We start from the raw sequence: 288,358 nt of genomic DNA, 5'->3' as shown, positions 1-288,358 counted from the left end.
TGGTTGCTATGGACAACATCAAAGGTAATGTTGGTCTCCACTGTTACAATAAATACACTCCTTAGTGTGCCCTTACCTTAATGCTAATATGAAACAGTCTTTAACTGGGTTAACCATCCCCCAATTTTTTGGGATGTCATTCATATTAATGTGCCCTTCTTTCTCTCTTCCTTCTTTGCCATAATATTTTAATGGGATAAGGAAGGTTGTGACAAAATTATTATAGATTCTGTCCTTACTTCCTGCCATAGGATAGTGTATCCTGCATCCATCACTGCTCCCTAACTTCCAAGTCTGAATGACAAGCAGGGTAGTGCTGTGGGGGTGGCTGCAGTTCTTTGTGCTACAGAGTGTAGAACAAAGACCCGTGGCAGTTAAAACAGAAATGATAGCATTGTGCAAAGTGCAAAAATGGTGGTTTGCATCAATTTTTTGCAGTTTGTGCACTGCCTTTTCAGTCATAAATAACTCCTATTATACAGTACTCTATTTTTTCACTTTTTCCATCTGAATATTACTACTACTACATATTTAGTCCTGCTTGATTCATTTCATTATTATTGTACTAGTGTATGTAGTGTTTAGCTTGCCAAGTTTGGAAATATGTGAATGCTTTCCGCTTTATATTCTTGATTTAACTGATTGTGCCCAGATTTTTACTGATCTAAATACAGTATTTAATTTGTCTGTATGGAATACCCTATGGTTTCCAGCTTTCATTAACAAAAGCAATAAAGTTTTTACATTTGTGATTGCAATGTATTTTTTTATCTAACTAAACAATTTTTCCGGTTCAGTAATATAATGTGAACATATTATGTAAATTCCATTCCATAATTTATTGTACCAGAAAGGTGAGCTGTATGTAACATTATCTAGTGGAATGCAGCCTCATGGTAGATTTTATAAGGAGGGAACTTAGTAGTCAGTGATATTGTGGCACACAGAGCATTGAAGTGTGCCAGTATGTAATATCAACACTGTGCATCACAATATTTTAAAATGTTAAGATGATATGGTAATTGTAAAAGTTAGACTGATCCAAATCAGGACATAAAGATCATTTTCAAAAGTAACAACAACCAATATAAAACACAGATAGGATTGCACAACAATTTGCTCAGGAAGATAAAAAAAAAAGTTAGCTGAGAGATCATTGCCTGTATCAAATAAAGTAATGCCTGAAGCTAGTGCCAATTAATTCATTTTGAATCTCACGCTGTCTTGTCTTTGTTTCGCACTGTGAAATAAACTTATTTCAACTTTTTACACATATACTAATTGCAGAAACAGAAGACAAAATACCCTTATAAGATACTTATAATAACAAACAGTTTAGGGGAAGTTTGCTTTCAATTTCCCTTTTTAAGACAAGGTAGATAATTTTTTAAGGCAAGCTGGACTTCGAACTAGCATTTCAATTTTTGTAAGTTTGGCACCAGATTTTTAGGATCATTGACCATAGCAGACACCTAGCAGAGTGGCCTGTTTTAGTGACACATTTTCTGGGTACTTTCTGTTCTCACATGCCAGAAGTGTCCCTGGACATGAATTCTCATTATTTTAAGATGATTCTGAATCTTTCAGTAACTCAACCAACCTGTGCAGAGCCCTCTGCACATTGATCACTTCCTTTGCACGTACAAAAAGGCAATTAGTTTGCTGTCTTTCTGCAAGTGCTTAAGCAGAAAAGAAATTACACATTAGAAGTGGAGTGCAGGAAAAGACAAGGGTATGAGATAATAAAAATAATAGGGTAAGCACTGACAGGGAAAGGCTAGATAAAAGGAGACTAGAAAAGAATAGAGGGGTTATTTGCTTCTGCCCCAAGTGCAGAGTGCAAGGCCTTTTCAATGGCGCTCTTCTTGGGATCTCTTTATCGCTGAGCCTATCTGCTTAAGTTCATATGTTGGCAGATGATGCCTAGGGTACTATCCCTCATGTTCTCTTTGGAGGAACTTCTAGTTGCTCTGCTAACTACTCTTAGCCTTACTCTATCTTTATGTTATAGCAGGATTTAAACTTTAACAAGCTAGCCCTACCTATTGGATCCTATTCTCCTACTAAGGCCTCATGCCTTAGGGTAATGTCTTAGTTAGTTCCACCCCCTCCAACAGGTAGGTGCAGTGCTAGGGTTATCCTTTAAGGGGATTTTCTAAGACTAAAACTTTACCCTCCTATATTTATAATGAAGTTATGCAGTTGTGACTTTGAAAGTGGGGGTTTTTATGTAGAGTGGATAAAAGGTCATGGTCAGTTAAAATGTTTAAAAACATGGGTGAACTTGGGGTAAAGTTGTACTTCCCCTAAAGCCATTCAGATGATTCCTAAATAACAAAAATGTATTTGCAATGAAGCTTATTGCACAGACACGTAACATTAATGTTAATAGCAAAAGCTATGTCTAAATATTTTATTAACTATTATAAAAAACTTTGTTTACTTTTTGTATTTACTGCTCTAAATGAAATAACTAGTCATTAAAATAAATGATGATGTTATGCATAAAACAATATGGAGTTGGAAAGGAAAAATGTAATGATAGTGAACATCACTAGCATGCAACATTTGTAGAAAATATAAAGAAGATACAGATTTCCTTAGTACAATGCAAGGCACATACACATTTTTCTTTCAAAGCTAAAGTCACAGATCTTCCATGTGATGTACAGATTTGGAGAATAAAACCGCTACAAGCAACCTATCATTTTTCCTTCCTTTCTCTGTTTCAGTTCTTGTAAGACCCACAGGAGCCAAATCCACTGTTGTTTCCCCAGCTGCTTCTCAGGGCTTTCTGGTATGCAAGGAAAAAATGGTGTTCTTAAAAATAACATACTGTGTTCTACTTTTGTATCGTATTTAGCAAGGTGGAAGCCGACTTGGCTGTCTGCCAAGACTTTGTCAAGGTCTGACTGACATTACTATGTAAGCAGTAGCTACTATGAAGTATAACTATCCACTGTCATGTGTCACATATCAATATAATAATTATCCAGAATTAAAAAAATAATTAAGAGTTTAAAAAGTGTAAATAAATAAATATATATAGTCTGGAAACTAAACTTTAAAAAACCTTTGTTCGATGCTTATATATCACCTTAAATGTACATTATTTCTTACAAATTTTCTTATCCTATGAAACAAGGGACATTCATAAGCCACAAGTTGTAAATGAGGTTTCTTAAAGTGCCTGACAGCATTGTCCCATAGACCTAGCTTTCCTGTTTTTGTACATAGACAAGTGTCCCCAGTGACACAGTGGGGGGCCCCTAAGGAACAATATCAAAAGTGAAAATTGTTGATGTAGAAGTGCCTGCATATAGCAATTCAGTACACTGTACTGTACAGTCCTATTGGCACCAATATTCATAATGCAGTCAATTGCTATGAGATTTTTCAACTAGTTTTTACAGGGTTTTACAGTGCCAGCCCTTCTCCCACTTTTAAGCACCATTGTTTTCATAATATCACAATTTGATAATTACTTTCAGTGTTTTCTTTTCTTGTTCAGGTATATAGAAAGTACTGAGAAGATTGTTTTAAAACTAATACCTTGTATGAAAGTGAAGCCACATATTTTCCCATCTTTACTCCTGAGAAGACGAAACCTGCCTTCTGCTCAAATCCAATAGCAGGTGTGAGCACCAGTACTATATGATACCATTAATTCATTTTATTTTAGAAGTAATTAGGTTTATGATGTGTTTCTATTTCCAGTGATGGGTCTATATTACAAAGTGCTAACAAACATTATAGTTATTGTGTTTAAAGCATTCATCTCAATACATGGCAATACACAGTAGTTGCCATGAAATAATGTTAAACCTTATTTTGAGAAAAAAAAACATATTCTGCTGCTGAAGTCATAACTACAATATAATACAGGATTACAATGGTTAGGTATGCACAACTGGTGGGTGCACAATATACACACACATAGTTATATTGTTAAATTGGGTTGAAAAAGACCAAAGTCCATCAAGTGTAACCCCTCCAAGTGAACCCTAGCGCACATCTATACACAAACTTATGTAGGCCTATCTATATACTCACATACATAAACCATATATACCAACATCAGTACTAACTGTAGATTTCAGTATCACAATAGCCTTGGTTATTAAAATGACACTACCTGGAATTAGACAACTTGTTATCTACAACAATCCCAAGATCCTTCTCAATTACGGGTCCCCCCAAACACACTAACATCTAGTTGCAGATTTATCAAAATGTGAGTTTAGAGCTTTATACATAAAAACTCACCCATGTTCTATTCATTCCTATGGGATTTTTAGAAGCGTATTTATCAATGGGTGAAAGTTAGAGTTCACCATTTGATAAATACAACTCTTTAAATCCCATAGGAATGAACAGAACATGGGTGAGTTTTTATGTATTAAGCTCTAAACTCACATTTTGATAAATCTGCCCCATAGTAAGTCACATTGATATTAGCTCTACCAAAGTGCATAACCTAGCACTTATTAACATGTAACCTCATTTTCTAGGTTGCTGCCCTGTAGCTGAAGTTTTTAGTGGTCCCATTTTTGCACATTGTTTTAATCATAATTTGTATTAGAAGCAGCATTTCTTCCTTCTAATGCCCAGCCTTGGGTGGGTCTTTAGTAATGTTTTATTTGTATAACTGTGCTGTTTGGGCACCCACATTGACTTTACATGCATACAAATGTGCAGTCTATAGTTAATAAATTTTGGGCTGTGACATGGTTTTACAAAGTATTTGTAAGATTTGCAGTACTGTTCTTCACTGTCTGATTGTGCATGAACTAGCCATGAACTAAAAGTAAGCCAGCTTCAACTGTATTGAAGAATAATGATTTTAGGGAGGCTGCAGACCATGTGTTAGCTCTGTAGGCATCTACAGGGGTCTGACCCTGCGACAGCTGCTCTAGACAATATAAAGGTTGAACAATAAGTAAAGAAACAGGTCATTAATCTAAATGTTTAATGTGGGGTGAACAATTTTTTCCAGTGCCTAAAACTATTAAATGCTGCACAATGTAGAATTAGATACATGACACACGGAAAAATGTTTTGTGTTTAACAGCCTACTCTTTCTCTGTTCATATCATTCATATCAATAATCTGCCACCTTTTTATATGAATAAACTTAGTAATATATCAAAGTTATTTTCCAGTTTTGCAGGGATATGCTTCCATAACATATCCTAGCCTATATTACATTTAGACAAAAAAGGATCCAATATCTACTGATTACATTTCTCAACAGTTTTATAATATTTTTAGCTACCTCTTGTGTTAATTGGATGTAATCTATTTGTTCTTTTTTCATTTTATAAATGTGTGATGTTATTGTCGTAGATTGGTAAAGGTGTATTAGACAGTTGGGCTATATTATGAGCATTATAAGTATCAGGGTTATTTGTCTGTATTCTTTTGGCAACTGTTAAGAACTGTTAAGAGGCTAAGCTTAGGGTTTGTAAAAAATCATCAAACAGAAAATTATTTTTATCTGTCATAGAAGCTGGTGCATTTCTATCCTACTTCTTTAGTATTTAGTTCTCCTTTCAATACTGATTCTTCTTTTCTAAAAGCAAAGTATCTATAAATTGGTAACCTTTAAAAAATTAACAGTTGAGCTACTCTGTAGTGTGTGTGTGAAGGGGGCTCTGGTAAGAATTCTCTGCCAGCTCTACCAAAGGCCAGTCCAAAGTTTCAACACTGTAAAACTATTTTACGAGGCTATAAACATTTGTGGTGTTCTTCCTCTGCTTTAATGCCATGATTAAACCCAATATGTTTGTATTTCTTACAGTCATGTAGAAAATCAGCAGTGGGCTGTTGCCAATAGGAGCCCCAGACAGCAGTCAGTTAGTAGGCAAGGGTAATCATATGGTAAACTAGTTGTCTTATCCTAATGCTGCCTGTGCTACGTGGGCCAATCATAAAAGTTGTCAATGCAGTATGTGAAGAACTGTAGATTCTGGATGGGCTGGAAGTTTGTCTGTCTGCCTGATGCTTGCTTTGATGGTCTTGAAATTCAACAACACTGTCCTTACTCATTGCCTCTTAGAACTAAGGCATATGAATCATGATACATGTATTTTATGTATTTCTATTAGTCAGCTCAAGGGAAATATATTATCAAGTAAAAATGAATGACTTAATGGTCAAATCACTAGGTATCATAACAAAATGCTTGAGACTATAGTCATCAGTATTGCATGGGACAGCCAAAAATCCATGGGGTTTACTCCTCTTTTAGGAGGTCAAGCTTAGAGTCCTCCTCCTTCCATTTATATATTTGTGCCTGCCCTACCCCCCAGCCCCATAATGTTAGAAAGGGGCAGAGCAAGGGGCATAAAAGTAATGACAGCTAGCTGAGTTGGTTTGAGGTTGGAAGAGATTGGGTTAAACTCAGGAGTGGGCCAACTTTTTGTTGACCTGTGCATAATGGGCATATAATCTAATTTACTTATGCCTCAGTCTACAAGGTTGTAAATTTTAAGAGACAACAGGGATGATTTACAACCCACAACCACATTAATATGTCTGCAGTCACTGTGCAAATGGATGCCATTCTTCAAAGGCAAAGCCAAAACCACAATTGCATGTGATAAAATGAAATGTCCATGTAAAGTTGTGATTGCTTTAATGTATCCTACACAAAGCAGACTCCCCCTTGTAGATACAATGACACTTGAGTTTACAGGAAAAATGCAGCAATCTGTATATATTCAATACAATATAACAATGTACAAAAATATGGCAGTCCTGGATCTCACGCTTAGAAAATAACCTGTAACAATTCAAAATAATCCCATGGCATACAAATATAATAACATAGTGTAAGAACCCATTTTTTTCTCAACCAATCAACATAAACCTGTTCAATACAAAACTGTGCGTTATAATAGCTCCCAAAATATATGTGGTTTATGAAATTTTGTACTTGTAAACTTGCCAATAAAGTTTCTGAATTAAAAGAAAAGTTAAAACCACAAACAACCAGCTGTAGAGAGCTGCAACATGCACTTTAGAAAGGCTACAAGTTTGAAAACCATACTGTTATAATAATGTTATATTATGAAGACTTTATATTGTGACACAGCTTTTAGGATTGTCTTCATATTGGCAGTTAGTAAAAGAAACAAATTGATGGGGACAACTCTAAACTGCTCATTTGTGGTAAACTGATCTTCTACTTGATCTTTACATTGTTACATTTGATTACTCTTTTTATGCTTTGTTTTGCAGATGTTAGACTATCGCCAAGCCTGAACAATTGTCACATTTATACAAATGAAATAGATCAGTTCCGCTGGAGAAAAGAAATACACATGGGTAAACATACTGATAATCGATAATAAGCAAGGTCTGAGCAATGTTAAACAGCACACAGACTTCTACTAACTAAAAATATCGCCCTATCAGTGTTTTGGTGTATTTTCTCCTGTATTGCAGAGTGCAGCAATTTTCCATCTGCTACTCATATGAATGGAACTAATTGTAACTGCTTTAACACAGCAAATCTGATTCTTTATCCATTTTGGCGTCTATGCTGCTGAAAAACAGTCATTTTACTTTACAAACAATTTTACAGCATCACAGTTGTGAAAGAAGTGGCTGCAACTGGATAAATTTCAAACTTTTTAAAATGGCAAATCATGTTTATAGCATCTTCTGCTACGCAGATACAGATCTGGCTCAGCGAAGGATTTCTGCCCATGCTCCAAAGGGGTGGATTAAAGTATTACCTGGTTGGAAATGATAATCAATAACCATGTACAAATAGTACAGACCAAGTACAGACCATTGCAAACTGTATTAGTTACTTTAACTAAAGATATCTGAAAGGGCTCTATAGAACCCTTGGTATAATTAATATATTTAGATTTTTAAAATCTGATCATGGGGTGGGGTGGGGTGGTTTTCAGGCAAGCATAGATATAGATATATATAGATATATATATATATATATATATAGAGTCCAGATATCGGCACTCACCAAAATAATAGCCACTGTCCGGGTGCTAACCCTATATTCATGCACCTTCTCCAAGAAAGCACTCACGGACCAATATAAAAATAAAATAATTTATTAAACAAAAAAGTCTACGCGTTTCAATCCATATATCCTGATGACGATCCTATATGGATTGAAACGCGTAGACTTTTTTGTTTAATAAATTATTTTATTTTTATATTGGTCCGTGAGTGCTTTCTTGGAGAAGGTATATATATATATAAAATGCTGAATAAACACTGTCATCTACAGGTAAATTCAGTATTTCAAGATCTTAATGATGTTAGAGGACTTAGAAGCATATTTATAAGGGTCTGCATAACAAGGCCTAAAAGATGGTGTAAAATAAATTATGCATTTTTAAAGCTCCATTGTTGCCTTCATGTATGCATCAATGCCATGCATTGCGATTACAAAAAATAATCCATTACAAAAATCTAATTGCATTTATAAAAATGTATAAAATATGTTTTGTTTTTTTAATACCAGTCTAACATCCAGAATGACATCATTACTTCACACTACTGTATATCTGTAAAGCATTAAAGTCAATAGTTCTTGCCTGATAAAATAATTTTACAGATTTGAATAAAATAACTGTATGGTTGTATAAATGCATGGGATTTTGCATATTGTTCTGTGGCATTAAAGGGGAATGTAAATTGTACTCTAATGCTATTTTTACCCAGTTTTAGATGCAGGAAAAGGTTGTGTACGGCGCTAGCCAGTCAAAATGTTACAGGGTAACCCTTGTGAAATAAAAAATAACAACAGTGGTATGAAGGTGATACCTTTATTGGCTAACTAAGATAACCATAGCAAGCTTTTAGAACATTTTCCTTTTTCAAGCTGATTATAAACACACTCCTTGAAAGCTAATTGTTTAGTAAATGATAGGTGTTTACTGATAAGTGCAGCCCAGTCACAGCTGACCGTGAAAATTCCCCCTGGAACAAGTCTCTTATGATGACAACCATACAAGCAGCCCAGCTCAACCGCAGAGTAAATATATGCCAGACTAAAAAAAGTTATAAAAACACTTTAATAGCTTAATTAATTACTCTGAGGATGGATGGAGAAATAAAACTATAACTATTTTCAGTTTTTATAAGTTCGCACTGAATCAATCAGCTTGCTTCTAACATCTATCAGATTCTCATCATGAGGTTACATTAATTCAATGAATAATCATTCTCCATATGGATTAGATTGTGCATGTGTCTATGATATTCATGTCAATGGAACCCCTGAGTTCCGAATGATGTAAGTGTTAACTTGTATGCGCATAAGGCAATATGTTGTTTATAGGGCCTTGGTACACTAAGAATATTACCAGTCAGGAAGTATCAACAGGGGTTTCATAAAAATCAAATGTTTAGATCCGAGGAAGAAAAGCTGCTACTATAGAGGCAATGATAACAACAAAACAGCAAGACAGTTTTAGTACCCGGTCTGATAATATGCAGCGCTTGTAAAAATGTACCACACAACAGCAGTGGGCAATGGAAACAATTTGGAATACCAAGACACTGGGGTAAAGAAATACACTCTGGGCAACATAAAATGCAGTAGGTATTAGGCATGTAAGTAATAAGACAGTATGCAGTTAACTTTCAATGCAGGTATGAATGTAGGTCTTGGCTTTATGTTTTTTGATGAATCTTTAAAAAAAAAAAAAAAAAAAAAAAAAAAAAATATATATATATATATATATATATACAAATGCTCACTCTATCAAGGTCATTTTATTTTCTATACATTTAACAAAACTGAATCTCTTCTGCAGCTAAGACACCCATATCACCAGGAAGGAAAGTTACTGAGTTATTTTATTGCCAATAGATAAGTCACAAAAGTGCAAGCTATATTTATTATATAGAATGCTTTACCATACCTAAATAAACAGCCCTAGAAGCATATTATCGGTATGTTTAACATATCAGCTGCCATTTTAGCTTAGTCTGACATCACTTTCCTGCCTGCATCTCTCCTGCCTTTATTTGAACCAGGATCCCACTGCTTGCTGTGCAGTTTCCTTGCCGTTCACCTATCTGAGCAGACTGCTGGGTGTATTTGGTTCTGACTCTTGCCTGTATCCTGACTTCGAGTGAACTCCATCTGCACTGACCCCTTTGCCTGTTTGACTTCTCTTATGGATCCTGATTCTGTACTACGCTACTGTTCTGGTTTTGACCCAACCTGCCTGACTTTGATTCTAGTAAGCTGCCCCAGTCTTCCTCCAATGATCTGGTTCCCTTGCTCACTCAGAACCTTTGCCCTGGTTCTCTCACTTTAAGACCTGGCAGTAGCGGAGTAATGGAGGGCTCCACCTAAATCCAAAGGTGACTGTTATAGGCAGAAGTGTGAGCTGTGACCGGGACCATGGCAATTGTTCTGGGTTTGGGGTAACTGATCGCGAAACCTGTTAGCTCATCTTTCACTGCTAAGGTGAGGGGGGAGGAGAGAGAAGGGAGGGGAAAGGGAAATAGGAGCAGGAAGAAGGGAGGGGGAGAAGAGAGGAGGGAGAAGGGGCTGTGCCCTGAAAGGTTTGAGATAAGAGAAGGAAGCCTGATGCAGAAGCTCATGGGTACAGAACAGAAGAAAGTGAATGCAGTGCTTCTTTTCATAGAGGACTTAGATCAGCAGAACTGTGAGTGTTTATAGGTGTATTTACATAGACCTTTCTCAAAAAGCTTACTTAGTATTATCCTTTCCTTCTACTTTAAATCCTGCAATGGTCTGCAAAATTGTGTATTTTGATCTAGACACACAAAAGACAGAAAATTAACATTTTTTCAGCACTGTCAGAGGTTTCATTATTATATTTAATGAGGTATGGCATGAGAACTGCACAGCAGCTCAGATGAATTATCTTTTTTACTACATCTGGTTTTCTATTTAAAGGGATATCAGTACAATTAACAAAATATATTTTAATCATGAAAAAATGAACTCCAAAAATAATTACCAAATGTAAAATCTGATCTTGGGACTCCACATTAGGGACAACGTGGAGGAATGATTAGTGTACTACTTCCTTCTATATGATACAGATAGCTATGCAACCTGTTTGCAGAGCCACAAAGTGGAATGAAGTTGCCCATGTGCTTATTGTCTACAGTACATATCAAAGCAATTCTTTGAATGCCCTCATATACCATATGAGAACAATTTTAACAGCTATTTGGTAAAAGCTATTTGGTGGCGCAGTACTTTTAATAGTTTATGGGAATGATTTGCCTCTTGCAAGTAACTCCAAGCTTAACTGCAAGCTATCAGTACCATCCTGTAACTGCAATCATTTTGAAATGAAGGTAAGCCCTTGTTTTAATCGGCTGGAAAAAGAGGCAATATTCCTCCTTAAATGGTGCTGTTTTATGTGAATGCAGAAAAGGAGACATAAATACTCAAAGGATGAGATGACTCGGTCATGTTGGAGTAAAAAGGCATCATACTGGGATCTCATTACATTCTACAGTACAAAGGCACACAACATATTTTATTTAGTATAATGAAGCATAATGCTTCTGAGTTCTGTACTCAAGGGGTCAATGGTTATATGATTTGACATTCTACTACTTTTCTTTATCACTGTTTTCTGAAATTTGCCATCATATCTATTGCTTCCATATCTCTTTATCTCCTTCTCAGCATTACTGTAGTAACTGACATCTTTTTATCCAGCTGTCTATGATGAGCGCATTATATATACATACTGGATGACAAGGTCTTTTCAGTCTGTGTCACAAATCTGCTTCTTTTTGCCACAGAGATAATATAAATTTTTAAATTGCTTATGTGTGCATGATTGTTGATATGATCAACAACATCAAAACTAGAGTTCCTTAAACAAAATTATCTTCTGAATTTTTGTGACAAATGAGTTATGTGAGACCATTTTGCTATTTGGTTATATACACAGTAAAAGCTTTTCATGATTCTAGAACGTGGTTTTTAGTAAGCAATGTGCATTTATTATGCCAGCGCACACAAGAAAGCTATTTTATTTATGGGTTGGGCAGAAAGCAGAGTGCAAGTCATCATATTTGGTAAAAGGGTGCAGTGGGTGTGGGTGCAGTCTAGTATGGAGCACAAAGCGCTGACCTTTTACCCATAAATACAACTCTGGCTGTATTCATGAGGTACATAGGTTTTCCCTATTCAACCCCACTGCTTTATTCTGCTGGATAAAGGAGCACAAAGGTCATGTAACTACTATCTTTGGTTTTATCATTTTTTTGGGGGGGGGGGTTTCTTCTAGAAAGAAAGAATGCACTTTAAGGGCATTTTTTTTTACTTTGGTTCCATTAATGGGTCTTAATTTTATTCTGCTCTTTATATTTTAAGAACAAAATCACATAAGTCCCAACAAAGGCATTACAGAGCGAGATGCATAATAAGTCCTGCACTGGTGAATTAATAAAAACTGTTTTGTTCAGTTTAAAGATACAACAATACACACTTAGGCATTTGCTATGATTCTGCTAGCACCAATTCTCTTTAAAATCGTGCCGTATATTTTTATGCTTTGTTTATTCAGTCGTTTGCATACAAATGAATGTAGTTCACTGCTTTATTCTTGCAATTATCTTTTACATTTTAAGTTACAGACTTTATTTTCCAAATCCTCTGCAATAAATCTCTCTCATGTCTGTATTAACTCTTTGTTTTTGAAATGGACTTCTGTATGTTACTAGTTACTAATTTAGACAAGTACAATGCCATTATTTATATATCTGGCAAATATAAAAAACAAGAATTAGCTAGACAAACTGCTCACAGTACTGGTGTAAGTGTTATAACAAATAGAGATCGTACAATAATTTAATGAACAAGGTTTTACAGAGTAGGAAAAAGATCAGAGGGCCCTAGCCACAAGAGTTTACAATCTAAAGGGTTAGGGGTCAATTTGAAACAAAGGGAATATAGAACCAAACTGATCCATATAATCACCCAGTACAATTGACCTGCATCAGGAAATAAAAGAAAATACTTTTCTCTACTTTGTATCTGCGAGAGTCTAAAGAGAGGTGCCTGAGAAAGGTAAGTAAGATTGCAGCACTGTGTTATTTTTTTCCCAGGCCAGTGCTTTTTTTCCTAAAAGAAGCACCAGATGAGAAAACATGGACATTTGTTTCACTGTGACAGTGCCCACCAAAAGTACCACCCCCTCCAGAGAACTGGTGTTCCCTTTCCTTTTAAGCTCACGTTGTACACTGTGATGAATACTATCAGGTCCTGGCCTTTTCTTAACTTTCATGTGTTCTAGTGTCTTTTGAATTTCTTTAACCAATCACCTTGGCATAAATGCAATGAACTGGATCTAATAAAAAGTAAGCCTTCATTAAATGGTTTCTAGACAATTTTTAAACTTTGCTTTTACACCATTTCTATCAAGAAATGTCCCTGCCTCTAATATTGCTTCATTATTTGGTATAAGTTTTAACTGCTTCAATAATTTTTTTTCTGATCCATTCGCGTTTTTGTACCAGCTCTAATGTTTTAAATGCATTTGTTTTTGTTAACGATCTGAAGGTTCACCTTTCTGTTAAACTAAAGAAGAATATTCTTGTTTGTAAGGGAAAGATAATAGGATGTATATTAAGTATCAATTCATATGTTCTCTGTTTAATCCTGAGAAAATCTGCCAAAGGCAATATATTACAGCATTCCATCTTTGTGTTTGGTATGGCTGGTGTTGTAGGTTCTGTCCTTTGGATGAGAATGATGAGACAGATTCCCTATTTCAGAAGTGAAGGGAAGGAAAGGTGAAATAATAAAGGGTTGTATTGTAAGGAAAATGTGGCAGAAGGCAGAAGACTAACTGTAGTAACTTTTTCCCAAAATGTATTTGGGATCTGAAGTTTATAAAAATGACTCAGTTGTTGAAAGAAAAGTTATATGAAGAGAATACATTGAATTATTTAAAGCTGCTTTTTCTGCTTAGAATACATTTACCATTGGTTCACAACTCCTATTAACCTTGAAGTTATTTCTGAGTGGCAGACTGTAGCAGAATATATTTAAATGAGATAAAAAATGTGTTGTAACTTTTTTCTGTACAAGCTTTTTTCACAATCATTCTACCTATATCTGCCTTAATGTTGGGTTAAGGGAATAACCTGTGAATACTGTGAATCTCTCTCTAAGCACAGCTCTGTTGTCTTGGGGCTAAGGGTCATTTAGATCAACTCTGCATAGGCAAATGTATTGAAAAAGCAATCACATTCTGCCATAAATGCATAATAATACTATTCATGACTTTTCTTGCAGTTTTAATGTATAGTTTTTGTTTTCAGTAAAATGATTCACTATAGTCTAAATCGTATGCCCCTTCAGGCCAGGATATAGCCTACAGGGTAAGTTTATGTTTACTTCCTCAGCTATAGCTAATTTGCTTCATATGAAACAGAACCTTATGTGTGTTTGACTGTGATAGGGAAATAACTCTGTAGAATAAAAGGTGATATGCTTTATTTTGCAAGTAAAGCGCTACATAATACTGTATTTTAGTTCTGCATAAATACATATTATTATAATATGTAATATTATTACATATTATTATATTATACATATATATATACATTTAGAGGAACTTCATACACACACACACACACATACTGTACATACATACACACACACACACACACACACACACACACACAGCAACAAGTAAATACAAGAAGTATATATATATATATATATATATATATATATATTACATATTCACTTATATTCTGTATATGGAATAGTAATAGATTTAAACTGGCAAGGATATCAGCATTACTAGGAGTAGAGGATGTAAATTGAATTAGCAATCCATGTGATTAGCCTATAATTGCTATATAAATTATTTTTGCACTTTTTTAGAATCTCATTAGAATGCCCATTAAAACCTTTTAGCATCTTATTTAAATATATATCTTCATTTACTTAGCTGTCTGTTTTACTGCAGAGTATTCATGGGGAGTTTAATGTGTTATTTATGTCGCACAAACATTACACAATGCTATTCTGATACCAACAGGAACAATGGAATTATGCTCTGCAAACAACAATATAGAATTCAATACATACTTTTTAAATCGTATATAATAATATATGTTAAAATTATAAACTTACACAAACATAGGCCACACAAGTGCAGTTAGCAATAGTAACCAATGAAATCATAAATTAATTTTGCAACTGTTGATTGGTTGCAACTGCGCTATGTTTATAAATCAGTCCCATAGTGCATAAGCTAATAAAGCCAATGTATTTTTTTTAAATCTAGCTCTATGTATGGGGTTTTCTGAACTTGAATTAGTCATTGTTTACTCTTTATTTTTCCCTTCATTACTGTTTGTTGTTTAAATAACATTGCATAAATAATATGTGAATATTGTAACCATAATAACCATAATAATTCTGCTGAGACCTGTGGAATGTGAATGTGGTAGGCCCCAAATAAAAAGTTTTTTTTTTACATTATGTTTTTATACAAAGGAAGGTATCATTACTGGTTAAAAAAAAACCTTTACTCTATCTTAAAAAAAAAAATCTATTAATGTATCTAAAATATCTACCAATATATCTAAATATATCTATCTATCTATCTATCTATCTATCATAAATCACCTCCTATCTTTACAACAGAAACGCAAACTTCTCACTAATTTTAATCACCTAAGCATGTATGCAGGTATAAAGTTATAATTGGTTGAATCACTCTTGAAGCTCTGGCTAAAGGTGAAACTTATAAGAGTTCCATAAATTACAGAAAGTGTTACTTTTTAATTGCTTCTCTCTTTGAAGAAGGACTATTTTTACAGGAGTAAAAAAAAGGTCAGTTCTTATTTTCCTAGTTTGCAGTAGGCATTACCTTGTTGCCTTGTGAAAAACATAAAATAAAAACAGAAATATCATATGATACGGTGTATATGTCAGTTATCAGTCAATCTTAAACTCCACATTTGGCCCTAGGGCCAAATGATTGAATTACATACATACATACATACAATTAGCCCTTGGGTGGATATATGGGGAGAAGACCCGCACATTATATATAAATGACAAACTTTTTCAGACAAAATATGTGTTTTTAAAGTGTAAACAAATTTAATATTATAATATTAGATTTTAATATTATAATTATCAACATGCATTTTTTTGGCAAACAGATTGATCAACAGGTATTGTGACCATAGGTTCTGCAAAAACCGGCCGTTCCTTCAACGTCTTTACATGAGTCTGGGCTTCAAGTAATCTGGTGCTGGATTTCTGATGATTACGACAGGCTAGGGCTACCTTTTCTGAAGAATTTTCTTCTTGAAGGATAAGAGTCCTTTAAAAAATGAATATATAAATAAATCCTATGTCACCATATTAACTGTATGTGTTTGTATAGTAAGAAAGTGATTAAAACTGGATTTCTTTTTTTTACTGTTGCAATTTTATATTGAAGCTTTACATATAATAGATATATAGGTAAATGTAAAGCGCCCCCATTAAGTAGAATTGCTAAGTTTGTTCCCAAGCCAGTGTTACTATAAGAGGAAAAGCTGCCTGGGAAGTTTGAATTGCAGTGCCACAGCCAGTGGTGTAACTTTGTGGGCTTGGGCTACTTACCACAAAACCCACTAATTTTTTTCAGGCCCTTCAAAGATGATAAAAGAATATAAAGGAACAGTTTGGTGTAAAAATGAAACTGGGTAAAATAGATAGACTGTGCAAAATAAAAAATGTTTTCAATATAGTTAGTTAGCCAAAAATATAATCTATGAAGGCTAGAGTGAATGGATGTCTAACATAATATCCAGAACTCTACTTCCTCCTTTAAAGCTCTTTAAGCTGTTAGCAGTCAGTAACCAATCAGTGACTTGAGGGGGGGCAATATGGGACATAACTGTTCAGTAAGTTTGCTTCTGAATCTGACCTGTGTGTTCAAAAACTAACTGAGCGGTTATGTTGCATGTCCCCCCCCCCCCCCCACTAAAGTAAGAAGCTAGAGAGCTGAAGCAGGAAGTACAGTTCTGGCTATTATTTTAGACATCTGCCCACTCCAGCCATTATAGATAACTAACTATATTAGAAATATTTTTAGTTTGCACAGTCTATTTTACCCTGTTTCATTTAATCACTGAACTGTTCCTTTTAATAGTTATATCACTGGCCACACATCCATCTTACCTTACTTACCTTAGACTCAGAAGTAGATTGACGAGTTAACATTTGGGCACCTCTGCTGTGAAAAGGGTTTCATTTGCCCTTTTAGTCAAATGCCCTACTAAAATCATTCTTTGAAAAACACTACATAAAGCTGGCATCAATTCATAAAATTTTTTGTTTCTGACTTACCAAGCATTGGGATCAGGATAATCGATGCCATAAAACACTAAATTATCCGGAGCCTGATGCTCAGTAAGTAAGCCCCCAAGTGATTCAATAAAATTATAACAAGTACCTGTTTAATCCCATTGGCTCCCTGACTCTAGAAAGGTTCCAAATTACAGTATGAAATAAACTATGGCAATTGTACTTTTTTTATTTGATGTTATCTGCTGCTAAGTATTCCTTTGATAATATAAATTTTACCTTTGCTCTTTGAGTGTTTTGTTTAACATCTTCTGCGTGTCCCTTTTTTCTTTAACATCCTGCAGAACTCGGATCTTCTCTTGTATTTCTTTGTCACATTTCAGCACTCTGTCATGTCTTTGCAGAGTTTTGGTTACAGATGTGTGTCTTGTGTTAAATTCTTGTACAAATGAATGCTCAGATGCTTTCTGCTCCTTTTCTTGAATGAATTCATTGTAATTCTGCCTTACTTTTCCAATAAAGTTGAATTTAGTCAGCTGATTCTGTTGTTTACGTTGCTGTATTTGAGTGCTGTCTTTTTCATTTTGTTCCATAGAGTGCCTTTGTTTCTCTTGTAGAAAATCCTCAATATTAGCAGTTGCCTGCTTTTTACAAACACACATCTGCCTAACCAAATTCCTTTTTTGAACATGATTGTCACATTTTAACCTGTTTTCAAAAGCCTTGTCTACAGCCCATAATGGTATCAGGTTCAAAGAGCACCTTGTTTCCTGAAAAGCTTTACTTTCCAACGGATTCTGTATGTGACACACTGGATCTGGATTAGTTGGAAGAATTGAATGAAGTCGTTGAATCGATTGACGCATATCTTTTGCTGATTCTTCATGAGATATGAGCTTTTCTTTAAAAAGGTCTGTCTTATGGACAATGGCTTTCATTCCAAATAGTCTGAATTGATTATGGCCCTCTGTTGCTAGGCTTTCCTCTGTCTGACCTAAATAGCATACAAATAATGAGCAACATAATAAAACAGAACATACTGTATGTAATTAAATATTGGGTTATGATTTGTTTTATATAAATCAGTTATTATTAGGGTTTTTTTCCTTTGGACTACTTAGTTGGCACATGTGACATGACTCACTGAAACATGTGTATTATAAGAAATGATGTACCCCCTGTTGTAAAATATGAGGATATCAGAAGAGTCCCATGACCTGTATAAAAGCATATCTATATTGAGAACAGGGTTTACCATAAAACAGGGAACATTTTTTAAATTCCATACAGTAAACACTAGGGGGCTGATTTACTAAGACACGAATTCGAATCCGAATTGGAAAAATTCCGATTGGAAAACGAACATTTTGCGACTTTTTCGTATTTTTTGCGATTTTTTTCGGCGCCTTTACGACTTTTCGGAAATTGTCGCGACTTTTTCGTTACCAATACGATTTTCGCGAAAAAACGCGACTTTTTCGTAGCCATTACGATTCGCTCGTATCTTGTCACGACTTTTTCGTATTAAGCGCTCGTAAGCGGCGCCCGAAACTTTCAGACTTAGCATGATTTTGGAAGCCTCCCATAGGACTCAATGGCACCCTGCAGCTCCAACCTGGCCCAAGGAAAGTCACCATACTGAAGCTTGAATGAATCCGAATTTTGCGCAACTTTCGGAATGGCTACGAAAAAGGCGCGACTTTTTGCGCAAGTTTAAACGCTACGAAAAAATCGGCAGATTTTGCTCAACATTCGGATGGCAACGAAAAAGTCGCGATAATTTTCCGAAAAAATCGCCAAATACCGATCATTACGAAAAAAACGCAATCGGACGCTTTCGGCCGGTTCGTGAGTAAGTAAATGGGCCCCAAAATGTATTATTTTGAAAGCAGAACAGACTGGTCCACTGGCTGTCTGTCTAAATATTTTTAAAAAAAACCTGCTTTTTGCACAGTGCTTCAGCCACTAATAGTAAAATTAAAATCCAATACATTGCATATTTCACTCATTCTTTTTGGTGTTTTCTTCTCAATACATGGTGAACCACCTTTGCTCACTCCCAGCCCCATCCATTTTCACAGATGATAACTTATTAATTTCAACTCCTGCTCTGATTTAAAACATTCTGGGAACAACATACTATTCCTCTAGGATTTTTCTAATTATAGTGCTGTACACAAATATGCATAACTAGCTGTAGATTTTGGGATTACTCTAGCCCTCCATATAATGCTTTTGCAAGAAATTATCCAAGCCCCTCTTAAAGGCATTAAATGAATCTGCTATCACGAGCTTACTGTGAAGAACAATTTGTATTGCTTCAAGTGAAAGTTCAGTTTGTTAAATGGATTAGACTTGAAAAATGCAACTTTTACAGGAAAAAGGATTACTTGGCATCCTCTTGTGTTCAGTAGAAGTCATATAGAGATAAAGTTTTTTTTCACATATAAGAACTTCCTTGCAGCATATAAATCATAGTACAGGGCATAACTGAATAGTGGTTTTATTAAAATATAGGCAAAATCAAATAAAATCTTTCTAGTTTTTATGAATTCCTTGTATGGCTTTATATTGTTAACACCATTAGGATGAACACACCCTTTTTGAAATTACTAAACTTGACTGTCAAATCTGTGGTTAAACTGACAACACAATTGACAGATCTGTTCTTGCACTGTTTACCGAATGGCCAGATTACTGAAAAGGATCCAGTGAGGAAAAGAATGGATTAAGGTCAGGTATCCCAAGAGGATCTTGTCCAGGCATTATGGCCACATATTTAGGTAGGAAATGGCCATATCAACCAATTTTATCATAACAGATGCCTTTTTTTGCACTTTGCACACTTTAATCTACTTGACTTTTATTAACAGAAATAATCATTTCATCCCCACACTGATTCCCTCATTCTTTATTGTGCAGTTGACTACTCTTTTTCTACTGCTGTATTAACTTGCTTGGCATTAATGCTTTGTCCTTTTTGACATTTTTCCTAGATCTCCACAAACACACCTTCTCAGATGTCACCTTTGCTGATAACTCAGCGTGGATATTTCAAAAGTATGCACATTTAAATTCATCTGGGGTTAGATAATATATAAATTCTGACCATCTGACAACAATTTACAGCTTCCTTGTGAGGCTAAATGCCACGAAAAGAAAGAATTTTCTGTATATAGTTCACAAAATATTGTTATAATGATTCTTCTTAAAGTAGAAAGACATATTAATTTGTAATTGAATGTAATTAAAAAATGTTAGCAATTGCTTTTGCTTGGCTTTTGAATTACTATTTAATTGCCCCCTTTTCAATCTTTATAGACATTTATAGCAGCAGGGATTGGAGGCATGATCCAGGCTCATTTGCACACATGAGCTATTTGTCAGTTTTACAAATGAGGGGGGGAGAGGATTGGTGCACCGTTTAGCATTAGGAAAGATTAGTTTAACCCCTATTTATGGTAGATTAGCTCATAGTAAAGGTTCACAACCAACCCTCACTTGGTTGGGGTGTTGGATTGGTTATTTGAATTTTTTGTTTACTAGTTGTCACTTATGTGATCTTGAGGACTACAAGAGATATTAATTAGTTACATAGAGGAGTCAAATAAAAGGGCTTGGAGATTCAATTAAAGGAGAAGGAAAGTTATTTTGGCATTTTGCTGCCAATAGATTTGCCACATTAGTGCCACCTAGAACTCTATATTTATTCAGCAGAAAGCTCTACTGTACCTGAGAGCCCCACAAGCTCTCTCTGATAGTAGCTGCCATTTTAGCTTGGTCTTGGTAGTTTCCTGTTGCAGTTATAGCGGTTTGAAGCTCACACATTCCTAAAAATGGGGGAAGTGAGTTCTTATGCATTCTTATGGGAGGGGGGAGCAGGAGAAGGGAGGGGGAGAGGGAAAGAGTAGAGAACTGAGCAGACTCAAGCCCCAAACCTGAAGAAGCCCTAAAAGAGAGGAAGTCTGATACCGAAAAATATGTTCCCAAAAAAGGAGACAAGAAATCCTGTGTTTCTTTTGATAGAGGACTCAGTGCAGCATTTCTGTGAGTGCTTATGGCTGTATTCACATAGACCTTTCTGATAAAGCTTACTTAGTTTTTACCTTTCCTTCTTGTAAGGTGGCCTCTGTTTGCCAGGGTGATTTCTGCTAGTATGGAAGGGAATCTTAGTGTTAGGAAAGAACCCTTAAAATGTGTAACCATTTTTGTAAATTGAGTCCTGGAAAAACTATTTGTTAAATTGTTGGTGGGCCCTGATAAATAATTTCTTGTTAGCAGACAGCTAGAAGAGTTATGATTGTGGGAGTGTATCCTTGGAGCTAGGAACAGTACAGTTAATAGGATATTGCTGCAGCTTTGAGCATGTGTGCCTCAAGTCTGGGACATGCATTCTAAAGTCACTGGCAGAAGCAACCAGATAGATGTTTAATTGGATCACAAAAATATACATCATTTTACATTTATATGTGATTTACTGAGTACATGTAAATATGTATAGGTTGTGTGCTGGGTTTACTCGGATGGGTTGAACTTGATGGACAATGGTCTTTTTTCAACCCTACATAACTATGTAACTATGTAACTATGTAGTGTTTTAAGTGAACATCCTGATAGTATCCTAATAGTTTTACATGACCATTGACTCATATGTGGTATAAGTATACTGAGAAAAAAAGGGGGGAAGGTCACTGGGAACTCAGCGTTCCAGTTGCATAGTGGGATTTGTGCATTTATATTGCAAATCATTCCAGGGCAGAAAATAATTGTCCAAATATTTTCTCCCTGCATACAATTTTAATGGAATAGAAGGATTCAGTCAGGTGCTCGTTGCTGTTCCATAAGCAGAATGACATTTGACTGCCCAATCAATCAAACACATTCTGAAGAATTGTCACAGATATCAAGTTTGACAAGTTTCCTAATCCTAAGAATCAGGAACATTTCATAAATGGGGAAAAATTGACTGCTTAAGAATTCCAAAGTTCCATATTTGATAAATCGGCCCCTATATTTATAGCTAATCTTCTGGTTCACATAAGCCTGTCTGCTTTTTCCTAGTGATTCTAATGCAGTCCCATTTTTTTAAAAAAAAGTCAGTACATATAATTATTTTGCCTTTTGTTCTCTTGCAGAAATAAGAAAACAAACATAAGCATATAATATCCTTTTTATTTTGTTTCTTATTTCCTCTGACTGCTAGACCATTATTAGCATAATTAACATAAGGACTACTGATCATACCTATACAGAGTAAAGATACTATTGGGGTTATGTAACAAAAGGCAGAGAGGGAAGATAGAGAAGGGAGGGGGAAAGAGGAGAGAGGAGCAAGCTGCACAGACTCGTGCCGTGCCCTGAAGGATTTTTCTGAGAGAAGGAAGTCTGATAACGAAGAACATGTGTACACAGAAGAAGAAATTAAATCCTGTGTTTTTTTAGATAGATAACTTTTCTGTGAGTGTTTATGGCTGTATTTGCATAGACCTTTCTGATATAGCTTACTTTTTTTTCTCTACTTCTACTTTAAATGTGCAAGCAGTTCCAGTTTCTTAGGCCTTTTGATTCTAATTCCGGTTACAATAAGTGATGAGCAAATTTTTTCGTCAGGGAATTTTGCTGCAAATTTTCACATTTCAGCAAATTCAGCAAAAATTCACTGCGGAAAAATGTGTAGCGCAACAAATGCGTTCTGCAAATTTTTCACCATTTCGCAAATTTTCTTGCCGTTTCGTGAATTTTATGGCGAAGCAAAACGGGACAGATTTGCTCATCACTAGTTACAATCTACATTTTGTTTGAGTGCCTATTTTGATTTACTGTGTTGGAATACTCTGCTTAACAAGTGGGCTATGTATTCAGCAACTTTGTCTTTGAAATGGGATCCAAAAACCAAATTAGTATATTATTGGAATATTAGTATATACAGTACTATGTAAATTATAGATCAAAACAAGGTAACAAAATACAAGGATAAAATAAAGCTCCTTTGGCATCTGTCAAAGCCATTTATCAGCTGCAGCCCATGGATGTCCCATGAGAGGTGCTCTGCAGGTCAAAAGCTGTCAGAGAGGGCTCACATTTAAAGCAACCAAGTATTGGCATACCCCAATTGGCCTGCAATGGATGAAACAATAGCTCTACTCTTCATTCTATGGCTCTCAAACTCTTTTCACATTGAAAACATCTCAGAATTGTGACACTTACCTCTTTCATGGCACAGGTTTAAACTGACTTCGTTATGTGTTTTGGTGCCCTTTATTAACTCTGTATCTGTAGAAGGTACATGGTTTTGTTTTTCATTCTCTGCTCCATAAAATGTGTCTATTTCGGGCAGCACCTGTTGCAAAAAATGAAGAATGCATTTAAATTATGTATTATTATCATTAATTTGATTATCCTCTATTTCCGTATAATTAAACTAGGGCTATGTCAATGGTCCGAAGGAATTAAGTACATTTTATTCTAAGATACAACTGCGTTGAAACGGTCACACTTTTATAAAAATAGGGATAAGGCACTATTAGGAAAAAATGGCACATTTTGCTCAAAATCTTTGATAAAGACAAAGGAAAAATTTTAAATAAATGTCAAATGAACATCAATATTGCACCAGCATCACTTGTTCTAATGCTATATCTTTTTCATTGTAAGAGACAATAGCCTAATCTGATGTTGCCGGTTTAGCCTTATGACAAATACAAGATTTCTGCTTCCTTTGTCAGTGTTCCATGGCAAGTGTGCTTGGTTTTCCTGCATATTTTGAGGTTAAATTGATAGTGGGTATAAGTAGCCGAAAAGTCAGTCATTGGCAGTTTAGTGTATGGCTTACCCCAAAGGCATCCTTATGTAATTTTCTTAGATCTACATTTATATGCACCACTTTTCCATTGACAGGTGTGCAGTCACCTGGTTTCATCACCTGAATAAATATTTAGAAAAGGAGAATATTTAAGAAGCAAGACTTAAGTATGAGAATTTTAAAAATAAACTAAAAATATGTTTTTCCCTTCATTAGAAAAGTTTACTTATAATCGGTGTAAACTAACACTGACTATATGAAATAGCAAACACTGGTTGCTTGAAATAGACTCTGAGGGAGGTGGCCCTCCCATAATTTGAAGTTTTTTGTATAACATGTTTCCAGATAAAGGATCCCATACCTGTACCAGAAACTTTGTTGAATTTGAAACACAGTCATTGTTTTATGATCAGATTACTCCAAGTACCACTTGTAGTAGTCCCGTTACCTTTATGTTTGTATAGTTTCTACTGCAGCTCATGATGCATTGTACAGATAATAACAACCTTTTTTGACATCACAGTGCACAAAGGCTGTACTATGGCACACCATGGCATATGTCACACTAATTATTTTAGCAAAGAGAGGTGATAATATTATATTTAAATGGTGGGGCATTAGGGGACACCTTAGCCAAGTGTCTAGATAACATTTAGTCTGTCTACACCTTCTCCCATTATACTTCCTGTCCAATATTTTATTTAAATAATATTTCTTCAGAAGGTATGAAGGCTTCTTTCCCTCTTTGTCACACATTACCCCCATCTATTTATTAATATGTACATAGGGAACCCCCAAATGTAACTGATTTGGCAAGCTAAGTCTGCTAAGTCCTTTTTATATTGCAAGAAGGAAAAGAATAGACAGGGCAAATATACAGAACAAAATCAACCACACATTTATTTCCCATTCAGGAGAAACTTCACTTCTGCATTCTGTTCAGCTTGGTGGAGGTTTTAAGGGCATACATTCACCCATCACACTAAGGGGCATTTTTATGATACTCCAGAAAAACTAATGCTGTGTAAAATAAAGGGCAAATGTATCAAGGTGTGTGTTTTATTTTAGGCTGTCTGAATGCAGAATTTCATGCCATTATTTTACATCACTTCAGACCTTGCATACTCATGCAAAGTCAATGGGAAGCAAGTGGCAAGTAAGTTTTGGTGAAAATAAAAAGTGAAAAATATGATGGAAGGACGTCCTATTTTTCAATAGCATTTTTAAATGGCTGCTTCCATTTACACCGGATTTTTACACAGAGGCACACAATTGCTGAAAATCATTACACACCTCGATAAGTACATCGTGTCCGATTGCGTTTTTTTCGTAATGATCGGTAATTTTGCGATTTTTTTCGGCGTCTTTACGATTTTTGCGTAAAAACGCGAGTTTTTCAGCGTCTTTACGATTTTTGCGTAAAAACGCGAGTTTTTCGGCGTCTTTACGATTTTTGCGTAAAAACGTGAGTTTTTCGTAGCCATTACGAAAGTTGCGCAAAGTCGCGATTTTTTTGTAGCGTTAAAACTTGTGCGAAACGTCGCGCCTTTTAAGTTTTAACGCTATGAAAAAGGCGCGACTTTGCGCGCAAGTGTTAACGCTACGAAAAAATCGCGACTTTGCGCAACATTCGTAAAGACGCCGAAAAACTCGCGTTTTTACGCAAAAATCGTAAAGACGCCGAAAAACTCGCGTTTTTACGCAAAAATCGTAAAGACGCCGAAAAAAATCGCAAAAAATACGAAAAAGTCGCAAAATGTTCGTTTCCAATCGGAATTTTTCCAATTCGGATTCGAAATCGTGTCTTAGTAAATCAGCCCCTTGGTGATGTGTGGTTAATCTTGATGGCTTGCCTTAAACAACAAGATAAATAGGCCCCAAAGTGTACTGCATTGTTCACATTATACTGTGTTGCTCACATTTTATTTAATGCGAATGTATGGTGTACATATTAGGACATCCTACCACACAATAAAAGTTTTACAAATGTATGCAAATGTACCTTTTTTATTTTAGGTAGCTTTTTGTCATCCCTGCAAAAGGAAAGTGTAGGAAAGTTATATGTCAGGATTTTTATATTCTGAGCATTACTAATATCCTCTTTCCTTGGTCCATGAAAGCTATGTATTTCTTCTCGTTGCCTTTTCAGGTGAGAAATAAGGCTACAAAAAAGCATACAATGTATTATTTCCAGCATATTGTGCAAATATTCTAAGCCTTAGGTAATATATGGAAGAAGAAGAGTCACAGTGTGACCCTATACATTAATAATGGATATCTGCACAGCAGCCATACTCAAGATTGGATTTTCTGTATCTTATTTCATTTTGTATAAGGATACTTAATTTTTCTTTTTTATGTTCCCATCACTTTCCTCTCACTCCCAGAGCTCACTTTAGCTTCCAGCTAACTCTCAGCGGCTTTCTCTGTCAGTGCATTCTTTCAAAGACACACACACTCTCAGAGGGGAAAGTGAACATGTACCATATTACTCAGTTCATAGTCAGAACTGACACATGCCAGTTTTCAATCCCAAGCAACCATTAAGGAAATAAAAGGCTGCGTATGCCACCTTAATCTACTGAGTGCCAGAAAACTGCATAATTGTAAGAGGCAACAGGAGGACAGCACCTTTTAATATGTATACTTTCATCTCTCTTTTTCTTTTTTTCACTTTGAATTGAAACAGACTGTATATATAGCTTCTGTCTCCAATTTACATGGAGAGTTGCTTTTTTCAAAAGAAATATATGTGCATCTACAACATCATAAGAGACACTGACTGGCAGACCAAGAACATGGATTTAAAAATAACCTATCCCTTCAAAACTAAAATAATCTACTGTAGGAGTTGACATTTAAGGACACCTATTTTTTTTTTTTTTTTGGGTGATTATTATAGACAAGATATGAGTTTCTTGTGACTAGGTAAGATGAAAGGATGTGCCATTCTTGTCCAACATTGGGAAAAGGGTCAACACTACAGTAGAAATTTACCTGAACACAATTCTTTTCTTTGCCAAGAGCATATGTGTTCTAGGCTTTCAGCTTATTCCCAGAATTTATACAGAATAAAAAAAAACAATGCATGTAAGCTTATTAGCATTGAAACCATAACAAGAACTGGTGCAACGTTTGTGCATTATTTAATATTACTCTAGCAGGGTCTTTAGGAACAACCAAGGAATATCTACCTAAAGAAGTATATACTGAAATTACAGTACAAAATATTGCAATGTGGTGGATAAATGTGGTAGATTATGTGGAGGATACAAACAAAATATTTTAATTAAGATATTTTTGTATTGTTGATTGCTACTAATGTGCATATATCTATATTGGTGACTAAGCAAGTCTATTTGGTTTATTCCATGTTTAAATGTTTTTTTAGTAAACTTAAAGTATGGAGATCCAAATTATGGAAAAAGACCTTATCCAAAAAAAAACAAGTATTCCAGATAACAGATCCCAAACTCTGCATAAAATTAAAATCAAGGCTCCCATAATACTTACATAAAAATGAACAGTAAGTGGCCATCCTTCAATTCTAGGCAGAGGAGCAAAATGGGATGACTAGGAACTACTGTCTGTATAATTCTTGGTTGAATGACAGATATTATGATTCCTAACTAAATAGGATGTGGAAGACCCTCAAATTCAAATGGTAAACATAGAACTGATAATAGTTTTTTTATTAGGAACCCCTCCTATAACTCCTCAATGAGCTGCAGACCAAATTCTATATTTATGTTTCTTACGATTGCTGGAGCGGAAGACTACTGAGCTGCTGAAGGCCAGTGGATTTCAACGAACTGAGGAAGAAAATTTTACGCATCATAATACTCTCTTGAGTCTGTAGAGTAAGAGGTTATTTTGCCCAGCAGAATAGGGTTATGGGACATGCAGCCTCTTAACAGATGCCTATTACAGTTAAAGTGTAGCATGTTCATGATACACAAGGGCACAAATGCTTTGCAGGAGAATAAAACAGCTCTGAATTTTTTCTTTGTTTGGTTGCTTTTTTATTTTTGTCATTTTTTCTAAAACTACAGTGCTAGCAAGCAACAATAAATTTCTACTCACCCAAGTTCCTTTCGTGCTAAATAGCCTCTTATATTTTTCTGAAGAATTAGCACTGGAGAATGGTGAGCTAGAATATGGTTGATCTTTGCAAGAATGCCTGTTACAGATTGTATTTCACTCTGGAAGCAAATCTCCTGTGCAGAGAAAGTACCAACACACAATTAATATGAGGATACTACATATTCGTACGTATAAATATTGTATACAACCAAAAATTTCACAGACAGGTGTTGTTGGTATTCATTATTATTTTTAAATTCATCTCTCATAAATGTTCTAATATAGCTGTAGGTTTACTGACAAAATGATCATTACATACAACAGTCATAAATGTGAGGGCACATATTTAATGTAAAATGTATAACTCTGTTCAGCTTTCTATTGCAGACTGGTTCACAGGCAGAAGAGGAAGAGATGTAAACTCAAAAATAAATGAGGGTAATAAAATATAACTCTTATTAATAATGTTAGGGGATGAAAAGCCTCATTTATGATTGCAAATGCAATGTGCAAATGCTCCAGTGACCATGCTTTCATGCTATTCAAAATGATACCTGCACTAAACACAAAGGGGCCCTTTCAACCTACTTTGATGAATTATATATAATGATACAAGATATTCCTGGAATTACCATCAGTATATCATGCAAATTGTGGTGGGTGCATCTTGTCTGGCTTTTTTTAATGTTTAATATGGAATAAAGGATCTTTAACTTTCATTTGGCATGCAAGCCTTCTACAAGTTTAAGCACTGAGACTTCTTCCCTGACTACAGGTTTAGGGTATCAGCACTTGAACTACCATACAATGCCAGTGAGTGACTGCTGATTCAACGTGTCCTCCCTTGTGTAAACATAGGGCTCGGCATTGGCACCTGGGTTAGAGAATACATGGGGGCGTCTCATCTTTGTTTTTTTGTGTATTAATTGCATTCCATTGTTTAAATGCCAGAGCTGGGGTATGAATTACTGGAGTAAGTTGATGACAAACAAATTCCATGCTGCCAGATTGATGCAAACTGAGTCAGACCTTCAATTGTTATGGTTATGAATTAAACATCTTACGAGCAGATTTAGTAAAACTCTGCTCTGGGAGTAAAACTTGTCGTTTTTTATTTTAAAAAATTCAAATAAACTCATTTCCACTAATGTCTGACATTTATAAAAAAAATCTGAAATGAAAAAGCATGTGCGGGAAAAGTCACAGAAAAGTTGGAAAAACTCAGAATTTGTCAACTTGTTGCATGAAAACTGTGATTTTTTTTGAATTGTCGCACAAAAACCAGAGTGAAAAATCCAAAAACCTCTTAAGTCTTGAAGCAAATAAAGGGGAAAGGAAGGGACACCTGCCATTGACTTCTACATGATCTCGGCAAGTTTTAGGTGGCGAATTGTTGGATTTGGAATTGTCGTAGTATTGTTGCATAGTAAATCTCGCTAAAGTCACATCCTTTTTTCTGCAACTATAAGTGCTAAAAAAAACCAAATCAGGAAAAAAATGACAGTTAGTAAATGCCCCCCTAAGTGTTCTGCCATAATTTTCTGTAAATAGGGGTTGTCATTTGCCTGATGCATTTTGCAGTAGATTGCAGTAATGTCATATTCCAGGTTATATCAACGTGTTTATGTTCCAAAAAGCGAGGTTGGGTTAAGGACATAAAATGTCCATAAAAAGGACATGTAGCTCATTCCTGAAGGTTTATTGAGTTCATGCCCTTTTAAAGATTGAGGTTTTCATTCATCCGTGTCATGTCACCACCTTGTCTATGTTCCTGACCGACAAAAGGCCAATCTGGTTATTCACAAGATTTCTAAGCTCTTCTAAGATGATTGTTTTCCTTGTCCCTCCATCTCAACACAGCAACAATGTTAAGCAGCCACAGGGTATAGACACATTGCAGGTAAATATATACATCCCACACATTTATACATACGTGAATTTAGAGTCATTTTTGCATTATATGCTTTTATACTATAGAAAATATAGTATATGCAATACTATGTATCAAAGGATGCATAGATATATGCTTTGATAGAACTGAAAAACAGCTTAATACACAAGTGGCTCAAACTTGGAAGACTAAAGAAGGTAGTCTGTTTACAACTTACCGTAAGTACAGCATGATACAAATTTTGGACAAAAAAGACAAAAGGTTTGAAGCAAGCTATAAATCAACCCACCCTAAAGAAGGTGTGTAGTGGAGGGTGGTGGACTTGCAACACCACCTTTAAACACATGCAATGCTGTTTGAACACTTCCAGTCATGTAACTTCAACTATTGACACCTGTCTCAAATGCTTTCATTCAGGTCACCTTCCCTCGTAATAGATTCCTCTTCAGTTTTCTCTTTTAATTTTTCAGGTAATTGCGATCTCATCTCTCCTCTCTGATCTCTTCTCCTCCACTTTCACTCTCCTACCTTCCTTTTGACTTCCTTGAGTTTCTTTGATATTCATCAGTCATCATTTTAATTTTTCCCTTGTGTTTGGTGTATTGTGGCCATCCTTCATTCAAGATCCTGTAATGGTGCCCATTTGTAGAAGCACATATTTGGTCATCCTTCAGACTTAAAGAGGTAGTTCCCCTTCAAATTAACTTTAGTATCATGTAGATTTACAGTATTTCCTTTTTTGTTCAGTAGTTCCCAGTTTGGAATTTCAGTCATTATTTGACAATGGTTTGAATTAGAGACTTAAAGATGCAAAGGAGAATATCCCTTTAGAATGTTAGTAATTAAAAAAAAATAGCAATAACAATAATACTGTAGCCTCACAGAGCAATAGCTTTTTGCTGCCGGGGTCAGTGAACCCCATTTAAAAATTGGAAAAAGTAGGAAAAGTGTCAGCACTCTTAGGATTTTTATGAAAGATCAAAAAAGTCATCAAGGCTTTTAAAATGCAAATGGTGAAATTTATTACCAACGTTTCAGTCCTCACTTGTGATATATGTGTTTATATATATATATATATATATATATATATATATAAATATATATATAAATATATTTTTGTCCATAACTAGTAATTCTCAGTGCTGCTGTCTTACTTGCAGAAAAACCCTATATGTAAGCTGTGGCTGTGTGGCTTTTATGCCAGGGGAGAAAAGCAGCAGTCTGTCTCAACATTGAGGACATTTTGAAGGGCCATTTCTATATGCAGCTCCATTAGCTCCCTTTATTAATTTGTCCCTGCATTGAAGTATGGCATTACAAGCTATGAGCAACCTTGTGGTATATTAAGACACAAGCTGTAATAATTCTGTGTGAGAGCAAGAACAGGCTACAAAATGGCTCCAAGCACTTTCTATTTTCAAAACTCTATGGACTGCAAAAAAAAGCTTGCAGTTACAGTACCTTGTCCCATTTCAGGTCACAGTGGAAACATTTTTAAGTGGCATCTGATTTAGAAAATGAATATGCCAAGGTAAATATTGTTACCTAATGATCACTATGCCAGTACCTTACAATGTGCAGAACACTCTAGATGCATTGCAAAGCCACTTTAAGCCTCCTGGCAATCATAACATCTGCAAACAAAGTGCATTCATATCACAGACCAAAGACATTCAAAGACTACATGAGTGTGTAACAAAACTACTACTAGAATCAGCATACACATTTGGTGTGATAAATATATTACAGAACTTTCCAATGTTCATTGGAAGTGGTAGGTCTTGGTTGAGGTGCATACCATAGCATGATTGTGATGTAACTGAACTAAAATGATGAGAGGGCATGAGCTGACCTTTTAGCAAACTATAGCTCTTTATGATGGAAACAATCTGCCCCAGGGCAGATACTCTCCCATAATGGAAGGTAAGCAGATTCTAGCTTATTATTATTATTTAGCTTATTTCCTTTCATATAATAAAACAGATTTACTTAAACTACAATACATTTACCAAAAGTAAATCCTTACCTTTTTAGGGAGAGGCAACATATTCACATAAAAATGAGGGGATAATGCTTTGAACCTGCCTGGAAGGGACCAGTCTTCCACAATTTCCTCATCTGAAATAGCATATTCATCCAGGGCATTAAGTGACCATATACTGTTGACCACAGTATGCCTGTAGTGTTTATGCAGGCTTAAAGGTGTATCATACAAAGTTAGACCTTTTAGGTTAGGGCAGGCAGACAATTTTTCAACAGTCTTTAAACTTCCAATTTGGTTGTCATGTAGATAAAGGAGTTTTAGTCCTTTTATATTACTCCAAAACCCCTGATCTGGGAGATTTTTTATCTGAAAAATAATGTCAAAAATTTCAACATGAAGCAAATATTCTTATTATTCGACACAAATCAGTTACTTACAAATAACAATAAATAACAGATTATCGTGGGAGACACTATAAAATTTAGAAACTAAAATGACTTTCTTTCCTGGATTTTTGTTTTAATAAATACATAATAATTCTTCATATTCCCCAGGTTTAGATGTTGTATGGACACACTGGTCAGATAATGTTTTTTTTATCATAATGAAAGATTACTAAACTTATTAAATCCAGAGATGATTAAACTAAGCTAAAGTAAGGAATATCATCTAAAACTGATGGAGCCAAGTACAAAAATGAAAGGAACCCCAAAAGATGATAAAGTATAATCTACTTTCCTGTAGTTATTTAGATTACAGGTTTAATAAAGCCTGGGTGCAGTCCATTACTATATATATATATATGTACTATATATGCCAGTGTTGCAAAGAACAAATGGACTCACAAGGCTTATGAACTTTTAAATGTTCAATGTGCAAAGTTTAACAAAGGTTTAGGACCAAGCCTAAATGTTAGTCTCCCAAATCAATGCACATTTAAAAAATTTTAAGCCCTGTGCTTGTGGATCTTTCACATGTGTGCAGGCACACAGAGCAGCATTCGGCACAAAACTGCTCGCAACTGGTTGACACAATGGGCCTGATTCACTAAAGTCCGAAATAAGGAGTGCTATTTATAGCATGCGTTAAAAATCTTATCACTTCTAATTTTTCGCTCGATTCACTAAAAGGACACTTGTCATAATTAAGAAGTGATGTTCTTGGCGTTATTTATCTTGCAACGACATATTTTCAAGCAATATATTACGCAGCGCACAACATATTACGCAGCACGCGATATTTTACGCAGAGCGCAAAATTTTCAGAACGGTAGTCTTCAGAAAGTAATGGTTACGTGGGTAATATATTGCGCTCTGTGTAAAATATCACACGCTGCGTAATATGTTGTGCGCTGCGTAATATATTGCTTGAAAATATGTCGTCGCAAGATAAATAACGCCAAGAACATCGCTTCTTAATTATGACAAGTGTCCTTTTAGTGAATCGAGTGAAAAATAAGAAGTGATAAGATTTTTAAGGCATGCTATAAATAGCACTCCTTATTTCGGACTTTAGTGAATCGGGCCCAATATCTCTGGGTGCAGGCACATCAATAAACTTTTTCAAGTGTAGGGGTAGATTTTCACCCAGCGTTAATCTATAGGCCAAAAATCTGCCCTGCGTGGCTCTTAACTAAAACACAAACTGTGCTTTCTCCAAAAGACAATACATTCGTCTTTCATGAAAAAATTACACAAATTACTAAAAAAAGACTGTCACCTTTTTGGCAGTTTTACTATTATGCAGTAATAAATACTTATGAGAACTGATTGAGATACTACAAAATAGGCCCTGAATTACCTAAAAGAAATTTGAGAAGCAGAGGTATAGAGAGTTTATCGATTAACATCATGTTAGCTTTAACCCATAGTATGGCAAGCAGTTTTAGCCATGTAGAAACAAGATTCTGCATCAAGTTATGAGGAACCAGAAACTACAGCACACTGCAGCCAGTGCTGTAGATTTTATTATCTGCAGCACATAAAAGGTTAACCACTTTTTACACCACATACATATTGGGGTCTTATTTTCTAATTACTTAAAGATTTTATTACAACTATGTTGCCCATATCTACCTTTCTTTTTGACAAAAATAAAACAATAGTCTCAAATGAATGGAGCAAGCATATGTTTAAGCTGCACATTATACTGCGTTGATTGATTTTGATTAGTGCAACAATGGTTATCTGAAACTTTTAATTGCATTTATAGTTTTATGAAAAGTCGTGTCAATTGGGAGAAAGTTGAGTGGAAATAAATTATGCTGTTGCAATTAAACTCTACTTATTGTCCTTCCGCAGGAAACTCTCCTGGTTAACTCAAAGAAAATAAATTAGATGCTTCAGACTCTTTTCATCGTTTGCTGTCTGAAACCATTGCTTAAAAGTAAGAAAAGAATTGTTCTGATACTATAACACAATGAGTATCACATTGCTTCTGACCAGACTAAAATTAATTTTAAAATAAAATGCTTTCCTTTTGCATTTTTATCACCATAATAAAATAGATCTTATTGCACATGTAGGCATTTCAGAAAGTTATTAAAACAGTTTTAGAAAGATAATTTCACAAAGCTCAAAGCTAATTCTTTTGTCTCTTGGCAAGGCGGAGGATAAGGCAGGCCATGAACAAAATGGCATGATTGTGCTCATACAGATGTATTGAAAGTTGGGGGCAGATTCATCAAAGTACGAGTTTGAATCCCGAGTGGTAGAATTCAGATTAGATAGGATAATTTCTGATGATCAGAAATGTCACGAAAATGCTTACGAAAAAATCATAATAGTCACAATAATATTGTATTGGCGATCCTAAAGTAAAAAATTTTTCATATCCAACGATCGTAAACGGCGGCAAAGCCTTTCTGACTTTGATCCTTCTGTGCATGTTTTTGGAAGCTCCCATAGGACTCAATGGCACTCTGCAGCTCCAACCTGGCCAAAGCAAAGTCACAATAACCAAGCTTGAATGAATCCGAAACTTTCATACTCATTGCGACAAATACAATTTTGTCTCTTAAAATTTGTGGCAAAGTACAGAAAAGTCGTGCAAATTAACGGAAAAAATTCAGAAAATAGGCACACTATGAAAACTTAGAAAAATATGAATTTTTTGTACTCAGAAGCAATCGTACTTTGATAAATGTGCCCCTTAATGTGGCACCCCCGGGTGTCCTCCAGAGAAGAACAGTATCCCTGTTAGAATGTTTTCATGGGTTACAAAGGTTCTTGGGAAGCATTTGATGAAAATTCATATAAGTATTTAAATGGTAACTTTAACATTTAACACTTTAACATTTCGCCCTTGCTCCAACAATATCTTACTGTTTGCACTTAAATGACTACATTAATAACGTATTCTTTAAAGAGCTATTATCCTGAAAGCCATCAAACAAAACAGTTCCTTACTTTCCACTGATTTGCTTTTACTCTGTACAGGTATGGAATCTGTTATCCAGAATGCTTGGGACCTGGGGTCTTCTAAATAAGGGATCTTTCTGTAGTTTGGATCTCCATGCTTTAAGTTTACTAAAAATTCATTTAAAAATGAAATAAACCCAATGGGATTGTTTTCCCTGCAATAAGGATTCATTCTATCTTAGTTGGGATCAACTACAAGGTATTGTTTGATTATTACAGAGAAAAAGGTATTCATTTTTAACAATTAGGGGCACATTTACTAACCCACGAACGGGCCGAAAGCGTCCGATTGCGTTTTTTTCGTAATGATCGGTATTTTGCGATTTTTTCGGAAATTATCGCGACTTTTTCGTTACCAATACGATTTTTGCGAAAAAACACGAGTTTTTCGTAGCCATTCCGAAATTTGCGCAAAATCTGGCGATTTTTTTCGTAGCATTAAAACTTGTGCGAAAAGTCGCGATTTTTTCGTAGAGTTAAAACTTGCGCGAAACGTCGCACCTTTTAAGTTTTAACGCTACGAAAAAGGCGCGACTTTTCACGCAAGTTTTAACGCTACGAAAAAATCGCCAGATTTTGCGCAACTTTCAGAATGGCTACGAAAAACTTGCGTTTTTTCGCGCAAGTCGTAATGGCTACGAAAAACTCGCGTTTTTTCGCGCAAATCGTATTGGTAACGAAAAAGTCGCGATCATTTCCGAAAAGTCGTAAAGACGCCAAAAAAATCGCAAACAATACGAAAAAGTCGCAAAATGTTCGTTTTCCAATCGGAAATTTTCTAATTCGGATTCGAATTCGTGTCTTAGTAAATCAGCCCCTTAGAATCATTTGTTTACAATTGAGTCTATGGGAGATGGCCTTTCCGTAATTCGGAACTTTCTGGATAATGGGTTTCTGGATAACGGATCCCATACCTGTACTTGGTTTGATTTTCTTCCATTTATGTATTTTCTTATTTCCATTATTTTTCAAACTATTATTTTTTCCAATACGATCTCATGTACTAAACCATATACATGATGTTCAGGCAAAAAAATCCTTTTTATTCTGATTGTAGTTTCCCTGCCATTGCATAAGATATTGTGATTTTTTGCCGCATGTGTAGCAACAAAGTCTAAAAAGGAATGCCAATAGTTTTCTTTCAAAGCTCTATTTTAACATGCATTTTTCATGTTGAAGGTGTCATTTATAACAACATAGAATGACTGAATAAAGAAATGTATGATGCTGAAATACCAAATTCAGCGCTAAACATAATTTAAAGGAATACTGTCATGGGAAAACATGTTTTTTTTCAAAATGCATTAGTTAAAAGAGCATCTCCAGCAGACTCCTGAATTGAAATCTGTTTTTTTAAAAGGGCAAACATATTTTTTTATATTTAATTTTGAAATTTCACATGGGGCTAGAATATTATTTATTTCCCAGGGTGCCTCTGCCATGTAACTTGTGCTTTGATAAACTTCAGTCACACTTTACTGCTGAGATGCAAGTTGGAGTGATATTATCCCCCTCCCTCCCCCCCCCACAGCAGCCGATCAGCAGATCAGTAGCAGCTCTCTGACACCCGTATTGCCAAAAGTGGGAGATATGGGAATATCACTCAACAGTGAAAAAAAAGTCTAGCTTTGAACTCAACAATAGGTTACCTGAAAGCAGTTCTAATGTGTAGCGCTGAGATGGCTGCCTACACACCAATATTACAACTAAAAAAAATACACTTGATGGTTCAAGAATAAATAAATAAATAAATGGTAGAGTGAATTATTTGCTATGTAAACAGTGTGATTTAGAATTAAAAAATACACTATAAAAATCATGACAGAATCCCTTTAATTATAATAAGATATAAAAACCCATCACCCATTGGTTTCTTAATAACCTGTGGTGTCCATAATCTTTACCAGTACATTAATTAGTAATTAACTATGAACTTATTAAGCAAAACCCTCAATCTAGTTTCTCTAATTTACTGCTATTACTGGTCTAGATGTTTTGTACAAGACCAAGCTTAAACCAAGCCTCTCAGATGTAATTCCTAAAGATAAAGATGTTCATTTTCTTGGCCAAGCATTGCTTACTCCTATTGTGCTTCTAAACACAGCAGAAAATATGTTATCCAAAAGAAGCATGACAAACTGTTCATGTTCTATATATCTGCAATAAAACCTTGGCAATGCAGAAGCATTTTACACACGGGCTAGGAGATTCTAAACATGTTTAGAAAATATAATTAAGGCATAAATATTATGTTGTAAAGTTGCAGCATAAGACCTATAAGTATTGGCAATAAAAAAAAAATCACATTTTCTGCAAAGCAGTTGCTGTTTTGTTCCCCATGCAAGGTAGGCTAAGATTTACTGCCTAATCAGATTATACATTATCTTTATACCCATTAGGTTTATATAACAAATAATGGTGGATACATTATATAGCTTTAAGAAGGGGTTGGATGGCTTTTTAGCAATTGAAGGAATACAGGGTTATGGGAGATAGCTCTTAATACAAGTTGATCCAGGGACTGGTCCAATTTCCACCTTGGAGTCGGGAAGGAATTTTTCCCCCCCTAAGGCAAATTAGAGAGGCTTCAGATGGGGTTTTTTGCCTTCCTCTGGACAAGGAAAAGAACAAAGGCCCAAGGCTGATTGCTTGTATACTGTTTTTGAAGCTACATAACTGTTATCCTAATATTTTACAATGGGGGGTACATTCTTTATTCTGTTACACAAGTGTTAGTGAATTATGTGACACTAATTACATCACTAAGCGATAATATCACTAAGCACCATTTATTAGGATGTAATTTGTATTATCTCTGTCCAGATTTTTTCTGAAAACAAACAAGGTGAAGCAATCATGCACAGGCTTATGGGTGGCTTACAAGGGACTCAATAAACAATAGAAGAAATGTTAAAATGATGGAGTATATCCGTTACAATGCCACTGTAATGTTATAAGTACTCTTTATCTTTGAATTCCATGTGCTAATTGACCATTCTTATCAGCAGACGTGGGCTAGACTTGGACACTTTCACTCATGTGAAACTCACGCCTCTTGTTTGGGACTAACAATGACCTTGGTTGTCATTATACCAAGTCATGTTGTGAAGCTGAACCAAAAATACTTCACACTGCAAATCTCCCCTATTATTTGTGTTGCACTTACACTTGTGTATTTAATACCAGCATTATGGCTTCCGTGCACACAAGAGTGGCAAGTACATCACTGAAGCATTGTATTGGGAGGAAGGGGCCTGATCACCAGGGTTGATGTAGCAGTTATGCTTCAAGACCAGCAAGACCATCACAAAACATCTATATACTAAATATATTTTGGGCCTGCCTACTGCCTTAATTTACATGACATTTACTGGCCTGTTTATTTACATATACACACGTCGTTCACCTCCTAAATTATGCCTGGTGTGGGTTTTTTTTGTATTATTTTAAGTAGCTGCTGTAACGTCTATAATTTGTTCCTAAAGCTTTATTATATGCTGATTCTTCCTTTTACCTTTATCTTGTGATTTGATCCAGTTTTGTGCAAAACATTAAGGCATGAATAACATGACTTCAGTTTTATTACTATTAGTGTAATTTTTGAAAGTTTAATCCCTAGAAAGTCAGAGATCAAGCCGTGCACCTTATCCATATTCATGAGGGATCTGTTAAGGCAGAAAAATAGGAATTCATATGATTGCAAATACAAAAAAGGAGGTGTTCCAGGTGGGTAAGGTACCTAACTGAAACATGAATTAGCTGTAGCATAACATTAGTTATTAATTGCAAAGTTTATAATATTGTATATATGCATGTTTATTTATTGTAAATAGAAGTGAAACTTTTATTTGGCATAAATACAATCTCTATATAAAGCTATGTTAACCTGATTCATTAAATCATATAATTTTTCCCACAAAAATGATGCCCAATGAACCTGTCACAAAAGAAATTTGAAAAGCCAGAAAAAGTACTTTGCATAAATCTTTGGGAAAATACAGTATTTCAGTATAAACTGTACTAACATTTACTATGTACACAAACGCTGATTTTTTACCTGATTTCCATGTAAATCCAATTTAATAATATGACAGCATCTTCGGAGGGCATCGATATCTGTAATGTAATTGTTGCTTAGGATACAGATTTTGAGTGATATGCAATATTGTATAATATTTATTTCTTTCAAAAGCTGCTTATTTGCGTGTAGAAGAGCAACTTCATTGAGCTCCATTGCTGGGCAGTTATTAAAAGAAACGCCATGTTTAAGAAAAATTGTTTCTGATGCTGATAAAAGGTAGCTCACTTCCATGATGTCCTGTATATTCTTCCTTCCACCATAGCGCTATCAAGAAAGTAAAATACAATATGTGACTAACATAAAGTCTGTCTTAGTGTATCCATAAACATAAAAATGATTACTACTAACTCTGATATATTTCTCTGCAGTGTGCAGTATTGTGCATGAACTGCTACCAGAGCAGCAAACAGTTTATAAATGAAAAGAGAAATATATTGCCTTCTTAAGTAACTGAGGAATTTAAATAATATATCATTAAAAAGAGTCATTTACACTTTGAGTATATGTTAGAGGAAAACTGGCTAGAGTATTTGATGGATCCACGCTACTTGCCTTTGTTACTTAGCTAAGATATAAAGTGAAGTGGTTGAATAAATCTTATGATAATATAATGAATGAGTACAGGAAGGACACCCCAATCTATCTATCTATCTATCTATCTATCTATCTATCTATCTGTCTATCTATCATCAGTCATATTTATATGACCACTCTAGCTCAAGTCTTAGATGGACATAAATAGATAGGTCAGGTTGTAGATAGAAAGACACAATCTAAAAAGAACAGTTCAGATTCAAGAGAAAATATAAGCAGATGCTGGAAATGTGCTCATTCATTTGGTATATAGGAGGTACTAAGTGTGCACCATAGCCTCCTTTGTTAATGATGCCATATTAACCAGGAAAAAAAATCATAGTAAAGGACACATCAACCCAAAATATAATTTTTTGCCTAATAAAAAACCCATAATTCTAAACAACTTTGCAATATACATCATATTTTTTTTTACTTATTTGTATATATAATTGCTGGTATTAATTTTCTTTTATGTTGAAAGAAGAGCAAACTGCAGCTTAGTAGATATGTCTACACTCTACACCAGCGCTGTCCAACTACTGTGGTACTGAGGACAAAAATTATTGTGGCCAATATGGTGGAGGGCCGATAAAGGAAGCCAGTTTTGACCATTCCCCTTTTTTTAAACCCTCTTCAAACGACACCCATGTTATCACAAGAGCTTTTAAGACCATACCCACATTAATGGTGGTAGCGCAGTAAAAACCCAAATGGTTGGTGTTCACTGTAGGAATATCACCCTTCATTCATATGTGAAATAATTTTATTGTCATATTAAGACACACCCTTAAAGCCATATGCCTCCTCCTTCCCTTGTGGATAGCACAGCCACCCCCAGAATATAATTACACACCTTAGGGACCATAAAACAACTATTTCCAAATGCTAACAATCTCCAACAAACCCCTACCAGGTTCACCTCCCACAGGCAGAAAAGGGCAGGCAGAGTATGGCACACAGAGGCACACACAGGCAGCATAGGGCAGAAAGAGTATGGCACACACAGGCAGCATAGGGCAGGCAGTGTATGTGGAAATTCATTGTGAATCCATGAATCCTGCCTGCCAAATATTTGGCCCATCACTAAATCTCAGTACTGATACCATTTAAAGTTTACACAAAGGTAAGCAGTCACAGCAGCCAGACAGGTGGGGGCCAGCACTGCTCTATTTTCACAAATATGTTAGGGTTTGTACTGTAAATAATAATCTAAAAATGTAGCATATTTTCCTGTGAATGTCCAGTTTTAACATTAGCAAAAAAATGCAAAAAGTAGTGCATTGCTGCAGGCATTCTCCACAGGCACTTCGGGCAATGCATCCTGCAGTATCTGAGAGTCTGATGGGTGCTATCGTAATTTTGGGTTTTGTTTCTGACCCCGGGGACAGAGTAAAATGAATTACCTCTTGCTTTGTTGCATGTTAGAATGCATAAAATGGCACCACAAACACAATTTCTAATGCCAGTGGGTACAGCACCTATGGTAAACTTTTTTTTGTTTTAATCTTTTCATCCCTGTTGTTGTTTATCAGCGGTTTGTGTTGCTGCTGAAGTTAAATTCTCAGCGTCCTGCCATAGCCTGAGGTTGGAATATGCTGAGAAATACACATAAGGTAAAATCAGAATTCACTTTCTCCCCCTTGCTTCTCCTCATAGACTTGCTGTTGCACAAAAGTGTCCAGTCTGTTAAAGGATATTGTGGGTTGAAGCTTAAGAAATATTTTTGTGGTTTATTTTCTACCTACTCCTGTTTATCAATGGTTTACAACTGTGCTCTACACTTGCTAAATTACAAATTTCAGTTGTATGTAAAATATCTAAAAGGGTCTACTAAGGGCATGCATATCAGACACAATTACCTGTGACAGTCTGCTCGGCTCGCAGTAATGCTGTTGCTGCTCACTTTAGTAGAAAGGGAGCGGTTCTATGTGTTACTCTTGGCTGCTATGGAAACCAAATGACTCTGAATTCTTAGTCTTAAAGCGACAGGGCCAGAAAATTCTGCTTAACATGCACATTACTGCACACAGATACCAAAATGCCTACATGCTCAAGTGATATCATGCTTTTATCTCACAATATCCCCATTGTCTACAATGTTTAATTGGATAAAATTCACTTATAAGATTATTCTATAGAGGATAGAATGCAGCCACGGGACACCAGACAATCTTTATGGAGGGTTCCAAACACACTTATTTAATAATGGAAGTGTCTATGAGGAATACAGTATATAGTCTGCATGCAAATTATGCAGCCTCATTATCTGTTTTTCAGTGTAAATGCATTCCATGGTTGCATTTATCCCTCTACTGTAAAGAACTGTAGAATTATATTAGCACCTTTTTTAGCTAAAGATAATGTGAAGATACTTGGTTCGTAAAAGGTTTGTGTCAATTTGTTACACATAGTGGAGCCTTATACTCTCTCTATATATAAATATATATTCACACTTTACAGTTCTACTTACATGTTGCAATTTCCTTAGTTTTTTAACTGCAGGTAGGGGGCACAAATATTATCTTGGAAACTTAAGAACATAGCTACATCGTTAATTTACATTCAGAGTTTATTTGCGTTCAGAGACTCACCTCAGGCAACAGTGCCCTGCAATTTAACAGGGGCAGCAAAAAAGAGAATAGAGATATCTCTTTACAGTAGAGAAAAACAAATAACTGCTGTTATAGCTAGGGTTGCCACCTGGCTTGTATTTCACCAGCACAACATACCAGCCAAAGCCAGGGCCAGTATTATTAAATTTGGTAATGTGTCTGAGTTATGCCCCTGGCCCTCTCCTGTTCTTCTATTCCTCCTGCCAAACTCACCAAAGTGCAGCTCATTTGGGCCCAATATGCCCAGTGCCACCCTTTTGTGTCTTAGCCCCATCCCTTCATGGACTATCCACTTATCAATTGTACAGGTCAGACATTTTTTCACAGAAAAGGTGGCAATCCTGCTTACAGCCAAAAAGGTGGCTCTGCTTCAAGGCCATGGTAGTAGTGACCAAAGCTAGCTTGAGAGCAAAATCCATCCAAGTCAAGGGGGCTTCACTGGGGAATCTGTATACACAAAATGTTGTTCTCTAACAACAGGAAGCAGTTTGCTAAGAAACTTCAGGTGGAAGTGGATGCCTGGAGAAAAGCTGCTGGAGAGACTTGGTGCGGTGTGAACTGGCGTACCCTCCTTCTGGATTGCATTTCTCCAAAAACTATTTTGTTGACAACACTGCAGTTGGAACTGCTACTAGAACTGTATGGTAAGAAATTGTAAAATAATTCCTGGAAAGTTACTGTCATACCCTGGGTGTGGTCCTACATAAAGTCACTAAGTTAGTGTCATTCTAATGTAAAAAAGCTACTTGAGGCAAAGCACTTCTGAATGGACCCTTACCTTCCTGTATGTTTTTTATGTCCTGTGCTCTGAGGCACCACACTCTTTACTTCAATTCCAGCATGTGGTTTCATGGCTTTTTCTCCACACTTTCAAGTAACTGGGACTCCATATTTGGCTGCTTTAGTAGGCTACATTTTTTACATAAGATTGTGCTGTGTTGCTCACAGGTGTAGTCCCATCATTTGTAACTAGCAGTCTTTCCTTTATCCTGCTCCATGATCACTTTTCTGCACATACTGCTGTACCTTTAAGGCATTCTGCCTGGCTGATAGCAAATAAACTTATTTTATTATACCAAAAACAGGAATTTTTCAGTACAATTTTTCTGCCCCCAGATTTTCATGCCAGAGCTTCCACCATCATATTTAACAACTTAAGGTAATGAGATTGTGGACTCATGGGGGTAGGCCATTGCACACACACTTGCAAACACTCCAGACACCTAACAAAGCTTTAAGTATACCAGTTTTCCAAACAATTTTTCAAAACAGGTTGAAGACTGGACAAAACAAATCATAAGAATTAGAAGCCTATCCCTGTCTTGAATAAATAAGAGCTGTCTACTGTGCATGCTTACTGCCACTAGTGATAGGCGAAATGTTTCGCCAGACATGGATTCACTGCACGTCAAAAAAATTGTCACCCACGTCAAAAGAATTGTCACGTGCGTCAAACGAATTGTCACGACAATGTTTTCAAACATTTGCAAATTTTTTCGCCAAAGCGAAACGGGACAGATTCGCTCATCACTAGCTGCCACCTGTCCAATGGAAGTCAGTCAGACAGCTCTTTGACCAGCTTCTCTTTTAAAGTAGAAAGAAGGCTCATCATACTAAAGGGGGTGGAGCTTCTCACTAGATAAGGTGGAGGGGGTGGCGTTTCTCACTAGAACTGGTGTCTGCAGCATGTTTCAGTTTAAAATTTGTCTGTAACCTGTTATTCATACCTCTCAGCTCACCATTTCCATACACTCTCCTGTCCTGAATCATGTAGAACTTAACTTAACTCTGCTCTTGTACAGCCTGTAAAAAGTGAAGTCAAACAGTATATTTTCTTGATCCCCAATTGGCAGGTAGAACTTTGTAATATTTGACACCTTTCCCATTTATGAAGCTTGTCTATCAATTACTGTATCTTTTTTTACCCTTTTTGGTAAGGAATTATATAATCTGACTTCACTTACGGTAAGGAATTTCTTCCTTTACAGAGAAGAATTTTGTTCTCTTGTATTGACTGATGGCCTGTTGTTGAATTTACTGTCTTCGGGGGAAATGGTCATTATACAGTATAAAGCAAGGTGTGTCTCTTTCTTAAGGAAACAATCTGCACAAATATTTTTCCATTTTCCTTGAATCTTTTGTATCATTCATAAATTGTCCCCAAAGTATACCACCATGTCATGCTATACAAAATAATTTAATTAATAATCATAAAAAAAAATGTATTTTTTACAAAAAAATGTATTTATTTTTACAAATAAATTGCAGTGCAACATTTGGGACAAGCAAAGTGCATTTTTTGTTCACTCAGACTATGTTCTTTGCTTTCAATATATTCAGGTAAAGCACTGCTGCTTGGGGTGTTCTGGGATACATTTGCTATTACAGCTGCTGACAAACAACAAGAGTTGGCTTATCAGCAGCAGATAGCTGATAAACTCACCAGAAAAGTGCTTCCTCCTGGAGTTCATTACCATGTTTTTTCTGATCCACTGGGACCAAAAATAGGTGAGCTCTCCAGCTATTTTTATAATTGGAAGTCTTAAGCCTCTGCGTGTCTGTGGCAGAGCAGTGATTCCTTCTCTGGCTTTGTGTCTGTATCAGTGCACGCAGCCAGCCAATTAATGTTTGATCCTCTGCCTATAAATATCCAAGCATTTCTGAGCCTTATTGTTAGAGAAACAAACCAAGATCCACTGGTGTCTTTAAAAATGACAGCATTTATGAAAGAGGTGTTTGTAAGTGGAAAGCAAAACAGCATTACATGTACTGTATAATAAAATCAGAATCCTAACCTTTTATCTATATAAAGACACATCATGTTGAGCATTTTTTAATCTATTATAATACACTTTTCATACTATAATGATCCATTTAGGCAGCGCTACGGATAATGAAATAAAATAACAATAATGTTAAAAAAGTCAGTACTGTTTAAAAAAATACTGTATGTATACCATATAAACCATCCCTGTACTCTAATACTGAGTAATCCTTTTACAGAGGGTAACATATAGAGCAGGAAAGAAATATGCTTGTTACTGTACAGGGAATGAACATTTGTATTTCTGAAGCTATTTGCATACTACAAAATGTTGCTCTTTAGTCTGTTTTGGTGTCACTCTCAACAATAAAAAATAACTGTCTTCTGTATCTGGAAAATAAACTTCCTTTTCTGATATCTCTTTTATGAGAAATAAATGGCCTTAAATAATCATTTAATTGTATCCAAATATACAGTTATTGAACATTTATTATGTCTCTAACAGCAAAAAAAAAGAAACTAAAACTGTCCCTTTCACTACATTTATCATGCACTCCTGTGCCAGTCCCCTGACAAATACCACCAAGAATCTCATGCCAAAAGCCTCTATTTCATGTTAAAGTGGGCAGTGTCCATGCATGAGTGCAAACCAGACAACCCTGAAAACTTGTCAGCCTCAGCCACGTGGTAGCAAAGGAATGATAGTAAGACCTTAAATATCAATGGAGATCTGAAAATATTTTTTTTGTTTGTGATAGAGAACATGTTCATAATGAAAAAGTTAGTCTATATATGGATATAGTCAAAATGTAAAGTTGTGATGTAATATTATTTAATACTATTAGTATGCTACATCTACAATATAAAAACTGTTCTATTGCAGGGGTCCCCAGACTTTTTTACTCATGAGCCATGTTCAAATATAAAAAGGGTTGGGGAGCAATAAGCACCTGCTTTGAGGCCACTAAGGCCAATCAAGGGGTTGGTGAGCAAAATGTTGCTTATGAACAACTGGTTGGGGATCACTGGCCTATTGTACAGCAAATTGTAACTACTCTTTTACATCTTAGCATGTTTAATTTAAAAAAAAATTGTGGATCCACTACACTTTATACCCAAGTGAAAATTATGGTTTTGCAGCTAGGGTCATTCTTATTGGAATATTTGTTTTATATTATTTAAATGCTTTAGTAATTATTGTCTCATAAAACAACTGTATTGAACAGTTTAATTAGACTCAACAGAATTCTTGTTTTTTTTTTTTCATAAATAATCTCCAACAAGCTTGCTTGAGCTAAATAAGCACAATTAATGCTGCTACATTAAGCCGCCTTGCAAAGATTTTCAATTAATCAAATGGCTTACTTTGTTTAAATACAGTGTCTTCAGCTGTATTTAGATGAGTCCATGTGCAATAGGTTCAGTGTGCAAGATGCTGAATTATTATTGTTCCTTGTTTACATGCCATATTATATAGCATAACAATGTGGTGAGGGGCATATATTTCCTTTCAGCTTCATAATCCAGTCTAAATGGTCATTGTTTACTAACAATTAAAATCAGAAATTCAACATAAAATAAGAAAAGATCTAATTTGATAAACATATATAATTATTTTTTTGTATTTATACACAAAGACTAAAAATTATACATCAGCTAATTTAGTGCCCCCCAACCGAGAAAAAAACCCCATAAAACCACCATTAAAAACACAAGTGGGGTGGGGGGTAAAACCACATGGAAGTTTGGCCTTACCTCCTTCTTGCCAAACTAAAATTATGATTGAAGGAGCAAAATTAGAATGGAAGTGCAACTTAATCCAAATATGGACTGATCTTTGAAATCATGTGTTACAGAAGGTCATTTCTCTTTTAATGACACAATGGGGGTCATTTATAAAGTTTGTGCAGAAAAAATGTTTTCGCTAACGCTTACATTTTGCACTGCTGTGCCAGTCTGTCCTTTTTTTTGCGAATGAGATTGCAGTTTTTGTCAGCAGCCCTCTTTGCAGAAATAGAGGGCCAATTGTTTCGCAATTTGTTAAATCAGTTTAGCAAACATTTTTTCTGCCACCAAAGTTATGGCGTAATTCGGACGCATAAAGCATAAACATTCGCAATTGTGGATAAAAAATGTGCAATTATGTTTGCATATTAAATGTACTAGTCTTGTCCAGGGCAAATGTGCTTACTGTGTGAATAATTCTGCGCTGCACAAGTTTTATAAATGCCCCCACTATGTGAAGGGTAATCCTATGGATTTATACATGCACACCTCTGTGTCCTTGGATCTTGCTTTTAGTGCCCCCAAATCGGGTATTTATTTTTGAATTCCTTACTTGGTGGCAAGTTTTGGTTGAAAATAAAAACAAGATTTCCTAGCAAATAAATCCTCCTGTAAGCTGATGAGTGAGCATAGAGGCTACTTAATAGCCAATCTTAGCCCTTATTTGGCATGTCCATGAACTTTTTATGAGGCTTGTGTTGCTCTCAAAGTCTTTTTACATTTGAATGTGGCTCAGGAGTAAGAAAGGTTGGGCAACTTTTTCATACTGTGCATCAAAACTTACTTGACAAAATTGTATTTGTCGCAATGAGTACAAAAATTTCGGATTCATTCGGGCATAAGTATCATGACTTTCCTTGGGCGGCTTCCAAAATCATGCACTGAAGGTTCAATGTCAGAAAGGTTTTCCCACCGTTTACGATCGTTCGGATATGAAAATTTCTTGACATTCGGATCGCCAATACAATATTATCGTGACTAATTCGATTTTTTCTTAAGCATTTTCATGACATTTCCGATCATCAGAAATTATCATCTCTAATCTGAATTTTACCCATTTCGGGATTCAAACTCATACTTTGATGAATCATCCCCTAAGTCTTCAAAGCATCTGTGACTACAATCGTGTATTGCTTTGTACATACATTTTCTAGCTCTGACTCCCAGGTTATTTTTGTGCTTATGGTGTGTGGTGTTAACAGCTTTTGTTTATTCTAGATCATTTTTATTCTGTGCCACAAGTAAAAACTATGCAAGTCTTTCCATTTTTTTCAATAGGAAACCTGTGGGAAGTGTACCCTGCCTGCCAGAAAGACAATGAGAGCTGGGTAAGGCAAAAACTGCACACTGTTTCATATTACTTTAAAAAAAAGCTTAGGGAAAAAAGCAAAATAAATACATACATTCAGTTCTCTCTATTTATAGTACACAGACCTACAAAATGCAGTTAAGTATACACTTTACTTTGCATGGAACATTTTATTGTGCAAATGTGATTTGGATTTTTTCAAAATTCTTTTAGTATGAACTATAAAACCGATGCATGTTGGGAGTTTCTACAAATTTCTACCACTACTTGTAGACAGAAAATTATTTATTTTTTATCAATTATTTAAGCATATACAGTACTTGCAACTATACATGCTCATTATAACTTTTATTTTAGTGCCAATATATTTTTTAACCAGTCCTGCTTATTGAGGAGTGAAATGTTTCACCAGTAATAGATTAGCAGCAAATGTTAACCGCAAATATGCAGATATGTTTTTTTGTGTGAAAAACACTGTGAAAGAAACAACTTTGACTTCCACATATTTTGGGCAGAAAATAAAGGTGCATATATCACCCATTGGCTTCAATGCATTGTTCTGAAAAAAATAAACCGCAAAAAAAAGCCTTTTTGCCGTTTTGTTAATTTCCCCACTGTTTGGCCAATTTTTCAGCAAAACAAAACAAGACAGATTCCCTCATCACTAGTCCTAATGAATGGTGTGCAAATACACAAGGGAAGCTTTCCTAGAGTAGGTGCTGCTTTTAGGGTTACATCTACTAACTGGCATCTAGTACTGTTGTTAACATTGTTTGCATTGGTGCTCCAGAATGAATTCATTTTTATACAAAGTGACGAAAAACTGGCACCCCCCTTCTTGAGTTTGATTTACCAATGCAGGCTTTATTACAGTTCTGAGGAAATACTGCATTGTGGGTAAAAAAATGTGGCTCGCAGTACTATTAAACACATTGCACACAGCACTTTTTTTTTATTAAAAAAGCCCTTATGTCGTTTTATAAAGGGCAGTGTTCCATTTCCCATTTAATACTGTTAAAAAGCTCTGAGTTTTACCAAACAGGACCCATGCAAGATTATTTATATCTTCCTATACCAAGCTCAAGGCAGAACTGGAATTGCATTCAACTTTTTAGTATCTTTACAGATCAAGATAAAAATTTTAATGAAACAGCATGTGTCATTCAAAGTGTATTAGATGCACAGACTGCGCTTTCACCTCAGTCTGTGATTGAATATTCCAAGCTAGGCCCTGATGTTTCTGTGGGGGAATACTGTATTATTAGTAGCTCATGCATAAATATTAGATCACACATACCAGGCAAATCTTTTGTGAGTTCATTAAGTTTGATGATTGATGAACAAGTAATGTATGCAACTATCTTGTTTGGTATACTTACAGACTATACAGACTACTTAAAAAAAGAAGTTTGTTGTCAGAAGTAAATTCTATTCAGTTATTTGGAAGGAGCCTGTTAGAAAGTCTAGATCTCTGAGGATTAGGATTTCAGAGCAATTTATTCTCAAGGGTGCATAAGGCTCATAGTTTGTGGAAAGCCCAAGTATTCCCAGGGTATTTCATTTTACAAGGATCTGTTAAATTATCTTTAGAAATGCTTAATGCGCTGCAAAGAAAGTCATCTGCAAATCTTGGCAGCTTTAAAATAGTGTCAGCTGAAGAAATGTTGTCACACAAAGATGTCAAAGATGTGCTGAACTTCAGGAAACATCTCTATAAAGAAAGTGTGTCTCAAAGACAAATAGAAACGTTAGCTTCCTAATTGTGTCTGGAATCTGCTTATTTATTTAAAGCATTGGCTTTGTCAAGTGCTTTAGGCAAAGATAACATTTCTGCATTACTTCATAAACTGACAGAGGCAACCAAGTGACACTGGAAAGTGCTGTAATGAACTATTCTCTATGTGAGAATGCTTACAAAGAAAGCTGCTTATATAGAACTTGGTGATAATTCCCATTAATTGGCAATAGTTTTTTCAAAGTGCTGTAGAATGACATCTACCACTGATAAAAAGTAATATATAACTAAGGGGAAAGTTGATCAGCAATACATGCAAGGAAATTGACTATTAGAAGGTACAGACTTTCTAACAACCGAACACTATAAGGTATGTATGAGAATAGCTATAGTGATTAATGTACTCCATTGTAAAATGGAGAATATTATGCTTCAGTGAGGATTTTCATGGGCATATAAAGTCACATGCTACAGGCTAGATACTAGGAGTCATTGCAACTCCAATGTGGCTTTTAATATCCTGATTTAAAGTAGAGGGTACATTACATTTTTACAATGCATATTTTCAATGAGTCATTTGAATCAGATAACAACACTTAGCACAGATTTCATTAGTTAATCACACCATTTGTTATATTTTTAGATATTTTTTATATGTTATTCATGGCTTTTCTTTATTACATAATAATATATTTTTTATTACATGCACAATAAAATACATCCTTATCTCACTTGGTCAGTTACAATATTCATGCTATTTAAACACAATACTGTGGGGTTTTTTTCAGAATTAGTAATTAGTAATTACCATCCATGTTGGTAAAGTAAATGCATATTGCATACACATATTGTATTGACATTTTGCTGGCAGCAATGTCAGTACTAATTGCATCATTTTCAATGGAACGATGCTCACAGCATTAGCATGTGTATGTTAGCTGTTAATTTCAGGGATCCCATGCATCTGTTCACCCTGCTCTCCCCACCTTGCACCTTTTTCAGAAAAGAGCAAAATAAAGAGCAGCATGTATAGAAATCAGTACCTCTTGTACTTTGCACTTGTGCTTGCAAATGAGCCTTTTTTAAGTATGTATTATAAGGTATAATGAACCACCTGATCTAAAGTAGTACTAAAGCTACAGCCACACCAAGGCAATTTTTAGCCTGTAAATATACCCAGGCTGAGAATCAGCTATGCTGGTTTCTGTGTCTGCACTGAAAGGCACTCTGTCAGCCTAAAAACGCAGCACAAGCCACACAGCCCCTGACTATGGCGTTTTTCAGCCTAGTACTGGTGACGTAGCAAATCCCATTTCCATGGTGTTAATAGTGCGAAATAGTAAAAAACGCTGCGTATTTCCGCTAGGTCTGGCAGCTGCCTTTGCGTCAGGTGATCCCAATGGAGCCAATAAAAGGGCAACCATATGGGAGTTTTAACCTTATACGCAAGCATGTTGCAGGTAAAACTTAGTCCCTTTGCTCAGTACTAATCTTAAATTACTTTTTTGGGGTGGGGAGGGAAGGCATTTCTTAGTAGCTGAATGCACAGAAATGTCCTAATGTCCTATTTCTACATATTGATAATGGGTGAGTGCAGAGGATTTTTTGCTGTTGTTTATATGTATTTTGTGGTCACAGCCTCATTGCACCCCCGCCTAATGGTTTACAATTTAGTGGTTGAGCACAACTTTCCCTTTTTCTTGTGTTATTGCCTTTGCGTATACATAGGAATAGCTTGCTGTGCAAATACTGGCGTATTTCGGGCAACGCTTGAAAAATTCGTGCTAAGGCGTTTTCTAGCGTATTTCCGTATTGTGTGGTTTGCGTTGCGTCTTTTCAAGTTATTTCTATGGATGATGATATCGGGCGTTTTTCAGCCGCTGAGAGAATTAGAAAATACACAGCGTAAAAACACCACGTGTGGCATCAGCCTAAAATGCTAACTCACACATTTCAAGCAAGCCAGTGCAGGTCAGTTGATTGGCTGTTTATCCACAGATGTCTGATGAAGGGAAGTGCCCCCAAAACATTATATGGTTTGCACTAGCAGGGCTTGTCCTGCTGTTTATCCACAGGCCAAGAATCAGTCCTGTAGGGTAGGCTAAATGTTACTGTAGCTTTTGTAAACAATATAAAACAGTCAGTGACTTCATTCCTTTATGGCTGCTGATACAAGAATTTATAACATTTCAAGTGAAATTATACCTCAGGTTATTAGAACACTGGTATGCAGGCAATGTTATTGTACAATTAATATTACTGTTCTATGTATTTTTTATTGGGGTACTAGGAATGAATATTTGCATACTTTGTTCAATTGAATCTGAGTCTGCATACATACATACATACATACAAATATACATAGTATGTTAAATGCATTTTGTTTTTGCTGTTACAAAAAAATGTTCTTGAGTATTTCCTGGCTTATAATATAGTTACATTTTGAAAAAGGGAATACGTAAAGGGTAACTTATTAATACTCTGAAACAAGTGCAAGAGCAGTAATGGCACAAAATACCGAACCTTAGTGCTCATTAAACAAGCACTTTAGTCTGGGCCATATCTGTGCAAAATCCATCACAATGTGTAGAGCTCAGCAGGCTCAAGGCAGCCCTGCCTTATTGCCCACCTCTGGGCAGAAGGTAATGTTACCTTACAGTTATTTTCTGTGGGGCCCATTAACATTCAAGTACTGTATTATGCGCAGCTGATTTGCCCTAGGTCATCATAATCCACATTCCCAAGGTTATACAGCATAGTCCTACACAGCAAGCCCTACACTTGTGACAAATACTGGCACATAGTAATTAACTGGAGATACCTAACCTACCATTGTAAAGGTATGTCCAAGGAAGCTGGAAATTCCCAATAGGAGAGAGGTGTAAGGTGGCGATAACGGATCCCATACTTGTACTCTCTTGGCATAAAGGTGAGTTCCTACTTTTCTTGCACAGTATGTTGTTTTCCATGTAAAAAACATGGGCTCTCAAAATCTAAAAAATTTGACAAACATTACTGTCAAATTCAAAATCTTGTGCCAAGTGCTGAGTTTTTAAAAAACTGTTATAATTTCAGTGGCATTGTCATGTCATTTTAATATTGCATGATGGATTACCTGTAAACTGCGATCCAGACTTTCATTAAAAGGTGTTTGTGTAGATTAGTGGTCTGGGGAAGTAGAACACTGATATTTCTAATAGACAGTCAGCAGGTAATTAATTTTCTTAATTAAGCTAATAGCTATAAAATAAATGTTATAAAATGGTTCAGACACTTGAAAACCATGTGAAATCATGCCTTCCAAATATTAAAATGCAGCAACATTGTATTTATCTCTTCTTGGATGATAAATCAGCAATAACCTAAATTAATTTAAAATACTTACAGATTAATTATTCAGCTTTGGCGGTGATTAAGCAGATTCATAAAAGATAATATTATATGTACAAATACATTAAAAAAGATCTCTTTTTATTTCACTGCAGTTTTTTCTTTATTGCCATGATTCATTTTTTATAAAACATAATAAGTAAAATGACAATAATGGCTATGGCACACCAGATATTCTCACTGCTGTGCTGCATAGAATGTCCTTTCCCACATGTCGTCACTTCAAAGAAAATCTGTTCAAATTGAGGACTCTGGCAGAATGGGCACCTCTTGATTTATAAGTCTGCATTCCTGAGTGGATGCCGAAACTAGCCTTCTCTGCCTGTCAGCATTATCACCTGGAACAGGCAGAGCATTTCCTATTATTATTTAATAGGAAGCAATGACAGGAAGGGAATTATGGGAAAACACTGCATTATAGTTAAAAACAAATGGTGATTTGTATCCAAAATTACACTTTGCACACTACACTTTGTAGTTTGTAAATGAATGACCCCTATGAATGGCCTGTAATGAATGACCCCAATCAATGGCCTGTAACATCAAATAAGATCAGTTTTGTTCCCTGTGGAGAAAGTGATAGAACACTTAGGGGCACAAGAGCACGCTACTTAGTGAACACTTGCACCCCGTGGAATTGCTGCTCTCTGCACAAAACGCTGAATCAAAACTTTGGCACGCAAATTTGGTATACAAGTTAGGTAATGCATATGGGGTGAGAGAGGATGCCTACGTGCCTTCCGCATTCTCTCATGGAATGAGTACTGTCTAATGCAGGCAGTGTTCTATTCAAGGGGCAGTACAGGTATAGGACCCATTATCCAGAATGCTCGGGACAAAGGGTATTCCGGATAAGGGGTCTTTCCATAATTTGGATCTCCATACCTTAAGTCTACTAAAAAATGAATAAAACATTAATTAAACCCAATAGGATTGTTTTGCATCCAATAAGGATTATTTATATCTTAGTTGGGATCAATTACAAGGTTCTGTTTTATTTCTAAATAAAAAAAGGGAATCAGTTTTAAAATTCTGAATTATTTGCTTATAATGGAGTCTATGGGAGACGGGCTTTCCGTAATTCGGAGCTTTCTGGATAACGGGTTTCCGGATAAGGGGTCCGATACCTGTATATAGGCTCCAAAGAGGCCTGTGGCAAGTTACACAATGCAGTGCACGGTGTGCCAAATGCAAAAAAAAAAAAATGGCAGATTGCAGCCTTCCGCACTTTTCACAATGCGTCCTGCATTGAACATGACCTCTAATATCTTTGAATAGTTAAGTGGCATACTGCAATAGTGATAACAGGCACAGTACATAAATATAAATAAAAACAAATGCAGTTACTGATTAAGTATATACTGTATAATGACAGCATGCATCTTAAACTTTTAGATTGTGAGCTCTTTTGGGCAGGGCTCTCTTTACCTCTTGCATGCGTTATTGTTTGTTCTTTATGCAGATCTGTATGTTCAATGTAAGCACCTCTTTATTGTACAGTGCTGCAGAATGTGTTGGCGCTTTTTAAATATGATAATAATAACTGTTGGTTTCCAAAGGAAGGGTAAAAATAATTATACGATAGTGTAACTGAGCATTATAGCACCCTAACTGTAATAGTACTTACAGAGCAAAGGGACCAAAAATGCACTTTAAGTAATTAGAAGAACAAGATAATGTCGTGGGCCGACAGTTATGGGAAAGACTGCCTAAGGGAAATAGCTTTGCAATAAGCTGTCATTAAACTATGTAGAACTCTTCTGGTGGGTTATTTTAAGTGTTATAGGCAAAGTACTAAAACAGATGATTGTAGAGATCCTGTATCTGTTACACAGCATGAAGACAATGCATTTAAGAGATATGAAATATTTGGAACAGTATTTCATCTGAGATAAATTGTGTAAAGGATTCATTTGGTATTATGGTACAGGTTTTGGATCTATTATTCAGAATGCTCATTTGGATCATTATACCTTAAGTCTACTAAAAATTAATTTATACAGTAAATAAACCAGTAAATAAATCAGGAAGTATACCAGCATAAAAAGCATCTTCTTGCAAAAGGATACCCAGTATTTAGGTAATAAAGGGTTGGTTCACCTTTAAGTTAACGTTTAATATGTTATAGAAAGCCCTATTCCTAGCTACTTTGCAATTGGTCTTCATTATTTATTTTTTTATAGTGTTTGAATTATTTGCCTTTCTTCTGACTCTTTCTAGCATTCAAATGGGGGTCACTGAGCACGGAAGCCAAAAACTATTGCTCTGTGAGACTACAACTTTATTATAGTTGTTACTTTTTATTACTTATCTTTCGATGCAGGCCCCTCACTATTCATATTCCCATCTCTCGTTTAAACCACTGCCTGGTTGCTATGGTAAATAAGACCCTAGCAACCAAATAGCTGTTAAATACCAAATGAAGAACTGCTGAACAAAAATCTAAATAACTGAAAAACCATAAAAAATAAATTGTCTCAGAATATCAATTTCTACATCGTATTAAAAGTTAATTTAAAGGTAAACAACCCATTTAAGTATTTTGGATTATTGAGTTTGGTCAACCCAAGGGAACTGTTAAGATTTGAGCAATACAGGTAGGGGAGGGTTCCAACAATTTTTTGGAATTTATATTTATTGTTGAAAAAGAAATGCATATTTTGTTACATTTTAGAGCAGTTTGCAAAAAGACTTTCATCCCATTAGTCCAACCTATTGCCAAACATCTAGCTGATCTAGAGAAAAGTAAGATAAATCATTCCTTCCTGACTCCAATCAATAATACCAGCCAACTGTGTACTACTTTTGGATTAATGTCAGTAACCTTGTGTTTTCTTGCTTTGCCAAAAAGTAATCTAACCACTTTTTAAAATAAACTTTAGATGGAACCTCATTTCTTCTAGACTCAAAGTATCCCCTGTAAGGGCTGCAAATAAAGCATCAGAGTTTTTTATATTTCCTTTTATTTTCTTATTATATTTATACATAGTGATTACATCCACCAGGAATGACCAGAATGAAACTGTAATTACATTTTTAAATAATAGAATTACTTCAGCTTTCCCAAGGATGTTAACATTAAAAAACAAGAACAGATGAAACTGTGAGATATGTGAAGGGGTAACAAAGTTCATAGTCAAGTTTCAGGCCCAGGTTAGGGCTTACAGCAATCGTTATAGTCAGGAAGTAGCAGTGTGTCAAAGAACTAGAAAATAAAAAAATAATATACATTGAGAACTTAAAGGAGAAGGAAAGGTAAAAACTAAGTAAACTTTATCAGAAAGGTCTATGTAAATACAGCCATAAGCACTCACAGAAACACTGCACTGACTTACATAGTTACATAGTTACATAGTTAGTTACATAGTTACATAGTTACATAGGGTTGAAAAAAGACCAGTATCCATCAAGTTCAACCACCTAACCCACACCTACCAATCTATACACTCACATACATAAACTATAAATACAACCACTAGTACTAACTGTAGATATTAGTATCACAATAGCCTTGGATATTCTGATTGTTCAAGAACTCATCTAGGCCCCTCTTAAAGGCATTAACAGAATCTGCCATTACCACATCACTAGGAAGGGCATTCCCCAACCTCACTGCCCTCACCGTAAAAAAACCACCTAAGCTGCTTCAAATGGAAGCTCCGTTCCTCTAATCTAAAGGGGTGACCTCTGGTACGTTGATTGTTTTTATGGGAAAAAAGAACATCCCCCATCTGCCTATAATCCCCTCTAATGTACTTGTACAGAGTAATCATGTCCCCTCGCAAGCGCCTCTTTTCCAGAGAAAACAACCTCAACCTCGACAGTCGCACCTCATAGTTTAAATCTTCCATCCCCTTAACCAGTTTAGTTGCACGTCTCTGCACTCTCTCCAGCTCATTAATATCCCTCTTAAGGACTGGAGCCCAAAACTGCACCGCATACTCAAGGTGAGGCCTTACCAGGGACCTATAAAGGGGCAAAATTATGTTCTCATCCCTTGAGTCAATGCCCTTTTTTATACAAGACAGCCCTTTATTTGCTTTAGTAGCCACAGAATGACACTGCCTGGAATTGGACAACTTGTTATCTACAAAAACCCCTAGATCCTTCTCCATTAAGGATACCCCCAACACACTACCATTCAGTAGATAGTTCGCGTTTATATTATTTCTACCAAAATGCATAACTTTGCACTTATCAACATTGAACCTCATTTTCCAGTTTGCTGCCCAGTTTTCTAATTTTGTCAAATCGCTCTGCAAAGCGGCAGCATCCTGCATGGAACTTATAGTTTTGCACAATTTAGTGTCATCAGCAAAAATAGAAACATTACTCTCTATGCCCACCTCCAGGTCATTAATAAACAAGTTAAAAAGCGAAGGACCAAGGACTGACCCCTGCGGTACTCCACTAACCACACTGGTCCAATTAGAAAATGTTCCATTTACCACCACTCTTTGTACTCTATCCTTCAGCCAGTTCTCTATCCAATTACAAATATTATGTTCTAGGCCAATATTCCTTAATTTGATCATTAACCTTCTGTGAGGTACTGTATCAAACGCTTTAGCAAAGTCCAAGTAGATGACATCAACTGCCATTCCAGCATCGAGGTTCCTACTCACCTCCTCATAAAAGGCGACTAAATTAGTCTGGCAAGATCTGTTACGCATAAAACCATGCTGGCACAAACTAATAGTATTGTGAACTGCAATGTATTCAAGTACCCTATCCCTTATTACCCCTTCCAAAAGTTTTCCTACTACTGATGTCAGACTAACAGGCCTATAGTTTTCAGGCTGAGAACGGGATCCCTTTTTAAATAATGGCACCACATAAGCAATCCGCCAGTCTCTCGGCACCATGCCAGACCTCAATGAATCCTGAAAAATTAAGTGAAGAGGTTTGGCAATCACAGCACTCAGCTCATTTAATACCCTGGGATGAATCCCATCCGGCCCTGGACCTTTGTTTACCTTTACATGTTCAAGTCTCTTTTGAATTTCCTCCCTAGTGACCCATGCGTCAGTAGCTAAATTACTAGAACTGGGTATATTAAAAGGGAAGCCTTCATTATCTGGCTCCTCAGATGTATAGACAGATGAAAAATAAGAGTTCAAAATTTCAGCTTTTTCCCCTGAGTATGTACACCGGTCTTGGTGCAGGAGTGTGGCATTATGGGAACTTTCTTTACAGAGCTCAGCATTTGTTTCCTTTCCCTATGAGGCTTCTGATTATCTGAACGGGAGAAATATGGGGAGACTATGGAGAGAACTGAAGCTATGCCTGCAGCTTGAGATTAACTCTTTATTAGCCTTTCCTTCTCCTTTAATGGGCAGGATACATTTAAGTATCTCATAGAATGTCCTATTCAAAGCATTTTACTCTGACTTTATCTTTATTGTTTTTTTACTTATTGGCTGTAGGGATGAGCGAATCTGGCCTGGTTTGCTACACCTAGAAGATTGCGAATCTTTGAAAAGATTGTGAAATGCCGCGAAACAGCAAAATGACACGCATCAAAAAAAAAATTTTGACGTTCTTTTTGACGCACGCGCCATTTTTTTTTTTGTCGCGCAGCTAATTTTTCTGCAGTGATTTTTTGCACACATTTTGCAGAAAAAAATCTACCAATGGCGGAAATTTGCTGCAAATTCAGCCCAGTCAAAAAATTTTGCCCATCACTATTTGCCTACATCCTGGCAATGTGGAATAATTTCTCCAAGGCTAGATTAATGCATTTATTGGCTCTATTGGACTGAGGGTTGTATGTAGAAAATAAATAATATAATTTAAAACCTTCTGTTAAACAAAAATGTTAGAGGGAAGCCATAAAAATGAAAGATGTGTTGGATGAAGAGCTGGAGTAATAGTTGAGGAAGGTCCACTGCTGGATTTACCATTCAAATTACTATATTGCCCTGGTAGATGTATGGTGAAGTCCATGGCAAGGTGGGTCCAAGGACAAAAGGGGCCAAGCTAGTTTTGTAGAAGATAAAATGAGAGGCAGTGAGAGGGTTAAGAAAAGCCGCAGATAATAAGGAGGATAGCAACCTTTAGCATGATTGGTCACCAAATTGTACAATTTAGAATATCACAATACTTATTGGGGTTTTGAAGACAGAAAATGACTTGCGTCTTACTTTAGGTCAATACGGGGGCTTTAGGTTTTAGGATATTGGAAAAGGTTTTCACTAAAGACTGCTATGGATCAACAAATTTTGATTTTAGGATAAAGAGATTAATTAATTAACCGAAATCAGATTTAAGGTGGCCATACATGCACCATTATTATCATACAAAACAAAGTTTTACTGTATATAATATTAGGTCCATGTATGGTGCTAGACAAGGGACTGATATCGGCAAAAGCCTTGGTGTTGGTCATTTCATTGATCAGACAGAATGGGAAATTTTTATAATGCTGAATCGTCATGTAGAGGTAGAATTCTTTTGTTTCTACCTGCATATCTGGTGATTCAGCTCTTAATATTAGAGAAAACAAACATTCTTTCCCATGACCAATGGTTGCAGGAAAGATTGGAATTGTAAGTGCATGGCCAGCTTTATTCTGAATCCTTCAAAATTGATATAATTCAGATGAATCCTCAAGCACGGATTCTTTAATTGAACTTTGATTAATTTGTTGGTCATGTATTATGTCCTTCTAAACACAAGGTAACATCATTCAGAGAGGTAGCTGATTACCTCTTGTACATACCTGTACAGGTATGGTATCCCTTATCCGGTAACTGGTTATCCAGAAACTTCCGAATTACTGAAAGACCATCTCCCATAGACTCCATTATAAGCAAATAATTCTAATTTTTTAAAAATGATTTCCTTTTTCTCTGTAATAACAGTAAAACTGTACATTGTACTTGATACCAACTAAGATATCATTAATCCTTATTGGTGGTAAAACTCATTCAATATTTAAATGATTTTTAGCAGACCAAATTATGGAAAGATCCCTTATCTGAAAAACCCCAGGTCCCAAGCATTCTGGATAACAGGTCCCATACCTGTACTAGTACTGAAATATTAGTATACTGGGAACAATGAAATCAATAGACAGTACTTTCATATCCAGCAATGTATAATATACATAACTAAGGTATGCATATAAAAAAAAGAATACAACAATGTGATTTAGTACAATAATTACAATGTATTCATAACCTGATGGATTTTTATCCTTTATGTTTTGTACTTTATAATATCATTATCAAGGCTGAATAATCAATAGACCATTACAACTGGCTGATGAAAAGTCTTGTACGATGGCATCTAAACTGACATCCATGTGATATTTATTTCCTTAAATTAAAATTTCTGCTGGCAATTCTGCAAGAACACTAATACTTTTTTCCTCTGTTTTATAGAAGCAAATAACAAGCAATTGAATCAATTTGAAGTTATGTGCTGCACTGGATTTTACATAAACTGATTAGTTACTGTCATTGTTTTACACTTGATAAAACACAGTAGTTGTTCTCTGTCATTGTTGCATGACATTCCATTTGGTGCTTGGTTTATTTTTAGCGAGGGACTATCAAAGTATATTTTAGCAGTTGGAATGGTGTTCTTGCAGCCTGAGTCATATTACTAAAAGAGCTTGCCTGAGACGAAGAAGAAATACTAAACAAATGGGAAATTACAAATCCAGACCAACGCAAACTTGTACTGGTAATGTACAATATATTGTCCTAAAATATGTACCGTGTCTGTAGATATTTGCACTTGTTTTCTGTCTCTAGAAGTACAAGACTGAAGGGTAAATGTGTTTGTGTAACAAAACAGATTAGCATTATACATAATGTAAAAAAAAAGCACTTGAAATATATGGTTATAGAAAATGCTGATAGCCTATAAAACACGAGGGTAAAAAAGTTTAATGGCATAATATTACTGTTGAGAAAATTAGGTGCTATATATTACAGAAAATAAATTTGTTTTTGTTTTTAGATTTCAGTGTAGTGCACTTATATATTAACAAAATAAGTACATTCTGTTCATTACTTTTCTGTAGATGAGTGGAAGAAAAAAGTAAGTGAATCATATGCAATTATTGTTGAGAGATTGGAGGATGACCTTCAGATTAAAGACGTGGAGCAGAGTGAGCTTAATGTTGTTTTCAGGTAAAAAACACAGACCCGAATGTAATGCTTCAGGTTGAATACAATAGGAACCACAATGCTATTAAGTAGTTTAATCTATATATGGGCCTTATTTATTATTTGTGGGTGGGCCAGAAATAAACTCATGGGTATTTGCATGTGGCAAAATTCTCCTTGCATGTTGTATCTGTATGTGCTGCTTTTCTTTTTTTGGCTGGGCATTGGGCACATTTGGTTGGTATATCACCACATCTCATCCATATGATGCCCAGAAGCACTTGTATTTATAGTGCAACAATATTTGTTTGTGTTTAGTGGCACCTTTAGACTGTAATCTCTTGCAAGTAGGACTTTCTAATCCTATTTTTACTCTGTAACCCTTGTTTGTTAAATTATTGACCCCTCTTTGCTTCAAGTAATGTAACACGCTGTGTAAGTTGGTGATGCTACATAAATAAATGATGAATTGTGTACCAAGGCTGGGGCAGTTACTCTCGAATTCTGTGGAAATTGTATGGATTGTAGAATTTACACATTCCATGTGTAGTTGCCAATAGCAGTAGTAGACTGTATTAAACTATTTGCCGGCTGGTTACTATTGGCAACTGCACTTGTGCAATTTAGCACCTATATTCATTAATGAGTCCATAAGTAAATTAAGCTGGCCATACACATAAAGTTCTGCTTCTTCAGCAAGGTAAACCCCCTTTAGGCTAATACCGCACGAGGCGTAGGGTGGATATTTTCAGCAAGCGGAAAAGCACTTGCCTCCTATGCCCTATGCCTCCTACATGTGCCTGCACCTGAAAGAATAAGATACGCTCGAGTGCAGGCACATGTAGCCGATATACGCATGAAAACGCGAGAGAACGCAAAGTCTACATGTGCCTGCACCTGAATGAATAAGATACGCTCGGGTGCAGGCACATGTAGCCGATATACGCATGAAAATGCAAGATAATGCAAAGTCTACATGTGCCTGCACCCGAATGAATGAGATACGCTCGGGTGTAGGCACATGTAGCCGATATACGCATGAAAATGTGAGACTTTGCATTATCTTGTGTTTTCATGCGCATATCGGCTACATGTGCCTACACCCGAGCGTATCTCATTCATTCGGGTGCAGGCACATGTAGGAGGCGTAGGGCGGAATTTTCAGCAATCGCTTTTCCGCTTGCCGAAAATATCCGCCCTACGCCTTGTGTGGCATTAGCCTTAGCTAGATGATATCATATGATCTGATTGGATAATAGCAGGTGCCTATGCAGGCTGTTGGGAGAGAATCACATCAACACACCGATGCTCCCCACCAGCTGATTTCACTCTATTAAGCTTCTCTTATGCTCATTCTCTCTCTTCCACTCCTTTATGCATAAACTGTCTTTAAATGTCTACTGCCATGCTTCTATCTAAAAGACAATTATTGCACAGAAATTTGACCTACAAAATGGGTGCATATACATGCTGTAGTAAAACTGGAAGAGACAATCATATTTACCTATAGAAAAACGAACTGCAAAGCTGCAAGGCCATATCATTGTTTAGCTCAGAAACAAAATTATATATACCCAATAAAATGTTTGGGCAATTTTATTCTGTCTGGCCATCTTAAATGTGTGAAGTAACACTTTAATAGTTGACATTTCATTTTTGATTCTGGAAGTTAAATATGTCCTGCGAATAGACTCAGAAGTGGCATGTGTTAGCAAATATTTACTAGTATAACCTGCAATTACAAATAGATGTTTATCAGTATAGGCTTCCGTAAGTTATTGAATTTTTTTTTTAATTCTGTAACACTTTTTCCCAAAATTGAAGAAGTGATTTAATGTTTAATTAGATCAAATGTCAGCAAGATTCAGGCTTTCATTATTAATGATGCAGAGTTCAGCCTTGTATTACTGTAGTAAAAATCAAGTAAACATAATTTCCTCAGGTTATATTAATGGAGAGGTCTAAAAGTTAGAAAATGTCATGTTGATTGCCTGTTTAAAGATGTGAGTGCATAAATCTCTTCATTATTTCATAGTACATCTCTTTTTGTAAGTACAATTTAACCCTTTCATTGCAGGCAATTTTCCACAAATGCACATACCAACTGTCATGCAGTTTTTCATTAGTTTGTACTGTTTCACTTTACTTTTCTGGAAGCAATAGTTAGTTTAGTAAAAGCTATACAGTATATTGTTTTTGCATTTACAGGACAACCTGATTTTTCTAAATCAGCCTGAATTTGTATGATTCTGAATAAAATAAATGTAAAACCCACACGGTATTTAGAAATAGATCAAAAACATATTTTTTTCATTGAATAGTTTCATATCTATTTATCATGTCAGTATCAAATTGTACATTTTTACAGAAATTCCTCTTAGAGATCAAAAACCCACAGCAGTGCAAAATCAAATTTTTAAAGCACAGCACCAAAATCAAACAGACTAAAAAAGACCCATAATAGTTACCCAGGAGCAATATGAGATGTGAGTTTCCCAGGGGGATTGTCAGGCATTCAAACACATGCTAATACTTGGGAGACAAAGCATTTAGAATGTCTATGTTAGTGATGTGTGGGTCGCAGCCGACCCTTACCCTCCTGCTCCCAACCAAAATCTACCTGACTCGACTACTCCCCTGTATGTATAGACCCGCGCCCACCCCCACAATGATGTCACAAAGGTGGGTGGTGTGGTGGGGGTGTGCCTATAAATACAGAAACCAGAAGTGGCAGCTGGCAGTGTTAGGTTGTGGGTGGGGAGGGCGAGCAAAAGAGCTCAACCTGATGCAATGCGTAAGTGATGTGTCGAGGTCAGCCCGATCCCACTCGACCCAAGGGTATCGGGCCAGACAGCACGTCACTAGTCTACATACAGTATAACTAAGAGGAAAGGACAATTCCTTTGGCCCGTATTTATAAAGGAAGTGGCATAGAAATTGTATTTCCATTAATTTTTACACCATCTTGTAAAAGCCAACACAGCTGTATTTAGAAAATATGCATGGAGACAGTTGTGGTTTTTAAAGAAACTTAAGAACCTTATACAGTTATATTAACTATACTGAATTCTGCATACATTTTCTACAGGCATGGTTTCCTTACCTTTAACTAGCACCCTGGGGAATGCTACAGCTCAAGGAGCAAACCTCAGTATCAAGCGGCACGGGCCAATCCTCTACCTTACCGCCATAGGGCAAGCAGTAAGAACAGGTTCCAGTGGCTACCTGTGTCTCTTGCCGCTCTCTTACTTTTGAATGATGTGCAAGGTAAGAGGTGGGAGGGAGAATGCCTACATGCCTCCACCCTTCTGCCCTTCACCAATATAGCATTCACTAATAAAGTGTTGTATTCATGGGGGCAGCCACAGGTCCCTGTGTTCCTAAACACTTTAAACACTGCAGCAACAAATGCTTAAGGGCAACTGGAAGGATTTTTGTTACATTTGATGGGCAAATGAATTAACTGTTTTGTAAGTTAGTTGAAAAGTAAAGACTTACTCCATGGATATCAAGTTTTTTTTACTTGGCAACTGTAATGCATTAGGGACAGATGCATGCATAAAATGTTATGTACAAGGAGAAACATCCTTTAAAATCTATCGGGAGCAAAAAAAGGGAAAGGATGTAAAATTGATGTAATGTTAAAAGATTTATCCAGAGGCGGTCAACAGTTAAGCTGTGTGTTAGAGTAAATACAAAAATACAAAGAGAATCCACTAAAATGGCATTTTTACAGATGAATCCAAATATTCAACCAATGGAGTTGACACCTATCCCCTTCTTGTGATGTGCAGCTATTAGGCTATTTATACAGGTTTACCTAAATATACAGTGTTTGAAATATCCACAGGGTATGCAGTTAGTGAGTGCAGCAACATTAGTTATAATTATATGGCTGATCATTTGAAATCACAAATCTGACTGGACTGAACTGAAGGTGACATGAACAGTATGAACTAATCATATTAAATTGCAGCAATAGCTAACAGTATTTATATTAATGCCAAAAATTTACTGTGAATATATGAAGACATATGGTAAACATTTTTTTTTTAAAACCAAATCCTTTAGACATTATATAAGAATGTTTTATCCCACAGGGAAAGTGCTGAAATAAATTTCAAAAGGTGGAAATTGAACAAGTACAGGTATGGGACCTGTTATCCAGAATGTTCGGGACCTTAGGTTTTTCAGATAAGGGATCTTTCTGTAATTTGGATCTCCATACCTTAAGTCTACTAAAAAATCATTTAAACATTAAATAAACCCAATAGGATGATTTTGGATAAGGATTACGTCTATCTTAGTTGGGATCAAGTACAAGATACTGTTTTATTATTATTATTATTATTATTATTATTATTATAGAGAAAAAGCAAATCATTCTTAAAAATCTGAGTTATTTGATTAAAACTGAGTCTATGGGAGATGAACTTCCTGTAATTCAGAACTTTCAGGATAACAGTTTTCCGGATAAGGAATCCCATACCTGTTCTGTAATGAGCTCATTAGAATGAAAGAACCCCCAGGTCAAAAAAAGTACAAATATTTTCTAAAACCTCAAATAGTCGGTATTTATTAAAGGAAAAAACTGCACAAGTTTGCAAGAGAATATTTGGCAAGTAAAAACTGGAGAGGTTGTATTGAAGTCAATAGGAATTTTCTCTAACAACTTTATTCATTTATTTTATTTTTCTAGTTTATTAAAACATTTGAATTTTTTAGCTTCATTGAAATTGAAAGGAACAATGTGATTCTCACTTGTGTCCAAGTTTTATTTATTCTGCAACAAACCACACCCGAGAATATTCTTTCACATCTTTTTCTTAAATAAGGTACTGCTCACATTTTGTCTGGTTTTTTTTTTTCTTTTTTCCTCTACTGCAAACTCGAATATTAATAAATAAGGCCCCAAGTATTTAGTAGCATCGGGGTGGGTAAATCCATTCTTTAAGGATGAGGTTGCATAATCACAATATAGGGAAATATAGGGAAAGAGAAGCCCTTTGTATCATTTGCTGTAAATAGCAGTTGCACACAGTAAAGATGCCTGTGGTGTTTAACCCATTTATTTAGCCACAGAAAGTAAAATCATTAATGTTTCACAGGATAAGCCTCATTTGATCAGAATGGGGCGGGGGCAAGGCAAAACCTGGCTGACTTTTGGCTATCATTACCAGACAAGATTAGAAAACATTTATATATTTCTATAAACTATTAATTAGGAAATAAAGGTTTTTGCACATTTTACAAAAAACCCTGACTTCATTGCATAAGAGTTTGTTTGGATTCACCTGGGAATAAATGCAATGTTCTCTCTCTTGGAATGCATAAAATTTGCATGAAACTATACGCATAACAATCTGCATTCATACTGATACAGGTAATAGCTACAAGGCACATTCTTCGCATTAAATGACTTTTTAAGAAGAATTGGAGGAGATGGAGATGAATATTGAAAAGGTTGCTGGTTTCAACTATCAGTAATTTTGTGTTTTGATAATGTCATGCCCTTGGAGAATATTTGTCCAGTGCTTCACACCTCAACATGGAAGTTTAATGTTGTGTTCATTCCATAAAAAGAAAGGTGGTGTGCAACTGAATGAATAAAATGGGAATAGGGTTATAAATCCTGTGTGTAAATGGAAAAATGTCTAATTTAGTTGATCAAAATCCCAAAGTTTTTCAAGTACCTTAAGGATATCTCCAGTTCATTTCATTCACCACTTGGTAAAGGAAAATATATATCACCTTTTCTTGATGCCTTTAAAATTTGTTAAGAATGTCATACTGTGCTGTGGAATGCTGATAATAAATAAATAAATACACACACATATAGTATGTATATATATATATATGCAAAAAAATAGCTGCATTAAATTATTAGAGTGAATGCCTGGGTGCACACTGCAAACAAGTAATATATAGTATTTAATATTTGAGTCCTTTGAGTGCCCTGCTTTGTATGGTTTTATATATATATTTGTTGCTAACATATACATGTTGCAGCCGAATGCAGCCGAAACGTTAGATGTTGATTTGAATAAACACCTCTACATTTTCTGTAAGACCTGTGAGTGCGGACTCTCTCTACAGCTACTAAATATATATGTATATATATACTGTATATATATATATATATATATACAGTCCAAGATAGACAGGTGCACACCGAGATCATTTACAAAAGATACCTTTATTGTTCCATAAAAAATAGGCCGACGTTTCGGTCTCCTTCTAAGACCTCTTTCAAGGTCTAGAAGGAGAAAGTCCAATATCTTGGACTGTGTATGAATATGCCGTGTGGGTAGCACCCGGGTCAATTGGCTGATTATTCATGGGAGTGCTGAAATCCTTTGGATATATATAACATAGCAGTATAAATGTTGGCAACAAAACAATTTATTCCTGAATAGTGGCATAACTACACAGAAAGCAGACCCAAGGTGACCCCTCAATGGGGGCCTGGGTCTGCTTCCTCTCTATGGGGTGCCTGACAATGACGAGCAACAAAAGCAAAATTACAATATGTATGTGTGTTGCAGGTAACCCATCACCAGGGCCCCCCAAAGTTATGCCTATGTAAATATGTAGATTCTGGCAAATCTCAGTACTTATGCAACACTATATTAGCCTTTTTGGGTATTTTCATGGCAACAGCATACAATGACAACTATGACTTACTGTATGCTCAAATACTTTGAATGGCTGTTTGATACTTTGGTCACTAAAGGTTTTTTCTAAGTTTTATGATATGTGGCAAATATAGGAACATGGACCTAAAAGGATCATCTTTGTAACCCAAAACTAAATGAATTAAGGAACTAAATACTAAGTACTAAACTAAAACTTTCTTAGAGGGAATGAACACTCACATAACAATAACTGCAGCCATTAGTGATAAGAGAATATTCTCAAATTGCCTGGAAGTCAATGGGTGCTTTTCGCTGTGGTTTTTATTTTTGAAAAATGCATTGAAGCCAATGGTTTCTTCCTCCCATGCTTTTGTGGTAAAAATTGAAAATAAAATAAGGCTATGGGCAATTGTGAAAATTTTGCTGCAAATTCATTCCAAAATTTCACTCATCTCTAGCAGCTATGAAGGACAGTGCCAATAATCAAATACTAATACAAAGTACAGTTTTTTTTTTGTGCTCTTAAACACTTTCTTAGTTAATATAGATAATGGACAGCCCAACAACTTATACAATGGACATTGTCACCAAAATATAACCAAAACCTTTGAATCCCCTTTTATTTCAATTTTCTTTACTGTCTTATTTTTGCAGTGGAAACTCAGAAGAATTTTAATAACTGAAACTTTATCTGTGGCAAACAGTAAGACATGTAAATATTTTTCTTTAAAGGTGAGGGAAAGGTAAAAATCACTGTGGGGGGTGCCAAATGTTTTAATCACTTACTGTACCTTTTACCCCAGTCTGGTGCTACTGTTAGGAGAAAACCACACCAGCCAGGGGTAGCTGTGAGGGAATCATTCTCTTCAGGACATCTTTATTTTTCCAAATCATGGGGCTGGTGCATACAGAGTAGGGTGAAAATGCTGACTGTCTTGTTTAAGTTCACCTTTTCACTTTACTGTGCAAGCGGCACAAAGACAGAATAAGGAAGAAGATCGCTCCCTCACAGGTACCCCTGGCTGGTGCACCAGCCCGGGGTAAAAGGTAGGCAATTACAATCACTGGCGGGGGGGTGCCTAACATTTGGCAGTGATTTTTACCTTTCCTTTCCCTTTCATTGAAACAATAGTTTAGGTCAATGCATATAAGTTTAATACAAATAAAGTTTAGTGTTCACAAGTTTAAAAATAAAGTTTTATGGCGAAGAAAGAGAAAATTTCAGACCTTCAGTGGTGATATTCTACTACCATTTTTTTGAATGCAGAATTTGGAGATAAATTAATTTTCTCAATATAGGATGGTCTATTGCTATGACCATCAGTAGAGATGTAGCGAACTGTTCGCCGGCGAACTAATTCGCGCGAACATCGGGTGTTCGCGAACGCGGAAATTTGCGAACTTTTGGCGATGTTCGCCATTTTGAGTTCGCCGCGTTTTTTTTTTGCGCCACGTTTTTTCACCTCGGTTTTTTCCGCCGCGTTTTTTCGCTTCGGTTTTTCGCCTTTGCGTATACATAGGAATAGCTTGCGTTTTTTTGGGCGTTTTTTTTGGCGTTTTTTTTGGCGGTTTTTTTGGGGGGCGGGTTTTTTTTGGCGTTATTTTTTGGCGTTTTTTTTTTTTGCGTTTTTTTTTGCGTTTTTTTTACAAAGTATTTTTCAGAGAAATTTTTGCTTGATCCCCCTCCTGCATGCCACTGTCCAGGTCGTGGCACCCTTTAAACAACTTTAAAATCAGTTTTCTGGCCAGAAATGACTTTTCTAGGTTTTAAAGTTCGCCTTCCCATTGAAGTCTATGGGGTTCGCAAAGTTCGCGAATATTCGCGAGTTTTGCCGAAAGTCCGCGAACGGGTCCGCGAACATTTTTGGAGATGTTCGCTACATCCCTAACCATCAGCAAAAACACTAAATAACTTTTGCAAATTTGTCATTGAACTATACTTACCCATATATATGTTTTTACCAATGGTGTTTAAAGTTGCTTACTAGTAATGTAAAGTCAAATATATGTAAAATAATATACAATATCTATTAAAGCTAATCTCACCAACTGTAAACTCTACTTTTTAGCTCAGATGAAGCTTTTAACAAAGTCAATTTGAACTATCGGACAGAAAATGGCCTATCTTTGCTTCATTTGTGTTGCATCTGTGGTGGTGAGTATGTGACTGTGGAAAAAAACAGGTTTGCAGCTGTTTTAAAAAGTAAATGTATCAGATATACACATTAAATAGTAGATTAACCAAAGCAATATGTATTTAAATTACTTATGAAGGTAATGCTCTTTAGAACTTTTCTGCTGCTCTTCAATTTAAGATGAATTATTTATCAGGTCATCGGTTTTATCATCCCCCAAATATTTATTTAAGGAGTTCAACATTTCACTGAACCTTTGTGATGGAAATTAATTAAAAAATATCTGAACAGAAGCTTAGTTTTGCTATTCTGTATTCACTTTCTACTGCAGAACATCTATTTATTGTTGGAAGTGGATGACTCATATAGTCTTTTATAGCATTTTTAAATCAATCAGATGCTTGGACAATGCAAGGAGAAATGTCAAAGCATGTCAGATACCAAGTTGAACCAAAAACCGTTGCCAGCCATCTATTTTCCGTTTAAGACATTGATAGGTGTACTTGCCTGTATGAGTGGTTGAATTTACCATTTTCTATATTTGACTCTAAGATGGCATTATATAATGCAATTACATTCTACATTCAAATACAAATCTGTCTTTTTTGATGTGCGCAACTTTTTTTGACGCAACTGCATCTTTTTTAAACCATCTAGATTTTCTGACGCAACCGCAACTTATTTAACATGACCATTACTTTATTGACGTGAGTGTGACATTTTCCTCACTTGCCGAATTTTTGGGGCATTTTCACAAAAAAAATTGCCAATCCCAATTGCCAATTTTGCCCTTTAACCAACAGAACCTTTTTTTATTATGTTATTAAAAATATAGAAAAAAATAGAAATTAAATTAGAATGTTAATACTTCCTTTCTTATGTTAGGTAGAGGGACACTTATTGTAGGTACAATGAAACAAAATTTGTTAAGCGTCAAAAAAAATTGCGGTCGTGCCAAATTGGTCGCGCCAAAATGGGCACGGCCGAGACTAAAAAAGTCGTGGGTGGCAGAAAAAACCTACTGGTGACAAAAAAGTTGAATGACAAAAACGTTTTGCCAATTTTTTCACCATTTCACAAATTTTCTTGTTGGTTTGCGAATTTTATGGCGAAGTGGAACGGGACAGATTCACTTATCACTAATTGCTTACATCAAAGTTAAAAATCTGATATTGAGAAAATCCCATAATTCTACATCTCAGTGTGTTTAAGCTAAGGATGCACTGAATCCAGGATTTGGTTCGGCATTCGGCCAAGATTCTGCCTTTTTCGGCAGAATTTGGCTGAATCCAATTGTCTGGCCGAACTGAATCTGAAAAATCATGTGACTTTTTCATATGAAATCCCCGAAAACTTCTAAAACCACGTACTAAATAAAGATTATTATAATTTGCCTAGGGCAACTTCCATTGACTTCTACATGACATGTTTTTGAAATTGTGTTTTTAGCACAAAAACATAAATCATGTCAACAATAATAATAACATTTGTAAATAGGACCCTTACTGTTAAGTCTAATCTTAATTAAAAATCAGTTTTTGGCAGTGATTCAAGTGGTTCTTGTATTGGTAAATTACAACTATTGCAATAGATGTCTATGAAGATTCTCATTCATCCAGGTCATGATATACAGTATCTAGTAGAATTAAGTCTAAAACAACTGGACTTTTTCTGAGTTTTTCTTGAAAACGTTTCACCACTCATCCGAGTGGCTTCTTCAGTTCAAATGACTGGTAGGGAATTCCCCGGTATTTAAACTCTTGATGGTAGTAGAGTCACAGACATCCAATCACAATGGTTCCATTGAACTTGTTCAGTTAGGTGTTAGCTGAAACTGACAGGTGTAAGAAGGTATGATCCAATCACAATGGTACCAAGATTCTCATTGATGAAGGTGTTAATCCTTCAAAGTACATGACTGGAAGTGTGAACTGTTGTGAAACTGCCGGGGTAAGGATGTCAACGCGCCATTGTATGTTGGTGACAAACGGTGTCTCAGGCCCCCTCCTCTGTTCAGGGATGGTTTTTCCAGGTTGGCATAAATGGCCTCTTTCACACCTCTTTCAAACCATCTGTCCTCTCGGTCCAAAATATGCACGTTACTGTCCTCAAAAGAGTGACCTTTTTCTTTGAGGTGTAGATAGACCGCTGAGTCTTGTCCTGAGGAGTTTGCCCGCCTATGTTGGGCCATTCTCTTACAGAGAGGTTGTTTTGTCTCCCCAATGTATAAGTCTGAGCACTCTTCACTACACTGGACAGCATAGACCACATTACTTTTCATGTGCTTCCAGAGGAGGGGGCCTGAGACACCGTTTGTCACCAACATACAATGGCGCGTTGACATCCTTACCCCGGCAGTTTCACAACAGTTCACACTTCCAGTCATGTACTTTGAAGGATTAACACCTTCATCAATGAGAATCTTGGTACCATTGTGATTGGATCATACCTTCTTACACCTGTCAGTTTCAGCTAACACCTAACTGAACAAGTTCAATGGAACCATTGTGATTGGATGTCTGTGACTCTACTACCATCAAGAGTTTAAATACCGGGGAATTCCCTACCAGTCATTTGAACTGAAGAAGCCACTCGGATGAGTGGTGAAACGTTTTCAAGAAAAACTCAGAAAAAGTCCAGTTGTTTTAGACTTAATTCTACTAGATACTGTATATTGCAATAGACCATATATTTATTATAACAGGTAACAAGTCACACATAAGAACTCTCATGCTAAAAGGATTACGACCATCCAGGCTAACAAAAAATGGATTTACTGCTCTCCACATGGCAGCCTATAAGGTAAGAAATCCTGGTTAGAGGTATGTACAGTAAATGCAGCTGTCTTGGGGCAGTCTAGAGCTTAAGCTGGGCTTCAAGTAGACAATTTAGTCTACCTTATACATGTCAAGTACTCAAGTACTGCCAAGTGATTGGCAGTATCCAGTATTTTGTACTGAGCCTCATGAATGTGTTTTTTATGTTTTGGCTTTAAGGTGCAATGATTTTAACATTAGGGGGCAGATTTATCAAACACTGAACAGTTGCAGGAATCATAGACATTAGACTGCTGGAATTAATATATATTTCTACATTTATTTTGCTTGATATAAGAGTTGTCATTTGTAAAGATTTCAGACACAAGTGCTAGTACACTAAGGGATGCAAAATCCTACCCCTTAGAGCTCAGTCAATAAACACTTGTGTCCATGTTCTCGATGCTCTATACACCTTGCACCCAACTTAAAATCCATCCGATAGTAGACGGTAAGAGAGGGTAAATGAAGGTCCTTGTGTGCCATTCTTTAGCACAAGGACCTGCACGTGTGGGTGCAGGTGCAAAACATGTTCCAGCTTGAACTAGTGTTTGCAGTTTGCACCCTGTCTTGCCATTCTTAAATAGCTCCTAAAGGCCTACACAACTTCACTATACTGAAATGCTGTGTCTTTACTACATTATGGAATGAGTTGTTGTTAGTTTGAGTTTACAGTATATTTTATAGTTTAAACTTATTGAGCTTCAAACCTAGAGCTAATCTCTAGAAACAATCCTGATATGGTTACACCAGTAGGAGTTTAAGAGTTCACCAACTGGAAAAGGACATTTTGTTTCTGATACAGATTTGCTGTAACTATTAATCATAAAATAAATAATACCTTTCCACATCCTCAGGATAATGCGGAACTACTGACTGCTCTCTTGCATGGAGGAGCTGATATTCAGCAGGTTGGTTACGGTGCTCTTACTGCCCTTCATATAGCCACCATTGCAGGAAACCATGAGGTACATATTTCTTTTTCAGTTTCAATGAATGTAAATTATTCTTACTCATTAAATAGAGGCATTGCATGCATACTATTACTTATTCCCACTGTACAGAAAAATGAAAAGAAAAATTATATAGAAGAAAATTTTAATATTTAAAGGCATCAGGGCAAACAACTATGTTAGTAGGGACATGCAGGATGAAAAAACTGGATAGGCTTAGCAGAATTCTCTCCAAGCCATATTACATGTATGATTCTAATTAATATTATAAAATGTATTTACATAAAGAAATAAATCACCAGGCAAGGTACAAAAAGAAAATAACACATATCACTTATATATCTTCCATGTTACTTGTGAGAATCCAGGATCTCTATTTCCTGGCACTTTGCTCAGTTTTTACCTACATTATTTATGTTACGCCAATAACCTCTTTATAGACATATACTTGAAACTCAGCTTCTAAGTCTTTCTCCAATTGCTTGCTTAGTAATCATTTCCAGAATTTTCCACATAGTGACAGTTCAGTGACACCTAGGGGCCCATTCATTAAAGCACAATTTTTTTTTTAGAAAAAAATCATATTTTTTCTAATTTTTTTAATTCTAACTTTTTGTAATGACCACGATAACATCATTAAAATTGCACAACTTTTTCGTGGTTTTCGTTAACTTCCACAACAAGTCGTATTTTTTGCAAAGACTTCGACCATTTCGGAATTCATTCAAGCTTTGGTATCATCACTATCTTTTGGCCAGGTTGGATCTGTAAGTGCAGCCAGAAAGGTTTATGATCGTTTGGATCTGAAAATTTTGTGACTTTCGGATCACAACCTCAATATTTTCGTACGACCAAGAAAATAATTTTCGTGACATTATCGCACATCAGAAATTATTGTGGTTACTCCAATTTTTTTCCAATTGTGCTTTTAACAACCAAAAATTTGTGCTGTCATGAATGGGCCCCCATGTATCATATATTCAGGTTTATAGTTGCAATTAAAATCCCTTATACCCTTATAACAAAGAGGGATTCATTGTTTGGCAAAATTGCTACCCATGACCTCCACAGATCAAAAATAATAAAAAAATAGACATAAACACATCTTGAATGTTTTTTACATGCTTTGTTCCCCATTAGAGGTCCAACCTTTCATTAAGGCCCCCCTAAGTCTATCCCAAAGTAAAAGAAATAGGAATACATTAGTGTATTCAGCCTAGGTTTCAAGTAATGCAAGTAAACAGGACAAATTGTAACTGAAACTGAAGCTACTCCATATTTCTCATGAGGTGGACAAATAGATTACCAGTATACAACCCCCTCCATTTGCCCTTTGTTGTGACTGTTTTGTTGAAAAGAATCCATTATGCAAGGGGATTATTTATGAAATGGAAATCTAGTTATCTAGTCCAAACATTAAGTAGTTTGAGTTTTCCTGTTTAGCTCAAGAAAAAAAATAAAACCATACATTTGTTGTGATTATTTGTGTTTAAAACAATAGTCAAAAAGTTTGTTCAGCACAAACCCTATTCATCAAACTCATGTTAAACAAGGGGTATACTTCCCCTTTAGGTTGGACCTTCAGATGAGGTTTATCTAGGAGAGCAATATGCTTTTACCCAAATTTGGTACTGTTCCCCCCAGCTCCACAGTTTGAAAACATTTACCTTAAACAGAAATGTATCTACCAAAAAGCAGTGCCTGCAACAAAAAAGAAAGACATATTACTATAAAATCAGATATAAATACCAGTTGCTAACCTGCTTAGCATAATTTCAAACATTAGACGCCAAAAGTTCATACGAACATTTAAGTTATTTGAATCCCTCCTTTCTCAAGGAAGCCAGTAATAACCCCCTCCATAAAAATCTAAAATGGCATGTAACCTACCAGTAAGGGCACTCTAGTGATAAAGGAACCAACCTCAAACATGTTGTGTAAATAGACAAAATAAAGGTGTTTATCAGATAAAACCTTTTGCGGTGTGAGTCCCATTCTATGATTGTGGCTGTTTGGTGTCTCTCTGATGTCAAAACCACACCTTCTTGTGAACAATGGGCAACCATTATATACAAAAGTAAGTGTATAAAAGTGTATTATTTACCCATATAGCACTTAATATATTAATACTGGCATATAAAAACTTAGGTAAATTAAATTATTGTAAATTGTAAGGATTTTGGGATAAAATAAAAAATTAGGCACATTATTCTGTGTTTCCTACATATGAAGAGGTTTAAAAACTCCTTTATGACATGTATTTCTTTACATGTCTTGTGCATTTCTTCACCACCATTGATATTGCTGGACTACTTATTTTCCCAATGCTTGCTCCCTATAAGTTGTAAAACAACAAAGGTAGCTTAGCTCTGCCTAGAAAATAAGTAAAAATCTATAATAAATTAATAAAATAGTACTTGAAATACTTCTAGCTATTTTCTCCTTAAATGAAAAGTGATATTTGTAGGAAGTAAAGCCAAAGAGTGGAGGTCAGTGGTCACAAAGAAAGAGAATGAGAAGTATCCAATTTGTCAGCGCACAGTGTGTTTTCTGAGATATACTGAATTTCTGGCTGTTGTACTAAATCATGTGGAAGTAAACTAGACCTAGATGGTGACCTGGGCCTGAAATGTTTTGCCACCCATGGAAATTGATATAGACTTCTATTTAAAACCAAACATAGAGGTCATTGCTTTTCCATTCCCTTTTAAAAAGCTTCACTACCTTTCAATATATTTCACCCTCTCAATTGTTTTTTTGTCGTGTGATTGGCACAACAGTTAAGAATAAAGCCCTCAAGAATTCCCCTTCAAAGAATTATTCTGTCATTGCAATTGTCAAGATAAATAGCAAATGAGATTAACAGACCAGGAAGAAAAACATTTAGATAAATCACTAGCTGCTTGGCACATGTCCACACTTTAATTTATCATGTCTTGTACATGATGGTATTTGGTTGTATGATTAGCAATATTTATATGTTATAAGTCTAGTAAACATTAAGGGGGTAATTTATCAACATTGAAATTGATTTTTTTTTTTTGAGCACTAAAACTCTCGAAATTCAAGTTATGGTTCAAAAGTTTTCCATATTAATACATAAACAAACATTTGATTTTTTTTAAAATGCGAGTTTATTTGAAAACACAAACTTGAAAATTGATAAATATGCCACTAAGCAAAATATACCTTGTACAGGTATGGGACCCCTTATACAGTATGCTCAGAACATGGGGTTTTCCAGATAAGGGGTCTTTCTGTAATTTGGATCTCTTACCATAAGTCTACTAAAAAAAATGATTTGGACAGTAATCAAACCCAGTATTATTGTTTACATATTGTTATGTCTTAGTTGGGATTAAGTACAGGGTACTGTTTCATAACCATTACAAGTTTTGTGAATTGTCGCGACTTTTCATAGCCATTATGACTTTCGCGAATTGTCGCGACTTTTTCATAGCCATTATGACTTTCGTGAATTGTCGCGACTTTTTCATAGGCCATTACGACTTTCGCCAATTGTCGCAACTTTTTCGTATTGAGCTCGAAAAATTCGCAACAATTCGCGAAAAAGCCGCAAAATACCGACCATTACGAAAAAAACGCATTCGGACGCTTTTCAGACGTTCGTAGATTAGTAAATGTGCCCCTAGAAGTCATAAGGATATAAAAGAAAATCTTACTTCGTTCATGGTGCACTAGGGTAGAGTAGAATTGTTTGTATGAGTCAGTATCAATTCTGCATGTATTTAAAATTTTATATTTTGTTCCTTTATATTTCCAATTTTTACTTTCAGGCTGTGGATATTTTGTTGCAGCATGGAGCATTTGTCAATGTCCAAGATGCTGTGTTCTTCACTCCACTTCACATTGCAGCTTACTATGGGCATGAACAGGTGTGCAACATTTTCCACTAGTTACAGACTATACAATAAATGAGGTGCATTACATTTTATAATGGGTTTTAATTATCATATACTGGTCAAGCAGTATTTCTGCAACTACAGTTATTCTTATTACAGATGTTGAAACAATAATGTATCCAATAATACAGACACAGTATGTGGGTAAGCTGGAAGTAAATGTTTTAGAAACTATGGACATGTTCTCTTCCCTAATAAAGGAGAAGGATGAAGAATTCTCTTAGAAAAATATAAATATGTGTTGCTATTATGCCATAAATATGTGTTGCCATTATGTCATTATGAACTTACATGCGCTAACAGTGGTCTAAATGAATGCTTAACCACAAGAAGTACTCAGATGTCTGAAAAACTTTTTTCTAGGCTCCTATAATTTGCTTATATAAGATTTTTGTTGCACTGAAAGATATATACTTCTGCCAACATTTCCTTTATGTTGGGACATAACATAAAGCTAAGTGAAAATGCCATAGTGAAATTATGACTGGCAAGGAATTTTTGGAGTGTTTTAAATGGTTGTAATCTAGCTAACATTCTAATATATATTATTTTATATTTATATATATTATGCATTATTGCCTTTCTAAATTGGTAGGACCAGAGACCAAGACAACACAAGGAGAACCACCTGACTGTGAGAATAGTTTTTAATATTATCCTTGTCAGTGTATCATAGTCAGTATATTTATACATTAATGTGTTTTTTTTCAGGCCTTCTCTCATTTATTTTTCATTCTTTTTTTAAACCATCTTTCTGGATGATAGGGTCAGTGTGTGTTCTAATGAGAAAACCGGATAAATGTTTGAATTGAAGGGCCGTAAAGCATAAAAGCTAAATTAATGAAAAAAAAAAGGCAAAATGGCTTAGTATACCACTGTTTGCAACAAGCAGAACATTCATGTTCCGGAAAAATGCCCAAGTGTACCAAAACAAAATGGGGAGGGGGGGTGTTCATTTGTGTTGGCATTGCTTTCTTTTCTGTTCTACAACTTATTAAATTAATACATGTATGTTTGATGGAAGATTTTAAATGGATCATTAGTTTGTAATTGTAAATGACATGGAATTAAAAATTTGCTATCTTTTGTTTTTCTAAAACCTTCTGTAGCAACATTATATTAAATCAATGTTATTTTTCCTGTACTAAGGTGACACATCTTCTACTGAAATTTGGTGCAGATGTTAATATGAGTGGAGAGGTTGGTGACAGGCCCCTGCATCTGGCCTCTGCAAAAGGGTATCTGAATATTACAAAATTATTGTTGGAAGAGGGAACTAAAGCAGATGGTAGGTTCAGTTCCAAATTTTGCAATTATTTAAACTGCCTCTCTTTTTTGTGACAGAACAAAGCAAAATAGTAAAAGCATAGTATCCTTGTTTACTAGTCTACATTTAAATGCTTATGAGGGGGAGTTTTGGAAAATGCTTCTACTTGTTATATTCCCTAAGTACCCTACTGTCGCAGACTGACCAACAGATTGGACAGCTTGTTAGACACTGATATATAAGGTGTACTCTTATGTTATTGTATTGTACTGTTATGCTTTGTAATAACAAATGGGATTTTATTGAGCACTGAGTGCTGCATTTTTACCTGTTGGTACAATTCCTTGTCAGGTGATTTCCATTGAAGTTGATGTAAAGCATTTTTGGGTGTCCCATTTTTGGTCTTTTTAAAAATACCTAGCTCAAAGTTTGCCATTGCCCTTATATGTGGCTGACAGTATCCCATGAAGTTGTACAACATGTTGTACAGGACAAGGACACATTTATGAGCTGAAGTGCACAAGCCAAAGTGATTGGATCTATTCATGCACCTTTGCACTAATGCAAACCTTCAGCCTGCTTAGATAAATCACACACAGTTGCATGCATTGATGCTAGGGAATCTTGGAATTAGGGTAGCATTAGCAGGTTGCATCAATAGCCACCACTGACTTTAACGGATGTTAATGGCACTGTTATTGCTGTGTGTCTAAAATCACGCCATTAAAACAGAAAAAAACATGCATCAAAGTTGGCTGTATTAACAACAAGCCATACAGCATTTCTAGCTAGCCTTTGTTAGTATTTAGCAGTTCCTAAAGGAGTAAAGTTAAAATAAATATTTTAATATGGAGTTTCAGCTCTAACAGTATGAAACGTACTATTCAGTACAGTAAGCAAACTGACTGTAGAAACCTGCAGAAACTCATAGTGCAGGGAAGTAATAAATATGCCTACAAGGTATTAAATGTTTTTTTTTTTAATACAAGCAATGCCAACAGAGCTGTTGCAAAGGTAGTCAGTGAATAAATAGCTTCCAGTGGGTGTACTGTTGTAGGTGGGAAAAGCTGTGCTGTATTTGTGACAACTGATTTTTGTGATCTATTGTCATGTGTGTTTGTGTGATTTTACAACCCCTGGCCTATAAAAAGTGAAATTATAGTCCTCTGATTTTCTACAGATGCAGAAACATAATACACTTTTGACACTTTTTGACACTCTCTGACATGTACATAAGTATAGAACGTTTCCAGAAAGAAGTTTTATTGCACATACTGTACTACATACTGCAAATATATATATAAATGGTTCATATTTAACTTAATTTTTAGTATGTTAGAGTCCAATGTAATGCCCTATTCCTAACAACTTTGCAGGTGGTCTTCATTATTTATATTTTATAGTTTTTGAATTATTTGGCTTCTTCTTTTGCTCTCTCCAGATTAGAAATGGGGGTCACTGACCCTGGCAGCCTAAAAAACAATTGCTCTGAGAGGCTACAGTTTTAATGTTAATTTAACCTTTTTTTACTTAACTTTTTGTTCAAACCTGCTATTAATGCATACTCTTTTTTCCACTAGTAGATGAGTTGCTCAATATGTTACTAATGTGAAAATAAGTGATCATTTACATGAAGAAAAAATGATCAAATATCTGTAGAAAAACACATTTAGTAACACACCCAAATAAATTTCACACTAATACACAAACATGTTTAAACAAAAGGTCCTCCATTGAACTGCAATGGATATTACAAAATCTTTACCCCATACCTTGTTTCATGCCAAGTGCTATTGTTGTTATTTTAATATAAATTAGCCATGTAGCTTAGCCCTAAACTTGTTGATTTACCAATCTGTCACACACAAATAAATCTGTCATTGTTTATGAGATCTAAGTTGTTTGATGGAGCAACAAAATGTTGGGACTAATTTCCAAATTATGGTTATCTCTTTTCAGTAAATGCTCAGGATAATGAAGACCATGTTCCACTTCATTTCTGCTCACGATTTGGACACCATGAAATAGTGAAGTATCTCCTGCAAAGCAATTCTGATGTGCAGCCACATGTTGTAAACATTTATGGGGATACTCCTTTACATCTGTGAGTATTTGAAGCCCATAATGCAAGCTTTACAGCCATTGGCTTATCCCTGATTTGAAACACATTGGTCTGCATTAAAATGAAACACTTCTTTTTCATGTCATTTTTAACATGTTGCTGTATGTTACACTTTACTCCAGCCGCTCAGTAAATGGATATGTGTTACATAAAAGACAATGCAGCTTTTCAGTCCCGACCAACCAAGCCTTTTACTTTTATTTTTAATACAATGGTTGCTTAGCAGCTTTTGAAGCTAAAAACGCATTTCCCCAAAGGAGTGATAAAAACTCCAAGCACATTGGATAGTATAAGAATTGTATTTACACACATTTGCTTTAATGCACTTTTGAAATTCATTTACTGACATTATTGGATTTATTGTCATAGATTACAAGAGCTTTAAAAAAGAAAAGAAAAAAAAAGCTCTTTACAGCTGTAGCTACTGTAAACTGTAATAGTCTCTTTCCAGTACACTGCTAATCACTTACTTTGCCTTTACCAACAGTGCTTGTTACAATGGAAAAGCTGAAGTTGTGAAAGAACTCATCCAATTATCAGGCACTGAAAGTCTAACTAAGGAAAATATTTTCAGCGAAACCGCATTTCACAGGTACAAAGAATACATCTAATGACTTCACCCAAGAGAAGCTGCAAGGCCACTTCTCTTAAGCACATAAAACCATATGGCTTGAATATTTATATCTAAAGTCACTAAGATATATTATAACCAACACACTGTAATTGTAACTTTGGATAACCCAAGGATGTCTCAGATTGAATATGTCAGTCAGTTGGTTATCTTCAATTCATCTGGCTGTTCATATGTTGGATAATGTTCTCATGGAAACAGGATACAATTACTGGGTTTTATCTGCTCTGGGTAGGCTTTGCACATTAGACAAAATGCCAGAGGGGACTGTGTTCCACTCAAAGAAAGTCCCTGACACTCCAGCATCCCTCAGGTTTCACAAATGGTTGCTCTTTGGTTTTAAAAAGAGCTTTGGAAGTACAGAATGATTATTTTACACATTAAAAACTTTTCTTTGTGCTTATCCTAGCCAGCCAATGTGAATTTGTTGCTTCCTTAAACCAAGCAAAAGCATTTTGTAAAGAAGGTTATTAAATAATAGCAAGGGGCTGTTTTAATTTTTATTGTCTTTTGTTGTGGGTTCTACTTTGATACAGTGTTATTGTTTCATCTACAACGTATATATATAATGGTGGGAATATTTTAGAAATTAGCTGCCTCATTATAAATCAATTCATCTATTTTTAAGCAAATAAGAAGGTGGCAATAGTTAGGGACCGATTTATCAAAATGTGACACCACAGTAAAATTCACCCACTAGCTATTTATTCCTATGGGGTTTTTAGAAGCATATTTATCAAATGGTGAACTCTAACTTTCACTAAATGATAAATCCGATTCTAAAAATCCCATAGAAATGAATAGAAAGTGGGTGAATTTTTCTGTGTGGTGAGCTCTAATCTCACATTTTGATAAATCTGCCCCTTAGGAACAGATTTATAAAAGTGTGAAACTAGAACTCACTATAAAAAAACCGTATCCACTCATTGTTATGGGATTTTTAGAAGCAAATTTATCAAATTCCCTCATTTAAATGGTACACTCCATTTTACCCATAAATATGCTTCTTAAAATCCCATAGGAATGAATAGAAAGTGGGAGGGTTTTTCTGTAGTGAGCTCTAATCTCACATTCCTGTGGAAATAAATGCATTTTAGAAAAAAAAAATATATATATATATTTTCAAAGCCTTTTTAACAGTATCATGCAAGGATTTTACTGTGTGTATTTATTTTGCAGTGCATGCACTTATGGAAAAAATATGGAGCTTGTAAAATTTCTTCTTGATCAAAATGTTTTAAACATAAATCACCAAGGACGAGATGGTCATACAGGTAAAATAAAAATGATGTATGGCTTTATATAGGTAATAATGAATTGGGTATATTACTCAACTTGTCAAGTCCTTTTTATTTCCCAAAGTATGAGTTTGACAGTCATAACCCTATCCAGGCTTTTGAATAGCATCAATCTCCTAATGTCTCTAACCTGCTTTGGAAGTTTTTTTTTTGTTTTCCTCATACACTAAGGCGGGGGCATTTACTAACGTTTGCGTATCTTTTCTTCAAGATTTTACATAAATTTTGTGCCATTTATCATGCAATGTAAAAATGTAAAACTATTTACCGATATCTAAAAGCTGTTGAGTCAATGGGAGTTGTTCTAGACCAAATGTAACAATCTTTATTTAATTTGTGGTTTTAGAGGTTTAGGGGTTTTTTCATTTTTAAGTCCACAATTGTTGTTTGTAATTTTTTTCCATTTGGACCTTTTTTCCATTTGGTTTTTTGTAGAAATGAGTTTATTGGCGAGATCAAAAAAACTCTAAAACCTATAAAAGCAGAAAAGCCCTTATCTCTCCAAAAGCTGGATCAGCTACAATATACCATGAAGGCTAACACCACCCTAAAGAACAGGCATTTGGTAACAGTCAAAATGAATACTGGCCTGAAGTAGAATGGTATATTGTTTTCTTCCCTAGCCCGGTACCAAAAAAGAGGGCTCTCAGTTATCCATATAGTTCCTAAGTAGGGAATACACTCTTTTAGAGGCGTAGCTATTCCAACCCAGTTCTACATACCAACCAGTTCTCTTTAACAGATATTTTTAACTTTAAAGACATAATGCTTCGGTTTCTCTGTGCAGCTGTTAAAGTGCTTCTTTTCTCTGCTTCGATACTTGCTTCCTTAGCAAACTATATTGTAAAACCACATTGGTTTCACTTAGCTTAAGGCCTGTAGTCACAGTATTATCCATTTTCAATATATACTCATTTTCATACATTGTGGCATAGATGTCATTGGGGCAAAGAAGAGATTTCATAGCCCTGCCTCATACTTCATCTAATTGTAGGAAGCATTTGTCCCTGCAATTGCCCTCCATTAGTTACATCTATTTGGCTGAAAAAACACAATAAATTCATTTTTGTAATACTTTTTAGATAATATACATTTCTTTGTGAGATGAGAATATCATCATTTGTATTTGTGATAATTTATTAAAAAAATGTTCTGTCTTGCCATTTGACCCCAAGGATTGCACTGTGCCTGCTATCATGGACACATACGCCTAGTTCAGTTTTTATTGGACAATGGAGCTGACATGAACCTAGTTGCCTGTGATCCCAGTAGATCTAGTGGTGAAAAAGATGAACAGACATGCCTGATGTGGGCTTATGAAAAAGGTATGTAGGAATATTTTCCACAAAAGGATCTCAAAGATGACACCATTCCCTATACCCTTTACTGATGACAATATTTGTATTTACCCAATGTTTATATTTATACATGCTTTCAGTGGCACTTACTGTATAGGCTTACTAAACACTGTAGATAATAAAATAGCCAATCATAACCTTACAATTATTCACCAAATAATGTAGAATGGAAATAGGCATTGAAATCAAGCATACATGGTAAAAAAACAGTAATGTACATGGCAATGTGTATTTATAACTATATTTGGTGTATATAAGCATATACGATACCTATATAAACACCAGTAGTACTCAGTGGTTTCCTTGTTGCCAAACAAAATCTGTTTTACCTAAGCAGTTTAGTAATAATATTACCACCCCTACTACAAAAAAGAAATGGTATAAAAAGTTTAGAGACATCTGTCTTACTTTAATCTGATGTTAGACATTCAATATGAGGATTAATTTGATGTCAAGTAGGAACAAGCACTGGTGTGCTAGGTTGCACAAAACTGCACCCTTATTATAATATATTTATTGTATTTATTAACATCACCGGTAATGTTGCCGATAGCAACCAGTCAGATCTTTGCTTTTGATTTCTAACTTGTAGGTGATTGTTCAAACCTATATTGATAATTGGCTGCTATGGGCAACATCACTGGTGATGGTTGTTTCAAATGTTAATAAATACTCCCCCTAGCCTTATGATAGTGCAGTGCATTATGTGCTCTGTGCCTTGCACTGTTTTTAAGCATTTTTTTTAAAAAACTTCTTATAAAATACAGCTGCAAAATTTGGCTTTCAGATGGCGAACTTCTCCATTTATTTTACACAGCTTTTAACACAGTTTTTTTGGTGAATTTCATTTTACACAGCATAATAAATGTGCCCCTTAGTGTCATTGTCAGCACATAGCGTGCAGAATATTTTCACAAAGAACAAATAAGCCCTGCATGTGCTTAAAGATCTGGGCAAGTTTGGTGTATTTAATGTGCATATAATTGTGTATTTGTATTAGCACTGTGATTGCCTTCAAGGGCATTTTAAATCTAGCATATTCACATACTGAAAATAATTATGCACACACAGGCATTTCTCTGTGTTCAGATGATGTCACAATTTTGGTGGTGGAGAAAAATATACACTAAACTGCAAATTTCTATCCGCAGTGATATACTTGTGTATAACGGCCATACACAGTGGCCACGCTTATGCAAATTCCCATCTCATTTGTAAGCCATGCGCAAATATTTGCAACTCATTGTGATTCACAAAAAGGAAAGACTGGCACAGTAATGCAATATTTAATTGTTTAAGGGAAACATGCACAAAACAACCACACATAAATAAATATGTTCTGTTCTATGTTTACAAATTACCCCCACAGGATTTACACCCAACTGGTGCAAGGGTCTTATGGCCAAAAAACTATCATGTTTTAAAAAAATATATTTTTTTATGTTTGTTTTAGTGTATGGCTGGTCTGACCTGTGTACCTTTTACACAATATTATTTATATTATATAATTTATGTTATATGCTATAATATAATTTATATTATGTTACACAATAATATATAAACAAGTGAGCCATGTGTAGCGCCTGTCATTTATTGTCTGTAATTTATATATTTTTTATATAAATGAACCTCTATAAACATCCATGCATCCTCCATATATCTGGAGAGCCATTTCTGAAATCCTTCTATATTAACCATCATCCATTATAATGCTGATTTACAATTATAATCAGTGTATGTAATAAAAATTCACAAAGTATTTAAGATAAAATAGTAAAAATAACACATTGCATAAACTCAAAAACAAGAAGCTATTTCAGGATTAGCTACTGAAAAGTAATAGCCACAGTAAACTGCATGGAAAATAAACCCAAACCAAGATGAATATTAAACTGAAGGGGGTTCAAAAAGACTGTCTCTTTAAGACAATATGCACTGTGTTAATATCTACAGTCATAAAACATGACTCACTGTATCCTGTGGTTTTTGTTGCCATGGTGTTATAGTCAAAAACCATATTAACAGAAATTAATGTTAACACAATCTTTTCTATACAGTTGAGAAAAAGAAATATCTTACAACAGAAATTTGTGTGTGTGTGGATATACTGTAAAATTATATATCAATGTATAGAAATATCAGTTAAGCTGCTTAACACATGTTAATGCAGTTATTAGTAACACCTATTTCACTGCTCCCAAAACTTGAAGAGGTTCTAAAAGATGTAATTACTCTTTAAACACCTGTTAGTATGTTTTAGGCAGTGGTCAGGCTTGGATGTAATTGCTATCTGGTTGCTACAGTTAATTATCCTAGCAGTATCTAGTAGAATTAAGTCTAAAACAACTGGACTTTTCTGAGTTTTTCTTGAAAACGTTTCACCACTCATCTGAGTGGCTTCTTCAGTTCAAATGACTGGTAGGGAATTCCCCGGTATTTAAACTCTTGATGGTAGTAGAGTCACAGACATCCAATCACAATGGTTCCATTGAACTTGTTCAGTTAGGTGTTAGCTGAAACTGACAGGTGTAAGAAGGTATGATCCAATCACAATGGTACCAAGATTCTTTTGAGGATAGTAACGTGCATATTTTGGACCGAGAGGACAGATGGTTTGAAAGAGGTGTGAAAGAGGGCCATTTATGCCAACCTGGAAAAACCATCCCTGAACAGAGGAGGGGGCCTGAGACACCGCTTGTCACCAACATACAATGGCGCGTTGACATCCTTACCCCGGCAGTTTCACAACAGTTCACATTTCCAGTCATGTACTTTGAAGGATTAACACCTTCATCAATAAGAATCTTGGTACCATTGTGATTGGATCATACCTTCTTACACCTGTCAGTTTCAGCTAACACCTAACTGAATAAGTTCAATGGAACCATTGTGATTGGATGTCTGTGACTCTACTACCATCAAGAGTTTAAATACCGGGGAATTCCCTACCAGTCATTTGAACTGAAGAAGCCACTCGGATGAGTGGTGAAACGTTTTCAAGAAAAACTCAGAAAAGTCCAGTTGTTTTAGACTTAATTCTACTAGATACTGTATATCATGACCTGGATGAATGAGAATCTTCATAGACACAATTATCCTAGCAGTTTAGAAGTCAAAATGAAAGATGAATAGGACTATGACTGAACAGAAAGATCAACATTAAAATAAGAATAGCAGTGAAACTTGAGCCTCATGCTCAATTTCTTTTCTGGTTGATTTTTTTCAGTAAATGCATTTCCAGTTCATGCCAGATCTTGACCTGCAGGCTTATTACATAGGATCTATTTTTTCCTCATTTATTCTCAGGAGTCATAATTTCACATAGGTTTATATGAAGTTACTGTGTACCCTGACCATTGCAAATGCCATGTTGCATTTCTTGAGGTGGGATTTACTAAACTGCAACTTTTTTGGGTTGGGCTTTTTGTTTCCTAAAATCCAAATTTGTCTTGGAAAAAAAGTGCAACTTTTCCACGATTTATTATGTGACAAAACTTCGACAATTGAATCTGAAAATATGCCATCTAAAACCTGTTGAGATTATGTAGAAGTTAATGGCAGATATTCCTTTTACATTTGGAAGATCTTTCTTTGCTTTGTGGTTTTAGAGGTTTTTGGATTTTTTTGAAACAGGTTTTTGTACGACAATACAAAAAAGTTGCGGGTTTGCCAGGGTGTCCTTACTGAAACTGAAGGGGTCTTTTATGTTGCTGAAAGCAGTTTGCAAACTGCCAAAAAGAACCACAATTGGTCATTTCCTTGCATGTTGCACACAGCTTTTAACCCTTGCTGAATGGTCAAGTTACATTTAGATATTTGTACAGGTGCCACGAGAACCGCTAAGTATAATAAAACCTACTATTATCCTTTTTCATCATCCCTTTTTGCTTTCTGTCATTTGCCTGTATTAAGAAATCACAATGCTAGTACATTAGCTTAAAATCACTTGATGTGCCTAACAGAAGGTGTGTAATGACATTTTATAATATTCAGGAAAAGTTTTTCTGCTTATTTTCCAGGTCATGATGCAATTGTTACACTGCTGAAACATTATAAGCGGCCCCAGGATGAATCTCCATGCAATGAGTACTCTCAGCCTGGTGGAGGTACTTAGCGACAAAGTTTTCTGTGTTAAATGTTTACCTGTTTCCTGAACATTTGTCTTTTTTCCTAGTACATAAAATGGCCAAAGGCTTTTTAGAAATGTTTAAATGTGCAGAAATTGCTTTAAAAATAAGTACAAAACACTGGCTAGGTAACAGTGTTCTTAAATAAATGGTAAATAACACTTTATTTTCTGGCTTCAGGTTATCTATATGCCCTAGGTATTCACAGAACTAACTTCTCCAACCTGCTGAAAAACGAAATGCATGCTAATCTCATTCTAAAATATTTCTAAATGTTCATATAATGCTGTGGATGCCGACACTAGATACTTTTTGTTTAAGAGCACATAATGCCACTGTGGTTGAGTCTTGCTTCTTTTTGTTGCCCTTTGGTAAATAATCATATCCATAATATATTTTTATGACTAAATGTAACTTGTTTTTAGTTTATAATCATTTTACTTCTCATACACCTAATTCGTCTGCAGCTGCTTTGTTGATTTTATCCATTTCATTGACTTACAGACTTATAATGACAGTTCTGAAAAAAACATTTGGTACCTTGTAGGCAGAAGTACAATATACTGGCTTATCATATGCTAGGTAACACTGTTCTGAGAGGACAGCCTATGAAAAGAACATTATGTGGCTCTGAATATACTATACACAGTACAAAACATACAACAGGGTCTGAAATTTTATAAAAGTAAGCAAAAAGCTGTGAAGTCCCCCTGGGGAACTGTGGTAAACTCTATTTTCACCCTTAGATAAGCATGCCCTACTGTATGATTGCTCTGCAGAATGTATTGCAGATTAGTTATAGCTTTCCTACCCTGTGGGGCTCATAGGTTGGAATTGTGCTGGGGTCAATAGCAAATAATCATCAGTTCATTTTGAACTGTCTACTACTATGTAGGAAATAAAAGCAATGACCTGACCATATAAAATTCCCGCAGCGTGGCTAATCCACTTAGGCAAATGCTGCAAACTACATTTGGTGGTGTTATAAATTGAAATTAAAAGAGTAGCTAACCTTTAACTTACTTTTAGTGCAGTGTAGAATATCATGTAGAATCTTGGACACATTATTCTAGCCTTTGAATTATTTGTCTTTCTCTTATGCATCTTCCTATCTCTTAAAATGCCATCTAGTTGTAGGGGGACATTGCTTAGACAGGCAAAAAAACTATTGATCTTTAAAGCAGCAATTTTAAATTTATAATACATTACTTATCTTTCAATTCAGGCCGTTTCCTATTTATCTTCCAGTCAGTAATTCAAACCACTGCCTCATTGCTAGAGTGAATTGGACCTGTTGAAATTTTAAACCTGGACAAAGTTTCTGAACAAAAAGCAAATTCATTTAAAAACCCAATAAATAAAAAATTAAAGACTAATTGCAGATAATCAATGGCTATCATACTAAAAGTTAATTAAAAGGTGAGCTACCCCTTTAATCGTTAATTAGATACTCCTTCTTAATAAGTTCTGATGACCTGCTTTGGGACATTTGCCTCATGACTGGCCAAAGTGTAACCATTAGCATGCTATGTGTCATTTATTACCCACAATGAAGTGTTTCCCCAAAATTTTAGAAGAATGAGGAGCACATGTTTGTGATTTACCAGTGCAAAGTAGCAGCTGTGTTGGTAAATTGTTTGTGTTTTGCTGGTATCTCTTTGGATATCAATGATGTTGTCTCAAGAGCAGTGATGCTGGCAGAGCTGAAAATGGCAATACCTTGAGATTAGCTAGATGCAATATTTGTAGATATGAAAGTCTGAGATTGATGCTGGATTGATTGGACCTAGAAGTTATTTCCTTTTCCAGATGTCCTCTCCAATCAGAAGCCCCCTTCATAAAGATTCCTTATTATAGCTATGTCAGTTCACAGTGCTGCCCTCTAGGGGGACTGAAACCAAGATCCCCCTCAAGTTAAACCTGTGTTTTGTGTAAAGTTCCCAAGTTCAGCCTGTGTTTTGTGTAAAGTTCCCAAGTTCAGCCTGTGTTTTGTGTAAAGTTCCCAAGTTCAGCCTGTGTTTTGTGTAAAGTTCCCAAGTTCAGCCTGTGTTTTGTGTAAAGTTCCCAAGTTCAGCCTGTGTTTTGTGTAAAGTTCCCAAGTTCAGCCTGTGTTTTGTGTAAAGTTCCCAAGTTCAGCCTGTGTTTTGTGTAAAGTTCCCAAGTTCAGCCTGTGTTTTGTGTAAAGTTCCCAAGTTCAGCCTGTGTTTTGTGTAAAGTTCCCAAGTTCAGCCTGTATTTTGACAGGTGCTTAGGATCCCTCGCTTGCAGTTAGCTAAATACATAAAATCACATGTTCTGCACAACACAATTTCTATAAATGCCATGTATAAAAATAAATATTGTAAGCTTCACAGATTTACTTGAGATCTCTGCCAACAAGATACTAATGTCTTTTTGTAATTATAATTAAGTTACTAAGACAAAGTTAAGGCAGACCAAAAACTCACAAAACTGTTTCATCTGCACGGTACATCTGTGTACTAAAAGTGTTTACTGTATTCCCAAGAGATTGGCTACCCACTAGGCAAGGGGAATTTGTATTTAAACTGGTACAAGGAGTAATAAGCAATAGTTTTATGTTGACACTAACATTTAATAATAATAATAATAACACTAACACTGAGTTGGCCTCATATCTAAAAAAAAAAAAAAGAAGTGAAATACAGGGTACAGAGTGTAAAGAACATGTGTAAACAAGGGTCTTTTACACTTTCCCTCTACGCTGTACTTAGGGCCCTATTAACAGACCCTGCACTTCTCCATGAATACAGTTCTGGCGGTGTTCAGCAGTGCTGTATTTATAAGAGGTGGGCTGGGGTAGGATGTGGATATGACTCCCCCTAGCTTGTGGATCTTTGAAAATTGCACTTTGGACCTTTCTCTAAATTCAGTACAAATGGTAAAGTTCAGGGTTCACAAATCCCATGGGCACAAGTGCTTTGTAGATAGTATCTAATGGGTTTAATTTTGCTCCCTAAAAGTGTTTTTATATGTAATAGGATTTCTATTCTTGGCAACTTCATTTGGTCTTCATTTTTTATAGTTTTTAAATAATTTGCCTTCTTCTTTTGCCTCATTATAACTTTCAGATGATGGTCAATGACTCTGCAAGCCAAAAACTAAGATTACAATATTATTGCTATTGTTACTTTTTACTTATATTTCTGTTCAAGCCCCTTTCCTATTCATCTTTCAGCATTTCATTTAAACCACTGCTTAGGTGCTGGGTAACTTTGACCCTGACAACCAGATAGCTGTTCCAAACTGGAGAGCTGTTGAAGAGAAAGCTAAATCATTTAAAAACAAAATAAATAAAAAATGAAGACCAACTGTAAATTGTCTCAGAAGGTGAATACAGCATTTGAGTCTGTGGGATTAATAAAATAAGGTTTAATGTATCAAAAGCTTAGTAAATGTGGATTTTTCCTTCATATGAAATTTTTAAAACATCCTAAAGAACCTAGAGGGTAATTGTTTAACAAAATGAATTATTTACCAAGTAAAAGTGAAAATAATGCTGGTAGAAATATGGGTTCCAACAGATATCACACGATCAATAGAAATATTTAATCATAATGTGTGTATTGCTAGTCTTGGCCGTAACATCTTACATTTTTATAGTCTCAGTAAGTCAATTTGTTACTTTTGTTATTTTAGATGGCTCATATGTATCAGTTCCATCACCTCTTGGGAAAATAAAAAGCATGACTAAAGGTAACTTATGTTTGCCCAGAAAGACAAGGAAATTTAATGTTTCATGTTTCGTTTTTTTTATTTACTAAAGGATGGTTAATATATCATGACCAAGTATGCCTTGCAATAGTGATACGGCAAATATATAGACACACAAAATGAATCATTTTGAGCATCAGGAAAACAGCATTAGAGTTTATAAATGATCTTGACATAGAACTTATTCACATTCCAGCAACAGAAACTCCAGTGGGTCGTCTCAGATATATTTGGCAACCATTAACAATTAAACAGATTTCCAAATGAAGTGAAGTGGTGTTTTTGAAGTTTATAGTTGTTGAGTGATTTTTTTCACTCAGTGTTCTTTCTTTTTAGGCCACTTAACTTATCAATTCTTATAAATAAATAAATAGCATTTAAATACAGTTGATATTACCAATTTATTGGCAGTATATACTTTGTACAATCAAGGGAGTTAGAAACCAGAAAGCAGTGTGCAAAATACAAAAAGGCCACAATCAGCCATTTTTTGTACTATGTACAGTACATTTCAGAGATGACTATAGAGCTGCATACCTTCTACAGCAATACCTTCATGAGTGGCGCTATGAGGGGAGGGGTCATTTAGGTGTTCCCCCCCCCCCACCCTCTACCCTTTCCTTTAACTTGTGCATCATTCAGACCCACAAGTTAGGGAGCGGAAGAGGATGCAGGCCTTAATTAGACCCATATCATAGCATCTGCCCTATGGAAGGTGTTAAATGTAAAGTTGGTCTTCACCCCCTGAAGCTGATTGTTTTTATCCAATGCAAGGCGCACAGACTGCAGCCAGACCCAGGGAAGAAGTGGTTGCTAAATAAGATCTAAGGGCACTCTTGCACCTCTTCCAGAGCCATTGTACATTGTACCCCTCAAATGTATTATTAAGTGGTTTCTTTATGTGGCCATGTGTGTAGCAAGGTGTATACTTCACACTGAAATCGACATTGGTTGTATCCCTTTCTACACCAAATTATATTGCCAGACGTTAAACGGTCTTTTCTCAGTGACTTGTGATCCTCTAAGTCTAGAGTGGTGTAAAATAATGTTGTGGACTAAAATAAATGATACCTTTATAAGAACATTTATTTCTCTGCAAAAGAGAATCTCTGCAAGACTGCATATCTCTACATTCATTCACAAAAATATAATGTATTATATAATATTTAAAGGGAATATTGTGACCCTTTTTGTAAAATATAAGGATATTCTAAGTTACCAAGGGTTTTATGACCATATAAAGGCACAACACTGAGTGCTTTTATATAGGTTATGGAACTGTACATTATTTTCTGTAATACACAAGTGTCATGTGACACAAATGGCATCAATAAGCATTGATTATAACCAGTAACATCACTAAGCTCTGTTCATGGCTCTTGTGTATTGTATATTTATAATATACACATTTTGCAAAACTGTACTTGGTGACAATTCCCAGACATATCTCAAAACACATGTACAGGTATGGGATCTATTATCCAGAATGCTCAGGACCTGCGGTTTTCCAGATAAGGGATCTTTCTGTAATTTGGGTCTTCATACTCTAAAGGTGGCCATACACACTAAGATCTGCTCGCTTGGCGAGGTCACCAAGCGAGCGGATCTTCTCCCGATACCCCGGCCTATGGGTGGGCGATATCGGGCTAATTCGTCATTTGGCCCAAACAATCAAAAGGTAAAGGTGCCCGTCGGTTCAAGGACCGCATCAACGAGCCAATCAAACCTGCCCGATCGAGATGTCGGTCAGGCAGATGTTGGTCGGGCAGGCCCGTCATTAGTTCCTATACATGGGCCGATAAGCTGCCGAATCGGTCTAAGGGACTGATATTGGCAGCTAGAATCGGCCCGCATATGACCACCTTAAGTCTACAAAAAATCATTTAAACATTACATAAACCTAATTGTTGATTGTTTTGCCTCCAATAAGGATTAATTATATAGTAGTTAGGATCAAGTACAAGGTACTTAGGAAAAAGGAAATATTTTTAAAAATGTTGAATTACTTGATTAAAATTGAGTCTATGGGAGATGACCTTCCCATAATTCAGACCTTTCTGGATAATGGGTTACTGGATATAGGATCCCATACCTGTATATTATTGCCAATCATTATTCTTAAAAAGTTTTTGGTTTTCATTTTTCTAGTGGATTTCTGGAAAGTGGCCCATAACAGTTGCTATGTGGTGCGCATTTTAAAAATACAACAAAAAATTATTCCAGTATCTTCTTGATGAAATAGTTTTCATTAAATTTTGAATCATGGGTCATGGGTTAGTCTAAGGATACATTTCGAGTAAGACTTAAAATACATTATTCCTAAATTTGGCTCAGAATATGACATTATTTACCAATTACTGCTTTCCCTGTTTCAATTAAATTGAACATATCTTGGCATAAATATATTAGTGTAGTGCAAGCAGATTGTGATTAGAATCTCAGTGTAACAGCAACAGATGCATTTAATAATAAATATCAAAGAAAACATGTTGGAACATTTAATTTGGGCATGATTCCAATCTGGAAGGGGCACAATGACCATATTTATTAGGTAAAGCATTCCTTTGTTTAGAGACATTATTATAATAGTGCATTTGTTTTACAACTCTTTTGCAGAAAAGGCAGATGTGCTCCTGTTACGTGCTAGCTTGCCTTCTCACTTTCATCTTCAGATGTCCGAAATTGAATTTCATGAAATAATAGGTTCAGGTGAGGAAAAAATAAAGCATTACTCCTTTATAGGTTTTGTTGCATAATAAGGCAAATAATCCTTTCTTTTTGTGTGTTGTAGGTTCGTTTGGAAAAGTGTATAAAGGAAGATGTAGAAATAAAATAGTTGCAATCAAAAGGTAAACATCAAAAATAGTGTTTTCATTTTTCAGGTATGAATAAAAGCCGTTATACTTTGGTTTAGAAGAACAGAAATATCTGTGAGAGAAAATATTAAATACATGGCTTATTGAAATGGCCAAATGATCCAACTCAATCCCATTTTAGCCTTTTAGGTTCCAGCTCATGGTACCTATCAGAAAGGGCATGTGTTGGACAAATACCACCAATAAAAGTTAAAATGAAATTCACATCTACTAAGCATTTTAAACTAAAATGTTTTTGTTTTCATTTTATCAATATCCCTGCCTTATTAGATACAGAGCAAACACCTATTGTTCAAAGTCTGATGTGGACATGTTTTGTCGTGAAGTTTCCATTCTTTGTCGACTCAACCACCCCTGTGTGATTCAGTTTGTGGGTGCTTGCCTTGATGATCCAAGTCAGTTTGCCATTGTGACTCAATATATCTCTGGAGGTTCACTCTTCTCTTTGCTGCATGAACAAAAAAGGTAAATCTGCTCATTAGGCAAGCTATTACAAAAATGAAGATGAAATATAGAAGTAAGAACATTTCTAAATATGATCAATTAAAAATACTGTACTATTACACTTATACTTTACTGTTATTCTTCACAACCCCCCTCTAGATGCTCTGTCTCTGTACATGCAGGCTTTGTGTTGGAGTATGTTGTTTTGACAGTTTTAATATATTGTCTTGGCCAGTGATACCCAATCAGTGGCTTATGACCAACATGTTGCTCACCATCCCCTTGGATGTTGCTACCAGTGGCCTCAAATCAGGCGCCCATTGGAGGCTCATTTTGAAGGCATAAAACCATGTGTACTGCCAAACAGAGCCTCCCGTAGTCTTCCAGTCCACATTGGGTTACCAAATAACCAACCACAGCCCTTTCTGGGTGCCCTCTAGGAACTTTTTTCTTGCTTGTGTTGCTCCACAGCATTTTTTATATTTAAATTTTGCTCACGAGTAAAAAGGTTGGGGACCCCTGGTCTAGGCTTAACGAGCACATACCAATATATATGACCTAACTAGCAATCAAAATCCAAATAAAGGTTCTGTCCATAATGTGGATTCCCATTAGTGAAGTCTACTAAAAAAACATTTGAACACGTTAAAATAATCAAGTTACTTTTCGCTAACCCCTTCTGTATAGTCTGTCTCTGTGTATGCAGGCTTTGTTTTGGAACTGGCTGTTTTGACAGTTCTAATAAAGGTTCATTTGCTCTGCTTTTGATTCTTTTTTGGTTTTATTACTGCTGGTTTAAATATTAACAACTGGGTTCTGACATTAGGAGACTTACACACAGATTTTCTGTAATTTCTAATATTTATTTATTCTATATTATGCATCTATTATATTATGCCAACCTTCCACATGCAGTCTTTTCTTTTTTTGACTTGATATAAGCTTAATCATACTCTATAAATCAGACATATACATTTCAGTGCAGATTGTCAACTAAAATGTGTTTTGTATTTATTACAGAAACCTCGACCTGCAGTCAAAATTAATAATTGCAGTTGATGTTGCCAAAGGAATGGAATACTTACATAACCTAACCTACCCTATTATACATCGTGACTTGAATAGGTATGACATGCATGAATTTTTGGTTAATTGAGATTGCTGCTGAGTATTGCTTTTCATGTGCCACAGATCTCTTTGGCGTTTAAAAAGTAAATATCCAGTTGGATATAACTATAAATTATTGGGAAAGAAGCTGGCCCAGTAGATAGTTTGGCTAGCTGAATATGAGATTATCTGGGTTTTTTTAGAGGGATTTAAGCATTAAGTAGGGATGATATGTAACTCTTGGAGGGAACATAGAGGAAGAGAATAGAGAGAAGATTTATTTAGTAATATTTGATACATTTAGTTTAGAGTACATCAGTAAAACAATCTATGTTGTAACTGTGTCAGCAGTCAGCATATATTTCCTGTATATAAATATATGAAATCCATAAACGTAGTAGTTAGAATTTGCCTTCAGGTGAAATATAGAAATGACAACCTAAGGTACTTGTATATTTTGGTTCTATTAAAGAAACCAAGTACTTTTTATATAAAACGTGCATTTGCATTGTGTTTTGTTCAGCCTTTTGACTGTATACTGTGTATGCTGGAATTTGTGTTTCTGATAACACACATCTACAACAAAATAAACACTTGGGGGCAGATTTATTAATCATTGTCTGAAAAATGTTCCTAACATTTAAGAAAGTGTTGTGAATTGACACAGCAGATAGATCTGTCAAATTGTTTTAAAGTTTACTTTACTACTGTGATTAGTCGGACACATTCATTTTTCACTGATGGTATTGCTCAGTGATGCTCAACATCAGTCCTGAGCACTAACACCCATTTGAATCCTTCCTCCCTGATACAAATCAGATGAGGAGAGAGAGAAATCAAATAGCTGTTTACACTGAATCAATTGTTTCAGCATGAAGCATAAATTATAAAATCTGAAACAATTTGATATCCTTATAATGACTTGCTAAAAACAATAATTATCCATCCTTAATAAATCAGGCCCTCATGTTTTTCTAAAAAAATATTTTTTTTTATAAAAAAAAAACCATGTTGTCTGTACAAGGCACCTGATCAAAATTTTCTGTCCAGCCGGATCAACAAGACAACCAATATCCAAGGCCTTTGCCAATATTGGTAGCCTCATCTCCTGCCATTCACACACTGAATAGGGTTGGTGTTCGGTAGGGTCAAAGCTACCTGCGGTTTTCCCAATTTGGAAAACCGGACAGGATTCTTGAAGACTGACATGACGATGCCGATTGCCGTGTCATAGCCCATCTCGTGAGGACGTGCCCAAGCTCCAGTAACGTCACGCCCTACCCCTGTGCAGTCACACCCCTCTCCCTGTCCGGAGTTCCCGGGCAGGAGAGGTGGCAACCCTAGCACTGAATATCATACAAAACTTTGTTTTGTACAATAATATTGTTGCGTGTATGACCAACTTTGCAGTCTTTCATTTTGCACAGGAATCCTATTTACTGTATTCCCAATTATTTCCTGAAATGGAATGTAATTCTGTTTCATTCATTATATAGGTAAAATGTGTAGCTTTCTTAGCTTCCTCTCTAAATCAGGCTCATGCGATTCTAAGCTTTTCAGCCCTCCCCCTGTTGTTTGCTTCACGCTGCTGGCACAAAAGGAGATTAGTCGGCCACGATAAATCTTCTCTACCATGAGCGACTAATTTTTTGCAAATGCTTTCCCACTAGTAATAAAATAAATCGCAGATGGGAAAACATACATATGGCTTTAGTTTTTTGAAGTCAACTGAAGTTGCCTCATGAGGACAGTGACTTTGGAAAAAGGAAGCACTGCACTGTGCAACTAAACTACAAAATTACATGTAGTATGGGATCTTCTGTGTGGAATGCTTGGTTAATAGCATAAGAGCTTTCTTGATAATGGGTTTTTTAAGTAATTATTCATATATCTTTTTGTTGCAAAGAGAGAGAGCCACATGCCAGTGCCCTTCATAAAAGCTAAGGGCAGGAAATAATTAATAGATCCTTAGGCCTTCCTTACACAGGGAATAGGTACCAGAACCAGGATGTCTGAGCCAGTAAGGGAGTTAACCCTTTTTTGGGTCCCCTACATAGCATTTCTATCACAAACCATTATAGTTTTAATATTATATGAGTCTGTATATTTCTTGCACATTTATTGAGTGATAATATGAAATCTTAACTGAAGAAGTTTTGCTTGGGAGAGTCCAGATTTTATTCATTCTGGAAACAAATATCTAAAAAGAATTTGAGTTTCTCACTTGACTGTTTTCTTTAATAACAGTGCTACTGATATCATATGCATCAGTGTTGAGACTAACTATACTACTTTCATTTCCAATTTGTTATGCATCTTGGGTCTAAATAGTTCAGTTTTTCCCTTAAATGTTTTTAACCTTTGATTTTGCACGGATCAGTTCCAGTTGTAGAACAATTAGATGTTTTCTATCCCTGCTTCTCTTATACGTAGTATTATTTAGCCATTATTGTTTTATTTGTTTGAGGGAATAAAACTGAAATGGATTTTATCTCCTGCTTGTGATTACGCTCTCACTAAGCAGTAACGCAAGCAATGGGATTATAGTTCTGTGAAAACAAAAGGGATAAAGTTCCCAAATGAATTATTTTATGGGACTGAAGACAGAAATATAACCAACATTTTGCAGCACCCTGCATTTTAAAATGTAAGGCAACCCAAATGTTATTATCTCCTCAACCTAAAAGCAAAATGAAAGCAAATGTAAAGCATTTATTTTAAAGAATTATTATGCAGGCAAGACAGATTGATATTAATTCTTTATAATACCTGTATGTATGTATAACTTTATTTATAAAGCGCTACTTATGTACGTAGCGCTGTACAGTAGAATACATTAATACAAACGGGATTATTAAGATATAATAGATAAATACAAAAAACAACAATAAATACAGATAGATACAAGATAAATAGAGTTGCCATAAGTTAAGAGTCAAAGACACAAGAGGATGGAGGTCCCTGCCCCGTAGAGCTTACAATCTATATAAAATCTATACCTGTGACCAATATACTAAGGTTGTAATAATGCACCCAGAGTTTTTTTTAATATTATATATAAGGCAAGGATTATGCAATGTTCTATAAAGAGCTCTGTTTCTAACTTAGAGAAATACATATATCACTAACATTTACTTGCTCTCTGTGCAGCACTGATAAGCCCACTGATAGCTGGTTAGCTGTCACTGCAGTGGCTAAAGGAACATTAACAGATGCCTAGGTTGAGGAGGCAGCAGTGCTAGCAGAGAAACTTGTAGTGAAGCAAGAAGGGCTGGCTAATGCTGGTTGTGCATGAGACTGCTGCTGTGTATAAGAGTGAGCACTGTGGGTGACTCCAAGGGGGCCATTTTCTAACGTTGTATTTCTGATTCAGGGTTTTTTAGTGCTAAAATCTGCAGAAAAAAGTTGGAAATTTTGTCGAGATTTACTATGGGTCAAAACAGCTAAATATCCGAATCCGATAATTCGCCAGTTAAAACTTGTCTAGATCATGTAGAAGTCAATGGCAGATGTCTCTTCCCTTTCCTGGAGGATCCTTCTTTGCTTCAAAACGTTAGAGGTTTTTGGACTTTTGATGCTGGTGTTTTGTGCAACAATTTAAAAAAGTGGAGGTTTCGGTGCAACAGTTTGCAACTTTTTTGTGACTTTTCAAACTTTTTAGTAAATGTCAGACATTCGTGGAAATGACTTTATTTGAATTTTTAAAAAGAATAAAAGTAGCAAAGTTAGAGTTTTAGTAAATCTGCCTGAAATGTTCTCTGCATAGAAAAGATCACTGTGGAAAAAGCTGCCATGAAAAGATGCAGACACAAAAAACTGCCCAATGTATTATGCACAGGAAATGTAGCAAAGTAAAAAGTTGCTACCATTACGTCACCGCATAAACCCATGTAAATGGGACTTTTCTAGGAGCCTTAAGGAATTTCTTCCCAGAATCCTGTTATGACTTATTTGCATACGTATGAGGCGGTCTCCTTAATCCATTTAGCTTGTTCGTGAATCCCCACTACTGGCTCTACCTAAGCTGATCAGAAAACCCTGCACTACACTGATGAGCCCCAAGAAGGGCGAAACCGGGTTGTAGTTGGGAAACTGATCAGCTATTATCCTGGCTTCTGCTTTAAACCCAGTGGGTGAGTTTTAGCCTATAGGATAAACCCATGTAAATGGGACTTTTCTAGGAGCCTTAAGGAATTTCTTCCCAGAATCCTGTTATGGCTTATTTGCATACGTATGAGGCGGTCTCCTCAATCCTTTTAGCTTGTTCGTGAGTCACCGCAAATAAACACCTATTGACTACAATGCATACTGCAATTTTTGCCATTTTATTATTTTTTTTTTGTACGATTTGTGAAATGTTTGCAAAGGGAAAATGGGACAGATCACTATCCAAAATGTGTCTTAAATGAGGAAAACCTCTTGGTCTCCCACAAGTGCCACAAGGAAAGCTGTCTGTAACATTCTCAGTAGTGTTTTAACTAGAATACCATGATGAATACCTATTAATTTAAATAACCCCTAAATAAAGGATCTGCTTAATATCAGTCTAAATTTCTGCTTTCTTCAGTGTCAGCAGTACATTAGGTCGAGAATAATGTATTGACAATTTATATTATCTGCAGTGTACATTATGAAGATAAAACAATGCATAGTGATCTTTTATTCATGCTATTCATGTATTCATTGTGGAGAAGATTCACAATTATGCCCTGGAAAGCAGTTTTCACAAAATATAATGTTACATTTTTAGTTCTACAAACAAAACTATTTTACAGCTCTATTTAAACATTTGCAATAAAATCACTTTTCTCCTTTTTTCCCACTGCTGGTTGCATTTATTATATTTTTATAGTTAGGGAAACCATAGCAGAGAAAGAAACAATAGGAGGCAATACAGACCTTAGTGGTAATATTATGTATGAACACTCCTGTTGCTAGTGAACATTAGATTTAATAAGCATTACTGAAAAAATCTGGTTTAACACAACATCAGCAACATTCACAAATATGAAAGATGATACTTTTATAAATAGTTTGGGTAGGATACATTACACTTTACCTTAAAGGCACAGGCATGATATTGTTTCTACCACTGAGAGATTTCCAAGCATTTCTTGCATGTATCATTTTGTTTATAATAATACATAGATGATTATTTTTTAAAATAATCATGGCAGGGTTTAATCTCAAGTTGGTAATAAGTTGCTGAACTTGATCATAATGTGGGAAGTGCTGCTTTTCATTTTCTGTGGCCTTTTCCAAAATTAAATTTTCCCTGCCAAATTATCAGATCAGTTCTGCTTTTTCCTCTCCTCTGCTATGCTTTGTACAAGTCTAGGATCTATTATCCGGAATGCTTGGGAATTTGGGTTTTCTGGATATGGCACCTTTCATTTAGATCACAATATAATCTGCTAAAAATCTTTAAACTTTAAATAAACCCAATAGGATATTGGGTTTTGCCACCATGTTAGTTTCATGCAGGTTAGGTATCCTCAAGTACAAGGGAAGATTATAAAAAAGACTGTATGAGAGATTGCCTTCCTGTTATTTGGAGCTTTCAGGATAAGAAATTCAATACCTGTACCAAATACAAAGAGGTGGCTTATAAATGAAGGTCGAGCATTTGTTTAGATCAGCAAACAATTCTTAATACAGTCCATATTTTGTTGTTAGTATATTTTACTGTGGGTTTAATTATTTGTATTTAAAGAAGTGGGAGTTATTTAGTAAAGTTGGTAAGTGCTGCAATAGATCTGCTTTCCCAAGTGCAATGTTTTTACCCACAATGCTGTTCTTTTTTTCCAAAATTAGCAATTTGGAGTACCAGTGTCAATATAATTAGAATCCACGTTTATAGAGAACTCAGAAGTTAAGTTCAAGTTTTGCTCCATCAAAGCAGCATTCCTTTAGCACCACAAAAGGTGTGTGTTATTCAGTAGGTGCAAGTCAGTTGCATGTTCAAGCAAAAACATTCAAGTAGAGCTCAGGCAGTAACACCTCCTGAAAGCAGGTATTTATTCCAGTGCTTCCTTGCATCTATGTGCCCAATACTTTCCAGTTTGTTGGACTTTGCTGTAAAATGGAAGGTTTGAAATCTCATATAAACTGCTACATTAAGCAAATCCTTTATGCCACATACTTTGGTAAACCTGAGCATTAAACTATTTAGTAGTTCCCTGGCATTCATATTTATGTTGCTACCTAATGACATGTGGAAGTTAGGATGCTGCAAAGTGCAGAAATGTCATCAAAACCGTGAATCTTTTGTGGAATATTTACAGAATACGCTACTGTATATCTGAGATACCATTGCTGTTGGGTAGTTTGGAGTAGAAAGACATATTTATCCATTTTGGATTTGTCACAATGTTTTCTTTTAAAAAGTTATAGTTTCCTAGGGTAAATCTACTGTGGAATTTTGGCCTTGAAATATAAAGTAAATGTAAAGTCGTTGGGGCATTGCTTTGATAACTTGGTATTGCAATGCTGGGAGTTTGTGACCTATACAGTTTTATTTTATTATATAACATAAAATATGGTTTTGAGATACATATATGGGTGCCGATGAGTAGGTACCGCTCACACAGGACTTCATTTTGAATATTATATTGAAGTAAATATTGAAAATGAATTCTAAGTCATGTGTGAGTGGTACCTACTCATCAGCACCTGTTGATTGAAACCTCCGAGGTCTGCACCCAGGCGCAATACCTTTCGATAACATGAGTGCAGCATTCCCTGGGCAAAAGTGCTTGTTAGATGAGCACGTTCTTGTGCCCTTAGTGCTCTAGCCCTTGTGTCCCGGAAAACAGTGAATTATTCCTCATATCTTGTTACAGAAGCTGAATTACACAAAAAGTCACCAGATTTTGAAAGCTTGGTTGTCCTGGGCAAATAATACAGTATATAAAGTGAAAAAAAACAAAACAGTGGAAGAGTTCAAAAATTAGCTGGCAGTTAGGAGAAGACTTACTAATGCTAAATAATTGCAGTTAAACTTTTATGAATGGTTTATTGGGAGTTATTGTTAATAATAGCTCTATGGAATGCTGTATTTTTTATATGGTATTTAATAAAGGCATACATTTTTAACTGCTAATGCTGGACACCAATATACTATTTGGTAATCACTGATAATTCATTTTTGAAGATTTGGCAGGAGTCTAAATTCTTTCTTTGCAATTTTTACTTAAGCGTGGTGCTTTGACCTTCTTCTGCATGTTTTTTTCAAAATCTTCTTTTAAGCCACAAAGGCTAAATAATTTCACCTTTGCAAAATCTTTGCTGATGCAGAGACTTTCAACAGCAGTCACAAGCCAGTCACAAAAGGAACAGCTGTAAAACTGATAATGAATTCCATTCAAACTAAAGAAAAAAAACTATAAAAGAGAGATTAACTGTATCATGACTATAAAGACCTGCAAATCACAGATTAACCAATGTCCTGCTGCAAAGGCATGGTTTTATCTCTGGCTTGATAGATCTCTAAAATTAAATGGGGTTATCAGTAATCTTCTTGTTAAATAAGTCTTTTCCTTTGAAAGGTTCTGTATCTCAGTGTGGCGCTGGCCACTAAAATTTATTGCTGCTTTTAAAATACACTTACCTGTAGGAGGAGAAACCTTAATTATGACACCTTTGTTAAAGCCAAATTTAGCAATTGCAGGGAATGACCTTTGAAACATGTTTCATGCATCGTTCCACAGGGATTTCAAAGGCATAGTAATGAACTCAAATTTTAAAGAGCATTCAGTGCAGAAGAAGAGATTAGCAAAGGGAAATGGAAAAGCAGTTAGACTGATCACTACCATACAGATTTATACAGAAGAATCATAGGACAGTGAGCCCCACACGCTGAGTTGCACGTATTAATAGCCAAATACCAGTGATGTGAAAGCATTACTGTGGCAAAGCTGCTGAGTCTTTTTATGACCCTATTTAGGTTCAGAAGTAAGAAAAAAAGCTTGAGTTCTAACAGGCCACTACCAGGTCTGGACTTAGATTAAAAATAGGCCCTGGCATTTCAAATAGACAGACCCCCATCAGCCCACTTAATAATAACTGTCTATGGCATCTTACAGCAGCCCCTATGGCATTTTCTAGAATCCACAAATTGCCATTGTCAGTCCAGGCTTGGCCACTACCTATAAATCTCTCAACTCTCACAGTACTGCCCATATAGCTCCACCTTCTAGGGTGTCAGCTGACAGCACCAGAAAACACTATATTCCCCTCCCAGCAATGCATAATGTAAATTAAATAGAGATTATGATGCATGAATCACAGCTATTCTTGTACAGGTCAGTTTTAATGTCCAATATATTGCATTTTTATTGGACATAGTAGCTTGCAAGAGACATTGAGCTGGGTAGTTCTCATGATTAGTGATGACAGAAATGGTGAAAATTTTGGGAAATGCGGCTAGCAACTGACTTCTTTGACACGCGCAACTTTTTTTTATGTGACTGTGACTTTTCTGATGCTCATCACTACTCATGATAAAACCAGAACCTGTTATATGTGGCATATACCCCAAATAGCTCAAAATGCATTTTGACTTTCTAAGGCCAAAGAAATCCTCCACCCTCTATGTCAGGCATCCTCAATCTATGGCCCGCGGGCTAGATACGGCCTCCCCAAGAAAATTTACCTGCCCCCTCTGTGATCTGATGCGAGGACGTAGCGGGGAGCAGGAGGAAGCAGTGGAGAGCAGACCATGGTATGAGGACATGGTGGGAGGACTTTAGTCCAGCCCCCCAACAGTCTGAGGGACCATGAACTGGCCCCCTGCTTAAAAAGTATGAGGACTCCTGCTCTGTGTGAATCAAGTGTCCTTTAAATGTTCTCACATTAAAATTCTGAGGTTTGTTTTGATGAAGTCAACTTCTAAAATCTTTTTAGTTTCCATGACTTCAAAGGCTTTTAATAAAATGAATCATTTTACATATCACAGTGCTGAAAATGTTCTTGCATACACTGATTTCAAAGTAATTTGCATAATCTGATTTCAGATAAGGAGGTTTATGTTCAAACCAAGAGTTTTTGCCATGTAGGAATTCAGATCATACCCCCCCCTTTATTCAAATAATTTAACTCCTGCAAAGTAATTCTCCCAATGGCAGGCTACAATTGCAAATAAGCGTTTCATCTGTTCTGCTATTAGTTAGTATTACCATGAAGATATTCAGAAACCTATAGCATAACCTTGGGAAATCCAGGTCTTGTATTGATATTGGCTTCCTATTTTTTAACCTTGTTCCTATAAATTAGCAAGCATTTTTTTTAACATGATCTATAAGATGTCAGCTTATTAGGGGTTTGTAACCCAACCAAGTAATAACTTCACTGTGTTCTGGAGCCCCATCTAAAATGGATGCAAGGATAATTAAAAAATCTTTTTTACTATTGAGCAAAAATTAAATAATTCCTACAACACAGAGTATTGGTCAGTGCTTGATATTGTGTTAATTCCACTCATGTCTGGGTTCCAGCTTGACCTTTTAAATCCCTAGATACCTGAGCCTGTTTCTGCAATTTTTATAGAGTTCCTGTATAACTGCACCTGCCACAAATAAGAGCAACATTTTGGAACTTATTATTTAAGTGTCAAATCTTTTACCAGCTACTAAACGACATGCAATAAGGCACAGGTTGTAAGCACAACAAAATGTTGCATCACATGGCCTTGCACTTATGTGCCCTTCAGGTGCACAGTATTACATCAATGATGCACATGCACAGTGAGCCAAGGTTCACTTTGATTGCTTTGGTGCATGAGCGGCTCTCAAATACCTTTTATCAGGTCTTTTTTGCCACACTTTTACATTTAATAACCCCTTTACTGGTGTGATTGCCAAAGCTGGCTGCTGGTATCCTTATCCTGCTCTAGCCTGCTTTAGTTATATATATATGTATGTATGTATGTATGTGTGTGTATTATTGTGTTTATTATCCCATATTAACCTTTGCCTGTTTGTGACCATGATTATTGCTATCTGCTGTGACCTTAGCCTGTCCTTGACAAGGCCAAATTCCACTGGAGGTAGATTTAAATAAAGTTAATAAAATCAACCCAATTGCAATACAAATGTCTGCTGCTACATGGCATTAAAATTTTATGGACACCTTGTTACAATTTAGCTCAGCGGTGTCTGGGAATCTGACTCCTCGTATATTTCTAATCCTCTAGGAGAGGAGCTATCCCAGCAGGGGTTCAATTAGTATTCCCTTGTTAGGAAATAGGCTGCATATGGACAAATATGTATGGACTTTTTTTAAAACTCACAAGAGTAGGGGATGTGTGGTAGGCCTAAGCAATGGGGGGGAAAAGAGTGTTTTGTGCCTGTAATGGATAATAAATGGTCTTAAATTAGTGATGGTCTCTATAATATTATACCTCTGACCCATGGGTCTAAAGACTAGACATCAATTTACACTCAAATAATGGGTTATTACTAGCCATTACACCATGCTCATGCCTTTACTCCAAGAAAAATTACTTGCCAATAATTTGCAAAACATTGAGACATACCCAGCTGTGCCCTCTTTTTAAAATGTATTGATTTACCAACCCCAGATCTAGCAAAAGCTCCTGCAGCTTAAAAGCCCTAAAACAACCTGTGTTCAATGTACTTTCATTACAGTGCCATATATGACACATGTTTATTAATGCTGAGAACAGACATAATTTAGCTAATTAGTGTAATGTACAATATTATAATGCTGAAAAAATAGATCTGTGCCAAGAGAAGAATTTTATCATGGCAAAATGCCTTTTTTCATAGAAACTATTGAAAGTTATAGTATTGTAACTTCCTGTATTACTATACAAGAGCAGCACTCATTGGTCCAATATTCTGAGCATTATTAAACCTCAGCAGCTTCCATCAAATCTCACATGATCATCTCTATATAAAGGCCAGGTGGAAAACTTTAGAAAACTGTGTAATTTTCTGAATGTCAGTAGAAGAGATGTGAAAGGAAATGCACCTAGCTATTATGACAGGGTAGACTGAATCTGATATCTGTTTGATTCATTGGCCTCATTTCGCTGACATAAACTGACATTTGCTTAACATGTCTCTAATGAAAAATTGATAAAATCATCTAAGTAAAAACATCTATACCAACTGTGAGCAGAAAATAGCACAATGCAGCAGAACACATCACCTTTTCCACTGCAGAAATATGCTTATGTACTGTACATTGCAAATGTTTCAAGCTAAAGGGAGATTTTATAAGATTAAAAAAATAATCAGCATTGTTACATTAAATAGTATATGCTTCTTTAAAAAGAAGTTTCTCTGATTATGTTTAATCAGTAATCATTAGGTAATCTATCTCATATTTTTTATATGCCCTTATGCTAGATAAAAATCAAGCTAAGAAAATGTATCTTTTCTTACATACTTTGTGATGAAGGAAAGGCCTTTGCTGAAGCTCAAATTCTCAGGATATATATTCTGTACTTCCAAGGCAGCTAGGACATGCTGAATTCCCTAGAAGATAAAAACAAGCATCTACAGTGATTAAAGTTTAATAGCCTCCAGTAAGCAAGGAAAGTTGTTCACTTGAATATAAAAAAAATGTAAAAATGTTCTCCTATCCCCTCTGCTAAATGGGGGTGTTGGTTGGGAATTGAACGTACAATTATTATTATTATTAACATTTATTTATAAAGTGCCAACATATCCGCAGTGCTGTACAATAAGTGGGTTTCATACACTGGACATACAGAGTAACATATAAAGCAATCAATAACCGATACAAGAGGTGAAGAGAGCCCTGCCCAAAAGAGCTTACAATCTACAAGGAGAAAGAGTTGAGACACAAGGGGGCTGATTTACTAAGACACGAATTTGAATCCGAATTGGAAAAATTCCGACTGGTAAACGAACTTTTTGCGACTTTTTGGTATTTTTTCGTTGCCTTTACGATTTGCGCGAAAAAACGAGAGTTTTTCGTAGCCATTCCGAAAGTTGTGCTTTTTTCGTAGCGTAAAAACTTAAAAGTTTTAACGCCATGAAAAAATCGCAACTTTTCGCGCAAGTTTTAACCCTACGAAAAAATCGGCAGATTTTGCGCAACTTTCGGAATGGCTACGAAAAATTCATATTTTTTGCTCAAATCGTAATAGTAACGAAAAAGTCGCGACAATTTTCCGAAAAAATCGCAAAATACCGATCATTACGAAAAAAACGCAATCTGACGCATTCGGCCCGTTCCTGGGTTAGTAAATGTGCCCCAAGGTGTGGGAATGGGCATGCTAATTGTATATTTGGAAAAAATTAAGATCATGGTGCTACATGCGAGGGACCCATCCTAGGGCTCATTTTTATAATGCAGCAAGCACTTATTTGTGCAACCCCTCTTGCAAGAGTTAACAAGGGTGCAACTTGTGAAAGGTACAGAGCACAGCATTTTAATGTACATGTACATGCCTTGAGTAGGTAAAAGGTACAAGGTTTGCTGTCGAGTCTTGCACTCATAGTCACTATTTTTTGAGCCTGCAAAGTTGCTCTGTCTATCCAAATGCTGTCCACTTAACAGTTGTCACAGTTCATATCTGCTTGCACTGCATTCACTCTCAGGAGATTATCTTTGCAATGGGAGCATATATGGGGAGCAACATGCATTTTGGCAGTAAACATCACAGATCTTTTGCATTTTGCCCCTCTTTTATAAATAAGAATATATATAATAGGATTTCAGAATGTATGCATTCTGAAGTGTGAAATGTAAATGGGTCAACTATGTTTAGTTTTACTTCAAGCTACTGACCCAGCCCCCTAAACAGGACAAGTGGGAGGTCAAAGCTATTCTATTTAGCATATGGGTATATTGTTATATATACACATAACAAACAGTATGAGTGATTTTTTTTTTGCATTCTATCATTCAATAATATGTTTTCTTGAGAGCTGCAAAAACTAAGAGAAAATATAGCAATTTCAAACCTCAGAACAACAGCAGCAATACTACAACAAAAGGGGCCTATTTATTATGCTGTATAAAATGATTTATTTAGAAAAACAGTGTAAAAAGTAGTGTAACTCAGATGGCATATGTGTAAAAGTGTGTTTGATTTTACCCTTCCTGATGACTTGTATTTGACATTATTATTTTACACCACTTCAAACTGTCATAAGCCTATAGGACAATGGCAACCCATATCCCAACAGAAATAGAACAGTAGACTAGAGTGGAAAAGACATGATTCTCAGGACATAGGAAGATGTGCAGAGGAGGAAAGAGACACTCAAAACAAAGGCTACAAGCTACACTTGAATCCCAAGAAATGGATGAACCTTTTCTGAATGTGATGAATCTATCATCCTCTACTCTGTCTCCTGTTCAACTTAAGGTCTTGAGGGTTATCTTTTTTTTACCAGTATATAATTTTGATGTTTTTCACACTATTTTAGATTTTAACAAACTTGTGAAAAAATCGACTTTTTACAAACACTTTTTAACATCCAAGAATGAACAATATTTTATTTCACATGATAATGTTAGTGATGGTATTGATAATTGTGATAATTCAACCAGTGGTTATCTTTTTGATATTGATATTACCATTTGTAATTATTTTACGTTTAAGGAAATAGTTTGTCTTAATTACCTGGAAAGTCTTTATAGAGAAAAATAGTTTACCTAACTCTGAAGTAGTCACACATGTTGCTTTAGGCTATAAATCCTTCTCTATTATCCAGTAAATTCACTGTCCATCTATGAACATATTTCAGGATTTAGTTGAGCATGATTTACTTGAATTAGCTAATAAAATAACACATGAACATAACTCTACCTTTAGCAAAGAACAGTTTTTGGCTCTTAAAGAGTTTTGCAATAATTCTGACATAACTATCCATCAAGGGGATAAAGGTGGGGTGCGTTGTGGTTTTTGATCCCCTACAAAGATTTCAGTCCAGACTTGAGGGTTTGGTGTTGTTTGGAATTTCTTTGGGAGTAGCAGATAGTGTCCCCTACATGTGTTGGGACTTTCCTATTACCCCCATTTTCAAGATTTTCCAAAGATAGATAGTGCCAGCATTGGGTATTTTCTGGACATTTTCTGAGGGTCTATCCAATTGGGTTGATTTCTGTTTTCAGCCCCTAGTTGTTAAATTTCAGTCTTATTTGAAAGATACGGGTCATCTTCTATCTGTTTTGGACAAGTTAACTTGACAGTTTGGATATGGATAGATAACTATGGATGTCAAATCCCTATAATTATCCATTCCTTAGTTTATGTTACACAATTCTGTTTCATATTCTGCACATTGACTTTTCTTATTTTGGCCCTGGATTTCCTGTTAACCAATAATTATTTTAATTTTGATGACTCTTACTATCTCCAGAGGCGTGGGGCAGTCATGTGTGCTTCCTAGGTCCCCATGCCTCTGAGGAGAGGTGACACCCTACGTTCCCTAAATATACATGAAGCATATTGGATTTTCCCTATATGTACAGTGGAGGAAATAATTATTTGACCCCTCACTGATTTTGTAAGTTTGTCCAATGACAAAGAAATGAAAAGTCTCAGAACAGTATCAATTCAATGGTAGGTTTATTTTAACAGTGGCAGATAGCACATCCAAAGGAAAATCGAAAAAATTACTTTAAATAAAAGATAGCAACTGATTTGCATTTCATTGAGTGAAATAAGTTTTTGAACCCTCTAACAAAAAAAGACTTAATACTTAGTGGAAAAACCCTTGTTTGCAAGCACAGAGGTCAAACGTTTCTTGTAATTGATGACCAAGTTTGCGCACATTTTAGGAGGAATGTTGGTCCACTCCTCTTTGCAGATCATCTCTAAATCCCTAAGGTTTCGAGGCTGTCTCTGTGCAACTCTGAGCTTGAGCTCCCTCCATAGGTTTTCTATTGGATTAAGGTCCGGAGACTGACTAGGCCACTCCATGACCTTAATGTGCTTCTTCTTGAGCCACTCCTTTGTTGCCTTTGCTGTATGTTTTGGGTCATTGTCGTGCTGGACCCATTTTCAGTTTCCTGGCAGAGGGAAGGAGGTTGTCGTTCAGGATTTCACGATACATGGCTCCGTCCATTTTCCCGTTAATGCGAATAAGTTGTCCTGTGCCCTTAGCAGAAAAACACCCCCAAAGCAAAATGTTTCCACCCCCATGCTTGACGGTGGGGACGGTGTTGTGGGGGTCATAGGCAGCATTTTTCTTCCTCCAAACACAGCGAGTTGAGTTAATGCCAAAGAGCTCTATTTTGGTCTCATCAGACCACAGCACCTTCTCCCAGTCACTCACAGAATCATTCAGGTGTTCATTGGCAAACTTCAGACGGGCCTGCACATGTGCCTTCTTGAGCAGGGGGACCTTGCGAGCCCTGCAGGATTTTAATCCATTGCGGTGTAATGTGTTTCCAATGGTTTTCTTGGTGACTGTGGTCCCTGCTAATTTGAGGTCATTAACTAACTCCTCCCGTGTAGTTCTAGGATGCTTTTTCACCTTTCTCAGAATCATTGACACCCCACGAGGTGAGATCTTGCGTGGAGCCCCAGAGCGAGGTCGATTGATGGTCATTTTGTGCTCCTTCCATTTTCGAACAATCGCACCAACAGTTGTCACCTTCTCTCCCAGCTTCTTGCTAATGGTTTTGTAGCCCATTCCAGCCTTGTGCAGGTCTACAATTTTGTCTCTGACATCCTTGGACAGCTCTTTGGTCTTTCCCATGTTGGAGAGTTTGGAGTCTGCTTGATTGATTGATTCTGTGGACAGGTGTCTTTTATACAGGTGACTAGTTAAGACAGGTGTCCTTAATGAGGTTGACTAATTGAGTAGAAGTGTCTAACCACTCTGTGGGAGCCAGAACTCTTAATGGTTGGTAGGGGTTCAAAAACTTATTTCACTCAATGAAATGCAAATCAGTTGCTATCTTTTATTTAAAGTTATTTTTTCGATTTTCCTTTTGATGTGCTATCTGCCACTGTTAAAATAAACCTACCATTGAAATGATACTGTTCTGAGACTTTTCATTTCTTTGTCATTGGACAAACTTACAAAATCAGTGAGGGGTCAAATAATTATTTCCTCCACTGTACATGTGTTCCTTTGAGTTTGAATACCCATTATGATGCCACTTACTTGGTTTAATTATTATTAAATAAATGTAATTTTTTTTTTTCACAATGGGTGTTTTTGCTTAAGAGTTTTTTACTATACTGTATATATACATTGTCTTATTTCATTGTAAATACACTAGAGGTCGCTGCTGCTTAAAGTGTATATATAAGGATAGCCTGTTCTTGTCCTAACATGCCCTTGATTAAGGGCGGATTCGAATGAAACGTGTAAGGTGTCTGATGCTGCTGCCTGTTGTTATACTGTTCCAGTAAAGGCTTACTATTTTTAACCTAAGTCTTGGAGTGTGGAGACCCTGTTTACCTTCTTTATAGGACAATGGCACACTAGGAGATTAGGCGCTCACTATAAATCTCCTCTATCGTGGGCAACTAATCTCCTGCAAATGCTTTCCCATAGGCTAAGATTGAAATCGACAGAGGGGAAATCTTCAGTTTACTGAAGTAGCCTGAAGGTTCCTCGCAAGGAAACTTTAGGCAAATATGTGCCAACTGTTTTGGGAAAGGGAAACATGGGACGTTTTATCGCCCACGGTAGTGAAGACTTATCGCAGGTGACAAAACATACCATGAGTCATCACCTTTAAAGTGAAAAAGCTAGGAATTTTACACAGAGGAATGCAGTCTACTAGCATTTTTTACACAGCAATGCCTGGGGATGAGATGTTGATGTATAGTGTATTTGGTCACGATTTTAATACACAGCATAATAATTAGTCCCTACAATTGTTAATGTTTTTAACAAGACCAGTATACCATCACTTTGTTTTACTTTTGAAATGTTTCATGAAAGTTATATATCCTGACTAAAAAAACTGTGCATAAACTTCAAATGGGTTGTTTAAAAAGAAACAGTTATCCCTACAGATAAAACAAAGATTAATCTGCTTATGGAAACACACTTAGTGATTAAACTGAGGCTGCCGTATATAACAGGGAAGCCACTAGCAGCTAATCATCTTCAGAAAATGACCTTCGCAACTGGGATCAAAAATATTCTCTGTGAAGTGATAATGCCATATGAATCCAAGATTTGGAGCCTCTGGACTCATAGCAAATTCTCTGCTGTATGTATTGTATTATATTCTGTTCCTCAGTACAGCATATTTGCTTCTGTTGTTGATAGAGAAAACAATCACTGTGAGCCCGGTTATGTGACTGTAGGACAACAGAGAGTATTCACAGTGCTCATGCTAACAAGAGACAGGCAGGGTCAACTGAAAAGCCAGCTGATGCCAGAAAGCACATTGTATTTTCCTGAAACTTATAAAAGTAAAGAAAATTCTCTTGTTAATGCCAGCTCCCAAAACCAAAATGTTTTTACAGCTGTTTTTTTTTTATATTTTTATTATTTCTTGTTACTTTTACAAAGACAGTTTTGTCTTTGAAGCTTATATTAGCTAATTATCTAATCCTTGCAAATGCCAGCACTGTGTATACTGTTATACAGTTATGATAAGAACTTACATTGAAAAAATGAAAGGGATTATGGTTATTATAAGTACAATACAAATTTAAAAATATATTGCTTTGAAACCCTAACAGGGCATTGTTATGACTTTGCTTTTTTTCCTAACAAGACTTAATTAGGATAAAAACTAAATTGCTTTTTTTTTTCTTTTAAGTCACAACATATTACTGTATGAAGATGGCCATGCAGTTGTTGCAGATTTTGGAGGTAGGAACCATAGAGTTTCTATGATTTATTTACATGAAAACTTACACATGAAGTTTCACATACAGCTTGCTATTTTATGCTCACAAAAATGTAGTTCAATTATGTATTCATAACATTTGTAACTATTAACCAATAGTATGAACCACACAAATTGTATATAAAGGATAGCAAATGTTTAAAAGCCAAAATATTAGAATGCAGAAGAAGTACTTTATTTGTATGAATAACATTAAACGGGGCTTATGTATATGTTAATGTAACATACTGTAACACACAGTTAAAATGAAGGAATCTGACTTGGACTGATTAACACAGCGGTTTCATATAAAGTGTGTCCCATATACAATAGGTGATTAGTGGCTTAACAAGAAGGGCCTGCTGGGCCCCCTAGAAAAATTATTTGAGTGTCCCCTAAAACATTTCAAAACTTTTGGGGATTCAAATAAACTGCTAAGTGGTCAATGGCCCACTGTGTATCCCAGTAGCTGCAGGGTCTGTTTCCTCTTATTTAGTGTGGAAGTCTGCTCTCAAGAAAAAAATACAGACACAAACCATTGTAAAAGAAAGTCTTTATTGAGTTGATACATGATCAGAACCCACCCCAAAATCTAAAAAAAAAAAACATTGAAAAACCAACCTCAAACAATGGGTCACATTCTATTTGATGAGAATGGAACCCGAGTTCCAAATTTCCCATAAACTTTAACTGAGTTAATGATGAAGTAATAATTCCCCAAGATAATCCACAAGATAAAATCTCAGATAAGTTTTTCTTATGGAACTTAATGGGACTCAGTATGTAAGCTGGCAGCATCATGACTGTATAGGTAGTTACGTCACTGACTCTCTGCCCTTTAATAAACCTTCAGACTCTTAACTTATTGCTGCTGTATTTATCTGTATTTATTATTATACTTTGTATTTATCTATTATCTTATAACACCCTGTTTGTATTAATGTATTCTACTGTACAGCGATGCGTACATAAGTAGCGCTTTATAAATAAAGATATACATACATACATACATACAAATTCACTTTAAGGTCATTGTTACTTTGTGTACTTTGCCTCCCCCCCATGATTTTTTACCTTAAACAAGCACTCATTAATTTTGAGTACAGGTATGGGACCTGTTATCCAGAATGCTTGGGAACTGGGGTTTTCCAGATAAGGGGTCTTTCCATAATTTGGATCTCCATACCTTACTAAAAAAATCAAATAAACTGAATAGGATTGTTTTGCTTCCAATAAGGATTCATTATATTTTAGTTAAGATAAAGTACAAGATACTGTTTTATTATTACAGAGAAAAAGGAAATCATTTTTTAAAACGTAAAAAATATTTGCTTATAATGGATCCTATGGGAGACGGCCTTCCCGTATTTCAGAGCTTTCTGTATAATGGGTTTCTGGATAACTGATCCTATACCTGTACTTTGGCACACCATACTTGAGCAAGTAAAACTGCTCTAAACTAAACACAGCTTTGCATCTTTTCTGAACAGTATTTTGTTCAGAAACAATGACATGCAAAAATAAACAATATAAACAGATCATAATTTTGTCATGTTTAGAATAAGGAGAAAATTAGCAGCTTAAATCCTTTTGTTACAGTACTTTTTCATACAGTATTTTAAATGTAGTTCTCTAGTTAACTAAAAGGTTTATTTTTGTCCTTTTTTTTTAAACCAGAATCGAGATTTCTCCTGTCACTGGATGAGGACAACATGACTAAACAGCCTGGGGTTTGCAAACTTTACTGATATACTAGGATAACTTTGTGAAAATATAAAAACTGTGTGTTAATAATTATGCACTTTAATTAACATTCCTTTAATTAGGTCTGTTAACAATATTCATTGACCTACTAGCTAGACAGAGGGTCATGTATTACTGCTGATGCTTTTACAGTACACGTCTCTCTCTTAATCAATATAGTTTACCACTTCAATCTTTCTTTACTGCCATAATGCCCTTCATTTTGCTGACTTGGCACTGTCTTAGAGTATCTCTTTATCATATAATTAGGCACTTTCTGTAGTTTGTATGATCAGCTTGTCTTACCCTCAGTATAAGAACTTTTGGTATTACACATGAGGAATAAAGTTCATCTATCTATCTATCTATCTATCATCTATCTATCTATCTATCTATCTATCTATCTATCATCTATCTATCTATGGAAAATGATGCATATAAATGTTGATTTCTCGTCCTATTCATCTTTGATAAATAAGGAAATATTCTATTAAGACTTATTCACTAAAAATGCTGAGCAAAACACTGTAAGGTTCCAAAGTCGATTTTTGATAAAGGCCACTATTGTCAGATAAATTAGGAGTATCATCCCTAGGGCTTATTATATATTGTGGCACACAAGGGTTATGGTCCATTCCATGCAAAATCTCACTTCACTGACATATATTCACAAAAAGGCTGTATGGTTCTCTGTGCATACTCACTTTACTGTCAGGTTCACATGGTATGCTCCAATATCAAGTTCTTGCAGGCCAAGTTCCAGGGTCTATTAGGGATGGCTTATGCTTTAGGGGGAAAGGCATAGACAATCCCACCCATTTGTTTTTTACTGATTTCTGGGGTGTTGTCTGCTTCATTCTTAGATGTGCCAACAATCAATCTATATGTCAGAACCTTAAGGTCTTTGATTAAAATCCCATAGCAGCCTTCTTTACATCAAGTAGAGTAGCAATTGGGTGGTGAAACAGCCTCATCCTATGTAATTGGTTATTGCGTTCTTTATTTAAGCTTTTTGAAGACTAGGTTAATGCTATCCCTCCCAAGGGTAGTAATGCCTGGTGGGTGGGAGCTGCACAATCACCTGAGAGGGCATACTGAAAACCTTTTGGCTATGACACTGTTTTACTTAAGAAATATTAGACAAAACTAATTTTTCTAAAACTGTTTTGTGACCCTGAGCAATTGTTTTATTTTTCTAATTCCTCTATCTTCATATACATGGAAAATATGCTAAATTTGTGCAATTTATGTCACATGCCTATAAGATGATTTATTTTTACTAGTAATGAAACCCATACAGATGCTGAAATAAACAGACTGTTTTGCTTTTACTGCAGAGGCAAATCATTTAGTAGGAAGCACTGTGCAACCGCTGATTCATCAAAATCATGGGAGGCAGCTAAGGATAAACATGAAATCTATTTCATCTGCTTGTGCTTTGCAGTATCCTGTTGGCAAATGCTATAAAATGCACAAAATGACCAAACATCTCACTGTCTGTCAGAATAAGTAGCCTGACATACTGTTATATGAAATTCTCATTCTTAGCAAATAAAAATGCAACGCAAATTCATATTCCTGTTTCAAGAAAATCATTTGGGACTGTAGGTTTTCCTGCAACTGCAAGTACAGTGTTCCCTACTTAAATTACTACAACAAATGAGAAGCTTTTAAAGGGCAGTAAATATATGTTTTCAACATAGGTAAGATAAATAGCACTCATAAAGTAAAACAATACATATTTTAATATTTATGGTATTTATAAAGCACTAATAGGTTATTATTTAATTTTACACCTACTATTTACCTGTAATCTGCTGAATTAGTTTAAATAGACATGAGCTCTGAATAAACAACTCCCTCCTTACAGATAAGCAGAAGGCCACTATGCAATGGTTTATATGCGCATTGGTTATCACACTGGCAAACTACCCCAAAATAACCAGTCAGCTGGAAACTAAAACTAGTCTCTATTTCTCAATAGCTCAAGAAATAGTAAAACCTCAACTACTATTTAACTGTTAGCAAATCTCTATGTTTTCCCTTGAACAATATAACAACCAGCAAAATTCTGATCCATGTCCTCCACCTTTTATCTATAGCTTCAACACCTTCACTGACTGCAAACAGGTTACTTGTTACAAATCATTCCTGATAAAACCACATTAACACTTTGTGCTCTGCACTAGCTACTGTACATATTACAGGTATGGGATCTGTTATCGAGAATGCTCAGGACCTGGGGTTTTCTGGATTAGGGGCCTTTCCTTAATTTGGATTACCATACTTTAAGTTTACCAAAAAATAGACATTAAATAAACTCAATAGGATTGTTTTGCCTCCAGTAAGGATTAATTATATCTTAGGATCAAGTACAAGGTGCTGTTTTATTATTATAGACAAAAAAAGAATCAATTTTTAAAGATGTGACTTATCTGATTAAAATGGCCTTCCGGTAATTCAAAACTTTCTGGATAATTGGTTTCCCGATAATGGATACCATACCTGTATTTACCATATTTGCATTCAGATTTGTCTTTCAACTTACAAAGACATAAACCGTTTTTTTTCTGCAATTGATGAAAAATCATGGCAATAACTCATGACTTTATGACTGCAATTTGTTAAGATTAAAAAAAAAAAATGCATCCTTTTATAACACTATAGAAGTCACTGGGAAGTGTATCTTCAGCACTTAAAGAGATACTGACACCAGAATTTAAACATCTATCAAAACATTGACTTTGCATGTTATTTTTAGTTTTGCCCTAAAATTATTTGTCCAATGCTTTTACATTAGCTCTCTGACCCCCCATGTTCCCCTATAAGGAGGCTGCCATATTTGTGCATCAGTAGTCTGTTAGCACTAGAAGCTATAGCTGAGTGATTGAGGTTGCAAAACAATCAGGTTTAGGAACTTCAAGTAACAATTATTTACCAAAGCAGAGCTATCAGTGAAAAGGGATCACATGACCTATGGGTAACTTTTAGGGGTATATTTATCATGCTGTGTAAAAAGTGGAGTTAAACATTACCGGTGATGTTGCTCATAGCAACCAATCAGATGCTTTTCTTTGGTTTTCTAACTGTTGAAATCTAATTTCTGACTGGTTGCCCTAGGCAACATCACAGGTAATGCTTCACTCCACTTTTTACACCTCATGATAAATATACCCCTAATGTACATTAAGATTTTGTAGAGTTGTTTTTTAGTCTCAGTATATTTTTAAGCATAGTGAAAAATACAACTAGGGATGCACCGAATCCACTATTTTTGAGTTTGGACAAACCCCGAATCCTTTATAACAGATTGAGCCAAATACTAAACCCAATCCTTATGTGCATAAGCATATGGCTACAGAAAGCATAGGTAGAAGTTTGTGTCTACAAAATTCTTTACTTCTGTGTTCACATGACTAAAAGTCATGTGATTTTAAGGATTTGGAATCGGTTCAGCCAGGCACTTGAATTGACTGAATGTAAATCCTGCCTAAAAAGGCAGAATCCTGAAACGAATCCTGCATCTTTAAATACAACACTGCAGCCCTTCCTTGTTGTAAAAGTTAAAAGGTGAATATTAGATTGTGCAGTTTTGTGTGTTTTTCAGACAACAATTGTCTATGAAAACTAGGTAGAAAAAAGACAAAGATATACAGTATATACAATATCTCTGTGTGATAAGGAAACTCGGGAAATGTTAGGACAATAGTAATAAAGGGCCCTGGAGAGAATTTTTAGGAACTCCTGTAGAGAGAATGATGAGCAGATGATATTCTATACCAGTGATCTCCAACCAGTGTCTTGTGAGCAACATGTTACTCACCAACCCCTTGGATGCTGCACCAGTTACCTCAAAGCAGGTGTTTATTTTTTAATTTCTAACTTAAAGGTAAGCTTAAGTTGCATAAAAACAATGAGTACTGCCAAACAGAGCCATCTGTACTATACAACTATACCAATGAGTGATCAAAAATCCGTGAGAGTCTTTCCAGTATGTATGGTTGTCAGAAATCAGTGCAACAATGAAATGCTTAAAATATAGGGTAAATTTGCACCAAGATGAAGCAGAAAGAAGCTCATTGGTCACTTAGCTGTAGTTAGCTAGACTTTGTTGCCTTTCTGAAAACTAAGTATACCCCCTATACCCTTAATTTTAAATTAAACAATGTCTGAATAACTTCAACTAATACTAAAAGGTTCTTGGAAAATCCATACTGTGGCTTGTGCTATCCTTTGCAAATGCCACAAAAACAATCAACTCTGTCTCTTCAAGTTACAATTTCTCTTCATAGAAATCCAATATCTCCCCTCGAGTTAATAGTTCACTGATGCAGAGCGTCTTATTTAAAGATTACACGATAAACATTTACAATACAACCAATTTCCTGACATTGTTACTAAACAAAAGATCAGTCTCGTTTGAAGAAAAAAAAAATAGAATGTCTGTCTATAGTTTTGCTTCTAGCTCACGCCACCACAGAATGCAACATTATGGATGTCTGTTGCCACAGCAACAACTAGCATACAAAGTTATAATTACAAGTTGAACTTAATGATGTACACATGAATAATGATAAGGAAATGATTTGTTAATAATGGAGTATTTCTTAGGGATGCTAATCCATTCACTGCCACAGTTGGCCTAATAAGCTGTGCATTTCAGATACCATTGCTTGCAAACTAAGAACATGTTTTGAAAAGCAGCTTATTCCGATGTAGACTGTGCATAAAATGTTTAGCTGGTATTTGCCAAGTATGAAAATTCTAGTTATATTTAAATGTATGAGTCAGTAGCAGGGTTTTTTTTTACTTCCCAGAAGCTCTTTCATTTGATAACCAATACACAAGCTTTTTATATATTTATTCCTTAATTGTTTGGGATTTGTTGTTATTATAATACTGACTGTTTCTAATGGCTTACAGATTATAGCTGTATTGTTTGGGATTTTACAGTTCAGTCAGCAATTCTTTATTCATGTGCAGTCTGTCCATATATAATGTGTAATTACAAGGTTACATTACGGCACAGGACAAATACTCATCTAATGCATTCAGACACATATTCAAATGAAACCATATGAGACAAATCAGATACTGCAGTATAACAGATCCAGATATACAAGCAATTTATTTTTCAGATGACTGCCATTATATTGTGTGTTGTTTGCAAGCTCTTTAACGATTGTGGAGAAAGCATAGAATATTCTTACATATGGCTTCTATGGCACACAAGACAAATTGTTTATGTTGCAAAGAAAAAAAGAGCGTGGCAGTGTTTGCCAGAAGTCTATATAAAGTCTGGTCTATTGTAGGCATTTACAAAGGAATGCATTACACAGCTTATGGATATGGCTAGCATCTTCAAGGGTGCGTTTTATCACCTGGTGGGAACAGTATTTTGTTTTTTTTTGCAGTAAGTGGTAACAAACGCTTAAAATGTTGCCTTTTCTAGAGTTGGTGAGACCATCCAGAAATATTTCTAAGGGCTTCTAAGACTGAATAAACAAGTAATTATCTTCCGTTATTGACATAAAAGATTAAATCAGTTACTAGGATTTCCACTGGTTTCTATAAAGCCATTTCTAGCTTTTCCTGTAGGTATTGCTTTGCTCTTAAAGTCCTATTTATTTAGTCTCATTCTGTAATCTCCTATATCCCAGTCCTGCTGTTAGTCTAAAAGCAACACTATGTACTCATGGGTTTTGCTATGTGGAGCGGTTTTATATACTGAACCTCAATGCCTGTAGCCACAGAAGAGGAGGAAAATGCTAAGCACACAAAATTGGTCTTTGAGTTATTTGTTTTCTGCACTGAACTGAAATCCCTCTGGATTTGAAGTATAAACTTTGTCTGCTAATACTCAATATTAGGATGGTTAGAATGGCTAATACACAGTAGGATGGATGGTCTCATGATTTAGTGAATGTGCTTGGGTCTGAAATCAAAACAAAACAAATCGAGAATGTGCACAGAAAAAGCAGACATAGGCTAACTAAAGGTATTGTTCAGTAGCTTTCTGGACAGAATGTAATCTTGAAAATTAGCTGATAATGGGAGTCACTAACCCTAGCAACATTTATGGATGGGCATTTCAATATTGCCTTTTTGAATACCATAAAAAGCTTTTAAATGACACTGTATTGGTTTTATTATGATGCATTAAAGTTATATAAAGTTGAACCGCATCTTTTAATGTTATGGATTTGTAGTAGGGAATAATGTAGTTGTGCCATATGCTTAATAATTAAAAGCCTCTAGTAGAGCACTTATACAGTAAAAGCAAAAACTAAACTTAACTTAACTGCATTATATGTCTACAAAAAAATGAACTTTTTTAATGTTGCAATATTTTTTTATTTAAAAATGTGATCAAGTTGTGAATGATAACCTCATGCAATTTATTGCTGATCTATAGTGATCAGTCTCACCTGCATTAACATCACAAATAATACAACTTAAGCAGTATAGTTTCTAAACTGGGATAAAAGTGACCACACAAAGCCACATGTTTTCATTGTTTGAATGAATAGTGGGCTGTGTCCTGCATCTATGTGCTGTATTCGTATTATTCAGTCAGTCTTACTTTCCCTATTTCCCTTTTGTCACACAAAAAGTTTAGAAATAGACTTCATTGTTTCCATAGTAAACAATGTGTGCAGCTGATAATATCCCTGTGGATATTTCCTTAAATGAACAGTTGCACTCTAGTACAGTGACAACCAGACAATGGCTCATGAGCAATATGTTGCTTGCAACCACATTTGATGTTGCTCCCAAAGGCCTCACAATATGTGAGACATCTAAAAGGCTAGAATGGTTGGAAAATATATATGCATGCCATATTTCCCTGAGGCTAGCATGTCACATTCCATAAATGCTTAGAATTCAACTACTATAATTATAGCTCTTTTTGAGAACATAATGACAGTTGTTGAGTTTGTACTGTGCCCATGCCTTTACCCTCCGTTTGCCTTTTCTGTCTGCCTGTTTCTGTCTATCTGCTTCTATGTAATAAGTGCATTAATGTTATTTTTGGTTGAGTCTTTTTGCCGCTTCTCTGCAATGTTTAATTTGTCTTGTGCAGTGATGCCTGTTTGTTTATTTATAGAATCTACGCTGGATGGCTCCAGAAGTATTCAGTCAGTGCACTCGATATACCATTAAAGCGGATGTCTTTAGTTATGCTTTGTGTCTTTGGGAACTGTTAACAGGAGAAATCCCATTTGCTCACTTAAAGCCAGGTAACATGTTTCTTCGTCTTATTTTTAAAAATGTAATAAATGATGTATATAATAGAACTAAACTACAAATGCAGCTGCCCTAGTTACCAATAATCAATAAGGCTAAAATAATAGTAATACTATTGCTAACAGCAGAGTATTATAGTAGAGGATGCACCAACCTAGAAGTTAACACTCCAAAACCAAAAGGTTCATTTACCTTTGCTTGTGGTGCAAATATTAAGAGGAACAAACTTGATGGTGTATGACAAAATCAAGACTTATAATGGAAAGATTTCTGATAATATATTGGCATTTTTGACACTGAAGTTTAAAAGGGGGGCAGTTTAATTATACATCTAACTGAGGAATCAAGAAGTATTCCCAGCAGTTCAATCTATTTGCCATTTACAAAAGTTTTCCTGACTGGCTAAAGGGTTAGATATGTTGGAAAAAGAATAAAGAAAAGAAAGATGGCTAATTAAAAAGAACTGGAATGAAAAGAGAGTTTAAAAAAAAAACAAAAAAACATTTAAACTCCCTGAGGGCAGAACATCTAATCTATTTATTTAATTTACATCTAATTTTTGAGAAGGTTGCTTCTGCAGCCAAAGCTACGGGTAAAGCTCTTTGTTATATAGACTATAGAGGCTTTTGTTTAAAGCTGACCTGGTTCCAGTAGCTAAAGTCTTCTAAAGCAACTGAAGAACCCTATATGTATTAGGCAAAGCTCAGTCGAGTTCAGTTGTTACTAGATGGAATTGTCATGTATTATGACGAACAACAAATTACTCTAGCAGACCTGGTGTGTGAAGTTAATATGATATCCCCGTCACTGAGGCTAGGTGCTTCCCCACAACTCGGATAGGTCATTCATTTGTCATGTATGTTATAAATCATTTAACTGTTCATTTCAAAGACCTCACCTACATTTTCAGTTCTCTTTTTTTCAGTATTGCTAGATTATTTGTAGCCAATAAATGCTCTGAATGGTTTTGTGACATTTACTTTCAGTATCTTAAGTAATAAACCTGCCTGCTTGTAGATACTTGATTTCACATTGATGAGAATCAGGTGAAAAAAAACCTTTACATTGAATTCATTTTATAACTTTGATTTAGCAAAATACAAATACCTACCCCCTTAAATAAAAAGAAAACTATACACATACATACACTATTTCCCTATATCCTATTACTATTAATTATTTCCATCCTTAAATGTATGATTCTAGTAGCTTCTAAACATTCAAAAGGAAGTTTAAAGAAAGAAAGAAAGAAACAGAATTCTTTAAAATCAAATATGTAAAATGACTTTTATAATACATTTGGTGTATATTAAAAGATACATTTTACACCAAAATGATAGACCCTATTGCTACCCAAACCGGGCACACACTCAACTCAAGGAAATATCAATCAGCACAGTCTTCCCCGCTTGCACAAAGCCCACAATGACCATCAAAACAAGGCCACATAACAACAACCATGACCATATAAACAGAACCCAGGACATGGGAACCCAAACCACACAACCTTTCCTCCACATATCTATGGAATATCCAATGAGACTATGCCACCCACTGACGCTACCCCTCCCTGCTGCGGTCATTTATATGCCATGTTTATGTATACTTTACCTTTTCTTTTTTCTTTACTTCCTTAATAAAAAATTTAAGTTACAAAAAAAAGATACATTTTACACACCCCAACCCAAAAAATAGCTTCCAGCCATGCATGTAATTGCTAAGAAACACAGATAACATATTTTATCAATTATCTCTATATTAAAAAAAAAATCAGTATTTGGTTTTTAGTGTTTACAAATGCAGTTTAAATCAATTTTAGAAAAGAAAAAAGACAGAATTTAAGAAATAATGCATGTTTGGAGCCTCTAAAACAGATCAGGGTTAGGAGAATGGAGAAGAGCATTGGAAAGGAGCATTTTAATGATCAAAGACTAGGCTAGCATGCTGAGTTCTCTCTTTAGGATAAAAGGATAAGCCCAATTAGTAAATGAAGTTATATGAAACACAGTTCCAGAGCAATATTATGTGATCATAGGATGTAACTCACTTTTCTTGGTTTACAAATCTATATCGATCTTAGTGGAAAAAAAGCTAATAAATAACTAAAGCAACTACAAAATGATTAAAAAAGAACTATGTTTCATACATATTTCAGCTTAATTTAATCAGTATACATGGGCTGCTAAGAATTAGTTTTGTCCATAAATAAATACTTCAATCCATTAAGGAATGGTATATATAATATTCATTTCATATATGTGAAGTTTCAGGTGCTGATGATAAATACAGGCGTTTATTCATGTAAGTATTTAAAGGAGAAAGAAAGTTAAAAACTAAGTAAGCTTTATAAGAAAAGTCTATGTAAATACAGCCATAAGCACTCACAGAAATGCTGCAATGACTTCTCTGTCAAAAGATTTCTTGTGTCTGAAATTCATGTGCCAGAAACATGCAGCTCTCTGCTCTCTCCCCTCTCCTGCTCCCCCCTCCCTCAAGAATGCTAAGAACTCACTCCCCCCCCTTAGGAATGTGGATCTGAGCCAATCAGCAGGAAGCTGACTCATAGTCTTACAAACTGAGCATGTACACTTGGTCTCTGTGTCGGTGCAGGAGTGAGGCATTATGGGAACCAACCTGTTTGGCTTTTGATCATCTGAACAGGTGAAATATGGGGAGACTTAAGGGCACTATTGAGACAAATAAAGTTATGCCTTCAGCTTGAGATTAACTCTTTATTAGCCTTTCCTTCTCCTTTAAATGCGGTGTTTCCTTTATAATTTCTTGAGCCCAAAGGCTCAAGCCATCATTAATAGAGCCTTAAGTGTTGTAAAACAAGAACCAGAAAGCCAAAAATAGGAAATGAGGAACATGCTGCGGCACAGACTAAGCCTAATAGTTTTTTTGTAAGTATATTAATAGTAAAAATATGCAGGTTAAGAGTGTGGCTCCAATAAATAATGGAAATAATGTTGTTATAATGGAGACAGAAAAGGCAAATGTGCAACCAATTCTTTTCTTTAGTGCATACAATAGAGCAGTGCTGTCCAACTGTCAGGCGACCAAAAAAGACGTGGGCGGCAAAAAAGACGCAGGTGACAAAAAAAAAAAGAAAAATTTCACCACTTCACGAATTTTCTTGCCGTTTCGAATTTTATGGCTAAGCGAAACGGGACAGATTCACTCATCACTAATCTCTAATGATTTATTTACCAACAGACACAAGGTCATCCATTCAATATAATGGGCCTGATTCACTAAAGGGCGATAAAAATTATCGCACGCTTTTTCGCGTTAAAAAACGAGCGATTCACCATAGTATTATCGCGTGCAAAAAATCGCCATTTTCGCATGGGGTATTTCTCGCACTAGTTTTACCGTTCTGCGTTAATTTCCGCGCTGAAAAGAATACGATCGCATGATTCACTATAACTTTTGCGCGCTAAATATCGCATTCGGCTATATGAAAATTAACACCTACTACAGGCAGGCGAAAAATTATACAAAAGTACAGTAAATGATTTTTTGCAATAAAATATGGACTTACAGTGTTATTTATTCAAGTCTGTGTTTCCCCCAGAGTGACGCAGCCGCCAGTTTGTAGCGAAATGTTCATTTTTAATACAGTAATTTTCCGCAAGTATTGGCGTGTATGGCTAACATGGCGTGCGTTCATTTGCGCAACTATTTCTATTTGGCTACAAGTGATGAAATGTTTCGCCAGGCATGGATTCCCAGCGAATTTTTGGACTTGCGTTGAATTTTTTCGCGGCGGATTTTTTCATGCGTTTCGCAAAACAATCCGCCAATGGCAAAACGCATGAAAAAATTCGCCACGCAAAAATTCACCGCACATCCAAAAATTGATACAAGTGTCAAAAAATAATAGTCACGGGCAACAATTTTTTTGCCCGCACAACATTTTTGCCGTTTCGGGGATCTTTCGAAAGAATTGCTAATTTTTCACTAAAGAAACCAGAACACATTTGCTCATCACTAGTGGCTACTATTTATAAGCATCTACTATTTATATGTGGCTAATAATTATATACACCATTTATATGCTTCGACAATTTTTATACACTATTTCTATGCTACCATTCATATTCGGTGATTATTCGCGTAATTTAGCGCATGTACAGGCAAATACCGCATTGAAATAGTCTTTCGCGAGTTAAATAACGCTTGCAATATCGCGCGTAAAAAAGCGCGAGTATGCTTATAGTGAATCGTGCGAAAAATCGCCAAAATTAAGCGGCGGTAAAAATTTTAGCGCACAATAAGAATAGCGCACGTTTTATCGCCCTTTAGTGAATCAGGCCCAATATTTGTAAAGAGTTTTTTTTACAGTGGAAGCTGTACAGTTATGGAATTCTCTCCCTGAACTAGTACTGGTTAATACATAAATATTAAATTGATGTGAACTTACTCAGGGTGCTTTTCTAATCAATTTCTAATCAATTTTGTAATTCACATTATTTTTCTATTTTAAGTGATTGCTAGACATGCTTCACTAACCCTAACTGCACTTCAAGGCCAGGTGCAAATGGCAAAGAATGGGCAAAATCCACCATTGTTTTGCACTTTGCACCCTGTTTTCTTCCCTTGAAGAATAGATGCAGGTCTCTGTGTTTCATTTTGGCAAGCATAGAGTTGAAGCTGCCCCCATGAAAACAGCATTGCCTACGTTTGACAGTATTGTATTGATAAGGGGCAGCTGAGGGGGAACAAATAGGCTTTGGAAAAACACAAGTAGATAAAGGCAAATAGGATCAATACTCACACAAAAACAGAATTGCTTCCTAAAACAAATGGGTAAAACCAGTGCTCCAATTTGTTGCAGACTCACTGCTAAACAATAAGTAATTTTAAAGAAATTAGGAATCCCTAATAACATCATCAGGCAAAGTTCAAAAAGGTTACATTATCTGTCCTGTTAAATCTGATCTCTTAATAAAGTATCAAATATCAGACTTATAGGTCGAAAATGTAATTCCTTTTTAGATATTAGAATTACACGAGCTTTCCACCAGTCCTCCAATCCATACATACATAGGTTATAAAAGTTTGAGAAAACCAGAAAAAAACGTAACTAAGTACTTGATGGGACAGCCTTATAACATTATCTTGCTTGATCATTTAACTACCATATCCTGTGATAGTTACTAGACAGTGGGCCCTGACTTGAAACTATCATGCAGCAAATGTATTAACTTGTTTCCATTTAATGTGCAGACTGGACTATTACTCCAGTCGATATCTCAGAAATTAAAACCCCTCATTATTAAGACTTGCCTTGAACTTTTTTTAAACGCCCCTTTCCCTCAGGAGTTAAGCCTATTTTGCCTGTAACCTCACAATATTCAGTTATCATTTTCCACCACAACACAAATTTATATAAAAAAACTGCTGTTTAGCTATTCAAGTTGAAATTTGGCTGTAGGGCCCACATTTACATAGCAGATAACCTATAAGCTATTGGATGTAGAATACACTGGATTTAGCATTTAAACCAAGAGATAAAGAGAGCATAAACGGCATTTATGGTTCTCTGCAGAATTTTAGGTTGAAAACCTGTTTCATATAGTAAAGAACATTTGTTACAAGAAATTGTTTATTTATATGAGCTGAATGAAGAAATGCAAGGGATCATTTACAAATAATGAGGGTGCAAAGTCCAAAAAATAGACAAAACCCACTATATTTGTCAGAATTTTCACCCTGTCCCCATTAAAGGATAAGGAAAGTTACAATCACTAGGGAGTGCCAAATGTTAGTAATGTAATCACTTACCTGAAACCCCCGGGCAGTGCTCCTGTTAGAAGAAAACTACACCAGTCCGAAGTAAATACATTGGAGCGATCCTGACTAATAGCCATTCAGGCGAAATGGATGGATACTGTACAACTGGCCATACAACTTTATGTCTAAATATTGTTCTTCTAATTGGACAGATCAACTGAAATCAAAAAGGATTTCAGGATGGTCTGTAGACAGTATGATTTAAATTCTCCAAAATGTCTGACCAATTCTGGGCACAGGTTTAAGTTGCCTCCCTGGTGTCAGTTCTAGCTTGGGTCTAGTTTACTTCAGTGCTGAATTTTGCTGTTTGTTTACAAAAGGGTAGATCAAGCAATTGATCTCAAAGATCCAGACAAGATGGAGGCACCTATGGCCATGGATGGTGACATCACTTCCCACGTTTAGGCTCATTGCCTGTCACCAGACCTTCTCCTTGGTCCTTATTTCAATCCCGGCAGGTCTCGAGGCAGTCCTGACAGAGGCAGACAATAAATGTGTTCATGTGTAAATGTTTTACCCAGCTTTAAGGGGCAGTATACACTCTTTTCAACATGAATGCAGTGAATATGGCTTATGCCGACATACTTTTTGCCTATTGTTTTAATAAATAATAATCAGTGCTTTGTGTTATTTCTTGAACAAACAGGCAAAAAAGGAAAGCTACACTATGGGGCAGATTTCTATGCTGTGTAAAAAATGGTGAAAAAATATGCCCGACATCGCCAGGGTTCGGCGTGTAAAAAACGGTGTAAAAGCTGCGTAATTTTGTACAGATTTTTTTTCTTCTAACAGAACTTATGTAAAATAACGATGACAAATCTGGCACATTGCAGCAAAATAGGCGCAGGCGCAACAAAAAAAAGACACGGGCAACAAAAAAAACCGTGCATGACAAAAAAGGTTGCGCGTCAAAGGTGTTTTGCAACTTTTTGCCCGTTTCACAAATTTTACTTTCGTTTGCTAATTTTTCGGGACAGATTCACTCATCACTACTCATGGTGCATTTTCAGATATGCAAAAACCCTAAAAAGGACAATAATTTCAAAACCTTGATGTTGTTGTGCCATGGAGACATTTTGAAGATAGTCAGATATTGGAGCACTGATGCCTTTATTAAAATATTTTTGATAAATGAAAAATCTTATTCTAAAATTAAGTCATCTTAATGCAAGCCTGCCTTAACCATTTTCACTCACATGTTCTAAAACCTAGGTATTTGCTTTTATTGTGCTTCTTCTGTCAACTCTATGCATTTCCAATGCTTGGTTCTCCAGCTAATATCCACAGAGATGGGTGTGATAAAATGCACAACATTTGCCAAGGTGCAGTAAACCTAAGCAACAAATAAACAGGTAACAAGTAAATGCTACCTGCTTAGTGGTCACTATAGTTAAGTAGACTCATAGCCAAAGGAATGCACAACATTTGCCAAGGCACAGTAACCAATAGCAACAAATAAACTATTTTATAACTAGTAACTAGTAGGTAACTAGTAAATGCTACCTGCTAATTGGTCACTGTAACTGACCTCAAAGTTCGAACCTTGACTTCAAACCTTTGAATTTTGTAACACCATTGGGTCGTATTTATTAACACTGGGCACAAACATTATGTGTGATATTGCCCATAGCAACCAATCAACATTTAGATCTGAATGGTTACCTACAAGTTAGAAAACAAAAGCAAATATCTGATTGGTCGGTATGGGTAACATCACCAGTGATGTTTGACTCCAAGTTAATAAATACAGCGCTTATTATATAATGTATTAATTAATTCTTCTTACCTGTTAGACTTGCCCAGCCTGCTTACCAAGACACACATTTCTTCTCCCCTTTCTCTACTTCTTTTAATGCACAGTGACATTGTATTAAAGCAATAAAACACAGCAACTTTTTGTCACAACAAATTTTCTTGACTTTACTTTCTCATTGACTAAATAAAGCCAGATAAATCCTGCATTCTAGTTACTTACTTTGGTTAACCAAACCAGATTAGGATATAAAAAATACTCCAGGATTGTAAATAACTGCAAATATTAATTTTGCTTGGGAAGGAGACTTCCTGAATTGATTTGATTTGCATTTTAACTAGGAAGTGTTGATGAAACAATATAGGATCACATGGCTTGTATATTATTAAGAAAGGCACCCTGGACATTCCCATTCATTTTACCAGTTACATAAGGTGTTTACTATGCACCATCTGGCTCAATTTCTCAGCTATTCTTTTTAATTTCATTTGGGAATGTGTTTAGTTTAGTCAGTTTTTAGAACTCCAGCCCAATATATGAATATTTTAAATGCCTTACTATTCTACTATTTAAATACAAAAGCTGAATTTTGATATATAATATTTTATTGTTTCAGTACGTCTTATGGAAATTAACTTTTCTAAATGTTATATAGTTACAATACATCACAGATAATTTTAATTTATTTGTCTGTAATGTTCTGTGCTCATAAAATACAATGCATGCTACATACTATCCATATTGTAATCTAATTTCTCTAAATACAGTATAAAGGAACTTTAAACACTAGCCTGCTCTCATAAATGAATAGCTTATTGCACAAATTCAGTACAGGTATAGGATCCATTATCCAGAATGCTCGGGACCAAGGGTATTCCGGATAAGGGGTCTTTCCGTAATTTGGATCTCAATACCTTAAGTCTACTAAAAAATCAATAAAACATTAATTAAACCCAGTAGGATTGTTTTGCATCCAATAAGGATTAATTATATCTTAGTTGGAATCAATTACAAGGTTCTGTTTTATTTCTACATAGAAAAAGGAAATCAGTTTTAAAATTCTGTATTATTTGCTTAAAATGGAGTCTATGGGAGACGGGCATTCCGTAATTCGGAGCTTTCTGGATAACGGGTTCCCGGATAAGGGGTCCGATACCTGTATTTGTTTACGTTAAAACCACAAAGGCCCAGGTCTAGAGTGGCATGTTTTATAGGGCACCATGCCGCCCAGCAGCATCTGTAATTTTTAGTTCCTACACGACCAGTCCTCAGTGCTGCAGGTGTCTGTAGGAACTAGTGAGCAACCACACCAACCTGTGCATAAGCTTGTGGCTACTATACATGGTACAGTTTTGAGAAGCATTTTCTTTAGTTATTTTACTTTTTTGTCCACAGCTCTCCAGTTAGGAATTTAAGCAGTTATTTGGTTGCTAGGTTCTATTTTACCTTAGCAATCAGGGAGTGGTTTGAGAAAGTAACTGATATATGAGTAGTAGAGGGGCTGAATAGAAATATAAGAAATAAAAAGTAGCAATAACAATAAAATTGTAGCCTCAAAGAACAATAGTTTTTTGGCTGCTGTGGTGAGTGACCCCCATTTGAGATCTGGAAAGAGTCTGAAGTAGATGGCAAATGATTCAAAAACTATAAAAAATAACAAATAACAAAGACCAATTGAAAAGTTGCTTAGAACTGGCCATTCTCTAACATATTAACAGATAAGTTAAAGGTGAAACACCCCTTAAACCCAAGCTTAGGGTTGTCCTAAAATATCCAGGAAGTAACTTTTTCTCACTCATGTACATGTTTATTTGCAGTCACATTGTGTGCGTCTAAATAAATTATGTATCAGCCCTGCACAGTGTGGCTTTAATAGAAGCTTAATGCAGTCTATTTAAACTGGTCACACAACATGAACATGCTGCTTAATTAACTAGCAAATATGGTAAAATATGTACTCAAAGTTAGGGTTACAAGATACACTCTTTCTACTTTAATTAAAAAATATATTACTACCAAAATATTTATTTTCCTAACAGTTCCTTAATCCCAAATTAAATGCCAGTGGATGGTAAGGTAAGGACAATTAGTGGCCAGGAACCAGTGACAAGGAAGCCCAGAGAAATTATGGGGAAAGGTATGAAGGAGGTTTTAAAAGCACTGGGAACCCCATCACTAAAGGGCCCAACAAGAGCAAGTCTTTAGTCAGCCAAGCTGCAACAGCATCTGATGGCTGAAAGCTATTTCACTGATTGGATGCACAATCAAAAAGTGACTAAAAGTGCTACCTATACCAACTCTATATTTCATATGCTCCACTGTGGCCTGGGCCACAGGTAATCTTTCTCTTTTTAGTGTTTTACAGGTTTAGGATGTATAGTCCCGAATGCTTGGTTTTCTGCATAAGGGATCTTTCTGTAACTTGGATTACCATACCTTAAAGGAGAAGAAAAGGCAAAGTCACTTGGGGGTGCCAAAATGTTAGGCACCCCCAAGTGACTTAAATTGCCTACCTTTTACCCCGGGCTGGTGCCCCTGTTAGGAGAGAATAGCACCAGCCCGGGGTAGCTGCCAGCGCTTCCTCCTTCCTGCTTCGCTCGCACGCAAATGCACAGTAGAGTGAAATGCCGAACTTTAACAAAAAAATTGGCTTTTCACTCTACTGCGCATGCGCCGACCACTGGCATTTGCCGGAAAATGAAGCAGGAAGGAGGAAGCGCTCGCTACAGCTACCCCGGGCTGGTGCTGTTTTCTCCTAACAGGAGCACCAGCCCGGGGTACAAGGTAAGAGATTAAAGTCACTTGGGGGTGCCTAACATTTTGGCACCCCCAAGTGACTTTGCCTTTCCTTCTCCTTTAAGTCTACTAAAAAACATTTAAACATTAAATAAACCCAAGTGGATTGTTTTGCTGCGATTATGAATTTATGCAGTTTAGTTTCCATAGAGTACAAGGGACTGTTTTACTATTGCAGAGAAAAAGAAAATCATTTAAACAAAATAGAATTATTTACTTAAAATGGACTCTATGGGAGATGCCTTCCCTTATTTCTGAGCTTTCTGTATAATGGGTTTTACAGATAAGGGATCAAATACCTGTACTCCTTGCATTTTTTGGAGGAGAGCAAAAACAGAACTGTTAAAAAACATTTTAAAAGCAACAGCATAAATAAAAATTATTTAGGACCAACTTTGAGTTGCTTTTTTTTTTAAATGCGTCAATATAACTTACATTTTTAATGAGCAGTTAACTTGACACAAACTGGAATTCAGAACTGTTGACACAGCAAGGGAATGAACTTATGCACCCCTATGTTAACATTTTAATTGAAGGAAAAATATAACCTAGTTCTAATTATGGCTTGCCCTTTCCTTAAAAACTAAAGAGAAAATTGTATGCACATGGAACATTTCTTATAAATCAGATCATTAATGCACTTTCCTTCAACATATTCTTATTTTTGCAGAAATGTGCATGTGCAATTTTAAAAAATGTTTTTTTTTTCCGAGTCTTGTCTCAGTACATGAAAATCTTTCACCTAGCCATATTTTAACATATCAGTGGGGCAGTTACCTTCTTCTACTGTCTCTACAGGTAAAGGTAACCTCAAAACTGGGGTCTAGTCATAGAATCTTTTTCTGAATATTTTTACAGTATATGTACAGGCCAGGGATGACTTTAAAGTAGTTGGGCATCTTGAATATATTGCAATATATGGACAAACAATTCAAATTGTGTGTCCACACTCTAAACCAGTGCAATAAGCGGGTGCTAGGTCAAAACATGTAAATACCTATAAGAAGGACCAGCATACCAGGTCACATCAATATCATTTTTTTATTCACCGCATTTATATATATCTCCCATCCATGTATCCATGCAATATTTAAGCACTGGTCTTCTAATCAGCCCATCTGTATTTTTTCCTACAAAATACTGCCTGGCTCACAAATTAAAACAACTGTGTGTGGCTGATGGTACTAGTTGTATGTCACCAGGAGCATTTCTTGCCCCCTTAGCCGCCTGAGGTGGGTCCTCCGATGCCACCCCCCTCAGCCCCCCAGTGCTTACCTTTGCAGCACCGGAGGGGGTCCAGGGGGGCCGCATAGCTAGTGTAGAGAGTGAAGTTGCACTAGAGGAGCCAAATTTCTGTTTTAAAAATGTAACTTTGGCTCTTTTTGCCGCCCCTGGTAACTTCAGGGATGCTGCTGCCTGAGGTGAGTTTTTCAACTTGTCTCACGGTACCAGCGCCCCTGTATGTCACACATCCTTAATGCACCAGTCTATTAAAAGTCCCAAGACCTGACTGAACACCAGCTCAAGCATTAGGTGGTAGGTGCACACTTCAGTAGCTACATTGTTTCTGTATATATAGATGTGTAAGGGGGTGGAGGAGATTTTGGGTTATGTAAAAGGTTAATAGTTGTAAAAGAGGGAGCCAGTGATTTTACAGAGTCTTGGAAAGTCCTGGAATGGGTGGAATCTAGAAAGAGTATACAAAGAGGACTGGCAGAGGAAATTTAGAATGCCTAATGGGTAGAAGGTTCACACAGAAAGTCATCAGAGGAAGAGGTAGGAAAACTAAGCTATGTAGGGCCTAACTTTTGTAATTACACACTATAGAAGTCTGACGTAGTTCAGGTTAGTGAGGATGGGCAGCTAAAAGTCCCTCCAAGGAGTAAGTGGGAGTAGTTTCCCAGCAAGAACCCTGCCAGTCAGGGTTGGAGTGGATAGTTAGGGTGTAGGAAGGCCCTGTGGGATTTAGCAAGTTGGAATGAACAGTGTTGGTTGGAGTCCCACTGCAGAGTACCTGACAAGTCTGGTATTTTGGGCCCTGTAAAGGGGGGAATGCTGACTTGACCCCTAGGAAGGCACTGGAGGCTGATGGTGAGAGCAGGAAGGAACACTGGAGGGACCAGAAAATGAAATCAAAATGAAACTGACTGACTGTTTAAGTAATCTGGCATGTGTCAACTGTGAAATGTGTCCTGATTTGATTTGACAAAAGCACCTGTATTTGAAAAGCCTCCACGTTTTTTAGTGTGAATAACAGTAATTACAGGGAAACACTGTCTACAAATTTTCAAATCTACGCTACTAATTTATATATGCACCCCTAGGCCCATGCTTTTTGTGTTGCTTAAAAGAACACTGAACCTAACATTTCAGCTATGCCACTCCCCATGATCTTTTTTCTTTAATTTCCCATTTTCTGGGCATTATAGCAGGGCAAAAATCATAGCACGGATTAAGACCCATTTAAGAAAGCACTGCCATAAAAAAGTGTACAGAAACCCACTGTGACCTGAAAGATTGGGGAGCTGCAGCCCTATAAATAAGGTATTTTAATGAATTCCTATAATCTCGATTTTTGGGTCCTGGAGCTATAGTATATCCATTTAATCTAACCAACAAAACTATTAGTTTTATACTTATAATAAAATGTTTTTAGGTACTAATGGTGCCTTGTACACAAGTAATATTGGTGTTATAGAAACATGTCATTATTCAACAAGACCACCATGTTTTTTAGCTGCATTATCCTATGTATAAAAAAATTAACCAAGATAATTGGCAGTCTAGCACACACATAAAATAAAATAAAAAGCTTTGTAAAAACTATGAACTAGGCATTTACTTATAGGCTTCAACTCTCTTTTCCTTGAAACTTTACACTATCAAGATGTGCTGCCCAATCTGCCCCACAGTACATGCCATTCACAGTTAAGTGTTCATGGCATTTTACATTGTTATTGAAATAACAGATAATGATAAGTTGATTTTATGTATATATGGTGCATTGAAATTTCAAGAAAATGTGATCGCAGATGTCGATTGGTCAGGACGAGGAGGGCATTGGCTCATTGATGCATTTCTTCCCCAACGTTCTGCATCCTGTCAATGTGATCTGATTATTTGAACTGATATTGATACAATATTGCTCACCCCAAGGAGGAGCAGATATTTAAGTGTATGGCCAGTTTTAGTTAGCAATGGTTTCATTGTATTAAACTAATATAGGGTAGCTAGAGATTTAAATGAAAGACTACAATCACAGCACCTGGTGATGAGTGGTAAAGGCACATGATCTTTAAAGTGATACTGACACTAAAAAACTACTTTTCAAAAAAGTACATAAAAAGTTACCTATTGGTCATGTTGGTTATTTTTCAGAGATGGATTTGCTTTTGTAAGTAATTGTTACTTAAAGGACAAGGAAAGGCAAAGTCACATGGGGGTGCCAAAATGTTAAGCACCCCCAAGTGACTTTAATCGCTTACCTTGTACCCCGGGCTGGTGCCCCTGTTAGGAGAAAACAGCACCAGCCTGGGGTACCTGTAGCGAGCGCTTCCTCCTTCCTGCTTCATTTTCCCGGCAAATGCCAGTGGTTGGCGCATGTGCATTAGAGTGAAAAGCCGATTTTTCTGTTAAAGTTTGGCTTTTCACTCTACTGCGCATGCGCGCGATCGATCAGGAAGGAGGAAGCGCTGCAGGTACCCTGGGATGGTGCTGTTCTCTCAGAACAGGGGCACCAGCCCAGGGTACAAGGTAGGCGATTTAAGTCACTTAAAATTTTGGCACCCCCAAGTGACTTTGCCTTTCCTTCTCCTTTAAAGCTCATAAACCTGACTGTTTTGCCAACCTGACTGTCCCTTCTTAGCCTGTCAGTTACAGCTTCTAATGCTAACGGCCTACTGTTGCACAAATATGGCAGCCCCCTCATAGAGAAACATAGGGGAACATAGAGCCATGGCAAATAATTTGAAGGCAAATTATAAATATCATGGAAATACAATGTTATGATAAATATGATAAATGAAAAGGTTTAATTTTTTTATGTAAGTATCTCTTTAAACCACAAATTTAGTATCATAAGTTGTACTTTTTAGTTCCTTGTACTTGTATGCTTGTACTTGTATTACCTGACATGTAATGCTACCATACTGTATAACTGTTTAGCGGCAGCAGCAGCTGACATGGCTTATCACCATATAAGACCGCCAATCGGATACTCCATTCCAAAGCCCATATCTTCTTTATTAATGAGAGGATGGAATGCCTGCCCTGAAGTAAGTATAACTAAACATATATATATATATATATATATAATTTGCATTATAGTTAGGGGCATACATATAAAGGGGTTATCAATTTAGGACAAAACAATTAAATGGCTTATTTGTAATGCTCTGTTGTTGTGCTCTAACATTAGTTAAGGTATAATTGTGAGAAAAAATCCAGTACAAAGAACTAATTGGATTATTTATAAAGGTGTGTGTTTACTTTACACCAGACTAATATATAAATGATGTAATTATCTTACACCACCTATGACATTGCATAATCCAATAAATGCAACTATTACGGGCAAGCAGACAAATTTTGCTTTAAATATGGTATACAATGTAAAATGCTGTGTTTTGAGTTAACCCAGAATTCTCCTTTTTACTTAAGTATTTTACACATATTTGCATAAAAACATTACACAGCTTCATAAACACACCTGTGCCATACCATTTCATACCATTGCCATTATTACCATTACATGTGCCATACCATTGTGTCAAATGTATTCATTTTGTAGAACTTTTATCTGTAGAAAGCTGCAAATGGTAGCTGAGCTGTATATTTAAAAGCCAATAAGTGACGGTTCATGTTGTATAAAATAAATTGTGATGTTCGTGTTCTGCTACTTTCAAGTAAGTATGCTTTGAGACCTTTAATTATATAAGAACATTAATCAATCAATAACTTGAAGAAATTCAGGATGAATAGAAATGCTTGAACAAAGCATTACTGATGAGAATGCAGTGGTATTGATGGATGTAACAGGACATATACAACAATAATCTCTTTCAGGAACAAGAACAAAGGGTTTACAAACAGCTATTTTATCAGTACCTTATCAGTATACAGTTTAATGATAGTCTACCAGCAGCAGATATGTTGACAAAGAAGACAGCTGATTTCATTCATGACAAAAATGTAGGTTTCAAAGATTTTTTTTTTTTGTTGGATTATGTGCATAACGTGAATATGTAGGTGTAAAGGCTAACATTCCAGAGATGTGGAAATACTTTATTTACAAAATTAAGGGCAGATGGTAAGTGCAGGGCCTCTTTTTACCTGGCGCCTGCTGGAACTCCGTAGGGTTTGGGTTCCTGGAGCACTGGGCTGATTTTCTTTGGGTCACAATCTATACAGCCATGATGGATTGCACTTCAATGGAAGGGGTTCTGCTGTGCTAGGGGAGAGAATGGCTAAGAGGCTGGTGGAGTGTTTAAACTAGGTAAGGGGGGAGTGAGCTTGAGTTTACTGGGAAAGCTAGTGTAGATGGGGCAGTGGGATTAGCAAGGGGTCATGGGAAAGGAGTTGTGGGGTAGAGGGCATACAGTTTACCAGCTAAAGAGCTTCTACTGTTACAAAGAAAACAGCCTAATACTAACATTAAATCTAACTCTCTGTTACCTAATGTAAATATCAGAGGGAGAAGTAGTAATCTCTGCTGCATGCTGGCTAATGCACGAAGCTTGTCGGGTAAATTTGGGGAGCTGGAGGCTATTGCATGTACCGAAAATGATGATGTAATTGGGTGAAACATGCGACTGGGCTGTGAATTTAAATGGGTACACCCTTTTTAGGAGGGACAGAGGGATTAAAAGTGTGGAGGGGTTTGTCTTTATGTCAGATTTAAATCCTTATGCTAAAGAAAATGCCAGGGACAGTGGGGAATCCCTTTGGGTAGAGATTTCAGCAGGGCTAAAAGTTACAAAGAAAATGATCATTGGTGTATGCTATAAACCACCCCGTATAAGTGACGAGGATGAGGCCCAGCTACTATTGCAAAAGGAGGAGGCTTCAAAACTAGGCCAAGTTGTTATTATGGGGGACTTTAATTATGATTCTCTTTTGTCACCTGGTGATGTCTAATAATACTGAACTTATCTCTAACATTTGTGTGGGTGAGCATTTAGGGAATAGTGATCATACCATGGTCTCCTTTGAGATAATGTTGCAACACAGCTCTATAAGGGAGTAACTTAAATACTCAAAACAGATGTGCAGACTTTGCCAGTATAAGGGCATCTCTGGGAAAGTATACTCCCCTTGTAAACAAGGAAAGTGTTAGTGTTGAGGTTGGTAAGACAAAACGTGCTTTTAAAGCATTCAAGTTAGCTGGAACAGCAGGAACTTTCTTCAGGTACAAGGAAGCAAATAAAGCATGCAAAAAATTAAATACAACTGAGGAGCTATAGTAATAAAATACATCTAAATTTGATCAGCAGCAGTTACCATAGCAACCAGCAACTATCAGCAGGCAGAATTTACTGGTCACCTGTTTAAAAGCAAACATCTTATTTGTTACTATAGGATACTACTACTGGGCAAACTTAGAAGGCATAATTTATAACCACCGGGCAAATTTGCACTTTGGCAGTGGCAAATGGCAACCAATCAGACGGGTGCTTTCCATATTAAACCTGCAGCTGGCTGAAAAATACTAATGACTGTTTGGTTGCTATGGGTTACTGCCCAGGTGTTTATAAATGAGTGTGTGAAGTGTCTTTTATTACATATGGGGGCAAGAGTGACTTGAATGACTTCTTGAATAAGGCTACTGGGACCTCAAGATGTACGGTTAGTTTAGTATATTTATCGGTATATACATATATATTTGATTAGTTTACATACTTTATATATTTCAACCGAAATTCAATATGTAACTATGTAAAATACGGCATCAGAGTTTAGCTTGCCAGCTTAGATAACATGTGAAATGCGTAAATAACTCTTGCTAATTCCAAAGCATTGATACCGTTAGTATTCACATCTCATGCAGAGTACAGCAAAAGATTTCCTTGCAAAGATAACAAAGTCTTTAAGAGGCATTGGATAACGGCTAAGCTCCCTAATCCACCTTTTCATCCAGGCTTTTACTTATACAGTATTTCCCCAATGCATATGCAGTACCCAAAATTCATATATATATTATATATGTATACATTATATATATTATATATGTATACATGTACAGCAATTTCTGTCCCCAATCCATATGTATTGTATATCTATGTAGCATGTTCTATTTGCATCAGAACTGGAACCATTCAGATAGGCAACATATGCATATGGAATGGGTAATTATGAAATGTGTATCAAATCTCTACTGTTCAATTGCTTAATTTAGTTTTCTATAAACAGCTAGTTCTCCCCACTGCATTTATCAAAACTTATTGTAGCTTGAAAGGTAAGGTGCACATTATCTGGTATAGCTGTTATAGTGTGTTGCTACACCAGAGAACCTTGGCTCATCTCCCCATATTCCTCTTTCTCTCAGGGCTGTCATTTAACAGTGGGGCTGGGGACACAAATCCTCATCAATGTGTCTTTCAACCCTTAGGTTTCTTATCTGTGCTGGCAAATATTTACGACACCTACTGGCCATATACAGGCTGATAAAAGCTGCTGATTTGGTCCTTCTTGACCCAGTTGGCAGCTTATTGGCCTATGTATTAGTTACATAGTTACATAGGGTTGAAAAAAGACCAGTGTCCATCAAGGTCAACCCATCCAAGTAAACCCAGCACACCTAACCCACCCCTACCAATCTATACACTCACATACATAAACTATAAATACAACCACTAGTACTAACTGTAGATATTAGTATCACAATAGCCTTGGATATTCTGATTGTTCAAGAACTCATCCAGGCCCCTCTTAAAGGCATTAATAGAATCTGCCATTACCACATCTCTAGGAAGGGCATTCCACATCCTCACTGCCCTCACCGTGAAAAACCACCTACGCTGCTTCAAATGGAAGCTCCGTTCCTCTAATCTAAAGGGGTTACCTCTGGTGCGTTGATTGTTTTTATGGGAAAAAAACATCCCCCATCTGCCTATAATCCCCTCTAATGTACTTGTACAGAGTAATCATGTCCCCTCACAAGCGACTCTTTTCCAGAGAAAACGACCCCAACCTCGACAGTCTCACCTCATAGTTTAAATCTTCCATCCTCTTAACCAGTTTAGTTGCACGTCTCTGCACTCTCTCCAGCTCATTAATATCCTTCTTAAGGACTGGAGCCCAAAACTGCACTGCATACTCAAGGTGAGGCCTTACCAGGGACCTATAAAGGGGCAAAATTATGTTCTCATCCCTTGAGTCAATGCCCTTTTTTATACAAGACAGCACTTTATTTGCTTTAGTAGCCACAGAATGACACTGCCTGGAATTAGACAACATGTTATCAACAAAAACCCCTAGATCCTTCTCCATTAAGGATACCCCCAACACACTACCATTCAGTAGATAGTTTGCGTTTATATTATTTCTACCAAAATGCATAACTTTGCACTTATCAACATTGAACCTCATTTTCCAGTCTGCTGCCCAGTTTTCTAATTTTGTCAAATCGCTCTGCAAAGCGGCAGCATCCTGCATGGAACTTATAGTTTTGCACAATTTAGTGTCATCAGCAAAAATAGAAACATTACTCTCTATGCCCACCTCCAGGTCATTAATAAACAAGTTAAAAAGCAAAGGACCAAGGACTGACCCCTGCGGTACTCCACTAACCACACTGGTCCAATTAGAAAATGTTCCATTTACCACCACTCTTTGTAATCTATCCTTCAGCCAGTTCTCTATCCAATTACAAATCTTATGTTCTAGGCCAATATTCCTTAATTTGATGATTAACCTTCTGTGAGGTACTGTATCAAACGCTTTAGCAAAGTCCAAGTAGATGACATCAACTGGCATTCCAGCATCAAGGTTCCTACTCGCATCCTCATAAAAGGCGACTAAATTAGTCTGGCAAGATCTGTTACGCATAAAACCATGCTGGCACAAACTTACAGTATTGTGAACTGCAATGTATTCAAGTACCCTATCCCTTATTACCCCTTCCAAAAGTTTTCCTACTACTGATGTCAAACTAACAGGCCTATAGTTGTCAGGCTGAGAACGGGATCCCTTTTTAAATAACGGCACCACATTAGCAATCCGCCAGTCTCTCGGCACCATGCCAGACCTCAACGAATCCTGAAAAATTATGTGAAGAGGCTTGGCAATCACAGCACTCAGCTCATTTAATACCCTAGGATGAATCCCATCTGGCCCTGGATCTTTGTTTACCTTTACATGTTCAAGTCTCTTTTGAATTTCCTCCCTAGTGACCCATGCGTCAGTAGCTAAATTACTAGAACTGGGCATATTAAAAGGGAAGCCTTCATTATCTGGCTCCTCAGATGTATAGACAGATGAAAAATAAGAGTTCAAAATTTCTGCTTTTTCCCCGTTCTCATCAACCAACTTACCCCCCCCCCCCCCCCCCGTGATAATAAGGTTCCCACCCCTTCTTGCTTCATTTTTTTACTATTCACATAATTAAAAAATAATTTTGGATTCTTTTTACTCCTAGCTGTAATATCCCTTTCCATCTCTATTTTAGCTTGCTTGATAGCTTTTTTGCATGCTTTATTTGCTTCCTTGTACCTGATGAAAGTTTCTGCTATCCCAGCTAACTTGAATGCCCTAAAAGCACGTCTTTTCTTACCAACCTCGACACTAACACCTTTATTCAGCCATAAAGGTTTTGCTTTGCGATGCCTCTCCTTGCTTACAAGGGGGATATACTGTTGTGCATACATGCAAAGCAATGTTTTAAAGATGTTCCATTTTCCTTCTGTGTCTAACCCCATGAAAAGCCTTTCCCAGTTGACACATTGCAGAGATGCCCTTATACTGGCAAAGTCTGCACGTCTAAAATTGAGCGTTTTAGTTACTCCCTTATAGAGCTGTCTCTGCAGCATTATCTCAAAGGAGACCATGTTGTGATCACTGTTCCCCAAATGCTCACCCACACAAATGTTAGAGATGAGTTCATTATTATTAGAAATCCCCAGGTCCAAAATAGAGTCATTCCTAGTAGGTTCTTTAACCGCCTGAAATAAAAAGTTGTCATTTAGCATATTTACAAACCTACTAGCTTTTTCTGACTTAGCCACCCCATTACACCAGTCAATGTCCGGATAATTAAAGTCCCCCATAATAACAACTTGACCCAGTTTTGAAGCCTCCTCCATTTGCAACAATAGCTGGGCCTCATCCCCCTCATCTATACGGGGTGGTTTATAGCATACACCAATGATCATTTTCTTTGTGACCTTCAGCCCTACTGAAATTTCTACCCAAAGAGATTCAACGTTTTCATTGGTAATGTCTTTATTACATGGCTTTAAATCTGACTTTACGTAAAGACAAACCCCTCCACCCTTTTTAATCTCTCTGTCCCTCCTAAAAAGTGTATACCCATTTAAATTCACAGCCCAGTCGCATTTATCATCCCACCAGGTCTCAGTGATACCTATTAAATCATAATTTTCAATACATGCAATAGCTTGCAGCTCCCCTAATTTACCCGACAAGCTACGCGCATTAGCCAGCATGCAGCGGAGATTATTACTTCTCCCTCTGATGTTTACATTAGCTAACGGAGAGTTAGAGCTAAGGCAATTATGAGACTGCTTTCCTTGTAACGGAAGCTCCTTATCTGATAAACTATATGCCCCCCTCACTCCTCCCCCACAACCCTTTGCTAGTCCCCCTGCCCCGTCTACACTAATTTTCCCATAGAACTCCAGCTCACCCCCCCCCTTGTCTAGTTTAAACACTCCTCCAACCTCTTAACCATTCTCTCCCCTAGCACAGCAGACCCCCTTCCATTGAGGTGCAATCCGTCACGGCTGTATAGCTTGTACCCCAAGGAAAAGTCAGCCCAGTGCTCTAGGAACCCAAACCCTTCCTTCCTACACCAAGACTTTAGCCACGCATTTAGCTCCCTAAGCTCCCGCTGTCTCCCTAAACTTGCACGTGGCACCGGCAAAATTTCCGAAAAAATGACCTTGGAGGACCTTTGCTTAATCTTAGAGCCTAGATCCCTGAACTCACTCTTTAAGGTCCCCCACCTACCGTTCATTTTGTCTTTAGTACCGATATGTACCAAGACAGCCGGGTCATGCCCAGCCGCTCCCAATAATGTGTCAACCCGATCAACCACATGCCGAACCCTGGCACCAGGAAGACAGCAAACTGTCGGTTGAAGCGATCCGCTTGACAGATTACCCTGTCCACTTTCCTAATGATCGAATCCCCTATAACCACCATCTGTTTAGGCCTAGCTCTGCTCTCCTCCCCACCACTACTAGAGAAACTGGTCTCCCGGCTGTTAGAGAGATCAGCCTCATCTAGAACCGCCAGTCCAGAGTTCACACTCCCATCTTCTTCACACAATTAGGCCCTGTGAAAGGCTGTGGTTTTATGGCCTGATGAGTCCAAGACAAAGCTTTTTGCCTAAAGTTAAGATATGTGGCTCAAATCTGACACCGCCCACACCTTAAAAAACCCATTACTACTGTTAGGTACAATGATGACAGCATCATGCTGTGGGTATGCTTTTGAGGACTAAGCAATTTGTTATGACAGAAGAAAAAATGGATGGTGCATAATGCAAAGTGACCTTCAAGAAAACCCATTTTATCCAGCTTAAAAACTTAAGCTCAAGTTTTATATTTCAGCAGGACAGTGCTAATTAGAAGGCAAAAAGTAACACTGCAGAGTTTCAAGGACAGAAATTAAAACTAAGGGTTTTAGCATCCCACCAAACTCATTTTTATTTAACCCAATGTCCCAACTGGGGTGTAAAAACTTTTTTAGGTGTGCAAACATACTAATATGTTTCAGATTGATTAGCTGATCTATGTCAAACTAAAAAAAATGGATAAATTAGAATTAATGTAGGTTTACCATTTACAGGGCTTAAAAGATTACATGTATTATCAGCTACAGCACTATGTGCATTTCCTGTACTCAGGGTTACAAACAAAGAGACATATTTTGAGCACCTCTGCATACAGTTCATGAAAAGAAAGCATAAGATTTTCACATTATATGATATTTTGAACAAATGGCAAATAGAAGAATCAGCACACCCTTGTAGGACTGGGAAATAGAATTAGGTATCACCATATCCATAGAACAATGGGAAAAACTGGATCAGTGCTTCTAAATTATCCATATGTATCACCAGAGAAAACCTATATAAAAATGTTTTGATAGTTCTTTTGCTTCTGCACTACTGCAAAAACGTTTTCCATACAACATGCTGGAGATGTCATTCAAGTCCCACTGCTCTGTTTTATATATTTTGAACTTCAATAATATTACCACTATAAGAGAAAATCACAAAAAACCTTGCCTCTTAATAGAGAAAGAATCATTGATGTACTTATTGGGATTGCCACTCGAAGGAATAGGTAAGTGGACTCAGAAGTGGCCTGGAGTTTACTCAATAGCAGCACACTGAAAAGCCACTACAGCACCCACCCCACTAGAGCTGATTAATAAAATAGAAAAAATACAGCATACAAAATAAATGTTGTACATTATGTTTTGGGTTTTCTGTACCAGCCCAAGGCAACCACAGCCCTTTAGCAGGGAAGCTTTGTGCCTCCAAACATGCCCCCAGTATCCCCCCATCTTCTTTTTCTGCTGATTCACTGCACATGCTCTGTGCTGCTGTCACTTGCCTCAACTTAGGGACTGACTATGTATACCGACAGTATACATAGAATTTAAATGTTACCATATAAGGCTAATTAATAAATTATTCAGATTCACATTATATGACAGATCTGAAACCATTGCAGTGAACATCAGAATTGAATAATTAGCCCTGTAGCTTATATGACAGGCCAAACTCATTTTCTGCTTGATAATTTGCAACAACCCCTAAGCTTAGCTGCTCAGAGCACACTGAGCATGTGAATGTTTTGGACACATTCCAAGATTTGGAGCTCCTGTGACAACTGTAAAGCCCTGGATCATGGCTGCTATATAGATGCTGAACCTTTCACTTGGTGCAAGTTCAGAATGCAAAATATGGCATTTCTAGCCATATTCATTTTTATGGCTTAGTTCTCCTTTAAAAGCTGTATTACATTATACCTTCCTGAACTTTGTTTGAAGTTTGGGCCTATGGAACTCATATTATGGACATCTGAAAAAACTAATTTCCACGAATCTCTGACATTTACGAAAAAGTCACAAAAAAGTCGCAAAAAAAGTTGTGGAACGGCAACTTTTTCGAATTGTTGCACTGAAATCTCTACTTTTTTTAATTGTCTCACAAAAAAAAGGGTAAAAAATCTGAAACCTCTAAAGTTTTAAAGCAAAAGAAGGATCCTCCAGGGCAGGGACTTCTGCCATTGACTTCTACATGTTCTCAGAAAATCTTAGCTGGCAAATTGTCGGATTCTGATTTTTAGCTGTTTTGTTGCACAGTAAATCTCGAAAAAGACGTAACTTTTTCTGCTACTTTTAGCAGAAAAAAATCTAAGCGTTAGTAAAAGTCCCCCTCAAAGGATACATATTGGATAAATGGAAACTTTAATTTTGTAGTCAGTTATGAATAATATATGGTGTAGGCTTTACTTTGGGCTGAAATGTAATACTGTCTGTAAAAATGGCCCCTTTATTGGAGCTCCCTATAGATCCTATCAGTTCTCTGTCACTGTTTCAAATGAAAGTAGGGCATGTCCTAACGGTCCCTGCCAGTAATACAGCAAGAGGGGGATAGCCAATCACAACCTTGAATCACACAAGGTCAGGTCAGCCTAGCTGCTGATTGGTTCCTATCCTACAGTGTCTGTACTGAGAGCCGCCGACTCCCCTGCACATCCAGAGAATTCAGCCAGCAGGAAGTGGAACAGGTGGCCGGGACTAGTGGGATTCTGGTAGAATTTCTCAATTAATCATTCTGATGCACATTTTTTTTAAGCACAATCCTTCAATATTTACAGTATAATTCACTGGTACATTCTTAATTTTTATATGATATGTCTCTTTAATATAACCTGTATAGTGGGTACAGGGGCACATGATCGGCTAGCCACCTGTTCAGTAGAAGGACTGGCCAGCTAACTCAATAGTTGATAAAATATATACTGAGAAACAAATTGTTATTGTCCATCTATGTATAAACTGTTTTCAAAAACTACAACAACCCCTTGAAACATGAGAGATGTACACAGTAGCTTGTACTAATTATCTCTTTATTCATGCTCAAAAAATAAATACAATGTAGCTTCAAGAAAAAAGTACAGGGAATAAATACTAATGCATACAACATATTTTGGTTATTTTTCATAGCAGGTTTTAATGTAAAACTAGGGCTGGAACTAGGAGTAAACAGAAGAGACACCTGCCTTGGATGCAACGGTGGGGGGGCACTGGGCGGGTACTTTTTCTACCTACCCCTAGTCCGGGATGTCTTGCCCCTGCTGCTTGTCGCTGCATGCTCCCCCTTGCAATGTTACCGTGCATAAGTGCACTCATCATGCAGCAAGAAGGCTGAGGGGGGGGCAAGGTGGCCAGCCGGTTGCCTTGGGTGCCCAGACGGCTTGCCTGCCTTGGTGTAAAAGAATGTCACATTAGGAAAACTAGATTTCAGTATCAGTGCTTTTAAACAAAAATATGTTTCATTGCTGGATTTGTAATTTATTAACAAAAGATAATTATTCAATACTTTTGCTGCAGAGACTTTATATATACAGATAATCTGAATGATTGGGAGATGGGGTTTTCCAGACAAGGGGTCTAATTTGGATCTATAAGGGGTCTAATTTGGAATTCCCTACCTTATGTCTACCATAAATCTTTTAAAGGAGAAGGAAAGTCATTTTGGCATTTTACTGCCAATAGATTTGCCACATTAGTGCCACCTAGAACAATATATTTATTCTGCAGAAACCATTACCATACCTGAGTAAACAGTTTTAGTCGCTTCCTCGGTTTGCTTAATATAGCAGCTGCCATTTTAAGTAGCTTCCTTCTGCTCCATGCTGAGATCACACATTCCTAAGGGAGGGGGGTGGGAGTTCTTAGCATTCTGGTGGGTGTGGGGAGCAGGAGAGGGGAGAGAGGAGAGAACTGTGCAGACTCTGGTCCCGGGAATTGAGGGTGTTTCTGAGAGAGGGAGTTATACACTGGAACATCATGTTTAAAAAAAAAAAAGAGACAAGAAATCTCACAGCATTACTGTGAGTGCTTATGGCTGTATTTACATAGAACTTTCTGATAAAACTTACTTAGTTTTTACCTTTCCTTCTCCTTATAAAATTAATTAAACCCAATAGGATTGTCTTGCCACCAATAAGGATTAATTATATCTTTGTTGTGATCAAGAACAAGGTGCTGTTTTATTATTGCAGAGAAAAAGGAAATCATTTTTAAAAATTAGAATTATTCGGTTATAATTGAGTCTGTGGGAGATGGCCTTCCCTTAATTCAGAACTTTCTGGATAACTGAGTTACACATATCCTGTAAATTATATCCTTATAAATGGTGCTTAGCGATGTAATTTCTGTCACATGACTCACAGCAGCTTATGAAATGTACCCCCCTTGCTGAAAAATGTGAGGATATACATGACCTGCATAAAAGCACTTAGCTGTCAGCCTTGTGCCCTTATATGGTAACGGAACTCCTTAGTGGCTTTCAATATAGTGAATAATGTACCCCCTAATGAAAAATACAAGGATATTATAAATAATTATTACTTATACAAATAATAATTAGAAATAATATTTCTTTCTGCTTTCAAATTTGTTCACATTCATTTAAGAGGTCAAAGTAAGGTAAACTGGAGATATTAATTGGCTTAGTCAGCTCCAGTGGATCCTGCATTCTTGTATTTGTTTTCATTTTTCCATTTTCAGTGCCTGTGAAGACTGCTGTTGATCTGCAGTGTATTGGAGGCTCATTTGCGAGAGCATATTGTAATCAATCTTCTAAATAGTAAAACAGGAAATACAAACACAAGATGTTTTTCATTCTGTAACACAACATAATTAGCCTATCTGCAATACCTGATAAGAGCGTATACCCATACAAATAATCACTCACATTTAAACTAAAGATAAAGATTGATTTGTTCTGGTGGTCTCTGCACACAAAGGGCATTGCTAAAAATCTAGTCACCGTTCAGACTCGTCTTATATGAGAATAAATATCTCCACCTTGTGGCCATGTGCCATGGTAGATTGCTTATGTCCAAGCCTAGATTTGGTTTTATGAGAAAAGTACACAAAGTGGGAAAGAAGAAAAGAAAGTCACTAAAACTGTAATAGTTACATCATTATTGATTAGTTGCATAAACATGTAGGCAAAAAAGTTGTATTACTTGTTATTTTATCTTTTTGTTAGTTCCTTTGGTGTTGGACTTCTCTGGGAGAATAAGGCTTATTTTTTTTCTCTGACTTCTGTCTCCTGAAATGCTGTCAGGCTCATTATTTGAAGAATTTGAACTCTGCCAAGTTTGATGGTTTCTGATCCTTTCACTCAGATATTTCTGTACATTTATTGTCTCGTTTCGACTCTCTACCACAATGATGACTTTGGAACTTTCTGACAGGCTAAGGCGCTTTTTTCTTGTCTCTGTAACTGGAATACAGGGGGTGTTATTGTTATTAGAATTATTTTCTCCAGGCTGTTGTTCCTGCACAGATGATGTATCTGCGTGTTTAGCACACATTGGAGGAGCAGCAGCTAAATCATCATTATCATGACTTTGAGTGAACACTGCCTTATTTTCTGATGTAGATATAATGTCATTTTTCTCTTGTGGTACAAAAGTCAAGTCCAGGTCTTTGACTGCCGTTGTGCTGACTTGTTTAATTTTATCATGTATGACCTGTGTATTAGGCTCATTAGCACCCAACATATGCTCATTATAGTTTGTTAGAAGGTTAGCCCTTGGGTTTGATGATGGAATATCTTTGATTTCAGGGGATACAGGGATGCTTTGTGCAGAAGTAAAAGTAAGCAATTTGGCTTGGTCCGAAGGCTCTGATTCTAGTTTTTCAAATGAACTATTTTGCTCACTGTGCTGTGCCTGCGTTTCTGATAAATTAGCTTGTTCAACTATCACTGGCGGCTGTAAAGAGTTTGGATTGAGATTTAAAGCCCCATTTACTTGACTATGAATTAAATCTTCCTTATTTTCTGCTTTGGCTTGAATGTCACTTAACTCTTGTGACTCTGAATTCAAGTGTGCTGTTGCTAATGTAGTGCTGTCTCGTTGATGCATAATGTTATTTTTATCGAGTTGATTATCATGAGCTTCTGGTGCTTCACTAACAGTCTGCGGATCCTCATCATCTTTAGGCAGAATTTCTATGGTCTCACCTTGTGGTAAGATTTCCTTAGTTTCTGGAGCCCCATTAATGCTTTGTGTAGAAGGCAAAGAAAGCATGTTAACATAGTTTGGATCCTCTGATTCCAGTTTATCATTAATTGTTTTGGTATCTGTTTGCAGAACTACATTTTCAAATGCAGGTTGTATTGTAGTATCTACTGTTAAATCAGAAAAAATTTTATCATCTGATTGGTCCAAAGTAGTTGTATTTCCCTTTGTTTTGCTTTCCAAACATTCATTATCTGAATGACTAGACAGCACTGAGCCACCCTGCTCTGTATCACCACTATTTACACATGATCCAAATTCTGTCTCTACTGAAGTATCAGAGATATTTGACAAAGTTGTATCTAGCACATTTCCTTGGAGAGCATTACATTTAGCTTTTCTTTCATATTGTATAGGAGATTTATTCTCTGTTAGCTCCTGAGACATACTTTGTATCTCTGGATCTTGGTGCTCAGCATGATTCTGGCTTTGTTCTGCTGATAGCTGTCCTGTATGATCGACTTCAGATTTCAAAGCTGCTTGTTTGCTAAATACATTGAAACTCTGTGCTGCAGAAGTGATCTGAGTTGTACTTTCTGGATTACTTTGTAAAATACTAGGCCGAAGAAAAGATGCATTATCACTTTCTTCAAGTAGCAAAGTTGTTACCCCAGTAGATGACTTTATAGCTGATATAAAGGGGTAAGGGACTGGGGCAGCTTTGCCCAATTTCCTTTTGACTTTTTTTACTATTGCTGTTATTTCCTGTGAACAGCTGTCCGCCTTGCTTGTGCTGTCAGTGATTATGGTTTTGGATGGGCAGTCTGGAGCTATGGCCTGTGTCTCTGCAACTTTCCCTTTTTTTGTGCCAGAATGTCGATTACCTTTTATTTTCTTTCTGTGTTTTGGGCTGCAACCTCTCTTGGGGGGCTCTGTGCTGCAAGAGACAATTTGTTGCGGATGAATTCTGACTTTGCTAAATGGCTGCAGATTCATTTTTACCATTAAGCAATCCTGCCTTTTTCTTGTACTTTTTGTATTACCTTCTGGGTTATTTCTGTTCGCATCCTTCAAAGAATCCCACAGCGCTTCTGTCTTCTTTGTTTTTCCTGATCCTTTGTCTCTTTTATTTATCCTAAGCAGATACTTGCTCCCTGGGCATATTTTGAAGGATTGGTCCTTATGTGAAACAGAAGTAATTAGCGCTGTGTTTGGATCATGCATGATGTTTGGTATATAGAAGCCAACAGTCCTTGGTACATTCATCCTTTTTACTCTTGCTGACAACAACATATTGTCATCATTCAAAAAGCAATTTTCTTTGGTGTCATCAGTTTGAATTTTCTGTTCCTCAAACTTTACATTTTGTGCCTGTTTGTCAGTGATTTGTCTTCTATGGTCTTCTAATTTGTCACAGTCCAAATATTTACAGATAAGGGAGTTGTCGGGCTGTGAAGAAGTATTTTTTCTCTCGCCCAAAAGAAAACCGTGACCACCCCTTTGTGATTGATATGTATACACTGGAGGCTTTCCTGTGTGTATCTTCATTTCCACTGCATTATTTGTCACTAAACTACTTGTATCACGGCTACTCTGTTTCTGAGATCTTATCCTAATCTGTTCTTTTCCTGGAAGCAAACTGCAGGCATTTAAATGTGGAGCATGAACTAGGCTATAGTCACTTTCAGGCATCACAGACTTGGGAACGGAAGAATTTTTGTCACACGTCTGACCGAAAAAACCTGTGTATTAAAAGAAAACAGTTCATCTAGTGTGTCAATATTTTACATCAAATATAGCCTACCAAGAGAAAACAAGAAAACCGATGAATAAGCAAAGATAAACAATAAGGAGACATTTATTTCATAGCATCAATCATTCTTTCTGTTATGGTTTTAAAACAAAAAATAAATGTATGGTAGATTCATATTAGAGTATTTCAGTTCACTGAGGCATTTTGGATTTTCAGTAACTTGCTACAATGTGACACAGTGCCTACAATAGTGAAAAGTATACATAGATACATTTGGATTGATCTTCAGCAATCTCTTAAAAGATCTATTGACTCCAGTACCACTTAAAGCCTATTTCTTATTGAAATACTATCAACAGTATAGTTCAGTCAGAAATAATTTAAGGTTTTATGGTGAACACAGTATGGAGGATATGGAGGAATGCTACAACCTCCTAAAAATCCTAATGGACAATGTTTTGGGGACAAAGGAGCAGCTTAATAGCTCTACATGATTAGACATGAATGGAGTGCAACTCAAAATTTTGTTATCTGTTATGCTGCCCAGTAGTTAATGAAGGCCTTTTTAGATCAGGGAGTGTTGTAAAGAACTGAGAAAACCATTAATACTCCAAACAAATGCAGCCCAAGCAAATCACTTTCCCAGCAACTATTTTCCTTTATGTTATGTTTCCTGTATGGTTTACCTTTGTTAGGGTATATATAGGACATTCTGACATTTTTTATTTAGAATTTAATGTATCATTAACTAATATCAGAAATAACAGAGCAAAATAAGAATATTTTGCTACTATGGTTTTTAAATTTGAAACAAGCAAAGAACTGTGAAGTACTGTGAAGTCAATTCTATCCAGGATGTGACATCCTTGCAGCAGGATCTTGACCAACTGGCAATCTGGGCAGCTAAGTGGCAGATGAGATTTAATGTGGATAAATGTAAGGTCATGCACCTGGGATGTAAAAATATGCAAGCCCCGTATACCCTTAATGGGACTGCACTAGGCAAATCCATAATGGAGAAGGACCTTGGAGTCCTTGTAGATAATAAACTTGGCTGTAGCAAGCAATGCCAGGCAGCAGCTGCAAGGGCAAACAAGGTTTTGAGCTGTATTAAAAGGGGTATAGATTCATGGGAGGATGGGGTTATTCTTCCCCTTTACAGAGCACTGGTAAGGCCCCATCTAGAATATGCTGTTCAGTTTTGGTCTCCAGTGCTCAAACGGGACATTATTGAGTTAGAGAGGGTCCAGAGAAGGGCAACTAAGTTGGTAAAGGGTATGGAAAGTCTCAGTTATGAAGAAAGACTGGCCAAGTTGGGTCTGTTTACACTGGAGAAGAGGCGCTTAAGAGGTGACATGATAACTACCGTATATACTCGAGTATAAGCCGATCCGAATATAAGCCAAGGTACCTAATTTTACCTAAGAAAACTGGAAAAACGTATTGACTCGAGTATAAGCCTAGGGTGGGAAATGCAGCCGCTACTGCTAAGTTTTAATAATCAAATAAATACCAATAAAATGACATTAATTGAGGCATCAGTGGGGTATATGTTTTTCAATATTATTTCAAAGAAAAACAGTAAACTAGCTCTGTAAGCGGAGAAGAGGGTCAACAAAACAATATGAGTACTACCCCACGCTCATTGCACATTGGCAAACTGGCAGCAGACCCGGTCCCGGAGGAGATGTAAGGGGGAATAAGTATTGCTAGTGGGAGCCTAGGCCAGGGCACTGGAGGGTCTGGTTGCAGGTGGCCTAATTTGCACACAAAGGAGAGAGGGTGCTAGTCTAGAGGGACTCATGGCACCCGACTCAAGTATAAGCTGAGGGTGACTTTTTTCAGCACATTTTGGGTGCTGAAAAACTAGGCTTATACTCGAGTATATACAGTATGTATAAATATATAAGGGGAGCATATAATAACCTAATATTTTATTTACCAGTAGGGCCTTCCAACGGACACGAGGGCACCCACTCCGTTTAGAAGAAGGGAGGTTCCATTTAAATATTCGGAAAGGATTTTTTACTGTGAGAGCTGTGAAGTTTTGGAATTCCCTCCCCAAATCAGTCGTGCTGGCTGATACATTATATAGCAAGTGAGGGAATACAGGGTTATGGGAGATAGCTCTTAGTACAAGTTGATCCAGGGACTAGTCCGATTGCCATCTTGGAGTCAGGAAGGAATTTTTTCCCCTCTGCGGCAAATTAGAGAGGCTTCAGATGGGGTTTTTTGCCTTCCTTTGGATCAACTAGTAGTTAGGCAGGTTAGATATAGGCATTATGGTTGAACGTAATGGACGTATGTCTTTTTTCAACCCAACTTACTATGTTACTATATACTGCCATCCAGTGCGGTACTATGTCACTCTCTCTCTTCATCAGCTCATTTAGTTACTTCCTTGTCAAGTGTGAAGCTCTGCCCCTATTGTTTTCTGAGCACTTCTCTCTCTTACTATGAAGACCTCAAAGAGGTGCCTACTGGGTATGCACTTTGCCTCTGCTCTAATAAAAATAAATCAGGAATGCACATTAGAGAGAGAAGTGCTCAGAAAGCAATAGGGACAGAGCTTCACACTAGACAAGGAAGTAACTAATAGAGCTTTGGCTTTGAATAAAGGGAGAAAGGTGTGATATTCTGGGGGCTGTTTAGAGTAATTTATGTTTTTTTAAAATAAAAGGCTTACTTATCCTTCTTATCCTACTTATGCTTTCTGGTGATTTCAGACTCACTTGTCATGAGGGACTACTTTGTGACCACACAGCCTGCCCTGCTACATTTACTGGCTAAATGAGCTGGTATAGACAGTATGCTTATTTTTTAAGCAGTTTTTGCAATATCAGCTAAACTATCCCTTAATCTATGGGCATGGACGTTTAAGCCCCATCCGGAAAATGTTTAAGATAGCATTTACTGTCAATGAGGTGTTAGAGCTCAGCAGCAACACTGATTTTTAACACCTAAGACTGAATAATTACTCTCAAAAATGTACATTTACTTTCAAAGAATAACAATTTTCAATTGTTTTGTGTTCTTTTCAGCATTCAGCAAGTTTACAGATCAGTATATTCCCCTTGTAAGCAAGGAGAGGCATCAAAAAGCAAAACCTTTATGGTTGAATAAAAGTGTTAGTGTTGAGGTTGGTAAGACAAAACGTGCTTTTAAAGCATTCAAGTTAGCTGGGACAGCAGAAACTTTCATCACGTACAAGGAAGCAAATAGAGCATGAAAAAAGCTATCAGGCAAGCTAAAATAGAGATGGAAAGGGATATTGCAGCTAGGAGTAAAAAGAATCCAAAATAATTTTTTAATTATGTGAATAGTAAAAAAATTAAGCTAGAAGGGGTGGGAACCTTATTATCGGGGGGAGGGGTACGTTGGTTGATTAGAACATCTGTCTATACATCTGAGGAGCCAGCTAATGAAGGCTTCCATTTTCTTATGCCCAGTTCTAGTAATATAGCTACTGGTGCATGGGTCACTCGAGAGGGTATTTAAATGAGACTTGAACAAGTAAACAAAGTTCCAGGACCAGATGGGATTCATCCCATAGTATTAAACGAGCTAAGCGCTATGATTGCCAAACCTCATCACTGAATTTTTCAGGATTTATTGAGGTCTGGCATTGTGCTGAGAGACTGGCGAATTGCTAATGTGGTGCCGTTATTTAAAAAGGGATCCCATTCTCAGCCTGAAAACTATAGGCCTGTTAGTCTGACATCAGTAGCAGGAAAGCTTTTAGCAGGGGTAATAGGGGAGAGGGTACTTGTTCACAGTACTATAAGTTTGTGCCAGCATGGTTTTATGTGTAACAGATCTTGCCAGATTAATTTAGTCGCCTTTTATGAGGAGGTGAGCAGGAACCTTGATGCTGGAATGGCAGTTGATGTCATCTACTTGGACTTTGTTAAAGCGTTTGATACTGTACCTCACAGAAGGTTAATGATCAAATTGAGGAATATTGGCCTAGAACATAATATTTGTAATTGGATAGAGAACTGGCTGAAGGATAGATTACAGAGTGGTGGTAAATGGAAAATTTTCTAATTGGACCAGTGTGGTTAGTGGAGTACCGCAGGGGTCAGTCCTTGGTCCTTTGCTTTTTAAAGTTCCATGCAGGATGCTGCCGCTTTACAGAGCAATTTGCCAAAATTGGAAAACTGGCAGCAAACTGTAAAATGAGGTTCAATGTGGACAAGTGCAAAGTTATGCACTTTGGTAGAAATAATATAAATGCAAACTATCTACTAAATTGTAGTTTGTTGGGGGTATCCTTAATGGAGAAGGATCTAGCGGTTTTTGTATATAATAAGTTGTCTAATTCCTGGCAATGTCATTGGGTGGCTACTAAAGCAAATAAAGTGCTGTCTTGTATAAAAAAAAAGGCATTGACTCAAGGGATGAGAACATATTTTTGCCGCTTTATAGGTCCCTGGTAAGGCCTCACCTTGAGTATGCGGTGCAGTTTTGGGCTCCAGTCCTTAAGAAGGATATTAATGAGCTGGAGAGAGTGCAGAGACGTGCAACTAAACTGGTAAAGGGGATGGAAGATTTAAGCTATGAGGTTAGACTGTCGGGGTTGGGGTTGTTTTCTCTGGAAAAGAGACGCTTGCGAGGGTACATGATTACTCTGTACAAGTACATTAGAGGGGATTATAGGCAGATAAGGGGTGTTCTTTTTTCCCATAAAAACAATCAACGCACCAGAGACCTCCCCTTTAGATTAGAGGAACGGAGCTTCCATTTGAAGCAGTGTAGGTGGTTTTTCATGGTGAGGGCAGTGAGGTTGAGGAATGCCCTTCCTAGTGATGTGGTAATGGCAGATTCTGTTAATGCCTTTAAGAGGGGCCTGGATGAGTTCTTGAACAAGCATAGTATCCAAGGCTATTGTGATACTAATATCTACAGTTAGTATTAATATTTGTATATACAGTTTTTGTATGTGTTAGTATAGATTGGTAAGTATAGGTTGTGTGTGCTGGGTTTACTTGGAAGGGTTGTTGAAATCTGGTCTTTTTTCATCCCTATGTAACTATGTAGCATTGTAACAAATGGTTACAGCACAAGAAGAATTTTATCAGTTTAATAGTATTCACATCTGAAAAAATACAGAGAAATGGAAAATCAGTTAAGAGAAAGGATTAGTAAGTAAAAGCCATTTAGAATTATAACTTTTGTTTCTCACTAAGGCTCCACTGTTGATTCAAGCAGAATGGTAATTGCTGTTTTAGTATTCAGAAAACATTATTCTTTGGCTCTTTGAAGACACATTTAAATAACTTCAGTGAAGGTTTTGCTTGTCTATTGCTATAAGACAGGTAGACAAACAGATATATTAATAATTGTATAAATGAGGTTTGGGTTGTCTGCTTGTTTTTAATTTAGAGGCACAGTACGTTACACCAAATTTGAGTAAAACATTTACATTTTACCATGTATGGTCATATTATTAAATGTATTTATTTGGTAGATAAACATACCTTTACTTATAACATCAGCAAGAAGGAGGTGTTTCTATTGGATGAAGAATCCCATTTAATTCAGATGAGGAGTCTATTTTATTTTTGCCCTTGTGTACTTCTGATGTTATTAGACTGTATTACTTTTTCTGAGTGTATTAATATTATGTGCTAAACATTTGTATGTTCATTCGCTTCTGAAGTCCTGTTTAGTTTAATTGCAAAGTTTTAAGTAAGAATTTTAAGCAATAAATAACTGGGCACGTCCTATGTAAATCTAACATATTCAGAGTGCTTACTTCAGTTACAGCATAGCAGCCAAAACAATTGGACTTGTATAAACCTGGATCTGGGTTTACAAAGTACACTTGACAGAAGGATTTAGGTATCCAAAAAGAGACATAAAAGCTTAGAGAATAGAGAAGGAAAGCTTACCCTTGTTACATTCTGATAGTTCTTGTAAAATTGTGCTGTGCACACCTTCCCAATGTGCAGCAGGCCTAAAGTCTCTTGGATTTGTTACAATCCTTTCAGCAATGTTTGTAAGGCCTTCTACTTCATTAGTTTCCAAAAGATTTCCCAATGAGTCAGGTGCATTGCAAGGACACTGTTGAATCAATCTACAGTCCAGACAGATAAAGTAACTTCCTTTAACACTTTCTATCATCTCCTTACTCTTCACTCTAAAAGACAGGTTTGAAGGATGAAATTCTGGTTTTGCAGTGCTGCTGCCATGCTCTGTAGTAGTATTCTCTATTCCTGGATAATCCATGATTGACATAACATTTGTCTCACTCCCTTTATTTAACCGGAAATTGACATGTTGTTTGGAATGAGGATTAGTTGTACAGAGGCAACCCTGGATTTTTCTGAATATACCACTGCAGCAGTTTCTTGATGCCTCTTCACTTACTTTGTGCAGTTTGAGCATAACAAGTACTGTCATAAGGCAGAATAGAGAAATTGCCCCTGTGGAAATAAAATGCACATTTATTAAGGCTACTAAAAAATCATTTAGACATTACATACACCCAATAGGATTGTTTTGCCTCCAATAAGGATTCATTATATCTTAGTTGGGATCAAGTACAAGGTACTGTTTTATTATTACAGAGAAAAAGGATATAATTTTTAAAATTTAAAATTATATTTGCTTATAATGAGTCTATGGAAGATCAGCCTGCCCATAATTTCAAACTATCTGGATAACAGATTTCCAGATAACAGATCACATACCTGTACTTGTATTTGTGATTATTATTTAACAATAACTTATACTCTCATCAAGTGTATTAAATTAACAAAGTAGATAAAACAACATTTCAGGAGCTATTTTAATGCACTATTGCATGTATGTATTTATCTTTTTAATCATCTCCACTTTGTGATGATGATTATACATGGAAATGTGTATTGTTTTAAAAATATAAAAGAAAAACAATCCCACACTTGTAGGAACCGGAAACATTCTCTTATTCACAGATGGGAAAACTATTTTGCAAACAAACTGAAAAAAATCCATAAAATGAACGGTATTTTGATTTATGTTTGTGAAGATGCAGGTTTCTTGAAGACTGGTTTTCTCAGTTCTCTGAGAATATCAAAATGGTTGATGATCAACTGTATATAATATGAAATATATGTTCTGATAATTGTCTGACTCTATAAAAATATAAAAAAAAATAAAATGTCAATTTATACCATTGTTTGTGCTGGGATAATATCCATTTAAGTTATAGAAGTCTATGCAAAACAGTCTACTTTGGGCAAAATCACTAAAAGTGGCTGCTATGCTATACATTATGCCATACTGTATTAATTACGTTATTAAAAACGTAACCCTTCCAAATCAGATGATAGTAGAGATAAGCAAAATTTTACCAGGCATGGATTTGCGGTAAAATTCACTGTTTCGTTATCTGTAATTTGCTTGCCATGAAAAACACAGTGACCATTGACTCCAAAAATGCCCATTGTGCAGTCAAAGTAGCACAAGAGTATGCTCTTTGACTTCAAGGCATTATGTGCAGAAAAAAAAGGCAACAATATGTTTCAGAAATTTTCTCCGTTTTGCAAATCCTCCCACGGTTTGGCAAATTATTTTCCAGATTCGCTCATCGCTAATGGAATTCTAAATTGCATTGTTTACATAGAATCTAATGATATTTATTTAACCGGCTAAAGAAAAACTACAGTTGCTTTTGCTAGCAAGAGAGACTAAGGAGCTCATATTTGGCTGAGATTCCTTTGAGCTGTGCGAGTAAATACTGTGCATTTTCAGCTTGTAGCATGGGTCAAACTGAGTGCAACAGCAGATATAAAATTAAGGCTTCATCATCAGCTTTGTAAATACACCCCAGAGATATAACACAGCACAATTACACATAAACTGTATTACCTGCGAGGCATAAGACAGCTATTAAGACAAAATCCCTTAGGGAAAATGTTTTGCCTTTGTCCTTTAATATTGTGATATTGTGGGGAGCAGATAAACAGTTTCTTCCTGTTAGCTGCAGTACTGTACGAACAGTTGGGCTGCTTGAATAACTGCAGTGCAGGTCATTTTCATTTTTCAGAATTCGTGCTGCAGAAGATGTATAGTTTTGTAGAAAATCGGACAGTCGTTGAAGTTCACAAGTGCAGTTCCACTGATTATGACTGAGATTAAGGAGGATAAGATGGGAGAGCAAAGAGAACGTGTCAGGAACAGTTGTTAATCTGTTCTTGGAAAGATCCAGTTCCCTCAGCTGATGAAGTGCTTGGAATGCATATTCCTCAATAAAGCTTATAAAATTGATAGATAAATCCAAATGCCTAAGGCAACCCAGAGCTTCGGTTCTGAAACTAATATATGTTAGTTTTGTAATGTGGTTCCCCTTCAATTCAAGTCTAATAAGTTTATTGGTGCTCTTAAACCAGGGTCCATAAATACTGCTGAGCACATTATTGTTTAACTTTAAGATTTCAAGATTCTGAAGAGGAAATAATGTTTTCTCTGTAATGGAGGCATCTGATATATCATTGTTGTCCAGTATCAAAGACTTCAATTTCGCTAGATTATAAAAAGTATCCTCGTGGATTCTTGCAATTCTGCTGTTAATGAGTGTAAGCTGAGTTAGATCTGGCAGATTTAAAAAGCTGGATATGTTGATTAGGGATACATTTCCATCTGTGATAATTAAGGATTTGGTCTTTTTAGGAACAGCTGCAAAAGAAAAAGAATATTCATTGAAAGGGATGTAAATATCTAAGAAGAAACATCTCATCTGACTGGCTCCACCTTATTAATTGCTGCTGGTATTTGAAGCAAAACTCCCAAATCTGCTCAAATCAATAACATCCAGCAGGCAGTTTTCATAGTTTCTGTAAGGCATTTGCCTTTTATAATATTTGTCCCCTTTTCCCTCATTTAATTGTGTTACAACTAAAATACATTTATTCAAATGTTTACCATTTGATTTACACAGCACATGAAACAAAAGAAAACATTCTATTAATGATTATTTAATTGTATCGACCCCGCTGAATCAATACTCAATAGATCCACCATTTACTCCATTTACAACTAGTAGTCTTTTGGGGTGAATCTCTACCAGCTTTGAACATCTGATTCTGCAACATTGCCCATACTTCTCAGCAAAATTACTCAAACTCTAAAATGTTTAAAAAAAATTGAGAGAACCTATTTAAACATATTTGCTGTGTCTCCCATATGTTTTCATATTGTTTTTTTTAGCTATGGCTTTTTTCTTGCAACTATTTCATAAATCTTGTGACAACATCTTGACAACTATAGTTGTCTAATGGACAGTTCTCCCATTCCAACTGTAGATCTCTACAGCTCCTTGGGCACTACCATAGGCTTCAAACAACTTTGAACTTGTGCCATATCCTTCCCATTTTTTAATAATCCTTGGCAACCAGGAGTGGCATTTCTTTAGAACTTTATCCCAGCCTTGCTCCTTGGTCTCTATGATGATTTTTGTTCAAATATGTTCTCTAACAACTCTAACAACTCTGAGGTCTTCCATCAGCATTTTATTCTGTATACATGACCTTCTGTGACTTCCTTCTCTCAGAAAAATCCTTCAGAGCACAGCACAAGTCTGCTTAGTTTGCTCCTCTCTCCGCCCTTCCGTCTGTTCTCTCCCTTCTCTGCGATTTCCCCCTCCCTTCTGCTCTCCTCCCTTCCATCTTTGCTGTGTAATCTGAGCTGAGAGATGCCTGGAAGTGAAGTCAGACCAAGCTAACATGCCAGCTGCTATCTTAAACAAACAGAGAGATATTCTAGGGCAGTTTGCTCAGGTATGGTAAAGCATTCTGCAGAGAGATTTTGAAAGATTTTGATCAGTTTTATTCCCCTCAATTGTTCAGTCCACTATTTTGGGGAGGGTGAATTTTTGGATTGAGTTGAAGTTTAGACCTGTCCAGACAGGCCTGAAATTTGCACTTTATCTGTATAGATCAACAATATTGGTCCAGTATCATAGAAACAATTGGTTAAAACAACTGTAATAACTATGAACTGTACTTTGGGAATCTACTCTGTTTTTTCCATCCTAATTTTATTTTTCCATATGTCCTATGATATATTGAATCTAATATCTTTGTGTGTATAAATGAGCAAGCAATCCACCAATGCATTTTTGTTTAACAGGTACCCTTTTTTAGAATTCTTACCTATTATATGTGCCAGTCCTTGACATACTGTTGCATCTTCTGAACACACTATACAAGAGGAAGGACAGCCTGTAACTGAGTTCAGTGATGTGCTAAGCAAGATGATGATGCCTAAAAATAAATTGCTCAATTAAAATGTGTTTTCTAAGCAAGTGATATTTGATATCATTCATTTGATTTATATTTACAGAAAGTAAGTGTTATTCAAAGCATTTATTAGCTTCAAAAGCTGCAGAGTAATAGGGAACAGAGAGAATCTTTCAAATATTCAGCTAAAATATGTGAGAGAGAACTAAATGCTTTACTACTGGAGAGAGACAAAAAGTTGTGTCGTGAGTTTGTTGTTGGGGTACCCTCATCTTCTAAATTCTAATGCCCTGTATGCCAACACACATGTTGCTAAAGTACAGTTGATTAACCTCCTAATTTAAATAAAGAAAGATATGCAAGAGATTTAATGGGATGAAAAACAGTTCAGATAAAAATATCCTATCAAATTTCTATATGTATGCCATGGATTTAGAAGTTGCTGAATAAAGCTTGATTGGCCATGCACTGGCCAGTACTTTTTTTGATAACCAACCGATAACCCTGATGGTTGAATGGATACTGCATGAGTTCTATTTTCAACAGACCAATTGAGGAAACACCAGGAAGTAAGAAGTAGTTTTTCAATTAGAAAAACAAGCTATATCCATGGTACAAAGGGGTACAAAGAGATTTGTCAGAATTATATGCCCAACATACATGTACCATTTAACAATGTGTGTAAGGCTATCTTTAAGTGGTCCTGGCAATACCAGAAGAGAGATTGTAAATTGCATCAAAGAAGGAACCTCAGCCAAGAAGAACTGTAAGAGGATTGGTCACTAGGAGCCTTCTAGTTCTTATCCAACTTGGACTTAGCCAGTTGCAAACTCCCAGTAATGCATGCATTACATGGGACTTTTTCACTCACAAGGGCCCTCACTGTATTGATGGGAAATTTCACACGCAGAAATATAACTTGGGTGCCAGTGGTTCCTGGAACAAAGAGATAACTCTTTATTTGCTGAATCTTACACAATCACAGTTTGGTGTAGGATCCCTTATCCGGAAACCCGTTATCCAGAAATTACGGAAGAGCCATCTCCCATAGACTCTATTATAAGCAAATAATTCTAATTTTTAAAAATGATTTCCTTTTTCTCCGTAATAATAAAACAGAACCTTGTACTTGATTCCTTATTGGAGGCAAAACAATCCTATTGGGTTTATTAAATATTTAAATTTTTTGCAGACTTTAGGAGATCCAAATTACAGAAAATTTCCTTATTTGGAAAACCCCAGGTCCCAAGCATTCTGGATAACAGGTCCCATACCTGTACTGCACAAATGATACAATATTCATTCAGTTCACAGATACTTCAGACACTTTCGTCCACTTGGTTATGTTATACTGGCATAGCATTTGCAACAGATGATTCTCCCTGTGGTGAATTACTCCAGAAATGTTTTCCAGTCTATGTTCTGTACATGCACATGGTGGATCAGGGCAAACTTAGGACTAACATTTTGGCACCAAAGGGTCATAGAATAGTAGAAATATAGGGACCCAGTGTACTGGTGCAAAAAAACTAAGCCTAACCTCAATAATTTATAATGACAGGTTGTTATAGCAATAATTTACCCCATACTAAAATGTGAATATATAATTCAATTGACCTCTATATATTTAAATTGAATGTACCGCTTATACTAACTTAAATTTTTAATTATCATTATGAGAAACATTATTCTTTGCACTATTATTCATTCATATAGTTTCAAACAAGTTATTTTTGTCTGCAGGGACGGCCTGAATTTTCTGAGGTTGTGTCAAAGCTAGAAGAGTGTCTCAGCAACATAGAGGTAACTTGTTTTGCATTTTCTTCAGTTATGGGTTTAGCTAGGAGTTTTAAAGGGAGGCTGTCATATTGCCTCAAAAATATCCCTACTAAATATCATTCAGAAGCTAAGCCAAAGATTAATATTCAGCTACATGATGAATGCACAGTAATTTCCATAACTGCAGTAAATAAGTCTTTTCTTTTTCACAGTGGCTCACTAATTGGTATAGAAATGGGAGTGGCTCATTTCTTGTGCTGCAATTTTGAACTACTGAAAATGTGGTTGTCAAAGCACAAGAAAGCACCCTGTGTTCCATTACTCTAAGAGAAGAGTAAACAAGTTCCTTTGTCAGTATGAGCAGCAGATGAATGGTAGAAAAGGGATAATATACCCGGAGAAACAGTGGTTTGCTGGAAAAATAGTTGGGCTTAGAAAGCTTCAAAAGAACCTACTTTGCTACTTTGGGCACCAGTGGTTCTTAAAAACAGTGGAACAGTTTATTGAACAATTTCATACAATCTAAATGCCAATCTCACAAGTTGGGAAGTATGTGCTGATGTGACATCAGTATTAACTGATGTTAATAGCTAGATCACAAGCGGCAGCAGGTCTTTACACAAATAATACTCACAATTATCCTGTATATAGCCTGCCTCCTGGTGACCAATCTCCATCACTAGGCAAAGCCCACAGAGGTGAATTGCTCTAGGATTAGGGGCATATTTATATTAAGGCATCCAAGGGCCAGTGCCTAGGGTGGCACATTATGGCGGGCAGCCCTCTGGTGCCTAATTTTTTTTTTAATGTAAAAAAAAATGCCCCCACCCTCTGCCATGGATATCCCTAGGAAATCTGGCAACTGAGCTGGGGGTGAGGGGGTAGGGGTTGCGGGCTTTGGAGGCTACAAGAAGCTATATAGGGCATAAGCTATCGGCCCAGAGCCATAGAATAATGTCACTTGTGGGTGTGGTCAACAGAAGTGGATATTAAAGTTATACTCTCCAAAACAGGGGTAGCTCCCCAGGTTTTCTTATTGCCTGCAGGAGACACCATAAATCTATGTCACTATAACATTTTGTTTGTAAAAAGCACAGTATAGTATAGGGCAAGTAAGCCTTTAAATATCAGTATTTTTGTTTGTATTTTCATTAAAAAGGTATAATTTTAATAAATGAAAAGTAAAGCGCTAGCTGGAAAGAGTTCTGTAATAGTTTAAACTGCAGATTTAAGACGAATATGTTTAAATCTTACATGAAATACATTATTCATAAACACAGTCCTTGCAGCAGAACTGTGTGCACTAGAATCTCAAAGAAAAAAATGCCTGTCAGAAAAATTTAGGTGATAGACAGATACATCAAGATACATTATTGCAAGAAGGTATAATTTATAACACTTGCGGCACAATGTCCCTGAGTTTGAACAGTTGAATAATGCTTGGCCATAAAAATGAATAGTCCTTTCTATCATGAAGTTTGGCAACAATGAGGCCAATGATGTTAAATTAAGAAGCGTTGAAAGGGCTCCCAGTCATATTAGGTGAGCGTAGAATTATCTGTAACTTTTTGTAACCAAATTCATATCTTAGAGTGTTTTCTACATAACTTTCAGTTCTTTAGTTCTCTCATATTTCCATCAGTGTTGGAAGAGCCTTCCATAAAGATTATTTGCCTTTCTGAAATAACATTATGGATAGGAGTCATTTCTATCTGAAGTTGGCAGTCAGTGAATATTTGTTGAAATAGGGCACTAAAAGAAATTTCTAAGCAATTTGATTTGTTAAGTGCCTTTCTTGACATATACGGTAAAGGGCTAAAAGTGAGAATTACTGCGCTATATTAAGCCTTTGAGAACAGTAATGCAATGTAACTGTAGTTAAGTTCATCTAAAGCAGGCGTTCCTATTTCTTTAAAGCTGACCCAACTAATGTTGAGTGTCAACATTTTTGTGGCAGCACTACTAGACCATTGCTCCATGTGGGGGCCCTTCAAAAGGCATGCACATATACATACATAATTATTAATATGTATATTATTATATTATTATCATGGGTCTGGATAAATCAAAACAGATTGGCCAGGGCAGCATAAATGACGCATTCAGCTTTGCAGAGAAATGACGACAAGTCAAGATTTTATATAAATCACAAAGAAACAAACTCTTATGTACAACATGTTTGTCTGAACATACACAGCAGAAAATGATATTAAGTAACTGTAATTATAGTAATAAAAACTCCAGATTCATCTCTCTCCCACCTTTGAATGGTAATATAGAGGAATAAAGAGTACAAAAATAAAGCTAAACTCACTGGCAGAATAAACTAAAGCATACAGTATTATGTTAAAAATGAATCAATCATGAAAAATCTTGAATAAAGGCGTTCCATTTTTTCTCAAGCCCTTTGATATTTTAAAAAACACTGGAATCAGAAAAACTCAGTTGTGTTAAATTTAAAAAAAAAAGGCAGTTGGCACAAAAAAAGATTATCCTGAGCCTGATTCATAGAAATAAATGGGCCCCATAGTGTTGAACTTTTGATATGTTTCCAAAATTTATTATGAAAGGTACAGAATGACTGGAAGAGTTCTTCAGAAATAAAACACTCTTATGTTTTGAGTACTTGGAAGACTATGAGCCTGTAAAGAGAGGGATTTGTAGTATAAAAGAAATATTACCGTTGCCAACAACTGAATTCTGTATACAATACTACAACACTAATAACCTACAGAGGAAACCAATTTCTTTCTAATTGCAGCTGATGTCGCCAGCATCTAGTAACAGCAGTGGTTCTCTGTCCCCATCTGCCTCTTCAGATTGCCTATTAGGCCGTGGCAGTCCTGGTCGAAGCCATGTTGCTGCACTTCGTACTCGCTTTGAATTAGAGTATGCTTTAAATTCAAGAGCATACTCATTCTGGTCTCAAAGGTGAGCAGATTATTTCTCTGGATTTATGGGTAAATAATGTCAGCTACTGACAATCAAATAAGCATTTTGGATTGGTTTATGGTATCTTTTACATATGTGCCATTTCCTATTAGCCAGAGATAATATTTACAAATAGATTCTATATTCTGTCAATAGGGAGGAGATTTATTAATGTTCCAGTTTGAGTTTTTTTTCAATTTTAGCTTTTTAGCACTACAACTCGCACAATTCGAATTATGGTTCATAAACTCAAATGTCTGATATTTCGAGTTTGTAAGCATTAAAAAATGTATTGGTATTGTTCAGTCAATCCATTTAGCCATCTTATCAGTATATTCTATGTATAGTACAGGTATCGGACCTCTTATCTGGAAACCCATTATGCAGAAAGTTCCGAATTACGGAAAGGCCATCTCCCATAGACTCCATTATAACCGAATAATTCTAATTTTTCAACATGATTTCCTTTTTCTCTGTAATAATAAAACTGTACCTTGTACTTGATCCCAACTTAGATATAATTAATCCTTATTGGAGCCAAAACAATCCTATTGGGTTTAATTACTGTTTAAATAATTTTTTTAGTAGATTTAAGGTAGGGGATCCAAATTGCAGAAAGACCCCTTATCTGGGAAACCCCAGGTCCTGAGCATCCTGGATAATGGGTCCCATACCTGTACAATGGGTCTCATTTCCTGATAGGCAAAAGTGCAAGCTTACCCCTATCCCCCAACAAGAAAACTAGATTTATCAGAATAAAAGGTTTGTTTTTTATGTAAAATATAGGATAATGCTTACAGCATTTAAGTAAAAAGGAGTTAAGTAACTCACAGCGCTTATAGATATTACTGGAGCTTTTAAGAAAGCTTTCTATGAAATCTTGGCATTTCTGTTGTAATACCTGAATTACCTATTATATATTGCTTTGATATGCTTGAACTGAGCTGAGTATTACATTTCCATGTTTCAGTGTTTCTTAAAACAGGTCAAATAGCCACTTTAACTGTAGAAAACCATTGTGGAGATGCCTTAACTTAATAAATCTTTAATGTACGGTAAATATTGTTTTCTAGTAAAGCAATAGTGAATACAGAACATTAAATGGAATTGTAAGAAAAGTTAATATTTTACCAAAACTGGCTGACCGCTATTTGTGCTAGAAAACATAATAATAGTTGAGAGTTATTTAAATTGAAAGAAATTTAAATACTGCAAAACGCCAAACAAAAAATTCAGACCTGGGATTTTTTGTGGCATTGATAGTCTATGCATCCTCTCAACAATACTCTTATTCATGCTTTCAAATTCAGTGCAAAGGTATTTGCATAGTAATAACAGAGCTCTTTAAAGCCTTCAGGAATCATAAAATGTCTTTCTTCCATATCAGATATTATAAATACCGTCCTGAATTTACTGAACTGCTCCATATTGTTATGGTGAAATGACAATATTTATCTAAATCTTAAGGTTTTGCTTTGTAGATATATATCCTGGTTTTCCAGTAAGATGTCGTTCTGTCGGCATAAATGAATGAATGCTAAGGGGCTGATTAACTTACCCACGAACGGGTCGAATGGAGTCCGATTGCGTTTTTTTCGTAATGATCGTTATTTTGCGATTTTTTCCTATGTTTTGCGATTTTTTCGGATTCTTTACGAATTTTTCGTTACCAATACGATTTTTGCGTAAAAACGCGAGTTTTCGTATCCATTACGAAAGTTGTGTAAAAAGTTGCGCATTTTTCGTAGCATTAAAACTTACGCGAAAAATGCGCAACTTTTCGCGTAAGTTTTAACGCTACGAAAAATGCGCAACTTTTTACGCAACTTTCGTAATGGATACGAAAAACTCGCGTTTTTACGCAAAAATCGTATTGGTAACGAAAAATTCGTAAAGAATCCGAAAAAATCGCAAAACATACGAAAAAGTCGCAAAATGTTAGTTTTCAAGTCGGAACTTTTCCAATTCGGGTCGGATTCATGGGTTAGTAAATCAGCCCCTAAGTGTGTCTAGGGGCAGGATAAACTACACTAAAGTATAGTTAGTGGGAAGCAATTGAATTTCTTTTATTTTACAGTGATTTGTATTTCAGAATTTTACAAGGGCATAGTTGGTTTTACTCTTATGTGTCGCTTGCTAAGAATTTTGAAATCATGGCAGGTTACTTCCCATTGCCAAGAATGCCAAATGTGCCATAGTACTCACCATTTTGGACCACTAAATAAGGTCCTGATAATATATAGTTTATGTACCTTTAAGAAATATAACATTTTTATTGCCATTATTTTTTGGTATGCGTCCCTGTGTTTGGATAGCCACACAGCAGATGTGTATTTACCCTTTTCTGCAAGTCAAGTTGGTGTCGACTGTATGAGGGGTCTGTTTAGAATTACTTCTATAGGCCTTTTTAGAGACACTTTTTCAAAGGGAACTGATAAGAGTTCAGGTGCCAATTACACTGTACCCTATGGATCTGCTCCAGGTTTAGGAATTCACAAAAGGGGACCTCCAGAGACATTAATAGTCTACCTACAAATTCACGGTTGCATATGTTACTCCACCTTTACCTATACAGGTATAGCATGTATTATCCAGCATCCTTGGGACCTGGTGTTTTCCAGATAACAGATCTTTTTGTAATTTAGATCACCATACCTTACAGGGATAGTGACATGTTCCAAATTTTATCAGGAACGTGCCACTATTCCTGTATTTATCCAAATTATGCAGTCTTTTTTTACTGAAAATGCCCCCTACCTCCCCAAGCTCACTCCTTACTTACCTGTTCTACTCTCTGACACTGCTTAGGGCAGTGACACACAGGGAGATTAGTCGCCACGTGACAAATCTTCACTGCCGCGGATGACTAATCTCCCCGCAATGCCATCCCACCGGCTAGAATGTAAATCGCCGGTAGAATGGCATACGCGGCGCCATGATTTGACTAAGTCGTCCGAAGTTTCCTCTCAAGACAATTTGCGGGGAGATTAGTCGCCCACGACAACGAAGATTGATGTGCGCCAACTAATCTCCCCTTGTGTCACTGCCCTTGAAGTAGAACAGTGTTTTGATTGACAGCAGGAGAACATTGTGATAAGCTGAAATACAAATGTAAATAGCATCCCAGCTTATCAGAACATTGCCCCTCCCACCCAGTGCAATTTAAACCAGGAAGCTGCTTAACTTCAAGCTGTGTTAGGTAGTGAATGAGTTTAGTTAGTGGTGAGCTGGTGAAAGGCAGAGGGGCATATCCATTAGAAACAAATAGCGGCACTTAAGTTTATATAGGCATTATGACTTGTTCCTGTTAAAACTGGAACTATCTCTTTAATCCTGCTACAATATTTGTTTTGCCACCAATATGGATTAATACCATTTAGAAGGTACAAGCTACTGTTTTATTATTACAGAAAAAGGAAATAATTTTTAAAAATTAGAAATATCTGCTTAAAATGGACAAAAGCACCCCATACCAGTAACTGAGGCATACAATAGTCTTTCCCAACAATATCTACAATCTACTTGCATTACTGCACTCACTCCAACACTATTCTTTCCAGTTCTGCCAATAACCAGTAGTAATTGAAACCCTTGACACATGCTGTGCAGGCTTCCTGTACTGTACTTTTCCAAATGTTTATGCTTTGACACAGTAAAAGTATAAATGTTTCAACTGATACTTGAATGAGCTCTAAAGAGAGAAACATCTGAAATTATTTGCAAGTACAAATGGAATCTATTAATATCTAGGTAATCACACAAAGTCTAATACTGACATTCTCAAATCGTTTTTCTGTGGTTAGTGATATACATTTTCTCCCACCTGAGAAGCTGAATTTGTTTTTTGAGATAACTAGAGATGCAACATATTCCACTTAATATACCTGTTATACATTTGGGTAGATTTATGAGGTATTTTATAGGCATGCTCAGAGAATATTCTAGTGCCCATTTTGCTTAGACCTTATTTATTAAGCACAATGACAAACATTTAAGTCATGAGCCAATTAACTTCCTAGATTCCCCATTTGTTGACTGTGGAAGCCAATGGGTTCACAGTCATATGCCAGTTTTTTCCTTATTATAACCTTTTACAAAATAATACCAAATATTTCAAGTGTGTGACCTATCAATAAGTCAAAATTCATCAATAAAACTCTCAGCCCTCAGTTCTACTGATGAACTCCACTCCTCAAATAACTGTGCCAAAAAATTCTATACCAAGATGCCATGAAGGTGTTTTTTTGTCTTGGTATCATGCACAACATAATTGCTCCTTTTTTGTCCATTGCTTTTATTTCCAATAATACACATGGGACACCATTTGTTCTTTATAAATACATTTTATGGGTGTGAAATGTCTATTTGTGGTTTCTAATTTATACATAGGAGCAAGATCCCATGCATTAGTATGTTTAACTGCAACTGTACCTGAAATGTTCTTTGATGGTACTTTTCATGAAAAATAGGAAACCATGTTTCCTTCACAACCATGGCTACAATGTGCACCATAAAAGTATCTCCAGTAAATCCTCCACCTTGAAATTCAAAAGAACAACATACAACTGCATTCCTATTTAAAGGTACAGTTCAATGTTGATTAAAGGGAATTGATTATAACTGTTTGTGCACCAAATGTATTAAAACTCAAGTAAGTACTGAAGTAGTTTGGTCTGGGAACAAACATTATTTTTCATGTTTATTTTACAGCAAAATGTGTTCTTCCAAACCTGCTTTAAACAGCAATTTATCCATTCAGTCAGTTGAGCGTGACGTTCTTTGTATTCCTTTATTATAACAACAAACAATTTGCTGAATGCCAGATGTGAGCTCTCTGATTTTGGCAATGCTGCTACATGTAGCCAGATTGTGGCCCAGTTTACAGTAATGACTCCTCTTGATAAAACATACGTCTTTTGCCCAGGAGTAGGGCACTGTTCCTATGGCATGGATACTTTCATAAATCAACTTTAATGAGCTTGTTAGTTAAAATAACTGTTAATTATAATAGTCTATGCCGGGTCTCATTCTCTTTATATTTGCATTTACTTATTTAGAAATGTAGAGTATCACTTGGAATGGAACCTCGATCAATTATTGTAGGTTTAATTTAGGTCCCAAAGATATTTGGGTTGAGCTTAAAAAAATTTTTTTGAAAATGTTGTCCAGACACCAGCTATACCATTATGAAAATTAAGACACAAGAGCAATAATCACACCAGTTCTTGTAACCTGCGGCAACCAAATGCTTTCATTCAGATAAATGACTTGTAAAATATACACATATTAGTGTGAAAGTTTTGAAGCTACACAATGCTCCTTCCTCACAGCTTGAGCACCTTGGATTCACCTGTAAACCAGTAAATAGTACCTGTACCTGCTATGGAATGCTAGACCTGGTACAGTCTTTGCCTCTTTTAATAATTTAATATGGTAGCAACACTGTTTTGTTACTATTGGTTACTATTACTACACTTGGGGAAAACTTAGCACTTGATTACATAATCTGAATGCTTTCATACAGAGACAGTGTCAAACATCATGTTGCTATGCTTTGAGCAGACATAGTTTGAATAATAAGTATCTCAGTAGAGGTTGGTTCTAGTTTTGCCTATTTGAAACTCACCAACATACAGATTCAAAACTGATCACCCCCAGTAAAAGTGCCCAGAAAAAACATTGAAATCGCTATTTCTGGGACTGCTTATTTTAAAAAGTTATGTTTATTAGACTAGACTTTTTTTTTTTTTTTTTAAATTAGAAATGAATACTAAGACAGTAAGCCCATGACTAATGATATTTTATTCAAAAGCACCACAAGGTTATTGTAAGCATTATAGGGAAAGGCAAACATGAAAAGGAGCTTCACAAGCACAATAGTCACATCAGGTTTATGGAGCATTTAAAGTCAATAGCCCTTGGTATCTATCCCAACAAAAAGCATTGTAAATGGTCTGATGAATGTGTCCTAAGAAGATATTTCTTATGCAACTGAGAACTCTGTTTTATAAAATTAACATCATATGTATTGTAGATTTCTGCTTTCTTTTGACATTGGCAGACATGGAGGCAGAGACAAGGGCAATAACTTTAAAGCTTGGGGTTTATTCCTCTACATTTTGTTTCCCATAACAAATCAACATATTTTATATACTGTATTGTATAAAAAAAACAGCAAAACAAATACTTGTGAAAATCATTTAAACCCCTCATTGCAATCTCTGTTACTGTTAGTTGGCTTCTATTAAATACAGTAATAGAATTCACGATTATATAATTAGAAAAGTGTAAAAATTATGGCGGTTTTTACATTTATCCAAGCTAACACTTTATAGGTTTATTCATATGACATACAGATGTGTGGTGTGTTTTGAAGCTTTTTTTTTATACAATTTTATGCCACTTAAGTATGAGCAAGAACATACAGTATGTGACCTTACAAAACTACTATGCCTTTAGTCACAAGTAACTGTCAATTTAATAATATGACAACAAAAGTCTGATCAGTAACAAAGACTTTGTAGTAAATAATATCAAACTACAAGTATGTGACCTGTTATGGAGAATGCTTTGGGCCCGGGGTCTTCCTGATAATAGGTCTTTCTGTAATTTGGATCACCATACTTTGTCTACTAAAATATAATCTAAATATTAATTAAACCCAATAGAAATGTTTTGACTCCAATAAGGATTAATTATATCTTAATTGGGTCAAGTTCAAGGCACTGTTTTATTATTACAGAGAAAAAGCTAATCTTTTAAAAAAATATATATATTATTTGCTTAATATGGAGTCTGTGGGAGATGACCTTTAATACTTCTGAGCTTTCTGTATAAGGGGTTTCTGGATAATGGATCCTAAACCTGCGTTTGCAAATTGCCTACCATGTGTAGTGCAATTTAAAGTAGAGGAGTGGAGGGAATGAATGAATTAGCTAGAGTGTTAAAACGAGTAAGTATGGTTTATACAAACATAAATAAAAAATATTATGGAGCAGTACAGCAATAAAAATGAGTTCTCAGAGTTATACTGTTTATTATCTAACTGAATAAGTTCAAGCAGTACACTTTTGAGATTAGTCTCTTCATTGCACTGTGTTTGCCTTAGTTCTGATATAATGATTCCCAAGCTGATGCTAAACATAATGAGAGAGCAATGCAAGCCGGATTTCCAAAGCACAGTTTTCTTACCTGCCATGTGAACTCAGACTGAATCTGGGTCTGGCAGCTTTTCTGCACCCCAAGCAAGTTAGTGTCCGTCTTCATCTGGCTGTGGAGGTTTAAAGAAACCAGCCCCATATACCACCTGATATCCATACTGTTTTGTAGAGGTTAAATGCTAGGAAAGGATACAGTTTTCTATAAAATGCATAGAATACCATTTGTTACCTGAGAAGGCCTTTCAGAATCGAGCTTTGGGGTGTCCTTACCTGAAAACTACTGATAAGCCTAATAAGGCAGAGAAAGAGCTGTGTGGCAAGCCAGGTTGCAACTGGGAACTGTGACAGAAGCTATATCTTGAGAACATGATAGTGTACACGGTGATAAAATATTTATGGGCAAAGGACAATGGAGAGGAGAATAGATCTGCTCTTACATTTTTAAACAGGACTTCAAGACAGCTGAAGAATAAATAAAATCAATTCATTTGCTACCGATTTAGTTAAATAAATAGTTTAAAGTGTATTCATGAAAATGTTTCCATTTCCTGCATAGGCAAGGCTTTTTCTTTTTTTGGCCCACTAAATTGGATGTCACAGTATGCGAAAGCTCACCTCTGCTTGTTTACCTCTTTTATCCCTGATGGAAGAGAACATTGATGCCTGTATGAAGTGACTTAGTGCTGCGATGCCATAATCAAAATGTTCCAGCTTTGCTCCCTTATTGCTATTTGTTTGGATGGGTTAGTTTTCCAACTTGTGCCACTTATACGAAAATATAGTGGTACTGCATGTAAATGTGTGTGTGTGCGTTTTTAAAATACAATAAATTAGGCTGCTGGGTTTTCAGTTTTTTATTAACATTTAAATAAAATAGTGGCTGTAATGTACATAGATGTTATTCTTATGGTGCCTCTTTAATGACATTTCCTAGCTCTGAGTCTGCACGTGGCTTGGCCTTTGAAGAAATAAGGAAAAGTTTCCAGTACCCACCAATAGACAAAAATGGTGAGTAGAGAAAATGAAATACCCTCGCCACTCATGGAGCAGTAGTGGGATGGCAGCAGATTAAAGGGTACAATTTTTTGAGAACTGTGCTACAAGGAATTCCAGTATAAAGTAAATTAGAACTGCTTTCTTTTTAATTGTAGTTGTCAACATATTTCCTTCTCCGCAAACAGTTTTGGTGCCGATTTACTTGAATTGCCACACACATGATTCTGACCCTAAATATATTTTTTATCTTTTTTGCCTCTTGCTTATTCTTGCTTGTTGTTCTGTGTTAGGACAAAGCCCACTTGAGAAAGGGGTCCAGTACACTCAAGTGTATTGGACCACTGTTACTTATTAAGTTAAGCAGGGAATGAGCGAACATAAATTACTCAGTCTGGGTAAAATCAGGCTGGGAATGAGCCCTGCACAAGGTGATAGGAATAGTGCTCACAGAACCCTGCACCACCCCTTTAAAATAGCTGCCTGCAGATTTTAGGAGCAGCACTATCGACAGGTAGAAGTGGTGGCTGAGTGACTGACAAGAGCTGGTCACCACTTGGGGACAATGGCAGCAGAGAGTAAACAGCACTGCTGTGATTCCAGAGGGGGAGAGAAAATTAAGTAGGCTAGCCAGGTCTTAACCATGGGTCAGATTTGTGTGGCATCAAAGATATCACAAAGCAAGAACAGAGCTGGATCATACACGGAAATCAGAATTTGCAGTACCAAGGGATCAAGACTTTAACAACGTCAGACAGCCCAATAATCAAAATGAATATCTAAGACAGGAACACCCAGGGTAAAACCTGTTTGTTCAGGCAACAAGTAAATGGGAATCACTTAAACACTAAAAAACTGCATACATTCCTTGTCCAGGAAACCCTGGCACCCACGGATCCTGTATAATGTACCTCATACCTGTAGTAGGCCCAGTAGGGCCCCAACTGATAAGCAAGTATACTATATGTTTGCATAAAAGATCATCTGCAGGTTGTGAGGGCCCTAGATGATTTTTCTGTAGAGACCGGCCAATTCTAATTACCCCACTACTGCCTATATTAATACTTGTCATCTCATAAATAGCCCCTTTCCCAAATTACTGGCCCAAAACAATGTTTTCTAGCTATCTCATAGTAGAGCACCATTACACTAGGACTCCTTTTCTTAGCTCTGTGCTTGCAATGACTACTCAGTGATAGCATGATGTTGTTGGACTACATAAAATATTTGGGAAATAATATATTTGAGATACCAGTGGTTCTTAACCATTGAATAAATGAACCAACTGCATCATACTTACATAGTACAATGCTGTATATGGGATAGGTTTAAGCCCACCTTTGTGAAATAACTGCTCATAGTCTGGATCCTCTCCTGCTGAAGCCTCTCATGGAGTGTAAAATTAGCCTGATTCCCTGTCCAGCTGGTTGTCCCTTGGCAAGGTATTGCTTTTTCTGTCCTGACTAGCTTATGCTTCTAAGGTGTACTATGACAGAAGATTTTCTGTCACTAAAACTTTATTTATAGGGTCCTTGCTCCCAGACTTAACTAAGGTATTGGTTCCCATAGTGCACAGTTTTTTTACTGAGGCCTTTTGCTCCAGGCTTTTCATCAGCATCAACCCTGTTCGACAGGTAGAGTCTAAAGAGGAAGCACCCTCTATAGTAACTATATACAGGAACTGGCCATAACATCCCTGGGCCACTTGGGAAAACAATCCTCCTTGGGGCATAGGTTACATTAACTGGGACTTCCTAGGTTTTTAGGAGATTTAACCCTATGGGTACCTAAAATACATTATTAGTGCAGCGGCAAAGTAAGTTTACTTAGTTTATAATAATAAAAAAATAACATATACTTATATAACATCTGCCTTTAAGTGGGCCTGAACCAGTTGTTGCCATGAAATCTACATGAGATGGTAGCTATGTTCATGTCAGTGTCAGCAGGGAAATATACTCTGACATTTATTGGATTTATATGGTGTGTCTCGCTACTTGTATCAAATTAACAACAGTTTTGTAACCATACAATTGAGAGATTTCAGTTTCATATACGAGGAAACAAAATTCATATATATCTTGTGGGAGAGTGACCAAAGAAATAAGTAACATTTATTTATTTAACATAAATTAGTGGAATGGACAAGGCAATCCATTCCACTAATTCAGCTTGCATATTGAATCTCACTTTCCACAGGAAGCCTGTCCTGTGGAAAGGTATTTAATTGTATAGAGAATGTTGGGAAGGTCTCTCAGAGCAGGGCATAGTGCAGGAAGGCTGCCTGTCTGTGTAAGGAACTCCCAAAGGGGCTGGGGATGCTGCCTGTCACTGCAAGGAGCAGAGAGAGCCCTTGAGAAAGCGACTGAGAGAATAAGTGTTTGAGTTACTAAGAGGAAGTCCAGGAGGCTAAGAAATTCCTCCAAAGAAGTATTGTGACTACAGGGGTGTCGCCAAACATTTGTGTTTTTGCTGGTAGTCCACAAGGGGCCCAGTTTAGAGAGGGAAGTTATCAAATGTGTGATGGTAGCAAGATTTATATGTATTATTGTTTTGTATGCTAAAAATGGGCACCCCTGTGTTAAATAAACTGCCTTAAAGTGAAGAAAGTGTCTGTCATGGATCCTGCAAGTTTGCAAACTATAAAGGTTCTTTGTTTTAAGAAATAAGTTCCCTGCAACTGTATGGGGACTGGAGAAATTTCAACCCAATGCTGAAAAAAAGTTTAATGGATAAAAGTATGAGTATTGTAATTATGCTGTGAGTGCATTGCCTTTTTTCTTCTATATATATATATATTGCATGAGCCTAAGGTATTTTTTTTGAAACAGCGCTACTCATGACAGTGAGTGAATGTTTACATTTGAAATTGCCTATTTACAGCATAGAACACTCATTTATTAATATTATTAATATAGGTGATAAACTGCAACCAATCAATAATTCATTTGGATCACTCTAGAGCAGTTCTAGTTAGATAACAAAAGCCAATATAAAACTGGTTGCTATGACTTACTGCACTGGTGAAATGTAACACGTATGAAAGTAAATTAGTTTTTGTGGGGTTGACATTTCACAGTGAGCAAATATAATAAAGAGAGAAAATAAACTAACACTTAAAAGTGACTTGAATAAGTAATTCAGTCAGTCTGTAGCCAAGTGGCTTATATAATTAACTGAATAAAACAGTATTTGTGTCGCTGGGATCCCTACAGTTAATGAAATGGCTAATGTCTGACACCAGTAAAATGCAGAGTTTGATCAAAGCTTTATAGAGTTACTGTCTTGCAGTGAAGCAACTATGTTTATGTCAATGTGGATTATCCTGAAATATTTGAAACTACTTGTTTACATGCTTATTGTTGTAACATAAAAAAAACTATTTTATTCAGCAGTTTTTCTTTTTACAGGGTACGTGTCTGATCCCATGAGCACAATGCGTTTCCATTCCTGCTGTCGGAGCAGCAGCTTTGAAGATAGTAACTGACAGATGGAGCATTATTGGCACAAATGATATGGATGTTAAAGGGCAAATCAATGAACACCTGAGATCCCCCCCAGAGTCAGGGGGTTATAGGAAGGCTATGTTTGGACTATGTTTGAATATCTGTCTGATAATGCTTTCTTATGTTTTTTTTTTTTATCAAGCAAAGCTTTTGTGGCAGAGTTTTGTCAATAATCCCCATCCCCCCCCAACCTACTTCAGGAAATAATGGAAATACAATAGCAAATTCTTTATCACCCAGTATGTTTTATGGGGAATTTAAGTCCATTCACAGATGATTTCTGGCACTCTTATGTCAGAATAGTTTATACAGAGTTCAGAGTGGACAACCATCAATTTACTAGGTGTTTTCAAAAGATGCCTACCTGAAATCCAGCTGTTTTAGCTGTTAAGTACAGCATTATAAATATTATGCTCTGAGATTTCTTATCCCTCTAGTGCCATGATACCTTATTACAGATACAGGTTACAGGGCTCATTTACTTGTGAAATTAAAGTGCAACTAACCAGGTTTTTCCTTTAATTTGTCAAACAATTGCTTATCAGTTGCTATTGGCAACTGGACTTGTGCAGGTTAGCACTTATGTTTGTAAATTGGCTTATGTCATTTTGACAGTGATACTTATCACTCCATAAAAATAATTCAACTATAATTATATAAAGTATATTCTAATAAATGGCACATTGATGTTGTCAGTTCTAAATTGTGCTTAGTAATGTCAGTTATATCTCATGGGCACTAAAACCTGTGTATTATACGAAATAAAGTACTTCCTACTTAAAATATAAAGATATAAAATCAACATCAGAGTTACATGACCTGTATAAAAGTACACTTGTACTCAGCCTTAGGCATCATGCCTTTATATGGTCATTAATCTCTATGTAACTTCTATTAGCCTTATATTTTACAATAAATACAGTAGGGGGTACTTTATTCCATACTCTGAAAGATCTGTAAACATGACTTAGGGGCTGTTTTTTTGTACAGTTCTAATCTAAGTGAGAAAGCCAAATTTGGAACATGCCCAATATTGCCCAATGAGACAAGAGTTGCAACATAATTTTGTGTGTGTGAGTTAGTCCCTAGTGTTGTCTGACTGACACAAATCAGAACTACACAATCTTCAGTTACTGAGTGTTATTTTGTTTTCTTGCTAATTTCATATTAATACTATGATTTATTTCATTGCAAGGGTCACTATTATTGTGGCTACTTAATAATAATTATCCTTGCTAGAAGTGGTGAGGGAATCTGTCCCATTTCGCTTAGCCATAAAATTCGCAAAACGGCAAGTAAATTCGCGTAACAGCGAAAAATTTACAAAACGCGCTTGTCACATGATTTTTTTGTTGGCACACAATTTTTGACGTGACCACGGCCGATTTGACAAAAAAAAATTTCCGCGTGAAGAATTTTTCGCAGAGAATTTTCATGGAAGTTTCGCTAAAAAATTCCCAGTGGCGAAAATCAGAAATTCACTGCGAATCCATGCCTGGTGAAAAAATTCGCCCTTCACTACTTGCTACAATTTCACTTCAGATGAAAAAGATATGATATTGATTGATAGAAGATCATAGGGAAAGGTGCAAAAAAAAAATACTAATCACAATGCCCACAATGCACCTTGCCACCCCCTAGATTGTGACTACTGCTTTTTTTTTATTTCCTGATTTGATCACAATGATTGGCACCTGTCTGTATACACAGCTCGATAAGCACCTGCTGGCACTTCATGCAAGCCACTCAAAACCCAATTTAACACATTGGTAGGTAAATTAAAGGGTTTTGTTGTACTCTGTGTCTTGCACTGATGTGTTATTAATGGTGCGACCAGCACGTTGCGTGGCAATGCAAAAGGACCTTTAAATTGGAGGCTCCACTTGAGCAGGAACTTATATAAATGATATACCTTGTATAATATCTGAAAACCAATGCAGAATTTGTCTGCACTATACAAAGACTTAATAATTATGGAATAAAGCATAACTGCTCTGCATAAGAGCCAGGCTTAAGTGTAATGTGCATTGTGCCAATGGGTAACATTTGGCTCATATCAATGCTTGTCCTGGAGTTGGCCAATGAGCCATTATACCCCTCAAGTCACTGATACTTAGCAATAGGGACAGTCTATGACCTTTTTAGTTAATTTTGTCTAAAAAAAATCAACTGTCCATCAAATGTAACCTTTTAATGTATAATAAAGTTCATCAAATATTATAAATATACTTACAAATAATTATATGGTGCCTAAAATTGCACCTGTCTTTCTGGTACACCTTATCATTGGGCTGTGAAACTCTTCATATGCACCCTTAATCCAGTAGTCCTTGACCTGTTTACCTATTCATGTAAGACTATTTACAGCTCTGCGGAATATGTTGGCGCTTTATAAATAAATGTTAATAATAATAAAATAATAAAGACTATATGAAAACTGCCACTATTAGGGAATCCCAACATTCAGAAGAAAAATTACTGGCATGGTGATGCAGCCAATTTTTTAAATTATACATTTTTTTAGAAAGTCTTACCATTTAATGGACTGTGGCAATTGCCATTGTTTTCTTTATGGTTTGAAAAGGTGTCTTGTATCACTGTGAGTTGCTGAATTCAATGAAGCTTGCTGTTCATTAAAGCCTACCCATTTCATTGGTTTGCATAAAGTAGACTGGGTATATCCTGGGCAGACCAAAATCTGTCAATATTAAGTTTAATCAATCAATGCACCCAATAGGCATTTGCAAACAAAGAAAGGGTTTAGAAACTATTGATTTTAGGAAACCTTGAAATAACTGTCATTTCTTTTTAGTAATGCTGTATAAATATGGATAATGGGGATTTAAATGTACTGGAGTCCCAACAACTCTGATAAAACAGACTTCCTTTCTAATAGTAAAGGTTATCTGTCCTGAGCCATATTGCTCACAACCTGACAATAAAGGACTCTTCAGCATTTTAGAAATATATTTGTGATGGTTGCAATGTTTATATTTGATCATTTATATTTGAACACTTTACTAAAGCTTTCACATCATGTGTTGACCTTTCTGAGCAAACATATTTGATCACCTTTTAATAAACACAATTCCCATGAGCTAGGGCAGAATAGTAATAAAAAAACGAGAAAGTTTGCGTATTCTTTTTGTTTACGCTGTCTGGGATTACGATGATGCGTATCCTATCATTGGATATGGGGCTATGTTTTAGGTGTGTTTACGCCACTGCCTGCATTTTTAAAAAACGTATCATAAAAATTACCTGCATGCCCTTCCCCTTACCTTGAAAGGGTGCTGTCACATGATTCATTAGATATTACTGTGATAGGTTTGTGGCATATATAGCTTTCTCTTCTGGCGTTTTCATGAACAATACTTCTCTGTGCCACATGTATATAAATGCAAGCCACCGGTTAGTGTTTATGACAGATGGTTTAAAGGCACAAAATGCCAGGCAAGGAATGACTGACCACTAGTGATGAGCAAATTTTTTCGTCAGGCATGGATTCGCAGTGAAATTCAGTGAATTTTTCCGCAAAATGACTGCAAAATTAGCTGGAAATTTTTCAGCAAAGCAAAACAGGACAGATTTGCTCATCACTACTGGCCACACAAAAGAGTAAGAAATGCTAATACACAGGTGGGCAACAATATGCATTGCAATGATTATTATTTGGGGGATCCATGGGAAACAATTACTGGGTAATTTTGAGGATTTGAATTGATGGCTCTGCCGCCATCATATTAATCCTCCTCTGTTTGACTACCTGTCCTAAATCACCCTTTTCTTCAACTCCTATATCAACTCAGCATAAGGATCTAGCCCACTTCCTTGGATTAGAGTGAGGCTTGCACTTACCTGCCACTGGATATGGAGTTCAAATCCACTTTCAGTCTATGAAAAATCAGTTAGAAAGATCTAGATCAGTTTCTCCCTAATGTTCTGTATTATATTGGGGGGAATGAAAAGGAAGGAGAAAGTAAGAGATTACCAAAGTGGCCACTTTGGCCAGTAAAGGAAGTGCCTGATCTCACAGACAGCCATTTTGATTGTGATCATTGGGAATACGGCAAAATCAGTAATACTCTTACATAGCAAAGTTCCTATTTACACAATATTCTGTTGTCTTGTGCCTATGATCAACATAGTTTGTGGTTGATTCCACTGCTGATATTGTTTAGACAAAAAGGTATAACGGCCATATAATGTCTACAAAATCATATAAAGCATGTAACACAAAATGAGTAGTTTATGGATGATCTAGTTGTTTCTAATCATGTTTTACATCCCTGGTCTTTGCCATTTTTTTGTAGATAATAAAGTCTTACAAGTAAAAAAGCACATATTAAAAAATGCAAATATCGTCATCCTAGTGTGGAATTCTTTTTTAAAGTTAATTGGTTTTCAGAATTTTAATTTGTATATATATATTTTTACTAAACTATCAGTATTTTAAAGCTTCAGACCAATAATATCAGAGCATTCAGTATAGAGCAATACAGTAGGAAACCTAGTTGTTTAATTATATGCTGTCTGGAGGCCTATGCTATTTACAATGTTGAATGAACAAAGTAACAGTTGTTTCCTCAACAGGTTACTAATTTTATTGCATTGAATAAAAAGACTTGTTCTAAGACTGAATAAATGAGCAGGTCATTGTTTTCTATTTTTCTGAACTGGATTACCATATCAAGTACAAAACTGCCCAATCCAAGCTTAATGCAAGTGTCATTTTAAAATAATGTTTGCCATAAATTGTATCCCAGGTGCTCATAAAAAATCATTACCTTGTTTGCAAGATAAATTTAGGTATGGAGAATTTCTCTCACAGTTCATAACACACATTCCTCAATTCACAAGTGCCATTTTAAGTCAGGCTAAAGTCACCTTGTAGAAAAGAACGCAAACACAAAGTATTTACAGCTTTCATACTCTTCAAGCAACTTTATTGTACTCTTTGTAAGTAAATGCTCCATTACTATCTACAGTATATCAATAGAGTAAGCTGTTGTTTATATATCAGCTGGGTTTTTTGTAGTAAAGGAACATTTAAAGGAGATGTCCAAGGTGACTTTTCATTATACATTAATTAAAATTTTTCAATGCTTTTAAAGCAGGGATCCCCAACCTTTTATACCTGTCACATTCAGTCGGAAAAAGTTTTGGAGAGCAACACAAGCATAAAAAAAGTTCCTGGAGGTGCCAATGAGAGCTATAATTGGCTGTTTGTGAGCCCCTATGTTGTCTGGAAGCCTACAGAAGGTTCTGTTTGGCAATTACACTGGGTTTTTATGCAATCAAAGCTTACCTCCTAACAAGCCTCCTCAGTGGATTTGAGGCCACTGGGAGCAACATGCAAAGGGATTATGAGCAACATTTTGCTCACGAGTCACTGTTTTAAAGTAATTTATAAATGTAATTAAAATTAAATGCAGTATCTACAGATTTCTTTCTCTCTTAGTGAATATTCTTATGTGCTGGAAAGACCTGGTAAAAAAAAAAGAGTTGATTATGTGGTATCTTATACTGTATCTGTATACATACAGTATTTATATTATTCCTCCCTTCTTCTCTGCTATAGACACAACTTCAACTTGGCTTTTCTTTTTTTTCATAACTAAGACTTTTCATACTCTTTGCCAGCTTCTTTTGACTTTCTCTAATTCAACAATATCACATTTAAGCAGTGGAGACCACAATTCCAAAGCACGTTCCAGATGGGGCCTTAACAGCACTCTGTATAGAAAAATAATGACTTTCTGTTGCACTAGTATATACCCCTTTTAATACAGCTCAAAACCTTGTTTGCCATTGAAGCTGCTGCCTGGCATTGCTTACTACAGCCCGGTTTATTATCTACAAGATCATTTTCGCATGACCTTACATTGATCAACATGAATCTCATCTGCCACTTAGCCGCCCAGATTGCCAGTTAGTCCTGCTGCAAGAATGCCTCATACTGGATAGAATTAAATGGCCTGCATAGTTTTGTATTATCTGCAAATGCTAATACATTACTTAGAATGCCCTTCCAAAGTCATAAATGAACAAATTAAATAATAGTTGATTTATGATAGATTGTTCCTGTAGTGTGGAGAACTATAAATTCTCCACACAAAGGACAAACAGAAGCTTTATTTTAAGGGCTCTGGCACACGGGGAGATTAGTCGCCCGCGGCAAAACTCCCTGTTCGCGGGTGACTAATCTCCCCGTGTGCCAGAGCCCTAAGAATTTTAAGAATAAGCAAGCTGTTTCCATTGGTTATAGGTAGGGATGTAGCGAACCTAAAAAAAAAAGTTCGCGAACATGTTCGCGAACTTACGCCAAAACCCGCGAATATTCGCAAACTTTGCGAACCCCATAGACTTCAATGGGAAGGCGAACTTTAAAACCTAGAAAAGTCATTTCTGGCCAGAAAAATAATTTTAAAGTTGTTTAAAGGGTGCCACGACCTGGACAGTGGCATGCAGGAGGGGGATCAAGGGCAAAAACTTCTCTGAAAAATACTTTGTTGGCACAGCGTTGCGCAAAAAACGCAAGCTATTCTAGTGAAAATATGCAGCTTTTTTGCTATGTCGCGCTAAACACCATGAAAACTGGATTTGCGGAAAAACGACGTGTGACTTGTGCGGCGTATTGTACAATACTTTTGCGACAATAAAAAACGCGGCGGAAAACGCCGCGCGAGCCCAAACTGCAAACATACGCTGAAAGTTCGCGAACATACGCGTTCGCGAACACCCGATGTCCGCGCGAATTTGTTCGCCGGCGAACAGTTCGCTACATCTCTAGTTATAGGGAATGAGCCAGACACACCTCATATGGCCCTTCTGCAGCAATATAATCCCTTCACAAGAAGCCAGAATGGGATGTGTTCAATTGTCTTTGGAGCATAGCCAGCTTGAATTGGCCAATAACTTTTGGTTCTACGCCATCATGGTGGTGCCGACACAGACAAGTTATGTTATCCAGAGCAAATTACCTTTAATGTCTTAACTACCTTAAAGCTTTATTTCAAGCCACATAGTTGGCTGTGCTGTGTGTAGCATTAATCTATCATTCTCCATTGACAGTGATTGGCTCATTTATGAAACCTGATTTATCTGCAGTGCATGCTAATCAGCTCAAAATACATTATCTGTTGCATATGATGTCATCTCTTGGTGTTTGTTATTGAACTAACAAGTGTAGAGGCAAGACAATTTTTTTCTTCAAGTAGCAATTGAAGGCCTTATTGGTTAACTTTATATTTAGCCAGCTATATTTTATTGTATAGTCAAAAGAAACTGCAAGATTATACATTTATCACCAACAGATGTGATTCCTTGATATTAATACTGAATGTTGCAATATGTTCACCCACTCGCCCACCTACTCCCATATGCCATACTATACTGAGTAAAGGTAATTAATCATCTACCTCTAAATTTATGGTGTACACTGTGCTATAAAATCCCACATGAAAAAATAATAGATGACATATCAAAATGATCACAAGATATATATTTGACATTTACATAATCTATGTCTAGTCCAGATAAGTGGCTATGGATCTGGCCAGTGCATTATAAACAAATTCAAAAGTTCTGCTGTATAACAATGTTATAATGAGAAAGTGACATTTGATTTGTAACAGTTGGAAAAATATCTCTTGTATTATAAGGAATGAGTAACTTTTCTAATAGTATAATTATGTTCTTTTCAACATTTTGTAATACAGGATCTTACTCTCAATATCTCTTAACATATTCTCCCCTTCACCTTCTTATGTGCTGCTCTAATATACTCTGATCCTGTTGTCAACCAATCAGATTCTATCTGTACTTAAAATTGTGTATCTTTATGTACAATGTGTGCTAAGGGGCCTATTTTTAATCATATTTATTTTGTGTAACAGCAGTGTTAAAAACATAATTTCATGTTTATAAAGTGTGGTAGTAAAGAAAGAGTGGAAAGTAATGTTAAGTTTCACTTGTACAGGTATAGGACCCAGAATGCTCGGGACCAAGGGTATTCCAGATTAGGGGTCTTTTTGTAATTTGGATCTCCATACCTTAAGTCTGCTAAATAATCAATAAAACATTATTAAACCCAATAGAATTGTTTTGCATCCAATAAGGATGAATTATATCTTAGTTGGGATCAATTACAAGGTTCTGTTTTATTACTACAGAGAAAAAGGAAATCAGTTTTAAAATTCAGAATCATTTGATTAAAATGTTGTGCTGGGACACTGGGAGGTTTAGTGACCAGGGACACAAGGAAGCACCCAGGAGGTAATCGAACCTGAGTCCCAGCAGGAGATTTCCCCTGCTGAAAAGAACCCGAGTCCCATTTGTAGTCCCAGAGCTTCTTTCTGGTTTCTCTATTACATATGAGCGGTTGGCGTGCTCAGTGCTTATGGGCCACATTGTTTTATGAAATGTCAGGGGCCAATAGAACAAAAGAAAGAGAGGTGATAAGGCAGGGTTACATCATCAGTCACATGGAAAGAGCGAAAGGCAGGCACTATTTGCCCACCCAGCCCTGGAATCCTGCGCCAACTGGCAACACCTTGGGGCCGATTTACTAATCCACGAACGGATCGAAAGCGTCCGAATGCGTTTTTTTCATAATGAAAAAAATCGGAAAGGTTTGCCCGCCGTTTACTAGCACTCAATACGAAAAAGTCGCGACAATTCGCGCAAGTCGTAACGGCTATGAAAAAGCCGTGACAATTCACGCAAGTCATGACGGCGACGAAAAAATCGCAAAAATACGAAAAAGTCACAAAATGTTAATTTCCAATCCGATTTTTTCCTATTCGGGATTCGGATTTGTGGATTAGTAAATCAGCCCCCTTGTGTAGAGGGCCCCGCCAAAATGGTCCCAATAGGGCCCTGCCATTTATAATACCGGCCTTGGACAGCACTAATCTACAATATTAGAACCATGGAGGTTTCCATCAAGTCTTGTGGAACTGATTAAAAAAAGGATCTCACTTAGCAATCCCTATAATACATGGGTTGATGTTATCCCATCAATATCAATATTAGTCTAGTTTATTTGTAACTGTTCCTCTGTACTAATCCCATATAAAATATTCATGATGTGTGTTGCTCCGTATTGAAGCCACTATATGTCAGGGTTTACCTTACCAAATAGCACAAAAATACCGGCACAACAGGACTTATTTAAGCGGGATAAACCCTGCTGATTTTTAATAGTAGCAAACCATGTAACGTTTCGGGGGCACGCCCCTTCGTCAGGGTTTACCTTAGCTACATTAATTGTTCTTCCTAGATAAGTACTTTTTGACTGTCTTACACTTATTAGCATTTAGTCCTTGTGATTACATAATGAAATCACCTTTTTAATCAATGATAATATGCCGCCCCCCTTCCCCCCGGGCTTATTACAATCAGCTTCACATTCTTGATTCTCACAGAGGCCAAAGGCAGTATTGGTTCCAATGGCAGTAGCGCATACTTTTACCAGTACTCACACCTCTCACCTATATGTAAGTATGGGTGACATTGTTAAATAGACTATGGATGTCATTTATGTCCAAAGACGCAGTGAGCAAAGTACAATTTCAAGCACAATTGTCACATTTTTGAGTTTTTTCCAGAATGCAAGCATCATTGCAAGAGTATGCAACAACTGACGCAGTTTATGTCTGATTTGGCCAAAGTAACGCACTATGAGGCCGATTCACTAAACTCCGATAAAACAAGTGCCATTTATAGCATGAGTTAAAAATATTATCACTTCTTATTTTTTTAGAGTTAACAATCGATTCACTAAAAGGACACTTGTCACAATTAAGAAGCAATGTTATTGTCGCTATTTATCTGGCGATGACAGATTTTTAAGTGATATTTTAAACCATGCAATATATTTATGCATTATTTCGCAGCACGCAATATTTGCGCGCGCTATTGCACACGTAGCAGTTACTTTCTGAAAACTACTGTTCTGAAAATTACCATTTCCCTGAAAACACAAGCATGCATCACTCTAGGAAGATCACATATTTGAAAAAATCCGACTGCAAACTCCATCTTGTCACCATAATCACCAGCTGCAATTTTGTTTAGTAATATCTACTCCTGGGAGGCATTAAGTTTCACAGTAATTATTGCTACATTTTATGCGTTTAACGCTTCATATGTGTTTGTAAATCATGCATTAGTATTATTTCTATGCGATAATTACCGCAATGCGATAAAAATAACTCTTTGTGATAATGCATTTTTTTGCGCAATGCGATATGAGTGTTAACGCATGCAAAATTACTTTGATGAATCGGTACTTATTTATCGCATGCTTTTTAACGCAGAAAACTATGCGACAAGCGTTAACAATCTTTAGTGAAACGGCCCCTATGTATGCATTTCATTGCAAATTGGATGCAATCTGTCTGGTGTCCAGTGTGCAAGTGAACAAGTGTTCTGTACCTACTGGCACTGGACACAAAGGGAAACTTAGAGCTATGACTGTCAGGAGATGGTAGTAGTTCCACACTTCACCTGTGTCAGTAGGAGCAGTAGCAACTGATTTAGAATGGAAGGCAGGAAGGACTCAGTGGTGCAGAGTGCAACTATACAGAAGTGCATAGGGGGCATTTTGATGCAAGTACTTTTAATGAAAGTGGTGTTATGCACAACTCATAGCATGGAGAAAATAGGTGAAAATAGCCCACTGCATCACAGGACATAAATGAGCCCTATTATCATCCCTCAAGCACTGATAATCAGTTGTCCATATAGATATATGACAAGATGGGGTATGGGAATATGCACTCCAATTTAGGTGGATTATAATTTCTAAAATATTGACCATAAGTGTGTGGATCAGTGTAAGATAATACTTGTAATGTTTAAAAAAAATGTTACCTCAGTATATGGGTTAACATAAGATCAGGCAGCTGAGTTTTATGAATATTTACACTTCTTTATGGTGAAATTATTAGTTATAGGAAGGAATTTATTCCCTTCTGCGGCAAATTAGAGAGGCTTCAGATGGGGTTTTTTTTTTGCCTTCCTCTGGATCAACTAGCAGTTAGGCAGGTTATATATATAGGCATTATGGTTGAACTTGAAGGATGGATGTCTTTTTTCAACCTAACTTACTATGGTACTATGTTACTGTTATTTTAGGTTGCAATTAAGAGCACTACTAGTTTTCCAAATCTGAAACAAAAGACATAATTCATGGTTTCAGAGTTTCATTATTTTTGCCTAGCTCTAAAAAGACATTTGCCCATCTAGCTCAAATTTTGCACAAGTAATTCCTACAGACAGATGAAGGTAAAAAACACAATCTGCCTCAGAAGGGGAAAATGTCTTCCTTGTAGAAAGATGTACAGAAATTCTAAGCATACCTTATGGCGATGCGCTGGTGTTCTGCTGGTAATTAACTAAAACCTGACTTGCATAGAATATATATTTATATGGAAACTTAGTGATCATATTCCTCTTTTATAAGCACCTTCTCTCTATGTCACCAATCGGAGCTTGGTCAGCCTTTCTTCATGATTAAAATACTTGTAAAAAGCCAGTGAAATGTGTTTAACTCACTAAGAATATGAGGCCCAGTTGGACATGATCTGGGAGTGGATTCAAACCAGAAACAAAGTGGTTTAAAACATAGTTTATTCAAAAGTAATAACGTTTTAAATTTAAAACAACAACAAAAAAAGCCTTAGTCAACGAGTGCAAAGAATTGCCGATTTGGCGCAACATTAGAATGGCTTAGGGGAAGCGTGAAATAAATGGGTACATTCTGTACCTGTTTCATATCACAATAGGGAAAGATCTACACAGCAAACCACTCATTTAGTCTAGTGTCAGATGCAGGCTGAAATCCCACTGGCAGGGAAAACATCCAATACAGCAGCAAACAGAAGCGGTAAAAAAAAATGCTTTATTGTGCCACAGGCTATAAAACAGACTATTTTTGACTGCATCAGTTGAGGAAATTCACTAAAAGGACTGAATGATGATTTCTGGAAGTTGTGGTCCACTTGGATCATGTGATCTTATAGGTGGGTGGCCCTCAACTTAATGCACTTATTTCAAGTTGTTTGTTACACTTGATTTTTAAGCTTCATAAAGAGCTGGTTTGAAGCACAATATAAGATTGTTTTCATCACTTCAGTGTGCTTCTGTATTGGTCCTTTTTTAGGCACTTCTACCATGTCCTGTTGAGGAATACATGATCCCCTGCAAAAAAAAAAAAATAGAACATAGAATCTACAGCACTGGCATATCTCTATGTCAGTACCGTACTTCTATAAGCACAGGCACATAATGGTTAAGGACAACCATTTTAGTCTAAATTAGCGTTTATCAGAATCTATGGTTTGAGGTAATGATGTTAAATTGCAAAGTTTGATTTTCCTGAAATTTAAGGTAAAAACAATGTGTTTCAGTCAATTTTCTCGAGTACAAAAATGCCTGAAATGACATTTTTACTGAAAGGCTTTCAGCCCATGGGCCACTTCCGAAAAAAATATTATATGATCATAATCCTAACTATATAAAAATATAACAAACATATATATTAATGTTCCTTGATTTATTTTTGAATAAATTGCTTAAAGTGCCAGTAACAGGACATGAAAGTGTCCTTCAAGCATTTACCCATAACATTCACTTCGGAAAATTCTGCACCATTTCTAGGAATTTTGATGGTTTTTTATTTGAAATTATTTTTGTTTTTTTCTGGTGAAGCTTTTGAGGACAGTTACTGAATGTTTATCATCTAAGGCTCTATTGAATTCATTAGACCAGTTGGGTTTTTATTAGTACAACAATTGAAAGATGGCTAAACACACCAGAACCAAAGAGCTGATAGAAAACACACTGCAATAAAAAATTAAATTAAATTTTGGGTCAAATTAATCATTTTGTTTTGGTTTCCCTTTGTTTCTTGATCTCACAAATTTGTAACATTCTTTTGAAATCATGGCCTTTATATAGTGGAATTTCTTTCAAATGACTAATGCAAGGCTTGCACACAGAATTTTGCTTAAATACGGATGATGATAATAATAATATATATCTGCTTCTTTAACAAAGTGATATAAATATAAAGTATATCTTCTTCTTCACATTCTTTCAGAAATTGAAGAACTCTTGAAATTTCTGTAAAAAAAAAAAAGTTTGCATGTCTTTACCTTTAGGAACATCTCTCAAATACAATAGCGAAATATAATATAGTGAAAAGTATCATCATCTCTGCATATGCATATAGCAATAAAATATTAACATGCAAAAGTCTCAAATATTTTTTCCCCTAAGAGTATGCACACAAAAGGATACAGTAATTTCTGCTTTGTGCAATTTCCATTGGAGCTATAAGTGTAACATAACAGAGTAGATTGATATATACCATACATATACAGTATATTTGGTCTTTCTGTAGAAAAGGTTCTCATGTCGTGATATGAAAAGTCTTTAAAAAATGCTATTGTTAATAGAGATAAATTTAGTGGGATCTGCTTACTAACCAACCAAAATATTCAGGGAACAAGAGCCAATTCCTGTAGATCAGAACTTTAATAAGACCTAGCTGAGAAGTCAGAGACATAGCAGGCGTTACATAGGCTATTTTATAACTTTATCTGGATGACAAGAGGGACTGTATACAAATATTTGTATATATTATAATAAGAAAATATACATATATATTTACAGCTACAGTAGCAGTGTACACAGTTCAATATGCTGAGCTCTGTTTCTATGGGGTGTATGTGACATTTATTATTAAAGGTGTGTGCTGCTTATTACAGTAAAACTGTAGTGATACTATTTATTTTTTAAAGCTATTTAGGTTATATTATTCTAAAGCTACAAGACTAGTGTGATAGTGTTCTACAAACCCATTGTGGATATATGACAAATCACTGAATGGAAACTGACACATATATCACACATCAGGCAAAACATGTATTTTTGGAGCTACACGAGACAAACTACTCAAATTCTACACAAATTCTGAATTCTGTTGTATAAAATGTCTGTTGACACTGCAGATATCAAGCCTAAACATACTAACCCTCAAGGATATCATTCTATACCTTGCTAAATATTTACACCAAGGGGCCCTGTGATTTGAAGGAGAAGCAGGGTAGGATTTAATTTTTTTATTGCCATTATGAAACCAGAAGAGCAAATATTTATCCATGGACTTGGAAGACTGTTGATGTTATTATATGTAGTTTTTAATATATTCTGTACACAAGGACACAGGGTTAGGGTATAGGGAACAAACATAATTTAGTTGGTGGTACTTAATACAGGTACAAGATTTAATACCCAGAATACTTTGAACCTGAGGTTTTCTTGATATATATATATAGATAGATAGATATATATAGATAGATATATATATATATGGCATTGAACCCGGGTCTCTGGTGTCCTTTTAATCTTGGACAGTGTGATGATGTCATGCATCAGCGTGTCACTATACGATTCCATCCTATGGACGATGCCTTTTAGGACAGGCAAAGCCCTCCTAAACAGAGCACTGCTGACAGTACCCACTCCTCCAGGGGGGCCACTGGACCACCATTTCTGTGGAAACCTCCAGTATTAAGCATAGAGCATGAACATTCCTCAGGCCCAAACCCTCTCCACTGGATAAGAAATAGTAAAAAGCCTCTGGAGAATCTAGAGTCCAGACTTTTCTCAACCTCATATCTTGCTGACCATGCACAGTAACAGAAGCAGGAGGAGATTGTCCAGAGGAGAAATGGCTAGAAATTGCAGGCTTAATAAGAGATACATAAAACGCATTAGGGAAGTTGGAGACAGCCACAGGGTCGATTATCTCCAGAATAGGGAAAGGGACAATAATCTCAGGGCCTAACTTGGGAGAAGAAATCTTAAGATGAATATTTTTGGTGTATAGACACAACTTGTCTCCATCAGAGTATTGGGGAGAACACTTAATTTGAGCCAAATAACTCTTCTCCAAATTTGTTTAGTGGAACTCCAAAAAGTAGACATATGGGTCACATGATCATTGGCTGCCGGAATATCAGAAAGAATGAAGTCCTGGTTAAAGGCTTGGGAATGTTGACCATAGACACACAAGAAAGGTGATCACCCAGTAGAGGCACGAGAGGCATTGTTATGACCAAATTCTGCCCACAGGAAAAGATTGGACCAGTCTTCCTGGCAAAGAGACAAACGAAACGTTAAAAATAGCTTGAGAGCTTGGTTAACTCATTCACCTGCTCCATTCCATTTGTTAAGCAGAAGAAAACTGAAGATTAATGCCAAGGCATTAGTACAAGGAACACCAGAATTTGGAAATTAATTGGGAGCTTCAGTTAGAAACAATCTCTGAAAAAAATCCATGGAAGCGAAAAATGTGATGAATAAAGCATTAAGACAGTTCTACGGCAGATGGGAGTTTATGTACAGGAATGCCATCTTGCTTAATTGGTCAATTATCACCCATATAATAATGTTGCCCCTGGAAGGTGGTAAGTCAACAATAAAAGCCATGGCTAAGTGAGTCCATGGATGACAGGGAACAGGAAGTAACCCACATGGGATAGTGGTCTTAGAAGAAGCACAGATGGTACAAGAGGCAACAAAGTCCTTCTGTATAGATGGCCACCCTACAAGACAATTTAACAAATGCATGGTCTTTTTTACCCCTGAATGCCTGGCTTATATGGAACAGTGTATCTGCTCAAGAAGAAAGTGATGAACTTCAGGAAGAATATAAGCAATGCAAATAGGATTGTCAGGAGGTGGAGAAAACTGAGCAGACTGAATCTGTGAAGAGAAGTGAGGAAACAGCGAAGCAATAATCCTAGTAAGAGGAATGGTTGGATCACTGTTCTCACTGAGGTGGTCCTCTGGAACAAAGCTTCTGGAGAAAGCATCCAACTTTCTGTTCTTGGAACCTGGACGATACAGGATAACAAAATTAAACCATGTAAAGAGTGCCCATGAGCCTGCTGAGGATTCAGTTTCTTAGGAGACTGGACTGAGTTATGGCGAGTAAAAATAGTGATGGGATGCAGTGTGCCCTCTGTGTCCTCTGGAAGATGTCACCATTCTTCCAAAGTTAACTTGACAGCGAGTAACTCTCGGTTCTCAATGTCATAGTTCTGCTCGGAAGAGAAGAATTCCTAGAGAGGCGTCAATCAACATAGTCAGGAGCAGAGACTCAAAATGGGTAGGTCAAATAGAATTTTTTTAGAAAAGTAAGGACATGGAAGTAGCTTTCCATCTTATGCTTGCCTTGTATATAAAATGGCTTTAGCTTCAATATTGGACACATTGACTTGAATAAAGAAAGGTTGACGAGGGTCGGGATGTCTGAAATCTGGAGATGAAGCGAAAGACTCTTTCAAGGATATAAAAGTTTCCAAGACTTCCACTTTTATGTATAAGAGCCAGGATAGGAGGTATGCTAGAAAAGAATCCCTTGATGAACTGTTTGTAGTTGTTGGCAAAGCCTATAAATCTCTGTATGGCGCTGCTAGGGAGGGGCTAACTCTGGATTGCAGAGATTTTGGCGCAATCCATCTCAAACCCTTCTTGAGAGATTATATAGCCAAGAAAGGAAATCTTGGGGACTTAAACAATGCTTTTCTCCAGCCTTGCACTAAGAAAAATTTTCCTCAATCGAGAGAGCAGTTTTCACACCTGGGCTCTATGGCAGATTAAAGGGGACCTGTCACCTTAAGAAATAATTCCAAATTGTTTACTATTGTGTTTGTCAAGCAAAATAAACTTTACTTACACCATATAAATTATTTTAATCTTATTTTCTTCAGCCTTGGAATTCACAATTGCAACAAGCAGGCAGGTGCCATTTTGTGGACACTGTTATCAAAGCAGGTATTGCATCCTGCCAATATCTTGTTTCTGTGCCAGTATGGGGACCTGATGCCCATGTCAATGCACTGGGTACATAATTACATGGTGAGGAGGGAGGGGGAATGTAAGGAATGCAGCAACATCTAAAAAGTTCTGAATTGAAAGTGAAAGTAACTGTCTGCCCCACCTCTATGCCTAAGGCATAGAGGCGGGGCAGGTAATATATGATTGACAGCTGGGATTTTTAAATGCTTTTATAATGGGTATAGATGTGGTAATAAAAAAATGATTTGGGGTTTCATGTTTAATTTGAAAAGGACTTTTATTATACAACTTTTTATGTCTGGGTGACGGGTCCACTTTAAGTCCTTGGAAAACACGAGAATATCATCTAGATAGATGACCATGGATTGACCCAGAAGATCCCTGAAGATGTTGTTAATTAACTTTTGGAAAAAAAACAGTGCATTGCAAAGCCCAAAGGGCATAACCAGATACTTGTAATGCCCATCTCTGGTGTTAAGTCTTCCACTTATCCCCATCTTGTATATGGATCAAGTTGTAGACCCCACAGAGATCTAATTTAGTGAAGACCCTGGCCCCTTTTAACTGGTCGAACAGCTCAGAGATAAAGGATAGGTGATAACGGTTATTAATAGTTATCTTGTTGGGGCCCCTGTAATCGATACAAGAATGAAGTCCTCCATCTTTCTTTTCTACAAAGAAGAATCCAGCTCCAGCAGGAGAGGTAGATGGCTTTATGAACCCTCGCTGAAGATTATCTTGAATATACTCCTTCAATACTTGGGTCTCTGCTGGAAATAGCTGGGATAAGCATGTCCTCTAGGGGGCATGGCTCCAGGAAAAAGATTAATGGGGCAGTCATAGGGGTGATGAGGAAGTGTTTCAGCCAACTTCTTGCAGAATACATCTGAAAAGTCAGGGGGCAGGACTTGAAGATTGGTAGATGCTACAGGGATTCGGCAAATACAGGTAGGGGGCAGACAATTTTTCAAGCAGTAGGGACTCCAATAGGAGATCTGGCTGGTGGACCAATCAAGGACAGGGTCATGCAAGCAGAGGAGAGGGTTATGCATGGTAAACCCAATACCACAGGGTAGAGGGACAATTGATGATGATGAAAGACAACTTTTCTTTATGTAGAGACCCCACTGCCAAAGGTAGCTCCCCCATTGTCTCAGAGATGATTTTGGATGTTAAGGGTCTGTCATCAATTGCCAAAACCCACAATGGTGTTGGTCCTTCAGGACTTGCCCTATACAAGCCTTCTGGGCTTCATAAGCCTCCATACATGTTGCCCTGTTGCGAAAGGCTTTTTCCAGGTTGGAGGGTGCTTCCTCAGCGGGGTCTATGCCCCGTATATACAGTCAAGGCCAACCAGTGCTTACCAGGGTTGAGGTCAGGACCAAGGAGGAAGCTGGGTTCAGAATATCCAATATAAGGTATCCAAGGGTTAAAACAAGTCTCAGGTTGAATTCAGGCAAAACTTCATAGAGAGGTGCCAATCACCATAGTCAGGAGCAGAGCAGAGCGTTAAAATGGGTAGGTCAAATAGAAATAACAATTTAGGCACACGCTAGGAGCGATGACGTCATGCTCCTAACTCAAGACACTAGCATTTAATAATAAATAAGGTGAAATTAGTTACATTATCAGTTTTCGGTATGCCATAGTTGCTTTTTATATTTATAGGATTAAGTATAGAACATATTGGTAAAATAATTACCTACCTTTTTTATCTGATGCTGTTTGTTATATTGGATCCTCATTTTCTGTCTGAGAAATTTCATTATCTGGTATGCTATTTACAGTTCCAAGTTCTGACACATTTAGGATTTCTTCCGTTTTGTCATTTGGAAGTGTATTTTCTGCATCATTAGGACTAATGTCTTGGTCAGTTTCATTTACTTCTCCTTCTTCTTCCTTTGACTCTTCAATATTTTCTGAACTTTCTGAAAATTCAGTGACTGGTGTAGCTTCTTGCTCTATCTCAGGTTTATCATTGTCTGCTCTTTCACTTTGAGATGTTTCAGGTTCGAGTGCTCCAGTATTCTTGATTTCCTCTTCATCCACAATTTGACTTACATCTTCCTCTTTGGAGTCTGCATTTTCTTCTGTCTCTCCATTTTCTTCATTTGAATTTGCATCTGTCTCATGAAGGTTATTAATAGATACATTTTCTATTGTGCTTTCTGCATCTATCTCTTCTTCTAGTTTTTCAGCTCCAGCAACATTATTAATATCAGTACTAACTACATCACCTGTTTCAGCAGCCTCCTCATTAACACTACTTGATTCCTCCTTTGTTTCTGTTGACTGTTCTATAGTATTCTCATTATCTTGATCTAAAGAAGCAATATTATTAACACTATCCTGTTCACTTGAACACATTTCAGCAGGTGTATCTTCTTCATTATTTTCAGAAGCACTTTCATTTACTATATCATCTTGGTTATGTTCATTTTCATTTACATCTGAAGTTAAGCTTTCCTCCTGACCTAACTGATCTGCATTTGAAGAATTATCCTTATTATCTGTTCCTTCTTCATCATCAAGCAAGTTATTCTCAGCTACATTATCAGGTTCATCTTCTGTTTTAGAGGTCATATCCCCAGATACAGCATTAACATCTGAAGATTCATCCTGGGTTTCAAGACCGGAATCCTCAGGTGCAGATGCCATCTCTTTACTTGAGTCATTTGCTGAATGTTCTTCAGTGCTTGGATCGGTATGTTCTACATCATTATTATCACATTCAATAGCCTTTTCAGTTTCATCGGAAAAGGCTTCCATTACATTTGCCATATCATCTTTCACAGCCACATCTTGAGATTGCAATTGCATCTCTTCGTTCACAGATTCTACTTCTTTCTCATTAATCAAATTTTCTGTATCTCCGTTAATATCCTGATTACCATCATCCGGATCACTAGGAAGACCATTGTTTTCACTGCTTTCTTCAGTAGTTTGTTCCTCCTCAAGATTAGCATCATCTCTGCTTAAATCAGATACATCCTGATTACCATCATCCTGATGACTAGAAAGAGCATTGTTTTCACTGCTTTCTTCAGTAGTGTGTTCCTCCTTTGAATTATCATCCTCTATCACTATGCACTCGTTAGAATCATGTGTATCAGGACTTACAGCTATAGAAGCATTCTCAGCACTTATATCTTCATTTTCTGTTGTCAAAATATCTGAAGGTTCTACTAGTTCTGGTTCTTCTTCTTCAGTCACAGAGTTGGGGACATTTTCCATATCATTACATGGATCTAATTCATTGTCTGCATCATTACTGGTGTCTGCACCCTCATCATTATTTTCACTTTGTTCCTGTTCAGTAATATCTTCATTTGTCTCAGGAAGATCAGCTGAAGTATCAGCAATTTCCTGTATGTCATCTTCTGCTTGTTCCTTGTCTTCTTCTTCTACCATGATGGAACTAGTTACATTTTCCATATCAGTACATGAATCTCCTTCGTTCCCTGCATCATGACTTGTGCCTGTACCCTCATTATCATTATTTTCATTTTGTTCCTCTTCAGTAATATCTTCACTTGTGTCAGGAAGCTCAGTTGCAGTTTCAGCTATTTCCTGTATGCTATCTTCTGTTTGTTCCTTGTCTTCGTCTTCTACCGTGACAGAACTAGTTAAGTTTTCCATATCAGTACATGAATCTACTTCATTCCCTACATCATGGCTTGTGTCTGTACCCTCATTATCATTATTTTCATTTTGTTCCTCTTTAGTAATATCTTCACTTGTGTCAGGAAGCTCAGTTGCATTTTCAGCTATTTCCTGTATGCTATCTTCTGTTTGCTCCTTGTCTTCGTCTTCTACCATGACAGAACTAGTTAAGTTTTCCATATCAGTACATGAATCTACTTCATTCCCTGCATCATGACTTGTGTCTGTACCCTCATTATCATTATTTTCATTTTGTTCCTCTTCAGTAACATCTTCACTTGTGTCAGGAAGCTCAGTTGCAGTATCAGCTATTTCCTGTATGCCATCTTCTGTTTGTTCCTTATCTTCATCTTCTACCATGACAGAACTAGCTACATTTTCCATTTCATTGCCCGTGTCACTTATTTCTGCCTGATGCACTTCCTCACCGTTTGTGGATTCTTCATTCTCCTTTGCCTCACCTTGATCATTAGGAAGACCGTTATCTTCAGCAGTTTGTTCCTCATTAGAATTAGCATCTATTGCTATGCACTTTGTAGAATCATTTGTTTCAGGACTTACGGCTCTAGAAGCATTCTCAGCACCTGTAAACTCAGAATGAACTTCATTTTCTGTTTTCACACTATCTGAAGGTTCTAGCAATACTACTGCCTCTCCTTCTTCAGTGACAGAACTTGTTAAATTTTCTGTATTCGTACATGCAACTACTTCATCATGACTGGTGTCTGCATACTCATTATCATTATTTTCATTTTGTTCCTCTTTAGTAACATTTTCATTATTGTCAGAAAGCTCAATTGCAGTGTCATCTATTGCCTGTATGCCATCTTCTGTTTGTTCCTTGTCTACATTTCCTTCTGATAAATCATCATTTTTAGCACTATCTTCTGCAATTTCATTCTCAGAAGCATGTTGTTCTTCTTCTTGGACTAGTTGATTTTCTGTCTCTTCTACCTCATCAACTGAATCAGATGTAACTGCAATATTTTCCTCCTCAGTTGTTAAAGTACCAGTTCTTTCATGTTCCTCAATATGATCTTCCTCCTCTTCCCCTTTGGTATCATTACTGAACCCTGCATCCTCATTTTCCATGTTTAATGTAGTAGATGTTTCAGCTGATAAATCATGGTCTTCATTTATGGTTATGTCACCATTTTCCACAGCTTCTTCATCTTTGACTTCATTTCCCGTTGCATCTCCAGATTCCTCCAGAGGAATGTTTTGTTCTTCTGCATTTTGATCATCAAGTTTTTCTTCCTTTATTTCTCCTGCATCGGGGGCACAGACATCACTGTTATTTTGGATTTCTATATCTCCCTCTATCTCTGGTGTTTCTAACTGAGCTTCAATATCATTTTCATTATTTGTTAATTCTTCATGTAATGATTCAAGTTCTTTTTTCTCACAATCTGTGGCTACTTCTACAGATATTGTATCATTAGTGCTTTCTCCATTATCTATCAACTCATCTGGTTGTTTTGACTCTTCCACTGCATCTTCTGCCTGTTTTAATTCTTCACCTGCTGTTGCTTCCTCATCTTGTATATGTTCATCAATATTCTGTGATCCATTCTCTAAATCATTAAATGTTGCAGATCTAGTCAGAGACTCTTCATTTACTGTCTGCAAATTAACTGATTCTGATGCAGCTTCTAATGTCATGGAATCTGCTCTGCTTGTGCTTCTTTCTGTATTATTTTGCTCAATAAGCTCCTCTGTTTCATTTAGTGAAGTCTGTTCAAGTGATGCTGTGCCAGGTGATGCAAGACCATCCAAAACAAAAAAAGAGAGAAAAAAAACAATTATTAAAATAAAGTTATTAACATACTGTTTATAATCACTTCTTATAGATTCATTTTAATGCCTTTTTAAAAGTTAATTAATACACCTGGATGAATGCTATAAATCATGCTTATTCATTAGGACAGTATTACAGATTTGAATCTTACATTTGCTTCCATGAAATGCATTCTTAAAGTTGTCTTCCTCATCTGTACTAGAATCACTTGGCTCTGGTTCTGAATTGAAATGTTCCTCATGGTCGATTGCCTCTGCTATTTTCTCCTGAACTGATCGACCATCTTTAAAAAATACCACCGCAATGTAATATAAGAGGCCAAGAAATAAAATTAATCTGCAAGCTTAATATGAGTTCTTCACACTATTCATTCTTAAGCAGAAGCAAATTAGCAGTGCATTGTGGAAGAATACAATCACATCAATACTGATTACAAGGCTGATCTACAAGGAAAATGCATGCAAAAGAAACACAAGCCAGAACATGCACAAACCATGCAGAAAAATGTTGACAAATTAAACTGGTACAGAGTTTTTACTTTTTACTTGTTACCTTTGTCTGGTAAAGTTTTAACTAAATGTAATTTCCATATACCATACGTTATGGTTTGTTACTTTTTGATGTTAATTGTGAAATGTACGGGTCTTCTCAATAGTTCATATATGTACATGTATGTGTTACTGAGTTTTAATTCGTCATTATCTTTATTTAGCATTGGATACCCAATTTTGTCTTTAAAAGGGAGAAGGCATTCATTTTAAAAAGCTGATTTTGGATTCAAAATATTTGGAATTTCAAAATATTAGGTAACTACTCCATCCCTGCCACTGAAAATCCATGAAAGAAATGCAGTAATTTGCACTTGTGCTTTAATTTGTTCTTTACTTCACACTGAATTGTAGCATTGTGAAGATACAGAGTAAATTGTCACATATTCCAGTGTATTGATTTACTTTGGAAATCTGTTGCATTAAGCAATTAATTATTCCAACACTCTTTAAGTTCCTACTTGCTTTCACTTGCATTTAGATCTAAGTAACATGACTAATTTTACAAACTATTACATTAACCTTAGGAATTAAAACTGTAAAAAGGCAGAATATTCTACAAGTACATGCATTTAAACTACTATAGCGTAAGAAAACCTTGTTGCCAACCACAATAAGCACATAAGCTTATATCTCCTTTTTACATGTAGAATATTTCAATAATATGATACTTAAGTACAAAATGCAATAGTTGATTGTTATACTAAAATCAATATAAAGTAAAACATTTTTCTACTTCTGTCACTTTTCCAGGTATCAGGACTGAAATCTGGTACCAACCTTTGTTTCTGTGTGGTTGTTTCATGATCCTTGCTGTAATGGGGCTTGTGTGTAACTGTAATAGGCAGGAGCCACTGCTTGTTTAAAGTTCGGGGTCACCTAATTATCACAGCAATATATCATACTCATCCCATTCTGAACTGACTTATTTTACAGCTCAAATGCAATATACCAAAGATAAGTCCATAATGTGGTGGGAATAAGTGCAGAATATATACCGTACTAAAATATATCCAAGTCATTTATTCTATGATTCCTGAAGAGTTTGTTGCACTTGTAGCAGTTGTAGCCTTTAGTATCAGTGCATGTCAGGTCTTGTGATGAGCGAAAAATTTTCACCAGATTTCTCTGCAAAAAAACATCTATAGACTCAGATTGCTGCAAAAAAAAACAAGTTGCGCCTTGACTTTAATGTGCTTTGCAAATTTTTGCCATTTCGGAAATTTTCCCCCAAGGTGAAACAGGACAGATTCACTCATCATTCGGATCACATGTGCATTTCGCATGGAGCATTGTAAATTAAAAAGACACACTCCATAAAACATTGGGTCCTGATGATTATATATGCCTAATTTTCTAACTTTAAAACATATTGCCATAGTTATAAATTATATGTAAGAAAAGGGTTCGTTGTATGTATCTTTTGTACTACATACACATATGTCTCATCCTATATGAACATCTGGAAAGCTATAAGTGATTAAAACAAGAACAAAAGTACCTAAAATTGTCGCATTATAGTAATTTGATTTAATGGTTCAATTCCCTAGTATGAAAGAAATTTTCTTTACATACTGTGTGAATGACTATACCAAACACCATGATACAATGTTTCTACTTAACAGCTGAGACTGCAATAAAATAACCTATAGTTTGCAATACAGAGATGTGAAAAATGTTAGTTTTGTCAGTATAAATGAAATATAGTTTTTCCATAATCCAAAGTATAGCAATTTTAGTGCTTTTTGTAGATATGAGCTTTGTAAATGCTTTTTATGCCCAAATGTTTAGGCCTAGCCAAAGAATCACTCATTCAGATAATTCATCAACTGAATCAAATTCATTGCATTAGGAGTGATAATGCTGGGGAGAATGATGTATAATTAGCTATTTATATTAACATTTCATTGTAGCTGTATCAAATTTAACATTCTAAATGCCATAATATGCTATACATTAAACAACTTCTTGGAACATTTCACTTTTCCCATATATATCAAGAATGCAATGTTTTGTGAATTCTTAATAAAATTAAAAAAACTACACTTACCCCCACAAACTACAAGGAAATGGCACAATGGAAAATAGTTTATTATGTATATGCATTACTATCTAATACACGCTGAAAAGAAATACAAGACAAAAGGAGCAAAGAAAGGCAACTAAAACCAATGAAATAACATTGTAATGTTCTTACAGCACAGCGAGAGGCTCATAAAAAACAAGTGATTGCAATGCATTAGCATGCCATTTAAAGATTCTGAAAGGACCTTTAAACCTGCTTTCAAATAGTATGGTTCAATGAATATAAAATTTTAAAACCATATTGGACATTGTGTTATTCTTATTCATTTATTCTGTATACATGTTTAAAAAAAGAAATACTATTCCTAAAAAAAATCTCTAAAATATTGCGATAAATATCATAAGTATGCCCAGTCATGCAAAGTAAATAAACTACATTTGCATTAAGATATTATGTTGTGCTGGGGGGAATTATAATGTCAGACTAGGGGGCTGATTTACTAATCCACAAATCCGAATGGGAAAAATTCGGATTGGAAAACGAACATTTTGCGACTTTTTCGTTGCCGTTACGACTTTTTCGTAAATTGTCGCGATTTTTTCATAACCATTCCGACTTGCGCAAATTGTTGCGACTTTTTCGTAGCCATTACGATTTGCTCGTATATTGTCGCGACTTTTTCGTATTGAGAGCTCGTAAACTTTCAGACTTTGCATGATTTTGGAAGCCTCCCATAGGACTCAATGGCACTCTGCAGCTCCAACCTGGCCCAAGGAAAGTCACGATACTGAAGCTTGAATGAATCCGAAACTTTCGTACTCGGCGCGGCGGCTACGAAAAAGTCACGACAATTTGCGCAAATCGTAATGGATACGAAAAAGTCGCGACAATTTCCGAAAAAGTCGTAACGGCTACGAAAAAGTCGCGACAATTTACGGAAAAATCGCAAAATACCGATCATAACGGAAAAAAACGCATTTGGACGCTTTCGGAGCGTTCGTGGATTAGTAAATGTGCCCCTATAAGTCATGGGTATATGCAAATTATGTGGATCAATAAGTAGAATAGTTAAATAAAAGCAATTTCCATAAAATTCCCTATTAATTTTATTTAGCACATAATATGCAGTTTTGGGCATTGGGCATAAGCCAGTTTTGTCCATTCTGCAGCTGTTGCTAGAAAACAAACCCTGGTATGCACAAGTCAACTCAAATTATCATTTTAATGAATGAGATTCTCTTCAGGTCATATCATTAACATTCCATATGCAACAAGGGGTCATTCACATAGAGAAATGATGAAATATGATGTATTAAAATAATATTAACATATAACTTTTTATGAATTTTATATTTTTTAGCGATGGGCTCACTGCTAAGAACAATAGTTTTTCCACGAAAAGCAGCTAAACTCTTATTTTTGGGAGCTAGAGGCCAATAACACAATGAAAACTTTGGATTGAACAGGTTGCTACCAAAAATATGTGGTATTTGAACAATCACAATATAATTGCTACTTTATTAAATAATTCACAGGGTCTAGTTTCGTAGCCCTTGTGCAGTGATAAAAACAATGTTTAGATAAAGAAATTGTGCCAATTTGATGCTGAAATGCTTCTTCCTGTGGTAAACTAAATATTATAGGGGAAAATGGTTCTGTAGCAAAAGCTTGCTTTTACACTGGATTTAGAATGTTTAAGTTGTAGGTATTTGCAGACCTTCATTAATACCAGCGCAGTTACAGTTACATTTATTTGTGTCACTTAGGTACACTTTACAAAAAGTGGGGTTCAGTCTGACACCAGAACAGCATAATTTATTGACCATCTGTGTATTTGTGCAAATATGTGAGTAAGAGCTACCATATTGGCATCAGGCAAAACAAGTGAGCATATACAAAAGTGTGCTTCTAGCCAACAATATGATGAAAAAGGTGTTGATTACAAAATGAAAATCAGTAAAATGGTTTTACCTATGTTTACTTTGTGATGGTTATTAAGTTAATTTTCTCTCACTTTATAGTTAAGCATCCCTAGCTCTGTACATTACATAGCATTTTAGGCTGGCAATACAAGTTCAACGTTAGCTATGCGTTGTTACCTTTGGTATTGCAGGTATAAATCTCCTTATCAACACTTACTGTATATTTATCCATTGAGATGAAAACACTTCAGAGAATACATGTGATGCAAACAATACAATATCCTGAATGATTTTAGCTTTGAATGTCTCTTGCAAATTAAAGAGAAAAAGCAGATACTTAAGATGTATCCAGCATCATTATCCAGTTACAGGTATTGACATTTAAATAGGCAGAAACTATTTACAATGTATTCTTTCTCATCAGCGGTAAAATTCATTATGCACTGAATATTGTCCATGCAAGATACACACAGAGCACTCAGCATGCTTTTTACAATGCACATTTATTAAAAAAAGGGGGGTAAGCACACAGCAAGTTCATGCGCTGAACACTGTTCTTCTTAAGGTCTATACTCACCACCTTCCTCTTCAGTCTCAGAATGTGTATTATCATTAATTAAATTATCTTGGGTTTTACTAGAACTCTCATCCATATGCACTGTGGCTTCATACTCAACCTCTTGCTCACAACCATTTTCTGAAGGACTCACACAGCGCTCATTGTCATCTTCAGAAGGATGTGGCTGTGGTTCTGCCACAGTGTCTTCGGGTAGGGGGTTGTCTTCCTTGCTGCTTGGACAGGTTTCTATGTCTTCAGTTTCACCTGTCTCCTCTAATTTAGGTTCTTCATTTGCTTGTTCTTCTGAATGAGTGTCCTCCCCCAGATGAGTAACTGAATCTTGGATATTTTCTGAATTCTGTAGAGTTTTTTTATTACGTTTTTTTGGATGCTCTGAGCTAGATGTCTTAGCTTCTCCTTCTTCATCACCTGACCCATCTTCACTGGAGCTAGTATATATTGTACTGTGGGATGAAACGGATCCTGTGCTGTGTTTCCTCTCTAAAAATTAGAGAAAATAATGACATTGTACTGTAAGTACATCACAAATGTTCCTGAAATGAGCAAAGATAAATGACATAATATTAAAAAGACCTCAGTTTATCAATCAATATGAACTCTGCAAAAGTTGTCCTCTTCAGTTGTCTGGTGTTCATGTGATATTTATGGTGATATTTATGGTGATATTTATGGTCCATGTTCAAACCCTACCAAATATGCACCATACAAAACTTTTTTATATATTTCTAAAAAGCTGAAGTTTTAAGGCAGATAGAGCAGTCTCTAGGGTTCTGGTATTTATGAAACAGAGTAGCAGACCTTACTTATAGGGGCCCATTTACTTACTCATGAACGGGCCGAATGCGTCCGATTGCGTTTTTTTCGTAATGATCGCTATTTTGCGATTTTTTTCGGAAAATGATCGCGACTTTTTCGTTACCAATACGATTTTTGCGGAAAAACGCGAGTTTTTCGTAGCCATTCCGAAAGTTGCGATTTTTTCGTAGCGTTAAAACTTGCGATTTTTTTCGTAGTGTTAAAACTTGCGCAAAACGTTGCGCCTTTTAAGTTTTAACGCTACGAAAAAAGCGCAACTTTTCGCGCAAGTTTTAACGCTACAAAAAAATCGCAACTTTCGGAATGGCTACGAAAAACTCGTGTTTTTTCGCGCAAATCGTATTGGTAACGAAAAAGTCGCGATAATTTCCGAAAAGTCGTAAAGGCGCCGAAAAAATCGCAAAAAATACGAAAAAGTCGCAAAATGTTCGTTTTCCAATCGGAATTTTTCCAATTCGGTCGGAATTCGTGTCTTAGTAAATCAGCCCCTTAGTTTTGAGTGGAAATTTCATTCAGTATCTAATGTACTTATATTATACCCAGTGTCAGGGCAAGAGTTGACTGCACCAAAGGCAGGACATCCCTTATCATCCCTCCCTTCCATCCCATACCCCCCTCATTCAAACCTACCTAATACATTTCTCTGTTTCCCCCCACTGTGCTGATACACACACTACAGAATATAGTGGAGGGGGCCATGGGGGGGAGGAGTGGGAAGGAGTGGTGCTGAGCAGAAGTGGTGAAAAGTTAGAGAAGGGCCAATCCCTCCTCCATTGCACCCTAACCATGTGCCTTCTTTGCCTATTCCTAGCTTTGGCCCTGATTATACTAGCTGATGAAAACCATGGAAACACCACTTTGTGGGCAGAGTTTTCCTTTACTGTTCCCTCTCTTGTGCTAAAACAAGGGACCATCTGCTGGGGCTTCCATGGGTGTAATTTTTGAGCAAAGTGATCAGTGTATTTTTTCCACACAGGTACTGAAATTACATATCATGCAGCAATTTGTCCTGTGGGGCAATTCAATGGACAGCTATAAAATAGGCTATCAAAGTCAAATAATGCAATTTCAGTAAAATCCTGTGCTGCTAGGTCATGTAAAGGAAGTTATATTATTGAGTTTGCGGGCGACTAATCTCCCCATGTGCCAGAGCCCTAAAAAGTTTGGTAATGTTTGACTTGAAACCCTGTACACTTAACAGTACTAGGATAAACATTATACCAAAAAAAAATAACTACTTACCATAAATATAATGCCATGCCAATGTGCTTTTACCTGTTACATGCTAATTAGCTTGCCACATAAAAATCTTTACAGAATTGCAAATGCAAACATATGATGTCAGTACGAACATACAACACAAAATTATATGGCATATCTGCTTAACTGGTCTACCAGCTTTTAATGACATAGGGTGTCCTTACATTTTACATATTGCTATATCAGGTAGTAATTTTCTTCTTTTGCTGACATTTTTTACTTCCTATATAGCACCTACTTAACATATATTTACTCCAGTCTTCCAAGTTACACTTGAACACTTGGATTCCAAGTGTGCTTACACAAGGTCATAGCTTTTCCTGCTGCAAACAACTCAGTCATGCTGTGAGTCATTAACTGTAAAATGCTGACTAATGCTGGAATTAGCCAGGTAGGGCAAGTGGCATCTGCCAATGATTAAAAGCATGCATGGAAAGAACTAAAACTAAATTAGTGGTGTATTTGTTGTGAACTATGCTTGGGATAATTATGTTTTTTCAGTTTATAAAGTGTCAATATGCAGTACAGTACAATAGAACATGAGGATTGATTAGAAAGGGTCCAAAGCACTTAATCTGGACACCAGTGTAAAACATAAGCACTTATATAAGAACGTACATGTCTTTTCTCCATAGCACCACACATTCTAAAACAATGAGATCCCTTGTGACTTTGATAATATATAAATATACACAGGGTCGTAAGGGACCTCATTGGCTGTAAGAGCAGTTCTTTGTTTTTCTGTGCTGTGGAGAAGTATTTCTATACCCTCCCATCAGTAATCCTATTTTACTTCCATACTCCTTCCCATGTAAAAGTCTTAATAAACTCTGTGATTTCTTTATTTATTTGAGCTCAGAATCCCCAAGTGATCTCTGTTAACCAAATTTCCCCGACAGCAAGTTATCTAAAGACTCTTCTGGGATACGGTAGGGTTAATCTAAAAAAAACGTTTACAGAATATTCTTTCTCAAGTATTTATATTTAGAAATGTAGGTGGGAGCTGTCATGTTATTTGAACCTGTTGTGGCATTTTGCATTGGGTCTTTATCAATCTAGATTGATAAAGAGCCAATTAGGCTTGAAACGTTGCTGCTGCCCGCATTGTGACAATAAAGGCATTTTAAGGAATTATGACGGAGTGCTGCCTATAATCACTTGGATTTGCATGTACAGGAGTGGAGGGACCCTGTAAATTGAATAGCTTAATGAGTGCTGCCTATTTTATTGTGAGCATTTTGCACTGGATTCAAGATCAAAATAAACTCCATTGCTGTACACAAGTATTTAGCAGCAAAAGATATTTTGTGAGCACTCAATAAGCCTCAACCTTGCAATTAACAATGTAATATAGGTTTACATTTTTATTTATGGGCGGTCAGTTATTTTCTGTTTTTGTTTCCTTTTTTGCTTGAAGAAAAAATCAATGTCATATTTCAACCACACTGATCAGTCAGCTGAGCTATTAAATACTAGGATATAGCAACCGCTCTATATGCAGTAGGACAGAGGGGATCGATGATCTGCTCACTCTGGGAGATGCTCTGATAACATCTTGTGAAGGAAGCAGAAGAGTGTTTTCTCTGCCCTGCTGCACAGAAAGCACACTTGACCTTTGGAAAATACTTTACTGTTTTACTTGCAAAAAAACCCGAAGGAGAAGCTTGTATTTTCAGTACAAGCAATGTGTGAGCGTGCAGATGTCAGTGTATGTGAGCATGTGTGGAGGTGAGGCTGGGAATACTGAGGAGGAAGACTATGTCAGTATTACGCTGTGGTATAATTTGTCATACGCTTATTTCAATCATGATTAAGCAATCACTTAACTGGGTAATTAAAACTGCACTTTAAATCACGCAGAACTTTTGATTGCAGAGCATGCAGATGCAGTAAGCTTGGAATTTCAATTAAAACAAAAATGCATTGATTGACCATATTAAGGAAAGAATGCAGCTCATGCGGCTAGCACAATCACAGGCCAAAGCTTTTGCAGGATTATTTGGGTTGCCATTTTTTTTCCTCAAACCTGTTTTCATTTTCTGAATGTTCTGCAGATGAGTTCTGTGTTCTCTATAAAATAACTGGATTTTCCTTGCAGCAATGTTCATTTCCTTGTCAGTTATGCTATGTTTTCCTATTCAATATGGAAAATACAAAATCAAAGCAACATTACTAAGTTCAAAGGAAAGAGAACTTATGTGAAGAAAGTAATGAAAGTAAACTGTCGATGGCCCTGGATCTTTATCATTTTATGTGTCAGTTTTGAGCTTTGTGAATTCAAATAAATAGTGAAACAGCCAAGACTCTGTGTCGTTTTATTTCTGTATTCAAAATGCGCTTTGAATAAATGTTGACATTACTGATCAGTAGCAGGGCAATTTCAAAAGGTTTTATGACTATTTTCTAGACTGGTGGTCTAGAATAAGTCATGGAACAAGTTGCCTGTTGTCCATACAGACATAAAAGAACCATACATGACTTAACTCTGCAAGCATCTATAGGCATAATTATAAAGAAACGAAAGAACCTGTTTACTAACATGGTGCAAATTTGCCCTAGATAAATACCCCACAGGCACTAATTATAGATTTATTAGAGAAAGCTTATATTAGCTACTTGATGATTAGCTGGCATGAGTTACTGAACCAAGAGTAAATAAGCCTGGCAGTGACTGCAATTACTAGTCTTCAAAGAAATTTGACTAACTAGCATGTTGCAATGGTTCATGTTGCAAAATATGGAATTCCAATAGAGGTCTTTGAGTCCCCCATAAAATACCAGCAGTTTCATCCCCTTAACTTAACTGTAGAACTACCAGGGCCATAAAGAGGGGCAAATCACCCATGGGCCACAATTTAACTGGTAGACATCATACCTTTGACATTTGCCCACCACCACCTGTGAGTGGCTATAAATGGGTTTGAAAATCTCTTGCCACAAATGGACAGTTATCTATAGATATATGTAAATTACATAAGGGGAGTGCTTCTCTTATGTGATTTTTCTGCAACAACTATTCTTCTACATTTGGCACTAGCTTATATAAACCCCACAGGGTGTAATCCCATCTGCTTAGCAATGAGGTTTCCATTTCTGCCCCCCCCCCCACTACAACAAATATAGAAAATAGGAACTGGCAATGTGTTAACGGCATATAGAATCAGTGCCATGTATTCCATGATGTCTACATGTTGTTACTTGAGATCAAAATTGTTTTTTTCTGCAAAATTTCCTCCCCCAATATGTCTGCACATAATAAATGGCCCCGTGCCTATTTTGATTTGGAGATATTTGCCTTCTGGTATGGATTAACTGAGAAATGGTTTCAGTATGAAGTCTTTATCACATGGAGATGGTTGTACAGTATATGCATATTAATTAAACATCCAGGCCTGTATTTGAGGCAAGGAAACAAAAGCTCGGGCCTAGGGCGGCACAAATTTAGGGGTGGCATGCTTTTAATAACATTGGGAGAACTGTTATTGATACAATAATCTGTTGATTCCATTAATAGTTCCTATAGGGAAGTACACTGTATTAACTATGAACTATAGAAGATGTCCTTGTCTGAAAATGTTCTGTATTCAATTTTCCCTTAATGACAATGCATGGGAGCCTGAATATTAATCTGCTTTTCCTCTTGTCTTTACTCATCATCTCTCCACAAAAGCTTACTGCCCTTATGAATGACCCATTGATTTCTCCAATGACACAAACTTTTTTATTCTTTTTTAAGAATAACTGGAGAAAGCTGTGCTACATGTTATATAGATATATGTATCCTGCATATATTCTTGTTCAGAGACATTTAAATACTAATACTGACTAACCTTGTTTATCCTCCTCATATTCACTGTCAGAATGCCCATCTCTTTCATCTTTCTCACTGTCTGAAGTCTCCGTTGCCTCCTTTGATGGCTTGTTACTTTCCCCTTCATGGTCTAAATCATCTTTTTCATCATCTGAGGGTGACTTTGACTTTCCATTCACTTGATCATCAACCTGTCCTTCTTCATTAGTTTTCTCATCTGGCTTCTCTTCTTCCACTTCAAAATCCTCATCGTACTCTGGGAAAAAACAAAGCTGCACTCAGAACAATTATGTATTTCCTTTCACCTTAAAATCATATCAGTATAGATGATCAAATTGCATTTGACAAGTAAATATGTAAAGCTGCAGAGAGAAATACTGTTTATTATATTCTAATTTGCAGTTTTTAAATATGCTAATATAATTTAAGGCATAATTGTATTTTAACTTGTAGAATTTAAATGATAACATATTTAAAGACTTAAATTATTATTAACTGTGCAATCTTGTTGTGCTAAAGAAAGTGAAATGTTGCCTGCATATGATTTGACAAATATATTTTTTGCTTTTTCACATACTTAAATACAGTAGTTACTGGTCACTTGTTAGCTAATTCTATAAACTTTGCACTCCTGAGCAAATGCTGTACTTCCTGTTACCGAATGGTGGGTTACTGAGGGTGGTAAACTCATATCTTTGAAAGTTTACATCTACAGTGTATATAATTTTAGAAACCTAAAATTTAGAATTGCATTTCTTGTTAATGAATAGCGAGGGTAGTAAACTAATTGAGAACAATACATTTCCTAGCACAGTTGTCCTGGTGTCCTTTATTTGGTACGAAATGAGGATTGTGGGCCAGGTTTCCATCTCAACAAGAAACTGGCAGTTTGACTGTTAACTCTAGACAATGTAGTGAGGAATTATACATTCTGAATGCATAAATACCCCAGGTATGAAAAATATGCTTTTTAGATTTAATTGAATAAACAATATTCACAAAATGTACTGGCAAATATACTAGCATAAATACTTATCATCAAAACTGTTGCATAATCATAAAGGGTCATTTAGTAGGTGCTCAAGCAGAAATAAAAAAGCCCTACGTCCTCTTACACATATGTGCCTCCCTCTCTCTAACACTCATGAATACAGAGCTGCCAAATGCAAGGAACACTTAATTCAAGGGCTGGTGCAGTTCCAGACCACAGAGACGTGGTGAATTATGTAGGCTGGCAGGCAGGGCGTAATGTGAAAAAATAGAGATTGTGCACTTTTTGTACTTAGCATCATGCCTTCCCACACAGCAGCTGACTCCGAGCCGGATCCGTTTTCAAACCGGCAAATCCGCGTTACAGTCACCTCCGCCATGTTGTAAATGCACGATAAAGTGTTCAGTTGATCAACATACAGTTATCTATGTATGTTTTAATCACATAGTAACACTTATAATATGGATAGTTGATAACATTTTTTTGGACGTTATAACATTTATGGAAGTATAACTCACTTTACTGTACTCTATAGTAATGATATTAATTTTATTATACTACTTTATTTTTTATTATAGTAGTAGTTTAATTAAATGTCTTGGTATAAAGTCCTGAATTTACCATCTTTTGCTTCATCATCTGCTTCATACTCATCATTCTGATCCTCCTTCTTTCCACCCTCATATTCTTTATCTTGTTCCTCTTCATCCTCCATGTCTGTTTTATCATAAACAGAGGATGTGTCTTCTATTTCTTTTTCTCTTGTATTATCATCTTCCTCACATTCCTCATCTCTTTCCATATCATCAATGGTTTCTTTATCCATTATACTCTCACATTCTCTCACATTCTCTTTCTCCTCATTGCTATCATAATCCTCATCCTTTGCTTTCTTTGGTGGAGGGGAAGGCTTCTTATCAAGGCCCATTGCAATAATGCACCTAGTATGTGATAGATTGTTAAAGATTAGATACAATTAGATACAAAAAAGTGTTTACACTTGTAACACTAGTGACTCACACAGCATTTAGATCCTACTCAAATAAACAAATTAAGGTAATCATAAATATAAATATATATATATATATATATATATATATATCCAAAAAAGACCAGCAACACCGAGTTATATTCCAAAAACAATCAATTGTGTATTAAAAACACATGAACAGCCAACGTTACGTTTTGGTCCCCATCGGGACCTTTCTCAAGGCTCTCTCTTGAGAAAGGTCCCGATGGGGACCGAAACATAACGTTGGCTGTTCATGCGTTTTTAATACACAATTGATTGTTTTTGGAATATAACTCGGTGTTGCTGGTCTTTTTTGGATATTTAAATCATTTACCTTGCACCCGAGCTAAGAGCTGAAGCAGAGTGCCACCCTGGGTTCGCTATATATATATATATATATATATATATATATATATATATATATATGCTGTATGTTTGTATATATATGTATATATATATAGATATAGTGTAAAGTGAAAATCAGGAAAGTATGCAAAGGAAAGTTAATATATGATATGATCATGTTTTCACCCACCTATTGTCACCCTGTCGTTAAATGCCAACGTAATATAATGGTAAAGTGAGTTTACATTTCTAATTGTTGAAAAAATACCTGTAGCAAGGTGATGCGCCTTCAATATTAACAAAGCCAAAATAGCCATTTTTTCCTCCCAGCCGTGCACCTTTGCGATGTTTATATTCACAGCAAGAACTCAATCTGTCTACCTGCATACCATTGATATAAAAGGTGAGGCTGAAAGGGAACCCACGATGCCGTCTGGATATTAAGTTGAAAGTTTCTGGAATGAAGAAGATAACATTAAAATGTCTGAGATTTAGGCAAATTCTTGTATTATCTGTAGTCCCCTGTAAATAAATGAGCTAAAATGAATGAATGAAACTGCCACAGATTGCTTCTGATTGTAGCAAATTCTGTATACTCCCACCAGCATGAGTGTCCCCAAAAATGTGAAAAGTGATAATTGGGTGTGCCACTCACACAGCAACTCCTATTTGCCTACATGTAAAAGTGGCTAAACCAATTCCAAGCAACTAAAGTACCATTAATAATCTCAATTAAAAAAGTAAAAAAATACAACTAAGCAACAACTTATTTCACTAATGGACAGAAGACCATCAGGACTTAGCTAACAGTCTGCATGGGACAAACCTTTCCATAAACACAATTAAAATGCAACTGTATTCTCTCTATTGTTATAGCAACATGACACACATATATATTTTCTTTTCTTGTGAAAAATATGCTCCACTAATATATATATATAATAGATATATATAAATATATATCTGGCTAGTAAACAATATTTTACACTACAGTAGGAGTAGTGGCAAACATATTCAGTATGTGATCAGATGCTGACTCTTTATTACCAATCATTTTTGGAAAAGGGAATTTTCCCTTTATTCCTCTCCATTTGGTTTTGTTACACAGATTCAGTTTATCTCCATGCTGGTCACAGTTGCAACTAGATATAAAAGCTGGATTCTGCTTGTTTGCTAATAATTTGTCAACCGATATCCAAGTTTAGATGAACCCCATGACAGATTTCACAATAAAATACTGTCGGTAATAATCCAGTACCTCCTTCCTGAAGTCTGCCTTTGAAAACACAGAGGTTTTCGCCTCCACAGTGTTGCTGAAATACTTTTATTTCATCTCGGAAGTCATTATCATCATGTGACAAGTGAACATTTTTTCCGAGGTAAACCATGGTGACTGCTACATTGCTGTGCAAGATCGTTTTATGAAACTTCCCAGAGTCCTAGGAGAAAACACATATACTGTACCAAACAACCAGTAAATAAAAAAAGCTCTATTTCTATGTTAAAACTTCTTTTGTCAAAAGCTATCACTATCACTAGAATATAAAAAAAAATTCTGGCAAACCATTTTTTTTATATCAGATCACTGGTAGTGAATAATACAAAACCACTATTCATATAATATTACTCGGATCATTAGGTAATTTTATGAGCTGCAATATTAAAACCAGCTTAGGTGAAAAAATTGTAGATACAAAGTAAGACCCTGCTGGTTGACATCTTCCTTTCTGCTCGAGTAAAATATTGCTGAGTGAGACAAACTGGAATGGGCTTATTTATCAATTTTCGATTTTGTGAATTCAAGATTTTTTTCTAATTCAAATAAACTCAAGTTCTGAATGCATCTTATTAATAAGGAATATGCACTTGAATAAAAAACTCAAATACCTGGAATACCTAGAACAACTCCCATTGAGTTCTACATAAATATGCAAGTTTTTAGATGGCAAAGTTTCACATTTGAGTTTTCAAGTTTTTTGCACTTAATCAGTACCAGGCATTCGAATTTTTGAAACAAAATTGCGTGAGAATTAGCTCTTGAAAACTCGTATTGTGAAAAAAAAATCAAACTTAAATGTTAATCAATCTCTGCTTAAGTGTAAACTAGCAAAATAATGTCTGGTACCTTAGAGGTCAGTTCAAGCCCATTGGGTGCAGTGGTTGGGCGAAAGCGCCTTCCCCTGGAAGATGTGCTAACAGTTTGTTTGAGCTGCTTGGGATATTTTCTTTGAGGAGGGGGAGCAGGTATCACAAAGTTGTTAATTATGGGAAGCCGATAGGGTGATACTCCTGTAGAATGGTCCATTGCATTCATTAATTTCATTAGATCTCTGTCAACCTGAAATAAAACAGTCCATTACACATGGTAAGAGTTTATAACATAACTTCCCATTTTACCGTACAGCTTGTGTGATTAATGATACATTTCAGTCATGTAAAACTTTAGCCATCCTTGACATTAGCTAAGCTGCAACCAGTAAAAGGGTAGGTCTGCTGCAGGTAAAATGTAAAGACAAGGACCAAAGTCATTTTCAGTCTGTATATTGATGCTAAAGAAGAAGTACAAGGTATAGCAGCTGGAGTGCAAACACTAATCATGGCCCTTCTCCATTCCTGTGGACTCCCCAACAGCTGTTTCATCACCAAAGTGACCTTTTCAACAAAAAGTCAGTTTTGTAATGAAAACGCTGTCAGCGAGTCAAAAGAAAGTCACTTTCGTACCAATACACCTGTCATCGAGTCCAGCACAGGAATGGAGAATGGCCCTCTCGTGAAGGCACGGCTGTGTCTGAAGACCGGAAGTGTTGGAGTGCACATTGTTATGGGTAGAGCTCAGTGTTATGGTGACTGGAGCATGCCAAAGGTGATTCATGTGGCTTGTGAGGAGGATTTACCCTAGACTTACTTCAGCTGAGTAATACTAACTCTTGACGCATTTGTGCCTAATAGGTCCGCTGGGGGTGAACAGACCTATCATAAAAGCAACATATGTGGTGATTTATTTATTAATGTGCTATACAGGTTGACTTCTATGCTAATTTCGCAGTTTTTTGGGAAACTATTCCTTAAAGGCGCTAGAGAATTTGTTGAGCAATATGACACCCATTAGCAACGGGAGAATTTTACAACACCAGCTGTAGCCATTAGGACAGTGATATGGCAATTTTCCCAGCTAATACTAACTTATTTATATATATATATATATATATATATATATACACACACGAATAGTACATCTATCTAAATGGGGGTCCATGCAGACACTGTGTTTGGGTTTTTTTAAACTAAGGGGTATATGAATAAAATGATTTTTTATATTTTTGCTGCATATGGTTATTTGTGTTTTTGGGCACGCCAGATAAAATCTTTAGTTGCTGTCATGGGATTGTTTGCTAAAAAATTACATTCACAATCATTCAGAATTTAATATTTGTGCCCCATTTATCACTATAGAGATTGAATGGAAGGTTATGTAAAATTAGACCTTTTACCTTTATTTAACCTGTGTTGTATAAGGGGATAAAATACAGCTTAATATAGGCCAGATAAATGAGGGTTGTTATTAAAAATGTGCAATCTATTAAATTATTCTAACTTGATGGGTTGGCAGACCGGTCACATTGCGCAGGAATCAGACTAGCTTCAAGTTCTACAGCAATAATGTCTAATGTTTATTTAATCTGGGGTGCATTGATTCTTCTTTAATTAGTGTATTACTTATTCAAAATAAGTCAACATTTTGGGCAAACAAAAGAAATATGCTCAAAAGCTTATACTTTACTATACTTATACATATAAATAAATTAAAGATAAAATAAGGGTTATTATCATTGAAAACACTCATTTACATACTAGTTTAGTAAAAACAATGTAGGTCTGAAAATGTATAGTTTGGCTCATGAACAGGACTCTAAAATAGCAGTAGGTAGGTATTAGTAACAGGAACTCGAGTCTGAGGAACCCAAAATTAAGGAGCTTTTAACCTGCAATCATCCTGCAAATTGCCTGTTATTATGGCTATATTCTATATTACACTACATGCATTTTACTTTCATTTTATGCTGTGCAAGGTCTAGAGTCACAGATGGTGCTGGCCTTGCAATCCTTCCATAGCATATTCCTGGTTGTTAACACACAAATATATAGTATTCAGAGGAATGGTATTTCTCCAACCCGTGCAGAGCAGTAAATAGAAATACTTGCACTATAAATAAGCTACTAAGCTATTTGCAGAACTGTTTATATTAAATTAGATCTGTAAGAATCTGACCCCTCTAGGGAACTGTTGTTCTTGCTCATCAGCTGACTCTTTTTGTCTTAATCCTGATGATGTCTTTGGTGCAGTCCTAGATGGACAATATCCCTGAATAGGTTGTAGTCGAACTGGACGTTGCATATTTCCTGGTGCTGTGTTCGGTCTGGGAGATGAAACCTTGAAATTATAGAGAAAATATTATTTACATTATTTTAACATTCACCAGTTCTGCAGCATTAACCATTTGACATCCTCATGCCACATTAGTGTAACAATTAGAGCTTGCTTTGTCATATTAGTGATTTGCAGATAAAAAGTTTTGCCAAATGAAAATGCTATGGTTGGTTATAAATATTTAATTTTTGTCCTGGTAATGTGTTTATTCAAAGCTCATAGTCTTTAGAAGGGAATACACATTTCTAATTAGTTATAATTGAAAAAAAAGCCAGAGTAGCTCAACTTAAACAATTGTATAAAAAAGTTGCCTCACAAATAGTTCTCAAGGAGATGAACAGAGTCTTTCCTGTTAGCCTATGCTGACTCCTAGTGGTCTACAAAAATATAACATTATGGGATATTCCTGGCATTTAACATAGCACGGTAAAATAACCAAACAATACAAAAGTAAAAGGCAAAAGGGGATATATAATAAAAGCCACTACGTACTGCATACACAGGAGCAATAACCCATAGCAACCAATAAGATGTTTGCTTTTAAACAGGTGACTAGTAAAATATACCTGCTGATTGGTTGCTATGGGTTACTGCTCCTGAACAAAATGAGTGCTTTTTATTACATAACCCCAAAAGATTGCTATAGGTGACTAGACCTTGATCAAGCGCTGCTTTATAGCTAATAGAAATAATAATATTAATAATAAAGGGCTCATGTATGTCGGCAAGTACAGTGAGAAAGTGCAATTTCGAGCACAATAACCATGTTTCTGTCACAATGCACCCTTTTTTCTAGAATTCTGGCGTCATTGTGAATACAAGCAGGCAATTCTCTTGATGCAAATGCTTCTGATTTACCAAAATATAAACAATTGCACATGCACTTCATTGCAAATCTGACAAAATTGCAACAAAAAGTCTGCCTTTCGTAATTTCCAGGGTTCCCTGGCATCATTCCATGTGCCCTATTCTTTTTGTGCCACTGTGCTGTGGCTTGAAGGGAATCCTGGAGCTGCTGCCTAGTCAGGACATAGCGGTTCCTATGTGTCAATAGCAATGCCTGAGTGCAAGGAGTGCATTTTGACACAAGTACCACTCACTGTTTGAAAATGTGCAAGTTGCCCACAGTGCTTGTGAATAATAATAAGCCCTACTGTGTATAGGGGCTTATTTATAAACAATGTGAAAATCTGCTGCTGGGCAGTAGCCCATGGCAACCAATCATATGTGTGTTTCACTGCTCAACTGGCAGCTGTCTTAAAAAAGCCAATTGCTGATTGATTGCTATGGGTTACTGCCCATGTGTATATTTGCCCAATGTTTAAAAATTAGCAAATAAAATAGCATTTTACCTGTTATGCACAAGGGGGCGATAGCTTCACATTACAACATTTCTAGTGCCAACATATTTAACATAAGAAAGAAAAAAAAACATGCAAATATGAATTTGAGCTAAAGCTAATAAGCTTTTTTAATATTTATAAATGACCATGACTTTCACATTATTCATAGCCAAACACTGTCAGCTGGCACAGCTAACAAGGCATAACAGTATACAGCAAATGCGCAGCCTAGGAAAGTGTCAATATCCAATTATTATGATCCATTTATTTACTGTTTCAATGCGCTGCTCATAATGTAACGAGCAATAAAAAATCCTTCATTACTAAGTAATAAAATGTTTGAAGAGCCAGTGTTCTATATTCCAGTGCGGCCCGGATCTGATGCTCTTGATCAGCTCAATGGAGTAGCAGGAAAGCAAGTTAGGCATTATACACAATGTGGGCAGAGCTGTTTAAAGCATACAAAGCATGCACACATCATTTCTGCTTTTCTGACATTGTAATAAACAATGGGTGCATGGCAAACGCAACTGGCTTGCTTGGGAGGGTACAGTACTCGATATCACTCCAAAAATGTATAAAAAAAAAGTACATAAACTGAATATAACAAACAGAATGGACTGGATATAACTGGTTCTTACTCAATCCTTGACATTACAATATTGACTTAAATAGTTGTAACTGGCTTTAGTTACTGTGTAACATATTATCATATGTCTGATTGGTACTTGCATGGTGATTATGTACCAGTCACTATAAGCTACTCAGTTGTATAACAACTAGGAATCATACACTTTATGTGCAGACAGCAAGCGCTTGCATGAAAAGTTATCAGCAAAGTGAATGTCATTTATTTAATACCCGCTGAAGTGTGATTTATTTCTGCAGGATTTTCATCAACCAAATTACTGGATGTCCTTTGAATGTAAAGTACAGACTAGTTAAGATGCTTGCCAGCAGCATTCCTTAAAAATAATGTTGCATAATTGATTTAAATGTTAAAACTAATCCCCCTAAAATGTGGTAGAATCTCTTTATAATGCACAAGAGCCAGAATTTATAACCTAAATGGTGCTTTGTGTTACATGACTTACTGAAACTTATGTTTTACAAAAAATGATGTACCCCTCTTGTACAATAAAAAGGTATTAAAAGTCACCTTGGAGTTCCATGACCTGTATAAAAGCATATGTGCATATATGGTCATGGAACTCCTAAGTGACTTATAATATTCTTATTATATTTTACAACAGGGGGTGCATTATCATACAAACCAAATTCAATCTTCCTCCATAGAACAGTCTCCCAGGTCTTATTAATATACTTAGTATGACTCTATTGATTGCAGCTGGTTTTTGTATTAAATAAGAACTAAAGCTTAACAAAAGATGTAGGATAGAAATGCTGTACATTTTGTTTTGGGTTTTCGTATGAGCCCAAGGCAACCGCAGCCCTTTAGCAAGGAATATCGGTGCCTCCAAAAGACCCCCAATAACTCCCCTATATTCTTTTCTGCTGATTCACTGCACATAATCTGTGCTGCCTTCAGTTACATGGTTACATAGGGTTGAAAAAAAGACCAAAGTTCATCAAGTTCAACCCCTCCAAGTGAACCCCAGCGCAAACACATGGACTCATACCGACCTATCTATACGCTTACATACTGTGCATAACTATATATATACCAAAATTGATACTATTTACTGAGCTTAGAGACCTACTCACAACATACTATATATATAGAATATAAATGTCGCAATATAAAGCTGATAAGTAAATAATACAGATTATTAGTATATGGCAGCTCTGAAACCAGTGTAATTAGCATCAGAAATTAATAATCAGCACTGTAGCATCACCCTCTATGACAGACAAACCTCATTTTCTGCTTGATATTTTGTGAGGACCCCTAAGCTTAGCTTTACAGCAGCTGCCCTGAGCACACTGAGCATGTGCGTGTTGCAGACATTTCTAACAAAATCCAATATGGTGACCCCCCTGTGACAAATTAGAAGGCCTGAATTATAACTACTGTAAAGATCCTCAAACTTTAGGCTGGTACAATAAGTTCAGTAAATCAAATATGGCATTTCTAGTCATATACATTTTAGGGTTTTGTTTTTTTTAAATTTGATCCTTGTCAAGGACAAAGGGCCTACCCAGGCCAAAAAAAATCCCAGTAGGGTAGTCAGAGAAATACTTTATACATACTGAATCTGATGAGTCTGAAAGTTCCTTTTGTGTTATCATCTGGCGAGTCACTCCACTTTTAGGTCCTGTTGGTGGTCGAGGGGAAAATAAAGCAAATGTTTCTTCTTCAACTGTCTTTGAATGGTCAGCCTGAAATATAAACTCATTTTGTATTGACTAGTAAGTGGTTTTATAGAGCTATCAGCACTGAAAGATAAAATATGTATTAATATACTACATTCACTGGTTTACTTTAAATTTAAATATCACTCTTACAGCTATGACACACACAGGATTTTGATCAACACTATTTATTGTTGAAATCAAAACTCTTCTACCAGCCAAGTACCCTTACCAATTATTTAAATGCAAGTTCGTTTGGGCAGGGCCCACTTTACATCTTGGATTAGTTATCGGTTGCTCTTGAAAGGGAAGCTGTGGATAGGCCACCACTTACTGTACATTTAGCACTTGAAAACATGTCAGCACTAAATTCAGATATCAGGCAACCTTCATCTTTTTCCATTTGAGTGAAAGCAACCTTAGGCAGTAACTGGAAATTACAAACAAAAGTCCCCAATACTTAAACACGCTAGTGGCCAATTGGATGGATGTAATATGAATTTCTATATACATTAGGTCACCTCTCCATTGATCTGATAGCCCAAACAGAACATTGAGAAGTGACAGTTAGTTGCTGTTCTTCTTCACTTCCTAATCTGCTTGGATTATTCTTGATAACGACTCAGCGATTATTTTACACAAGAGGACAATTGAGCTTTATAATATATCTAAAACAATTTATACACCATTTTGGCATAAAAAATTGTATACATCCTTATAAATATGCCCCTTCAGGGATTAAGCAAATGTTTATTTGAGTGTATTGCTGTTTTTTTGTCTAAATCCCAAACAATACCACACAAATTCAGGGGTGATTTATCAACGCTTAAGGTTTTTTTTCGAGATTTGAGTTCTTTTTGTGCTAAAAAAACTCAAATTTAAATTATGGTTCACAAACTCAACTGTGTGATATTTATTAAGTGCAAAAAAAACCAAAAACTCAAATGTAAAACTTTGTGATCTAAAAGCTTGCAAGTTTATATAGAAGTCAATAGGAGTTGTCCTAGGCAAAGTCAAACTATATTTTCATATTTTCTAAATTTTGGGTTTTTTTTAAGTTTGTAAACTTGAAAATTCAAGGTATTTGGATGGGCTTAAAACCACCTTTGTTATGTCACATGCACTTTACCCATGCATTCACCTGCAGGTGCCTTGGAAGGGGTGTGCATATTGTCACCTTTGCCTTGGGTGCCAAAGCATCTTAGCCCAGAACTTCAGTAATGTAAAATACAATCATATAAAGTGCAAATATGCAGTATGCATTTTAATGAGAAATAGATTTATCTGACTTTTTTGTCTTTGGAAATGTACTTTCTGACAGCCATGTTGTATTGAATGGATTTTCAAATTTACAAACTAAATGTCTCATTTAGTTTATAGATCAGATTTTAATATCAGTTACAATATTTTTACATATGTGCAACTACATCCGGCTTGCATCATGTTACCTGTCAACAAGCTCCCTTGTATGTTGTAGTTCAGCCCATAGCTTAAAATGGTGGTTTTAACAGACATGTGTTTGAAAGATGTATGACACCTTAAAATAGATATCTTTATAACTTACAGTATTCTTACAAAGTGTCCTTAATGCAGAAAAATTGCACAGGTGACATCAAAAGCTATACGTAGACATGTATTCTTTGAATAAAAATATTGGTGATTAATGAGGTCTTAATAATGTCCAAAAGCATTTGTATTTTGTATTAATTCTACCTTGCTGTACATGTTCTCTAGCCCATTAGCTACTTTGTGCTACACATTGCTATTTTGCCCCTTTGCTTCCTGCAGCCCCTGTTACTAGTGAGTCACTCACCATGACAGCTTCTGTTACTGTGGTGCCTGGAGATGACATTGGGCGTGGGGGGTGGGGCTAAGTCATAGAGACCACACACCTTCCTCTCAATAACAGGTTCATAATATTCATTTATGTATGTGATTTGTGAAATCAGTCATATTATTTATAGCATAATTGACATTTTCACTGACTTTTTTTTTATTTTAAAGATAGCTAATGATATTTACATGTAAGAGGATGCCTATACAATTGGTAAAGCAGGAAGTAAAGAGGAGCTGCAGCTCACTTATTCTTAAATCTCAGTCTGCCCTGTTGGTCTTTACCAGGGGATGCAGGTATCAACAGCAAAGGCTGTTAAAATTGGTAAAGAACCACAGGGCAGGTTGAATTGAATTAACATGCCTTATGAATTGTCATGCAGTGAAACAAAAAAAAAAAATAGTGCTGTCAGATTCAAGTAAAAATACACTCACACGTACACTAGAATGCTGCCTCATATACAAACCCTCCTACAGTCACAATGGCACTGTCACATACACACTCACATAACCACACACTATCTTGCACATTCACAATCACCTAACAGCACTTAACTTATGTACACTAAGGGGTGTTTTTTTATTAAAGTGGACCTGTCACCCACACACAACAAGTTGTATAAAAAAGTATGTTGCAAATTAAGCATGAAACCCAAATTCTTGCTTTTATTAAAACATCCATACCTGTTATATATGAATTTAAAAATCTGAGCTGTCAATCATATATTGCCTGCCCCACCTCTATTCCTGAGGCTTAGAGGTGGGGCAGGCAATTACCTTCCCTTTTCATTCAGCACCTCCTAGATGTCATTACATTTATGTCTCCTGTACATGGACATGGGCATACGGTACCAGATTGGGAAGAATAAACAAGATTTTGGGATGATGCAAAGCTTGTCTTTATAACAGTGTTTACAAAATGGCAGCTGCCTGCTTGCTGTGCTTGTGTACTTGTAAAATTGGGGGAAAGAAGATTTATATAATTTATGTAGTGTAAGTAAAGTTTATTTTGCTTAACTAACATGATAAAAAAGGATTTTGAATTATTTCTTAAGGTGACAGGTCCCCTTTAACATTGGAGATAAACATCACCAGAGATGTTGCCCATAGAAACCAATTTGATCTTTGCTTTTGTTTTCTAACTTGCAGGTTCAAATCTAATTGCTGATTAGTTTCAATGGGCTTGTGATGTTTGTCTCTAATGTTAATAAATACACCCCTAATTAACATTATGCACCTTGACTAGTTTCACTCAGTTTTAGATACATTTCTCAACCAAATCTACATGAGGCAGTTTTAACTGCCAATGGCAATATCATTGGATTTCAGCTAGTCTTTTTAGACAAGAAATTCAGCATCTGCACTTGTCAGTCCAGTAATGAATACAACTGTATTTTCTAACCAGTATCCTCTTTCCTTTGAGATTTGCTAGATCAGACTATGCATCTTTGTATATGACTCAATGTTCAATGTGTGCCCACTTACAACATAAAATCACTAGGAAATCATAAAAATGTGTAGCATCCGCTGTTATTTTAAATAAAAAAACTCAGACTCAGGTTATGAAGAGTATTTTACCTTGATTCTTTGGATTCGTTCTCTTCTTGCAAAAGTTTCCAATTTCCTTTTTATTTCAATTTGGTGGTTGCGCTAAAATAAATCAATGAATACAGATTATGGAATACCTATTAGACATTACAAAGAATCGTACAAGTAAAACAAGCACAGGGCATATGCAAATAACTCAGTTTCTCTTAGGGCCACATTTACTAATCCACAAACGCTCCATGCGTATTTTTGGTGACTTTTTCGTACCTTGCGCAACTTTTTCATACTTTGCGCAACTTTTTTGTACTTGCGACAAAATTTGTGCGACAAAATCTTATTATCGTGCCGAGTACAAACATTTTGGATTCATTCAAGCTTCATTATTGTGACTTTCCTTGGGCCAGGTTGGAGCTGCAGAGTGCCATTGAGTCCTATCGGAGGCTTCCAAAATCATGCACAGAAGGATCAAACTTGGAAAGGTTTTTCCGCTGTTTACAATCGCTCGGTCCAAAAATTTCAGATCGCCAATACAATATTATCGTGACTAATACGATTTTTTGTGATTTTTGCGATCTTCAGAAATTATCGTATCCAATCTGAATTTGTCCCATTCGGAATTTTAACTTGTGTTTTCATGAATGTAGCCCTTAGTCTGTCTAGTCCTGCTTTTGTGTCATAAAAGTATATTTTGATATAAAATCGTTGTCAATTATTTCTCACTTGCACAAAAAACACTGATACATAAATGTAGATATAGTTTTATAGACAGATATCTAGAAAGTTAATTCCTGAAAGAGTACAAATTAGGTTTATAATCTGTTGTTTCTGTAACTGTTATTCTGTTCCAAGCACAGAAGATCCCTTCCAACAACCTGGTCATCTTCTGAGTCTCTCATCACCAAGTAGTGCACCCTTCCTAACAGTGCCAGGCCAAGCCGACCAGGCGCCCTAGGTAACCTGGTTGGCTTGACCTGCCCCAACCATTTTAACACTGAATCTTTTACACAGCTTCAAAAATGCCAAATGGTATCCTGCAGTCATTACTGGCTAGATAATCACATTCCCCCATGATAAAAATAAAATATATAAAGAAAAAGCTAGTTATGAAAATCTGCTGTGCATTTTAAATGCATACAAAATGGTTCTGGTGTCACTTATTTCAGCTTTCAGAAATGTAAAGCTTTGACAGACATTATAAAAGCTGGATAAATGTTCATGTATTTGTGTTAAAGGGATAATAATTTCCTCCCTACACACTTCATAGGAGAGATTTACTAAGTGACTTTCTTTGATTAAAGATGAGTCACTATCTCTATAAAGAACACAAACAATCAGTCGGATAGATCAGAGAGAAAATGGTTGTCATAAAATGAAAGCAGAGAAAGTTTAAATGCACAATGAAGGCATCCAAGACACGACTGCCACCTTCACAAACTTAGCACCAGATTCTACAGCAGATTCCCATAAAAACTACAACTAGACCTGTATTCTATAAAATCTTTTATTATTTGTTCTTAATATACAGTAATACAAAAATATTTGCACAGTACTTTACAAAGATTATACATAATTCCCTACCCCAGTGGAGCATACAGGCCAAGGTCCCTATCACATTCATACTGTAGGGCATAAGTGTATCAGGAAACCCATGCACACAAATTCATTGCATATAGTGACCAAGAATAAAGTAAACTCAGTCCAAGTGTTATCCAGTGAGCCACTGTGCTGCCCATCCAGGTATAAGAAGGGATAACTCACTAAATTGAGCTTTGAGTTCTTTTCAAAATAACTTATTTTAAGTACTTTCGAGGGACACAAATATATTGTTGAGGGTCCCCCCCCCCCCCCCATCCTGGTGTGCCCTGATCAAATGCTTTTGTCCCTTTATAAATGCTGCCTTGGTAATGATACTTATACATGTTACTGCAACAATCATTGATGATAGTGAATACTACAGTGACAGTTGCTCTAGATGAGACTTTGCATATTAATTGTATTATTAATGGCAAAAGAAAGGTGGTCCAGCTGCAAAAGTGAACCTGACTCTCAACATCCAACTGTAGAAAAGATTTTGTAGTTGCTAATGCAATATGCCTAAGTGTATTAAATGCTGATTTGTTAGTGTTTCCAGGCATTTTGTTGAGTCATGATGACAAATCTATTTATTTATTTATTAACCCTTTATTAATAAAGCTGAAGAAAATTACATTATTTCTATTTCTGTCAGTGCATGACAATCTTGATTATTTCTGTAAACTGCTAAAAATAAGCTTTGTGCAGAAGAATGATCACCAGGTTGCTATGACAGCAATTGCCTTAGCAACAAATTGAGCAGTAGGACAAATTGATAGTGTTTAAATCTGTAAGACAAAACTACTTGGCAGTAACCTCTACAAATATAGAGAAAAATAATCTTAAAAGGTGCATTAAGGGGATAGGTTGACAGACAAAAAAAGATATAATTGAAATAAGCATTATTTAGTGTAGTATGTTACAACTAGACACATGCAACTGATATGTCAAATGGATCATTCTGATTGTTTGCTGTTAGAGATCCATTAAAATGATTTGTTGCAGAAGAAGTATATGAAATCCTCATAACAACAAAGGTATGTATGCAGGATTTTATTAAGGTATGTGTGCAGGATTTTATTAAGGTACATATGCAGGATTTTATTAAGGTACGTATGCAGGATTTTATTAAGGTATGTGTGCAGGATTTTATTAAGGTACATATGCAGGATTTTATTAAGGTACATATGCAGGATTTTATTAAGGTACATATGCAGGATTTTATTAAGGTATGTATGCAGGATTTTATTAAGGTATGTGTGCAGGATTTTATTAAGGTATGTGTGCAGGATTTTATTAAGGTATGGATGCAGGATTTTATTAAGGTTTGTATGCAGGATTTTATTAAGGTACATATGCAGGATTTTATTAAGGTACATATGCAGGATTTGATTAAGGTATAGATGCAGGATTTTATTAAGGTACATATGCAGGATTTTATTAAGGTATAGATGCAGGATTTTATTAAGGTACATATGCAGGATTTTATTAAGGTATGGATGCAGGATTTTATTAAGGTTTGTATGCAGGATTTTATTAAGGTACATATGCAGGATTTTATTAAGGTATAGATGCAGGATTTTATTAAGGTTTGTCTGCAGGATTTTATTAAGGTACATATGCAGGATTTTATTAAGGTACATATGCAGGATTTTATTAAGGTTTGTATGCAGGATTTTATGAAACAAACAAACAAACTGTGAGCTAGCATTTTGTTAGAATTATTTGGAATTAGTTTGGAATTACATAACGCTATCATATAGTTACTTGTGTTACAAAACACATACTTAAAGAGATTAAGAGAATGAAATACTGCAATATACAATATGTTCAAGTTCAATATGATATGGAACAAATCATTATTTTGCTACCTTAGGGTTCTACAGTTAACGGACAAAGAATAAGGCTAAGGACCCGCAGCGGGGCAATTCAGTCGCCCGCAGTAGCAGAGATCTATCGTGGGCGACTGAATCACTCTCCGTGGGTTACTGAACCACTCTCTCTTAGATCCTTAGCTAATTCAGCCACTTAAAGGAGAATTAAACCCTAAAAATGAATATGGCTAGAATTGCCATATTTGATAGAATAAACTGACTACACTGACTTGAAGTTTCAGCATTTCTATAGTAGTAATGATATAGGTCTTTACAGATGTCACAGAAGCTCCTCATCCTAGATTCTGTTAGAACTGTCCGGGACAGTGCACATGCTCAGTGTATCAGAGCAGCTGTTGAGAAGCTAAGCTTACGGATCGCTGCAAATTATCAAGCAGAAAATTAGGTTTGTCTATCATATAAATTGATGCTACAGGATTAATTATTCAATTCTGATGCAGTTGCCCTGGTTTCAGATCTGTCATGTAATCTGAATGAATTACTAATCAACCTTTTACTGTGACATTTATATTCTGTATACTGTATATTTATTGTGTATATTGTGTATATGTTTTTTGTGAGAGGGTCTCTAAGATCAGGTAAGTAACAGCAGCACAGAGCTTGTGCAGTGAATCAGCAGAAAAGAAGATGGGGAGCTACTGGGCATCTTTGGTGGCACAGATCTTCCCTGCTGTGGTCACCTTTGGCTAGTATGGAAACCCAAAACATTATGTACAACATTTCTGCCCTACTTCTTTAGTTAGGCTTTAGTTCCCTATTAAGGCTAGGGATCCATGGATCGGTTCAGTCGCCCGCGATAGATCTCTGCTATTGCGGGTTACTAATCGCTCCAAAATGGCTTTCAACTAGCAACAATAGGAGTCGCTGGTGGAAAGACCTTCACATTGCTTCCGTATTCCAAAGTTGTGCAAAGTTTCTTCCTCCAGGCACATGCATTAACAACCACAAAGGGATTTATATAAGCCAAATATAAGCCAACTATATTTCTGTATCATTAAATAAACTGATGTTGGAATAGATATGGAAGGATAGTCAAACTACCTGCCAGTGGTTTACTGAAAAATATAGGCTTAGTACCAGCAGTAGCCCCAAACACATAAAGTGTAGATAGCAGTACAAAAGTTCAACTGTTCTTTAAAGCGGAGTCATCTGTTTATTTAGCTATATAAGTGTGCAGACAAGTGCAATGTTTTGGGGTGTCCCAGAGGGTGTCTTTATCTGGTATACCTCCAGGAAATGTTGCTTACTCACCAGAAGCATGGAACAAACTTCACTGTAGCATTATGCACGGGACCTTTACACATTTAATTTTGTGACATCCCCTGCTATGGATAAATAATTTAAAAAATAATATTACCTCCATATCAAGGACCTTCTGAAATATGGCTTGGGCAAGGCATTGTCTGATATATTTCTGATGGTCACGTCTCATAGAATTTATTTTGAATTCTTTTTCAGTTAATATTCTTCCGCTTCTTGTAACCTGTAAATATGCAATATGAATATAATTTTATGTAAAATATTAATGTCCTAATTATTACATTATAGCTTTTAAAAACTGCCAAGTTATTTGGAAAATTTATAGGATTTTGTTCTATAGAGGTCAATAAAAAATAACTTCTGAATTACTGTATAGACTTATCTATGTGTTAAATTGCACCAGAGTAGTTGCCTATAGCAACCAATCAACAATTTATTAATCAGACTACTACATGTTAGAAACCAATGGTTTGATTGATTGCAACTGGCAACTGCACTGCACTAGTGCAAAGTACCATCTCTCTTAATAAATCAGCCCTATTTCAAGAAAGGTATGGTATCCCATATCTGGAAACCTGTTATCCAGAAATCTCCAAATTATGGAGTGGACATGTCCCATAGACTCCCATAGACTGAAATAATTCTCCTGATAAATTAAAAACCTTCTTAATTTTTGTTTTTGTCACACATTCTGTAGAAGTAGGTGGAGAACCCTACCTGTACAAAAATGACATAAAATACACTTTTTTGTTAGAAAAATTGTTCATGTATAATTGAAAACAGTAAATGGGTTGCTATTGTTTATGAAAATTTGAAGACATTAAAAACTGCTTTGTCACCTCAGCAAAAAAAATCATGCTATACATAAAGAAAAATAATTTTAACTTGTTTTTATCTCATACTTTAATAATTTCTAAAGATTAGCTACTAGCTATCAAATACACTTCTAAAAGGGCTTCATCCTTGGTAGAATGCACATTAAGCTGAATTAGAAGCAGAATCATACCAGCCCAGCTCTTTGAAGGTGTCTTCTTATTCTTGTATTGTTGAAATATCCTGTCAGGTGTTTGTCAGTGAGACTGTTGTATGCGGACAAAGGTCTGTAAAAGGAAGTAAGAAAGAAAGAACATTTCTTATAATAAAATCAATACTAAATTATAATGATGGTCAAATACAGGCTTCCCTCATAATACTGCTTCACAAACGAACTTGTGGGGCGTACTAGTACTTTACAGGGCTTATTTATTAAGCACAGCTTCAGTTGCGGTTACGCAACATTTGCCACAGACATTGCACAAATCTGCACGATTCATAAAAGGTACTTGCATCCTTAAGCATGAAGCACAAATGTGCCCCTCCAGTCTGTTTAGATAAATCACACAAAAGTGCACCTATTGACCCAGGGGAATCACGGAGCTACCACATCCAGCCCTACAGCAGCCTGCATCAATAGAAATTGCATACTTATCCATAGAGTATTAGACACAAGTAAGTTTGATGCCAAAGATTTTCAGTGCAGTTGCATCTAACTCACAACAAAGTGCACGTGCAATTGAACATGTTCTATTACCACCTTGAGGCTACTATTGTTCTGGCATTATGGGGAAAATGCTGCACTTACACTTGTAAAGTTCACTTCATTATAAAAACATTACGGCTCCTAAATAAATTTATTTTTTCAGTCAATTGACATGCTACCAATAGGTGTCAGTGTGTTGCTAATTTTAAAATTATAAAAGCGTCCTTGACGACCTAAAGTACCAATGACCAGTTTGATGCATTCTTCTTTTGGGTATATTATGGGATTCAATTAACTGGAAAATCTAGTATAATTTTAGTGCCTAAGGGAAGGTGCTGCAAGCTACAATGAAAGAAGAATCTGCTTTTTACAGAAGACTACTTCAGATACAGATGGGTCAGTACCAACTTAGTGCCAGTTAGCAAGCCGCTCAAAGCTGCAACAGTAGAGCAGTGGGTTAGCACCTGATTACACTTAGATAAATGGCTAACAAGTTAGTGCAGGGTTGTCAGCAATGAGCACAGTATCTGAAGAAAGCATTCCCCTTCCATCTGAGATATTTCTTAGTAGAACTAGGTTGGGCGAAACTGGGTTTAATATACCACCCAAGAATTCTTGGAGTCCATTTCTTTTCTGCTCTTATGGGCCACAGTATGATTCTTTGGTAGGAAATAAAGGTCTCTCTCTGAGTTTGAGTTCTAGATGTGGTCTGTTCTGCAACCCAGCATCTGAGAGGTTTATGCCTCCTGTGGCTTTTTCTAGCTACTGTGATGCTACATATATTGTAATGTGTCATCTTTGTATAGAAAATACAGGAACAGAATTGAAATACATACAACAATCTTACACCCAAAGAGAAGCTGTATGGCATTTTTCACATTTGTTCTGAAGAATTTTCTCTGGTACAGTATTTAAACAACCGCCTACTTTTCAGGGTACTTTGAGGTAGAACAAAAGCATAACAGCTTTCCTGCTAATACAGTAAAATTAAAAGTGTAGTTAACTCTCATCTTACTACACAATTATGCAAATGGAAAATGCAGTAACAAAACACTTAAAGGGAATATTCCCCTTTGCAAAACATTGTTTTCAAACAGTACACCACAAATACCTTTTATCAGCGGCTCTGTTTTTTACATGTTACTAGTTTTCTAAAACAATTAAAAATGAATTTGTTTTGCTTCCATTCTCATGTTTCCCAGTACAGCTTTGTTGGGCCATATTTACCATATAAGCACCTATGGGCCCATGCCTAGGGGGATAGACTTTCCATAAAGGAAAATAAAAAAGCAAACATTATAAATCCCCCTAGCCTGCTGCTACATACACAACTGGAGGTTAAATCTGGCGGCAAAGCTAAAAGAGGTCGGGGTACCTTGTTCTTTTGCAATCAGCACATGCACAGTACAGCAGGAACATCTGTAAACCTAAATACAGCCCTGTCTGTAAACCATTTTGGCAGACTTTCTAAATTTGATACATTGTTTGATACATTGCTTAACATGAGAATTAAAAGCTTCTGCTACAAATAAGCATGTTTCCTGAGCTTTACTAAACTGTCGCTTGGTAACTTTTACTGTTTTCTCATTTTTTAAGGAATACTACTTGAAAATGATAAGGTTTGTGATGGTGAACTGCCCCTTTAAGGCCTACTCAGCTTTGGGCCCCTCCCTTAATGCTGGAAGTTAAGTGGGATCCAGTATTGGACTGAAATGGAAGGGACCCACCAGAAAACCCTGGACCATGGACCCTCCTTTCCTCCTTCAAACTCTTTATTATCCTAGTCTCTGTACTGTACTGTACTCTATTCTTCCATCTATCAAGCCTCCTTGTTCCCATTCAAAAAAACTTTTTAGCGAATTGTCGCGACTTTTTTGTAGCCGTTACGACTTTCGCGAATTGTCGCGACTTTTTCGTATTGAGCGCTTTCGTACTCGGCGCGACAGTACGTTTTTTTTTGCGACAGTGATGAAAAATTTGCGACAATCCGCGAAAAAGTCATGACAGCGACGAAAAAGTCGCAACAATTCGTGAAAAAGTTGCGACGGCGATGAAAAAATCGCAAAATATCGATCATTACAAAAAAACGCATTCGGACGCTTTCGTCCATTTGTGGATTAGTAAATCTGCCCCTAAGGGTCAGAAAATCACTGCAGAATTCTAGCAAAATCATGGTTGCAACCATGCAAAATTGGGGAAAGTAATGATTGCATTATTGACTCCCATTCACTGCAAAATATAAAAATGTTGCCACCTAAAACATTTCTAGGTGCCGCAGTAGTCAACAATTAGTATATCTTCAGCATTCCACAGTTCTGCCCCTGTTGTGATTTTTTTAACTTGCTTGAAAATAAATGGAAAAATCTCGGGGAAGGGGCCCATTGCTTTACATGATCTCAATAACCCATTTGTGATTTTTCATAAATATTCACAAAATTTTGGGGAAAAACTTAAATTTAGCCACATTTTTCCCTTGATCACACAATTTGCCAATTGGGCCCTTAGTACAATTAGTAGGTTGTTTTTTAAAACCTACCCTTCTACACTTGGTCTCCAGTGCTCAAATGGGGCATTATTGAATTAGAGAGGGTCCAGAGAAGGGCAACTAAGCTGGTAAAGTGTATGGAAAATCTCAGTTATGAAGAAAGACTGGCCAAGTTGGGTTTGTTTACACTGGAGAAGAGGCGCTTAAGAGATGACATGATAACTATGTATAAATATATAAGGGGATCATATAATAACCTCTTTAATGCTTTATTTACCAGTAGGTCCTTCCAACTAACATGAGGGAGGTTCCATTTAAATATTCGGAAAGGACTTTTTACTTTGAGAGCTGTGAAGTTGTGGAATTCCCTCCCCAAAACAGTTGTGCTGGCTGATACATTATATAACTTTAAGAAGGGGCTGGATGGATTCTTAGCAATTGAGGGAATACAGGGTTATGGGAGATAGCTCTCAGTACAAGTGAGGGAATACAGGAGTAGGGGAGATAGCTCTTAGTACAAGTGAGGGAATACAGGGGTAGGGGAGATAGCTCTTAGTACAAGTGAGGGAATACAGGGGTATGGGAGATAGCTCTCAGTACAAGTGAGGGAATACAGGGTTATGGGAGATAGCTCTCAGTACAAGTGAGGGAATACAGGGTTATGGGAGATAGCTGTTGATCCAGGGACTGGTCCGATTGCCATCTTGGAGTCAGGAAGGATTTTTTTCCCCTCTGCGGCAAATTAGAGAGGCTTCAGATGGGGTTTTTTGCCTTCCTGTTGATCAGCTAGCAGTTAGGCAGGTTATATATAGGCATTATGGTTGAACGTGATGGACGTACGTCTTTTTTCAACCTAACTTACTATGTTACTATATTAAAGGGGTTGATCACCTTTAAATTAACTTTTAGTATTAAGTTTTTCAGTCATTTAGCTTTTTGTTCATCAACTCCTTTCAGCAACTCTTCAGGCTGCTTGGGTAAATGACCAACATTTGAAAGGTGGAGTCAAGAAGAGGGAGGCAAATAATTCAAAAACTATAAAAAATAAATAATGAAGGCCAATTGCAAAGGTGAAGCACCCCTTTATTGCAACAGGACACTGTCCAACCCAGACAGGCCTCTAAGCTGCTATCCCTTTACCGTCAAGCAGTAGAATATAGAGTATAACATATGTTACACAAGTGTTTTTTTTCCAAATCACACTCATGCCGTGATGAGTTAAAGGAAAGTTTACTCAGTGATTAAATGGTGCTATAGCAACAGTGTGCTGTTTCCTTAACACTTGTTTGCAAGCTGTGAAGAATTGCTCAAGATATTTATATATATTTAATAAGGAAAAAAAAGTTATAATGGAAGCATGATTAATATGTCCTTTGTGCAAGTGTTATCTTTGTTCAATATTACAACCAAAGCACCAGCTAAAACACACATAACACAAGATTACTGTGTCCTGAAAAGAATTACTGTATTCATTGTTCAAAGGTAATGGCACCAGCCTGTTTGCTTTGCTCTTTCATTATATTTTGACATGTTTCAAACAGGAGGGGCATTTTCAGGGGCCATTAAATTGCTTCCATATCAGTTTGATATATTGCAAAGTTTGCAAGGGGTGAAAGGGGTATAAAGAAGCTCTACAAGACATGAACCTTATTCCACAGGTCTCTCTACACATGCCAATTAAATTTCAACAGTATAAAAGTTTTATTTCACTGTTTGTTTACTCTGTACAAGGAATGTACTGTAAAGATGTACAGCGCTTTGTTGACAAGTAACTATATATTAATATATACATACAATACATTTCTAATAAAAGATGAAGAGTAGATGGCTCTGTATTTCTCACTGGAATTGCTCCCACAGGAGGTTGTATTTTTGGTTACTTTCCTGTAGCAATTTAATGTTATGGTCAATTCCCCTGTCAGGTCCCAGCTGTAAAGGCACATTACACTGGCCAGTTAATGATTTGTAGGACTTTTCTTTAAATGTAATTAAGTTACTCCTATATTTAAGAAATACTTACTAATACAAAATCATTCCTTTAGAACCATGCAACTGTAACAATTTAGAGGATATTGTTTTATTGGAGAACAGGACCCTCTTGTACAAGGTTCTGAGCCTAATCTACGATAAATGAGCCCTACAATTTAGAATTGTAGGAAACATCCCTATATATAGAACAAGGAGGAATCTTATTTACATCATTGTATATATTACACTACTGTAGGCACATGGGCCACAAGCAACTTCATTTAACCCTCTCTCACATACGGGAATAGTATCTCTTGTAAAGATGAACAATTGCAGCCAGTGTCCTAACTAGGCTGTCTATTTGTTCACTTATAAGAATGAAAAACATATATATATGAATAGCATCTATTATCTGGAATGTTAGGGGTCTGAGTTATTTATGGTTTTACCTGTAATGTGGACCACCATGTCTTGAGGTAGTGGTTCCCAATGTTGTACAATGTACAATGTTTTATTACAGTGTGACTTGCTGTTTCTTTACATTTTTATTATTACTGATATAACTACTACCTTTTCATGTATTATGTGTATATTTATCACTTTATGAAAACAATTGCTTACATTTGTACTTTTGTACAGATTAAAATAGCAATATACTTTTTAAATATTTTAATATAATGCAGTAATGGCTGGCTTCTGCTCTTTACACTATGTCAGAAGGGGTTGGGTTTCCTTTCCAGATACTATCTTCGAACATTGTTTGTTACTTCTCTCTTGCTTTGCTCATGATAGCCTCCTTCCTACAGTTACTCTGTTGTCAGGATGTGACCCAGGCATTGTGGAGGTGTAAAATAATACCAATACTATGATTTAACTCTGATGAGCAAACCCTACATTGAGTATCGGAATCAAGTGACAGAAACCTGCATATTTCAGTGTCTTGTATTGTATTTCTTATGTTTCGTTCAACGTATGTGTTTGACCAGCTTTTCGGTAGACACTAACTCTGGGATAGAAAAAATGTTTTATTCAGAACTTTAATATAGTGGATGGATTTCCGCAGAAGCACTGTTGGTTAGGGGATACCTACTTTGTAGAGGGTGAGCTATGTATAACATAGCAGATGCCAAAATAGATTATTGTTCTTTTTATCTAGAATCTACTGCATTTTTGCTCACTCTGCCTTATGTCAGTGCCCCATGTAATAACTGGCATGTATCATAACAGCAATGCTGAAGCAGTATGACTTCCATCTCTTGCACAGACATGTCTTCAATGTACTAGAGATAGTAGGCCTTAGCACCAAGAGGGTAATTGGAAAATGGCAATAAAGCACGCACTATGAAATAATAAATCCCTTAAGGATTCCTAACTAGCTTTCCTGGAAAAAGTTAGCACCCTCCTAACAACCAGTTTATGTATATTCATTCCCTGATGCCTTTATAGATTATTTTCACTTTAGGAAATACTATTTCAACACCTTTCCTGCACTGCATGGACATATTTGTATAAGAAAAAGCCACAGTGCCAATTCACTGCCATTTAGTAAAAAAAAATTCTTTGAGCCTCATTACTTTAAATTATTATTTTATTTTAAACTTTTACTGAATTTACAGCCTATCCTTCCTATTACTTATTTCTAAAACCTGTTAGGACAAGGAAGGGCAAGTAAAAAGTTCCATGATTATTTGTTATTAGCAGTGAACCAACAGGTATAACTGCCATGCAAATCATCTCTTCATCCTGAATCTCACCCATGGGAACATTAAAAGGCACAATCTCAATTTGCCTACAGAGATGGAATTACCTGATGTAACTCAGCCAAGCTCTCGTGTTCAGCACTCCATCATTAGCAATTATGCATTTTACTAATGGAGAGTGAGAAAAGAGCATGTATCTAGCATAACAATGAGTCAAACATGCACAGCTGCTGGGAAGAGTAAGAAGCAATCATTTTACCAGCAAATTAAGTAAAAAAAAAAGTTGTTTAACATGAACCTTTTAAATATGATCTGAATTAAAATGTTAAATTAAAGTTACTCAAAGTGCTCTTCAGAGAACTTCTACAATTTCATTATCTATTTTTAGCTGTTTTAAAAATACTAACAGTTTTATATTGGGCCGGAATGTGGCATTTTTAGGACTCTTATAGCAGCTAAAGGCCTAACTGAATATGCATTCTACATCTCTAGTAAGATGCTACTTTGCATATCACACAGTTTTTTTACAGGTGTGCTTACAACCACAGGGAACTGTAAATTGTGAGCACAATACAGCTGAATTTGGCACACACAGTCACGGACAGGGTCACAATACGAAACTTTGGGGCCCTCTACAAGTTATTTCTATGGGCCCCCCAATGGACACAAGTGCACATTACCACAATTTGGGCCACACACCTTTTGTGTGCAATATAAACAGCTGATATTTTTCATATAAAGAGTTCCATTAATGAATGTGCTAATTAAAGGTCAGTTCATTTTGGGTCAGTAGAGTTTTCCCTAAGTTTAACTAGTCAGTAGTAATTTACAAAAATAATAAATATAATTCATGTGCTAATAAGCCAGTAGTGTAATTGGGGGTCAGTGGAGTTTATAAGTAAGTTACATAAGTTTCTTCAAAAGCACACAGCCCATCACTAAATGGTGTATCAAGGGAAAAGATGTAAAATTGCAATGTTTACTGATATAAATATATATATTCCAGTTTGGCGAGATTCTTTAATATGACACTTAACATAATATATGTTAATTAAGTATTCATTCTGGGGGTATCAAGTGATCAGCCTTTGATGTGGTATCTCATGCTACTGTTGTGATGCTGAACAAATGACTTAATCTCCTGGTATCCATACCTAGTGCGCCTAAAATGGCTGCCTTGCTGTAAAGTACTTTGAGACCAATGGGAAAAAAGCACTATACAATTCCCTTTCCATTATTTCAGTGCAGCCTGTGTCTGTGGCCTTTAACTTAGTGCCTGCCATAGAGCAGGGCCAACTGCATGCTGTGCCTGCTGCCAGGTAGGAGGAAGGATGTGTGATGTCTATACGCATTTCCTGAGATTTTTGCAGTACATTTGAAAGCTCTGTACCATGGCAAGTTGCACCTGTTTTTTGCACTTTGCACCATACCTCACACTAAGTAAATTTATGGGCCCATTTTCACCATCAAACATATTTTTTATTCTTGTATCCTGTCTTTTTTATTCTTGTATTTAGCTGTCTGTGAGCGATAGTTAAGAATAGAATAGAAGATGGTTAGAAATAGTGTAGCTGTTTTGCATTAAATCCCCTTCCAAAAGCATTTCAAGCTAAATTCCAATTAGAATCTTCTATGATCTGTATGACATGGGCTTTTATGTGTGCACAGGAATCAGCTTTAAACTTAATATACCATTGCTTTTATGTGCCAGAGTGTGTTTTGGTCTTTTGAATACAGAAACAGGGGACCCTTGTGAAGTTTAGCCTTAAAGGGGACCTGTCACTCACACATTAAAAGCTGTATAATAAAAGTCCTTTGCGAATGAAACACGAAGCCCATATTCTTGATTAAAACATACCTGTTATAAATATATTTTAAAATCCCAGGGTAAGCAGTTGGTGGGGCAAGCAGTTACTTTCAATTTACATTCAGCACTACCTAGTTGTCACTGCATACTTCACGTTCTCCCTCCCTCCCTAATTGTAAATACTGTGATTAGCATGGGCATTAGGTTCCCTATTCTGGCATGTACACAAGATTAGGGGGTGATACAAAATTTGCCTTTATAACAATGTCCACAAAAATGGCATCTACCTGCTTGATGTAACTGTGAATTCCAAGACGGAAGGACAACATTCAAATATTTTTTATAATGTAAGTGAAGTTTATTTTGCTCATGTAACATGATAGAAAAGGATTTGGAATGACTTCTTAGGGCAATAGGTCCCTTTTAAGAGTGTGACATTCAGTTTATCTAGGTGCAAATTATTTACTGTATTATCTTATTGCTTGGAATAGGATCAAGCAATAAATGATTAACCACACACAGTTTGCAGGCTGTGTTGCAGCAAGCAAAGTGTTGTTTAGATAAGGGATTTATCTGGGTCCTGGCACAGCTCTTGTGCTAATGAGGGTAAATTTAACCCTATCCTTTCATCACTTTGGACACCTTAAAGAAGAACTAAACCATACAAATGAATATGTCTAGAAATGTCATATTCTATATAATAAACTGACTGCACTGGCTTGAAGTTTCATCATCTCTATAGTAGTAATGATATACAGTATGTCTTTACAGTTGTCACGGGAGCTCCCCATCTTGGATTCTGTTAGAACTGTCTGGGACAGTGCACATGCTCAGTGTATCACAGCAGTTGTTGAGAAGAGAAGCTTAGGGGTCGTTGCAAATTATTATGCAGAAAATTAGGTTTGTCATATAAACTGATGCTACAGATCTGATTATTCAATTTGGTTGCAGTTTCCCTGGTTTAAGATCTGTCATGTAATGTGAATCTGAATGAATTACTAATCAGCCTTTTACTGTTACATTTACATTTATATATACAGTATATTTTGAGTCAGACCTTAAGCTAAGCTAAGTAACTGACAGTAGCACAGAGCATGTGCAGTGAATCAGCAGAAAAGAAGATGGGGAGTTACTGGGGCATCTGTGGAGGCACAGATCTTCCCTGCTAAAGGGCTGTGGTTGCCTTGGGCAGGTACAGAAATCCAAACCATAATCTACAACATTTCTGCCCAACTTCTTTAGTGAGGCTTTAGTTCTCCTTTAATTAGGCTAACAGTAAAGTTAAGGTACCTCTGGCTTGCATTGTTCACAACATTCTTTATTTGTGCCCACAAACATTGCTCTAATGATTGTAACTATGTGTTTAAAAGTACCTAACTGATGAGGCCAGTTCCATGACACATTGAAAGAAAAACTATACCCCCAAACAATGCAGGTCTCTATAAAAGTATATTGCATAAAACAGCCGATTTGCAAATTCCTGCTTCATCTAAATAGACCATATTCATAAAAATTGGGTAATCCTATATAGAAAATTGCCATTAAAGTACTAATGGCTGCCCCCGGGATCATACGATACACGCTGCCCACAAACAAACCAAGGGCACACATACATGTTAGGTTACATCTAATGTACTGTACTAGATGTAATGCCTGTACTAGATGAATACAAATCAATACCAAAGCTGGAACAGGGGTTAGGCAGCAGAGGCATTTGCTTCAGTGGCAGGTACGAGGGGGCCTAATTTTATGAGAAGCAATTAGGGAGGGGTTGCTTTGCAGACTAATAGGGGGGTTAGGCAGGGCACTGGGAAAAGTAGTATTGCCTTGGGGTCAGTACTACTTTCTAGTTCAAAAAAATCTAAAACAGTTTTCACCCCATACAGTATGTCTACAGTATTTGACCTCCAAGCTAGGATTCCAAAAGTATCTAAAGAGCAATAAGCATTCTCCATAAATCTTACCCTAACTGGCCTTCAGGTTGAGCTTAATATATTTACTGGTTCATGCTCCCTGGGGTCCATCCCCACAGCTGGAGAATCATTAATATATAAAAATAAGGAGGAATACATTCATGACAATGAATACAGTCCCATCAACAGATAAAATGAAAAGAAGAATCCTTGTGAAAATAAAGCAATCCACAAGTACTCTTATGTGTATATAGTTAATTTATGGTGAATGCTGTGAGCAAATATGCCAACTAGCACCACACACTTTAGTTTCAGCAAAAATCACTCTTGTGGGTTTTAGCATCAGGTTAAAAGTTCCTTTACCAGGCACTGCACTGGCTGCAATAGTATAAATCGTATCAGTGTTGCCTTAGCACCCCAAAAAGTCTACACATTTATTTGCTTACAAGTGCCTTAGCACTATCTCCACACTACAAAGAATAAGAGAACTGCTGGTCTCCATAATGTGACCTGCTACCCATCCACATGCCTTTCACTACCACAGTAAGGGTGATATCCAGTGAGTGGTTAGGTGAGCCTTCTGGAAGAAAGGACAGGGTTGGAAGCAAACAACTGGTGGTTCACCAGTTAATATAGTCATAAATATGTTTGTTTTAGCAGAAATCAAGCTGCATCCTGGTTCTCTTCCTATCTTTCTAATCGCTCCTTCTCTGTTGCTCTTGCTAACAAATCCTCTACCCCGGCTCAGCTTAGTGTGGGAGTGCCTCAGGGCTCTGTACTTGGTCCTTTGCTGTTCTCCCTGTACACTCTCTCTTTAGGAGACCTTATTTCTTCTTTTGGTCTTAAATATCACTTACATGCAGATGACATCCAGATATATTTAGACACCCCTTCACTAACCGCTGATGTTCAAACTCAGATTGGTAACTGCCTCCTGGCTATCTCCTCCTTTCAAGATTACTATTGACAGCATGACCATTAACCCTGTTAATTCAGCACTCTGCCTTGGGGTCATCTTTGACCAGTCCCACTCCTTCTCTAACCATATTAATAACACTGCCAAAACCTGTCACTTTTTCCTCTGCAATATTACCAAGATACGCCCCTTTCTTTCACAAGTAACATCTAAACACTAATCCATGCCCTTATCCTTTCCCACTTAGATTACTGCAATCTCCCTTGCAATCAATCTTAAACTCTGCTGCCAGGATCCTCCTGCTCTCTCCTAAGAGGGAACCTGCTCTGTCTCACTTAAGCTCTCTAGCATGGCTGCCTTTTAAGCAAAGGATAGCTTACAAAATCCTTCTGCTAACATTCAAAGCCCTTCACTCCTCTGCTCCTCACTACATTTCCTCACTGGTCTCTCTGCACATTCCTGGTCGTCTCCTCTGCTTCTCTCAGAGCCTCCGTCTTTTTACACCATCCACACCCACTGTGCTTTCTCGTCTTGAACCTTCCTATCTCGCTGCTCCTTACCTCTGGAACTCTATCCCTGAATCCCTCTGTAGGGAACATTCACCCACTCTCTTTAAGATAAAACTCAGATGCTACCTTCTGGAGCACTAAAACATTATCTTGCCTAGTCCTGCACTTAAGGGCAAATGCCCATACCTAGTACACTCTTACCTTCCAATTTGTGCCTGTATGTTACCCAACCACTTAGATTGTAAGCTCTACAGGGCATGGACCTCCTTTCTACTCTGTCTCATACCACATGGCACTTACTGTGTATTTATACTTATTTATTGTTTTTATTATAAAACTTGTCCTCACTGTGTGTAATTCTGTATATTGTAAGATTGTACAGCACTGCGTACCCTTGTGGCGCTTTATAAATAAAGTTATACATACATACATACAAATACTATTAAGGATAACTTAACAAGGGTAATTCAATATAGGCTGAAAGCTGCAGTCTAAACTTACAGTGCACTGCCACATGTTTCCCAGTTTTCCAGAGTGGGAATTTGCCTATACTACTAGCATAAACATAGGATCTCTACAAGGAAAATGTTGGTAGAGAATGGGGCATAGCTTAGTACATTAAGGCAGGAACTACTATGCCTCGGGATTAGTACAGTAGCCTTACACATCATTACTGACATTTTTAGTTTGCATTTTTGCAGTGTTTCCATTAACAATACAATGAAACTCTAAAATGTGCTATTCGTACTAGATCAACATATTTTATTTTCATGGGCTGAAGATGTAAGGGATCATTTAACGACAGCCATGGCAGGGAGCAAGTTGCAAAAAACAGGAGCTCAAAGACCTGTGCTTATTTCATAAATACAGCACTTACTGTGTTTAGCGCTGTATTCATGAGGGGAGGTTGGGGGAGGCACATAGGTGCACTCTCTACTGCCCCCTTACCTATCTCTTAACTTGCCTATCATTTAGACATGTAAGTAAAGCTGGCCATACACGCACCGATAATATCGTATGAAACCTCATTTCGTACGATATTCGGTGCGTGTATGGCAAGTCGGCGAGTCGACCGATATCGCAGGAGGCTGCTGATAACGGTCGACTTGCCGATCGGGCCAGTTAAAAGATTTTGATCGCCACGGGTGGGGCCACCTTAAGGGAGCCCCAGTGGACAGAGGGTGAAAAAAAGTAGTTACTGTACAGACAGGGCTGCCTTGTGCCACTCTCTGCAGCTAGCACAAAATTTCAATCCACGGTGCACAGTGAATGAGCACTAAGGGCTGTGATTTTGCACTTAGTGCTCCTGCACGTTTGTCTGAGGCATCTTTGAATGACTCCTGTAGTTTAAATGTTATGAACTCAGTTTGCCCTTTAACACAATGATTCAACACATCAGTGTACTTTAGCATGGGCACTTTTACTTCATGTGTGTTAGTTTAGATCAGATGCTATATGAACTGGGCAATAAAAGTTTCAGAGATGCACAGTTTTCTACTAAATGTCAAAAATACATCTTAGCAATTAGTCTTCATTTAAGACCCATCACAATTAGTAATACACAATTAGTAATACTTTAACAAAAATCCCTGTTTTTACTGTCAGTAGGTACTGCATTGCCCAAATCCTAAATAAGCAGTACAATAGCAGTATGTGGCTGCTTCCCAAATAGTTAGCCTTGGCAAACTAAAACAACTACCTTTGGGTATGTGCCCGTGGACCTTTAGGGGCATATTTCTCAAAGGATAAATAGAGCCCACTGCAGTTCACCAAAAGGAATTTTTGAAGTTCTCTGTTCACTTATAATGGATTTTTAAGGGCATAGCTTATTAAAGGGTGAAAACATAGCAAATTCTTTTTTGATAAACATGCCTCCTCAAAATTGCATACAAGCGGAGAGAGATATGGAGACTAAACTCTGTAATCACTTTTTGATAAAAAAAAAAAAGCCACTTAATAAAGAAACATAACATCTGTCAACATAAAATAACAAGTCAGTCATTCTTGCCTAGTTCTAGTTTCATGTTTGGTTCAAATTGTTTTTTATTTATCCCATGACTTCACTGAGTTAGTGCCCCCATATTTTTAGAAAGGCTGTCCCATGTCCACTTGTCTATCACCTGACCTGTAAAGAAGCATTTCTTATGTTTTTAATTTTACCTCCTCTAGTTTAACTGTGTTAAATCCCTTCTGTTTGCCATGCAGTGTATTCTGATACGTTCCATCACATATGTGATGTGGCAGAACAGACAAAAATGCTGCATGTGCCAAAATCAAGTTTAAAAACTGATGGGTACCCTAATGTCTCTGTGATGTGGGTATTTTACATTGGAGGTGGCTCTACCAATAGCTAGTGCAACAGATCAGGAACTGACTGAAACTAGCTGATATCCACTGATACATACAACCCAAGTTTTTTTTAAAATAAACCTATATCAGCTGATAAATTCCAAATACAAAACACTTCAGAGATCACAATAATTCTAAAAAAACTTTAAGAAGCAAATGATTTCAAAATATTTAGTGCTACGTATATTTATTATACAAGCTTGAACAAAGAAGTGATGGAAAAACATGCCCTGCTTTAGAATATTGAAAAATAACCGAGTACATTAAAAGACATAAAATGTGCTTAGACTGGTGATGAGCACCCTATTGCAACTACAATTCCCACATCCCTCCAGCATATTATGAGAGTTTTAGTTCTGCAACAGCGAAAAAGAAAAGGTTGCTCCCTTAACCAAGCATTAGGATTGTGTAACATGTGGTTCAGTATAGGGTAGGTAGCCATTTGCACAGCATGTGTTGCAAAACTACAACTCCCAGCATAGCTACACCACCTGATTCATTGAAAGGGATGCTGGGAACCATATCACTGAAAGTCGCAATCCCTGAGATGAGGCACCTCTACAAATTAAAGAGTTAACTTATAGTGTGCATTGTATATGTGCTGTGTATTTCTTTTATCAGTTTCAGAGAGACAGCTCATCAGTTGTCGCCAGAACATAAAGTTTTGCAAATCAGAGACTACAGGTAGCAGGTTATAGCCACATAAGCATTTTACATGAGTTAAGAATAAAATGTGGAAAACTTCCAGTGTGGCAGCCTGGGCATTACTTACTTACCCGACATATGGGTGGCTCATCTTTGCAGGTTGGCTCGTCAGACCTGCAGAGTGGTATCTGTTAAGACAACATACAGCTTGCACAGGGAAAACAGCAGAATCTAGCTTGCCTCTCCACCTGCTATATATAGTTCAGTATTGCTAATCATCAGGCAAATGTGTTATTACCGGGATCCAAGCCTTTATATCTCTGCCTAGTGCAGCACTGGTGACAGCCCCGTTGCTAGGGTCAGCCACATAAAGATGCATGCTGAAGGCGGGCTATGGGACTTACCAGCCAATAGTATTGAAAAGAAACCTTCATTCTACTCTTCATTGTGATCTATCCAATGAACAGGAGGAATCCCAGCACTGTGCTACGCACTGTCATTGATATGCTTGTGTTTCCTTGGAGCTGCAGTAGCCACAGGCAACAATGTAACCTTTACAGTGCTGTATAGACGTGCAAGCATTTGTATCCAGTCAGAAGCCTCTGTGGGTTTCTAAATCTTGAGAAAATTACCTTGTCGTATTCATTCAGCAGTAATAGCTCACACTGCTATTGCCTTTATTACAGGCAGTCTGGCAGGGCTATTGAAAGAAGTAGAGAAAACAACTGACATATTTGTAAACTGACATACTGTATTTGCTTAAGAGTTTGTTTTCTTATATATATTTCTTTGCAGAAAGAAAATACTAAACACAATAAAAAAAACTGAAACCCATATAAGGGGACAGGAGAAAAATCCCACTCCCCATCTCATGCTTTTTAGAAGTGCATTGGATGACTTCTTAGACAAATAAAAATAGTATCCTAGGTTATCTCAAAGGGGAACTCCTGAACCAAAATTAAGAGCCCCATATAACACAAAATCCCTAATATAGCTATCACTGTAGTTCCTTCAAACAGTATAAATGAACACCTGCTGGAATAAACAACAGCTGGAAAACAGTTCCTTGCTTTCTGCATCATTTGAAATCCTGGCAGGGGAGGAGGGATACTGATGTTACAAACTAACAACTTCACCACAGCTTACAGACAGCATAAAGGAACCAAATAACACACAATGCATTGCACGGTGATGTTGCTTTCCTTATTGACATCAAGGGGCATATTTATTATGCTGTGTAAAAAACGGCGAGAAAATCCGCCACACATCGCCACGCTTCGCCGTGTAAAAACAGCGTAAAATCAGTAATTTTTTATGCGTTTTTTCTTCCACCGGAACCGGCGTTCAGACAGCGATCTTTTCCATTTATTTTACACAGCTTTTTACTCCGTATTTTAGGCGAATTAGTTTTACACAGCATAATAAATACGCCCCCAAGTGTACAGAGAATTGTGGGACTTGGGGATGCAGGCTGAAGGCAAACTGAATGCAGGCTGAGGGCAAACTGAAGGCAGGCTGAGGACAGTCAACTACTGTTACATTTTATTTGAGTCTCAAAGGAGTCACACATAGTGGTGCGGATCAGCTCTCTGAATTACAGGATGGCAATTACAGAATGGCAATCATGCATAGAGCCTATTTTAAGCAAATAATTCTTATTTTTTTAAAGTGATTTTCTTTCTTTCTGTTAAAATTAAACCGTACCTTGTACTTGAAGGCAACTAAGCTGCATGAATCCATATTGGTGGCAAAGCAATCCTATTGGGTTTATTTAATGTGTAAATGGTGATCCAAATTACAGAAAGATCCCTTATCTGGAAAACCCCACATCCAAGCATTCTGAGAAACAGATAGATAGACAGATAGATTGGACAGATGGATGGTTAGATAGATTTATATTCCTTTACTCCTTCACAGTAAAGACCATTTAAATAACTTTATTCCATCTAAATTCCCCCATGTTATTTTCACTTAATACCAAATCTATACCCCCCCCCCCCGCCCAAATATTGCTCAGAAGAAGAAAACACAAAAAACTTAATTATCCCCTTGTAAGTCTTCTTGTCATTTGCATGCCACAGGGCCATATCTTTTTTGCTCCATTCAAGGAGCACACAATAGGCCCAACTTACAGGGGGGCAGGTGTAAAAAATGAAAGCTAAAGTATTCACCCCCCCCTGGCATTTTTCATGTTTTGTTGCCTCACAACTTAGAATTAAAATGGATTGTTTTGAGACTTTGTACCAATTCATTTACAGAACATGCCTACAACTTTGAAGATGTATTTTTTTGATTGCGAAGCAAACAACAAATAGGACAAAATAACTGCGTGTATAACTGTTCACCCCCCTAAAGTCAGTACTTTGTAGAGCCACCTTTTGCGGCAATTACAGCTGCAAGTCACATTGGATAAGTCTCTATGAGCTTGCCAAATCTTACCACTGGGATTTTTGCCCATTCCTCAAGGCAAAACTCCAACTCCTTCATGTTGGATGGTTTTCACTTGTGAACAGCAATCTTCAAGTTTGACCACAGATTCTCAATTGGATTGAGGTCTGGACTTTGACTAGGCCATTCCAACACATTTAAATGTTTCCCCTTAAACCACTCGAGTGTTGCTTTAGCAGTATGCTTCGGGTCATTGTCCTGCTGGAAGGTGAACCTCAGTCCCAGTCTCAAATAACAGGCAGAGTGACACAAGAATATCCCTATATATTAAGCACCATCCATCTTTCCCTCGACTCGGACCAGTTTCCCAGTCCCTGCTGCTGAAAAACATCCCCGCAGCATGATGCTGCCACCACCATGTTTCACTTTTGTGATGGTGTTCTTGTGGTGATGTTGGGTTTGCGCCAGACATCTTCCTTGGTTGCTGAAAAGTTCAATTTTAGTCTCATCTGACCAGAGCGCCTTCCACCATAGATTTGGGAAGTCGCCCACATGCCTTTTGGCAAACTCAAAACGTGCCTTCTTATTTTTAATAAGAAGTAATGGCTTTTTTTCTGGCCACTCTGCCATAAATCCCAGATCTATGAGTATACGGCTTATTGTGGTCCTATGGACAGATACTCCAGTCTCTGCTGTGGAACTCTGCAACTCCTTCAGAGTTACCTTTGGTCTCTGTGCTGCCTCTCTGATTAATGCCCAGTTTGTGAGTTTTGCTGAGTGGCCCTCTCTTGGCAGGTTTGTTGTGGTACCATATTCTTTACATTTGAAGATGATGGATTTGATGGTGCTCCAGGGGATCCTCAAAGATTTGGATTTTTTTTTATAACCCAACCCTGACTTGTACTTCTCAACAACTTAGTCCCTGACTTCTTTGGAAAGCTCCTTGGTCTTGATGGTGTGATGCCTCTTGCTTAGTGGTGCTGAAGCCTCTGGAGCCTTTCAGAAAGGGTGTGTTTATACTGACAGATCATGTGACACTTAGGGGGAGATTTACTAATCCATGAACGGTCCAAAGGCGTCCGAATGCGCTTTTTTCATAATGATCTGTATTTTTGCGACTTTTTCATCGCCGTCGCGACTTTTTCCTATGTTCCGCTACTTTTTCGTATATTTTCCGTGACTTTTTCGTCGCCGTCGCGGAAAAATCGGATTGGTTTTTCCGCCGTTTACAATCGCTCAATCCGAAAAAATCACGACAGCGACGAAATAGTCGCACAAAATACGGGCCTTTTTAGGGCCTTCATGGAAAAGGGGCTGAATACTTTTATATATATTTTTCTCATTTCACTTCACTAACTTAGACTATTTTGTGCAGATCCATCACATAAAATAAGAATAAGAAACATTTAACTTACAGGTTGGAATGTAACAAAACATGAAAAATGCAAAGGGGGGTGAATAGTTTAGCACTGAGGAGTGAAAAACACTTATGATTTATTGGAGAAACTCCTCCTAACTGTGCTACTATTCACAGACTAATTAGTCTAACAGGCATCCACTCAAATCACCTCAGTAACACTACTACCCTCTGTCTCTTCTTAAAGTCAGTTCAATATAATCGCTGACTGTGGAACAGATGCAGGGTCACAAGTATAAGATCTTGAAAACTTTAATCAGCAAATCTAAAACCAATGCAATCACAAACATCATAAAATAAGCGCTTTCAAAGAGTCTATCCACATAGGAGATTTTTGCTTTTTTGATTCACCACTTGTGCAACCTGCAGCATTCGCATTCTGGTTCTCAGTGGGTACCCAATGGAGGCTCTTGACTTGTTGTCCTTACACCACCTTTGTGCAACACACTACCCAAAGTGGGGTTGGGGGTACCAGTTGGGTATTGTTTTAGTTACTGACATGGGGGGGGCATAACATGTCACTCTGCACCTCAAGTCCCTGTGTGCTCTTAAGAATAAACTCTAATTGAGCAACTTCAGTTTCTGATTTAACTGAGGCTTAAGTCGCTGTACCTGTTCTAGGGCAACAAATAACCATAAATATGAAAAAGACATTTCACAACACACACTACTAACTTTTGTGTTAGGATTAGAAGATTCATTTCCAAAGCATTGGGTCCAAAATGAGGTGCAAAACACCATGTTTTTTGCACATTAGCACCCTGCCTTTGGCACATTAACGCTAGCTCGTTACCAAATAGCTCCACAAATACAGCGCTGCTTAATTCCAATCTGTCTCCTGCCTTGTGCAGCATTTATTCATTCAGGTTTTTTTTATTTGTCACGAGGTACAGAGTGCAGCAAAATGCAGCAATGACTTCCATATTACACAAGCCTTCATGGCAGCTTACAGGTAAAAAAAAAATTATTCTTTTTAAAACTGATTAATTCTGAATCTTGATCTCAGTTAATGCTTTATGTACTGCAGGCAGGGGGACATAAGATAATGAAACTCTCTTAAAGAAAGGTGTATTACATTTCAGCATGAAAAATGTTGATGTAAACCAAGCACAACCTATACAGCTGGCAGACTAGAAATGATTGATTTTTTATCTCGATTGTGTACAGTCAGTCAATAAGAAAGGATTATTTTCTGAATCCATACTTTTTATGCAGAAAAATTTATGTCACTCCCTTTTCTTTCTTATTCATGATTATCTTATTATCACAAACATTTTGTGAACTTCAAGAAAAAAAAATCAGATCACAAAAACCATCTTTCCACTGGCTCCACTGCTTTGTATAATGTCTTCATGGGCTTGAGATGCTTTTTCTAGAGGATATTCACAACCAATAAGTGGTTTTAACCAACCAGCTTCCATCCCTCCAAAGAGTGCTGCAGCTGTTTCCATTCTGTCTTCCTAGAATTCAAGAAAATCATGTAGGTTATGACTATAACAACTTGGTATATTGCATGTTTTGATTATGTAAAATTCAGGTAATATAATATATATATATTAAAAAGCAGGCTTGAACCATATATAAAAAATAGAAGTTACACACTCAAATGGAGTTTGTTAGAAAAGGCCAAGAATCATCCCCTACATTGGCATTAGCCTTTCTCTGAGCCTGCATCTGGCCTGATGCAATAGCTTCAGGCTCATGGAAAGGCTGGTGCCAGCACAGAGGATGATTCTTGGCCTGCATTTATCTGCCGGCCAAGGATAAGCCCCATGTGGCTTTAGCCTAAAGAGAGATATGTTTAATATAAAGACTCCTTAAAGGGCTTGGAAAGGCAAAGTCACTTGGTGGTGCCAAAATGTTAGGCACTCCCAAGTGACTTTAATCGCCTACCTCTTACCCCGGGCTGGTGCCCCTGTTGGGAGAGAACAGCACCAGCCCGGGGTAGCTGCAGCGCTTCCTCCTCCCTTTATCGCCGCGCGCGCATGCACAGTAGAGTGAAAAGCCAAAATTTAACAGAGAAATCGGCTTTTCACTCTACTGCGCATGCGCCTGACTCACAGTCACAGCTTAAAGAAGCAGGAAGCGCATCGCCCCAGGTGCCCCGGGCTGGTGCTGTTTTCTCCTAACAGGGGCACCAGCCCGGGGTACAAGGTAAGCGATTAAAGTCACTTGGGGGTGCCTAACATTTTGGCACCCCCAAGTGACTTTGCCTTTTCATTGTCCTTTAACCTCTGACATTCAAAGTAGTTTAAATTTTGTGCAATCAGTTGTGTGTAGTGTGGCATTAAATTGGTAGACACATATATATATATGATTTTTATACACTGACAACTATTAAGTCACTTCTGAGGTGCAAGGGTTCATGTGCAAGGAAGACAACAATGTTTTATAAATATGGGATTTATTTTACTAAACTTATATATACTAAAGTGTCCCAATTTGTTATGCACAGTGATAGCGGAAGTGACAAAGCATGTACCTCCAGCAATATGTTTATATTTATTTTTAAATTGTAACCACGTACCCAGATATAAAGTTAACCTGTCAAGGGTACATACAGTGGCAAAGGCCAAAATGAGAAAACAAATAATAAAATCAAGTTACATGTTGCAGCAGGATGCCTCTTTTGTCTTATTTTAAATGAATTGGAACCATTAATTCAGTGATGTTTAACCTGTTTTATATTATTTAAGTTTTACATATTATCCATATAAAACTTTCACACCTTTCAAACCTCAACTAAAATTCAAATTTATTATTTGCTCCTTCATTTTGGCCTTTGCCACTTGTAGGTACCTTATACTGGAGGTTGATTAGTAATTAGACTTCAGAAAGCTGTTAAGGATCCCAGCACATTTAGAATCACACATCAGTCCTACAGCGTCGAGTTTAGTAGGCGCTTGTTTAAACTTATGGACTCAATACTATACCTTTACTTATTGAACTAAAATGATATATTTAATAGAGGGAACCTCACTTTTTGCCCTGTATATTATATATCAGTCCCAGTGCTCAGTTAACCCAGAGCATACTAAGCAAATAGAAAAATAGGGACATACTGGGGGAATCTTTGGCATGGATCTTGACTGCTGTAGGGCTAGGGTGATTTGGGGTGGTTACAGTAAATGATGAAAAGAACATATTATGTACCGTATATACTTGGTGCTGAAAAAGTCACCCTCGGCTTATACTCGAGTATATGGATTTGATTCCCTTCCCCCCCACCAGACTGTACCAGAAGACTGTATCGCCAGGCCGCTAGACGCACACACGCACGGACGAAGGAGCAGCGCAATGCGCTTGCCCCCCCCCCCCCCGCCCCCCATGCAGACTTTAGCAGCTGACGGGCGGAGTAGCGACGCGATGCGCCACCTGCAGACGTTGCACAGACGGAGGAGTAGCGACGCGATGCGCTCGCACCCCCCCCCCCCTGCAGACTTTACATCCGGGCAGCCTGAGTAGCGACGCAATGCGCTCGCACCCCTCCCCCAAGCCCCACCCCTGCAGACTTTACAACCATACGGCCTGAGTAGTGACGCAATACGCTTGCACCCTCCCCCTGCAGACTTTACCACCGGACGGCATGAATAGCGAAGCAATGCGCTCGCACACCCCCCCCCCGACTGTACCTGTCGACCAGTCTGTACCACCGGACGGCAGTATGGATGCACCACCCCTCCCCATGGCTGTTTTTAAGGCAGGTATGGTTATTATCAACTTCATATATGGCATTGCGAGTGGCATTTGGATCCTGCTTGCTGCACATATGTCACTGGCCAAGCAGTCTGTCAGAAACCAGTCGTTGTAGTCACTTCACACGTGTTACATTGGGAGGTTTTGGAAGTGCCACTCCATCACTGCAGCCCATTTTGTAAGCTCCTGCCATTGACAGGTTTTTAGGGGATGTAACAGAAGGTACAATGTATTAGGAATATGATGCTCTTATGAGGATCATGAGATGATGAGAATCAATGTAAGACGGGCAGCCGGGCGGCCGGCCGGACAGCCGCATGCACGGATGGAGGAGTGACGCGATGCGCGCGCACCCCCCCCCAACAGCTCAGGAGTTTGAGATTATATTCTGGCTTTAATTACAGCCATATTTTTTAATGAGGTCATGTTGTTCTCTTGTAGCTTTATGTACATGCAATGAGGCTGCAGGTAAGCCATTGGGGGAAACATTTGAATAACATTGCAGCAGGGCTGTTCAATGTTAACATGATCATTTATCATTTTTTTTTCTTTCTTTTCTGTTTTTGATAACTTGACACATGGAGACTGCTCCATTGGGAACACTGTACTTTGGCATGTGGTTTAAAGTAATATATCCCTAGGTATAAAATAAACAGTGCTGCTGGTAAAGGAAGTTAATAAAATCCTCCACAAATCTTTAGGAAACATTCAATAAAACCTGGCATCTGGCAATGGATGTGTCTGGCATCCGTTGCACGCAAAACCCTAGGCTTATACTCGAGTCAATACGTTTTTCCAGTTTTCTTAGGTAAAATTAGGTACCTCGGCTTATATTCGGATCGGCTTATACTCGAGTATATACGGTATATAAAATATAGCTTGTCATTTACATGCAAAATTCTATGAATTTTATATGTATTACCTTTGTTGCACTGAAGAGTGATACTCCAATTATACTTGTTTCTTTAGCCATAGTATCCCTGGGGTTTATTTCAATAGGCCCTCTGCAGCCTACAATCTGGAAAGAATTATGAATTTTTCAGAAATTTAAAGAGTGCTCCATTACAAGGTTATATTTAATCAAACAAAATATACTTACAATTACCCTACCACCAGCTGCCAGAAGGTTTAGATCATGGCTGAGGTTAACATTGGATAACATCTCTAAAATAACATCAACACCCGCTCCACCTGTAGCTTCCTGCAGAAAGTAACAAATTGATATTAATGATTTTATAAAACAATACCAATATATAAAATGTCAGAATGTAGCACCAAAGAGAAACTGTCTTTAATAGAATACACATTTACAAATTCTAAGTATAACACTGTTGCACATCTACTTTTAATGTATGTTGCAAAATTGTTTAGAATTCACATATGCTTTGATTATACAAAATGTATAGCAATTCATTAAAAATAACAGTTACCTGAATTTTATCAATATAATCTTCCTCTCTGTGATTGAACACTTTGTGTGCACCATTTTTAAGAACAAGGTTTAAACCTTCAGGTGTACCTGCTGTACCAAAAACTCGAAATCCGTATGCTCTAGCTATCTGGCAAGCTGCTATTCCCACCTATAAAAAAAGAAAAATAAAATACAGGTAGTATACCTATAAAACTTGGATTGTAAGTTTAGAGCAGGCACCTGTAGATGGTTAAATTATTTTCTGTTTTTGGGGATTGCATAGAAATTTCAACAGGTAGGGCTGCTTGTCATGTGCTTATCTTACTGAACCTATGAACTACTAAAGGTTTAATGCCATTGTGGTTAACAAGGTTGGTTGCCATGGTACAGGCATGGGATCGTTTATCCTAAACGCTTGGGACCTTAGGTTTTTCAGATAAGGGGGCTTTCTGTATTTTGGATTTCAATTCCCTAAGTCTACTAAAGAATATTTCAACATTAAATAAACCCAATAGGGCTGTTTTGCCATTAATATGGTAATGGATTCAGAGAAAAAGGAAATCATTTTTAAAAATGTGAATTATGTGCTCAAAATGGAATGGTCTTCCCATAATTAAGAGCTGGATAATGGGCTTCTGGATAAGGCATCCCATGCAAAGTGCAGAGTGTTGAGTAGGAATCAACACAAATAAGCAACTACAGAATTACAAAATTAACCAGCTAGTTACTAATAATGACACACAACAGTATAGCATATAGACTAACCCTAACCTAAAGGTTACAATTGGCCACATTTAGTTTCAGTGTAATCAGTATGGCCCAGCAACTTGCATTTATTATAACAATTCTTACAGTAATCTGTCCACCTTATCCAAACCATTTAGTCAAAGTTTAACAAATGTGATAAAAATTCGCTCTAAAGCATAAGTAAATTTAAAACAGCAGGTTTTTAACTTTTCACAGTTCCCACGTAGGTATAACTACTAAAAAAAATGTGCCAGTATAGCCAAATTCATAATTTCATTAAATGAAAGGTACAATTATTCTGGAAACAAGACTACAGAGAAACAAGACTAGAGAAGCTGTTTTACAGATGCTAAAAATATATTAAATGTTTGATGTAATAGTCTGCAAAAAGAGATATTTTACAGTAATTTAGCCATAATACTTACTCCTCCACTTGCACCATGGACAAGGATCACTTCCCCAGGTCTCCCATGTGCTCTAGAAAACACAACATTTAGACAAATTTTGACAAAAATACTGTACAATTTTCCATAAAACATTGAAAAACTTGCTCCCAACTCTCCCTTGTGGCAATTTAGAATGGATAAGTATGCAGCAGAGTAAGGGAAAACATGGAGGGGCAGCTTTCTTTAGGGAACTTCCCCAGGTCAGACCTTTTCTTAAAAAAGGCAAGACAGCTGGTGTCTAACAAATTTATATCTCCCCCCCCCCCCCCCCCACAGGTCCTTTTTGTTTTACTTTTGTTGTCTTTTAAATAGTTAAGTTACTATAATCAGAAAACTTACTTGGAAAAAAGGGCCCTGTAAGCAGTAAAATATGGAATGGATATGGCTGCTCCCTGCTTGAAGCTCAGTAGATCAGGCAAAGGATAAACTGTATCTGCAGAAGCAATGGAGTATTCAGCATAGCCTCCTGAGATGGTACTGGTAGTGAAAACACGGTCACCTCTCTAGCAAAATGAAATAAAGAGAAAAGAATTAAACAATTTTTAATGGAATTTAAAGATACAGCTACATTTATTTAAATAATAAAAATTTGAAAGATATTATTTTTTTTTATATAGTTACTTGATACTATTTATTGTACAGCACTACAGGTAATTTTGGTGCTTTATAAATATGTGTTTAGAAGTCACTGGGTACTGATAGTACACTCTGCATTAAATACAGAAAGTGCCAGTGTTCATATCTGTGCCATGCTGGTGGACAGGCAAAACTGCAACACACCCTCAAAACCAATAAAATGAATAGCACACATATACATAGTACTTGGGTACAGAAAAGTGAAATCATTGCAGATTTAGTGGGAACTTGGATCAGTTTCCAATCATTGCAGAAAATAATTTGAAGCAACCTTCCAATTTGAATTTATTAAACATGTTTAGTGCTTTAAAAGTTTTTTTGTAAATGTAATTTCTGTTAAAAGCAGCATTTGCTTAACTCTTGGTTATCACTTTTTAAACAATGCTGCAAAGGTCAGTCTCCTACAGGTCTGTCAATCTGCTGGCTTGTGATACATTGTTTCAACTACCAGAGCCACCAGGGCAGAGTACAGAAAAGGACAAACACTGCTTTTACTAACAATTATATATACAAATAACTTAAAAAAAAACATTATTTTAATTAATGTATATTGCAAAGTTGCTTAGAATTATGTTTTATTCTAGGCAATAATTAAATAATTTTTTGGGTTGATGTCCTTTAAAATGAACCTCTATTCTTAAGCTTACACAATAACCTATTAACCTCTAGTAGGTCCCTTACAAAAATCCCCAATTTCCAAAATAATACACAACTTCACTCATCATATCCTGTTAAACTATTATTTCCATTCTACAAGTCATACCAAAAACAATTTCTCAAGCATAAATGTCCCCATATTTTTAGAACTTACGTATGACTTATACCTTCGAAAGCCTTTACAGGCAGAGTCCTTACTACCTACATAAATAGGTGAAAGTGTAGCGAGGGATTTCAGAAACAATCTAACTTGGAGCAGTACCAAGCATAGTACCTTGAATAAAGTCACATCCTTCCCAACACTCTCAATGACACCAGCCACATCTGTTCCTGGAGTGTATGGTAGAGTTGGCTTTCTGGCATAAGTTCCAGCTCGAATATAGGTCTCAACTGGATTTATTCCACAAGCATGAACTCGGATTAATACCTTTAATGAAGAAACACACAAGTAAACAATATTTTCTTACAGATATTCTGCAGAAACGTTCTGCAAGAGATGTGTTCTTTCAGCAAAAAAAAAATGGCAATAGAGAAATCCTTTTCATTTATTTCTACAAGAAATATAGCTAAATGTGGTCTCTTGGGACCAGGATAGAGTTACTGATATGCTTTTGTAAACCTAACCTCTAAATTTCAATTTTGGGAGCTGACACTTATTACTATATATGTAGGAACATGCAGACTCAATTTTAAGCCCAGGGCATATGAATGCAACCAATCTGAATTAAACACAGACAAAAGGTGTATAACCATCATGGAAAACAGTGGAGATAAAATCAATAGCTGTTAAATATTATCTTTTTCTTACAGAAGCTTTGAGTGATGATTTACCTCATTTTTTCCTGGTGAAGGTAATGGCAAATCTGTACATAGTTTAAGGACATCAGCCTTTCCAAATTCAAACACACGTATTGCACGCATCACTCTGCTAATGGATGCCATTTAAATCTAAAGAAGACAGAGGACATAATGCTCACAATATCTATAGACACTTTAGTCCTCAAAAATAAACTGAATTATAACACTGTGTACATTAAAGGCTTTTTCTCATTCTTTAAAAAGATGTACAAAAATTACAATTTTCAATGAGAAACCAGATAAACGTATTAACCTGCCACATATCCGTGAAGACAGCAGTTAGCAAGATAAATTAGCACATGTCCCAGTCTTACCCTGTACTGTCCAATACATGTTTCCTCACCTTTCCTATTTTGACCGTTGCCCACTGACTGACTCGTTCTTGTTATTCAGTAATATATTACTCCCACAAAAAGTAGGACGTGCCTAAGATGTGATCAGGTGTGATCCAGGTTAATGTGTATAGGGACCACCATAACTTACAGATTTTTTCATTCAAAACCAGTGTCCTTTAAAAAAAATGATACCAAATGTATATGTAGTTTACTTCCCTTTCTCTGTAAAAACAGATTGCTAGGAGCAGAAATCCTTACTTATATGTATACCTTTTTGTTAATGTGTTTGGGAGCAGCCATATTGTTTAATGAGGTCAAGTAAACTAGCTTCCTTCGGAAGGAGACATATCTTATATAGTGAGTGCATCAGACTTTCCCTTTTTTACTAACTAATCGGGGAACGTAATAAGATTTGCACACAAATAAGAATAAAAATTTGCATTTTGCAATGCAATATTTTTCATTAGACAACATTAGATGACATTTTCATGTTATTGCATTGCAAATTTTGATTTCAAATGTTTAAGACTAGCTTGAAGATGGTGTAATTATTAGCACAGAAATAAGGATTTCATTCATATTATTACATATACTGCACGCTGGCACAAGGTTAAAAAATTGTTATCTTACTGTTGCACGAAAGGCAAAGGATTTGCAAAAGGTATTTTACATTTCCACAAAGCCAAAACTGTTTGCAATCCCCATTGAGAATTTTTTCTGTTATTGAACTATATTACATTTCCCCAAATTTTGTTTTAAAAGTCATAACTGATCAGTGGAATGCTGCTTAAAAAAAGGGAGGGCTGTTGGATTTTGGTGGTGTCCTGTTTTTACCTTGTTTCCCTCTGCATATGTGTTCCAGACAGCACTCCACAGATTTTTCTTTAAAATAAAATACAGGTATGGGATCCCTTATCTGGAAAACTGTTATCCAGAAAGTTCCAAATTACGGAAAGGCCATCTCCCATAGACTCCATTATAAGCAAATAATTCTAAGTTTTAAAAATGATTTCCTTTTTCTCTGTAATAATAAAACAGTACCTGATACTTGATCCCAACTAAGATATAATTAATCTTTATTGAGGGCAAAGCAATCCTATTGGTTTTATTCAATATTTAAATGATTTTTAGTGGACTTAAGTTATGGAGATCTAAATTACAGAAAGACCCTTTTTCTGGAAAACCAGAGATCCCAAGCATTCTGGATAACAGGTCCCGTACCTGTACCTTTATTTCACATATTTGGCACAGAATCCAGACAGTAGCGTTTCAGATCCACATTGTCGCTTTATCAAGCTTGACTGCTGCTTGGAACATTTATGCAGTGATTTCCCAAGCTACTGTAATCATTTTCACTTACTTGTGTTATTGTTTTTTTTATATCCATTATTTGAATCAGTTATTGTTGAATTTTTAAAAGGATTATATATATGGACTAGTATTTTTACAGGATATGCACTAACTACTGGGATGATCTGAATAATGGCAAGTGCTTTGGTATTTAGATCCTTTAAAGCTGTGGCATTCTTATAGGAACCCATTGCACAATGATTCGTACAAAATGCAGGGACTATCTGAATAACAGCAAAATACTTTTATCTAGGTTGCAATTTCACGTTTCAGCTGCAGCAAATGATATACTATAAAATATAAAAACCTGTTATAAACAGTTTTGGTGCTATAGTTCTTTGAAATGTAAAATCAGAATTTACAAAATTTGACAAACGTGATAAACAATATCGATACGCTATCGTTATGTATATTAACTGTTACAATCAATACAATTATTGTCGAATTTCGTTAAAATAAAATGCACATTGCCTAAAATGAATTTATTTGATTGCCAGAAACTATGCAGCTTTACTGCCGCTCAACTCACAGATTACCAGCGTCACTGAGCAGAACCTCCACTAAGGAGCAAAGTCAAACACGTAACTTCCGCCCGAAACCAGGAAACCATCTTTACTCATGGCAACTCGCTTTGACAACTTTCAGTGCCCACTGAAACCTTTGGCGTCAGTTGATCATGCTTTACGTGAAATGCGCACTGTTGAAAGGAAGTGTTTCCATGCTAGGCTCTCGTAGGTAGAAATGAGAATGACAACCTTAGAAGTGTTTCAGTAGTCCTGTGGTAGATAATTGTGTTGTGAGTGGGAAAGTTTTAACAGGGCGATGGAGAAACAGGAGGCATTTTCCCATTGGAAGCAGCAATCATTGCGGAAAGCAGATGTCAGTAAGAAAGGCAGCGTAGATGAGGATATCGAAGAGACTGTGCGTCTGATTAACCAGCAGGAGCGCTATTTCACCACCAGCTCATGCTCGGGGAGGGTGATCATGATCAATGAGGTGGGTGGAATCTTTGCTTTCTCACTTTAACCCTCTTACTGCCGACAGTATACTGTCTGGTTCTGAATATTTTTGTAAAATGACAAGGTTTAATTTGTATATATAGAAAAACGTATGTGTATAGCCTTATTGGATGTTTGTGTGTGTGTCTGTGTAGCACCAGTAGCCTGCAATGCAGCACATGCTTGGGCCCAGACTGAATGTCTGATTGCAGAGGGTATATGGCTATGTCAGAGTTTCCAATTGTTTTGTCTTTCAGACTCTGGATAGCTCTATAATACAGAAGCAGAACTGTTCCTGGCTTTTTGTAACGCATCAGCTTTGTAAACCTGATGATGTGGTAAGTATATAATATATTGCCCTGGCATTTCTTGCTATTAAAAGGCTCATTGTTTTTATTTCTTTTATTTTTTTTACATAAAAACACAAAAGTTTAACAGGTACGGGACCTCTTATCCAGAATGCTCGGGACCTGGGGTTTTCTGGATACAGGATCTTTCCATAATTTGGATCTCCGTAATTTAAGTCTGCTAAAAATCATTTAGATATTGAATAAACCCAATAGGATGGTTTTGCCTGCAGTAGGGATTCATTATATCTTATTTGGGATCAAGTACAAGGTACTGGTTTCTAATTACAGAGAAAAAGGAAATCATTTTTAAAAATTAGAAATATTTGCTTATAATGGAGTCTATGGCAGATGGCCTTTACGTAATTCAGAACTTTCTGGATAACGGGTTTCTGGATACGGGATTCCATATCTGTACAATGTCCCAGGTCAATGAAAAATATATTTCTAATTTTGCTGCTCCACTGTCTCTATCCTTTCATATTCTTGCGCCCTCCCAAACCTGGGCAGAGTTATGTATACACACCTGCAGCCCTATGCAGTATATCATGCTGAAGATTGAACCAGCTTTGTAACTAATATATTATTGTTGTTTTAATTATGTCTGCTTTGTTATATTGTTATTGTATTAGGTCACTTTTAACAACTGTTAGCTTATTTGTACTTCACTTCAGTTTGCAGCGCTAAAGAATGCTACTGGGGATGTTGTGCTGAAGTTTGAACCATTTGTCCTTCATGTCCAGTGTCATAAACTTGAGGATGCACAGATTCTAGTAAGTTAGCATTGGTCCTGTTGAAAGGGCCACCACATAGTTTTTTTTTTTTTTATTAAAGTGTATATATGTTCATCCAGCACCTATAAATAAGCCATTTCTTGGCAACAAGTGTTTTGATTCTGTAGCTTTTTAGATAGCCATGAATGGGATTTGTCCCCTCAGCTACAGCCACTAAAGGTCATTTATGTCAACGAGTGCACTTTTTCCTGCAGTAATTTGTGTGTTAAACCCTATTCTTACTTGCACTAAGCGCTGCTTAGTCCTTCCTGTCTTCGTTTCATATCAAGCACTGCTGTTGACTCCGAAGCCCTGGAGCTACAGCAATCTCCTTACCAGGCAGTACCTCCAGGGTTCCCTTTGTGCCCAGTTTCAGCCAACTTGTACCTAAAGAATTGGGCACAGAATTGCCATTTATAGTCTACTGCAGTTGTGACTGGCAGGGCTGTAATATGATCCTTGCCCAATAACTTGGCAATCTAACTTTGCAGCACACTAATCTTCCATTTTTTAACCTTTCAGCATGGTGTTGCAATTAATTCTGGCTTCAGGAATTCCGGAATCACTGTTGGAAAGAAAGGAAAAATTATAATGGTAGGTTTGTTATGTATACCCCACCTTGGGTAAAGGCGCTCGTGCCATTAATAAGTAAAATGGTAGCCACAAATTGCTGAATGGGGAACTACTTCAGTAGCTCAGTTACAGCTATTCATAAGCATTTTTGAGAAGCATAAACTTAGTGGTTTGCTAAGAGCTAATAAGCCAAATCAGTTTTTATATTAAAGTAGTTATTTGCAGCAGATGCAGATATTTTATTCAGATGCAGCTTGCATTGGAGATTGGTTCAAAATCAAGCTAATGTTAGTGAAGATAGATTTCCCAGAACTATAAATCACTGATGTTGTGGTAAACTTTTATTTGTTATAAGGATACCAAAAAGGTGCAGAAATACTTGTACTTTTTTCAAAGAAGAATCAGACAGAACAAAGCAAATGAACAGTAGGTTGATGAAATGCCGTTTGCTGTTAAAGTTAAAATCTATTCATACAAATAAAATGGTACTGATGGAGTAGGAATTGGACTTAAAAAAAAGTCTGTGTTTACTTGCATCTGAATGTTTCTTGTAAATTGTACAAATTGTCACTATGTGTTCTATGGATTAATCCTGCACCGGCCAGGGGTATATGTGAGCTAACAATCCTTCTTTCTGCTTCGGTCTTCCTGCATGTGCAGTAGAGTGAAAAACCATCTTTAACAAAAAAAACTGCTTTTTCGCTTAAATACGCATGTATCTGCCCCAGAGATTCTGACAAAAGAAAACTGCAGGAAGAGGAACGCTTGCTCACATATACCCCGGGCCAGGGCAGTTTTCTCCTAACAGGAGCACCACCAGGGGTATCAGGTAAGCGATTACAATCACTGGGGGTTCTTAAAGCTTGGCCATACACGCACCAATAAAATCGTACAAATTATTGTCCCGATAATTTTGACCTACAATGCATTTCTGGGACGTCACTTTTGTATGAAAAGTAAAATCTGAACTTGCACTCCACCTTATTATTTGGCGCCCCCCAGTTATTTAGCCTTTCCTTCTCCTTTAAGTTTATATCTACTAACAGAAATTACATTAAGATGCTATTTCTGATATATTCCCTGGCTGGAGGGCTTGAGGAAGCCAGTTTCCTGTGGATCTGAAAAACTACTAGATTCATTATGAAATGTATAATGATCCTTATGCAATCCGTGCTTTTATTTTGCAAGGCAGTACGAAGTACCCATGGCTTGGAAGTCCCTCTCACACAAAATGGGAAGTGTTTGGTAAGCCAAGAGTATATAGAATTTCTGGTGCAGACAGCGAATAGGAAAATGGAAGAGAATAAAAGACGAATAACCAGGTTGGTGGACTCATAATCTCTTACCCAGACAATTAATAAAAAAACGCATTTCTGTGACCTGATCAATCATATGCTAAATCTCTGGGAATGTGGGGGATAAATTTATATTTTTATCTTACATATATTTATTTTCATATTTTTCTTTCTTATGCTTGCCGTACATGTATATGCAATAATAGGCTATGTATTTTTTTATTATTGTACTATATGGTATCATTATATAAAATACTATCCAGCCCACAAAAATCAGCATCTCTTTAAAAAGTACATTTTCTGCAACTGCATTCTCTAAATCAGATCCTAAACTTCCCAGTTAGTACACCTTGCCTCAAGAGGGAAGTCACATTGAACTTTTAGTTCAGACATAAGTGGTACACATTCTTTTAGGAGTAGCACACCTGCTCCAAATGTTGTATACTGTTGTTTTCTAAACAAAAGCAAGAATTAAAGTTTCTAAGTTGTCGAGATGATTATATTCAAAACCAAAATACAAAGATTATAATTGGAACAGCAGAATTCTAACAAAAATAACCCTATTTCATAATTTCAACTATGTAAAGCATAGCTGACAGCAGGGCCACCATTGGGGGGGAGAGAAGGTGCAATTGTGCTGGGCCCCATGAAATCTTTCTTCATAAGGGAACCTGGTTGCGTCGCGAAAGTTACACAAATAGCGTAACTTGCTCATAAGTTGAACTTTGCAGCAGTGGGAATGGGTTATTGGGCTCCACAGCACTTATCACCTTTATGTGATAACATTAGTAAAGGCAGTCCCTACATCAGTCTGGACACAGCTGGTATAAATATAATCGTATGTTTTACATTGTGAAACTGTTACATGTAATTTATAATAAGCAACATGTTAACTGAGAAGTATCTGATGTGAGAATGTGAATATCGGTTTGCAGTATTAAATAAAGGTGCAGAATACACTTATGCAAAAAGTTTTGTATAAACTCCCCTAAATAAAATACTGACTTATTAGGTTTCTACTGTTTTTATGAACAACTACTGACTAGTTATTGGGCCTCATAGCAAGATCATTGAGCCACTAAACTTATGTAATTTATGTAACGTATGCAAAAACTTATGTAACTTTTGTATCAATCAATGATAGCACAGAGCAGGGGCAGGTAGCTGGGAAGGAGTTAAGCTTAGGGAAAACTCAACTGACCCCCAATAAACTAAATGACTTATTAATACATTAATCATTGGAACTCTTTATGTGAACTGCTTATTCTAGAGTGACATCAGTTCTTTATATTGCACATACAAGGGGCGTGGCCAAAGTTTTGGTATTGCGCGCTTGTGGGGGGCCTCATATATATATAACTTGTACAGAGTTCTAAAGTTTCTGATGGTGGCCCTGCCTGACAGAATTAAGTTCAATTGTTAAACATTTTATGATGCTGCTTATGTCTAGTACCCTTACTAATAACATTACTTAATAGAAAGTAACTACTTTCTCCTTAGGTTTCACAGCTGCCTTCTGAAAGCTTTACAAAAAGGAGACTGCGCCCATGACGCTCCATCTAAGGAACAAGCGCCAAGTTGTGTTTATGTTCGTAGAAGGAAAAGAAAAGACAGAAGCAGGAAATCAAACTGTTCTTCCAGTGAAGAGGAACATTCTGATTCAGAGCCTGAACTAACACTTTTAAATGACCACTGACAATTTTTTTTTATTTTTTTTGTTTAAATTCTGGAAAAAAAATTTTGTATTTATTTTTGATAAGGTTAATTGCTCTTTTTGTGATTGCTCACCGCAAATAAATTCATACAGATGAGTTGAGAGAGGTTTTGTTATTTATCTCTGAAAAGCTAAAAGCTAGTAGGATCATGGTTAAAGGAGAATGCAAGTCAAAATTTAAAAAGCATACTGCCCAATAGTCCTCCTATTGTTTAGTAAAACGCCACACTTTTGGCTCACCTAATCAAATATTTACTCAGTCACACTTACTTCACATTTTCTAGAACAGGCAGCCATCTCTAAAAAGGTATTCTCCCTTCCTTTCACTCCTTGCTTCATACTGCACATGTGTATCTTTCCTTCCCCCCCCTCCGCCAGATCCGCTTCTGATTGGCTGGTGGGCATGTGTAGCTCAGAACAGCAGACAGGATCAAGTTACACACATGCTCAGAGAACAGGAAGGCTGCCGCTGGCACCTACAGGAAGGACAGAGATATTTCAGTGATGTCACTGTAGTCTTCACACTGCTGTAGGCTGCCAGCACCATATCTCAGAGAAGCAAGCAGGGATCTGGGAATTTAGATATGCAGTAAGTACTTAAAAAGAATGCCTTTAGACTTATTTTTAATAACCTTTCATTGTCCTTTAAGTAATATACTAAAAAAAAAAATGTTTATTACAAGACAGCTTCAAAGACAGCAGAAATGACACGCCATGGACGTGAGAGTCTAAGGGGATTTTTACATACAAAAAATAAATTAAAGCTAGACTTTTTTTTTTTTTTTAAGTTTGCAAGAAGATTCAGAGGAGATTAAAATCTGTTAAGGGAGTCCAGTGTTTCAAAAACTGCAGGATCAATAGCATATAAACATAATCAGGATCATTAATCACCTGGAATATCCCTGTCTTGGGCTGATTTTCAAAGTCATACTTAAACCTAATACTAAAGGGAAGTAATATAGTCACCACCATTTAAGTTAATCTTTCCAATGTAGTATATGCATCTAATTTACTGCTGTTATTTTATAGCAATAAACACCCATGATGTTAAGAAGCACCTTGTTTTGTATGGCAACTGAGCTTTGTGAAATGCAGCGATTCTACAGGAACACATAGGGGCACATTTACTAATCCACGAATCCGAATCACGAATGGGAAAAAATCGTATTGGAAACGAAAATTTCGGAAGATCGCACATATCACGAAAATGCTTACGAAAAAATCGTATTAGTCACGATAATATCGTATTGGCGATCCGAAATTCACAAAATTTTCGTACCGAACAATTGTAAACAACGGTAAAACCTTTACGATTTTTTCGTGCAAACGTCCGAAAAAGTCGTGCAAACGTCCGAAAAAGTCGTGCGCCGTCCGAAAAAGTTGTGCGCCGTACGAAAAAGTCGTGCGCCGTACGAAAAAGTCGTGCGCCGTACGAAAAAGTCGTGCGCCGTACGAAAAAGTCGTGCGCCGTACGAAAAAGTCGTGCGGACGCCCAAGAAAAATCGGCAAAAATACGCTCGGAGCGTTCGTGCTTTTGTAAATGTGCCCCATAGTATATAACAAAAAAGGCCAATTCCATTCATTCAACAGGAGTGCCAATACCAAAGAATATGTACATCTGGAAATATTGCAGTGTTTGGTAGTCACAAGTGGATGTGATCAAGTGCTTTTTAATTGTAAGGAAAGACAAATGATGGCCATTCACCATGTCATCCTTTGCAGGCTATAGCATTTATTTATCTTACATAAGAAAACATAAAGTGCATGCCTTCAGTTGTCTCAATAGTGCCCTTAAGTCTCCCCATATTTCACCTGTTCAGAAGATCTGAACAGGAAGAAAAAACGCTGAGCTGTGTAAAGAAAGTTCCCATAATGCCTCACTCCTGCACAGACACCCAGACCAAGTGAATATGCTCAGTTAGTAAGACTATGGGGCACATTTACTAACCCACGAATCCGAATTGGAAAAATTCCGATTGGAAAACGAACATTTTGCGACTTTTTCGTATTTTTTGCGATTTTTTTCGGCGCCTTTACGACTTTTCGGAAATTGTCGCGACTTTTTCGTTACCAATACGATTTGCGCGAAAAAACGCGAGTTTTTCGTAGCCATTACGATGCGCTCGTATCTTGTCGCAAATTTTTCATATTGAGCGCTCGTAAGCGGTGGGCGAAACTTTCAGACTTAGCATGATTTTGGAAGCCTCCCATAGGACTCAATGGCACCCTGCAGCTCCAACCTGGCCCAAGAAAAGTCACCATACTGAAGCTTGAATGAATCCGAATCTTTCGTACTCGGCGCGAAGGCTACGAAAAAGTCGCGACTTTTCGCGCAAGTAGTAACGCTACGAAAAAATTGCCAGATTTTGCGCAACATTCAGAATGGCAACGAAAAAGTCGCGACAATTTTCCGAAAAATCGCCAAATACCGATCATTACGAAAAAAACGCAATCGGACGCATTCGGCCGTTCGTGAGTAAGTAAATGTGCCCCTATGAGTCAGCTTCCTGCTGATTGGCTCAGATCCACATTCCTAAGGGCATGCAAATATTGTTTTGCAGTACAGGTATGGGGCCTATTATCCAGAATGCTCGGGACGTGGGGTTTTCCAGATAAGGGATTTTTCTGTAATTTGGACCTCCATACCTTAAGACTACTGAAAAAATCATTTAAACATTAATAAACTCAATTTGATTGTTTTGCTTCCAATTGGGATTTATTATATCTTAGTTGGGATCAAGTACAAGATACTGTTTTATTATTACAGAGAAAAAGGAAATCATTTTTAGAAATGTGAATTATTTGCTTACAATGGCGTCTACGGTTAATTATCACTTTTCACTAGTAACACACTTAATTGATTGGTGTCAATCATTGTTAATTGAATGGTTATATATTACTGTCTCTTCTCACTTTTATTTATGCTTGACAAAGGGGCAGTTTTGCCTCGAAACGTTGCATGTTTTTTCCGCAATAAAGAATTTTAAGGGCTAGTCCCACTCGAAGCTCTTGAGTGCCACTGCTATTTGTTTGCTTGGAATCTGTGGAGGGGGTGCCGATCCCCCTAGGCATTGTGCACCGAGCGGGGAATTTTTTGGAGAGCTAAGGGTGTGCGGGTTAAGGTTGAAATTTGGTCTACGGTAGATGGCCATAGTTCTGAACTAGGTCCCAGGTATGGGACCTGTTATCCAGAATACTCAGGAGCTGGGATTTTCCAGATAAGCGATCTTTCCGTAACTCGGATTTCCAAACTTTAAGTCAACAAAAAATCATTTAATGTTAAATAAACCCAATAGGCATTAATTATATCTTAGGATAAAGTACAAGGTACTGTTTTATTATTACAGAGAGAAAGGAAATGCATTTTAAAAAATGTGAATTATTTAATTAAATGAAGTCTATGGGAGATTCCATTTCGTGATTCAGAGCTTTCTGGTTATGAGGTTTCCAGATAATGGATCCTATAACTATTGGTTTCCAACCAAAGAGTTGCTTAAACCACTAGTTTAACCCCTTTATACCCTCCATAATTTCATCCAGGGGCAGATTTTTATTAAGATGTGAGATTTGAGCTCCCCGCTGAAATATGAATCCACTCTCTATTTGTGTGGGGTTTTGAAGTATATTTATCAATGGTTGAAAGATGGGGGAAGATTTAATAAGATTTAAGCTTGAAGAATAAAGCATGCGACAGAATATTCCCGTGTGAATATTGGCGAGAATCACATCGTTGCTTTGATTTTCAACAAGGCTAAAAAAAATTTTAACGTTTTAATAAAATTCTCACTTGTGTTTTTTTGCTGCATGAAAACTCTAATGTTAAAGCCTTGAGAGTTCACCATTTGATAAATACACTTCTAAAACTTTCACATGAATGAATAGAATTTTTCTAAAGCTCTAATCACGACATTTTGACAAATCAACCCGTAATGATGCTGCCTTTTTTCCAGAGCTGCTTGATATACAGGTATGATATCTATAATCCAGAAACCGTTATCCAAAAAGGTCTGAATTATGGGAAGGACATCTCCCATAGCTGTTGTAAGCAAATAATTAAAATGTTAAAAAATGATTCCTTTTTCTCTGTAATAATTAAAACAGTAGCTTGTACTTGTTTCTAACTAAGGTATAATTAATCCTTATTGGAAGCAAGACAATCCTAAATAGTAAGTGGCAGAATTTCAAACTGTCAGACTGTTGAGAGCTCTTGTTTACACTCAGTAAATATGCCCCACACCCCTTTGCCATTACCAGTTACCGGTAACTTTAGACTGTAAATCTTCCAAAATGCCACAAGGTGGTGCTGGTTTTATATTTTTCCCCCAACTTTGCTTAATAGTTACACCAACTCTTTTCATGTGCTGAGGAAAAAAAAATAATGGCGCTCTTGTTTGCATTATGACATTTACTGATGAAATTAAGATTTGGAATGTATATACAAGAGTCCGGTTTAGTATTACAAGTGAATGTGTTTAAGTCAGACACAATATGTATGTTCCTGAGATCAGAAAGAAAGTTTCCCATATGCACATATGTTTATGAGTTCAACAATACTGACTAATGCTTTGTCATGCACATATACAGTATATATTCATATACATATTTATGGATGTATTCTGTACCCTTGGCTACTGGTTAGCTTATTAAAAAAGTAATTAGTAGTTAGTCATTAATATTGGGAATTATCTGCAGTAAAAACACAGGAGAGTATGTGGCTATAATAAGTTGCATATGTGTTTATTCCATTTAGCTTCTCTACAGAAATCTCATTTATACATTTCTGTACATTTATGTGTATAACCACTACAAGAGGACAGAAATAGAAATATATATGTATTTGTATGGATGTATGTTATAGTTTTTTTGTTTCTTTAATAGCCATTTTGCATGTTGAAAGATGAGAAAGCTAACATTTATCTAGTGTTTGGAGATTAGGGTATAGGCTGCTCAAGATGTTTATTTTTCATTTATTTAGCTTTCCTTGAGGACTCAGTTGCTAAGATGTGCATTTCATACAGAGATGTAATGGGCAGTCCTGCTAGAATGCTCTGCCAGGGTTTGAAAGCTTAGCTAGGGACCATTAAGAAAAAATAATACATAAAAAGCTAACGAAGCAAGAAATGTGTTGGACAAGATGTAAATAAAAGGTGTCCACATTTGTTTTTGTTAATTTTCAGGAGGAAACTACTGCTGACAACATTGTCTGAATAGGGATTTGTCAAAATGTTCTGGTGCAACTAAACATCCTTTAGTTTTATTAACTAAGCTTATGTTCTGGGCATGTTACAGATACAGTCTTTTTTAGGGTTATAAATTGATTATTATCTGTTTGAATTATTTGTTTTAAAGTCTTATAATATGTTTACTTTTATAAGCATTGTTTTTTAAAGTGCATGGCTACTCACAGCATCTGTCCTACAGCAAGGAACCATGTTTAAGCTGAAATCTCAGGACACCTGTCTATCTGTCTCTTTCTATGTTATATATGTATATGTATATGTTTTAGAAGCATTCACAACCCTCCACCTTATCTGTAGTTGATATTGTTTACCCAGTCTTTAGGATGCTGAAGTTTACAAAAATAAAAGTAAATTGCAAGCATCAGGGTCAGAACTAGGGGTAGGCAGAAGAGGCACGTGCCTAGGGTGCGATGGTGGGGGGACACGCAAGGAACGTACCTCTTCTACTCCCTGACTCCGTGCCCTTGTCTCCCTGCTGCCGGCTTATTACTAGTTGTTACACATCAGTGCATCGTGCCCCCCACTGTCAGAATGCATACACAGGAACGAATGCGGCTGTGTATCGGCATCGGGCGAGGTGGCCGGCTGGGTTGCTTAGAGAGCCTGGCCAGCTAGGCCAGCACTGGCAGGCATGACTGACTCTTCCACTGTTTGAAGACACAGCCTCTATCCAGCAAACACAAGAAAGCTCTTGATAATACTACAAAGACATGCAGTATAAAGATGTTAAAGATTTGCCCTAGCCTGAACAGTATCATGTAATAAAAATCCTAACGTTTAGCCATGTATGTTAGCCAATAGCAACCAGTAAAATGCTTGCTTTGAAACAGATGACCAGTAAGTGCAACCTGCTAATTGGTTGCTGTGGGTCTTTAGACTATGTAGCAACCGTGCTCCTTTCATTACATTTGTCCCATAAAACACATGTTAAAAGATAACTGCTGATCTGCTGCTATGGGTTATACTAACTGATTCACATTTCAGTGCCTAAAACGACACACTGGAAAATCTTGAAAGAGCTGCATAAAGAAGATAATGCCTAGAAATAAAGTACATGCAACAGAAAATTAGCTGTTATATCTGCCTGTTAAATGCCTGCTTGTTAATCTTGTGTTCAGTGTTGCCTATACCAGGGGGCTGGGCAGCTCTTGCTGTTCTTCATATTATTAGACCACACATTTGAGGTCACCATGTTTTGGCCGGTAAATTGCCCAGATTAGGGTTTTTTTTGTCCCTCTGCCAATTGTTCACCAAAAATGTGTTTATCATTATTTAGAGCACTGGCCTTTGAGATATATATATGATTGTTTTTGCCATGCTGTACTAAAACAGAGACTCTCTTGCTACTGATACAGGGTTAATGAACTACTCAAATCATTCTGATGTTCAGAATATTTAATAATCATTATTTAGACAAGGGTCTAGCAGTCAAGCAAACCTTCATGGTCCACAAGTCTGAGGTCATGGATTCTGGTTTTGGCAGAGGCCAACAAGGTCGATGATGAAAATATCATTACAATTTTCTTTTGATTACAACCTTCAGCTCATATGGGCAATTCCCTGTACTGACCGATTACAAAGCTTTTTTAGTTTTCTCCAAACAAATATTACATTAATTTGACAAAATACATGCTGAATCTTTGGTACATGTGAAAATATAGGAAGACTACTCAACTGTGTGCAAAACTGTATGAGCTGAGGGTTATTAGTATAGCTTTTAATCCAAGTGTACACACAAAAGAACTAGAGTTGCAGATTTAACTCTTTAACTATATATGTTCAAAAAAAGTATTGCAATTTTATTATATACCTTCATTTTGATATATTCCTTTCTTGAACACTAACCCTGGCCTTCACGCTTGAATTATTTCCTGAAATTCTCCTACAGAGTCGTTGTATTTATTTTGCAATCATATGAACCACTATTATTGCACAGACAAGAGGGTATAAAGTTAACTGTATGACTTAAGGTAATTGTGTGCTCCAAAGCTATGTTTTCTTATTCAAGTTAAAAAAAAACATTTTTATTTTGACATTTCTATGTTTTAGATTTTTTCTTCTGTCTTGCGTGCCTTGCTTTTATATCTGAATAGTAAGAAGAAAAAAAAATCACAATGTAATGGGTTAAATGCATTTGTGAGTCAAAAGATATTTCATTTTGTTATATTTTAAAAAGGCTTTTAAATTTAAGAGCAAAAGGGCAATCATGCATAATGCTAAAAGCTAACTGAGATGACATGGATCTAATTCAAATGAGTTATTTACCTGTGTGTTTATTATTTTAGATTTTGTATATCTTTGTGTATATATATATAAAATGTATGTGTATATATATATATATATATATATATATATATATATATATATATAATATAATGTGTGTGTAATATATGTGTGTGTGCTTCAGCTCCTTTAAATGGTTCAATTGCCTAACTAAGTATTTTACATAATGAGCGATAGATTTGAAAAGTGAAATCACATTATATCAGAGTTGATATCCAGCTGAGCTAAACAATTTTTAGGCAAGCCCTTCACAATCTTAAGATGAGAAGTGTCTCCTATTAAGAGTTTAGAATGTCTATATATTTCGCGGAACCTTCTGCAGGGACAAAGTTTCTATCCCACTTTGTAGAGAATCCTCCGAGCTCCTCATTGCTTTAAAACCTTTAGCCTCTGTGCATTTGCTTACCAAACTGATCTTAGGGTTGTTGGGATTCTCTGTTAAGCAAAGACCATTTTTTGTCATCCTTATTCAAGTTTTCTTTTGTTATGGAATTTACCTTCTGTTTGACCCTAATGATTTTTTATTTGACCCACGTAGTGAATAAGGTAAGTTATATTTATTTTATTTGTATAAAACAAAAGATAGACTTGGGGCAGGTTAAAAACAAGACTTATTACAAGCCAGCATTAAGAAATATCTCGTTTAGAAGCTCATGGGCCTATTTTCTTATATCATGTTAATGCTTAATTAATACTTAATAAGATATATACAGGTATGGGATCTCTTATCCAGAAACCCATTATGCAGAAAGCTCCGAATTATGGAAAGCCTATCTCCCATAGACTCCATTTAAATCAAATAATTCCGATTTTTTTAAACCAATTTCCTTTTTCTCTGTAATAATAAAACAGTATCTTGTATTTGATCCCAACTAAGATCTAATTAATCCTTATTGGAGGCAAAAAAAATCCTATTGGGTTTATTACTATTTTACTGATTTTTTAGTAGACTTAATATATGGAGATCCAAAATACAGAAAGACCTTGGTCCCGAGCATTCTGGATAACGGGTCCTATACCTGTATTTGATATTTGTGAGCTTAAAACTCTACAATTTCAGATATTCCCTTTAACCTACAGTATAAGCCTATTTTTGGTCTGTTTTACTGTACCCTTCTCTCTGCATCTCTCCTGTACTAAGTTAAACATAAATGTGGTATGTTACCTGGAAAGCGAGCCATTTCCCAGTGGTGTTTATTTGAAAAGCAAATTAGCAGAGTTTAAGTGCATGAAACATTACACGGGTTTATTCTACCACTTAAAGTACATTTCTGAGAATTGTTTGAAGCAATCAAAGTAGTGGCTGAAATATTATTGTAGAACCCCTGTGTTAATTCATTGTTGTACATATTTTGACAACCAAAATGTGAAATAAAATCAAGCACCTTTCTATCCGTTGCAGTATATAACATGCACTTAATGAAATTGCTAAAGGCTGTGCGCTTTCGGATACAAGTCCCACCTCATTGCTTGCACATTTAGTTATTAGGGATAATTTGAAGCATTTAGACTAAATACTTTTAATCTATGCATTTCTGTAAAACATGATATAGTCTAAAGAATATACATGGAAGTGACATTTAAAATAGGCCACTTAACTTGAACTATCACTGATTAAATGCTGTCATGATTTTTTTTTTCATTATTCTCTTGTTATTTACTGTAGTTATTTAATGGGCAGCACGATCCAGTATTTCATCCTTTGAGATACAGCACAAAAATGAAATATTAGAACATCATTCCCTCTTGGCAACTGTTAAAGTTCTGATGGGGTTAATATCTGTCACTGTCACTTGGATCTGATAAACAAAAATATATTTATTGTATGAATTGCTAGCTAAAGATAATTAATAGTTTATCTCCTGTTCCTTGATATACGAAACCACATTTTATGATTACTTTATTTTCTAAAAAAATGGTTCAGAACCCTTGAGAGTACTATGCCAGGTTTTATAGGTTTTCACAACTTTAATGATTTGGCATAACAAATACTATCTGTTGTACCTGTTATACAATTTAGAGTCCTATTGTAAAGGTTTGGATATGTAGGGGTTTGCAGGCATATGAGTAATAACATATTCATGCAAACATACACACACACTAGAGGGATAAGCCACTATTGACAGATATTAATGACCTTGTAATGAGCTGGGGTCCTGACCAGATTTTAAACCTCAAATGGGGGCAAAAGAAAATGTTTTCCTTGATATTCTATTGTCTTTTATTACATCTGCATTGTGTGCATTTAATTGATAACTTACTGTATATTTTTTTCTTTAAAATTGGAGATGATGCACTGATGAATTTATATCTGTTTTGATGAATATATGAATTGCAGGTTTATAATGTGATCCACAGGTTGACATTATAATTGATCTACAGGTTGACAGGAAGTGCTCAAAATAAGGCATCTTTTTGAGAACTATACTAATTTTTCCATTTTTTCTTAAATATGAAACCAAGTGTGCCAGAGCCAAGGCTATTAAGCAAAGTCATTTCATGAAAATGGAGGGGGTGCAATAATTGTTATTGTTATTTATAATTCTTCCCTAGACGTTAGTGTTCTATTTCTCTTCTTAATTTACAGGTACATTTACATCCAGAAAGCTCTGAATTATGGGAAGGCCATCTTCCAATTTAAGCAAATAATTCAAATTTTTATAAATAATTTCCTTTTTCTCTATAATAATAAAACAGTACCTTGTACTTGATGGTAATTAAGCTGCGTGAATCCATATTGGTGACAAAACAATCCTACTGGGTTTATTTAATATTGCCATTATTTTTAGTAGACTTAAGGTATGGAGATCCAAATTATGGAAAAATCCATTATCTGGAAAACCCCAGGTCCCAAGCATTCTGGATAATAGATCCTATACCTGTATTTTTGATTTGTAGTTTTAATTAACATTTATTATAGCATGGTAAAAAGTGTCTTGATGCCAGTATAAGACATGTTATTTTATTTTCATTAACATAAAATAAAAGACATTAAAACAAAATATCAGAAATAATAGCAAGACCTGAAATTATGACATGAATGATATATTTATGGTTTAAAATTGATTATTTCCTAATTTAATTTGAAAATTAATTAAATGTATTTACCAAATATATATATGGATATGGGATCTATTATGCGAAAACCCATTTTCCAGGAGCTGAAAAGTATTTTTTTTAATTGTTTCCATTTTTTTTGTAGTAATAAAACAGTTCCAGGTACATGATCTTAACTAAGATGCATGAATCCATATTGGTGGCAATAATGTGTTTTTGCTAGGCAAAATTTATCATGTGCTGCAATTAATATTGGTACAGAAATGGAACCTGTTATCCAGAATGCCTGAGACCTGGCATTTTCCAGATAAGGGGTCTTTTGGATCTTCATACCTTAAGTCTACTAAAGAATCATTTAAACATTTAATAAACCCAATAATATTGTTTTCCACCAATAGGAATTAATTATATCTTAGTTTGGATCAAGTACAAGGTACTGTTTTATTACAGGTATCGGACCCCTTATACGGAAACCCCTTATCCAGAAAGCTCTGAATTACGGAAAGCCCATCTCCCATAGACTCCATTTTAATCAAATAATTCAGAATTTTAAAACTGATTTCCTTTTTCTCTGTTGTAATAAAACAGTAGCTTGTAATTGATCCCAACTAAGATATAAAAAATCCTTTTTGGATGCAAAACAATCCTATTGGGGTTAATTAATGTTTTATAGATATTTTAGTAGACTTAAGGTATGGAGATCCAAATTACAGAAAGACCCCTTATCAGGAATACCCTTGGTATAACGGGGAATACCCTTGGTATAACGGGGTCCTATACCTGTATTATAGAGAAAAAGAAATGTTTTTAAAAATCTTATTTGCTTATAACAGGGTCTATGGGAGATGGTCTTTCTGGATAACAGGTTTCCAGATAACAAATACAATACCTGTAGTGATTTTTAATTCAGTATTTATCTTAAATAAATCTTCATTTGAAACAATGTATGTAACTGTATGAAAGCATGTGGGCAATCAAGCCTGGATTGTAACTGTGAATGTATGCAGTGATAATTTTCCCAGTGACCCCTAACTCATTCACAGACTGACATATAGAACAAGGGAATCCTGACCTATTTAAGGAGATAAGGACTAACTTCTGTTTCTTGAAAAATGAAGAATCTTATTCAGTTTGGTTCTGAAATATGTTGTGCTAGCACGGATATGTAATACTGAATTATTTTATTATCATTTTAATTAATAGTATTCAGCAATACAATATTAACATGAAGCTTTTATTTATGGTAGAGTTGTGCTTTTTATGAGCCTGACATAGTGTGCTTTTAAATGTTATACATGGCAGTTTAATATTAATATTAAACTGTTTTTATAGAAATGAGAAATACTAAAAATATGGTGAAAAAAAAAATTAAAAAGTCATAGTAAAAAGCAGGACCTGCTTCACTTTGCCCCATAAGTAATAACCATTTGCTAAATTGTTGGGAAGTTGTTATAATTCCTTTTCCAAATTATTACTCGCCCCTTCAGATTAGAAATGAGGCCAGGGTTAGCAATCAGGCTTAAATGGTAGGATTTTTAAAGTAAGAATCACTTGTCTGATTGTGAAGTGGTGGCCATTATGGTCTTGATTGAATCTTTTTTTAGCTGGGTTGATTTGCAGTTGAGAGAGCATATTCACTACTGTACTATGAGCAATCAGAGACTTCCCCACTTTTTCTTCTATTTAACGATTTATGGTCCACTACTTGTGAACAGCTGCCACCTTTTAACTTCCATCGTTAAAGAGCTTTATTTTAAAGTGTCCTTTGTTTTCTTCTTTTCCCGTACATAAAAAAATATGTACTGAAATGTGGTATTGCAAATCAAATGTAAATATCAATGGAATAATTACACTGATATAGCTATGCAACATTTGTGAAATAATTGCACTCCCGATGCTATGCAAGTGCTTTTGTGCTCATTTCTTTCCATTTGGTAAAGTCAAATAGTACTTATTTGTGGATATTTTACTTTCACACTTTATCACACGGGTAATTACACTTAGGTGGTTTGAACTGTACAGTGAAATAAATAGATAAATCAAGTGCTAAAGATTAAACATACAGACTTGTCATGTAGTTGTTCATATTTAGTGCAAAAACTGAAATACACATAAAGTACATTTGCAGGTTGTATAATAAGGATTTTATAATGATTTTAGTTTAAGGAGTGAGACATTAGTATGTATTGAATTTTGCCCAAATGGCTTTATCATACCACTGACTGCACAATCAAATTTCTCAGCCAATACACACTTGTTTTTGTCATAGAATAGGATATTTGTTATATGTTGCTGACCCGCCTAAAATAATTTTTTAGCAATTATGTCTGTGTTCAATAATTCTCAAGGGAAAGCACTGTCAAAGATATGATAGGTCTGTGTAATGTAAAATAATATAATTCTTAAAAATGTCCTTGCACTTTGATCCTACAGGTTAGCAATACAGTAAATGTTACATTTTTCATTTCCACAATTTACACCATTTTTTGTGGTCCCACTAGTAAATAATGCATTTTCCTGATTTTACATTTTCCTGAATTTTACACAATTTTTTTGTCAAAAAAAAGGTAAAATAGGGGTTTTACTGTATTATGACATGTGGCATCAAGGGTGCAAAGGTAATTCTGCTTCATTCTTATATAGTGCAGGAATACTGATTTTGTTAGATTTGCCCATTTCACAGGGGTTGTTCACCTTTAAATACTTATTTAGTATGACATAGACATTGGTATTTTGAGACCATTTGTAACTGGTTTTCATTTTTAATTTGTTTAATTAGTATGACATAGGCATTGGTATTTTGAGACCATTTGCAACTGGTTTTCATTTTTAATTTGTTTGTGGGTGTTTTTAGCTATTTAGCTTTTTGTTCTGCAGCTCTCCGGGGTGGAATTTTAGAAGCTATCTAGTCCAAAAGGCCTTTTTAATTAGCAACCAGACAATGGTTTGAACAGGAGACTGAAATATAAATAGGAGAGGGACTAAATAGAAAGATAAAGAATAGAAAGTAACAATAATAATAAACGGTAACCTCACAAAGCAATAGTTGTTTGGCTGCCAGGGGTCAGTGACCCCATTTGAAAGTAGAAAAGATATAGAAGAGAAAGACCAATTGCACAGTTGCTAGGAAGAAAAAGAGACAAGAAATCCTGTGTTACTTTTGATAGAGGGCTTATGGCTGTATTTACATAGACCTTTCTGATAAAGCTTACTTAGTTTTTACCTTTACTTCACCTTTGAAGTGCATAAAAGATGTTCTTTTGCACTTTGCCTACTGCATGGGACTGTGCTTAGAATTGAGTGTAGCCTGCGTTAGGCCACGCGTGATTCTAAAGGGGGAGATGTGGGGAAGAAACGTAGGCATATTCCCCACCCCTGCCTGGCATGTCAGGTCGATAGGGCCTTGTTTACTTAGCAACCAGACAATGGTTTGAACAGGAGACTGACATATAGATAGGAGAGGGACTAAATAGAAAGATAAAGAATAGAAAGTAACAATAATAATAAATGGTAACCTCATAAAGTATTAGTTGTTTGGCTGCCAGGGGTCAGTGACCCTATTTGAAAGTAAAAAAGATATAGAAGAGAAAGACAAATAATTCAAAAACTATAAAAAAAAATAAATAAATAAATGAAGACCAATTGCAAAGTTGCTAGGAATAAGACAGGCATTCTATAGAGCAAATGAGAAATTACAATAAAAATATTAATTAACATTAAAAACCACTAAACCAGACCCACAACCTACTGGACCCGTTGAGGGGTGCCTGTTTATCTGGCCTGACCGCTAGCTGGGTAATTTAACTGATCTCTGTGTCTGGTCCCCTCACCTCACTTACTATTAGTAACATGGCAGGACATGCACAAAAAATGGCAGTTGCTTAGATTAAATAGCTTACAGTGCCCATTTAGGTGAACTTTACCTTTAATTACAGTACAGGTATGGGACTCGTTATCCAGAATGCTCCGGACCTGGGGTTTTCCGGATAAGGGGTCATTCCGTAATTCAGATCTCCTACCTTAAGTCTGTTAAAAAATTAATTAAACAGTAATTAAACCCAATAGGATTGTTTTGGCTCCAATAAGGATTAATTATATCTTAGTTGGGATCAAGTACAAGGTACTGTTTTATTATTACAGAGAAAAAGGAATCATTTTTAAAAATGTGAATATTTGATTAAAATGGAATATATGGGAGATGGCCTTTCCGTAATTCAGAACTTTCTGGATAATGGGTGTCCAGATAAGGGGTCCGATACCTATATATAGTAGTTTATTCGCTAACTTTAAAAAATATCAGACCGGCTGTCATGCTGAAGTATGCTAAGGGTTAAATTTTTACATGAAAGAAAATTGATTATAAATACTTGGTCCTACATATATAATTATTCAGCAAACAAAAACTGAAATAATGAAAAATAAGGTTTCTCTTTTCTGCTGTGAATATTCTTTACAGCAATGAAACTGCCATTTCATGTTTCTGCAATATGTTCCATGCCACTGCATCTCTCATCTGATTGTTGTGATATGTCAGGAATCTGCTAAACCAGGTATAAGAGACAAGTGCTGTTACCTCAAACATGTCTGCATAACTAGATGATCTTGGCAATACAGAGCCTTTGAGAGAACGAAATAGCCTGATAAGACAAGATGTGCCACTGTACCTTCATGGCTTCTAATGGTGTGCCTAGTGAAAATGTTAAAGACTGAAACTATAATTATTTTCATATGCTTTATTTCTTTCTGTTGATGTTTTTTCTCAGCCTTCAATTTTACCTGGCCTGAGCAGCTATTCACACTGTTCCCAAGGTCTTTCTGCCATTGAGATGACCCCTAAACTTAGCTTCTCAACAGCTGCCCAAAGCACCCTGAGTGACACTTCAAGCAAAATCCATGATGGGGAGCTCCTGTGACTACAGGCCTAGATCAGGGCTGCCCAACTGGAGGCCTGTGGGACAAATGTGGCCCCCAGTCTGCTCACAAGCTTCACAGACTTCACTATATGTCATCATCATTTTAATTGAATCCGTCCCTCCAACATGCTGTATGATATATAATTGGTCCACTACGTGTAATAAATTGGACAGCACTGGCCTAGATGATTACTACTATAGAGATGCTTAAACTTTAGGCTGATTCAGTAAGTTCAATTCACTAAGTATTTCTACCCATATTTGTTTTTTGGGTTTAGTTCTTTTTTAATATACTTAAAGGAACAGTAACAAAAAATAACAGTAACAAAAATGAAAACTTTTAAAGTAAATGAAATATAATGTACTGTTGCCCTGCACTGGTAAAACTGGTGTGTTTGCTACAGTAACACTACTATAGCTTATTTAAACACCCTGCTGTGTAGCCATGGGGGCAGCCATTCAAGCTGGAAAAAAGGAGAAAAGGCACAGGTTACATAGCAGATAACAGATAAACTCTGTATAATACAATAGTGTTTTATCTGTTATCTGCTATGTAACCTGTGCCTTTTCTCCTACGAATGGCTGCCCCCATGGCTACACAGCATTTTTATTTATATAAACTATAGTAGTGTTTCTGAGGCAAACACACCAGTTGTACCAGTGCAGGGCAACTGTACATTATATTGGAATTTCTTTAATACACTTGAATTTTTTGATGTTACTGTTGCTTTAAAGGAACAGTAACACCAAAAAATGAAAATGTTTTAGAGTAATTAAAATGTACTGTTGTCCCACACTGGTAAAAGTTGTGTGTTTGCTTCAGAATCCCTATTATTTAGTTTATATAATTCAACTGCTGTGTAGCCATTCAAGCTGGAAAACAGGAGAAAAGGCACAGGTCACATAGCAGATAACAAATACGCTCTGTAGAATACAATGGGAATGTACACAGCTTATCTGTTATCTGTTTTTTAACCTGTGCCTATTCTCCTTTTTTCAATTTGAATAGCTACCCCCATGGCTACACAGCAGCATTGCTTATATAAACTATAGTAGTGTTTCTGAAGCAAACAGGCAGCTTTTACCAGTGCAGGACACTAATATATTAATTACTTTGATATACTTTCATTTTTTGGTGTTACTGTTCCTTTAAATATACTTTTAGTATGTTATAGATGGAAATATTCTAAGCAAATTCAAGGTGCAAAGACACTAATAGCAACTAATCAACATATAGCATTTATTGGTCACCTATATTAAGTGGACATTGTATTGGTTGTTATAGGTTACTGCACCAGGGCAAACATTGTACCCTTTATTACATGTGGGGGCAAGTGTCAGCAGTACTAACCTCCATGCACAGCAAGCACTCTCTGGCAGGGCTATATTAGAAAAAAAGGGGGCATTTTGCTAAGGCCTCCCAGGGCAAGGCAACCACAAGTAGACATGTATGATAACTTTTAATTGCCACCCAGAAAATGGCACATCTCTCATTTTAATCAACTGGAAATTTGTGGGTTGATTTCACTCTATGATGTAGGCTATTCAAGTCTCAGAGTTACATCAGGCAGAGTTACACCATAAAATATTTAGATTTTTTTAATAAAATGGAATATACAATCATGTTTATAGCAGAACTGTGCAGTTCAGACCCAGGCACTGCATGGCACAAAATTTAAAGGCGAAACATACAGCTCTAGTATACTAGATATATAGTGAATTAAGTACCCCCTTTTGTAAAATGTAAGGATATTATAAGTCACAGAGGAGTTCCATTACCATATACAAGCACAAGGCTCAAGGCAAGTGCTTTTATACAGGTCATGGAACTCCTCATATTTTTCAACTGGGTAACTTTATTTATTATAATGCATTGTCTCTGTGAGTTATGTGACATAAATGACATCACTAACTGATGACATCACTAAGCACTGCTTATTAGGAAATAATTACCAGGATATTCATGGCTTTTGTAAATATATATATATATATATATATATATATATATATATATCTATATATATATATATATATATATATCTGTATCTCTGTATCTACTTATCCTTGCCATATCTGAATGAAAGAATTTTTAGAGTGGCTTTTCACATTTATGTTGTGTATCCCATTTTGTGATGATGGTTTTTGCACTGCCATGGCAGTTGGTGTAGGGCAGCACAGCCTATTGTTTTATTGCCTGCCTTAACCTGCTTGAGGTTAGTATTGCTACAAATTTATTGGGGCAGCTGAGGTCAATGCCATGATCCCATTGAGGTCCTCCATGCTTATCCTTCCAAGGATTTGTTTACATATTCGTACATTCTATACACTTTATGCATGACATCCTTATTTCATTAAGATATACCCCCCCAAAGGGACATTACAGATATTTGATTAAAAAAGGTGAATTCATTTATAGAACTATACGTTGCAAGTGTAACCAGATGTAGGTTTATAATGGCAGATTGTGTATTTACTACCATTTCCGTAAGCTGTATACTACAGCTTATATTAGATGACAGCCTGTTTGCTTTGGTTCATCTGATTAAAGTATGAAAAGTGAAATGTTAATAGAGAAAAATATAGTGTGTGTCATCTTAAAATTGTCCCAACAACTAAATAAACACATTAAGGATTTACAGGCATTTGAATGGGCAGGTAGCTGCTTACCTGAAGAAATAATCATAGTTTGTTTGGTTGCAAATGCCAAAACTTTAAATTTTCAAGTAAGCATGGGCAGAAAATGGAACTAATGCAATTAAAGCACATATTGGCTGTTCTTTTAGTTGCATGTCTGTTTTCTCTTGCCTTGCAAAATAGCAGGATATGTTTTCTGAAAACAACCGAGACTTGGAGAAAAAAAATTGTGTTGACTTTATTATGACAGTCCAGCTACTTGTAGGTCTGTTCACAAAAGCACTGTATACAGTAAATAAATTAAAACATGTCACTCACTTCACAAAAAATCAACATCTGCTCCCATGATTTTCATGTTTTTAAGCCTGACAACAAAATTATGATCTATTTTGTAATATACTCTTTAGTAAAAGGATTACTTATTCAATTGCACTGTATGCTAGGCAACTGTACACAGCTTTAGGGGATTCATTTTTGAGCTGCAATAACAATCTTGCTTAATGCCAGTGTCACATTGTGCAACTTTCTTTTGGGTATTCTACACAGAGCAAAGCTATCCAGCTGTATAGTCCTAGCTGTGGCTTGAGTTTCAGGTGTACTTCATTTAGGTGTAGGCATGACCTGTTGTATGCGAGAATTCCCTTTTGGACCAGGGATGTCAGGTGGTTTCTCCTAGTAGTACAAAAGGCAGAGGGAACACTCCTATTAGGCTATTTGAACTGTACTGCGCTTGGCTCGCAATGAGAACGAGAAATAAATTTGGTCACTTAGCAAATCAGTCAGAGGGTTGAATAAGAAAAGCAGAAGGGTTCAAATCCCAGGTGCATCTGCCAGTGTTTAGACATAAGTGGGTAGGGTGGCACTAGAGAGAAGCCTGTTGGAACACAGTTTGGGTTTGTCATATGCTGTGATACCCCTTTGATTACTACAATGTTAACTGTATCATTGGTGTGTAAGTGTATAAGTCACCTGCAATATATTAAGTAGCTTTGTGATTTTAAAGAAGTATTGGCACCCAAGTTTATTTATGAGCAGTGAAAGTATGTATTTATGTATGTATATATTTAAATACTTAGAGCTTACACTTATGTGTACATGTCACTGCACAACACAGGAGCACAAACATAACTGGGGAATAAATAATTTAATTATCACAGTAACAAACTGAAAAGCAGTTCTAATGTGTAGCACTGGCTCCTTCTGAAAGAATGACATTTTAAATAGTAGAGTTTAAGAATGACATTTTAAATAGTAGAGTGAATTATTTGCTATGTAAACAGTGTCATTTAGAAATAAAAAGTATACAATAAAAATCGTGACAGTATCCCTAATTGACATGTGTCTCTGCCCCTTACTGCTTACAGTTTAAGTACATGTTTTAGTCAGCATAGAAACCCTTCTTCCTCTATGCATAATTAGATAAATATATGTTTTTATATTTTAATAAAAATAAAACTATAAAACTATTCAAGTTTTTTAGTAGTGTTTGGGGTTGTCTATTTCTATAAAAAAGAGCTTGCAAGGGGACGATTACTCTGTACAAGTACATTAGAGGGGATTAATAGGTAGATAGGGGGTGTTCTTTTTTCCTATAAAAACGATCAGCGCTCCAGAACCCTCCCCCCCCCCCTTTGGATTAGAGGAACGGAGCTTCCATTTGAAGCAGTGTAGGTGGTTTTTCACGGTGAGGGCAGTGAGGTTGGGGAATGCCCTTCCTAGTGATGTGGTAATGGCAGATTCTGTTAATGCCTTTAAGAGGGGCCTGGATGAGTTCTTTGAGCATAATATCCAAGGCTATTGTGGTACTAAAATTACAGCTAGTACTGTACTGTAGTAGTGTTGGTGTATATGGTTTATGTATGTGAGTGTATAGATAGGTCAGTATAGGTTTGCATGGTTGAGTTCACTTGTCTTCACTTTTCTTTGCATGATATTTATAATTTTTGCCCAGTGCTTTTACATTACCTATCTGAACTCCCATGTTCCTCTATGAGGGAGCTGCCATATTTGTGCAGCACTAGTCAGTTAGAATAAGAATTATAACTGACAGGCTGAGAAGGGACAGTCAGGTTGACAAATAGTCAGGTTTAGTAACTTCAAATAACAATTACTTACAAAATCAGCAAGAAACAATTAGCATGACCTTTAGGTAATTTAATGTACATTAATATTTTGAAAAATATTTAGTGTCAGTACCACTTTGAGAAGAACCACTTTTAAGCTTGTATTATGTGTCTAGTGTGGCCTTGAGAAAACTACACTCTTTATATATCATGATTTTTGTGTTTGCATTAAATAGACAATATTTATCAAAAGGTAAACATTTTTAACCCTTTTGATAAATATACCACTAACAATCCTATATATTGAATAGGGAGCAGCAGAATTTAAGCAAACTGTGGTGAAATCTATTTCACCTTTTGATAAATATATATTTTTTTAATGCAAAAAGGTATAATAATGATCTATTTATCTGGAGTGTAGTGGCTGGGCAATGTTTTTTCCATCTGTAGACGTAGACCTAAGGGCTCATTCACTGCAGTTACAGATCCAAGTACAGGAGTGCTAAGGAGTGCAATTTTTGAGATTGAGAATGCACTTACTGGAAATGTCCCTGTAATTATCATATAATGGTGGCATTGTGTGTGGCCATTGTTGTGGTTTCTTCCCAAAAGTATTACAGTAACTACAGATGAGTGAATAAT

At 36.4% G+C, this 288,358-nt stretch overlaps 6 protein-coding genes across 12 annotated transcripts; 3 read left to right on the top strand and 3 right to left on the bottom strand.

Moving 5' to 3' along the window:
* Positions 1-16,087: 16,087 nt before the first annotated feature.
* On the bottom strand, positions 16,088-42,079 carry lrriq3 (leucine-rich repeats and IQ motif containing 3). The gene is made up of 9 exons (XM_002936089.4): positions 42,004-42,079; positions 39,545-39,832; positions 32,111-32,434; positions 28,194-28,327; positions 26,113-26,272; positions 24,141-24,230; positions 23,516-23,648; positions 17,588-18,302; positions 16,088-16,337 (listed from the first exon to the last, which is right to left on the bottom strand). Exons 2-9 carry the CDS (start codon positions 39,797-39,799, stop codon positions 16,148-16,150), a joined length of 2,001 nt encoding a protein of 666 aa, XP_002936135.3. The 5' UTR covers positions 39,800-39,832; positions 42,004-42,079; the 3' UTR covers positions 16,088-16,147.
* A 1,137-nt stretch (positions 42,080-43,216) lies between these two features.
* LOC116410499 (fucose-1-phosphate guanylyltransferase) lies at positions 43,217-50,559 on the top strand. Its single transcript, XM_031901331.1, is given in 5 exon segments — positions 43,217-43,400; positions 45,097-45,264; positions 49,657-50,022; positions 50,025-50,336; positions 50,480-50,559. Coding segments are annotated over 5 exon segments (1,110 nt in total).
* Positions 50,560-61,293: 10,734 nt separating this feature from the next.
* Positions 61,294-180,247, top strand: tnni3k (TNNI3 interacting kinase). Of its 2 annotated transcripts, NM_001204821.1 has the most exon segments (25): positions 61,389-61,428; positions 61,772-61,880; positions 70,561-70,646; positions 73,331-73,428; positions 74,300-74,410; positions 78,193-78,291; positions 79,468-79,606; positions 81,545-81,689; positions 82,195-82,299; positions 83,518-83,612; positions 84,812-84,961; positions 89,014-89,100; positions 92,779-92,835; positions 95,470-95,562; positions 95,645-95,702; positions 96,000-96,194; positions 97,194-97,298; positions 115,020-115,072; positions 116,766-116,818; positions 123,940-124,072; positions 138,592-138,701; positions 165,606-165,665; positions 168,403-168,572; positions 176,667-176,740; positions 180,136-180,247. In NM_001204821.1, coding segments are annotated over 25 exon segments (2,502 nt in total). In that variant the 3' UTR covers positions 180,213-180,247.
* An 11,604-nt stretch (positions 180,248-191,851) lies between these two features.
* Positions 191,852-249,126, bottom strand: erich3 (glutamate rich 3). Of its 3 annotated transcripts, XM_018093533.2 has the most exons (16): positions 248,017-249,126; positions 233,081-233,174; positions 232,172-232,297; positions 227,378-227,449; positions 223,865-223,993; positions 220,152-220,313; positions 218,007-218,219; positions 217,140-217,320; positions 216,150-216,336; positions 215,146-215,465; positions 213,553-213,789; positions 211,749-211,856; positions 207,644-208,126; positions 202,722-202,853; positions 198,816-202,520; positions 191,852-193,362 (listed from the first exon to the last, which is right to left on the bottom strand). In XM_018093533.2, the coding sequence occupies exons 1-15, from the start codon at positions 248,034-248,036 to the stop codon at positions 198,838-198,840; spliced, it is 6,147 nt and encodes a 2,048-aa protein (XP_017949022.2). In that variant the 5' UTR covers positions 248,037-249,126; the 3' UTR covers positions 191,852-193,362; positions 198,816-198,837. The 3 variants fall into 3 exon arrangements, with proteins under 3 accessions (XP_017949022.2, XP_031756737.1, XP_017949023.2); XM_031900877.1 differs by lacking the exon at positions 207,644-208,126; XM_018093534.2 differs by lacking the exon at positions 211,749-211,856.
* A 2,800-nt stretch (positions 249,127-251,926) lies between these two features.
* cryz (crystallin zeta) lies at positions 251,927-262,399 on the bottom strand. Of its 4 annotated transcripts, none has more exons than XM_012960813.3 (9): positions 260,485-260,557; positions 260,115-260,231; positions 259,558-259,710; positions 258,330-258,493; positions 257,970-258,021; positions 256,817-256,966; positions 256,486-256,587; positions 256,309-256,404; positions 251,927-253,150 (listed from the first exon to the last, which is right to left on the bottom strand). In XM_012960813.3, the coding sequence occupies exons 2-9, from the start codon at positions 260,223-260,225 to the stop codon at positions 252,989-252,991; spliced, it is 990 nt and encodes a 329-aa protein (XP_012816267.2). In that variant the 5' UTR covers positions 260,226-260,231; positions 260,485-260,557; the 3' UTR covers positions 251,927-252,988.
* Positions 262,400-262,581: 182 nt separating this feature from the next.
* On the top strand, positions 262,582-267,628 carry tyw3 (tRNA-yW synthesizing protein 3 homolog). The gene is given in 6 exon segments (NM_001016428.2): positions 262,582-262,822; positions 263,082-263,162; positions 263,846-263,944; positions 264,467-264,538; positions 265,706-265,839; positions 267,313-267,628. Coding segments are annotated over 6 exon segments (756 nt in total). The 5' UTR covers positions 262,582-262,648; the 3' UTR covers positions 267,509-267,628.
* The last annotated feature ends 20,730 nt before the right edge of the window (positions 267,629-288,358 follow it).

Source organism: Xenopus tropicalis, chromosome 4, assembly GCF_000004195.4.
Source record: "Xenopus tropicalis strain Nigerian chromosome 4, UCB_Xtro_10.0, whole genome shotgun sequence".
Taxonomy (NCBI): domain Eukaryota; kingdom Metazoa; phylum Chordata; class Amphibia; order Anura; family Pipidae; genus Xenopus; species Xenopus tropicalis.
This window is presented reverse-complemented; position numbering and strand designations above follow the sequence as displayed.

Bases quoted from the DNA above. Each gene is read 5' to 3' on its own strand.
- lrriq3 (XM_002936089.4), bottom strand. From the start codon at position 39,799: ATGGAAGTGAGCTACCTTTTATCAGCATCAGAAACAATTTTTCTTAAA. The intron at 26,273-28,193 runs GTGAGTAGAAAT...GCTTTTTTGTAG, and splicing joins TTAGCACGAAAGGAACTTGG to CCTTATTTCTCACCTGAAAA. The intron at 24,231-26,112 runs GTACATTTGCAT...ATATTTATTCAG, and splicing joins AGCTACCTAAAATAAAAAAG to GTGATGAAACCAGGTGACTG.
- tnni3k (XM_031899931.1), top strand. From the start codon at position 61,389: ATGGGAAATTACAAATCCAGACCAACGCAAACTTGTACTG. The intron at 89,101-92,778 runs GTACTTAGCGAC...TTGTTATTTTAG, and splicing joins GTACTCTCAGCCTGGTGGAG to ATGGCTCATATGTATCAGTT. The intron at 97,299-115,019 runs GTATGACATGCA...TTTTCTTTTAAG, and splicing joins ATACATCGTGACTTGAATAG to TCACAACATATTACTGTATG.
- cryz (XM_012960813.3), bottom strand. From the start codon at position 260,225: ATGGCATCCATTAGCAGAGTGATGCGTGCAATACGTGTGTTTGAATTT. The intron at 258,022-258,329 runs GTAAGTTTTCTG...TGTGTTTTCTAG, and splicing joins TACAGGGCCCTTTTTTCCAA to AGCACATGGGAGACCTGGGG. The intron at 256,405-256,485 runs GTAAGTATATTT...AATTCTTTCCAG, and splicing joins CAGCTGGTGGTAGGGTAATT to ATTGTAGGCTGCAGAGGGCC.
- erich3 (XM_018093533.2), bottom strand. From the start codon at position 248,036: ATGAGCCACCCATATGTCGG. The intron at 215,466-216,149 runs GTATTTTTTCAA...ATCACATACTAG, and splicing joins GGCGCATCACCTTGCTACAG to GTGCATTATTGCAATGGGCC. The intron at 202,854-207,643 runs GTGAGTATAGAC...TATTTTTTAAAG, and splicing joins TGAGACTGAAGAGGAAGGTG to ATGGTCGATCAGTTCAGGAG.